Source organism: Pelmatolapia mariae, linkage group LG13 (genome assembly GCF_036321145.2).
Source record: "Pelmatolapia mariae isolate MD_Pm_ZW linkage group LG13, Pm_UMD_F_2, whole genome shotgun sequence".
In the NCBI taxonomy this organism is placed as follows: Eukaryota; Metazoa; Chordata; class Actinopteri; order Cichliformes; family Cichlidae; genus Pelmatolapia; species Pelmatolapia mariae.
This window is the reverse complement of record NC_086238.1, coordinates 7,094,212-7,343,644: the sequence shown is the minus strand read 5'-3', so window position 1 is coordinate 7,343,644 and position 249,433 is coordinate 7,094,212. Positions and strand designations below refer to the sequence as shown.

At 40.3% G+C, this 249,433-nt stretch overlaps 11 protein-coding genes across 21 annotated transcripts in view; 8 read left to right on the top strand and 3 right to left on the bottom strand.

Annotated features, from left to right (window-relative positions):
* The first annotated feature begins 2,669 nt into the window (after nucleotides 1-2,669).
* On the top strand, nucleotides 2,670-9,615 carry dhx32b (DEAH (Asp-Glu-Ala-His) box polypeptide 32b). Its single transcript, XM_063491037.1, has 11 exons — nucleotides 2,670-3,078; nucleotides 3,222-3,415; nucleotides 4,001-4,376; nucleotides 4,484-4,720; nucleotides 5,220-5,313; nucleotides 5,398-5,547; nucleotides 6,266-6,457; nucleotides 6,550-6,690; nucleotides 7,308-7,498; nucleotides 8,553-8,743; nucleotides 9,330-9,615. Exons 1-11 carry the CDS (start codon nucleotides 2,797-2,799, stop codon nucleotides 9,502-9,504), a joined length of 2,223 nt encoding a protein of 740 aa, XP_063347107.1. The 5' UTR covers nucleotides 2,670-2,796; the 3' UTR covers nucleotides 9,505-9,615.
* A 555-nt stretch (nucleotides 9,616-10,170) lies between these two features.
* On the bottom strand, nucleotides 10,171-23,174 carry edrf1 (erythroid differentiation regulatory factor 1). Of its 3 annotated transcripts, XM_063491036.1 has the most exons (26): nucleotides 23,127-23,174; nucleotides 22,727-22,826; nucleotides 21,619-21,827; nucleotides 20,725-20,791; nucleotides 20,515-20,640; nucleotides 19,932-20,056; nucleotides 19,667-19,814; nucleotides 19,451-19,552; nucleotides 19,213-19,334; nucleotides 18,772-18,883; nucleotides 17,651-17,798; nucleotides 17,455-17,566; nucleotides 16,940-17,051; nucleotides 15,825-16,109; nucleotides 15,625-15,696; nucleotides 15,009-15,156; nucleotides 14,720-14,914; nucleotides 14,392-14,592; nucleotides 14,019-14,237; nucleotides 13,670-13,896; nucleotides 13,345-13,503; nucleotides 12,500-12,649; nucleotides 12,079-12,232; nucleotides 11,822-11,937; nucleotides 11,358-11,530; nucleotides 10,171-11,116 (listed from the first exon to the last, which is right to left on the bottom strand). In XM_063491036.1, exons 2-26 carry the CDS (start codon nucleotides 22,823-22,825, stop codon nucleotides 10,951-10,953), a joined length of 3,747 nt encoding a protein of 1,248 aa, XP_063347106.1. In that variant the 5' UTR covers nucleotide 22,826; nucleotides 23,127-23,174; the 3' UTR covers nucleotides 10,171-10,950. The 3 variants fall into 3 exon arrangements, with proteins under 3 accessions (XP_063347106.1, XP_063347104.1, XP_063347105.1); XM_063491034.1 differs by having other exon boundaries at nucleotides 22,727-23,172; XM_063491035.1 differs by having other exon boundaries at nucleotides 14,720-14,911; nucleotides 22,727-23,172.
* A 777-nt stretch (nucleotides 23,175-23,951) lies between these two features.
* si:ch1073-143l10.2 (uncharacterized protein LOC565165 homolog) lies at nucleotides 23,952-27,248 on the top strand. The gene is made up of 7 exons (XM_063491038.1): nucleotides 23,952-24,115; nucleotides 24,195-24,258; nucleotides 24,373-24,457; nucleotides 24,764-24,837; nucleotides 25,207-25,458; nucleotides 25,588-25,706; nucleotides 26,662-27,248. Exons 1-7 carry the CDS (start codon nucleotides 23,986-23,988, stop codon nucleotides 26,733-26,735), a joined length of 798 nt encoding a protein of 265 aa, XP_063347108.1. The 5' UTR covers nucleotides 23,952-23,985; the 3' UTR covers nucleotides 26,736-27,248.
* A 369-nt stretch (nucleotides 27,249-27,617) lies between these two features.
* Nucleotides 27,618-28,535, top strand: tex36 (testis expressed 36). Its single transcript, XM_063492196.1, has 4 exons — nucleotides 27,618-27,668; nucleotides 27,756-27,896; nucleotides 28,039-28,113; nucleotides 28,215-28,535. The coding sequence occupies exons 1-4, from the start codon at nucleotides 27,618-27,620 to the stop codon at nucleotides 28,533-28,535; spliced, it is 588 nt and encodes a 195-aa protein (XP_063348266.1).
* Nucleotides 28,536-37,101: 8,566 nt separating this feature from the next.
* On the top strand, nucleotides 37,102-109,307 carry ctbp2a (C-terminal binding protein 2a). Of its 3 annotated transcripts, XM_063490927.1 has the most exons (11): nucleotides 37,102-37,400; nucleotides 60,867-61,028; nucleotides 96,078-96,232; nucleotides 100,622-100,766; nucleotides 101,427-101,633; nucleotides 102,812-103,026; nucleotides 105,370-105,500; nucleotides 105,608-105,735; nucleotides 105,829-105,952; nucleotides 106,213-106,290; nucleotides 109,200-109,307. In XM_063490927.1, the coding sequence occupies exons 2-10, from the start codon at nucleotides 60,971-60,973 to the stop codon at nucleotides 106,277-106,279; spliced, it is 1,230 nt and encodes a 409-aa protein (XP_063346997.1). In that variant the 5' UTR covers nucleotides 37,102-37,400; nucleotides 60,867-60,970; the 3' UTR covers nucleotides 106,280-106,290; nucleotides 109,200-109,307. The 3 variants fall into 3 exon arrangements, with proteins under 3 accessions (XP_063346997.1, XP_063346994.1, XP_063346996.1); XM_063490924.1 differs by lacking the exons at nucleotides 37,102-37,400; nucleotides 60,867-61,028 and adding an exon at nucleotides 70,766-73,503 and having other exon boundaries at nucleotides 105,605-105,735; XM_063490926.1 differs by lacking the exons at nucleotides 37,102-37,400; nucleotides 60,867-61,028 and adding an exon at nucleotides 70,767-73,503.
* A 2,700-nt stretch (nucleotides 109,308-112,007) lies between these two features.
* zranb1b (zinc finger, RAN-binding domain containing 1b) lies at nucleotides 112,008-140,987 on the bottom strand. Of its 3 annotated transcripts, none has more exons than XM_063492116.1 (10): nucleotides 140,579-140,987; nucleotides 138,429-139,511; nucleotides 129,406-129,593; nucleotides 126,399-126,552; nucleotides 125,537-125,608; nucleotides 124,164-124,362; nucleotides 122,980-123,100; nucleotides 122,453-122,582; nucleotides 114,863-115,092; nucleotides 112,008-113,847 (listed from the first exon to the last, which is right to left on the bottom strand). In XM_063492116.1, exons 2-10 carry the CDS (start codon nucleotides 139,417-139,419, stop codon nucleotides 113,626-113,628), a joined length of 2,307 nt encoding a protein of 768 aa, XP_063348186.1. In that variant the 5' UTR covers nucleotides 139,420-139,511; nucleotides 140,579-140,987; the 3' UTR covers nucleotides 112,008-113,625. The 3 variants fall into 3 exon arrangements, with proteins under 3 accessions (XP_063348186.1, XP_063348185.1, XP_063348187.1); XM_063492115.1 differs by lacking the exon at nucleotides 140,579-140,987 and adding an exon at nucleotides 140,427-140,572; XM_063492117.1 differs by lacking the exon at nucleotides 140,579-140,987 and adding an exon at nucleotides 140,051-140,071.
* Nucleotides 140,988-141,706: 719 nt separating this feature from the next.
* Nucleotides 141,707-151,821, bottom strand: abraxas2 (abraxas 2, BRISC complex subunit). 3 transcript variants are annotated; one of them, XM_063492121.1, is made up of 9 exons: nucleotides 151,726-151,821; nucleotides 148,773-148,863; nucleotides 147,778-147,814; nucleotides 147,239-147,305; nucleotides 146,753-146,943; nucleotides 146,354-146,473; nucleotides 145,670-145,754; nucleotides 145,429-145,546; nucleotides 141,707-145,124 (listed from the first exon to the last, which is right to left on the bottom strand). In XM_063492121.1, exons 1-9 carry the CDS (start codon nucleotides 151,795-151,797, stop codon nucleotides 144,553-144,555), a joined length of 1,353 nt encoding a protein of 450 aa, XP_063348191.1. In that variant the 5' UTR covers nucleotides 151,798-151,821; the 3' UTR covers nucleotides 141,707-144,552. The 3 variants fall into 3 exon arrangements, with proteins under 3 accessions (XP_063348191.1, XP_063348188.1, XP_063348190.1); XM_063492118.1 differs by having other exon boundaries at nucleotides 146,354-146,476; nucleotides 151,726-151,805; XM_063492120.1 differs by lacking the exon at nucleotides 151,726-151,821 and having other exon boundaries at nucleotides 146,354-146,476; nucleotides 147,239-147,288; nucleotides 148,773-148,866.
* Nucleotides 151,822-151,881: 60 nt separating this feature from the next.
* eef1akmt2 (EEF1A lysine methyltransferase 2) lies at nucleotides 151,882-157,823 on the top strand. The gene is made up of 6 exons (XM_063491633.1): nucleotides 151,882-152,015; nucleotides 152,407-152,472; nucleotides 152,562-152,676; nucleotides 154,131-154,238; nucleotides 155,486-155,702; nucleotides 157,574-157,823. Exons 1-6 carry the CDS (start codon nucleotides 151,906-151,908, stop codon nucleotides 157,669-157,671), a joined length of 714 nt encoding a protein of 237 aa, XP_063347703.1. The 5' UTR covers nucleotides 151,882-151,905; the 3' UTR covers nucleotides 157,672-157,823.
* A 2,196-nt stretch (nucleotides 157,824-160,019) lies between these two features.
* LOC134639978 (protein FAM53B-like) lies at nucleotides 160,020-185,036 on the top strand. The gene is made up of 5 exons (XM_063491519.1): nucleotides 160,020-160,154; nucleotides 170,757-171,015; nucleotides 173,724-173,778; nucleotides 175,783-176,615; nucleotides 183,835-185,036. Exons 2-5 carry the CDS (start codon nucleotides 170,935-170,937, stop codon nucleotides 184,171-184,173), a joined length of 1,308 nt encoding a protein of 435 aa, XP_063347589.1. The 5' UTR covers nucleotides 160,020-160,154; nucleotides 170,757-170,934; the 3' UTR covers nucleotides 184,174-185,036.
* Nucleotides 185,037-217,925: 32,889 nt separating this feature from the next.
* On the top strand, nucleotides 217,926-221,631 carry nkx1.2la (NK1 transcription factor related 2-like,a). The gene is made up of 3 exons (XM_063492195.1): nucleotides 217,926-217,937; nucleotides 219,552-219,765; nucleotides 221,021-221,631. The coding sequence occupies exons 1-3, from the start codon at nucleotides 217,926-217,928 to the stop codon at nucleotides 221,629-221,631; spliced, it is 837 nt and encodes a 278-aa protein (XP_063348265.1).
* Nucleotides 221,632-234,650: 13,019 nt separating this feature from the next.
* The window catches only part of LOC134640023 (carbohydrate sulfotransferase 15-like), a 17,478-nt gene continuing 2,695 nt past the window's right edge, over nucleotides 234,651-249,433 (top strand). Inside the window, exons 1-7 of one of the 3 annotated variants that reach the window (XM_063491583.1) lie at nucleotides 234,651-234,861; nucleotides 235,663-235,813; nucleotides 244,844-245,466; nucleotides 246,133-246,472; nucleotides 248,046-248,189; nucleotides 248,915-249,068; nucleotides 249,287-249,433. The exon at nucleotides 249,287-249,433 is cut by the window's right edge and continues 10 nt beyond it. In XM_063491583.1, coding sequence (XP_063347653.1) covers nucleotides 245,002-245,466; nucleotides 246,133-246,472; nucleotides 248,046-248,189; nucleotides 248,915-249,068; nucleotides 249,287-249,433 — 1,250 coding nt within the window. In that variant the 5' untranslated portion in view covers nucleotides 234,651-234,861; nucleotides 235,663-235,813; nucleotides 244,844-245,001. Of the gene's footprint in view, nucleotides 234,862-235,662; nucleotides 235,814-240,372; nucleotides 240,390-244,843; nucleotides 245,467-246,132; nucleotides 246,473-248,045; nucleotides 248,190-248,914; nucleotides 249,069-249,286 lie in introns of those variants that run through there. The other 2 variants (XM_063491582.1, XM_063491584.1) reach the window with 2 other exon arrangements.

Below are 249,433 nucleotides of genomic sequence, written 5' to 3'. Positions count from 1 at the left end.
TTTTAAAGCTAAAACTAGATGTGAAAAAAACATTTTAGTTACATAAAATAAAAATAAAAACTAAACTTGAACAGCCAAGTTTGTGAATGCAATAACTTGAGAACAAAGCGACGTAGGAGTTTAAAGCTGATACCATGGATGGTTTCTGCTAAAAACCTCTGGGAAGTTTGAATTTCATTTACTTTAAAAGGTCAGAGATCACATTTTCTGAAAACTGATGTAGGGATTTGAAATCGATACCATAGGTGTATCTATTTTTTAGTATACTAAAAAATTGTAATTTTTTCTTACAGTTATTGCAGCTTGCCCGATGAGCCTTTAATGGATGTGTTTATTGAGATTCTGAACATGTACAAGACTGCTTTCAGAAAGGTCTGTTTTTATTGCACTAACTGTACTGATTTTCCTAAATCTTGCCCCTGACATATGCCCTGCTTACAATACTAATTAAAAAATACTAAAACTAAACATTTTCAACATTGAAAGCTAAAATTAAACTTTTTTTATTATTCATGATGATTTTAAAAAAAATTGAAAAAACTCTGGTGGTAATAAGCGGTTATTTGAGTTGCTCTTGTTGTCATTTGGACCTCAAAGCAATCTGTGAACAAAATATATTTTCTCTTTTCCGCACCATTGTGTGGGAAACACCTAGTAAATCATCGATTTCTGGAATACTCAGGCCGGCACTAAAAAGCATCAGCTTTCTGATGCTCAGTGTAAACCTCGGCAGGTCATTTTTACCATATCTGCATACCTAAATGCACTGAGTTGTTGCTATGCGATTCACTGATTAGATATCTGCGTTAGAGAGCCCTTGAACAGGTGAACCAATAAAGTGGCTGAATATATTACTCTGATGAAAGCAGCAAATATGAAAAGAAAGACATCAAATGTTCTTTTATTTTTCGTTCTATTAAGCAGAAATCTATTAGCAGGGTTTCTTTGTGTCACTTAAAGGAGCGAGACTGAGATATGGCTCATTTTCTCAGTGACGTCTTATATGCAGGTCTGTCAGTTACCTCATGAAGTCCTCCACTGCTTCAGCAGCTGATCAACAGTGCCACCTGCTGGAAAACATGGCTCATTACAACAACTGCAGCGCCTCCCTCTCTGGGGTTCAGCTCGTTATCTTGCCATAATGTGCTCGAACTACAGGCTGAAGCTGATTAAAGGTCAGTTCCCCCAGCACTTGTTAACACCACTAGCACTGGTAAAGCACACAAAAACAGGAAAACCTCAGAGATTTAAGCTGCCCTTAGACTAAACTAAATCATCATATAATCAACATCAGAGTCTAGATTCAGAAAGGTTGGACATCTACTTCTATCGCCACTCCATGCTGTCAGATTTTCATACTAAGCCTTAAATGTCTCAGTGGATATGGGCTGAGTCAGTTTGCCACAGAATCTTTTGTCACCTACAAACAGACATAAATTCATATTAACTACTTACATTCAGGATCCAGCCAGAACCTCATAAATCAGAAACAGAACTTAACCACAAATAGTTCTGCATTCACTTCAGGGCAGTGATTTATAGAGAAATATAACCATAATACAACCAATTCAGTTGAGTCCCATGTTCCAAAGAAATCTTTTTCAGGTAAGTTGACTCATCAGTGCAGACTGTTGCTCCAAACTGACTCTCTGCCTTTATAAATTAGAGGGCAGTTATTTATAACCCTTTCCTAACCTGCCAGAGAGTGTAAGTCAGCCTGCTTTGAGACAGGTGACCTCTCCAATCTCAATGTGATCTAAAGTAGTTGCCTACAGTTGAGGGTGTTAGAGCTCAACCTCTGGGCAACAGGAACTAATTGCAATCGGTCACCAAATGCGAAACAGTTCACACAAATCACTGAAAGGTTATTTCCTGGTTGCACGGAGGTTGCTGTCCTATTGAGTGACTGAACCATGAAGTGAACTAATTTTCTGTTTGGGGGGGGGGGGGGGGGGTCTGATATATAATTTTTTTTTCTTTTAATTTGGAAAGTTTAGACCTATTTAAATGTTGACTGCAGTGTTGATCTTTGTAGAAATGTAATTGCATGTAAATATAAAATTTAGCTAAAATAATTATATGTGGTTTATTAAAGATTTTTTCAGTTGGTTGGCTGCCTTTCAAGATGTTAAAGATTAAAGCCAAATGATGAATAGCAGTGATCCAAATCATTAGACCCATATTTTAAAGATCTTTTTTTTTAACATTTTATCTTAATAATTTGTAGTGCTTTCCTTACAGTTAGTGCAGTTTTAACAATGTGAGACTGTAGATTTGACAGAAGTAGGGCTGACTGCTTACGGGTCTTCATTTGATGGCACTTTTGTTCATTTAATTTGAGTTGGATGACCACTGATGAAATCAATTTCTAAATTACACCACAGTTGATAAATAAATGCATTTTAAACTGCACAAGTTGTGATCTTTGTGTCGCAGCCAGATTTCATTGTAAACACCAGACCACTCTGAATCTCTGCCCACAGATCTCTCTCTGTGTGTGTGTGTGTGTGTGTGTGTGTGTGTGTGTGTGTGTGTGTGTGTGTGTGTGTGTGTGTGTGTGTGTGTGTGTGTGTGTGTGTGTGTGTGTGTGTCATCTGTTGGTGTTTGCACTTTTGTGAGATTAGTGGCCACATGACAACACTGGGCTGGCCGCCTAGTGAGCCTTTCATTTGGCTTCACTTGCGGAGGCGGGCTGAGTGCTGTCCAACAGTTTACTGAGAGCTGGAGACCTACAAACTCAATTTCTGTGGCTCTGTAAATGAAGTGTAAACCTGACAGACCCGGAGCCTAGTTGTGATGGCGCAGGACGTTACAAATTTCACTGGAGAGGACTATTTAGAGGGGAAATCACCCTGTTGTTCAGACACAGGAGCTTTGAGCGAAGGAGACAAAGAATATGACGACATCTTGGAGCTTAATCAGTTTGATGGACTGCCTTATTCCTCCAGGTTTTACAAACTGCTGAAAGAAAGGAAGGAACTGCCAGTGTGGAAAGCAAAGTGTGAATTCATGGACACTTTGGCCAAAGAACAGTTTGTTGTTGTCAGTGGCTCTGCCAAAACTGGAAGGAGCTCTCAAGTGAGTACTGTGGGGTATTCGACACTTCAGCACTGGATTTTTTTTTTTTACAGCAAGACATTTAAGTCATTTTTCTATTAACTTAATGTCTGTAAGCATCTGTAATTTAAGCAATTTGTCTTGTTAATCTTACTCTGAAACAGATACCTCAGTGGTGTGCTGAATTCTGCCTGTCAGTCCAGTTCCAGCACGGCATGGTGGTTTGTACCCAGATTCATGCACAACAGGCTGTAGATCTCGCCCTCAGAGTGGCTGACGAGATGGATGTCAACATCGGTCACGAAGTTGGGTACAACATCCCTCTTGAAAGTTGCTGCACTAATGACACAGTCCTCAGGTGTGGTACAGCAGTGCTTCCTACTTTTCCCACTTTATACATCCAATGTTTCTTTCTCAGAGTCTTTCTCTCAGCATGGTGGCTATAATAATGCACGGTCATGACACACAAAGCTAAATCACCCCGCCTTTTCTTCTTCTCAAAGGAGAGGTGAACAAAAGGCTCGAGAGGCTCTTTTCAGCAGCTCATCCACAGCTGCCCGGCTCCCTGTCTCCCCATATGTCACACTCCCTCATGTGGGTCCCTCATAGGTTAGCTAGGAAACAAAGAAACTAAGCACATTAAGGGGAGGGAGACAAGATAAACAGGCACCCGGCAAGGATCCCCCTCCTCAGACTAATTATTAGAGTAAATTACACTAATGGCAGCAAAGCTGAAGTGTAGACAAAGTGTTTTTCATTAAGTTGCCATCTTCAGGGATGCTGAATGGATTTTCTTTTAACATACTGGTCTATCGTTTAAACATGCAGGCTTACATTATAGAAAAGATTAATTTCATGCTATATCAAATTAGATACAGTGTGCCTGTGCGTGCATGTACTTGCTCTTTCCTAATGTCAAGCATCATTTTATCGCCTTTTAAAGATACTGCACGGATGACATGCTTCTGAGGGAGATGATGTCAGACCCTTTGCTCGCACACTACGGTGTTGTGGTCGTGGATCAGGCCCACCAGAGGACTGTAGCCACTGATGTTCTCCTGGGTCTGCTGAAGGACATCGTCCTGCAGAGGCCAGAGCTCCGTGTGGTCCTCCTTACAGCTTTCCCACCCAGCCCCAAGAACCCGGCCCACTTTACCGGGTCGGCAGCGCGTTTGATTCACCTGGAGACCCCGGGTGCAGGGGAGGTGGTGTACAGCAGCACAGGCGACGGCTACTTCTGCTCTGCTCTCCGTCTCGTGCTGGAAATCCATCGCTCCAGAGAGCAGGGGGATGTGGTTGTGTTTTTGGTGACAACGCAGGTAAAAAAAAACAAAAAACAAAACATCACTGCATGACCAGTAGATTCAGAAGCCTGAAACTAATGCACGTCTTTCTCTGATTTTCCTTTTTGTTAACTCTCTACCAGGAGATAGATCTGGCCCACAACATCCTGTGCCATGAGAGGAAGAGCTTACCCATCGATCTGGGTGAGCTACTGCCAATAGCTGTGCACCCTGGGCAGTCTGGGAGTCTGCCTGTCCTGGGGGAAGAGGAGACCAGCCAGACCCGCCGAGTGTTCCTCAGTTCAAGCCCAAATGAGGACTTTTTCTGGGCTGTTAGCTCGATAAGCTTTGTTATTGATGCCGGGCTTGAGAAAAGATATGTAAGTTGGTTGTTATTTGCATTATTTAAATCAGCACTTACATGAAGGCTGATTTCCAGGGTTAAAAATTACATCGCTGATGCAGAGACCCAGTTGCTGATTAATTAGAGAGTTTAATGTGTTGAAAAAGCAGAGATTTGAATGCATTGTATGGGACTTCCTATGCAGAAAGAAAATGAGAAAAAAACTGATATTCTGAAGTCTCACAAAAAATGTTAAAGCTTAAGCTTTGGTCTGGAAAACAAGGTACATCTTATATTATAACACAACACAATAGAGACAATAAATCAAGTTTTAATTTTAGCCTCTTGTCAGTGTTACGTAGTGTGTGTTGTTAGGTTTATCCCAGCTTTGACATGTAAAGATAACAATTTAAATCATCAGTCTTTCTCAAATTATTTTTTAGATACTTCCGTGTTATTTGGGGTGAAAATATTTGCCATCAAAATGTAGCTTAGTTAAAGTAAATCAAAGTTAACAGCCCGCTGTGCTGTTGCAGGTCTACAACCCCAGGATCAGAACAAACTCAGTCATCATTCAGCCTATCAGCACCGGTCAAACCGAGAGTCGAAGGCAACTGGCAGGTCCAGCAGGTGAGAAGTTAAAATGTTACAAAATCTGTGGCTGCAACTTCACTGCAGCTGTCCCATCTAAAAAATGATGTTTGCTTCCTGTAGGCAAGTGTTTCTGTCTGTATCCAAAGGATAGACAACTTCCTACTCAGATACGCCCGCATATTGTGGAGTCTGACATCACATCCACTGTGCTGTTCTTGAAGAGGATGGAGATCGCCGGACTGGGTCACTGCGAATTCATAGACAGACCAGGTGAGATCTGCATAAAATGACTGTAGAAAAACTGATTTTTGTCTGAACCATTGTTCCATAACTTAATGTCCTCAGTGATAAAATTAAAAATTCGGGTTCAGTCAGTTCTTTGCCTTTTGTTCCAGCACACAGGAACTTTTTGTATTGGAGAGCAGTGAGTCGTGCTTCAGCTAAACTGACAGCTCCTGTTCTGCGTGCATCCTTTTAGAGCTGACCTGCTTTCATTTGCTTTTGTTCCCCCGGATTTATTCACCCCCACAAACACACAAACACACAGACACTGAGCCTCACATTAGCTGATTAGAGCACAGACATGCCAGAGTTGGTATGAAGGACAACACAAGATAATAGACAGCTGTGGTTTCATAATTTTTCCCTTCCTCTCATTTTGTCTTGAGGTCTGTGTTTGTATTTCTATAGGGAAAAAACGCATGTTTAAAAAAGAAAATAAAAAATAAATAAACAGCTTTATTTTGCATAGTGATACACGGCAGATGTTGGTGAGGATTATAAAATCCTAATCTGCTGCTGCCCATTCACTCCAAGCATTCCCACTGGGGTGCCAGTACACTGTGGGGGACTGTCCTAGTGCTTTGGATTACTATTTGGACGGCATGAAAAAATGGCACACAACACTTACTCAACATGTATTTCAGTGTAATTAATAATCTCATGTGTTTTTTTTATGGTGCTTAATCCGAAACCCTGTCCAACCCAGATCCTGCAGGCCTCATGCAGGCTTTGGAGGAGCTCGACTACCTAGCAGCTCTGGATAATGACGGCAACCTGTCTGAGATGGGCATCATCATGTCTGAGTTCTCCTTGGAGCCACAGATGGCAAAGACCGTGCTCGCCTCCTGTGAGTTTGACTGCGTCAGCGAGGTAGTCATCATTGCTGCTATGCTATCAGGTAATGTGATTGTGTGGCTTTTTAGCACAAATATGCTATAAAGAGTCATGTAGATCTACAAAACCGTGCTCAGTTTTTTTGGATTCTTTTAGCGCCATCTTGCTTCATGGTTCCTTCTGTGGAGCTGAAACCAGAGGCAACCCAGTGCTATATGAAGTTCCAGCACCCAGAGGGAGACCACTTCACCCTGATTAATATCTACAAGGCTTTTAAACAGTGCCAGCAGGATCCATGTGAGTGAGCAGAGTATCGCCACTCACGATCTCATAATGTTTATACCAGTGATATGTTTCCTATAGTTTAGACCAACAGTGTCAAACATAAGGTCCAGGGGCCAAAATCAGCTCGCCAAAGATTCCATTCTGGCCCACTGAACATACTTGGAGCATGTGAGGAAGGACATGAATTTTAGACTTTTTATTGCATTTATATAAGTTTTACAGCTTTTCCTACTGATAAAGACCTACACCATGGCAGTTTATACAACACTAAAGTAAATAAATAATAGATAAATAAATAACAGAAAGATCCTGGTGTTTTTACCATCTACAACAGAAATTTGGGATTTTTACAATGGGTTCACAGTAAAAGTTATGAATAATAAAATATAGAATTATAAAAAATTATAAAAAAAATATATATAAAAATGTAAAACACAGCTTTCTATTAGACTGTGTAAAATGAGCTGACATGTTTTTTCTTAACATCAAAGTGGGCTGAACGACAGTGTAAGATGAGCTCGACTTTCCTGGTTTAGACAGTAGACAGAAAAACTAAACCCATGGCAGTTTTAACAGTTTCATTATTGCCACCGATTCAGTAATTTAAACTCATCTTCCTGTTTTGTCAGACTGTAATATAGAGAAGTGGTGTCAAGACTTCTATCTGGACCACAATGCTTTGCTGATGGCCGACGGGATTCGCAGTGAGCTCACCGACACCCTGAAGAGGATCGAGCTGCCCATTTCAGTGCCCGCCTTCGGTTCCCGAAGCAACACTGTCAACATTAAGAGAGCCCTCTTAGCAGGCTTCTTCATGCAGGTCAGAAAATGTAATTTATTAGCGTCCATCCTCCCATTTTCTTTACCGCTTTTCAGAGTCAAGGTCACAAGGGAGGTAGGGAAAATCCTGAACATGTCATTAACCCATCACCACATCTCACCATCCATGCACACGGCCATATTGGAATAAACTGTTAAGTTAGAAATCCTGTTTTCTTGTTGTTGTTTTTTTATTCCAGTCCAAAAAGCACCGCAACTGTATTCGATCTGAGTTGAGAATTTAAATACTCTGCTTACAACAAACACCCACAGTCCTTCTAAAGACTCTTAAAAACATTAAACTCTCCTGAGTGGAACTAATGGCAGCATTATGAAGGGTGTTTTAATCATGTGTAATTACACTCAGAGTTTAGTCTCCATAATTAATTGTCAAAGAATGGGGCCCATTTTAAATATTAATGCATTTCCATTTATTTAGCATGTAGGTGATTAAAGACATGCTGAATAATTTGCTTTTTATGACTAATTTAAACAATCAAAGCTGACAAACATATTATTTAGCCCCAACAGCTTTACCACCATGTTGCCTTCAGCTTTGAATACAGATTTTGACTGATTAATTAAAGACTTCACTTGCTTGCATCTTTACTTGTTTGCACACTAACTTCAGTTATTGAACTTAGTTGTATTTATATTTTAATTCTAACCACAACACTTCAGTTGCGTTCATCACGTCGCTTTGGCTCGAGCTCACATTTCAGCTCCTGTCAATCTTAACACCTCATCAGACACCGCGTATTTTGTGCTCTCAGTGTCTACCTCTCAGCCGACACTTCTACTCCTTTCGGAACTTGCACTTGATTAATTCCTCGTCTTTAAATTTGACTTTACTCACTGCTTATATCCTTTAATCGCCCCTTCCCTTTCAACTTATTTCCATATTTGTATATAGACTGCCAGACTGTGAGTGTGAATTAAGCTTTTTTGTGTGTCATTTACTATGGTTTTTATTTTTAAAAACTGTATTATTGAAAAGGTAAAAATGACAAGTATGAATACTTAAAATCACATCCTGCACCAACTCTTTTTCCCAGGTGGCACGTGATGTGGATGGATCTGGGAACTACTTTATTTTAACCCACAAGCACGTGGCGCAGATCCATCCTCTGTCTGGCTACGGAGCCAAGAGTCCCAAGCTGGGCCTGCCTGAGTGGGTGTTGTTCCACGAACACTCCTTTTCAGAGGACAACTGCCTCCGCACCGTAACCCACATAACACCACAGGAGTAAGTCTCAGCATTGTTTCCATTTCCTTCCTTTAACATTTTCATTTGTTAACTTCTTTAACATTTGCATAAATGACTAGATGCAGTTTTTTTTTTAGACCACCCTTCTGAGGGAGGCTTAAATGTAATCAGATGGACACATTCCCCTTCCCTTTTGAACCGTATGTATTTAAAGGCCTAGTTCAGCTCAGACTGGTCATGCTGGTTGTGGAGGGAGGTCCTATAATCCTGCTTTCTAAGTATCTGCTAGTTGAAGAAGGGATTATGGATTGCACAGATCTCTAAGAATGTGGAGCTGCAGCTTAATGGAGGGAGAGAAAGCTCTATAGCCTTTCTCATGCTGTCTTACGTTTCACATCCTGAGCATGTGCAAATCCGTTCACTGTAGCTCGAATATGAGGAGCAGACACACTGTAAGTCTTCTTTCCAACAAAGGCGTGTGCCGCTCAGCACTAAATGAGATCGAAAACAGCTTTGCAAATTGAAATTAAGTTTGCATTAGTTAAATTCATCACAAATTAGATGGTCTACAGTTGTTGTTTTTTTTTCAGTGCACAGAACACTAAAATATTCTCTCCTTCATTAGGTTCATTCAGATGGCACCACAGTACTTTTTCTACAACTTACCATCGAGTGAGAGCAAAGACATCCTGCAAAACATTTTGAACCACAGGGCTTCTCAGTACCAAGAAGAGAAACCACCAGAATCACAAAAGGAATCCCATGAGGATCAGACTCCTGACCGCTGTGTTATACAGTGACTAACAGACCCACCGTTTCAAGTTATTGGGACTTTTTGCACTATATAGTACAGAAACAGACTGGATCCCTATAATTGTATTACTTTCTTTTTGTGGCGCAGTTACTGTGCCCTAACCCCCAATCCCAATATAGTCTTTGTATGTTATATTTGAATAGCTATACAAAATTAACTAATATATGAAATAAAAATATTGCTCTTTTTAAGCCCTGATTATTCGCATTTATACGTGTTCAAGATTTTTTTACATTCCCATCGAGTCCTTTAAAGATTTTCTGACTTCCCTTCCTCCTCATCTCTCTTCAGCCATCAGACAGATAGCACTGTGTCCCCAGCCTGATTAATGAGTTGCAGTAGCAGTCTGGACATGCCTGCAGCTCCATCTGGTGTGAATATAGCTGACACCAGAGGGCTGACCCAGTTCACTGACACCACAGTGAAAACATCTTTCACCTCTTTGGTGGGCTTGAACAGTGCATCAAGGACGGCTGACCATAACCCACAGGGTGCCATGCTGCCTTGAAAATTGCAGGGACTAGTTTGATGGCATAGCACACTGTACTTTTGTTTGTTTTTTTCCAGAGATACAGTACTTTTGCAAACTGGTGTCAAATGCATATCGTTAGCCAAGCAACATTTTAAGAGAAACAATATATCACAGTACGAAATTCAAAAACATTTTATTATTATCATCATCATCATCATCTCACAGCAAACCATGCTGATAAAAAAAAAAAAAAAGAAAAAAGATAAAAAACCTCAACAGAACTGTGGGCGAACTAACCTCTAAAGCTTCCAATCTATTGCACATTGTAGTTTTTGGAAAAGCAAATAACACGTTTAGCTTATTTAAGCCTGTCACACATCAGTTTATTTTATTCACAGCTTCACTGGCATTATTGAATATCAAAAACGCCAATTAAATTGAAAAGAATCTCATACTTTGCTAAGCTTGTTATTTTTAAGCTCCTTAGAAAGCTCCTTGTTGCATTTACATTTGGTAATAACCGCTTTTAAATTGTCATCACATTTTGTGTCTGTAGAAAAAAAATAAAAGATAAAATAATAATAATAATAATAATAATAATAATAATTTTAGATGTTTGGTACAGTCATAAATGCGTAAGAGCTTTAGAAGTGACCCAAAACTAGCTAAGCCATCATAAAATTAAATAATAGCATCTGAATTTACAAGTCTTCACAAAAATGTACAGTTTAAAACCTGTGATGCAAATGTTAGAAAAAGATGAAGGCGCTGGAGGTGAAGTTAGCTTTGAGACTGTAATTCAGAGTAAGACAGGTTGCCTGAGTGTTTGCCTGTTATTGTGACTACGAGACATTATTTTATATCACCGCACCTTTGAGGATGTCAAGTCTTCTCCAAAATGTAGCCTGGAGGTTTGGTGAGGTCCAGAGAGCAGAGTCAGATTCTTGAGGGTCTTCCTTGTTATGGCTTGCGTGCGCCTGTGTCGTCACTTCCTGTCCGCTGCGTCAGCTGCTGCAGGAGCTCAACGTAGAGTTCGACGCGGCTGACAAGAGGAGCATTTTTCTCAGCACGAAGCAGCTTGGAGTATACATTCTTATAGGTTTTCATCAGCTCCTCGTCCTTATTGCTGCAATAAAGATGAAAGAGTTCAAAAGGGCAGATGAAAAAGTTGCAAGCTTAAATTCACAATTAATCTCTTTTGTTCTTGTTTTTTTTTATTTTATGGCTGTTTTACAGCAATAGCTTCATGCCATCACATGTCTCACGATGGTAAGCAATAAGGCAATGACATTAAAGACAGATAATAAAATAAAGGTCTGTGTAAAATTTAAGTAGATATCCTAACCAGCTTTCATACTGGAGCTCACCTTGGTTTACGTTTCGCTGTCGTCATCAGTTTGATCACCTGCAGGAGCAGGAAGGAGAAACTGGGCTCAAATACGCCAATTAACTTCATCACTTCCTGGAGGTTCAGTCCTGCCATTGGGCCATTGGCTACGTCGGAAGACTCTGCTGATTCAGCAGAGTCTGGTTCATTCAACTATGGAACAAGAAGTAGAGGGAACAGACCGTATGTTACCAAAGCTTTACAAATTCAGTCATTTCCACCAAGTTATTTTTACTACTCAGAAGAATTTAGCTGTAATGGGGTTACTGGAGCTTCATTAACGTGAGTATAATATACACTCATTCGATTTATTAAATGGTCAGAAAACACTTAGATTTTTGTTAAATAAGGAATTAGAAACTCACTGCCTGTGCTGTATGCTTATGTGCATAAATCACACCCCTGAACCAGGAAAAATCCTCCATGAGCTACTGTGAAACTTACCTGTGTCTGCTCCTCCTGCAGCTCTTTATGAATCAGCTGGAAAGCATGGCGGGTTTCTGTCATGATCTCTATTGCTCCAGTCAGGCTCTTCAGCTTAGCTGTGCTGCTGTTCTGACCTGTGGACACACAACATGAAGAATTATCAAAAGAGGCTTTGAAAAGAAACACTGTTTTTCAATTCAACCCTCATCTGACAAAAATAAAACAAAACATTGCAGCCAACATTGTGATAGTCATCATAATGAATAGCTGCGCACCTGCCATCGTAAACTCAGCAAAAGCCACCCTCTCCAGCAACGTGCGGAGCAGCTCGCAGGGTGCGTCTTTGAGGCTGAGGAATAAACTGACAGCCTTGCTGTAGTGAAGCTCTGCCAAGCTCCGATGCTGCTTCCTCAAGTGTTCATCCCCCACCTGTCACACAATTACAGCCAGAAACACAGACATCCATCAGCTCATTATACCGCTACAAGTATAAAGACAGGCAGCGTATCCCACTTCTGTTCTTTTCTAGTCAGCATGAACGTCTTTTCCTTACCCAGAGTCACATATTTTATTTTTGGCATGCATAAAAAGCGTTGAGCCAAGAAATGCCAATTATTAACACAAAGAGCATCCAAGACATTCAAAAGGAAAGGAGAATGGTTTTCTACTGTTGTATAATTTTACATAACTTCCCACCTGATTGCGAAAGCAGCTGTGGTACATAGAAGCCAAGCGGTGGTGGATGGTGGCAGCTCTGTACTGGTAGAGTGGCTGCCGAGCAGAGTCAGTCTGCAGGTCACAGTACTTGAGAGACTTCATCATTGCTTCGGTCACCTCTCGCTCAATCTGGCAAGACAAACAGGAATGGATAAGTAAAAAATTACTGTGTATGAAAAATAAGAAATAAAATGTACTTGTAAATGTGATGAAAAGATGATTAAAACAGAATATTTATTTACTCTCATGGCTGAGAAATGATGATATCAGGTATAATACAATATGATAAAAACATTAAAAAAAAAAAAAACAACTTATGCAGATAAACAAAAATCCCCCCCCCCCCCCAAAAAAAAAAAAAAAAAAAAAAAAAAAAGTCTTGTCTTTGCTTTTTGTGGGGAAATGAGGAATTCTTTCTCAGCTGCAAGTGTGAGAGATTCAGCATAGCAAGGATAAAGCTGTAAACTGAAGTGCTACCAACAAGAGTGACTAATGGACTGAAATCATTTTCAGCCAAAGATTCACTATAATGATTATTCAAGTGGGGTGTGTGGCGTTTGCTGACCCAGTTCATGCACAGTGTGTGTCCCTTTATCAGTGCAGAGCTGGTCCTGACACAAAAAGGCTAGCGATCAGCTACAAGTCAGACTAGTAGACCAAAGTGATCTGATAACAAAGGGAAGGTGTCCACACATGCATCATTAGCAAAAGAGGGAGAACTGCAGTGAATATGAATTGCATGTACAGTGTAAACTAGCCAAAAATATATGCAAGTATGTTAAATCCTTAATATTCTACCTAGCTCCAAATGTGTTGAAACCCACCTGTTCCTGGGCCTTCCTGGATACTGGGGCATAGTCCTGCAGAAGGGTGGCCAGTGTGAAGTATGTAGTGGACAATTCCCAGTTTACACTGTCCCACACTGCTGAGTGCTTCTCTCTGCTTGCCAATGCTTTCATGGCCTGCAGGTAGTAGTCTATAGCCTGAGGTAATATTGCAAAGACAGTATGATTAGGCACAGTCAAGATGCAGTGAGACAGATGATGACAAGACAAAAAAAAAAACAAAAAAAACAAAAAAAAAAAAAAAACCAGCAGTGTTTTAGTGAGAACACTCAATCAAGAATTTAAGAAAACGTCAGCGTGGCACCTTGTTGTAGTAAAGAGCCTCTTCAGGTGAAAACTCTCCTCTGCCTTCATTGCCAGAGAGGTTACAGTGGGCCTGGGCACAGATTCTCATCAGCCTGCCAGTATTACACAGCAGTAAGGCTGTGTTAGTGCAGTCCCCAATGGCTTCAAAGTCCTTCATCCCTTTCTCAAAGAAGCCAAAGCTCTTTTTCCACATCTCCTGCTCTGCTGCAGACACAGACTTCTTCACTAGAAGGGGAACAGGAGAATAAAAAGGCTGGTGATATACTTAAAAAAAAATAAAAATAAAAAATTGAATAACTCTCATTGTACTCTTTTAAACAAACTGCATTTGCTGTAATGTAACTTACCCTCTTTCTCAGCCTGCATGGCTGCAGCCTGGTTCATGTAATAGACTCCCATCTCATTGCGTATGTTCCCCAGTCGTTTGAGAACCTGACTCAGCTGATCTGAAGTAAGATCTTTCAAAGGTTCAGAGACAAGTAGTTCATATGCTGCCTCATAGCACTTACTGCTAACAAACAGCTGGTACTCTGGGTCCATCGCTAGGTCTGTTGCCATGCTGAAGGCTAGTAGATAGAGAATAAAAGGAATGGAATACTTTTTAGGACATTTTGCCAAACAATTTATTGTGAATGACTTTGAAGACAGTGAAATATTTAAGACACTGCACACCATAGCAGCAGGAATATCAATATACTGAATTTCTCTTTAGGGACTGACCCTGGCAGCTGCTCTCTCTGTGCAGGCTGTGCAGAATCTCCTGGTCCTCTTTGGTCTGGTAGCTGTATTCCTCCAGGTAAGCTGCTCTGTTGTTGGCATTTTGAGCCAACATCAGCTGGATGTCCCCACACAGAGACAGGCACTGACTGTGAAACAGCAGCACATGTGGGTGCAGTGTACCGCTCACCGAACAATAGGCATCTGGAAGATGAGGGGATGGAAGAAGACAATTTTGAAGAAACTTGCACTGTCAAGATTAAAATTAAACAACAAAGAAATTCAGTTTAAGTTTCAATTAACTGATTATGAAACAGTTAAAGAACCTCACCATAACACTGCAGAGATAGCTTGATGTAACGCAATGCTCGCCCATACTTCAGCAAGTTAGTGGCCGCATCAGAGAGGACGCAGTAGGCCTTGGAGGCTTTGAAGAAGAGTTTCAGCTTCATATGATGCTGCCAGGAGCCGGGGATCATCCCTGAGCGTGTTGTGTGCTTCTGGTCCCCTTGCAAGGGACCTGCTGCTTAAAAAGCGAGAAGACAGGAAAAGGAAGCCTGAGTGAAAACCATGTTTGTCTATGTCACGTTTTCTTCTGCAGTATTATAAGTTGTTATTACCTCTTTCAAGCAGGAGAGAGATGCCTTTCTCAGTTGCACAGGCTCCAGTAGCACTTCTGTCTTCATATTTGAGAGGGATGGGTGTGTTGGGGTCAGCAGCTGGAAGATCGCTCTCTTTCTTGATGCTGCCATCCACCGCCTTTAATCCCTGTGGATTATGTTACAGCATTACAAAACTGTACCCAATCAATTTAGTAACATATTGTTTCTACGTGTCCAAATTGACACCTAGACTTTATACATAATGCATCCTGACTACCAACAGTCCAATAAAAGATCCAAGCAGTAGCAGTTATTGTAGCCTGAAGCTGCTTGTCTGTAGCAGAGATGGGACACCGTCTACAGACATCTGACAACCTCACTTCTTTTCAAAACCACACTAAGATTTTTCTTCCCCATTTTTAAACATCAGACAAACCAAACAGACACTGAGATCACTTCAGGCAGTTTAACAAAACAGTTTATAAACCAAGAGCTGCAAGGAGACTTTGATGTGTAGATGTGTGTAGGTGTATTTGCCCTTTAATATAGAAGAGAATGTCAAACTTTTTGAAAAGTCACATTTTTTTTGCACTGCAGGCAAACGAACATTGACATTAAATATTTAGAAAGTCACCTTAAGCACATAGCTCAGGACAAGTCTGCATCTCTCTTCCTTGTCTTGAGAAACGGGGAAAGCACAACTTGGCTGAAGAAGTTAAAAAAAAAAAAAAAATATTAGTTTGTATTTATATAAAGATATTTATTTCTGTACTCCACTTTCCACCATTCAGTCGATGCTAAGAAGGCTGTGGAAACTTTTACAGATTCACTCACTCTGATCTGGTGAGTGGATCTATACTTCTCCGGGACTGACAGCTCCCCTACAGAGCGGATCACAGCCACCGCTTTGCTATCATCCTGCAGGCTGGAGCAGTTACTGTAGGAACCATTATCATCGCTGTCCTCCGTCAGATCCTCCTCTTCTTCCTCCTCCTCCCTGTCTTCGTCACTGTAGCTGTCCTCTGAACCACCGGCCCGCAGCGACTCCCCTCCATCTTCTTCAAGAGGCTCGTCGAGCTGGAACAGCTCTGACAGCATATAGTGGGCAGAGGCGATGATCTGAGCAGACAGAAGACAGAGGCGATCAGGGCTGAAGTCAAGTTCAATCAAATCTAAGTAATGGCATACTCCGAGTTAGTCAAGTGGTTTCACATTGCATTTTCTCCACTGTCTGAATATAGATACGAAAATAAGAATATCAAAGAAGAAGTAGGAGAAAGATAGTAAGGACTTAGGTCCATTAATAGTTGGACAAAGTCATCTAAAATTTGCCTCTTTATACCACAAGTGCATCGCTCCACATTTTAAGAGGCTCACACTGTTAGTGTTTAGTATTAAATTTGAATATTATTTTTAACTCTTGAATAAAAACCCTACAGCTGAGAGGTCAAATGCATTGTAACTTAAGAAAACACCCGCAAATAGAACACTGCAAAAGCACACCTCTTCTCCCTCACAACATTCATGAAGCCTCTGCTTCTTTTGACCGTGTCTCAGTGCAGTCCTTCAGATGTTTCGGTTTCTGTCACTTGCACAGCTGGTCCCCAGAAACACTTCCATTGTTTTTGTGAGATTGTTTTTTCTACTTCCATCCATCAATTCTCTTCCGCTTATCCTTTTCAGGGTCTCGGGGTCGATGGAGCCTATCCCAGCTGTCTTAGGGCGAGAAGCAGGGTACACCTGGACAGTTGGCCAGTCTGTCGCAGGTTTTTTCTGCTTCCTTTGTGTTTTATTCAACTTCTGTTGTGCTTTGTCTCCTTTTGCAGCATTTTTTTCTTAAGTTTTCTTAAGTTGTAGTTCATTTGACCTTTCAGGGCCACCGTAAAACAACCTGTTATTAACTTGGAAAGAGTATCGACTTTCTCATTTGTCTCAAAATCTGCACCTACCTGAGGATGTCTGTCTTGATCCAGAAGTTTGACACAGTTTAGCAGCAGAGTTCTGATTGTGCCATAGTGCTTTTTGTTTTGTCGTGCTTTTAGCATCAAGTTGCTGGCCACTCTGTGTCACACACACATGAACATAAAGTTAAAACAAGAAGAACTGAGTACAGCTTTGCACACTGAAGTACTGGCATGCCCAGTAACTACTGGTTTAATTTAATTTACACCTTGCAAAGCTCAAGAGTTTATCAAAGGACTATCACACAGAGACAGATGTCATTCACATCCTCATCTCCGGCCAATTTAGAACAAACCAAACTAACATGACTGTTGTTGAACTGCACCTGGATAAAAACTGCAGTCATGTGACAACAGGCGAACTCCACACATCTATTCACCCCAAACCTTCTCACTGTGAGGTATCAGCGCTGTCCAAACACCCACCCCCACACTTCAAACTTTATAACCACTTTTCACAGTACGACACAAGGCCGCTCATATTATCTGTCTTAGACACTTACTTGTATAATAATACAGCCACAGGAAGAGTGAAGGGATTCTGATATTTCTCTTCCTCAGCCTCCTCACACAGAGTCGTAAGATCATAAAGCTTCACAATGTCACTCCCACTGGCTGTGGATTTAAGAAATGACTTTAGAAAACACTTTATCACAATAATACGACTTTTAGATCATTCCTGCTCACTTTTTCCCCCACCTTTGAAAAGCCAGTACGTGTGACCCTCCTTAGTGCAGTTGGACTTCAGGAAAGAAAGGACATTTTGGGCGATGTCTTTCACGACTCTCGTGGAGAAAGTCGAGTTCTCCAGATGAGGGATGTCCTCTGTTTTTATCATCTCATATTTCTGAAATAAAAATAAAAAACAATGAGAAAATTCCCACCTTGAGTACCACAGCACAAACTGCTTATGCTCACAGTACTTGTTGTTTTATTTATTTTTCCCACAAGCAAAGAAAAACTTTATCCTAATTAATATGCAAATTGTTTCAGTAAGGATTACCACCATCTAATTGGATCACCGACTGCATATGGGAGAACCTCTTGTGTAAGCATGAAGCTGAACTATGTATTCCTCTCACTATATTACATTCACACATATCCTTTTAATTAAACCAATTAGCTCACATTTAACAGATTTTTCATTCCAACATGTTTGTCTTTTAATGTGAAATCATTTTGAACTTGTAGACTAAGTCTAAGGGCAATTTTTCTCCTGATTTAAAAAGCTAATTTATGCAGAGATTTGCTCCAGAAACTAATTGGATCATATATGCTGTACACACTGCTCTTTAGTGAAACTTGGTGGAAACATCGACCAAGTGCATTACATACAGGCACAGGCACTGCCTAGGCTTGTGGTTCTGTTTTACTCCCCAATGACATTTGCAGCTTAGACCCGACACACAAAATGAACTTAATTAATGAACATGTGTTATTGATTAAAAGAAGCCATAAGCCTGCTGATTGTTAAGCTGTGGAGGCATTCTTAAATTAAATCTCAAAAGGCCAAGCGGGATTTTATTTACCACTGCACCCTTAATGTCTCTTGTGCTGTTGTATTATATTCTTATATACAGTATAGAACAATTTCAAATATCTCTGTGCAGTGAGTTACAGTCTCCTCCTTCTGGATGAAGGCTTATAGTCCCAAAGTCTCAAAAACACATTATGCAAATAACTTTATTCCAGCAGCCACCACTCAGATGAACAAATCAATATTAAAATTTAAATAAAATAACCAAGAACAACCAAGTACTATCATCTTATCTAATGATTTTCTATTAGGCATGGCTACTGTATGAAATATTTTAGCTTACCTGAACAATGCCATTAACGTGAAAACACATGACAAGTTCTGGGACGTTACACATCAGATTATCAAGCCAGTAGTCGATACCTGTCAGAATGTTGATTGGTTTATTGTTGTCCCTGAAAAAAACAAAAACAAAACAAAACACAGAGTTCGATGTTTGAGACTGAGCAGAAGGATGTAGCAGGATGAATCCAATGATGCTGGTTCACCTCTTAAAGTCAGTTATCCTAAATTAAAAGATGACTCTAGGAACAATATTTACATGCTATGATGTCCTACATAATGTATGCCAACCTATTACATAACTGTTTCATTATGTCATAAGAATAATTTAACATTATGTTGGTGAGACAAATACCCAGAAGGAGCTAAAAGAATCAAATTGAAATACAATTAAAATGCATGACTGCACTGTCATTTAGCTCCTAACGAGTGCTAATCCTACCTGAGTCTCAGACTGACGGCAGGATAACGACCACCTCCGAAAATAGGCATGTTGGACCCAACCAACATATGTATATCTTCAAAAGTCCACATGATGTTTCGTACAAAGTCATTTCTTAAACCCTGTCAAGCAAGGGACATCAAAGTGTAAAAAAAAACAGAAGATACATGTAGACACAGGGCATGTGCTATTAGCTGTAGTATTATACTATTAAGAAAGGATGAAAAGATTGTGTTACCTGGCCGTTCTCTCCTTCGTTGAAGATTGTAGGGAGGTTTTGCTCTTTGGGAACAGAGGTCACCTGGCCCAAAGCAAAACTGCTATCGACTGTAACACTTTCCTGCACATTTAACAGCACACTTCATTTTCATTTCATCTCATGTGACACAAAATACTTTTGAATGTGGAACAAATACCAAAATGCACACCAGAGATGACTAAAAGCTTAACTTACCTGTTTGGGAGCTTCTGATTCTTCTGCATTAGACGTTGTGCTAGTGAAGGCTGTAGGCCATGAAGAGCTGAACTCCTCAGCACCACTCTCCTCCTCTCCTTCATTCAGGCCATCTGATTGAGGCTCGGCAGCCCCATTACCATTTATACTGCAAGAAACAAAACAATAACAAAAACAAAAAAGTTGTTTTACTATCAGATTGAAGAATAACTCATGTTCAACTCCAGTGCCAAACTCGCTTATTCAAGCAAAGCCAACTCCTCACCTATAATAGAGAAACTTTGACAGGATTGCTTTTTGATACCAGTGCTCTTTACTCTTCTTTTTTCTCTGCCACTTCTGATCTATTAGCCGCTGGTAAAACTCCTTCAGCCATGTCCAGTCTCCTGTCTACAACACATAAGTTGCATTGAGAGTTAAATAATCTATTCATTTAACAGTTACTAGCATGATTAATAACAATAATAATAATTTTAATATCGGTACTGGCCAATATTCACTTCCATCAGCATATTGTCACATAAAATTGCATTTACACATTTCAGTGGGCGATACTAATCTGTTGTGTCACATTAATTTTGCGCTGGGTGAAATGTTCTAAATGTTTTTACTAAATCTAAAACATCAGTTTTAGAGTTTTGTAAAAATGTATTTTCCCTGAAACGGGAACAGGAAATAAATAACACTAAAATAAATAAATCAATCACTAGAAAAATATCCATTGGGACTCCCTATTCATCAAGCTTTTATTTTAAACATTGATAGATGCCCGTTACTTCACAGTTAGTATTAATAATGGAGACAATATCCTCTTGATTTTAAAAAGTCTGGGATTCGCCCTGCTATACCTGAGAGGATCTCATGAAAAGCTCTTGAATGTCCAGCTCATCTAAAAGCAAAGTCCTCCCCACACGATGAACTGCCATACTCAGATGGGACTTGCTGTAGGGAATTTTCAAAAGCTTCTTGATGTTCTGAAGGTGAAAAAGACTTCTGTTAATATCAACTGTATGCCTCTGTAGCTAACAAAGAAACAGCTCTGCAGCAGCTCCACGAACCTCTGAGTCTGAAACCACATCAACATCATCTCCGATGCAGTCGATGAACTCGTACGCCATCCCAAAACTGCAAAGGAAGAAAAACAGTTTACTCAATACAAACTAACTGCGTAACAATTAGACTGATGAGCAATCATTAAAGTCTTTGTCTTCAAGTGTATCCATAATTTACCCACTCACATCCTAAATGAAAGTGCAGCAGCCTGGGGTTTTTTAGTACTTTGAATTATGCAGTGAAAAGTCCTCCACTGTGAGTTTGAACCACAGTTTTGCAACTATGCAATACTCTATTACACACCTTGTTTATTGTGGATAGAGTATCAGTCTTCATGGGTCTCCACAAGTGCATAAGGACCAGTAACACAAGTGATCTGCTTAGCAGATTTTCACAATTAGGAAAAGAATATCTGCTGCTAATAGAAACTTTACCTAGTTTCTTCTCTCATCCAGACATAGTTGCAACATCTTGAAGAAATAGAACTGAATGTATTAAAGCTGCATATCCTCATAAATGTAATCTTGAGAAGTAAACCATTTTTTTAAACAAGGTAACAAGATATAACTAACATTTTTTTTCTTAATTTCTTGTTTCTTATGGTTTCATTCAGACAAACCCACACCGGTGGTGGTGAAAGCCAAAGTACACATTGGGCATCTGCATTATCCAGTGTGTACCTATCCATAATTTTAACTGCATTTGGTTCTGACTCATGCTGTGCTCTCTTCAGTTTGCCATCTAGTTAACCATTTCGCAAATTGCATTTAAACAAAAGATATTGTACTTGGTGTAATGATAAAAGTGGTGCCTATGTACCTCAATCATGAGCTCGACACCAATTCAAATTCAATCTTTCCCATAAAAATGGAACACGTGCCCCCTTTTCTAAGTTATACCTGGAAAAGGGCTTGCTCTTGCTGCTAGATCCTAATATAGTGGTCCCAGCGCTGCCCAGCTGGGGGTTTTCTCTCAGCCAGTTGGCAGGAGGTAACTTCAAGTCGGTCTTTTCCTGCAGGAGGGCATAGCTGGTAGGTGGTGGGGCTGCACAGTACTTGACCACAGCACGGCTTTTTATTTCACTGCTGCCTGAGCATATTGATGATTCCTACAAATAACAATATCAAGCTTATTAGTGTGAAGTAATGAGAATGAATGGACAGCATGGACAGAGTAACATTTACGTTTTTACTGATATGTATAATAAAGATCTTGGTTCCAAGCCTTATCTTTTTAAATAAGGATACGTCTGGCAGTTGATTATCATGAGTATAGTATGCACACTGATGTTCTTCTGCAGCTGCACCCTTTTGGTATCACCACAGTGGATCATCTGCCTCCTTTCAACCCATCTGTACCATCATGCTCTGTCAAACCAACTCTCTGCATTTCCTCCTTCACTGCATCCACAAATCTCATCGGTTGTCTTCCTTTTTTCCTCCAGCTCCATATTTAACATCTTTTGTCCAGTAAATCCACTATCCCTCTCCTGCAAATGCCCAAATGCCGTTTTTGTCAGTGCCAAGGTCTCCAAACCATATATCACAGAAGGTTTGTAGGCCTTTTTGATGTCCTTTTGTCACTAATCACACCTGGAACTCCTCTCCACCCACTCCACCCTGTATGCACTCGCTTCTTCAATGCTCTTGTGTACTGTCCGTTACTTGATTAAGATGACCCCAGGCATATGAAATCCTTTACCTTCACTACTTCTACTCCTTTCATCTACACTGTCTCGCTCCCCTGTCACCTGTCTCGCTCTAACTCACTCACATGTATTATGTCTTGCTTCTCTTGACCTTCATTCTTCTCTCCAGAGCATTCCTCCACCTCATCAGGCTCTCCTTCACCTGCTTCCCACTCTCACTAAAACTATAGCATGTTTACAGATGGCACTATAAATCCACTGTAGCCTAACTCAACATTAGCACTTCAAATACTAATTAAAGAGTGTTATACATTACAACATACTAGATGCTAGATTATCCTTGCAGACTAGTTACTTACATGTTTACTGTTGTCTCCAGTGCAGGTAGGACCACTGACTTCTTCCTTTGCATTATCCAAGGGGGTGCAAGGCTCTCCGTCTCCAGTTGATGCGCTCATACTGGACATACGGAGATCTAATTCACCAAACAACTCCGATTTAATAAACAAACAACATGTCCATGGCTTCGACAAGCCATGGACCGTCTATACATCAGTCGAATAACGAATGAGGTAAGTCAACAATGTTGGCAAAGTTAGTTAGCTTGACAAGCTAGCTCCTCGATAAAGAAACGCTGGCACGTAAAGCTGTAAAATGAAAGTTTCACTAGACTAATTAAACCTAAACGACACGAAGGCGAATAGTTTTCATTGCTTTGTAAACGACTAATGTTTAGCTCTTAGCTCCGTGACTACTTACACAAGCCTGTAGCCAATCTATTGACAGAGCAGTCGCAAGTGCTAGCAATAAGCCAACAACAACTTCCTGTTTCAAGGCAAAAAGAGTTACAAAACTAATTTTATCAGTAGTTTCGAAGAATAAAACTTTTCAATAATAATAAAATATTTACATTTACATTTGAAGGCTATAACTTTGGATATTTGTTTTAGTCAAGGAAAAATATTTTATCTGAAACGATTTATTGTGAAAAATAGATGAACCGGAAGTGTTTTCATAAGTTCTTTCTGGAAAAGTGGAGCACATTCTTCTGATACCTTTTATTCTGAAATTCACTGTTAACACCATTGTTTTTTATTTAACGTGAGCTTTGCATGTGGTGTGATTTTTTATATTTTTAAACAATTTGATTCAGTGTGAGGTATGCAAACAACTGCAGTGCAATTCCGTTCAAGTCTTTAGCTGTTAAAAATCTGTAAAAAAAAAAAAAAAAAAATTGTGATACTTTTAAAAAAAAAATGAATTAAAAAGTATCAGAAACAAAAACATTTAGGTGCAGGGATATTTTTTTTATAAATTATGAGATGATAAGTCATGAAAATATTAGCAGTTGAGGGGTAATTTAAGCATTTAAGTAATTAAAATTATATAATAATTATATTCGAGTACTAGTGTTTCTCCTGTTCATAATATAATATAATATAATATAGTATGGATCCTTGTAAGAATTTCTTGCCAGTAGTGGAATGTCAAGCTGATGAGTTAAAGGGAGGAGCTGTGAAACTTTGCTGAGTGCATTTAATTCCTGCGTGGATGACACAGACTTCATGTGAGGGCTGAAGACGCCGTAATCCCGCTGCTTTATTATAGCCTATTCTGGATGCGCAAACGTGAGAGGTTTTTCCTTAAAGTGTCCATTATAATGGGAAGTTGGAAGAATCACGTGCGCCAAGGGCTGCAGCATAGAGACCGCAGAGAAAAGCTCCCGTTTGTTGGCGTTTTCACAAGCTGTAAGATTAACTTTTCTCTGCCTCTCTCGATGTTGTCCTCTCTATCAGAGCCTAAGGACGTCTGTCTGTTTTCTTTTAGTGTCTCAGCTGGAGGAACGCTTTGAACTTCGCGAAGAGATTTTGGCTGATGTTCAGTCTCAGAGGTTAGAAATGCAGAATTTAACTTACCCTACATCTGGCGCTTGCGCTGATCGGTTTGTCCTCTGCTTGATTTTTTGTAAAGTATTTTAACTCTACACACTTTTTTTTATTTTCAGTTTAGAAAGACATGGAGTTGAGGTTGGGGGAAACGCCACACTGCTTCGACTCCAGCTGAGAGAGAGTGAGCACCTGGTAGATAAGGTGGGTTAAATGAGGAGTAATCCAATGATTGAACGCCCCAGCGGCTCAAACCTTCTACTACAGGGAAGACGTTTACGTAAAATGCAGAGCAGCATGTTTCCATTGATATGCACGAAGACCACATCTGACAATCTGAAACAACTTTCAGAGCATTTGAACTTTATTTTAAAAAATGAATAAATAAATGAATAAACATTCATTATTGCAACTGGTTCAGAAGAGTGGAGAAAATACTTTAATAATCATCTTTAATGGGTGAAATCCTCCCATTATTAGGTCGCTTCACCCTTTCTTTTGTCTACCCAGTTATCTCAAACTGTCTCCGACCTTACCACCGTCCTCCATCTCAAAGAAGCTGAACTACAGTACTGGCAATCACGGTAATTCAAATACCTTGGTCAGTACTGACTATGATTCCAAGATTAAAATAACACACTACGATACACAGACAATGTAAAAGCAACACATGATGGACCAGATTGAGGAAAGTGTTAATTCACGGTATATTTCAGATCTAGTAAAGGTATTTTTCAAATTAAGTTTCCCCGTAATTGCTCAATATGTTGCCAATTAATCCTAGAGTAGTAAACAGTTAATTTGGTCATATAATAAACTTATTTTATATTCATAGGAATACTGAACCACTGAAATAAAGAAGTATAATTTTCCAGGTTAGGCCGATTGTTGGGATTTTGTATTCAGAATATAAGGGATCAGTTTGTCACCATTATAATACTTTGCTGTTACAGTGTGTCTCAGTTCCATCAAGAGGCACTTACTCTGGCTAAAGGGAGTAACACCCTGAAGGAAGTCCTTTCAGAATATGAGTTTACCATAGAGTGTCAATCCAAAGAGTTAGCAACCCTGCGTGTGGATCAGCAATGCCTAAAGGAAGCTCTTGCAGATGCACTAAGAGAGAAAGAACGGCTATTGCAGCGATGGATGGAGGAGAAAATAGAGGAAGCGGACAGGTTGAATAATTACAACGTCACTCAGGCAAGGTGAGATAATGAGTTCAGGAGTTTCTGTGTGACTTGCAAAGCTCAAAAATTTAAATTTGTTAACTTTACATGATCGCATAATCACACTTTAAAGCTTAAAAGTTATCTGGGACTGCTCCCTTTTACCAGGTGGCAACATTTGACCAAACATCTGAAGAAGCACCTCCAGAAAGGTGTGGGGAAAGAGCATGAGCCCACGCTGACCAACTCTTCAAGTGATGCAGCACAGTCTACATCAGCCAGTCAGAGTAAGAATCTGCATATAGATATTAACACACAATAACACACATTAGATGCAAACACATGGCTGACTTTTAGGCCGTCCTTTTTGCTCTTTAAATTAAGAAGTTTTAGGTCGTAGGTTGAAGACAAGTGTGTCTTAGTGGTGAGCTGGTAATATGATACACAAAAGGCTAATGGAAAAGTGAGAGAATAGTGCAAAATGATATTTTTTTTGTTTGTTTTTAACCATCTAACTAGATAGCAGTGGCAACTTCGTAAGAGTTACAGTACATGAAGTACTGAATAGGAACTCTTGGACCCAGCTACTAATAAAACCTAATAGTAGTTAAGAATTTAATAGGAAATTCATGGGCAACCACTTTGATATAATGCTATTTTTAAGCAAGAATTTTTTTTTCAATTCAGTTTATTTATATAGCACTCTTCACAGGATAAAAACCACAAAGTGCTTCACAGTAATATAAAAACAGCTAGAAATTAAAAAAAATAGCACAATCAAACATTCAGCACAAATCTAATTAAAAGCCAATCTAAATAAATGAGTCTTAAGCTGCTTTTTAAAAGAATAAATACAGTCAAGGCAACGTAATGATGGAGGGAGCGCATTCCACAACCTGGAGGCCACCGCTCTAAAAGATCTATCTCCTCTGGTCTTAAAACGTGTTCGTGGGACTACCAACAGCCTTTGATTAGATGATCTCAGGCTGCGAGAGGGAGCGTGGGGTTCTAACAGATCAGAAATGTAGACAGGGGCATCACAATTCAAAGCTTTAAAAGTCAGTACCAAGATTTTAAAATGAATTCAAAAATGTATGAATGTTGCAATAATAGTGAATACATCAAAGTCATGTTTTTTTTACAGTTTCCAGCCACTTTAATGTACAGCTCAAGACCTTTAATTCAATGTTTGGTCAAAAGAATCAATGGTAATTGTTTTGTGTCTGCCTATCTTGTCCTCAGGGATCAATATTCCAACAGATATGCACAGTGGACTCCCAGACCAGTGTCATATCTCAGGTCCACCACAGCCCTAATTTTCCCTTCAGATCCCGGAGAGAACTTTTTTTTTTCTTCTCCCCAGTGCTTATAGATGAAATGATGACATAAATAATGAAAATGTAGTTTGTTTTTCTTTGCAAATGTTAGGACAAATTGCTCACATGGATCTATTTTATTTTTATTATTTATCTAAAAAATATATTTAAAGATCCACTATACTATGCAAATTTGTTTGTGACGTATAGTTAGAGTGTCTAATTTTACATCACAAGTCACCCTGAAGTTTAGCTGATCACATGTGGACATCGTCTCCATGGACAACGCTTCAAACCCTTATGTTTCTACAATTCTTTTTCTTTTAATCAATTAACCTTTGAAACAACTTCATCTGGTTTTCAGTTGTTTTTTTTGTTTTTTTTTAACATTTTAATTGCTGTTCAACAAATTAAACATTTAATAATTTTGAAAAATCAAGCTCAGTGTTAGTTTACTGTACACTCTTGTATGTAATTGTGTGTTACTGTCTTCTTTATCACCTGTAAAAGAAAATAAAGAGACTTTTATGCCTATTTTTTTTTTAATCCCCTCTCCTGAACAAAGACTATCATTTTAAACATTGCATGTTGTATTCCTTAATTGATTAAATATTAAATACTAAGAATTTCATTGTGGGGTATTTCTCATTCTGTTTGATCACAAATCTGAAATACTTCAAAATGTTTTGGGGTTGTTTTTTTTTTTTGTTTTGTTTTAATCATCAGAATTCAGTTTCGGATCTCTAGGATCCGATTGCAGTTTGTTTGCTGCCTGTTTCCATGGTCACCAGTGTTGGCATTAGTAGTTAAGTTGCACAGTGTGTGGAGTGCGTGTTTGGTTTTACTGATTGTGGTCTAAACACCTCAAGCTGTAGTGGAAAAATGGTAAAAGGCGGAAAGCGGCATTTTTCAGTGAGCACTGATTGCAAATGGGTAAGAAGTCTTCGTTTCATTGGATAATTAAATCATAGCATTCTAAACCTAGATGTGTAATTAGGTTTTCTTTCATTTTGTTTCCAGTTTGCTCATCCAGGTTTATCAGAAAATGAGACAAAGACTCGAGAGAACTGTACAAGCACTGGGACCATGCTGACTCAAGTGAAGTCATCGTTGCCTCAGGCTTTAAACTTTCAGCGCTATCCTAAATGGAAAAGTCAGCAGGTGTGTATGTAGACAAGGCATGGCCTTACTGCTTTTGATATCATAGTCACTGCCAGTGGCCTTGATAGTTTTCCTTGGACTTGCTATCACAGTTCTGTATTTAGTTGCTCTCCCAGTATGAGTTTTATGGGTTAACTTGCAGAAATCCAGAGAGTATCCCTTCTCAGACCATGACAACAAGCATGCCTTGAAAGACGACGTCATTGTATTCTCTCATGTAAGTATGTAGTGAAAGGTTCAAGGTTTTGCTGAACACAAGATTCACCACATTATACCTTTAAAAGGGGACCGTGTCTATTCTATGTTGATGTACTTCAGAGTGTGGGAAGGAGGAAGTGTCTTGATGATCGCAGACAGCACATCTCCCGTTTCTGCCTGTGCCATGGTGGAACTGACAATAGCACCAAAGAGACTCGAGGGAATGTCACAGCCTACCAGAGTGACTTCATAGTGAAAGAGGTTGTTGACTCTGCATCCATAAACCGGCGCTTCCCTCGCAACCACAGGCAGAAGTCTGCAGAGGCAGCTTTGGCACAGGCGGGGGAGACGTTTATGTGGTTCGGACGAGACGATTCTGACCAGTCTGACACCCTGCAAGTGCTGGCAGCTACCAACTGCTCAGCACCATCCAAGCCTTAAGAGATTCTTACATTTAATGCCCAGATGGCATCATTAGGGGGCCATAGCATGCACAGAGCTTCCTTCACTTGCATATGAGCTGTAATCCATTAAAAATTGTGACCTTTACCAAGATTTATCCCACAGCATCCTCAATATCAAATGTTTCAAGATTGAAAAAAGCATTAACATAGTTTAAATAACATTTATTGCATAGAAACTATGCAAAGCGATTACTTTCAAAGTTTAGAACCTGCAAAAACTACTTCAATACTTTTGCTAGTACTTAAGTGATTTTATCTCTGTATTTCTAACATTGTAAGGCTGGTGATAAAATGATCAGAATCAACGGCAGGTACTTTTTGCATCTCAACTGTTGAGAGTTCAGTCAGCCTCAGGCAGAAGAATGAGCTATCAGCTAATGTCGACTCCATTAAATATGCTAAAGTTGCTACAAACATTTCACAAACGCAATACAGCAATGTAGCACAATGTTATTTGAACTCAAGTTAGCATAAGCTGAGTTAACGTAGCTATGGATGCATCTGAACATCAGTGTGCACAGGCCTGATTTGAGTGCCACTATTAGTCCACGTGAGGACTGTTGGTGGTTCACAGTTTTGCCAGCAGAGGGCAGCAGGTCTACATGAGCCATTTGGCCTGCCTAGCCAGTGAGTTGTTCAAGGGCCAAGTTGTATGAAAAATGTAATAGCCACAAAACCCCTGTGTAATATGCATGTTCTGTGAGAGAAAATGTGGTAGGGGGGGAGGAATAATTAGAAAAATGATCCAGCTATTTTTATTCAATACATATCAACATGGAGATATTCAATTAGAGCATACGAAATAAATTAAGCTTGATTTGAGTCATAATGCATGGGCTTGTTTCACCCCAGGGGATGAAAAGGATGGATATGTGTGTGTGCAGCCCATGAAGAGAGAGGAGGAAGCGTGGGAGCCAATGACAGAGAGCACTGCTCAGAGAAAAGCACTTAAGTGAAGAGTGTCCCCGACCACTCTCTCCAATAGCTGATGTTTTCTCCAGAGCATGCTCTGACCAGCTGCTTTCTTTCTTTAAATACTCACCGGGGAGATGGATTTTTCTCACAAGCTTTCTTTCAGCTGTTGTAATTAGCTGATCCACATACCGCGCTGACCTTGTAGGCGTTTGTTTCACTTTTAAAAGGTGAAGCAGACCTCAGTCTTTTCTCAGACAAGATGGCTGAGAGATGTTTATGTGAAACTGTGGACCTTTTGCGATTTCACTTTGAGATTATCTGGCACATCGCCGTCAGAAAAAAACGATCCCCTGATGCAGGTGCACAATTAGGAGGGGGATGTATGATGAGGAGATTACTTTTGATGGTTTCCAGGTCTGTTTTAACCCTATTTCTGCCATGTCACTGAGACAACAGCCTGGAGCATTTTGCTATTTTGCCTAAACTATTGTCAAACATTTTGTGAAGACCAGCAGTGTTGCTGATGAGAGAGAAAGAAGCGCTTATTAAGGAAAAACACCTGTGCTCTGGTTTGACAGTTGGTTGTTCCTGGTCTCGACTGGTTGTCTGGCACCTCTGTCCCTGTGGGTGCATTTCGCAGACTGCACTTTTCTTTGGACTTGCCACAACTTGAACAACTCCTCCGCACAGAAGCCACCAACACTTCATAATCAGAAAGTCTCATTAGCTCTGTCAGAAGAGCAGTAAGGCTTTTAATACTCGACAGAAGAGTGAGAACGCTGAAATAACATGCCAATCATTAGTTGTGTTAGTACTGTATGTGCCATGTTTAGTGTGTTACTGCATGCGTGTTACATCATGTAGCCGGCAAGTATATGTAAATACAGTTGCTTGGTAGAAAATCAATCCTTCTCCCAAGGACAAAAGGCACATCTCAGTAAACAAGCATTCAACCACCAAAGCCTTGCACTTCATGAATATTAAATCAGTCACTTTGAATCCTACCTCTTTGGTGTTGGTGGAGGCCCTAGTCTGGATTCTTACCATTTGCTGTGATTTATTCACAGGTGCATGTGTCTCTTTGATGTGTTGAGTTGAGAGGTTTTGCACCTGTTAGAGAAAAAAATGCTTTGAAAACAAGAGGTGGATTTGCCAGACAGTCAAAATAACAGCAACAGAAGGAAGATTTGTGTTGCCATGGTACATTGTGTGCGTGTATGCGTGTGTGCTTGTGTGTTTTCTTTTCAAAAAAGGCTGCTGCGCTGTTTTGACACATTCTGTTGTGTGCAGCAAAATTGGTTTTTGTCAAACAAGATCTACCTTCCTTTTTTTTTGTAAATCCCACATCAGTTTTGGCATCTGTTCTGACATTATGAAGTTGTGCATTTTTCATTTTGTGCATTACCTATTCATTAAAGATGTAACTTGAAAGAGAGTTGCTATGGAGATGCTGCGGTTAAATCGCATATCTCAAAGATTTTTTATTTCTGTTTATTCTTTTGCCAATTATAACTATGTCTAGCTATCTTGACTTCTTTAGATTTTTCACCCCACTTTCAATATCTTTTTTGATACGATGTCAAGGCTCACAGTAGGACTTTTCCTTATGCCTAACACTTAATCTTGTTCAAACACTCAGCACACAGTCTAAACAGCAACTATAGAGTCCAAAAGTCTTTCGAATTGGCTGGGTTAAACTACACCCAAACTTTAAGACTCCTTCCAATCTCCTGTCAGTCATTTCTCTTGCAGTGCTTCCAATTCCCTGGCAGTGTTATTTTTTCAGCAGCCAGTTGGTTGGTGTCCCCTGGCAGCCTTAGTGGTCCTTGTTGCAGTAACGGTCAGGGGCCCTCCTGAGTCTGAGGGTGGTGATAAAGGTGGCTGGCTATCTCATTTCCACAGAGGACTAGATAACATCCTGAGAACATTCCCATCACTTGAGGAGTTTGTTCAGTTGAGATAAGAGTTCCCCTGCTAAAACCCAGCTGGGAAGCTCTGTGTTTGCCTGAGTATGTGTGTCTTTGCACTGTGCATGTGTGCCTTAACAGAGTACTTTGGAACATGTTAGCTGTAGTTCTCTTCTGTGCTGCAGCTGTGAGGTCCGCCAGGCTCCGATCGAGATGCTGCCTCAAAAGATCAGGCCTATCCTTGCATTAAATCACATTCCCCCATGCATTTTTCAAACCTCCGACAAGGCTTGCATGTTAATTTGTGCGTAGGTGGTGAGAATAATTACATTAGCCTGGTTGTAAACAAAGACCTACAAGCAGCAGTCTGTTCAAGTATCCCACCAGAGAAAGAACAAGCAAGTAGTTTATACAAGGATGGATGAATTTATAATGCATGCTTTACATGAAGGCATCCATAGCTGTTGTATCTGTAATTAAATAGCAACATGAAGAAAAATTAGCTGTTTTTCAAGCAAAATAAGCCTTATGCATTCTTGATTTTGTCTTTTGTTATATATTTAGAATAAGGGGAAACAATGCACAAACCACAGAGGATAGTTTTCTTCAGAAACACACTTTTATAGCCCCAAAAGGAGCTTTGACTCGATTGCTGCATGTGCGCAATGTTACCAAGTGTTTCATCACTGCTTAAGAAGCTCCACCTCTTAGTTCCACCACACTGCTCCTTCATAACCACATTTTAATCTCATTAGTAAAAGGCATAATGCAATGTACAGAACCAGAGATAGGCCACACACACACATCCAAGAGTGCTTATGCAGTGTTTCATACTTGAACAAAAGGGGGTCATTCATACAGGAAGCTGATCAAAAATATGTCAACAAGTGAAGGTTGCCTCAGTCTTCTCATAGGAAGAGCAAAGTGACACAGCTAAAATACTGAGATTCTATTTTCTGCTCCGACAGAGAGCCTGTGTAACTTCCTGCTTTCAGCCCCGCTGCATACTGTATGTAACTGTTTATATAGTCAGCCCTGAAACCTGCTTCAACATCTCATAATCACAGCATTCTATTTCCTGCTGCAGACCTCACAACAAGTCTAATTAACCGCTTTCACACTTATTTTCCAGTCAAACGGGTAAATCTGCCTCATTTGCATTCTATTGAAGGCATAAATATGAGGCAATGAAGGCATTCTTATGTCCTTTAACGGATATGACAGAAGCCTTAATGCAGAGAAATATAATTAGATGTGAGTGTGGCCATTGTTATTATCATGAGACTTTGTGCCATCTAAAAAGCACAAACTGCTTCACTGTGTGTCCACTAAGTGTACAATGGCATATTCCTATGAACCTGACATTATTATCAAATGTAAATTACACTGCCATGAGCCGCTCATTACAATGTGTGGAATGTGTCACAAGTTGTTAAAATCTCAATTTAACATGATCTCCACATTTTAGATGTGGATAAAGTCTTCTAGTGGTGAAGCTGAACTTAAATTAAATGCACTTCTCCTCCTCGGGAAGGACGAAAAATGTAAATGATGTAGCCAGTGTAAAAGTAGTGGAGTTATGCACACTGATTTATACAAGGTTATTTTTGAATAGTAACATATTGGATGCATGGACTGAATGAATAAAGATCTTCACAGTTTATGTTGATATTAGAAGACTGTAAATCAAAAGAGCCAAGTATTATAGTACGCACACGGCATCAAGAGCCAGTAAAAGGAAATGCTATGCAATAAGGTGATTTAAGCATGAGAGACTGAGTCAAGGTTGCAGTGAAATATTCATTCAAATGAGGTAAAGAGTGAAGCAGCATAAGAATAACCCGCCTTTAAAGATTAACATAACCCTTGGAGGTGTTATTGTATCCCCATAACCAAGTCAGAATTCAGCAGGTGCAGAACAGCTCTCCCTCTCTGTGAGTTACTGCATTAAGTCCCTCAAATTTAGTAGCACAATCATGAGCCTCCCGTTCACTCTCTGGAGTAGAAGAATCGCTTTGCATTTTAAAAAGGTCAAACACTCAGATCTCTGCCAGGAGGAACTGAGGGAAGAAATAATGTCTCTCCGCAGAAATATGCAGTCGCACACCACTGATCCTCTCCAATACCCACTGTACAGTGAATAGATTATAACTATGTGTGTGTGTGTGTGTGTGTGTGTGTGTGTGTGTGTGTGTGTGTGTGTGTGTGTGTGTGTTGACTGACATCCTCTAACAACTACTGTATAAACAAAAGCAAATCATAATATTTTATCAAACCAAATGTGGTGAATATTTCAATAATGTGAAAGCACTGATCAATTTTTCTACAATTAGACAGACATATTCAATTATTATCAATATATAAATAGTGCATTTGTACTCTATAAGCCGCATCCACTCATTCACAACGCATTTTATACATCCTTTATGCACTCTTTACCTATTATGCATTCACATACAGACAAATGCATCAGAGGCTTCAGTATGTTGCCCAAGGACACTTTGATATGCAGACTGGAGGAGCCGTGGATCGAACCACACAATTGCTGTTCCTAATGGTTGTTTTTACTTTCAGATGTGCTGGGGCAAATAAAGCCTTTGCATATTTGTTTTTACAGCAAGGGCTTTAACTATGTAAACTGCAGTAAACACAAAAGAGGATCAGCTCATGATAAGCAAACATTGCATTTTGCAGGATTTAATTTGTCACAAAAAAGCTGATTTTAATCACCCTTTGCCTTCAAAATGACACAAAGAGATAACAGATGATGCTGCCACGTATGTCTAATAAAAGCACATTAATGTATGGGTCTTACATACTTCATTACGCATGTCATTTGATATCATTAAATGATGTAATATGTCATTAGCTTCTAAATATATTTGTGGCTAACAAATACTCTCTGTTTCTTTATCCTCCCTTCCCCTCTTTTTGCGCTGTGAACATATGCTTCTATTGGTGTCCCTTGTTGGCTAGTGATGGTCTTTGGAGTGTTTGGGTTTCTGCCCAGTAGTTACATTGTGCCGGAGACAAGATGACCACAGGGAAGGATGGTCTCAGGACAGGGCCAAAACCCCCCAGGCCTGGGACCACACATGCAGGGTACATGGTACAGCAGATACAAACAGAAAGTATGGAAATGATTCATCTGCTGCTTGAGGTGGTTTTCTTTGTCTTTGTGGAAAGCTCTACTGGACGTGCTGGAAAAGTACGCAGAGACTGAAGTGACTGGGAAATCCAACCATGCTCTCCGCCATCTGTGCCGTGTTATATGGCTGGCACTAATGTGTGAGTGAATCGAGGGTCTAAAATAATTGTACTGCAGGGACTGGAACTAAAAAGGAATATACGCTGCATGTTTTGACATGAAAGAACAGCTGCAGTTGCTGCTATCTGCACCTGTGGCACGAAGAAGAGAAATCTTTGCATTTCATCTATCTATCACATCATATAACACTAAATTACAAGTTTCTTCACTTAATTGTTGGCCCAGAGCTGATATCAACTATGTGTAAGCTAATATGTTTATGGATTTCAGATAAAAACAAAAGGAGGCAGCTTAATATGAAATGTGGTTAACCTGACAGTTAATCAAAATGTTGTTTGAATAAGATTAGTTTTAAACTGCACTTCACAGACAAAGAGAATGGTGAAGCTTATCTCAAGTGATCAATCAGTATTATGCTAATACTGACAGCTAAATGTGTTTACATACCGGTAGTGTAGAAGAGGTTATGTAATATAATACAGGCGATACTTCTGACCTGCGCATTAAGCAGTTGAGCTAGAATACATTTATCAATTTCATGGATGGTATTTGGGCATTTGGCTAATCTTATTGTATGTTTATAGGTCTAATTTATATGTTCTTTTTATTTAATTCAAATTAATTAATTTAATTCAAAGTCTTAGCTGTCAGACATATTTTATATAACAACATGTAAAAGCACCATAGGTTCAAGCTAATGCTAGTTCTGTGAGTTAAACATTATCTGGCAAACTACTAACATAACATAACATGTTGTATTATGTTATTTTTAGAATTTAGGCATCAGATAGTATTGTGACAAGCGTTAGCTCGGGTTTGCTAACTTTTTTAAAGTTTGTTTTTATATGAGAATACTTTTAAATTCAAGTAGGCTGTTATTATTAGAAAGCTTGGCTAGCATGATTAGCATAATTGAAGTACACTCAGCATTAGGGTTATGGACATGCCCTGGGGTTCCAGAACCATCCAAAAAGGTCACTGTGCCTCCTCAGCTGAATCCTACTGACATACTTTTACAACTATAAGTAAAATATAACCAATCAGTTGTTTCAGCAACTATAAAGCCCATGTTAATTATTTAGTTAATAGTAGCTTAAAGTATCTGCACCAGCATGACTGAGGACACTGATTTTAGAGTGCATGGGCTTATGCAGTATAACACAGGTGACAGTTTAAACCTGCACATAAAGAACCTGAGTTAAAATTCCATGTATTAATTTAATTGGTGGTATTTGGCTAATAATAGTGTATGTATGTTATTATTTTCTTTTTCACTTAGTTAAAATCTCCCAGTTAAGCAGTACTCAAGTGCTAGCCATGAAGCACATTTTACATTACACCATCTAAAAGCACCATCTGGGTAAGCTAATGTTAGGTCTGTTAGTTGAATTTTGGCAAATTACTAGCATAACATTTTAGAAATTTGGGCCATATTATATATTTTTTGTAGAATATAATTCTGTTTTTGATCAAATATCTGTGCAGTGTGTGACCATCTTAGAATATACTAATAGTATATACTATTACTTTAAAAATTATATATACTAACAAGCTGTTAGTTTTGTCAGTTGGTCATTATTTGGCTAACACTGTTAGCATTATTAGGGCATGTTGTATTATGTTATTTTGAGTATTTTGAGTATATACACACACACACACACACACACACATCCATATGTGTATATATATGTATATATATATATACATACATACATATATATGATTACCAACTCTGGCATAATTGAGATACACTCAGCATTACTAGGAGCATACTGTGCATTAATGGCTATTATGGATAACAGGTCATGATAGATTGCTTATGCTTCAATTTGTTTGTGTAGGCTGTAAAGGTGAGGCATTAATGTCTGTTCATTTTATTTATTTATTTTTAGGGTAACAAAATAGCAATGTGAGTTGAGCCTAACACTTGCTTATCCTGTCTATCTGCTCAGACTAAAACCCTGTGCACACTAATAAGCTGTACTTAAATTAGTATTAGAGACACTGTATAGATTTGTATATATTGTCTCTGTACTGGTCGGAGAAGACATTACAAGGATTCATTGCTGCATCTCAATTCAGACGTTCAATAAATAACTTGTTTGAAAAGAGCTGGTGGTAAGAAGACAAGAGTTTTCAGACAAACCATACAAACAACAAAGAAAAAGAAAATAAATATAACCCCCCCAAACATATTTAACTGTAGTAACCGAGGCTTAACATTACGAAGGAAAATGCACTGAATAATAATAGTCGAGTCTGAATCGCCTTTCTCGAAAATTCCTACTGTCCCATCTATATCAACTGGAAGGAGAGCCTCTCATCTGTGCTGTGCGCGCGCGGGCCCGCGTGTAGAGTGTTGAGTGTGTGTGTGTGTGAGGGAGAAGTGGGCAAAGGCTCCGCCTCACTCAAAAAGCGAGAGGGGAAAAAAAGGAAAAGCAAACTGATACACACCTCTCAATTCTGGCAGGAGGAAAAGAATAGGAGTGTTTATGAACCGTATAAGTAAACAGCAGGATAACCAGGCACACCGAGAGCCGAGGCTACTTCCCCCCGTAAAAACCGACACCAGGCACCGTTTCCCTGCGCCGGAGATTGTCCCGTTGCGTTCAGGATTAAGTTTTTATGTCATCTAAAGGTGGATCATTATCTAAATCCGAGATAACAAGCGAATTTGAAATGCGTAGCCTGCGATGCTATTTCTGGAGCCCCCAAAGCCGACGTTTGAACTCTCAGTAAACATCCAGTCGAGGTAGGATTCAAGATTATTGCAAAGGTGGTGTAAAATATGTCGGTGTGTGCTCCACCGGGGTATAGTTTTGAAAGCTATACTCGCATCGCTGTCCATGTGTCCCTGCGCCATCAGCAAGGAGAGACAAGGGAGGGTGGGAGTAGACATTAGCCGATACTCCACTTCATAGTGATGTGGGAATTGGCTTTATTAAGTTCCTAATGAGGCTGGGCAATTAAAAGGTAACGGTGAACATCCATTAAACGTCCAATCAAGATCAGCTATGAGTGCTTTAAATAAAATTTTAAAAATTGCATTGATAGATTTTTTTTTTTTTCATTTTTCATCCGAAACCAGGAAGAACATGCACGGAAGGAGTTTGATTAAAAGTTTAGTACTGGTGCAGGCCTATTTTGCAGTTCTTCCTGGCATCAGTTTGGACATCTCTAATCAGCTGTAGCATACTAATTAGTGAGTGCCAAATAAATTAATCACTCAATCAGATATCCATATGAGCATCTGCACATTTTCACACAGAGGATGGTCCTTCTATTTCTTAATTTTGAGAAGCACAGAGTAGGCACTGGTTCTCATAACTCTCACTCCCTTTTCTTTTCTTTTTTCTTTTCTTTTTTTTTAACTGCATTTGGAGGCTCTAGTGAAAGAAAGCTTCAAGTGGAGGAGGAGGACGAGGAGGGCGGCTCCATTGTCTGGCCAGTGAAGGGGTGGGGATAAGAGGCTGTATGCAGATGTGCTGCTGGCAACGGACATCTGCTCTACCCCCTTGGGCATTGTCACAACAGGCAAGGAAACTTAGTGTGGAGCCTTCCTGCGGAGAAAAGACCTTTGTTAATGATGTGCAGGCCATGACCTGCACCCTTCCAGATCCCAGCGTTTGCATTTTAAACGCTACATTTAGCCGAACATTTAATTCGGCTTGCTTTGAATCAGATAATGTGGAGTTTCAGATACTCTGATTTTGTTTTTCCCAGCTCCTTCAGTCCCACCTGCAGCACCACCCTCCCCATTTGCCTTTCCCTATCTCTCCCCTCATCTGCCAACCTTCAGCTCTGATGGGGGAGTTGTGGTGGGGGTTGAACTTACTTTCCTGCTGTCTTTGTGGACTGTGTGTGTTGAGATATGAAAGCTGGCCTCTCAAGGCAAATGCATCACAGGCAGCATCAGAGTGTACATGGCAGCTCCTATCAGGCCTTTTGATTCATCGCTGAAGGGGAAAATGCTAAGAAAATGCAAAATCACCGTTTTAATATTTATGATATATACATACATACACACACAGACACAGCTTGTGCTTCATGGTAGCGCTCGGTCTTGGTGTGCCTGTGCGCCTGTGTTTGTATTGGAAAACAGGAGTTTCATTTGCCTCAACAGATATTCCCTGGTGACTGCTGGAGTCACTGTACTGTGATTAGGAACATGATTTGTGCTTGTACGGAGCACCGTTGTACATGGCTGATTTGCTGTGCAACATGCTTGTGTAGGGACTTATTTGTGTGTCTCCGCTGTGTTATACCATGCTGGAGAGTTGAGATGCAAACTGGGGAGCAAGTGCACCAGAGCAGGAAAAGATGATAGTTTGTGAAAGCACAGCTGCTCTTATTGGCATGTGCCCGCTTATTTGGCATTTGCTTTTCTTTGGACAGAGGTCGCATGTTTTGTTTATTAAGAAAGCGAGCACTTACTTGAACTATATCCGTGTCCCGTTGTTGATATGATTACTCTGTAAAGAGGAACAGCTAGAAGCACAACAACAGCAAAAGGAAAATCATAATCATGCATCGACTGCCTGTTTTGAAGTCACAGAAGCAAAGCAATTACAATTGGTTAATCATATTCTCAGAGCCTAATTCTCCATTTAACACAGTAATTTAGATGCTGCTGGAATAGCTCTTGTGAACTCTTCTGAGAATTCCCATAATGACCAGAGTACTAACGGCTCCCTAAAACTTCCCGTAGGTTGGTTTGAGAGGATTGTACTGTCATGTGATTTTTTTGCTGTGCATTGTCGAGAGGGAGTAACGGGTGTGAAATTGCCTCTTGCAACTGGCACAGTTGCAAGAGGCTGAAAATGTACCAACTATACCACAGGTCTCTTTGAGCATGACTGCAATTAATCTTTTATCAGATAAGTCTAGGTTTCGATTTTCTTTATGTGAGTTTTGTTTGAAAAAAAAAAATCAACTACAGCTAATTATACAGTTCAGTGCAGTTTATTTCATCACAGTTTGAAGTTGAAATTTGCATGTTAAAAAACAAACAAAAAACCCCCCCAACAAAATAAACAACAACAACAAAAGTTTTTCCCACCTCAGCGCATGTGACACAGATCTTTAGACATCTTACAACTCAATCCTCAGATTGCATTAAGGCTTTGATGCTGAAAACAAAGATTGTGCTGTGATGTAGTGCACTTTGCAAACCGAGGGCTGAGCACTTGAGAGGCATTACAATGATGAGGGAACAGTTGTACTTTAATTATTCTTTGAGCAACTGTTGTTCTATGTTAACAACTGCTGCTGCCTGGTAATAGTTTTCTCTCAAAGAACACACATTTAAAAATCTGCTGTTTAGTTTAATTGATGCATTTTGCAAATTTTCTGCACCTGCTTTCTCCCTGTGCTGTTGTGCTGTGTCTCTGAGTGTGTCATTTTTTTTCCTCGTGCTTGTCAAGGATAGGTTTGGGAGAGTGGATGTGGACTGCAGCAGACAGCAGCAGGTGTCTGATTCTCCTCACTGATAAGACCTGTTTGCTCAGTGTGCTTAAAAGTCGCTGCGCTCTCTGACTCGCTGTTTATACATGTGGGTGCCATGCACTCTTGTCTGCCACCACTGATAGGATATACACAGTATGGAGAAAGGAAAACATCCTCAGTGGTTGCTCTTATGTACAGCCAAACCCTTTCCCCCCTCCCCGTACTCTCATGGGTGTATTTTTTTTTTTTTTACTTTGGTCCTGCAACACTGGCGTCTTACAAGCCTCTTTGAAAGCTTAGCCAATTCCACATAATGTATTTGAATTGCAGTTTAGCTAATGCAGCAGCCAGGAAACAAGCAAGTTCTAGCCCACTGCTGTATTTGAAAGCATTAAGATTTTTAATTGAGACAATCAAACGCAAAAGTGCAGAATCATAGTGTTGCCAAAAGCTACACATTAAATCCAAAGTGATGCCACCACTGAGGTGCATGGTTTCTTGTACTGTTTTTGAGAGATGCTGCGTAATTTCTGGATGTCTGGGATCATATTAGGAATGTCACGATGCCATAAATTTAATAGTCACTACCAATACAAAAGGACTAATGCAATTCTGGATACCCAATTTGCTACTACATTAAAAAAAAAAAGATTATTCCATGTAGCTACTTAAACACAAACATTTCAGCATTGCATATATGGTAAAGCAACAACAGTGCAGAACAGAAAATGTTAACATATTTTTTTGATAAGTAACAGACTGAAGTATTAAGATAGTTGCTGAGTAGCCTACTAATGTTACTATGAGGCATAATGTTAGTTAACTTTTGAGCCTCTGGAACATTTTGAATTTCACAATAGCAGTGCCAGTGGCCTGAAACAAAATGGTAAATAATACTTTGGATGTTGTTAATATGGACTGAAACTTACTCAGCTTGAATTCTATAAAAAGATCCCAATGCCATTATTTTAAGTGCTTTCCTAAATTGGATCTGTTTCCTCCCTTGGACTGAAAGCATATTGCATTTTGCCTTTTTTGAATGAATTATTGCCCCTTGGTCGTCCATCCCAAACACAGAGTACTTCCATACTAAGCTGGAACTACTGTAGCAGCTGCGCTAGAAAATCTAGATTTTGTTGTGCCATTTGTAGTTTTTCCTGTTTTTGTAGATGGCCTTATTCTGCTTCTTCGCATGTAAAGAAAGACTACAGTACTTAACAGGGTCAATAGCGGCCGTTTTTGATATTTGGATGCTATTGTAGTGATTGCATGACTACTATGTAGTTTTTCAAATGGAAACACAAACACTACAAAGAGTCTTTGGTGATGGAGTTTAACTCTGCAATATTTCATAACATATTTTTAATATTGCAATAGAGATATGACATGCAGTAAACAATTACTGAAGCATGCATATTTCAAGGTTCACACTCTGCATGTGTTTTAGTAGATTGTTTGTTAACATACCCTCCAAACACTGAAGAGCCTATACCCACTGGAATGAAATGGATTAGATTCTCAAATGTTTGCGTTCTGAGTATGAATGCATGGTGTATGTACAGAAATTAACTTTCCTGCTTATGATGTAAATGCTCATACTGCCCTGAAAATCAAAAGCTTTTTTATCTATTAACTATAAAAAGCTGAGCTGCATCATCCACGAGGCAAACTGGGTATGTGTTTAGGGGCTTGGACCATTTGGGGGTCCAAAAGTGAGCTTTTTAAAAAATTTTATTTATTTTTGAAACCAGTCAAGAGCATGTTTGTATTTTCCTACACAGAACAATATTACTCATAAAATACAGTCTTTCCATGCCAATCCCCCTTTCACAGACTAGTTTTCCCTCTCAAACCAAGCTCGCAATTTCCTTATCAGTTGAGGGCCTACTGCCTTTCATAATCAGAGAGCCAAATAACCTGCCTCCACTCGTGATTGTTGCTTAGGAGGTTAATTATGCTCTCTCACTAACAACCTTCTGACATGTCATCTTCTAAATGGTGAAAAAGTTTAAGAAGATTATATAAGTATATTCTCCGTCAATGGGGAAAAAGCCACTTTGTTAGTGGTTTTTCTCACTGGATACACCCTGAGTGTGTTTGTGAAAAAATTATCTGATCATTGCGCTTGCATGTTAACTTTGATTTGTGCTCTTTAGCCGCTGGAACCGGGAAGGCGAACACCAAGCTAGTTCAGAAGCCTGAGGGAGAGATGCGGTACTGGAGAGTGGCAGTGAAGCGTAAAGTTACTGTCATGTTTTTAAGTTCAATTCAATTTAATCCAGTTTGGTTTTATTTTAATAGCGCCAAAGCACAACAACAGTAACCTCAAAGCACTTAAGGTGAAACCAGACTGATCACTTAGATCTCCAAATAATGATAACTAACTGAAATCAATTTAAAGTTTGACTCTTTTCTTACTGAGCATATTAACAAGTTTTGACAAAAAGGGCAGAGGCAGCACATCTTATCTTTCATCCACTGTATGTGAGGGATTGATTCAGCAAATGGGTGAAAAGAAAAAAGCATATATAGTCGCAGAAATACAGCAGGCAATTTTTCAGTTCAGTTCAGACTCTACTTCTGATCTCTCACATACTCGCTAGCTTACATTAATTTCGGATTCGTGGGGAGGGGAAAAATAGTTGAAAGATTTGTTGGCTTTGTACCAATTCGGAGTCACTTGGGAAAGCCTGGCTGAGGCTGTACTGGCCATGCTTGGCAGTTTAAACATAGATCCTAAAAACTGTCGAAGCCAGGCCTATGACAATGTAAGTAATATGATGGGCCAGTATAATGGCTGCAGTCTCATTTAAAAAAAAAAATCCCTTAATCGATGTGCAGCTTAATCTCTAAATTTGGTGGATGTCAACAGTATATAAGGACGCAGCTAAGATGCAAAAAGTTTCTTTGACCTTTGCAGTTTTTATGTGTTTTGTACTTTTAGATTTTAAAAATAATTTTTTTTAACAACATTAAAGTGGACATTATATTCACACGCTGTAGTTTCCATGCAGATGCATCTAAAGCACTTTGTGGAAATTATGTGCAATAATGGATGTTCCTAATGACATATCCTCTGATATGGAAGGAAAATGCAATGCATGCCAAGAGGCGGCAGAACTGTTTTCCCAAACTGGGCTGTCTTAAAATTCACGGCGCAGTTTTGGGACCTTGTTTTAAGCAGATTCAAAGTGACAAGTGAGTCCTTACAAAAGGCCGGCATGGATCCACTCACTGCTTTTCGTCTCTTTGCGAACATGGGATAATTCACGTATAGATCAGCTTGATCACAAGATACGCAGTGAGTGTTCCCATTGTGTGCCAGTCATATAAAGGTGAACTGCAGCACACCAAGAAGCCTAAAATGTTTGCAGATGAATCTACCGAGCACAAGTAACACTGAAAGGCGTGGAGCTTTAGGCGGTAGAAACATTTAACCTCAATATTGACAAGTGAGGTGCCTGTTTATACCACATATTGGCAGCGTTAATGAAAATTTGGGATTCTACTGCACATGAAAGCTGAGGATGTGAATATTCATGCTCATAAACTAGCTGATGCACCATGTGCTTATAGCTGTCTGAGTTTGATCATAACTTTGCAAAGGAAATGACCCAATTCTGATGCTTAGTACAGAATGAACAGGATACATCTCTAAAACATCTCAAAACAGCTTTTCCCATATGTGTTTGTAACCCTTCATATGTTTTTGAATTTGGCTGTAACTAAACGTAAAAGACTCAACAGCACCTCAGTGTGCTCTCACTGATGGCCATCGAATCTAAACTTACTATAAAGTTTGACTTCGGTGAAGTTGTGACAGAGTAGAACAATGAAGGAGACTAAGAGGATGACAATCATGCAGAGACAGCTTAAAGTCTGGGACGACTTAAATTTAAATTATTGCTATAAAAAGCAAAAAAGCTCTCAGTGTTAATTTTGATGTAACATCACTTCCTTTACATTTTTCTAATGAAGTACAGGGCTCTAAATAATGAATAAGAGCTGATGTTTCTATCTCATATGTCCAAATTCTTTATTTTTTAAAATCATGACATTACAAAACAGAATACTAGGTTATGTTTCGTCTTTTCTGTAGTATATGTGGCTTTTTCGCATTTCTAGAAAAAGAGAGAGGTGAAGAAAAGAGAAAAAGATGGCAGATGAGGGGATTGTAAAGCTGATTGATAGACACACAGAAAAAACCTGGAGAGCAGTGGAGGAAAACAGGAGAAAGACAGGTGTTTGTAGGAAGACAGTGTACGGTGAACTCTGTATTCCCCCAATAAAAGAAAAAAAAAAAAAACCAGAACAGATCTGGTTGTTGTATTTCCCATTCAACATTAAATAATATAAGGCGTTTCGAGCAGTGTTGTGTTTCTTTTTAAGTGAGGTACAGTGCATTCTCCATAATGAAGAGTGTGCAGTACATGCTCTGCATCTATGTCTGATTGATTAAAGAAAAAGTCTGGATATTTGTTTTAGAATTTGAATGAGTTTTGCCCTGTGCGGAATAATATATTAAGAAAAAGGAAAAAGCCTGACCACTGCACCATGTTGACTAGGGCTCCATTAAACATGTGTGCCTAGGAGTCTGTAACATCATTCGAGCCTTTTAATAAGCACACTCTAGATTTTTCAAGGGGGATGACTGCAGCCTATATTATAGTGAATGTGGCACAATATGTGATGAGGAAAGAGATGAGCATTTCTCTAAATTATTAACTCATTATATGATTGTAGGAAAGCTCTTGGCAGCAGTGGAAGAGCAGTGGTGGATGTTTGCTCTTCCTTATATTTATGATCGAGGGAGTTTGCTAACTCTTGCTTGGCTGTGTAATAGCCTCCCACCTGGCACAAACTATCACACTGTGGATTCCCTGTTCCTTCTTAATGACTGTCTATTTTCCTCCATAGAAGTCCTAATTACTCTCAACTGCATTCATGGACGTTATGCCAGAGTAAGACAGGATGAGGAGGGGAAGGATAACAATGGATGAAGGGTCATACTTTGGAGATCTAACAGGACTGTAATACACCTTTTCAACATGGAAAAGTGTGTGTGTGTGTTTGCCAGCGGAGAAAAAAAAAAGAGTTGATCTTCTCCCATTTACCTCCCCTCCCTCACTTGGCATAGCCAGAGCTTTAAACACCTGCCATTAACTTTCATGCAAACCACAGAGGATTAGGAATGAATAGTAGTACCAGGTTCCAGCTATGTGTGCAAGTCTCTGTGCGTTTTTGTGATTGGTGTCTGTGTGTCACTTTTGCAGGAACTAGCAGACACAAAGCACCATCTGCACACAGCAGGCTGTCCTGACTGCCTGCTCTGCTCACTGGGGCAGAGAAGAAGCTTTCTGCAAGCATTTTTTAAGAAACTGACTCTGCTTCTGCAGTGGCTACGCTGGTTGTTAATGCTGACAGCTAATAATGTCCTCCTGGATGACTGTGCCTTGCTGGAGCCAAAGAGAATAGACAGAGACTAATGAAGAGAGGCAGGAAGTGAAGGAGAGAGAAAGACAGGAACAGATAGAGAGGAGAATACCAGTGGGGCGTTCAGCTCTCGCTCTCCTAGCTGGTGAAGTTTCCTGCAGATTACACACATATACACACAGGCTGAAAGTGCAGGCACATGTACTGTATTTAAATTCTTCGCTTTTTTTTCTTCCCTGTTCCTTCTTAATCGCTCTCTCCTGTCTCTTGAGGGAGGTGGCATAAAGAGGAGTAGGGGGGGAGGAAGCAAGTTCCATTGTGTCTCTGCAGAGACCCTATTCCAGTGCAGCTGACATAGACTTGTGTCAGGAGGATCCATCCTGCTGATTTAGGCAAGCTGTAAACTGAAAGAGATGTCTAAAGTGCTGAAGTGGGCCCTGGCCAGTGGAGAGATGGCTCTGTTTGTTTGCCATTCTGCTGAGCACCACTTCACAGAGAAAACTTTTCTGTCCAAATTTGCTGACGAGGAGAAAAGGGACAGAAAAAAGATGGAGTTTGGGTTTTGGAAGTCACTCATGGGGGCACACAATGCTTTGGCCATTGTGGCTCTTTGACACTGACATTTGGACATGGTGGTCGAAGGGGTGGAAAGAGTTAAAAGCTTACTTTTTTCAGCTGTCTCTTAACAGACAAACTGTTTTGCCACTGCTCACAATTCTCAGAGACAGCAGTCATTGAACCTTCCTGCCACATGAATATGCATGATAAGTCCGCTTTTCTTCTCTGCCCTCTGAGCTGTATTTTTTTTTCCACCCAGAGACCTGTCGTGTTGTGTTTGATTGGCCCTGACATTTGAAAAGGTCCTTGAATAAAAAAAAGAAAAAAGAAAGTTGTTTATGACAACTGGAGAACTCTCCTCGCAGCAGAGTAAAAATGGCATTTTGAAAGGAGCGCAGCGCCTGCATGTTTAAATGCTAATGGCTCTGCGAATGTGCGTGCTAATAGGATATTTTAATCTGGAGTAGTGCAGTACCTATACTTTCAGCATGCGTGCACACTTTTTGAGTGTTACTTCTAATAGCAGTAGAAGGTGTGACAGCTTATTTTATTAACTGAATGTGGGGGGTTTTTCTAATAAAGGATTCCGTTCTGTCTTTATGGAAGCGTGGACATTATCTAAAGACAAAGAACAGGCTTATACCCAGGAAAAAAAACCCTTAGGGAAATCTGTTTGTGAAAATCAGGCATCTGCTATGTATTATTGCAATGGTTATGATGCATATAAAGTGTAACAGCTTATTTTACAAGCTTACTGATGCTGTGTGGCAGAGTAAGGCTCTTAGTCCTTAAGACAGGGCCCTTGGGGTTCTGGTTGGGTAGCACTGTTGCGAGGCATTGAGTCCTTGTTTTCTTTGCAGTAGCCAGCCAGAAGTGCCAGGAATCTCACTGGAGATTCATCGGCTTCTGGAGTGTTTTATCTAGTTGTTCTTTTTGCCCTTTAGGTTTTGCATTGTGTCAACATGAAACAGTAAAAGATGAAGTTGAATCTGCGGCAGTTTTCCCACATTCTCCAAAAAAAAAAAAAACATTAAAAATTATAGATGTATATATATCCCTGTCATTATTGTTACTTTATGCAGTTTTACCCACAAACCATGAAACAATTGCCAGAAAATTCAAAAACTCGTGTATTATATATGATACAATAGGCTTAAGCCATGTCTGCGCTGACCTGAACAATATAGACATCTTTATTTCCAGCATATGGTTTTGGTATCATGCCTATAAGCATATAATATACTCATTACCTGTAAATTGCAATGAAATCAGAAGTAATAGTTTTTTTTTCTTCAGTGATCATGTGAAGGACTGTGAACAACAGCAGTTTACCGCCTACCTTTTAAACCATCACGGATGATCCAACCTTCTTAGCACAGCCTCCAAGACACTATTTTAGGGAGTATGGCTAACTTGTAGTTATCTCTGGAGGGTTTTTAGGCTTATGTGCTTTGCAACATTAGTGAGGTAAAATGTGACACTGACAAAGAATTCTATTTTCTAGGGTCTATCTACTCATCCTTGGCATTTTGTTCGCAGTGTTATATAATTTCAGTTAGTTATGAGTCATTTAAGAGGGAATAAAGGGTTTTGATTTGGAAAGCTAGGTAACTAAATGGCAAGCTCCTTAGACAGGGCGTTTAAGTGATTAAAGCCTCAGTTGCACAGGCCTAGTGACTTGAACTATTTTCTTGATTTAAATCCACAAATTGATGGTTGTTCTAATGGCGTTCACTATAATATTTATCTGTGTTTGTCTTTGAATGGGTGCTTAAGACAACAGAACAATCAAATTCCAAGTTTTTATTTTTCCATTTTTTTAATGCCTTAATTTTAGCTATCCAGTCCAGATTATAGCTTTCACATTTTCATGCATTGAACAGCCTCTTTACTTGCATAAATACTGGCAGGATTCCAGGCGGAAAAATCTGGCTGATATCCATGAAACCATTTGACTCCTAAAGCACACTGTTAAGTGAGAGGATGCACTTCTCCTTGATTTAAATGAGCAGCGGGTATCAGCAGTTTAGCTCCTGCAGAGCATCAGCCCCCCCCCCACACACACACACCCACGCACGCGCGCGCGCTTACACATTGTCACATAAGAGAAGTTATCTACTTGTTGCTGTATGGAGAGCTAAAGCTTCTGTTATGAAAAATGGGCTATTATTATCTTATTGATCACATTGTTGATGAGACAAATGGCGGAACTGATAGATGGAGTTTTATCACCTTAACTGTTGTCAGTATGAATATGGATATCATCAATGTTTGGCGAGCTGGAGGCTAACTCTTTGATTCTGTGCTGCTGAGGTGCTCAGTGGGACGGTTGGCTTTTCAACTCGTCAGCTTGTTCGCACAAAGACATGTTTGATTTCCCCCCATATAGAGATGTTTGATTCCTGGTCCTGAACAAAAAGGATTTACTGTGGGTTAATGTTTCACTGAGCCAGAGAAAATCCACAGACTTGGTCACTCCTACTCAGTCCTCTGTGAGTACCCCCCCCGGGACTCTTCGTGAGGTTGGAAATAGGTGTTGCTGGGCTTTTAAGGCAGCTTTAGCAAACTCTTTACATCACATACATCTAAGCTCCACGTACTTTTACTCTTTACTTTTATTCTTTATACTAAATATCTGACATGCCAATCTACCTCCAAGCATCTTTTTAGCTGATCAACATTTTTCCAATAATTAAGTTTTGTGCCACGAGGAGAGAGGGGTGTGCAGTTCATTGCTATTGCCATTGTCAGCGATTTTGCTGATGCATGAGCTCCGTGTAATACCTACAGCTCTACTGAATCTGCTGTTTAAAATGGCAGCATAGTCAAATATAAAGAAAGTGAGAAGTCGCATTATCCAGGTTAGACATGGAGCCAGTGCAGCATTGCTGGAAGCAAATTTTTTTTTGTCATAAAATTCACATACCAAACGAAATACAGGATTTCCTGACACCAGTCATTGTGTCCTGGTATTCTAAATATTACCCATTAGACCGTGTTTTAACACCATTTTTCTTTTTTTGTGCCCTGAGAAAAGCGCTTTCATTTGAATGCGTACAGAAATGTGAAATGATGATAAACTTGAAGGTTATATGCTTTCTGCTCAATTCAGCCTCAGGGGAAGTTTGAGCTTGTGAAATATTTCAAATAACTCAAAGAACATAGTTTTTTCTGTTCCAGTTTTTACTTACTCGCCAGTGTCTTCTCTCCCTTGGTTAAACCTCATCCCTGACCTTTTTCTTCTCTGCTCTTTTTCTTCACAGTTAAGCTCTCTGTCCCTTATTTTTCTATGAATATCAGTCATGACTCCTAATCCGTCTGTGCCCTTGTCTTATCCCCCCCTCCAGTTTCATCTCTGTATGCTCTTACTCACAGGTGGTGAAGGGGTGTGCTATTTTTTTTTCATAGCTGGCTCTTTATGTTTCTTCTCTCGGGTGTATGAATACTGGCTTCTGTCCTTGCATGGGGGTATCATCTTGGTATGACCTGACTTATACACACTTATATACATGAAAGCAGGTGCACACACACATGCCTGCACACAGACAAAGGCAGGAAAGCGTGCACATATATGCAATTATATGTTGTCAAGTTAGTAATTTCACAAAGAAGCTGAAAAGAACTCCCACAAGCTTGGTTGTCCTCAGAGGTGAAATGAATAGAGATAAAATGTTATTAAAAAGAAGTTCTTTCAGGTTGTCGTGAAACAAAATGTTCTGTGCAGGTAGTAGTCAGAATTGAGATAATAAAGCCTTGTAAATGAACACTATTTGGAATGATGTCCATGACCACTGTCGCTATCTCATGTCTGGCTCCCCATCGTCAAGCCTTTCATGCTGGGCAGACTTTCTCAGACCCCCTCCCTAGAGGCACGATGCAGCCAGACACCCACCTTGGCCCCAGTTCCCAGCCGACACGTCTGTGTTTTTTGGTGTCTGTCTCTATATGCGCATACATACAGTGTGTGTGTGTGTGTGTGGGCAGCAGCGTTCAGCGATGTTCTCACAGCCCAGCTGAGACTGACAGATGGAATCATTTCACACACAGACAGAAAGGCAGGATACAGGAAACCGGGGTGTGTTTAATAGTCCTGGTGCTGCTGTGGTTGGTATTAATCTAGGTCAGTGGTGTTCAGCTCACGGCGAATTGGCCTCTGGGGCAAGCTTGGCCTTTTCGTAACCCCATTTACTCCCTATTTTCTGTACTTACAGTCCAGTTGCCATATGTAGTTTACCATTATAAAGAACCTTACAAGATGTTTTTGGCTGTTTAGTGTTGGGCATATTACTACTGTACCTGCTTTAGTTGACCTTTTGTAATCAGAGCCCACTGGCTTTGTAGCAGGCCAGATGGCTCACACCAATTAAAGTCTCTCGACCTTGAAAAAATGCTCCAAGACGTTCAGCTCACAGCTTAGTAACTTACTTTCATTTTGTTCTAGTTATTTTAATGCGTACGAAACCGCTTACACTTTTGACAGCTGAGCTAAGCTCCTGGTGACAGTTTTTCTACTCAGACACACTGTTGGTAAGGCTGTGCATGGAACCACAAAATCTGAAATAATAAGTGCCGTCAAGTATTCAAATGTTAGCATGAAACTGAACATTTTTGGTTTTACAACAAGTTTGATAAGATTAAACCAGGGTTCCAAAATTTTAGGAGGCAGGAGAAATTACAGGGGATAAACTTTTTTATTGTTTTGTGGACCCAAGAACATGATCCAGGAGTTGAACACAAACTGAGCTTTTAATGCTGTTAAATCTAGAGCAGGGGTCTCGAACTTAGCAAGACTCTACAGAACTTGACTGCATGCTAAGGTGGCACTTCAGCCATTTGATTCATGTTACAGCAGCTCATGAGTGAATGAACATGGTGCAATAAAAGTACTTTTAGAAGTATATTTTTCCAAATACTTACATTTACTTAAATTTACTTGAGTAGGGTTACGGGTTGCCACTTCAGCATGCAGTCAACTTCTATACTCTTGTTAATGACCTACTAATTTTATTCAGGTGTGTTGCAACAGGGACACATGGAAAAGTATCAGGACACCGACCCTCGAGGACTGGACTTCGAGACCCCTGATCTAGAGAATCACATGTCAGTGTGGATTGGTGCTCTCTGATGCATTAGCTCAGCAAGTCCAAAATCCAAAGAACCATCAAATATTCAGAAATTGCTAGGACTACAAATTCAGGAAATACAAGAAATACAGGACAAAGGAAGACTAACACAATATATACACAGGAGATAGAAAACAGAAGAAGAAACAGGTGGGAAACTAGACACAGCTGAACACAATCAAGACAACAAGCTGGGGAAGTAAAACAAAACAAAACAAAACAGAAGAAGAACAAACAGCTTCCAAAATAAAACAGGAAATAAAATAAATGGAAACAAAAGACATACAGAGATGAGACAGGAGGAGCACAATGAAAAAACACAAGCTAACTAAATGAGAAAATCAGTAGTATTTAAAACTAGCATATACAGTACATCTCAGGAAATAAGGAATTCATAAGGGAAAAAAATACTTGTGGTATACCACTTGTACCCAACATTTACCAACATTTGTATTAATTCTTAAGTAGAACTTCCAAAAGTGTCCAGAAAGTGTCCAGAGTTTGCTTTCATAAATTGTCTTTAGGTTTTTTATGCAAACTCAAAATCTGAGAAAATACTGAACAGCATATTAAAACATTATAAAATTATAAAATTACAGAACTATGGGCTATCTCTGAATTTGGTTTACATTTGTGTTTGATAATTTTATCTATTTTTAAAATCTGTTATTCTGAAGATGTTAATCTAAAAATGTTTTAAACACTAGTCAATGGATTTGATGTTGGGCTTAATAAATTAAGAAGACAGTAAGGATTTACATTTTTGTCTCATTACTTAGTTCTTTAAAAAATGTGAACATTTGCACTCTTGTCATGAACTAATCTCTACAGTTTAATTGATATTTCAGTTGGTACATATTCATCAGGTGCTCAGCAGTTAATTGGCAGAAAAAGACGGATCATCAAGTTCAACAATTAATATTACCAATGGCCAACATCACCACACAGAAGTGTTTTTATTAGACTAAAATCATTCTGAAGGGACCACTGAGGTTGTGGAAAATGGTATTTGTGGTGTTGTTTTTTATTTGTCTCTGTATTTGAATTAAGTGATTAAACAATTATGTGTGTTTCGTTTTATTTATAGTAAGACTCTGCAAGGATTGTTTGAAACATGATTCTGGCATTATTTATGATTAAACATCAAACATTATTTGATACAGGTCTAAATTTTTGTTTAGCTTTGACTTGGCACTTGAGTCCTACAAATATTAATTACATTACTGTACAATCTGAAGAAGAATTAGTGAACTTTTAGATGGTTTTGATGATCAGTTCACACCTAAGCAGGTTTTTTTCTGGCTTAGAATGGGTCTTTGGGGAGTTTTTGTTAGTTTTTTGGCACAAATATATGTACTTTCTTGTGATGTAGGCCCATTTGAGAAACAAAAATGTCTATTGTAATCAGGCAAATGCAATTACACTCCTTTGGCTCTGGCTAAATCCTCTTTAGGGTTGCCAAAAATCCAATATGTTGGAAAAACCCCGCTCAATTGGGCAAATCCAGTACAGTTTGTAAAACTGAAACAAACAGGGTGTGTTTACTCTTACTTTTTGAAAGAAAAAAATAGAACTATTTGATTTAATTGGAAGAGAAAGTTGGGTATTAGCTCATGATGGCTCTTTTTTGGTGCCATGCAACTTATTAGACAGTATAACTCCCAACCTGGATGCTCATGCTGCATCGTAACATTTCCTTACTTTCCTTTCATTATCATGTCTAGCATTCATCCCCAGGGAGTTTGATCTCTTATGCTGACCTTGAAGAGAATCTGCCCCAGATTTCTAGTGTAATGCTCCTACATATAAGAGTAGCAGCACGTCGTTTAGCACCCAGGACTGGTCTTCGTCACTTACAGAGATAGGACTGAGGTCACTGACATCATGTTGAATGAAAGCAGAATAGTATGATTTATTATCACAGTAAAAGCCTATTGCTAAAAAGGGGTTTATTGTGACAAAGCTCTTTACCTGTCAGCTTAAGTAATAGAAATTTGGGCATGATTGTTTATGTGTGTGTGTGTTTTTACACAAAAAAGTGCTCGCTGAGTTGTGATCAGTAAATCCACATATAGCCCGTCAGGCAATAGAGAAACAGCACCACAGCAGAATCATATTTAGAGACGTGTTTACAATGTCTTTTTTAATTTAATTCAGACGTGGACCCTCTTTGTTGAGCCTTGAGTAGTCTGTGTAGTTTTGGGATGTTGTGTATAAATAAATTGCCAATTATGACAGCGGATATTTCATGCCAGACTTTGTTTATGTTCATTAGCTGTAAGGAACTAGAGAAAGGTGGTATGCAGGCTATGCTGAAAGCCTCGCTGGGTTAGGGTAACAGGCTACTGTGCACAATAATGTCACAGTTATGCGTTTCCTGGGTGACTTAAACGAATAGGCATTATTACAAAATTGTGCATTAGCCCAAGTCAGCAGTTAGTACTGCAGCAGTCTCATTTCATTTAGAGCTGCGAGGAGAAAACGACGGTGAGAATGTGAGAGGGAGGGGGGGGGAGCCGGCGAAGGGGATGTAAAGGAGAAATAGAAAATTAAAGGACGCTGACTGCCAGAGGCTGATAGGACATGCGAAACGAGGTAAAAGGATACATGAAGAAGCCCAAAAATGGACGGACAGACATTGGGGATTGTGATGATGATGGAGAGGCAGAAAGAGGAAGGCTGTAATTGCCAGTAACTGGTGTATTTAGACAGGGAGGAAGAAGAAGCCTGCCAGGAGAAGGGAGGTGTAAATCAGTGGTCTGAGTGACAGCTTTACGTGCCCCTCAGAGCCCCAACTATCCGATTAATGAGAGGAGAGAAACCTTAACTACCTCAGCCTCTCTGCCTCCTCTGTTTCTGCTACCTTGCACTTTCAGGGACATTAATCATAGACTCTTAAGGAGTAACTTTTGGTAGCTGGCACAGAAGTATTTCTCAAAATGTTGACTGTAGGATTTCCCTGTCCATTGATGTGCTGCATTAATGAGATTTAAAGCAGTTAATGTCCAGAAATGGCATCTTGGGGATTCTTGGTTTCTAAACTACATTCATCCTTGAATGAACTGAAGAAGCGTATTTCCTAAATGTCACACTTTTCCCTCAAAAGGATGAAGGCTTTGACTGGCAGATGTAGACACAAGGCTTCCATATGAAAGATTTAAAGAAAAGGAGATGAAAAAGAAAGAAAACTGACAGATCTTGAGATTATTGCTAGAGGAAAGAAATTTGAATGGTTTTTTTATAAGCTTTAGAAGGTAAAAAAAAAAGTCTTTATAAGATTTATCTCAAGGCCACCAGGTCTCTCTTTAGCTTTTGTGAGTCTTTTACTGCATACCCATACTCGTGCAGCTCAGTTCTTTTTTTGTGTGTACAGACTGTTCATCACCAAGTTCACATAGTTAAACTGGTTCACTGAGGTCAAGGGCTGGAAGCTTGGTTGATGAGCTAAAAAAAGGATACAGCTCTTTTTTTTCATGATGAGAACTCTCCCTTGTAGTAACTCCTTCTGAGATATTTAAGGCGTGCACGTGTTTTGTAGCTTTGCTTCATTCTGTGCCTTTTCACCTTCAGCCAAACCCACAGGTTTCTTAATCTGGAAAGAGGGCTCCTCTGAGAAATGGCCTCAGTCAGAAAAAGACCTCTGTCTATTTCACTTTCTCTTCTCTCCGTCTGTGTATTTAGTGGTATTGCCAACCTAAACAAGATCTCCTAGGCTGCAATTTTACACACTTCTCTTCACAGAAATTCACAGAAAAAGTTTGAGCACGAGTAAAAGAGATGTAACACAGAGAGAGATTTGTGTGTGAAGTGATAAAGTGGCTTTTTGTGCTTCTGGAATTTCTTGATGTCCACAGTGTCAGATTGAAAGGCACTGTATAAATTCATAACCTCTTGATGATGCAACTGCTGCGACAAAGCAATGTAACTCCTGGCGAGGCACTCAAAAGATTTTATTGTGGCATTTTGATAAAGATTTTACTCTCTCTGCATTGTGCTTGGAAGCACATCTGTGGTGTACATCTGCCACCTCTCACAACCGTTAAAAAGCTATTAACTTTGAGCAAATCTCAGCTTGGCGCCTCATTTATTCACCGTTAAAGTGCATAAAAGAACTATTCTTTAAGTCCATCTTGCGAGTGGCATTTAAACTGCAGCTGAGTGCATTTTTGGGGTGCGTGCTTTTGAGGGCTCAACTCTTACTGTGTTACACTCCGCAGACATGTTGGAGATGGAGTTAGATCAGAACCTGTGTAGATTTCTTTTAGTTGAAACTGAAAACCTGTTCAAAATTCAGATACTAAGGACTGTGTGGTGGACGGCACATTACAGGCCAAACTTATGAACCTATAGTATGTTATCCTAGATCAAGGCTATCATCAGAACAACTCATTTTACATTGTGGACCACATAAGTCGGCCAGACAAGTGAAACTGTAGTAAATGAAAGAAACTTGTCAGCATGACAAATTTACACAATTGTAAAATAATAAATGTTTCAATTAACAGAAAAGGTTCTGGTTGTTCATTGCGGGGAGTATCCTATAATTATAAATGAGAGAGTTTCTGTTAATCCACAGATAATGTCTGTTTTTTTACTGTGGACCAACTGTATAAGACAGAAATTTCAGTAGTTGATCATTTATTTGTTTATCAATCAATTAATTAATTACAATAGTAAGGTATAAATGGCCATGGGAGAGCTCTTTATCCAGAGGAAAAGCTGTAAAACTTCTAAAATGTATCCCCTATTTCACATTTTTCAAAGTCGTCTAGTTCTGTAAGTCCATTTGGGGTCTGATTCTCGCCCCTGGGCTTTATGTTTATCACTCCTGCTCTAGATTAACAGTATACATCTTCAAAATGGTCTCATCTAAGCATTATGGCATGCAGTCCAACAGTGCATGAAATGCATCCAGGTATAAAGGCAAGATGCAATTACAAAGTAACACTTGTGGACTGGCTATACTGCAGAAACTGTGCGCACTAAATGTCGTGTGTCTTTGTCGTAAATCACACTGTAGCTCATAAAAGGCTGAAGTTTATATGTAGTTGTAGTAAATGTTTTTTCTGCCTGCGCAGTTAAGAAGTTACCAAGAATACTGTGAGGTTTTCATCACTCGACAGATCAAGCAACAGTTACTTTTGTCACACTCTAACTGGCTCACAGTCGGAGACTTGTGAACATGAGTACCTAAACACAGCTAACAGTCCTGTGTGTGTGTGTGTGTGTGTGTGTGTGTGTGTGTGTGTGTGTGTGTGTGCGTGTGTGTGTGTGTGTGTGTGTGTGTGTGTGTGTGTGTGTATGTGTTGGGCAGAGTGAGCCCTCTTGTAGGCTGAGCCAGACAGTCTCAAGGGTTGTGTATTTCTGTTGTTTGCATATGTGTTGAGTGTGTGTGTGTGTGTGTGTGACTTTGTCCACTCTTTCTCTTCCTCTCATCCAACTCTGAGCACGTATTTTCTCTCAGGTCAATCCCCTTATTGTTAAGTTACATAACAGCACTTAGTGAAGTAACAATCTAGCGGTGACGGTGCTAAGGGCTGTAGGATAACTGTACTTCCTCTCTGGCACTCCTCTGACTGAGAGCTGTGCTTAAAGTTGTTGTTGACATTTCAACCCGCTTAGTGGAGTTGAAATGTTTCTTTTTTTTTTCTTTTGAAAATGGAGTGGATCTGTTTCTTACATGAGTCAAAATGTCTGGAATTAATTTATGGAAATGAAGTCATATTTACCACAGTTTGGGGTTTTTTGGTGAAAAAAATTGGAGCTCTCAAACTGCTGAGGAGGCCATTCCTGGAAGCCTGTGTGGTTTGCCATCCTGTCATTTGAGGCATGGGAATATAAATGTCATATTTGAAATGGTTTTTAAGGTGTAGATGATAGCCGCAGAGGTTTGGGGCTGCGTGTCTTTGGTATAATTGATAAACTGAAAATAGTACACTTGGTCATTGGTTGGTTAATGGTTTATTGGTTTTAATATTCAGTAACGTCCAAAAGTTTTGACCCATCCATCATTTGTTTATATTTTTCTTCCAAGGAGCCAGGCGTTGTTGTAATTTTTAAACTGGTCTTGAGCAATAGTTCTCCAGGCTTTCTGAGGGGCTTTCAACAGTTTTCTTTAAACACTGGTTTCTTTTTTCACTCATTTTCAGCCAAATCCTTGCACCTGACCATTTCCAAAAGAATGCCTTTTGTTTGCTTGTTAAGCCACTTAAAAGTGATCATCCAGGCATAAAAAGCCATCTAATTCAAGGGATCAATCAGTATTCATGTCTGAATTGTGCCTTTAGTCACTTTGCTACTAGCAGATTGTCACAAAATCACGTCATTTATTTCCATTTTTTTTGTTAAATATATGAAAAATGTCAAAGATAAAACAGGTTGATAGGCCAAAAATACAATTTTTGGGAACAACAACGTGATTCCCAAAAAACTGTTTGCCAAAAGCCACATTACAGAGGAACTGAAAATCAGTGGCAACATGTCTTAGGCAGTGATGAATCCAAACTGAAAATGTTTGGCTCAAATTGTCATCGGTATATATGGAAAAGGTCAGGAGAGAGATGCAGTGGGTGTCAACAGCCATCTGTAAAATACAGAGCAGTCATGGTTTGGAGCTGCATTCCTGCCAGTGGTGTTGGGGATCTTGGTAAAATTGATGGTAGATTTTCAGATTTGAATCCAACGTACAATATCATCTGGAGAGCGTCTGATTGGCTACAGGTTCATTTTTTCAGCATGGCAACAATTAAAAAAAATGCCAATGCTGCTATTTCTCATGTCTGAAACAAGAAAAATAAAGAAACAGGGGGAGGTTCAAGACTTCTGCACAGTATTCTATATAGACCTAAATTATATAGTATTCATATGTAAATGACCTTATGTATCACATCAAAAGAACCATATAAAAGCAATTTCTATTGATGTGGAATGTCTCACTGTTATACATGCATATAGCTGCCATGACAGCATCCACTGGTTAGCAAAGTGCTGAATCTTAGTTGTTTGAAACTGAGTAGCTTTGACTGAATCCACACATTTAGTGATTCATAAGTCATTAGCCAATGAGCATTTCCTTTCTGAGTCCAGAAATAACTAACTTACAGCTGAACGTAATGTTTCAGTCAGTATGACTTAAAGTTGGTGGTTCGATCCCCATCTGCTCCAGTCTGTATGCCAAATATCCTTGGCCAAGATACTAACCCCATGTTGCTCTCCGATGCATCCATCAGAGTGTGAATGTTAGATAGAAAGCACTTACATAAAGCATAGAAAATGTGCTTGTATGAATGAGTGAATGAGAAAAAATACATCCATATTTTATGCTGTCTATGATTGCATAATATAAGAAAAACAAGTGTGAACCCTATAATTCTATCACCCTAATGCAGTTTGACAAAGTACAGTTTTAAATGAAAAATTAGAGTCTGATAGATGCCTTGGGTGGTTGATATTCACCTATTGCACATATAGTGGTACAGGAATATATAATGTGTGAATACACACATTTTTTAATCATGCATAATGCACAAGTTTACTTGGAGTCTTTTAAAAATTGTACAGTATTGTATACAATACTCTCAGCGCTGCAGCTCTTGTAGCACAGTCCGTTCTGCTTAACAGACATATGCAGAGTTTTCACTGTGAATTGCAAAGTAATTTGTGAAATGAATTCCTGAAAAGTTAATGAAATGTTAGCCTCTCCTTTTCAGAATAACTCCAGCATGCAGCATGTATTTATATGTATGAATGTCAGCCAGTATACATAATTTTACTGCTCTCTGAATATCTGCATTAGCATCGGCCTGCCATATTCAGTATGCGTTATTAAAAATAAACGGAGAGCTCATTTGTTTCATCTTGTTTGCAGCTTCTACACAAGCTTCTCTTTAAAAAGCTAGTTATACTAGATGTCACATCATTGTGATAGCATCATTTTCTTCCCATCATCACATTGTATAAGCAACTCCGTGTAATTATACATCACTCTAAGTTGCTCTGTGTGCACCGGTCGCTGCATCATTACCGATATCTTCTTGTGTTACAGAGTTTGTCCACCAAGGCAGCCATCAGCAAAGTGAAGTCTGTATCAGGAGAGCTTATAATTAATGCCCAGATTCACTTGTGACCTATAGGGTTACTTCTCTTGCAGCACAGAATCAGAGATGCCCATGCATGTCTCCTCCGGTCTATTCATAGACGAGGCAGAGTGACTTCCCCGCCTCTGAGTGACTGTTTCCTGCTTTCACTCTTGCTCAATTACTTCTCCTCTGACTCCCACATGTGGGTCTCCAGCTCTTTGGCAGGGAGGCATATCTTGTGGAGGAGGCAAGCTGAAGCACAGCTGACTGGTGGGGCGAGCTGAACTGTGCTTGGGTTTAAAGAAAGACACCAAACTGTGGCACCTCCTCCGGTGTTGCTTTTAAATTCCCTTTCACTGCAGTGCACTACACCTCCCCTCGCTCCCTCCCAACAGCTGGCCAAATTAAAATGCACCATCAATTCATCACTCAGCCACATTGTTTAGCCCACCCCGCGCCCCACAAAAACACACCGGTTATAATTGCATTTAGAGCAAATATCGATATATCATCATGTAAATGGTAAAGCGAGAGCCATTCTGAAAGTGTAGCACTCTAGGATTAGGCCCAGAGGCGAAAAATGGAAAGAAACAGATAGAGCAGAGTTATAAAAGTGCTGACAGACATACAGTTAAAATGTAGGAGGATAGTGTCACGCTGTACTCATCCTGTTAGATGATGTTTTTCTAGTACTTTCTCTCCCACCTACCCCCTTTTATGTCTTTATTCTGCTGATACAACCTCCTCCTGTCTGCTGACTAACTGACCCACATTCCTCTGTGTGCCCTCAGTGTGTGTGTGTGTGTGTGTGTGTGTGTGTGTGTGTGTGTGTGTGTGTGTGTGTGTGTGTGTGTGCCTTCCTGTACCATCCTCTCTATCTTTGCCTGCCTGGCAAAAAAAAAAACTAAAAAAAACTGTGCCGTGTCCCTCAGGCTTCAGCAGGAGCCAATTAGAAGATTGCTCTTTAGAGTAGCATCAGTCACTGAAGATAATGATTGCTAAAATGCCTCATTTATTTACTCACTCCCCGTTTTTCTGCTTGCTGCTGTGTTTTACTCAATTTGGAAAGCACTGGTTGCACAAGTGACATTTCTTAATTAATTTAAATAAAATGTGCTCTCTGGGACGAGGCTCCCTCTGGTGGAAAGACCAGCCTCTGCAAGGTAAATGAATAAACATAGTAAACGGAGCCATAATGAATTGCTTGATGACACTTCAGACAGTCCAGAAATCGTGATTGGAAGGTGTTAAGACTGTATTTAAAATCTATGGTAATCCCAAATAAAGGATTTGGCTAAAAGGCACCTAACTCTAAGCACTGGCTCTACATTTTATTGGCAGTTATATGCATGCACTGTGCTGCTTTGCATTGTTAAGTATTGTGTGCGAGGCCCTGCCTCCCAAGGGGACTGCTGATGCAAATTATCTTAACTCCAAGTACAGCGTATCACTTATCACGCTTACCCTGATATATGTGTGGTAGCTCACTAAAAATGTAAAAGTATAAATACTCTAAACAACCTCCCTCTGTCTACACAGCCTTTCATTAATGATCTTTGTCCCTGCTTTCTTGAATTTCAGGTGTAAAATATCAACTCTCTTAGCTTCTTTGGGATTTTAAGGACAAGAGGTAGGGTCAAAAATCAGGAGAGGAGAGGTCATTTCATCCACCAAGCTGTGACGAGATGGCTCTAATCGACAAGCATAAAGTGAAACGCCAGCGGCTGGACAGAATCTGTGAGGGTGAGTGTGGCGAACTTCTTCATTCTCTGTTTTCTGTGTGTTTACATTTGAAATGCTGGCTATACATTCAAATATTGATTTTTATTTTGTTTTACGTTGCAGGCATTCTTGTGACTTTGAGTGGGCACATGTAACTTTTGAGTTTGTCTGTGTGATTCTCTCCGCTGTTATATGGAAATGAAGTTTCCACAAGTATTTAAGCTTTTTAGCCCGCTGCTACAAAATTCAGTGAAAAAGCCAGCGGGATCGTTTGCATAAGTGTGTTTGTGTGTGTGAAAAGGGAGCCTTGGGACCCGCCGAGGCTCCAGACTTCATCTTTGAAGGATGTCTAGCCCAGAAAAAAATGTGCGTGTGTTTGGGTTGATGGCTGAGGCTTGAGTTCGATGTTTCCACATTGCTGGAAGAATGAAGTAGGGAGACTGTAATAAAGCGAAGCACTCCTCAGAGCCCTGGGATTTGGTGGAGTTGGAGTTGATTTGTGTGTTTAAGATGGAGAGAAGCACAAAACAAGAAACTTTTCTTTTCTGCACTTTGTCTTTTGTTTTTTACCGAACAACCAACAGGCATCTGTCCAAACTCATCAGCTGCACCAACACTTTAGTGCCATACTCAGCACTTTGTTTTAGATCTACAAGCCATCAAGATAAATTTAGCACACAAAAAAAGTGTGTTTAAAAGCTAAATTACAAGCTCATTAATTCATGATTTATTTGAAAAATGCGGGGATCTTACACCTCAACAACCTCGACAGTCAGATAAAGCAAGCCTTGTGAATACTTTACTGGTTTATCGATTTATTGTTTAATCAAAGTAATTGATATTTATAATAATGAGTAGCTGCACCTCTTTGCTGTTTATTTATTACCCCTGAGAATTCTTGATGTTTACCAGTGGAGTTTTAAGTATGAATGCAAATGTCCAGCATAACATTAACATAGCATAACATTCTTTAACCTGCCAGCTCCCTGGTATAATGCAGGGGTGAGCAATATAGCCTCAAAATTATACCATGATATTTCAAGGAAATTTGCAATAGTGGTATATCTGAACAACACTTTATCTGTGACTGCAGCTTGCAGGCAGCAGCATTTATTAGTGTGAACAAAGTGAAGGATATTTTCCATCCTTCTTTTCCAGTAAGCTTGTGTCGTTGATGACAAACTACCTCATTTGAAGTGTAAATCTGTTGTGGTTCTAGGAGCAGCAGCATTATAGACAAGGGTGATATAGCATAAGTTAAATGTAAGCAGACAAAGTAGCCTTGGCAGTTTTCCCTGGACATTTTCAGTAAAAGTATAAATAACTGCTTAACACTTTAACAATAACAATAACTAATGTTACTTGTAATTCTTCAAGAGCTTGCACCATATTGTCACATAATAAAACTTAAAGTGGAAAATATTTTCTGCCTGGGATGTTGTGCCTTGGGTTGATCTTTTTAACAAGTTATTCTCTTCTTCTTCCTGCACATCATCACCTGCTAGTGTCTGCTAATATAGTGTTTTTGACTGAATCCTGAAACAGGATTATTTTTTGTGTGCAAATTTTGCAAAGTATTGTCCTTTGTTGGAGGTTAGATTCATTTTTAGGGACTGAATCATCAATGGAGGCTGACTCGCTGCTCTCACTCTCAGACATCTCTGGGCTTGTGTCGTTGTGCATGTTTGGGAATGTAAATGCACGGTGTTGTTATATCATTGATATCATGATGGGACACTTATCTATCCACTTATTTATGTCTGTATAATGGTGGATGTTAAGATATGGCACATCCCCAGTACAGAGTCCAGGGGATAATTGGCTCTGTGTTAAAATAGCACAGGTGAAATCATAGTAAGCGAGTGGACTTCATGTGTCCTGCAGGAGAGCAGACCCTCGGCTAAATCAAATAGAGTATTTCCAGTAGTGAGAACACGTCTGCCTCTCTGTACTACATGTGAAAAAGTGCAAATTTGACAATGTCCAGACCTGATTTTCCTAACATCATCTGGAATTAATCTGAGAAAAAGAGCTGGACAGTCTGAATTGGACTGTCTATCAAATGAATGTAGTCTTGCAGTCAATGAAAATTGTCTTTTTTAAAAGCTGCCAAAAAACTATAAGCAAATATTTTATGGCTCTTTTTTTTTGCACGCAAAAAAAAGTAATTTTAGTCATTTGCATGATATTATGGTATTCTTGGACACCTTCAACACTTCACATATAAACTTACTTTATTATTTCTAAGAAGAAAAAACCCACTAAGATTGGGAAACACTACTTAATAGATTTCTTAATGAATCCTTGATGCTCTCAGTTTCCACCCTCACAATGAGATCCACATGTGGCATCTCAAACCTCTCCAAACCACCAACCCTGCATGGAAACACATTTCCCCTCCTCTTTTTTTTTAATGGAGAGTAATTACAGTGTGCTGTCTGTGGAGGCAATATCTTAAACAATATATAACAGTGTTGTGTGAGCTGCCTTGTTTGTTCCACAGACATTGTCAGCAGTGTCCATATCTGGATTACTTATCAACAATGAAGTCACTGCCAAAGATGAAGGGGGACTTTTTTTTTTCTACCGCAGTTAGTCATCACAGCTGCTCTTAAAAAAATCTGTAGAAGAGGGTGATTCACATCAGGGAAGTTAAAAGATCAGAGGGTGGTGAATCACGCTGCTTTCACGGTAGCATTAAATCTACTGAACCATATAAAAAGAGTATTTTAAAACCAGAGGCATGGGGTGTTCTACACCATAATGTCAAAGCCACCCACTATTATCTATAAACAGAGTGTTGGGACTGAGGCGTGAAATAGAAATCAAAGTTCATATCATGTGTATTGACAAAAATAAGAACGTTATGGAGTGATTGTGATTGCGTTGTTGTCGTGGGCTGCACTTGGCGAGACGGCAAGAGGAGCTTCTGTAATCTCCATTTATCTTCTGAGGATAACTGTGTCAATCCAATACTTGTTTCACAGCAGAGCGCATTGATTACATCTTTACTCATTGTGATGAGTGGCTAACTGAGCTGCGCCTGCGGCCTAAATCGAATTCGAAACGGCTGATCAAGTGTGGCTGTTTACTCCCATCAAAGGTAGTCACGGTGCTGGAATGTAGAATTTACTGGAACGGTGCGTGTTTTTCTGTTGAAGATATCCGATGTGTCCAAAGATATTCGCATCGCAGTATAGAACAAATACTCGGATTTGAGATTTTGAAAACAGATGCTGTTTGGCTTTTTGCCTGATGAAGTACTTCTGACGGTTAATCAATAATCAGTTTGGGCTTTTCCGCAAGAAGTTGTCTTAGGAAAGTTGGTAAACTTCCCAGAACTGGAAACAATATTGTCATTTGTTCAGTTGTATCAGTGGACAAAAGGCACTCATTACAGCACCACTGCTCTTTTCCCTAATGCTTCAGTTTATTAAGATTTAGAGCTTAAATGACCAGGTGTTTGGGGCAGCACAGTGGTGTGGTGGTTAGCACTGTCACCTCACAGCAGATTTGTATACACCAGTCTGCTGGAGCCTTTTGTGCCTACTGAGATTCCCTCTGGGTACTCCAGCTTTCTCCCCAGTCCAGCGACATTCATGTTAGGTTAATTGGTGATTCTGCATTGGCTCTAGGTGTGAATGTGAGCGTAAATGGTTGTCTCGCTGTGCTAGCCCTATGATAGACCCTGGCTGTTGCCTCATTATAGCTAGGATAAGATCCAGCAGACCCATGACCCTGATTTGGATAATCAGAAGAAGACCCGTGTTGATGCAGTAATCAAAAGACTGCACATTGAACAATGCTGAAATTCATGACTTTTAGTGGACATGACAGATTAAAATAAGCCACCAATTCCTCAGGAAGTTTTGTCAAGCATATTTTACGATGTATTTATTTAATTTATATTTTTTTATGAGACTGTCTCATTGGTTCTCTTCTTTTGTGTGTCTTCTGTCCTGTCTTCTTCCCCTACCCCAGCTCTTTGCTGCAGATGGCTGCCCCTCTATGAGCCTGGTCCCACAGGAGGTTTCTTCCTGTTAAAAGGGAGTTTTTCTTTCCCATTGTCACCAAGGGCTTACTCACAGGGGGCTGTCTGATTGTTGGGCTTTTCTCTGCATTACTGTAGGGTCTGTGTCTTTCAATCGAAAGTGCCCTAAGGTGACAGTTGTTGTGATTTTGCACTATATATTAACTGTGACAGCGGTGATCAATAAGCTCTTGCAGTCGTGCTCTTGTTTTGAAAGTTCAGCCACAGCACTTTCTGTATCCTATTTCTCTACTGTGAAGCTCATCAGGCTACTATTGTGAGACTCATCTTGCAGTCCGACAAACTTCTCGACCCGTTTCAGACTGCAGGTGGTGATGGTACTCTTTGATTTGCTCTCTTTTCTGGGAGCTGGAGGGTCACTCCAGCCGGGACCTGCAGCTGGTTGAGAGCTGGTTTTTGTGCTGCTACACTGTTAGCTTACTGATGCTGCAGAGCAGTAGAAGGAGTACCCTCACAAACTTCATTTTAATGAGGTGCGCTTTGAGTCAGTTCGAGTGAATTTAGTATGATTTATGCATGTATTAAAAAACATGAAGCAACAGCTTTCATTGATTTAGGACACTGGGGACTGGACTGAGATAGTGTGAGGGCCGGTTCCAGCCCCCGAGGCTTGTACTGTACTGTATCCCCCCTTGTATGAACTACGTAATGAATCTGTTGTTGTTGGGAGTTAAACAACAACAGAATCAAATTAATTTGTTGCACATGTATGACAGTACTTTTAAAAACTGCACCAACCAACTACTGACTAATCAGCTAATTGTGTTGACACAGAGGGAGTTTATTAAACTGTTATTAGCTAATCCATCAAGAAAGCCAGTCCTAATTGATTACAGAGATGTTTCCGCTTGTTTCTCTTCTGTTTAGTTTTGATATCAGCTTCTAAAATGTATATAGTGCAAATGTTCCTCCTCTTTGTGGGTTTGATAAAGTGCCAAGAAGAGTGTAACCGCAATAAGGGAACTATGGCAAACATCTGTTGTGAGCATCAGTTCCCATACTCTCTCATTCCCCCTCCTTTTTCTAACTCTCTCCTCTCTCTGTCTCCTTCTGTCTGCTCCATCTGTGTACCCAGCATGCATTGGCTTGGGCAGCAATGCAAGTTGTTGCCATTGCTATTTAGCCAGAGCTAACTGACTGATCCAGGCAGAGATGGGGTGTGAATGGCGCTGCGATGTGAACTAGGTCGCAGCGACAGCATGTTCCTGAATGTTGATTTACAAGTTGAGAATCTGTGCTTGGACGCAAACACCACAAGGTGGGGTAGTGGAATTTGTCATGGCGACTCCAAGTGCTTTAGCTGGCAGTTAAATAAATATGTTAATGCCTGATAATGCATCTTGTTTTGTCATGTGTACAACGGGGAGAAATGTTTTAACAGAGAGTAGTAAATAATGTGGCCAGTCAAGCCGCTACACTGTAAAATTTTGCCCGTGAATTATTCATCTCCTCGCATTTAACGGACCTGCACGCTTTTTCATTATAACCAAACGCTTCAAATTAAACAGAGGGGACAAGCAGGGAGGTTGTGGAAAAAAAAGGGTGGCGTTGTCCTGATGTCATCCCCCCCCCACACACCCCCACCCCAGAGGGGGAGGGGGTGAGGTGCATGGGGCCTCTGTATCCTGAGCTTTTTAGCACACTCGGGGCTCTGCTACATATACCTTTTTGCTTTTAACCCTCCCTTGCCCCCCATTATCCACCCTACTCTCTCCATACTCTGGCATCCAGCTCTTGTGTGAAGTCATCGGAGTGGTGTCTGGGTCAGAGCTCCCTCCGCCACCATCCCACCACCCTGCCTTCGGGCTTGTTCCAGGCTCCTCACCAAAATCCACGACCCCTTTATAGGCTTTATGGAGAGCAAAGGAGGGGTAGGGAGAACTGAGCGAGGGGAGCAGAAAAGCAAAGATACAAAAGTGTTATATTTGGAGGGGAAAACACTGTCATGTGTGATTTTGTTGTTATTATCATTAGCATGTGACTTTGCTTGTTTGTTTTCTTACTTCTAGTGCCTCTATTTGGCTTTGTTTATGCTGGCATACAGCACTTTTGTTAAAAGTTGGAAATGGGCTCCTGGAAAAAATCAAATGCACTCCTCAGCTACGACAGGGAGTATTTAATGACTTGTGGCTTCCTTGGATCAGGCTAGGGACTGGATGAAGGATGGGCTGGAGAGGTGGGATGATGGGATGCACGCAATGGAGATGGATTATGTGTAGAGGGATCACAGTGTAACATAGCTGACATAGAGGAAATTCTGGAGAATTTGCGGGCTTCTGCTGCTGCTGTGTGTATATGAAGCAGCAAAAATGGAAAAAACTGTGTGTCACTTATGAATTTTGCCCTGTGTATGATTGTCATTTAGATAAGTACCAGCTTCATTGTCATCTACCTCCATTTTACTGTCCATTCATTCCCCATGGAGTTGCCTTTAGAGACAAATAATCCCACTGGAATCACATATAAGCCAGTCATGTACATAATGTCTGTTAAGGGTGCATTGCAATTCATCTGACAGCATTATTCTTTGCAGCAGTGTTGGCATTGTAATCCCATTTCCAGTTAGTGCCTCCTGCCTCGCGCTCATGCATAAGTCAATGTGTGTTTAACATTCGAATCATGCCTTTGGTACGTGGCGTGTCACACTCTAGGAGACAGTTGTTTTTTATTCCTGTTATATTCACTTTGAGTTAGCGTGTGATTCTTATTCATGTATGCACGCCAGACCAAGGCCAAGGCTTTAGCAGCGGTCTGCGCGTGTGAATGAAAAGGAGCATTAATGAAGCACCGTGGCCGCTGCTGTCTGTGCTGCATGTCAGAAGAAGAGCAGAACAGGGTCAAAAAGCTGAGTGGGGATATGGGATTGCTCAAGCCAAATATCTGTGTGTGTGTGTGTGGAGAGACCTCAGATTTCTAAATCTGCTTGTTGCATGTAAACCCTCTGATTTGACATTTGGTAAAGCATGCAAACATTTTGCAAGATAAGACCATGTGGACACATAAAGTGACCCACCTCTGGTTCTCCCGCTGGCTTAGCTGCAATGTTTGAGAGGGCTGAGTGACAGAGAGTTGAAGCATGTTTATTAAACAATGGCATTCGTATTGTGCAATGGATTAGCCATAGGTCTAGCAATTGCACACCATTCATGTAAATTGCTTCTTAACCCTTTATTGACCAGCCCTTCAAATTTACCTGTAAAATGGGCCCGCCGGTGGGCCCATGGTCAATAAAGTAAAACCAGAGAAAACGTAGAGAAGTATTTTCTGTAATCTATTAATGCCATAACTGCATTTTCACTCGAGGTTCATTTACTTGAGGCTTCTATACGTTTTAGAGCTTTTGAATTTTTAACCAGTCAAATCTTATTCAGTCTAGGGTCTCTATAAGCTTCTGCTGGGGTGGTATTATATTTGTTCTAAAATCCTCGGCTTAATTCCTAAATCCTGCTGTTACGGGAAATCTGGCGTTGTGTGCACAGTCGGGGAAGTATGGCAAATGTTGGAACATTAAAATTTGACAGTCAGACATTGTTTAGTTTGAAGCAAACAGAACGCCGTGATTTGCTTTCCTGTTAGGATTAGATCTGCAAACCCTGAGCACACACCTCTGCTCCCGTCTCTCTATTTGAAGTTGACTTTATGGGCATGAGTGATCTGCTCTGCTGTACTGAGTCGCTCGAGAACCAGGGCAGAAAAAGTAATGAGAGGAGCGGATGAGGTTAGGGAAGGAAGTCGGTCTTTACTACCCTGCTGCCCTTGACACAAATGTGGATATATTAATGAATATACTGACAGAGAGCTAGGGATATTTCTTTTCCCAGCTCTAAGCAGCATTATTCAGTTCTCAATAAAAGACTGTCAGCCTTGCGATGATGGTTGTAGGCAAGCGTCTCAATTAGGAATGATATGTGTGAAGTCTGACTTTTGGAAATGAATAATCATTTTGGATTATGACAGCATGGAAAGTTGCTTCTGTGTTGTCCAAGTTCAACATTAAACACAGAAAATACTGCCTGCCTTCAGGTGGTGAATGACACCCGTAGATTAAATGAATGTAACCCCCCACCCCCCCCCCCCCCCATTCCTCAGCTTTGATTTAATAATTCATCTTTACAGTCTGTTTTAGATCTTTGTGGTGGTTCACTCGTGCCTCCTCTCCTTCCCTTTTAATTTCCTTTCTCACATGAAGTAGGCTAACATTTCAGAAAAGCTCTCAGAAAACAGCCAAAAAGTCTCCCTCTTTGATCTCTTCCTTCTTTTAATTACACAACTCTGATTAAGCAAAAATATTAGTGCCAATGAGTATTCAGGAGTTTTCCATTAACACCGATATTAACCAAGGCTTTGGTGTTATATATTACCACACCCTCGCTGTCTCTGAGAGGGAACTTCAGATGGACACTTCCTCACCTTTCATGTGTTTTCATGCATTAATAAACAAGATCCAGATCGGGATCGGGTTTCAGCCACAACGGCATGAAGTAAGACCTGCAGAAAGCTGGGTAAGTACACCTTTAGATCCACGCAATGAAAATCACCTTTTTTAATTGAAATGATAAATGTATCCTGTTAATTACAACTTAATGAATGTCTCTTGGATGATGCATAGCACAGTTTGTTTTCTTTTCATACTCCTCCTTGTTTGAACAAATTGAAATGAGATTGTGTTTTGGTGCTCTTGCTCAGCGAAGGTTGTAGGTGCATTGGGATTAACTGCTGTTACAAAAAGATCCCTCCCTCCCCCTTCACACACATATGTGCACACACTCGATTCCCCCTCCCCGGTGTTTTAGTTTTCTCTGCAAAGAGGCAAATCCAGATTACAGAGCCTCCCTAAGTGAAGGAGATCAGAGGAGATTTGTGAAAGAGGGGGAAGGTGCTGTATTTTACTGACAGTAAGATGCATATAGATAGAACTGTAATATAAATGGCCAGATTAAATTATACTGAGGGTCTGTACAAAGTGACGCATTTCACTCATTCATTTTGAGGCCAGATGTTGCGTGTGGATTTCATCATGCATTCTGCAATCACTGTGCATTGTAATTTTCATTGTCCTGCATTTTACGTACAGACAGCAGGTCTGACTGATCCCAAATCAAAGAGAGTGAGGCACTGTCAGTAAGCACCACAGAGCCATCAAGGACATTTCAGAGAGAGTTGGGCAGCAGTTGCGTGGTGGCTCTGCTGCAAGCATGGGGCCTGGAGGATTAGTGTCCAATCAGAGTGGATTTGATGTTTACTGACAGCACATGGGACTTAGCTGGGAGAACTGTATTTCATTTGTTTTCAATGAAGCTGTACGTCTTGCCTGGCCTCCCCTCCCCTCGCCATCACTCGGCCAAACTACGTTCTGAGACCTGTTGACGGCAGCGCATCAGCAGCAGCTTCAGGTAGGTGTCTCTGAAAGAGCGGGTAAGGATTTGGGAATAGAATCAAAATCACTGGCATTACCATGATCACGATACTCATCACCATCACCAAATACGCTCGTATCTGGTTCACATGACGTCACAGTTGGATGTGGAATTAAACAGGCTTTATTTAGGTGTAATCCCTCATAGCAATCGGCAGAGCGAGTAAAATGTCCCGGAGAAGGGACAGATAAACCCTATTGGATTAGTACAAGCCCCTGCCCATCCCAACCTATAACCCAACCTATCCACTTCTTTCCCCCCCCGTTTTTTTTTTTTTTTTTTTGGATGAATGTTCGCTGGCTAACTCAAGCATGCACCCTGTTTCCATGTCTTCTACCTCTGCAGTGTTTGTGTGGTTTGGTGTGATGTGGATATGTTTGTGTGTGGTGTCCTCTTTCCTCATGCGCAACAAGCCAGCATGACCAGAGATTAATTATTCAAGGACTGCCAGCAAAGGGGGAAGTCACCTGATAGCACGGACTTACAATATTACAAACAGATATCAGGTGAAACGCTAGACTTTGCTTCATCTTCATCCTTTCTCACTCCGTTCTATTTTTTTGTTGCTGCTGTACATGAAGACCTGAAAGAGAACTTTCTCTCTCACACACACACTGCCTGCTGGGAGCTCTTTATTTTTTATATTTCTGTGGGGTTTTTTTTTTCTTTCCTCTGTTAACAGATTTTCAGCTTTTTTCTTTTTCGCCAATGCTTGTCCCTAACAAAGTGAGCCTCGGACGCTCCCACAGTTGGGACACGTTAGGGGGGAATGAGGGTCAGTGGGAAAGAGCTGACAGCGTGTACGAACAGCAGGCAAGAGTAACAGGCCGGCGGAGCTCTTTGTCATACGGAGAGGGAGGAGGGTGGTATGAGCCACCACCTGGGGTGCGTCTTCCTGACCTCGATTTGAAACGCGACCCGTATTCCTACCAAGATTCCCTTTACGGACAGGTTTACGCTGAGAGACACGACCCACGGGGGCTTAGGAAGGGCTCTGTGCCGGATCTAAACCACTACGACCGAGTGCCCATGGCTCATCGAGGATCCATTCCACACCAGGACTACTACTCCCATGACCCAGCCATGACTCCTCGGCCACCGGAGGCCTTTTACCGATCCGAGCATCAGCCTCCGCTGCCTCACCCGCATCCGCTCAGCAGGTCGGGCTCACATTTAGGAATGACACCTGGGGCTCGTACTGCGTGGGATCAAGGTCAGGCAGTGAGGGCAGGACCTCAAGGGCCCTCATCACCTTTACCTCCTCCCCCTCCTCCAAGCACTCATGAATTGAATAGGGCATATAGGGAACCTGGTGCTATAACTTCTGCTAAGATACCCCCTCGAGACCCCCCTCCTGCTCACTATGGAATGGAGCAGCCGTCTCCTCGGTATGCCAGTGAGCCTCCGCCTCTGACAGGTCAGTCCGTTTATACTGATGCTAATGGCCGCCCTCTGGATCCGCAGCAGCAGGCTGCCACCTGTCTAGTGGTAGATCCAGCCAGTCAAAGCATGATTATGAGGCAAGAGACAGCCTCACCGTTAACCATCCAGCAACAGCATCAATTACAGCATCAGCAACAAATACAGCAGCAACAGTTACAACAGCAGCAACAAATACAACAGCAACAGTTACAACAGCATCAACAAATACAACAGCAGCAGTTCCAACAGCAACAACTTCAGCAGCAGCAGTTACAGCAGCAACAACTACAACAGCAACAAATACAACAACAGCAACTCCAACAGCAACAATTACAGCAACAGCAACTTCAGCAACAGCATCTTCAGCAAGAACAGTTGCAGCAACACCATCTGCAACAGCAACAACCTCAACCTCTGCCACCTCCGCCTACCATGCCGGTCACTGACCCTAACCTTTCTATGGCTGCACCACTTCCTGCTCCACCTACTCCAGTCCAAACTGCAGCAATTGCCCCTGCTGCACCTCCACCTCTGCAAGCGGTTCCAACTCCAGCCCCTCCTCCCCCAGCTACTCCACTCCCTGCCCCTCTTCCCGCTCCTCCACCAACCGCCCCACAGACACCTTTGCCTGTGGACCCCAAGAAGTCGGTCGATCCAGAGTTTCTTTCTCTGTTGCGAAACGAGGGCCTCTCAGAGAGCACCATCTCCTCACTTATCCAGCAGGGGTTTGACTCCACTAGCATGCTGGCTGTCATGGAGGAGAACGATGTCCGCACAGTTGCCCCAAACCTCGGTCAGGCTCGTGTGCTGTCTCGCCTGGTCCACCATTACAAGCGCCCAATAGAAGCTACACCAGCCCCCTCCCAACCTCAAACGCCCATGCGAGGTCGCTCTAATAGCTTTAGCCATCGCGCAGACATCTATCAACCACACCACCACCATCATCATCCACCACATACCCCACAACCTTTAGCAGTAGATCCCCAACTAATGCCCCCACCAACACCTGGGGCCATGCAAACTATCTCTCCACGGATGGGAGAAGTAATCGGTAGAAGGCCCAGCAGTGCTCCCTCACAGCAGTTACTGGAAGCCTCTGGAGGATACCCGGGCCAACCCCCTCGTTCACCAGGGCCATACGCTGGAGCCCTCATGCCTGTCCAGTCAAGACCCATGTCAGCCTACTCTTCTGGGATGCCAGGGGTGCCTATGCCGGGTATGCAGATAATGCCTCACCAGATGACTGGGTCAATGCCTGCCATTGCGGGGTCTATTCACTCGATGCCAGCTATGCCACAGCAGATGCCTGTATCCATGCCTGCTTTACCACAGCCACCGCAACAGGTACCAAAAGCATACTCTACCAACTACACAGTGCCCATAGAGCTGATGAAGAGGGACAGGAACTTAGTGCCATTGTCACCCATGCACAGCCCTCACCCTAGTCCTCAGCTGATCCGAAAGGGTGGGGGACCAGGATCAGACAATGCTCTCGTTCCCGTGGGAGCACCCGTTCAAGGCCAAGGTGCCCTGGCTGCTAATCAGAAGCTAAGTCGACGCACGGGTCCACCAGTCATCGTGTCGACTATGGCATCTCCAGATACAAGTAAATCCTATTTTTTTCTCCTTTTAGATTTATCTGGTATTTGTCTGTTTTCATGATAGATGTGCTCTTGGCTGTTTCACATGTTTTCAATAGATAAGGCTGTTTACTTGTGACAGAGCTCTTCATTTTGTGTGTGATTTATGTAAGATACCAGTTCCCATTCCTCTCATTGCTTTCAGGAGCGGCACAAAGCAGTGCTGCTGCTTTGTTAGAAATCATATCAACTTATAAATATTACTTTGACATTTCTAAGAGCCATTCAGCAGTTGTTTCTTTAAAAAAATAAATAAAAGGAAAAGACACTGTAAATCTATTTTCATCCTTCGTCGTGATGAATCATGTGTAAGTGAATACCAGATAAGCCTTTTTGTACTTTGCTTTATACCAGCATTCAGACTAGGGGTATGTGAAATCTATTTAGCTCAGCATGGATACTGGTATGCCATGCATGATTCTTGACCTTAAAAAAATCCAAACACAGTGTGAATGTTAATGGAAGACTTTTTGAATCGTTTTATCTTTCTGGTCTGTGCTGTCATTTGTTTCCTGTCCTGTCTTGGCACTAATTACATCAACAGTAGATAAATGATGTGTCTTTTCTTGCTGCCCTTGTCTATTTTTTATAAAGCTGCTGTCCAGATTTTGAATTATTACCATAAAAGGATAACTTTTTGCTTTAAGCATTCTTGTAATCTACCCCACGTCCTAAGCCGATACTTACATCTCACTTTCTCGTCTGCTTATCTCTGCGAGAGCCTGATTTGTCAGAATTCCTGTTACTTTCTCTGAAGACCTTTTGTTATTTCAATAATCTCATGCAGTTCCTTTGTCAGAATGAGATATCGCCCATTAAATACAACACGAATGGCATTGACGAGGCGCAATATAGAGGATTTGGGAGGAACAGCTGTCAGCAGCCTTTCTGATATGTTTTAAAATTTAACAACTGTGCACGGTCTTCATGTTACAGTCTGTCAGTCACCGCATTCATGTGTGAACAGTTCACATTAGGATTTCTTTGACTAGAGAAGTCAGATGTTGTGTGCAATTACTGTGTGGGAACAGGAGGTAGCTTGTGTGTGCATCTGTGTGCAGTATGTGGGATTGAGTTTGCCACCGACTCCTTCTGCAGATATGCTTTTTTAAAATAATTTAGCTCTTATCTGCTGTATCAAATGGTAACTATTTGGCGCAAAAGCAAAATCAACAGGCCATTTAAGAAAAAAAAAAGAATTTGTTCTGCCACAACTGTATAGGATTCAAGATGTTGCATAATGGTGATTGCAGCATTAGTTGTGTAGCTCTCAGCTGGGGTGTCATTGTAACTGCAGCTGTTTTTGATCACATCCTCTTTTTCTGTGCCTTGCACCATCTCCCCATGGCCCCCGAGCCCTTGTTGCAGTAAACACGGATATCTTCCCTCATTGTGATAATAAGGATGCATCACGGTAGCCTCGAAAAGCTTTATAGCCACTCGGAACCACACAGCATTCCTTCAGGCCCTTCTGCCTGCCAAGGTGTACCGCCAACCTGCGTGGAATAGCAATTAGCCTTACCTTGTTCCTCATGAACAGATCTGCTAAATAATTTTATTTCTGAGACTCCTCTTTGTTTTAGTGTTTATTTAATGTGGGTTGTGTCCCAAATTCACTTTTCAATTCCAGATTAAATAAAATGCATTCAGTCAATTCATCCTCATTGTGTAGTCGGTCAGATTTATTTGGATATCAGATTAAAGCTTTAATTCAGCACAAGAGTGGCTACCTAAATTATATTTAAATCCCATGGCCTGATAGAAGTAGATTTTATAGGCTGGGCAATAAAGGCCGATTTCTCCATCAGCACCAGCTCACCCGAGGCTGACTAGCAGCATCACTGGTCAGATAAAATCGAATTACACTGTTGATGGCCGATGTGTGATTGTGTCATTCTCTCTTTGCAGGTTCTGATGAGTACAGGGAGTGAGGCTTAATCCTTCCTTTGCTGCAGTAATCCATAGATAGTCTCATTTTGCTCAGACCAGGCTTCTGGCTTTCCGTGGGACCTTCTGTACATAGATAGTGGATTGAAATAGACTTAAAATGTACAGGACAGGCTGGATACACATTATTAAACGGAGACAGCTTTGTTGTCCTCTTGTGTGTGTGTGTGTGTTTTGTTCCTTTGTTTTCTTTTGTTTTTAAGCCCAAAAGAGCAGACATTAAAAGAACCCCACTGCTTGATAGTCAAAATATGCTTTGGAAACAGATTTCTTCATGTCTGCGTCATACACATATATCACATTGTTAGTACACACACAGTCAGCAGAGTAGACCTCATTTGCATGTGGCTGACATTTGTTGCTTTGGTAATTTCATCTGTTAATGGACACGTCCGCAAAAGCTGCTCTGAAAGCATGTTCCTAAATTGTACGTTGCTAGGCAACATGGGTTTTGGTGGTAATCGTAGGCAGATTTGCTTTTGGTTAAAGGGTCGCTCCATTGTCATAAAACACTGCAAATTTACTCCATCCGTTTTTTCCTTATACAAAAAGGCAGGCTGAGCTAATGCATTTAGAAAAAAAAATGCAAAAAAATCATTTTTGGGATGGCTAAGTAGTTATTTGGAGGTTTTGGTTACTTTTTTCCAAAAAAGATAACATAATTCAGACTTAGCAATATAGTATGATTTAGCCTGTCAGGTAAAGTGTTGTAATGTTGTTTTGTCAGGTAACACTATTAGTTTTAATAGCAGCGTTAACTCCAGTATCAAAGGGAACTGTCTTAGGTAGCTATTGCCTGCGTGGCAGATGAGGTGTTTCTGGTTTTTCCAACCAGGAGAATTCGTAAAGGTAGACTCAGGACACACTATGGAGATGATGTATCACAAGTGGCTCGATATCACCCCTGAAGAACCGAAAATGGTTGCTGGGGAGATGGAGGTCTGTCCCTACAACCTGAATCTGGATAAGTAATAGAAAATGGATAGATGGCAGCAATAATGCTTCTCTTTCATTTTTCTTTGAATAAGTTATGAGTTTGTAAATTGGATATTCTGAATACCTCAAATAATTCATTAGCAATATGTTGCATCCAGAAGCAGAAAGAATTTCCCTTTGAATTAATAGCCCATGTGTAAATGCAGATGGCATGGCCCCACCAACCTCACTATATGATCCTTTATGGAATACCCTAGAGCAGGGCTAACTAGGACACCCCCACCCCCAAACTGGCATAAACACAATATAAGCTACTCTAGGACTCTACCTTCTTTACTTCCACCCCTGCTGAGGGCGTTGACCCCTCTTCATGGACTTTGGCCAGGTGACTCAGTGCCAGTTCACGTCAGCTTTGCTTTGCTCTGCTATGCATGACTGACACACTAGCCGCAATTTTCTTGCTTGCTTAGGCCTGGCACGATGGTGGGGGAGGGTTGTGGCATGTTCGCTCTGGAGATAGCAGATTATGTATTAACGGGGTCCAGGTCAAAGCTACAGACAGTTGTTAAACTGACTGAGGGATTAAGTAAAAGAGAGAGAGAGAGCGATGGAGAGAAAGTGACATAGTTCTGCTTCCGATAGATGATGAGTTCAAGCTGCACAGTGGGGTGGGGAAACGGGGTGTTGACAGCTGTCAGTCAACCTTAAACTCTCCATAGAGATGAGGTTAGCTGTCAATCTTTCATCTAGCTTTTGAAGGTCACATATTGGCCTAAATCTGGGTGGCAGTCAAAGGTTGTTTTGTTTGTTTGGTTGTTTTTTTCTGGCTAGCCACCGTGTTCCTTGCTCACAATTTTTTTTACCCACCAAATAAATGCCATCCATCCATACATCCATAGTGGAGAGGTTGCCAGTCTAGCATAGGACTGTAAAAAGTGCTTAAGAAAAACTATAAAGCAGTTTTTAAAAAAGGATTAAACAATTCAGTTTAATTCACTTGTGTTTATATGGCGACAAATCACAACAACAGTCACCTTAAGGCACATTATGTTTTAAGGTAAAGACCGTACAAAAATCAGATGACCCCCAATGAGCAAGCACTTGGCGACAGTGGGAAGGAAAAACTCCCTTTTAACAGGAAGAAACGTACAACAGAATGAGGCTCAGAGGGGACAGCCATCTGTATACATGAACCACATTATTATTATTATTATGGTAGGCTAAATCATTCACTACTTTAAACCAGCCACTTTATTAGGTAAACCTCCAGTTTCTTTAAGACAGCCAATCAGTCAGTCACATTGCAGCAACTGAATGCAGTCAAGATGACCTGCTGAAGTTCAATCCATGCATCAGAGTGAGGAAGGAAGTTGATTTAAGGGACTTTGAATGCAGCATTGTTGGTTGTTAGTGCCAGACAGGCTGCGCTGAGTATTTCAGAAACTGCTGATCTACTGGGATTTTTTCCCCCAGAACCATCTCTAGGGTTTACAGAAAATGGTCAGAAAAGCCAGTGAGCATCAGTTCGCTGGGAGAAAATGCCTTATTGAAGGTGACATTACTTCAATCTCATAGAAGGGCGACAGTAACTCAAATAACCACTCGTTACAACCAAGATATGTAGAAAAGCATGTCTGAACACAGCACATCAAACCTTGAAGCTAAGGAGTACAGAAGCACTAAACCACACCGAGTACCACTCCTGTCAACTAAGAACAGGAAATGAGGCTACAGTTCATATTGGCTCATGAAAGTTTGACAATAGAGGAAAAATGATGCCTTATCCGATGAGTCTTGATTGTTCCTGCAACATTCAGACGGTAAAGTTAGAATTTGGCTTAAACAAAATGAAAGCAAGGTTCCATCCTGCCTTGTATCAGGAGTTCAGGCTGTTGCTGGTGATGCAATGGTGTGAGAGATACTGTAAATTGATAGGCTTCTTTGCATACAAAATAAGTAGAGGCATCACCTGTGATCCCCAATTGTTTTGTTAAGAAGAATCAAATTACTGATTGTAGGACAGTTTGGGATGAATTCAGTTGCTATGCTGTTGGATCTTGTCTTATTGGATCTTATCTCTTATTTATACCCCTTACTGGACCCTACGCCACAGCAGCCAAGACTACCGGGAGTGTGCAATGTTATTAAAAACTGAAGTGCTTGGCAAAAATGCATTGGATTGCACAGCTGTTCCCAGTTAAGTTCTTTGTGAGTGTATGTAAGATGTGTTTATGAGAGATTGTGTAAATGGACATTTGCAGATGGTATTGGTGACATCTGTTAAGGCACGGTGCTCAGTCTCTCAGTCTCTCTCTCCCCTCCAGATGTTCCCGTTATCAGGCACTGACTCTGTTGGGATTACATCTATACGAATATTGAGTAGTCATTTTCCGTTCATGTTTTCCCCTCTTTTTGTCTTAAATTAACATTAAATTGTTTCCAGTGTTTCTTTGTCGTTCCCTCTTGTCTCATATTTGCCTCTTGGTCTTTTTTAGGGAAAAGAGAAAGAGGTAATGGGAGAAATATGTTTCAAACGTAATAGCTCAGCACATTCATTCTTGACTGTGGTTGTGGGTTGTAGAGCCTAGCTGCAAGAAAATGTGGGAAATGAGTAATCTGAAGATGTGAGGTGACTGAACCCAAGCAAAGACAGAAGAACAGATTGAGGAAGAAAGACCAAAGATTGCAGTTCAGCGCAGAGAAGGCTGCTATAGATTAGATTAGAAATGGTTGAGGAATACAAATGGGTAGATTATTTTAAACTCTGTTGTGCCATCACGAAGCAAGCGAGTGAGGGAGTGGAGGGTGAGGGCACTGCCAATCCATGCGGAGCTCTGTTCCCAGATACAAAGAAGCTGATGTCATACTTGTAAATAATGTGGAAAATGGAGATTGAAATGATAATGTGACTTTTTTCCCCTGTGGCCTGGGGATTCAAGCTATGCAACAATTTGCTCTAAAACATGTCATCAGCAAAATGTGAATTCAAACATCTAAAGATAAAAAGTGAAAACTTTTATACACAAGAAACTAAAACCAGTAAATGATAAATGACGACCACTTTATTATCAAACTAATATTCAGATTTTCTGTTTATTGACTGATGGCTCGACTGACTTATTTCAAGAACAGTTTTATTAATCTTCCCCTGGATTTGTATAAGTGTTATTTAACATGTCATAAAAGCTTCTGAGAGTGGATAACACTTGCCGGGTGTCTGTTAATTTACGAATGTTGCAGTGCTGGTACCATTTAAAAAAAGGGGGCCTTTAAAGAGAAAGTCTGACCTTTCTGGCTAAATTGCTCTGTTATTTCAGAGAGATACGGAGTGATTAACAGCAAAGAGAAGACAGGCAGTCGAGGTCAAATCCTCAAACAGTTGTAGCTCAAAGGTAGAAGAAAAAAGAAAGCAATAAATTGAGAAGCTGAAAGCTTATGTTTATTTTCCTCATCAAAAAAAGACCTTCTCCCCTCTCACTTCCTTCCCTTCGTTTTCTTTCCTACCACCTCCTGTCTAATTTCTTCTTCTGTTTTTTCTCTCTTTTCTTTTCCTCAGTGACCAGAGAGTCACTCTGAATTATTCATTTTGAGAAAATGAAATCTTCATGTGTGTTGAGGCGCACAACGAATAAGCTGACCGTGAATATGCGCAAAACTTGACACTCTGCTCGGCAGTGTTTTACCAAAAGCGAACGGGGTGGATATGTTTAGAGGTGCAGATGAATCTCATTTGCACCCAAGGAAAATATTGTACAATTCTCAGTAGGTATGTCAGTTAAGGATCACGGGAGGTTGGCTGTAAATAGGATTTGTGTTTCACAGTGTTTTTGGTCTCGCGCGGGGGGTGGAGGATTTGAGTTTGTGCGTGTCTGTGTTTTCATGCATATGAACAGCCGTTATTGGATTTTCCAATCCTAAATTTCTATTATGTTTTTAAAAATTATTTAAAAGAGAGATTACTGATAAATGAGTCAGCGGCTTACATCGAAATCAGATATGTGATTCCTGTCTGCACTCTATTTGTCCAAATTTGCAGCCGGGATGAGGGCTGAAAAAAGTGAAGCCTTCCCCCCATTTATCGTGATCACAAACACACACACACACACACACACATAGACGCACTCGGTCTCTCACATCTTCTTAACATCTCATCCTCTTTCTAGCGAAGCCAGTTGGCTCAAGTCACCGAGAAAGAGAAAGGTGGATGAAGAGATGATGGCGAGTCAGAGAGCTGGAGGGATGCGCAGAAGGAGAGTGGATGGGAGAACAAGAATTTATGTGGTGAAATTGCCTCTCTTAAAAAAAGGAAAAAAGAAATTCAGCATCTGTTGTCCACCTGCAGCTGTGCCATGTCTTTTTCTCCCTTTTCTCTTCTTACTCGTCTCCCCGGAATGCCGTTTGTGCTTCAGTCATTTGGCAGCAGCACGACATGCAGATCACAGGAGGCAGATGGGATGGCGAATTTTAGAGGTCAAATTATACAGTAGGCCCTTCTTAGTCAGGCACTCTCTTTTCATGAATGAGACTTTTTTACTCCAGGCCTGGTTTGCGGGCTCTGGTTACATGTTGTAACCAAACCTCCTCAATGAAGTCCTTTAAACTCACCACACTTCGGTTGGGCTTACACTAAACACATGACAATGTGAGCGCCAGAGCTACTATACACGTAGTATGCTTTGTTCTTTATTTAATCAGAAGTGTTCAGTGTTTGCTAACTTTTGCTTTTTTTTAACTTTGCAATATAGTGACAGTCCAAAAAGTATGCTGCGTTCCCATTGTTTGATTAAAAGATTGTCAAGGTTGTTTCTTTGGCTTCTTTCTTTGATTAACTAAAAGAAATAATCAGTTTACTGTTTCAACAAATTCACACAGTTCATTCATGTCATCCACTCTCATCTTTCATGCTGAGCCACACTGTGTGCTTTACATTGATGGCAGCATGCGTCCTTGGTTTATTGACTAAAACTAGCTTCTTTTTTTTAACCCTGCTCCAATATTTAAAGATTAAAAAAAAGTAAGAATTTATTCACTTCAAGACATTTACCAAAAACGTATATGGAGAACATTTTCACAGCTGAACAATATAAATGTTTTTTTTAAATAGGATTATAATAAATAAAACATTGTAAGTCCACCATCAACTCCAAGAAATATTTTGTTTATCGTTGCTTATCTTAGATGTTTGGCCTTCAGTGTGCAGAATGATGCAAAGTTTGACATTCGTTTTGGGCAGCTGGAGGCGGTCGGCTCTGGAGCCGTAGCAGGTCGTCCACCAATCAGAAGGTCATCGTTTTGACCTCCCGGCTTCTCCGGTACAGGTTTCAAAATGTTCTACTGCAAGATGCTGAAACCACCTAAAAAATAAATCTGCCCCGATGTATGTGTGTGTCAGTGGGCGATTGTGGGTTGGAATGTAAAATACTTTGAGTGGTTGATAAGAAAAGAAAAAGGGCAGTAGAAATCCTGTAAATTCACCATTTTTACAACAAGCTAGTTGGGATCTTACAACAAAACACTCTTGTTGCATATTTGGAGATCATAAATATATGAGCAGCCTGAATAGATATTATTATGTCAGGTCCTTAAACCTGTCTCAGGAGCTTCTTTAAACTTGAATTTAGAAACCTAAAGGTTAAATCTACCTTAACCTATGAAACAGGGGTGTCAGTCTCATTTTACATCATGGGCCACACACGGCCCAATTGGGTGTTTAGTGGACTGGATCAGTGAAAGTAGCCAGTGTAAAGAAGTTTAACTAGACATCTAATCATTGACATGTCTTAAGAAAGAGAAGTGTAATTTCAAATATAAATCCTTGCTTTTCCTTTATAGAAATGGCTCTTTGGGGTTAAACCTCAAGAAATAAATGTGAAAAATACTGAAAATGAACTCATTAGGAGAACTTTGTCCCATGAGTATAAAACATAGAACTCTAAGTTCTTTAATGGCTGATACATGTATTTATTTTACTGCAAAAAACAAAACCCAACTTTTTGTAAATAATGAAACACATGGACTTGTCTGTTATTTGATGCATTACTAACAATAAAAACATCTCAGTTTCTGTCAGTTTATCTGCCACTTACTTACCTTGATGATTTTGTGATTTAGAAGGCTTTAAAACTGACAGAAATACAGTAAAAAGTCCAAATCTTCTTCTTTAAAACCAACCAGTAGGCTGAATTAGACTCTTTGCCTGGCTCAGTTCTGGCCTCTAGACTGTATGTTTGACTGTATGACACCCCAGCTATAAAGCATAAATGCACATCATTCATATCTTTAATTATCTGTACTACTTTTGAACAATTTAGAAAAAAGAAAGAATTCTATAAATCTAAATTTCTAGCTATTATCTCAACTTTAGAAATTGAAAAAAAAACAACTTGAAATTAGTTTTTAAGTCAAAATTTTAAGATAATAACCTGAAATTTTTGACTCATGTATGGCAAAAAATAATATTTTGTATCAGAAATGAGCTGACATCTTAATAACTGGATTTCGGGCTCTGAAAAGCAGTGTTGTGGTACAAATAATGACCCAGAAACTTGTTAAACAGACTTGTTAACCTTTACTATCAGAGTCCTCGGTATTTAGCCATCCTCTCAGACTGGTGTCGTAGTAAACATCCTAATCTGTTACTCTTCAAATCCCGGGATCAGTTAGACTCCAGGAAGGATTACCGTAACTTTAAAACTTTAATTGTAGGGATCTGCTGTACTTGCATTTGGAGGAGCTCTAAAGAGCTCAGTAGCAGGTGAGTGTGTGTGTGTGTGTGTGTGAGAGAGAGAGAGAGAAAGAGAGAGAGAGAGAGTCTAGAAACTTTTAGATATTGGGAATTAATTTTGCAACTGCTGGATTTTCTATTAAATAAGAAATGTGCATGCGTATGATAGCACGTCCATGTGAAGGCTCCGACCACGTTTTGTCCTTGTATGCAACCAAAATCTACATCTTACATCTTTGTGCAAGCTTGCAACTGAAAAACATCCTGGTGTTTAAGCCTTGAAATTTCATCCAAGGGGTTATAAAGTGAAAAACATATCTACTCGTGTCCATTTCAAACAGTGAGAAGAGAGGGTGGTGGAAGAAAAAAATGCAGCTGAGATTGTGAAGATGAGTTTGTGAACAAGGGGGAATGAAACTGAGAAAGGGTTGGGCGGAGGGCTGGTTGGTGGTGGTGGTGGTGGGGGAGAGCTGGCACTCTTAAAGGACCATGAAGGCCAGATCACAAATAATAAAACAGAAAGGGAGGGAGGGAGGAAAGGCTGAAAGGAGGGAGGGGAGGAAAAAAAGAGCGAAAGGAAAATATGTTGAGCGGAGGGGAAGGTCGGAGAGAATGAAAGAGGGAGTCGTACGTGTGCCAGGAGCGCTGCACCTCTCCCCGTGACTGGTGCTCTTCAAGGATTTTTTTTCTCCCCTCTCCTTCGTCTCTTTTATTTCCCCCCTCTTTCATTTTGCAATTCTTCTGCATAGCCGTGACACCGGATTGTTTTCTCTTTTTTCTCTCTCTCTCTCTCTTTTTTTTTCACATTTTTCTCCCCCCACGCCTTCCTCTCTCTCTCTCTTACTCTCTCTCTCTGGCTCTCTCTCCGTCTTTCTGTGACTTGCAACAAAAGGCTGACGGAGTGAGCCTGACGTCTGAATGAATAGCCCAAACCTGCTGTGAAGGGAGAGCAGAGGAAGACGGAGCAGGGAAGAGGAGGCTGAGGAGGAAAGATACGACTGATCTGGCTGAAGAGGCGGAAAGAGGAGAGCGCTAGAGAAGTGCTGATTGCTGGCTGAAGACAAATAGAGATCCCGATTTTTTTTCCCCTCCTCCTCTCTGGAGATTAAAGGAGTTGAAAGCAGTGCCTTAACTGCACGGGTGGGGGGAGTGACGATCGTAGTTCTCGCTCTCCTGTCCTCCCCCTCACCCACTGCCCTCCTGTGCCACCATACGTTTTGGTTGGGGGTTTTTTTTCCTCCCCTTAAGGGTACAAGTCTTCTGAGAAATTGAAATGGAACTTCTGGGGGTGAGGTGACGAAGGAGGACAGATTTGGAAACAAGCAGAGGGGAGAGCAAGAGAAGACAGCATAGGAAGACAGAGAGGGAGGAGGGAGGCTGGAGTAGGAGGCAGAGAGGAGAGGAGAGGATAACCCCAGGGCATACTGTGTGAGAATACACCAACGCCCACTTCTTCTTCTTCTTTTTCTTTTTTTTTTTTCTGCCCCTCATCAGTACGTTTCCTCTGCCATGTGCAGCACCTGATTTGAAGAATGTGGAGACATTTCCCAGGCAAGGAGCATGTTTCACATTGTCTTATGCATATGTGTGCGTGCGTACACTCATCAAGGATAATAATAAAAAGCTGTGGAGTGTGTGTGTGTGTGTTGTGTGGGTGACTGTGAGGGGTGTGGGTGTGTGGATTGGGAGTGGGGGGAGGCTGGATTTGGCTTTAAGGCTAATGAGCCTCTTATGTTTTTGCAATGAAGTGTGTCATGAAAACAGTGTGTGTGCGTGCACGAGGGCAAGCACCCATGTGAGTGTGTTCAGTGCTTCCTTGGTTTGAAACCACAGAGCTCTCTGCACAGCAGCGAGAGGACGGCGAGATTGGATGAGTTGTCATTTCTGGGGTCAAAGTTCACAGGAGAATGTGCGTGTGATTAGCTGCGCGTAAAGGTTAATGGTCTGCTGTGCGATTGTGGCCTGTAACACATTTTTTTGTATTGCAAAGTCTAATAATTTATTTCTACTTGAGAATATAGGCGCAATCAGTGCTAGCATGGAAATTGCATTTTTAGAATAAACTTGATCTGTAACTGTTTATGATTTTAATAACTGGTTGCAGTTATTGCAAAAAAGGGTATTTTGTTTTATTTGTTTACTGTAAACAAAACCAGAGCTGCATCTTTTCACAGTAGTAAATGAAACCTTTAGTTTTCACTGGGATCCTGCAAAAATCAAACAAGTTGCATTTATGATGCTGCAAGGACATACCTGATTGATTTTGTATCTGTGCTTTTTGTGAATGATAGCAAAGCTGAGATGTTATATCCACTGCCCCCACCCCTGTGTGTGTGTGTGTGTGTGTGTGTGTGCGCGCGCTCCTGACCTGGATGCGCTCTTTTCGATGTGTGCACGTGAAGTAAAGCCGGAGTGCACTGTCTGCTGTTTATCAGCTCTGACAGCTGCTTTTGTCTCCAAACGCCGATTGTTTGTAGTCCACGCTAGCGGCGCACAAAGGGCAGCATTTAAAGAGGATGGATGCCCGTCTTCATTCTCACTTTGCATTGTGGTCAGTTTTTACCACAGATGCCACCTGTGATATGCGAGCGTACGCTTCTCTCTCTCTCTCTCTCTCTCTCTCTCTCTCTCTCTCTCTCACACACACACACATACACACACTCATTTCGTCCTGTTCTTCTATCCCTGTCACTCCCTCACCCATCTGGCAGAGCATTTTTGGTGGTGATAACTTTGGAGGTGGGGGGGTGGGAGTGGGGAGGGGTGCAGGCAGGCAGAGGGGAGGACAAACAATGTCTTTGTGTGTCCACATAGTGGAACAAGAGACAGGCTAGGGTGGCGGCAGCGTAGCTGGTCCGGTGGGGGCCTTGAGAAGGCAAGTCTGCCAAAGAAAAGATTACACACACCCCCTCTTTTTCTACAGATGCCAAGGGATCGTAAACACACTCAAGAAAGCAGACACTCCCAAGAACACAGGCGCCGGGTTCTTGTTAACATGTATGCACAGTTGCAGACTGTGACATTGGTGGTTTAAATTTTGAGTAGCATGCGAACGGACGTGCACGAAAGCGATGAAAAAAGAAGTAGAGTAGACGGGGGCTGTCGCATTCAGAGGTGCAAATGCCCTTCAGTATTTTATTTAACAAGATCTGTGACACCCGCGATAAACGCTGGTCATTAATGGCTATCATCTGTGGGTGTGTGCGAAATTAAGTGCGGCCAAACTCTGTGTTGATGTGTGTGCGTGTGCACAGGACTGAGCTGTGTTTGTATTCCCAATGTCTCCCTGGAAGAAAAATGCCGCAGAGAAACATGATTGTGCCACTTCTGCTCTACAGACCTCATTCACTGGGTTGCCAGGTATGGGTGGCATGCGAAGGGTTAAGATTTGATATCCCCTAATCAAGCTTTTCCTGTCTACCTGCTGCACTTGCCACAGCTTGCCCCCTCCTCCACCTCCTCCTCCCCTTCCTCTCACTCTTGGACTATCCCATCACTGAGGCCCCCCAGCTTTGGAGTTGCTAGGTAACCAGAACCAGCTGTTGGTCCTAAGCCCATTGAGCCCATTTTGGTCCTGCATGAACTGCAGAATAGTTTTCTCTGAAAGCTCGCTGTGAACTCAGCGACCGCCACTGTGTCCCTGACATCATCGTGCCATGGAAAATCTTCCTCACTTCCTTTTGTTTTTGCAGTTTTATTGTTCCGTTGATACGGGGGCCAGTGTTTGAGCGTCCGTGGCATGTGTCACACCGGCTCGATTAATTTAGCAGCATCTCACCACCTTTCACTTAAGGAAATGAGAAATGGAGCAAGTGAGGGCAAGAGGAAAGTGAAAAGAATGAGAAGCTGGGGTGGCAAGGGTTTAATAAAAGCAGTCACCTGTAATTGAGAGTCGGTTAAAATGACGTCAGGATATAAAAGAGTCTCTAAAGTGTTTCACTCCTCTGTTAGTGAGGATGCTAAGCTGTCTCAGAAAGCCATTATGAGAGATTTGAGATGGCAGACTACACAGTGAAATTATTCACGAAATCACAATAGTGCAGGTAAGTTAATACGTCTCTGCAGTCCCAAAGTGGACCATTTGCACTTCAAAGTGTGTGACAACCTAAAAAAACACACAAACGCACAAAAACAAGCCTCAAGTAAATCTGGAGGGTGGGGGTGGGGAGAGAGTGGATTAACTTCCAAATAAATTGGTCTTTGTAAACCAACCAAGTCATGTTGGAAACCAGAGCTCAAAATCTGTGAGAAAATAGAGCCAGAGGAGAAAAAGATAACTGATGTAGTGTGATGTTATTAAAAACCAATTTAAAGAACAGTTTCCAAATCCAGGGGGAGAGACACAGGTTTGAGCGAAGGTTTATTTTCTTTCATTGATTGTTTGCGCTCTATTTAGGAAATGATTCTTCTCCCTCCGAAAACTGTGACTCACAGCGTCTGGCAGTGTCTGAGCTGCTTTTCCAAGATCAGTCCTTCCAAACGAGAGAATTAGACACCAGATCGTATTCACTAAGGAGAGATATTTCTACGAGTCCTGCTTCTTCTTTTTTTTTACTTCTATTTCTGTTGTCACAATCCAAAAAGGCTTTTTAGTTTGGAACATCTGTAATCCATTTGTGGTTGAGAGTTCGCGCTTGCCAGCTCTGCCAAAAGTTTTCATACTTCCTGACAAATCATCCAGTTTGTGATTAGCGTTGGCTTAGGATGATATCAACTTTAGGCCATTCAAGCATCCCTCGAGGGATGTAGCAACACATGACCTCCACTGGATAAGCCTATCTGCTGTCACACTGAACATGGTTTAGATTTAGTTAGTCAAGCTGTTGGCTTTGTTTCTTTATTACTTGCTGGCTTATACACAATGCTGGCTGTTGTGCTTTGATAAATACTTGTGCACAATAACAGGAAATTGGCACAAGCAATTAGCATTTTTATCCCTAAGACTACCAGCCAAAATATCTTGCAGCCTAATGTAAACCGTCTTCATTCGTGTTGTTTCTGCTGCTTGCAGAAGTTTATGTAACAGCAAGTAGGACTTGAATAATGGCCGTGGTCCGTAGTGAATTTTTACCCTGCTAAAGAAGGAGTCTGGTATTGGGTGGGACTCTGTTTGGACACGGAGAGAGTTCTGGCTTTGCTTTTGTGTTTCCTTGAGTCCAGGTTCTGGGTTTGGCTGCTGGGTGGAACAGCTGGCAAGCTGCTGATAAACACCCCAGGCTGACGTTGACCCCACCGGGGAGGCAAAGAGAGGCACATAAACAGATACTCTAATATATACGGAGAGAAAAGCAACCAGATGCAATCAGGTTTTCTACAAGAGACCAACAAATAGAGATGAATTATTGGGATAAGACTCACTTATGTGCTCTCCTGTGGGCTTTTTACCATCTGAATAAACAGCGGAGCTTGTCATGTGTTTGTTTTCCTGTGGAATAATTATTTTATGACCTCCACAAGCCGGCTTTGTTTTCTCATCAGCGCAAAATAACTAATGCATGATCCTAACACAACCCAAAATTGTCATCTTGTAATTATTAGGGGAAAAAAGTGTGCCTGATTCTCTTAAGCTAATCATCTAAAATCAGCAAACAGAAGGTACTTTTCTGCTTGCATTTATAAAGATGACTGTTATTACAGCCGCGTGCAGCTACAAGCTGATTAATTCCCAGTTATATTCCACAAGGACCAATAATGACACTGTGGTAATCAACGTGTGGTTTACAGAAGCCTGTAGTAATGAGACGTACAATAAAGCAACAATACTTCCAAAACTGATGATGAACTTACGACATGAAGACCTTAATGGCTTACAATGCAAACAAGGTGTTTTGACCATCTTTCTGGCTGGTTACCTCAATTTTTAGTGATAGTGTACCCGGTTTGCAACCCCTCAAAGTCAGTTGCCATCTTCAAAGCAACTTCCGTTTGTGATTCAGTGGAGTCAAGTTGACATGTAATCTGTTTATATATTGACAATTACTTGTAATAAGTTGACAAAAATCGCAAATATGTTGCCGTCTGTTGCAAACCTGTTGCCATCTACAGTAATTCACATTGACGGAAATTCCCATGAACTGCTTATATTCAAACTCCAGCCAGAACGCCATGGATCTGAAACAGAAATTCCACAAATGATGATGTAGTTTTACTGCACGATGGTGCCCAAGACAATCTGCAATCTTGCGTATACATAGCAATGTAACCAAAAAATAGTTGCAGCTGCAAATGAGTTGTGTTCATTTGTGCAGACAAGCATTCACTTCGACACTGTAGTCTCTTGACTAAAATTCTTTTAGTCTTAGTCGAGTAAATCTCATAAGATTATAGTAGACTAAATCTAAAGTTGACTGAGTTGACTAAAATATAAAGCGTAACATTTTTTTGTGTTTTTGCAGTTAGAGTTGCTCCACACTGTTTACACTTGCTCCACTAGTGTTTTATTTTCTTAGACATCATATGCGAAATGTGTCCATATGTCGATTCTCGTCTTCCTCCCAATTCTTCCTGCAGAAAGAGATCACCTCTGACTGGATCACTTCTAAAACTCATCCTGCCTTTCCACACAACTAAAATAGTTATTTTTGGATTTCGTCTCTCCATAATATTTTCATCTTATTTTTATTTGTTGATGATTTGAGGTCGTTGATGAAAAATATGACGAAAATGATTGGTCACCAATTTTGACACTGGTGCAAACTGAGTCAGCACGTTGGTAATCTGTCTGCGCTTAAAATTTTCAAACTTTCGCCAGTCTGTCTGAGAGTTGTTGATGTAGAGACAGGCTAGCTCTCTAGAGTCATCTTGCAATCAAAAGTGGTTGCTTATCAGTTGGTCACTGCAAGTAGTTGTAATCTGTCTGTGAAATGGAAAAAATTCACTCCAATCACTTGGCAACCACCAATTTTTCCTAGTCCCAAGGAGGTTGTTGTTCTACCTTTATTCTAGTGTGGCTGAGCCATAAAGTGAACCAGATGTTCTTTGTTAGGAACTGAATGATCGAGAGGAACGATTAAGAACAATTAGCTATGAACAAAATTTTTCATTTAAATAAAGGAGCACAAACAAACATGATAAAGGAAAAGTGTGTCTTAGCACCACTGCTAGGTGAGCTTTTCCTCCTCATACTGTTATTGCAGTTAAAAATTGTCGCAGTTACTTTAACCGGTTGATTCTTCTATACTTTTCCTGACAAGAAGAAAATTAAGTCTAAAATTTGCAAATGTGAGGCTAAAGTTGTAAGAATTATTGATGTTATACATCAATATCTGTCCTGGCTGTTCTTATTGTGTTAACTGTCTCTTAATTGTAGTACACGAAACGTACAGTTGCTCACTGACACGCTGTCATTTTTTCTGTAGCTTAGCGTCTGAAGGAAGATTCAGTCTTTCTGTTCAGCACCAGTGAGCTCCTTCAAATCACTGGTCAGGGATACGAGTCATTAAGACTCACATTAACAGCTTTGTTAAGTGTTAATTATCCGCAGATTCATCATGTGTTAACCGCGGTGCCACGTTCTGCCTTATTAGGCCGGAGAAAGACGATTAACCACCAGGAAATAATTAATCAACAGCTTTTTGACCTACTTCCTGTAAGTGACTGATTTTTCCCGCCAGCTGCAACTTGTTTATCTGTGTACAAAGTATGAGCAACTGATTTTCTCCTTTTATCTCCGGGTGTGTGTTTGCATTTTTCTCGCGTGTGTATATGCACAAGTCGAGTATGTTTCCTTGTGTGTGACTGCTGGATGATAGCAGTATTTTGCAGTCGGATAATGAACTCCGCAGGAGTGTGATGAGGAAAGGCGCAGGGAAAGCTGTGGAGCCACAGGTGTGTTTGGCGAGCTGGAGTCCTCTCTCTGGACCTACCTCGCTAACACACATCAAACACACCTACACATACAAAATGAGTCCATCCGGTGAGAATAATAAAAGCTTTCATCTTGTACTCTGAAGAAACACAGTGAAGCCACTTTTTTCAGATTATACCTTCTGAGGACTTTGTATCAAGTACTGCTTTTAGCAGGAATTCTTAATAGGGGTGTAAAACATAATATATATTAAATACTTGCAAGACTTTTCAAAGATATATTCATTTTTAGTGTACTGAGAATTTTAAGTGAGTGCACAAGCCTCTCAATGTGTGTAACATTTGTGTGTCCTTTTATTATGAGTGAAAATTGTGAATGCTTTGCTTCAAAGGCTAACAAAAGACACTTTTTCACATTTTCTATGCTCCTCAGTTATGACAGCAAAGCTAGATGGAGGGGCCATCAGGAATTAACTAGTGACTCATCTGCTAAGAGCATGTGATATTTATTCAGTTTAGAGTACCTACTGTCAGTTCACGACAGGTAAGGTAAACTAGAGAACTCTAAAAGTCAGATGATCCCCTGTTAGCAAGCATTTGGTGACACTGGGGAGGAAGAACGCCTTTTGAAGAGGAAGGGACCTCCAGTAGAACCACTCCCAGGGAGGGACTGCCATCGTGCTTGACCAATGAGGAGTCAGGGGACGAGAAGAGCAGAAAAGAGAGACAAAACAGTCTATCGCAGCCTTTGCTAAAACAGTTCCCCAATTTCCTCAGTCACAAAACCCTGCAGACCAGATGGCATCTATCTGGGAATGTCTGGTCGCTAGGGAAAAATACATGTATTCCCTGAACTGGTTGGCAGAGTGGTTGCTGCTGGTAATCGCTGTGTAAAATCAGTCATGAAGACGGAGCTGCACCAAAAATCTCCTTGTGATGGCTTTGGTAGGTGTCTTCTATGCAAACAACCGCTGCAGTCTGCTGGTGAACAAATCGATTACAAAGAGGTTTTCAGCGAAGCACTGTTTACTCCTTTGCAACCAATTTCACCTAGTGACAGCAAACAACTGCCAACTAGTTGGTGAATACACATTTTTCCTTAGTAAATGGTGCTTACCAGGGGGACAGTCGCTGACTGGTGTCAAGGCATACTTGTCTGTAGTTTTAGCAGTTGATTTCACCTGCAGCAAGTTGGGGAATACTCACTTTTCCCTGGCGACCAGTGGTTGCCAGGCAGTCACCAACTGGTCTCTAGCCCTGGGCGACTGGTGCCTGACTTTTTGCTTTTGAAATTTTACTATCTACCTTTACAGCCCAGCAGGACTATGGTTAAATCACTAGACACTTCCACCACTTTCACAGACTGTAGATCCACCGCAAGGGAAGCAGAATGCAGGTGAAGTAAAATAAAAACCCTGGCTATAGAAAGACGACATAAGTGTCTTTGCTGGAAACTAATAATTATCATTTGCTCTTGATACTAATTAGTTAGAGTTTTCTAATTATTTTTTTTGACTGCATTTACAGTTTTCTAAAGTTGTATACACATCAGCAAAACATATTATTGGTGATTGCACACATTTCAAGTGACACAGTTTTAATCTGAAGATAGATCTTCGCTTGTATTCACAAATCAGATACAGACATACAGACTGAGATAGTCATAACTGTCCGCACACATTTGCAAATAATATTGCTTCAATAATATCCCCAAAGCGCTGCACAGTAATAATATTGGTAATGGCTGTCATATAATAGAATATAATAAAAACTGTCTCTTTATCTCCAAAGTATTTTATGAAACTGAGTTATAAAGTGGCTCATATATCTGTTGTAAAACTCATAAATTCAGCAAAACATAAAACATAGAACCAAAGCAAATAACATAAAAAAAATCACCAGCAAAACAATGGCAGTAATAACTAACAGAGTATCACTTCATCTAAACAAGTCTATAAAAGTGAATTTCAAGCAGCTATTAACAGATTATAATCAATCTGCTAGTTTGAGCTCGCTAACAGAGCCACGGGGGAGGCCTGTGTGCTGTGCTTTCATAGAGTTAGAGCTCACAAGAAACAGATTTTGAAAAGCGTTATTAAAATCAAAGCAACAGAGGCCTCAATGGAGAAAACTTTTCCCATAATGCAACTCTGCAGCCTCTTTCATTAAACCCTGCCACCCTGCGAACTCCGCTTCTTTTATACCCCGCTACTTGACTTTGTGACTCATGCCTTCTGTTAATAATGTCACACACTTTCGTTTCCCTCCGGGGTTGCAGAAGATTTCATACAATTGTGAGGTGAAAGATTGGCGTACTGCTCCTTTAAATGCCCATCCGGAGCTTTAAAAGTAATCAGTCTTGTCTTCAAATCCATCCAACAAATAGGCAATCCACTTGAGCTGTTAAATTTTAAAGATATGATGATAGAGAGTCTCAAGTTTTTCCTGACTGCAGTTTTACTCCCTGGCCCCGTATTTTGACATTTCACTGAGTATAACAGAGCGATAGAACCAGAGAAGCGTATTAGATTAAATAACCCCATAAAAATACATGCGCGTGTTTGTATGTCAGCTAATATCACAGCCAGAGCTGGGATGGTGACGACAATCTGCAAAGCTCCTTTTTAAATTAACCCAGAGTTTCCATTTCTCGATGTTGGATGTAGAACAACAGGCTGTTATTCATTTTTTTGTGTAGCTTTATGTGTACAGACTGCGTGCACATTTGCTTGGCAAGCAAAAGGTTGCAAGTTCGATTCCAGCCAGAGTCACAAATCCCTTCGGGGTTGCGTCAGGAAAGGTATCCAGTGTAAAACTCTGCCAAACCAAGCATGTTGAGCTACATGCTATGTTGTTGCGAGCAGTTGAAAGTAGCTCATGTGTGCAGTCATTGAATTCCCCATGAGTTACTCCTCCTGTTGCATGTGTGCATGTGCACTGCATCCCTTGACAACATGTGGTCTGAAAAGTGAAGCCGCTGTAGAAATGTCTAACGGCCAGCTGGGGGCGACTTAATATGAGTGTATAAAAGTTTGCGAGCAACTGATGCTAATGTTCACTTCATTTATCACCTCATTAAACACTTTCCTGGTGAGTTTATGGTCTCAATCTCTGGTTTCACATCTTATTATTCACAATATTTTTTGTAATTATCTTCCCAGTTGGAGTCAAATAGATGATTAAACAGTTTATGCTTCAGATCTGTCCCTTCAAAAATCCAAGATGGCAGCAGCCAAAACACACAGCTCCATCCATCCATCTGTCGGTCCATTTTCTGCCACTCATCCGGGCCTGGGTCTTGGGGGCAGGACACTAAGCACCAGCCCACCCTCTACCCAGCTGCTTCCTCCAGCTCTTCCCTTGAGATGCTGAGGCCTTTTCAAACCGACTAAGAGACATAATGTCTACCAAGTGTGCGACTTCTGCTCCAGAGTCTTCTTCTAGTGGGAACTGCCTGAAATCTCTCACGCAGGAGATGTTCAGGAGGCAGCCCTATCCAATGCCTGAACCACTGCAGCTGGTTCCCTTTGGGTGAGGATCTTGGTCTACTCCTCCTTATCAGTCTCCACCCTCTGGAGGAACCTCATTTGCTGCTGCTTGTATCCGCAGCCTTATTCTTCTGGTAACCAGTCATAGATGAAAGTGGGAACACTCAACTCGACAGATAAATATTGGACTCTTGGTTTTTCTTGAAATTCTTGAGATTAAGAATCTCTTTTGTAAGAGCAGCCTGGCCCGACAACGGCGGCAATAAACAAGTATGTTTGGTTTTATTTCTGCAAGAGAAACCAGAGCTGCCAGAGAAAAGAGCCCTGCCTGCTTTTGAAACTAGGACCCTCTTGCTGTGAGCCAACAGTGCTAACCAATGAGCCACGATGCTGCCAAGCTGCCATGTATTCCAAAAAACAAGAGAAATGCGATATCATTGATAGAGAGCTTCCCCCAACTCTTTGCACCTGCAGGAAGTGTTAACCCCCCCCAAGAAATGCACAGAAATGCCCAGACTATTTAAACTTTTGCAGAAGTGTTTGGGTTTGTGTCAAACATAGTAATGAGCTGACTGAGAAAATTTATTTCCAGCTCCTTAAAAGAAAAGAAAATACAGTTTCAGAAGGCTGTCTTCTGTCCAGAATAAAAAAAAACAAAAAACAAGCCTGCTGGCGCAGAAATACTGCTGCATGCACGTCTTCCTTTTTCTTTTTTTTTGCTTTACATTACTCTCTTCTGATATGCCTGCAGTGCATATGTTAACATGGTGTAGTTGTGGAGGTCACAAACACTGTCCTTGCTATGGAGCAGTTAGAGAGACAGACATAGCGCGAGCAGGCTTGGACGTCCTCACCACCAGCGCAGATGCCACTAAATAAAATATTTCATAATCCTGCCCAAATCCTCTAATCACCATGACAACAGGCAGCAGGGAGCCAGAGAGTGGTGGTGGTGTGTGGACCCCCCTCCTCCTTCTTTCTTTTCCCTCCTTTTCCCTCTTTTAACCAGACTTTGGCTCCACGGTGTCAGATTGTTTTTCTTAATAGAAGCTGCACTGTTTTATGATCACCCAAAGAAGAGATCATCACATTGATTTTCAGGAAAGTGTTTAAAGTAGAACACTCACTTTTTTTACCCTAACAGGCCACTGTATAGTGTCTCAGTGACCAGCTGCAAACTCCTGGAGAGGAGCATCAAGTTTAAATTGAATTACTGCAGATAAAGTGCTGTCAGAGTCCAGAAGGTACAGATATTCACACAGTGAAGGCCTGCTGGGTTCTGTATGGTGATAGGATAATGGAGGTGATGACCTCACGGGGTGAAAGGACCTGTTGCCTGGAAACAGTGTGGATAACAGCAAGAGACCAGGGGGGTAGTCATATCGCTGGTGTGTGGGTGCGAGTGTGTGATATCGACCAGTGTTGCCAGGTAAGGGAGATGATGACAGTGGTTTAAAGTCAAGTTTAAGTGTATCGATCTCACTCACGTGTGTGTGCCACTGATATCACACACACACCGGTCCAGCACTTCCCACTGCGACATGGATTTCCCTGCGTTTTCCTGCTTCTTCCTTCGCTCATTTGACGGTGTGTGCCAAACATAAATAATTAACTCCTTCTCCTCTCTGTCTCCCTGCAGGTATTCGGCCCCAGATTATGAATGGGCCTATGCACCCGCGCCCTCTGGTGGCGCTGCTGGATGGGCGCGACTGCACTGTGGAGATGCCCATCCTCAAAGATCTGGCCACCGTGGCTTTCTGTGACGCTCAGTCCACGCAGGAGATACATGAAAAGGTACACCATCAGATTTCAGAGGGGATTTAAGTGACTTTGAACGGGGCATAGTTGTTAGTGCCAGTCTGACTATTTCAGAAACTGGTTATCTGCTGGGATTTTTCCACACGGCGAGCTCTAGGGTTAACAGAAAATGCTCTGATACAAAAACTATCCAGTGAACTGCAGTTCTTTGGGCGAAGCCTTGTTGATTCCAGATGTTAGAGGAGAATGGCCTCGAAGCAGCAGAAGACCACACCGTGTGCCACTCCTGCAAGCTAAGAACAGGAACAGGGGCTGTAGTTCACACGGACTCGACAAAATAGGACAGTAGATGATTGGAAAAAATGTCACGTGGTCTGATGAGTCTCAGTTTCTTTTTGGATAGTAGGAATTTACTGTAAACAAGATAAAAGCATTGATCCATCCTCCCTTGTATCAGTGTTTCAGGCTGCTCATAGTGTTGAAATAGTGTGAGGGATACTTTCTTGGCACACTTTGGGACCAGTACTCAATAGTATCTGAGTATTGCTGTTGCTGGCCATGTTAGTCCCATTACACAAATTTCAAATCATCTCAAACTGGGCTTTTGAACTTGACAATAACCAAACAAGCCAGGAACCTTTGGTTTTCCAACACCTTGTCGAATCTGTGCCATTCCGAATTAATGGAGTTGTGAGGGCAAAGGGGGTCAAACCCAGTATTAGCAAGGTACGCTCACTGGCCTAAGTGGCCATTGTGTCTATTATTATTATATTATAGTGCATTTTATATTATTATGTGCTAACTGAATAAAGAAGCCCAACATTTTCCATTTCTTTCCCTAAAGATTTGACTCTTCCTCCTCATAATTTCCATATTTTGACATCTAACAGTTTAAGATGCATTACATATTAGATTTATGTCAGACCAATTATTGACGTTTTCTTGCAAGGTGATGCTCCTCGCTGTAACACTTGTAGAAGCCCTAGTGGCAGTATCTGCAGGAGCACAGACTGTGATACTGACACAGCGTGGACTTTTAATGTTTTTCTTGAAATATTTGCTCTCAGTCGAGTGCAGTAGAATCATCTCTTTCCTCCCTCTCCGTCTCCTCCTCTCTAATGTTTTAATAATATTTCAGCCCACTGGCTTGTTCCACTCTCCCAGTTCAGCTATAATGGTTTCATCACTGACTCTAATCCCACTGGGTGCTGAAGTGCTGCTTTGTTAAATAAGGACGAGGAGGAGGAGGAGGAGGCGGCTGGTAATAGAAATGCAGTATAATTGTTCTCAGCCAGAGTGGGTGAAACATTTGTCTTATTTTACTGTCTATGCACTGGAGCCAGCGAGCAGCAATTTTACAGTCCAAGCTGGAGGGTTTGTGTCTTCACGCTCACAAAGAGGAAAGGAAGCCTTCCAATTCATGCCATGTCAGTTTCAGAGAAAATGCTACCATATTTCCATATTTGCTACCGTGTTCAAAATATTTCAGTTGTTGTAAATGTGTAATGAAAAATGGGTCTGATTGAATTTGTTGAAAACATTTATGCTTAAAAAGAAACCAAACGGTTGATATTTCACCTTATTTTCACCTTACAGACACACACACGACACATAAAAGCGTCCAGTAAGACATTATGAATACATTTCTCACACAGAGGATCCATCTGGGAGTATAGATGCTGGCAACGGTCCCATGACTGTAACTGCACAGCAGAGGTTAAACACACACACACACACACACACACACACCCTCTGACAACCTCACTACAAGAGCTGAAGCAGTGTTCACACACGTGTACATAAACAAACTCTCAGGGTGCAAACACAAGCATGCTGCCGTCTCTTTCTGTGACTGCCTGGAAGTGAGCAGATGCAGCGTTTGAGTTATGCTCCACTTAAAGACTCCGTACTAAACTGTAGCTCTTGAGCTCTCAATGTGCAACTGCAAGCCTGCAAAAAACACCTCGTCTTCTGCCGAGCACGCGTTAAAAGGAATTTATTAGAAGGTACTTCTGGCGTATTACCTGGAACAGTGCCGTCCTTGAAAGGACAAAGAAGATCCTTTGGATTTCTGAAGATACAAAGTGGTGCGCTTTAAAAGTGTCTTTGACGTCATTATATAAGTAACTGCAGTTTTCATGAGGAGCTCATATTCTATTGAAAAGTGATCACTTTTGCAGATATAATTGAGAAAAAGATTTTATGTTGGAGAAATATTAGTTAATTTAGTATTTTTAAGCTTTCGGTTGACAAGTGTTAGGAAAAGTAGGGCATTAAACAAAGATGTTCAGCTATAGTCTTAAAATATATGAGCAGTAAATGTATTAAAAAATTGATCGTGCTTGACTTGATGTGTCTTAGATTTTCTCTGTTATCTGTATTGTTGTAGGGTCTTTACCATACAATATAAAGCATCTTGAGGCAACTGCTGCTGTGATTGGGAGCTATATAAGTAAAACCGAATTAAATTGATTTGTTCTTTACATTCATCCCTCCATCAACTCCATCTTCACACTAGCTGCCAATCAGCAATCCTTTTTCCCTTTCCGACACAAAAACTCAACAAACCCCAAATCCAAAATTCAAAACTTTCCTCTGAAGCCCCAAGCCCGTGATTGCATAACATAAGGTGCTTAAAGTGCAGAGGAAAGTGGTCAAATAACTGATTGAAGTTTGCTTCATTGTTGTAGTGAAATGGCTCTTGGAGCTAGAAGCAGCTGCAGGTGATTAACTTAGCTTAGCTTGTTGGTTTAAAGCCAACAATAAGCCTACCGGCACCTCAGAAGCTATGGTCATGTGAAAAAGGAACTGCACCCTCTCTCTGTTCTAAGATTTTACAGATTAGGACAGGAATGAAAAGTCATCTGGTTTTGAGTAGGTCATACAATTAGGTAAATATAACCTCGTGTGAGCAACAGTGCGTGATGTATTACACAGAAACTAACTTGTTTGGAAGGGTTGCCAGGAGAAAGTCCCTTGTCTCTAAAGGAGCATGGCTTAGGTTTGCAAAGTTCATCTTAAAAAACCACAAGACTTCTGGAACAATGTTCACAGTGGAGATGTTTGACTACAATGCACAGTACCAATTATAGAGAAAACAAATCAAAACACTGAATTTCAGCACAAATAACTCGTGCAAACGGTGAAGCATGGTGGTGGAGGGGTGATGATTTGGGTTTGGGACCTGGTCGCCTTGCAGTCTTTGAGTCAACCATGAACTCCTCCTTATACAAAAGTATTCTAGAGATAAATGTGAGGCCATCATGCTAAAACTGGGTCATGCAACAGGACAACAATCCCTGAAATGGCTGAAATAGAAAATAATCAAAGTTCTGCAATGACCTGATGTGTGACATATTTACCTAATTTTAAGACCTGATATGGGCCAGCTGATTTGTCAGTGTATCCTGATACGTAAAACCTTATGTATCAGAAAGAGGGTGCCGTTTCTTTTTCACATGACTGTAAGTGGCACACGCTTTCATTTGGCTAAAGGAGAGATATGTTGGGCTTAGTTTAGTGTAAAGACTGAAAACAGAAATATTCTTCTTCTCACCTTTCAAACACAACTGCAAACATATTTCAAGTTTAATCTCCACACAAATTGAAAAGGATTGCAGTAATCACGATCCTTTGCTGTGTTTAAATGCAAAGGAGCACGTGATATATCAGCTCAGAGTGGCACTTTTTTAAACAGCCATGAATTACCACAGAAAAAAACGTAATTTTTCTCACAGTTTCCACTTCATGTACACTCAGCTTGTGTCCCTGTTTCTCCTTCTCCAGCTGGCCCGCTTTACTCGAGTAATGAGATCGATGCACGAGGAGAGCTTTAACCTTGAGTTTAGCACCCAGCCCTTCCTTCAGCTAGCTCCACTGTGAATGCTCTGTGGAAATTCACGGCTGCGCTATTCTGGCTCGGCTAGGGTTAATTTAGTTAGCAGGATGTGAATTCAGACCGGTTACTTAACAGCCCTTGGCTTGCAGAATCTACTTGTTTATGCTTTGTGGATTTCTCAGCAGCTGTCAGTCTACTTTATTGTCCTGCCTGCATCCATTCTAACCTTGTTTGCATACAGTTTGAATGGATGGGTTGTGACAAAAACCAGCTTTGGCAAGCACTCATTGTACAGTAAACACAAAGGCAATCACTCATATTTTACAGCACATATAAACAATCCATTTGCATTTAGATGAAGAATAGCGGACATAAACTTTGGGAAGATGGGAGGTAGCGAGAGCACGCATATTCATGTTGGCTGTTACAGAAGAGCCATCTGAATATCAGTGCCGGGGTGAGGATGATTAAGAACAGTAATGACATTGGGGTAGCAATATAAATGCAGATGAAAATGTTCAACTAATAATGGCTGTGGACATAAGCAGTGATGATGATGAGGCCTTATCCTCTCTGGTGTCCCCCAGGTGCTGAATGAGGCCGTAGGGGCCATGATGTACCACACCATCACCCTGACCAGAGAGGACTTGGAGAAGTTCAAGGCGCTGCGCATCATCATTCGCATCGGCAGCGGCTACGACAACATCGACATCAAGGCTGCCGGGGAGCTCGGTGAGACTGAGGGACAGATGCACACGAAAAATGAGCGTTGCGAGCAGGGCGGCTCAGACGCGGAGCGCAATCACGCGCCGTGAATAATGAAGGAGCCTATCTGCTCGTGTGGCTAGCTCATTCACTACAAAGAGAAAACATAAAGGATGATTCATCAAGCGGAAAATATGCATCACGGAGGAGGACCAAATCAAACTCTGCTCGCGATGTTTACGCGACACATATGTACAGGAGTTTACTGTAAACAGTAGATGTAACAGAGCTAATTTCACATGCAGAGCAGCTGCTCCGACTGATATCAGACTCTCCCTGTGATTCCCATTTGGCCCCGTCGGCATATGTTTGGTATGAGAACAGGATTTGTGTGATATCCTAATTATTGTCATTTGCGCTCCTATATTTCAGTACGCTGCCAGTCTTTTGGTGGGCATAATTAGCAATTAGAACGATCCTCTTATCATTCATATTTCAGTTTTATACACAGCGGGATTTTATTCTGTAGTAAGTCGTAAAGACGGAGAAATATCCTGCCATTTATTTTGTAAAATAAAATACTACTAAATGGATCTCTCTCTCTCTCTCTCCAAAGCCGTGACAGTAATCTGTGAGGCAATATTGTTACAGCAGTAGTCAACTAAATTGCTATCTCTCCTTGTCCAGGCATTGCAGTGTGTAATATTCCCTCAGCGGCCGTAGAAGAAACAGCGGACTCGACGCTTTGTCACATCCTTAACCTGTACCGGCGAAACACCTGGCTGTACCAGGCTCTCCGGGAGGGCACGCGGGTCCAGAGCGTGGAGCAGATCCGGGAGGTGGCGTCGGGAGCAGCCAGGATCCGAGGAGAGACGTTGGGCCTGATCGGATTTGGTGAGTTGCTTGTTTTGGGTTTTATTGCAGAAAGCGTGCAGAGCTGAAAAGTGCATATTGAGCCACAGCATTGAAACCAGTGATACAGACCACCTGTCAAAAAAACAAGAAGCATAAATATTTTGTCAAAAACATGTTTAAAACTTAAAATTATATTGTTATTTATTAACCAAAAAACAAACTGAATCCAATTCTCTGCATAACATTAGACCATTAAGCATTTTCTGTTTAGAAATGCAGGTAAATGACTGTAATTTGCCATCTTATTTAAAAAGAATCTACTTTTCTACTTTTATGTAAAACAATACATTTGAATATTCACAAATAACAATGACAATTATATTTTAGGTTTAAAAATATCATTTTAATTAAAGAGCTTGAATATACTGATAGATTATTCATTACAGATTCATTGCAAAATAATTTTTGGTAATTACCAGTACTGTTAGTGCAGCTTTGGCACAATTCTTGCATGAAGTTTTGGTCTAATAAATTTGGTAAGCGCTGTAGGTCAAGTAAATACAATGATTATTTAGTTACAGCTGCAAAAATGCTGAAAACTTTCATGTTGGCTCTGAAAGAGAAGTAAAAAAACATATATCCCTCTATAACTGGAGAACGTCGTCCTCCATCCACTGCCCAAAGCAAATTCAGTAGACACATGTGCACCAAAACTGTAAGAAAGGTGCGCTGGTTGGATGAACCTTAACCTGAGATGAGAACAGATGTCAGTGTGATTCTCCGGGCAGTGTTCGACTGGGAAACCTTGCGTTCCAGCATTTGTGTGGATGTTTCTTTGACACATACCATCTATTTGTCTAACAGTACACAAACTTCTTCATAGCTAGTGTATTCCCCAAGGACACTAGCTTCTTTTAGCAGGATAGTGCACCCTGCCTCACTGCATAATTTTATAGCACAACTTCCCCAGATCCCACCACAATGTCTTACACAGCTTAAAGGATCTGCTTCCTCCTGTGCATGACCCCTCAGGACACCTTCAGAGTCTGATATTATATAATAGGCACTGAACACAAAGTATAGCAGAAGCTAATGATAATATTTAAATGTCTGACCTGAATTCCTATCAATACATTCAGCAGCTGCCGACACATTTCACTAACACCTATTAAAAGTAAGGTTAGTTGACGCTCTTTCTCCTCTCGTGGCCGCCTCAGGTCGATCAGGCCAGGCAGTGGCCATGCGGGCCAAGGCGTTTGGCTTCAACGTGATCTTCTACGACCCCTACCTCCAGGACGGCTTGGAGCGCTCACTGGGCGTGCAGCGAGTCTATACTCTCCAGGACCTGCTCTACCAGAGCGACTGCGTCTCCCTGCACTGCAACCTGAACGAACACAACCACCACCTCATCAACGACTTCACCATCAAACAGGTGGGGGGACCGGGAAATTCTGACATGAGGTAAAGGGAGATTGTCTCGCCTTGGCAGGAGCGCTTTCTCCTTGAGGCTGGTAGGACAGCTTCAGACCAGACCAGCAGCCGAGTCAGCCAGCCTTGGGTTTATCTAGACTGCCAGCGCTCCTTTGTTGGCAACTTAAAATAACAGGCTGTTAGCGAGCTTTTAATGAGTGCTAGGATCAAGCAAAGAAACACAGGTGTTTTGACAATCTCTGAATTCTGACTATATATTTGGGAGTGGATGGTGGTGGAACATGATTCTGAGTTTTTATCTTTAGAGTGGTGGGCGGTGGAGGCACAAATCTCTGGGAGGACTGTGTCAGGAAGGGGCGTAAAAATCTGTGACAAATCAAATATGCGGATCCATCTGCATCTGTAAAGTGGTGGGCAAGGGGGTGTTAACATAATCAGGCTGTTCTTCCATGTTGTTTCTGTCCTTTTGTAGCTTTCTAGTGTCTCCCAAACACTGCCAATGTGAGTATGTGGGTGTAGGAGCATGTGCAGTCAAAGTATGGTCTGGTGCATGTTTTTCACAAACCATATACAGTACATTTACAGGACAGAAAATATATTTTCATTTTTTAATCCTAATGAAATTACATAGTTCTGACCCATATAGAACACAGTAACTTTACCTTCTTATATATTTAATAAACTCTTTTTTAGCAGTATAACACATGTCTTGTCAAGTTTTTGTCTCCGTAGCACAATTAATACAAGAAGCGCCTCTACAGTCTTTTCCTGGTCACTGCTGCCACCTATAGGACTTAACCTGTACTGCAAAAGTACAGAAGCGCATATTAATACTTGTGTTTATCTTACAGAAACAAAAATTGAGCTGTTTGATCTTATGCATTATCATGAATGCAGCCAAATCAGAAAAGCAGTGTTTAAGTGATGATTTCATTTATTAAGAGACAAATGCTGTTCAAACCGACTTGGCCATATGCGTAAAAGCAGCACCCCCCCCCCCCCCCCCCCCCAACCCCCAGTCTTTTCACTAGACACACCCAGATCTGATTACTGCCAGTTCTGCTGAATCAAGAAATCACATAAATAGAACCTGTCTGACAAAGTGAATTAGGCGAAAAGATCTAAAAAAAAACCTCCCCCAAAACCCCACACATCACACCATGGTCTGCAGAAACTCTCACTCGGGCCACACTCTAAAGATAAAAACTCAGAATCATCTTCTACCACCATTCACTCCCACATCTTGCAGTCTGGAAAGGGTTAAAAAGCCATTTCTAGGGCTTTAGAACTCCAGTGAACCGCAGAGAGAGTCATTATCCACAAATGGAGAAAATTTGGAAGAGTGGTGAAACTTCCCAGGCGTGGTCAACCTACCTAAATTACTGCAAGAATAATTTTGAAGAGAACCCAGGACAACATCTAAAGAACTGCAGGCATTGTGTGCCTCAGAGTTCATGATTCAGCAATAAGAAAGAGACTGGGCTAAAAAAGACATCCATGGGAGACTTCAAGGAGAAAGCCACTGCTTACCAAAAAGAATGTAAAGGCTCATCTCACGTTTGTGAACAAACATCCTGATGATCCCTTTTTGGAAGGTTTGAGTCCCATTATATCTGTTGTAAAACTAACAAAGCACTCAATAAAAGAACCATCATAGCAACAGTCAAACATGGTGGTGGTAGTGTGATGGTCTGGGGCTGCTTTGCTGCTTCAGGACCTGGGTGACTTGCTGTAGTAGGTGGAACCATGAATTCCTTTCTCTGCCAGAAAATCCTGAAGGGGAATATCCAGCTATCAATTTAAGCCCTGCAGCTCATGCACACTTGGGTTATGCAGAAGTTCAGTGATATGAAACACATCAGGAAGTCAACCTCTGACTGGTTTTGCAGTGGCGGAGTCACAGTCCCGACTTAAATCTGATTGAGGTGTTTTGGAATGACTTTAAAAAGCCTGTTGATGCTCAAAAATCCTCCAGTGTGGCTGAATTAAAGCAATCCTGCAAAGAAGAGTGGACCAAAATTCCTCCACAACAACGTGAAAGACTCAGTATCAGTTATCACAAACACTCGATTGCAGGAATAATTTTTTCACATAGGAGCCAGGTAGATTTTTTACCTTAATAACTGAAATCATCACATAAAAGCAATTGAATTTGAAGGCATCGGTGTCATTTACGTGTCCCGTTTTATTAACAGAAGCCTTGTTTTTGCTTCCCGTGCAGTATTGAGCCAGTGGCAGCAGCCCTCTGTCTGTGCCATCACAAAAACACGCATGCTGTTATTTGTTGAAGTGAGACATTTTTATCGAGAGATGAACACTGTATGCTGTGCTGCTCTGTGTGTAGATGCGTCAAGGTGCTTTCTTGGTCAACTGTGCACGTGGGGGTCTAGTGGATGAGAAGGCTTTGGCTCAGGCCCTGAAAGAAGGAAGGATACGGGGTGCCGCCTTGGACGTCCATGAGTCAGAACCTTTCAGGTGCTTTCAGCATCTTCCTTTGTTTATAAGTTCAGTTCAATAGAAATAATGTGTTCTTCCTCCTGTATTTAACTTCCCCGTTTCTGTCTTTATTTGCTGCTCAGCAGTTTTTCCCAAGGTCCTCTAAAAGACGCCCCCAACTTGATCTGCACACCCCACACTGCCTGGTACAGCGAGCAGGCATCGCTGGAGATGAGAGAGGCCGCTGCCACAGAAATTCGCAGAGCCATAACCGGTACCGACACGTCTTAGATGGCACACATTCCCACGCTCGCTCTCAAATTTCTCATTTCTCTGCTCACCATAGCTCAATCTCGCCCCGACACAGGCCGTATTCCCGAGAGCCTCCGAAACTGCGTCAACAAAGAGTTCTTTGTTACCACGGCGCCCTGGGGAATGATGGAGCAGCAGCAGCCTCAAGTTCACCCGGAGATCAACGGTGCCGCCTACAGGTAGGAGGTGGATTTATGTGAGCCCAGCATAACGCAGAGATCACCTGTCATTTTGAGCGCCTGCAGTAGTGAGGTTTAATACGTGGGGGAGGGGTAGCTTAAATATTCATATGTGTGTTTGTAACAATTCTGCATAATAGGCTGGGTCCTAGTTTTTGTGGCGTATTTATACATAGAACTTGGCCCAAATTAATGAATCCCATGTTAAGTTCTCAGTCTCTATATTGTCTAAACCAGACTGAACTGCTTCTCTCACACAGCCGAGTGAACCAAACCATGGTACAGGCCATAGCAACGGGGGGAATGCAGGACAAATTATATACCTAATTCCCAACCAGGTAAATGAATACCATCACTGCTGGCCAACAGGCCAGGGTAAATGAATAACATCATTAATAAAACCAAATCCCTGTGAAACCTGTAGCCTTTTTCTGCCTCTCACTCTAACCTCCCTGTTCTGTAACTGTACCCACTCTACCCAGCATCCCATCGATTCCCCCGGCTCGCCCTCCCCTCCCTGAAGTAGAAACTGGAAAGCAGTACACAGGGTCACTCTAATGTTTGATGTTTTGTTTTATTTTGTTTTTTGTAAGGAAGTGGTACATCTGTAGTTATGTATGTGGACTGAGTAGAATAAGGCGCCATTACTCTTACAGTTCACGAGGGAAGACTGAAAGCAGGAAGTTGGGGGGAGAATAAAAGATCTAGAAAGGGATTTGGCGGAAAAATCTTAATTTATAATATTTATTTGTGATTTTGTTTGTGAGTGAGCGTTTTCCCCCACATTTCCCCACCCTATAATAAAGGATCAATTCACCCAAACTGCTGTATTTTTTTTTTGGGGAGGAGTTGTAACCAGTTCACTGAAATCTTAAATCCTAAAATCTGATCAAATAAAAAAGGGTTCACACTGCAGGTAAAAGTGGGCTTAAATCTAATTCTTTCTGTTTTTCAGAACAGCACCAAACACACAGAATCAGATATTTTCCAGTTTAATTTAGGGCCATTTCCATATGTGTTTTGCTACGCAGTGAGCACAGCCAACACTAAAACCTGCCATAAGAGGTAGTCAGCCTGCTCTCAGTATGATATAAGTCTGTGATTGAATGAGGTCAAGTTGGCAATTACATGAAATCTATTTCTATCTACAGAGAGAAACTCACATTTAACTATTACTGTTATCTCAAGATGGCGAGGCATGAGACGAGCCTCCTTCTTCACATTTTCATCTGTTAATTAAGATATCGCTATTTAGTGTTCCTGTTTGCTACAGTAGTTTTGTTGTTCTATATGTTACATGCCTACGTTTAAATTCTATTTTATATTTATTCTAGCGCTGTCAGCGTTAATCTCGTTAAAATGACGTTAACGCCATAACCGCATTAACGCGGTTAACTCTCTGTTAGTGAGTTAACGCAGATCGCCCCGTGCGTGTCAACGCCTTAGCGCGGTTAGCTCGTTAACGGAGATTTGGCGCGTTAATGCGGTTATGGCGTTAACGTCATGTTAACGAGATTAACGCTGACAGCACTAATTTAATCTTTAATTCGATCTTTAATCTCACGCACGCCACCACAGCTGCAGCTGAAAAGAATATATACTGTAAGAGGCTTATGCACGTCTAAATATTAATTTAATGGAATAACAAAAATAATCAGTCAGATTCACCAGTGAACACACTAGTAGCTAAACTGAGTGGATCACACACTCACCTCAAAAATGGTTGTTTTTGTTCTTTTCTTTTTTTTTGCGTTCTGGACAATTCACGACTAAAGTTTAGCCACATTAAAAAAAAAAAGAAGCTGGATCTGATTACATCCATATTGAATACTAAGGCTCTGCAGTGTGAACGCAGCCTATATCTACTGTTTTGTTGTTGTCGTGGGTTTGTTTTTTGTTTTTTTTTGGTTTGTTTGTTTGTTTGTAGTTTGGGCGAATGACCCTTTTAGTTCAGATAAGATCCCCTGACATTATCATTTAGAGTTGTGGTCAGAAGTGTACATGCACTCATCATGAGCATGAATGTCATGGTAATTTGGGGCTTTTAAAGATTTATTTTTCCAGGTTGGAATCATTGTGCATCTTTAATGACTCTTAAAAAAAAAACAAGAATGTTCCAGTTTAAATTGATTTTGGATTTTCTCTAAGACACACAAAAATATACATGGTTTTCAGAAGGCCATTCCAGAAGCGCAATGTTAGCCTGCTAACAGTTGAAGAACCTGGAGGTCGTCCTCCTCCGTCATTATTCTATCCGGTTTGTTCGATGTTCTAGCACCACTGGCAGCAAAACAGCTTCAGAGTGTGATGTTGAAAGCCTCACCTTCACTTCTTAAAAGATACCTCACATCATTGTGGCCAAATAAGATCAATCTTTGTCTCGTCTGATCATAAAACGTTTCTTAAGGAGCCATTCTGCATCCTGTGTGGGCAACGGCAAATTTAAGTCGAGCTTGAAGGTGCCACTTTTTGCACAGGAGCTTCTTTCTTGGTCGACGCCTTCTGGGTCCAGTGGGCTGGAGCCTTGGTGGTTCCTGGGCTTTTCCTGAACATCCTGACCAATTTGGGTCTCCTTAAAGGCCTCAGCAAAGTGGTGACACAACTGAATAAGTTCTGATCTTTAAATGTTGATGCTCTTAATAATCTGCAGTTATTTGGAAATGACTCCACTAGACAATTCCAACTCTAACTGTAGAAATCTACAGTTCTCTTTCTCAGATCTTCACTCAGTACTTGGGCTTTCCATTTGCTCCGATCAATCCAGTGAATGCTGTCAAACAAATCCTTTCAGATCCCGATCACCAACAACAAATAAACAGCCTTTGGCCTCGTCAAGTTAAAGCCTAGAAGGAGCTTCTTTAATAAGTAGAGCCATTGGCACCACTTGTATGTATATATTTATATAGCCCCAAAGTACCATGACATTAATCCCAGGATGATGCTCCTGTACCACTTGTACCATTATTGGATATTTTAAAGCTGATGTTACTCAGTAAGTTCACTGCATATCAGTTGTTAAGTTTCTGTTGGTTTATTTGCATCCTCAGTGCGTCATCGTGCATTACTTATTTCACGTTACAACGTTTTTAATCATGATTTTTTTCAACATGCAGTTTCATAAAGAAATGATCCTGAGTAACAAATATTAGTTTTTTATGGAAAAAAAATGTGTAAAATGTGAAAAATAACACTTATTAAAAGGTTAGCTCCTTAACATATCTGCTGATCACGCTTTATCTATCTCCAGATTTCCTCCTGGCATGGTGGGCGTCGCCCCCGGTGGGATTCCCGGACCTATGGAGGGGTTGGTTGCCGGGGGAGTTCCCATCGCCCACACCCTGCCCCCTGGCACCCATCCGTCACAGGCCACCTCCCCCAACCAGCCCTCCAAACACGGCGACCCCATGAGAGAGCACATGACTGAGCCGTAGGACTGCTGCTGTAGCTGAGAAGAGGAGGAAACTGAAAATTGATGTAAACTAAAAAATAAACAAACAAACAAACCCAGCGACCTAAAAACTCAACCATCCGACTATACGTACGCTTGATTTCAGCCATCCGAACCTACCAGCAGACTGCCTGCCGGGCAACGTTTCACACTTTTTCTTCTTCTTTTTTTTTGTGAAACCACTAAGTGAGGACAGTGGACGTTAATACACAAATGAGCTGCCACACGGATCTGAAATCTCCCCTCCCTTCATATCTTTTATCTTCATTCCTTCTCGATTTACGCAATACTTTTTGTTTTAGTATATTTTAGGGAGATTTCCTCCTGACTTATGGGACACGTTGACAGTAGCCACGTGCAGGATGGAAACCCTCCCCTCAAGCTCAACAGGACGACCCTGTTTCCTTCAGTCGCACCCATTTCAGCACAAACATACCCTGTGTTTAGTTTTTTTCTTAAACTTTCTTCTTTTTATCCTATATTACTGTGTTTCTGTTCTTCAGTGTGTGAAAATGAACAGATTTACAGTTATCAGACAAGAAAAGAAAAACAAACTGCACTCCCTCTTTGCCGGCTAGAGGCCGCCTGAGTGAAGAGATGGGATGCGGGGCAGTAGATGTGGAAAAATCATCCTTTCAAACCAAAACGAGGAAATATAAAGAATAAAAATGGCAGGCTTTCATGGTTAAATATCGTACATGGACCGCGTCACTTAAATTATGTATTCCTGTTGTAACTTTTCCAAACTCTGCTGAACTGAGGTACTTTTATTTAGTTAGAGTGGCGAACAGTGTCCCAAATATTATCTGTTTGCATCCAAAGGACCTTTGGAGAAAAAGAAAAAAGCTTCTGAAGTATGAAAGTTTTTGGAAAAACAAAAACAGTAAATCTCTTACTGACTCAGGAACAATATAATAACCTTCAATTCTGTCCAATAAGGAATAGAAAAAAGTTATAAAAAAAGAAAAAAAATAGGTCTTGATTACTGCTCCTCACGTCTCCACGTCTTTCTCCATTGTGGTATTTTTTATATATCAAATGTACATTTTTTGATGTTCAAGCTTTTCACTCCTGTTAGATTTGTATTGCCTTGTTAAATGTTCATATAATCGTAGTCTGATGTGACCAACCGCGTCCTCTCCTCCTTATAGTTTCTTCCTCCTTGTTTTTCTGCTCTAATGAAAGCCAGCTGTGGCGCCCTCGGAGGCGTCGAGCCCTCTCGGAACAACGGCAGCCACGTTCATTCCCTTTAGCCCCGTGACGTTAGAAAGAGGCGGCTGCTCGCAGATTGTTTGGTTTTTAGTGTGAGTATTTGTATTTGTTTCTTGTACAAGGTGAACATATAGCATACAGTGCAGCTGGAACCAATAAATAAAACTTACTGTTCTGATTGATCGATTGGCTCCGTGGAAGGTTTTTTGGTTTGCTTTTTATATTGTAAGGTAAAGACCTTACTGTTGTACAGTCAGATGACTTTCTATTAGGAAGCACTTGGCAATGGTGGGAAGGAAAAACTCCCTTTAACAGGAAGAAAGCTGCAGCAGCAGCGCTCTCAGGGATTGCCAGCCAACTGCTACGATCAGGTAGGTATGAAGGGGAGAGCAAAGGACACACTGTGATCACATTACAGTTTTTAGTTTTAAACAGGTTTTTGTCAAATTTCAACAAAATTTGTGTTTTCTTGATTTTTATGACTGAAGCACGGTAACTCAAAAGGAATTTTGCCGTCACAGTTCCATCACAGCGTTAGATGTATTGCCTGAAACTGCTCTTCCCTCTGAAAACCACCAACTGTTCATCCAAAAAGTGAACAGTGGAGGGATAAAACATTCAAGTACTACAAAAATTGTCCAAATATCCCTGCCAGTCTCCTCTGGCTGCACAGCTCGTCACTTTATGTTCTACGTTCTACCCATGGCTCACTTCAATCCATTTATCTTAAGTGCAAAATTAAAATTAGCCTATAATGTATATGTGTTTATATGTATATTTTAAAAAAAAGAAATCTCCCTCTCACCCCCTGGGGGGTGGTATGTTTGTGATAATGAAGCTTGGGCCCTCGAGCCGAGTCCTGGGACTTTAATGGGTTCTGCCTTTCTTAGGTTCTGGGATCACGTTGAACTTGACTTTCCACATCTGCTCCAGTTGTTCCTTAAGTTCCTGTTACGTCATTACGGTCTTTGAAATAATAGGGCCGGGGTTCAAATCCCAGCCAATGCTTGCATCCAGTAATGGTACCCAGGTTAGCCTCCCCCCATGCTACACAAGCCACTACCCTCTAATGCAGGGGTGTCAAACATAAGGCTCCAATCTAATCCACCAGCCCTCATGTGCTCCTTCATATTTGACCATAGAGTTTGACCTTTTAACTGTTTTCTGTAAATTAAAGGAAACTTTATATTTGAAACTACAATAACTTAAGATGGACCTTCAATTCACCTGGTTTTAGTTCCACTAGAGGGAGCTGTAACCTGAACACATATGACATAAAAAAGCTTCAGAAAGTAGGTCCAATTTAAAAAAAAACAATACAAAAAAAGGTGACACACTTAAACCTGTGGACATGTTGAGGACATCATTAGCTGATAAATGAAGTGACAGGAAGCGTTTTAGTTGGACATTCAAAAAGGTTCTTTTATTTTTTTTCCTTATTTTTGCCCGTTTCTTTGTGTTACACTCTGTTTAGCGAAGTCACGCCTAAATCCACAAACCATCGTAGTCACAACTGCAACTATTGCATAAATACAAAGCAACATACAGGTGATGCTCAAAAACGTGTATGACTTGAATGAAACACAAAGAGGTTACAGAGTGTGATGGCGAGAGGAAACAAGATGCAAACACTCACAGCAAAAAAAGAGAGAAAGGAACAACTTTTTTTTCTTTTTCTGTCAGCTTTGGTTTTATGTGGTGCAATCTGTCACTAATCAAAAAAAGTGGGTTCACATGATGACAACAAACAGGCTTTACAGAGGCGGCGATGTCACGTGTACCATGAGGGTGACCTCCACAACACAGGCTGTAAGGAAGGTGGGGGCAAACAGGAACTACAAGACAGCGATTAGACAAGCCTGACTCAGAGTGGGTGGGGGGTGGGGTTATGTCCACACTCACCTACCCAGAAAAAATAAAAGCACCAGGTTTTAGGCATCCATATGAGGTACTAAAAACCATACGCAAGAAACCCAAGTAAACTTTTTCACTGATGGTTATGATTGGTTCTTTCCTCGCGGCAACAGTGTTTCTGTGCAATGTGTCTTCATCAAGATTGAATCATTAACAAAACCACAAAAAAGAGAGAAAATAATAATATACAGAAAGCTCTTATTAGCTCAAATAAGTTTCCAAACAATAAATATGTAGAATAAATTCATAGAAGATAAAACACACACACACACACACAACTTCAATCAGTCTGAAGAAGGTAAACCAAAAGATCCAACATGAATGTTAGTGCGCTAAAACTTAGTGAGTGTAGATTTGACTTGTGAAGGGAACATCTCCCTTTTCAAGAGCTTCATATGTGACCTCAATTCAAGCAATGATACTGTATTTATATAGAAATGTTTTAATAAATGTGCAGTGCTTAGTATTAAGGATTAAAGTCATTTGTTATTACACAATCTCTTGTTTTTTTCATTAATCTTCTGGAGATAATAAGATTTATTGGCTTTGTCCCTGCCTGTTTGAAAACAAAAAGCCAAACAAGCCAACTCTTATCTGGAAAAAACTTGGACGTGTGCTTCTTTTTTTTTTCCAGTGCCCATATTGAATGGATATAAAGTATTTGAATCAATGCTGGTATATTTCCTTATACTCTTTTTTTTTTTTTTACAACCACATGCATTTACATCTATGGATAAAGATTTTTTTTTTCTTCCTTTACATTTAAAACTCAAATCAAAATTTTGCATTCGTAAATCTTTTTTCTCTCCGTTAAACTCAGGCTAGTCTGAGAAAAGTGTTTAATGTGTATATCCGAGCGCCTGTGTTTGCCAGAAGAGCGGTAGTGTCTTCTGTCAGGTGGAGGTCGGGTGGGGGCTCGTGGTTCCCTGCCCTCTCCTGAAGATTTTTCACAGTTTGTCCGTGTCAGGAAAAGGGGGGGGGGGATACAACAACAACAACAACAACAACAAAAATCCCCAAATCAAAGAAAAACTAAAAGAGAGAGGATGGGGGAGGAGTCCTGCCCCCCAGCAGACAGCCTCCCTCCACTTCAGCTTCGTCACTCCTCGTCATCGTCGTCTTCCTCCTCCTCGCCGTCGGACAGTGAGGCACAGGGGCGGATCTGGCGGTAGCCGTCCAGCCACTTCTCCACCATCTGAGTGACGAGCGGGTGGTTGCGGCGGCGGGAGCTTTTCTGAAGAGCAACCAAAACGCCGCCCTCTGTCACGCAGCAGTCCAACCACTCCCGCAGGAGCTTCTCCTGTTGCTCTTCATTACCCATCTGAAGGACAGGAGGGGACAGACATGACCATCAGAGGGAGCCCTGTCACCTCACTACAGCCCAAACACCGCTTACTCCTTCTGAACAGTAACTCAGAGCAGAACAAGAGAAGCAAGGCTTACAAAGTGACACGGTCCAGACCACATCTACCTGCTGCTGAACTTCCTGAAACTGCTAGTTTGTACTACAGGTTCTTCCCCCACGGCTTTTCTGTATGTAACACATTTGCATAACGCCTCTAGTGAAGAGTTTTAACACCCACAAACAAATAATGGCAGCTCCAAGTCTGACATTGTTATTTACTGGCTAGATCTGCGTTTGCTAACTCCTCAGATACTTTTTCCTTTCTGCACGTCTGACACCAGAGGAACTGCAGACTGAGTGAATTTCTTTATTATTGGCAGCACCGTCCCTGGAATAGTAATTAAATCCTTAATGTTAAACGTTGTGTGGCTATGCTGCTGTAAGTTTTGATCATTTAACCATTGCCCACAGCTACGTCAAAGCTGTATTTCAGCGGAACCACTGCCACCAGTCCAGTAAACAACACTGGAAGTGGGTCACTGTGTTTTCATACAACTTTTTATCCTGTAGAAAGAACTAAACTTAACTTCAGTGTTACTAATTAGCAAATCTGTGTGTGTGTTTGTTGCACACATATAATTTATGGAAGCACCACACTAACCAGCTGATAACAACTCTCCACCCTTTGGTCTAACTGTGGCCATTTCTGGCTCCTCCAACTAACAGCGCTGGCCAAAACACTCACACTGAGGCTCCAAAATCTGGAGTCCAGAAATCATTGGGTAACATCATGATGGGTACATCCATCTTTTAAATACAGTCTAAGCAATTTAGTTTGTAATTTCTAAAAGTTTGCAGGTGAAAAGCTAAAAAGAAATGGAAAGCATACAGGCGACATCTGTCTTTTACAGTCTTTTCCTGTACCTGTAAATGAGCATAATGCGACCACTTAATAAAGTATAAAAAACACCACGTCTGTTGAGTGCCTTACTTCCTGTGCTGAGAGGAAGTGAATGTGAAGCAGCTTCCTCTCGCTGTCGACCAGAGGCAGGAACGTCACTGTCACGTCATCGTCCGTGTTGAGGTTGGCGCCTGCGCCGCGATTGTCAAAGCCATCGTTCTCCATGGCCACCAGCGCTGAGAAGTGGCCCCGCGTGTATCCCAGAGCGATGGGGCTCTTCCAGCAAAAGCTCTGCTCCCACAAAAGAGGCAGGTACACACCTGGAGGGATGTAGAAGGACACAAAGAGATTTGGCTTGACAATGTGCCAAAGTAATTCATTATACTATATCTTTTGGTACTGCATAAATACATACTGTACAAATAAAACAACATATAACTGTACAAATATATAAAAAATAGACTACTACACTACTGCAGCGGAGTCTGAAACGCTGACAAAAAAGGATGCACATTTGTTTACTACTTTTTTGAGAGCAAATGTAAAATATTTAATTTCAATACCTTAAATAATTTTGGTGTTATGAGTCAAGGAGAAGATGAATTATGACGTACTTCCTTTAAATAGAAAACAAAAAAGATCCAAACAACTACTAAGTACACCTCATGATTTAATGGTTTGTAGCAGCGATAACTTGACATAATTCAATTCAATTCAATTCAATTCAATTCAATTCAATCTTTATTGGCAGACTTCATGTCCATAAAAACATATTTTATATAAACACATATAAACACAATATTTTCCCCTACGATTTTATCCATCTCTCACATCATTGTGGGGGAATTTTAGGTCACGTTTCTTTCTGATATTGTTTCATTTTATAGAAGTTTGTGGACATTCGTTTATGCACAGCTCTCTAAAGATCCCACCCACAACATTGTAGTCAGTTGAAGATTGACATGGTCTTTTACTAGTCCATTGCAACAGCTTGGGCATGTTCCAATAGTTCAGTTCCTAACCGATTTACATAAACTGGAAGTACCATAATAAGAGCTGTTTGACTTCCCCAAAGGCATTTCAACACTTTCACTACCTCCTTTAGGATAGGATACACTGGGGCTGTCCTTTATGAAAGGATCATTGCGATAGACCATCTAACCATGCATTTTCCATTTCATATCATAATCTGTTTTGTATTTTCAGCAATAACCTGTTAAATGCACAGCTGGACTCTGAAGATCACGCTGCTGGAAGAAAATCTGCTTCTCATCCAGGTGTAGCCTTGCAAGAACTCTCTATGTCTGATCTTTAAATCCAGATTATGAACTAATTTATCAAAGTGTATTCTGTATAATTCCAGGGCATTAGTAAGGTCTGTTTTACTTTGAGTCAGCTGGGATAAGTGATGGATGGAGAATATTTTTGCTTCAGTCATAGAAATTCTAAACAAGCAGGAGGGAAGGATTTACAATCAATCACTACAAAAAACATGATGCATTTAATTCCACACATTTACTAAGTGATTATTGAGATGCCACAATTACAGGGGAATAATCAGCCTTCTTTGGTGAGCGGCACAGATCTCTGTCTGAAAAAACGTGTCTCAAAAACGAGCAGACCCAATGAGGAAGCTGAGGAAGAGCTTGATGCGAACCTACCAATCAAAATACAGCGTACACTCAGGTTTTACACGTTCCCCTCTGAAAACGCCATTTAGGTCAACAAGAGGAGGCTGAAGGAGGATTAAAATGTGCATGAGGTCCTGAGGACTGAGACTCAGGTGGAGCTCGGGATTTATTCAAAGAAGAGCTGCATTGTTATGAACTAATCCACCATATAAACCTGAGATCTGTGCGTACACAAACACTATTTACAGTTATTAATGAGCCGTCTGTCTGTTAATGAATACACTGACACTGACACACTTTTATTTGTTCTAGAAATAGCAGAGAGAAGTCGTTCACTGTGTGCACACTGCTGAGGAAAAATAAACAGCTCAGTTAATTAATTTCTGCTTTGTTTCATGAAAATCCCAGTATTAAAGTAAGTTGGGCTCAGCTTTAAATGCTCAAGTGAAGAGTTTTAGGACAGAGCCAAAGTTTTGGGACTGTACTCACAGATTTGAGCCATCGAACCAAAATTCCAATTAGGCACTCCTTCTGATAAAATCTCGCCCTCTCAGTCTAAATAAATAAACACTCCTAGAAGGAGCGATCACAACCAGAACAGGCTTTTTTTGGTGTTAGATTTAGGGGAATTTGCAGTAAAAGTGCATGCCATGAACATTAGCAAATCATGCTCGAGTGACTGAGATATTTTCCTCTTCAAAGGGAAACTCCTGCAAATACATATGCCAGAAGGTCAGCTGCAAAAACAGCCCTATCCACAACTTGCACTCACAAAACTGACACTGTGCCTCTTTAGTAAATCCAGAAGCTTTTTAATGATGAAAGAAGGCTTTGCACTGCTGCTGACTGTTAGCAAGTCTGGCTCTAGATGTTGACTCTTCTTTAAAATCCCGATCTTTGTAATGAATTGATATTTTTCACAACAACACGGTAAGTATATGTTATAGTGACTTTAGATGCACATTTTGCAGTCTACTCTCTGCACATTGTAGTTTCAACACAGCAGACACACTGGTGTCACGCTATTAAGGTGATTAGTGTACGGTCATTCAGATTCTCAGCGCACCCCTCCACCGCCACCTTTGACAGCTGATATGAGGCATTTGTGTTTAAATGTGGTTGTGTGCATTATAGACAAACATCTCCACTTTGGTCTCAGCCGTCCAAATGACATTGTTCCAGATGTCTTGTGGTTTATTTAGCTCTAACACTGCGAACCCAAGCTCTGTTCTTTTTAGGAGAGAGGCGCATCATCTGACCACTTCTGGGAAGATTGTGGAATTGTCTGAACACATACCTGAATGCTCCAGACCAGCAAACTGCTAGAACATGTGCTTTTATAGAGGTACTCTCACTTGCTGATGGTCAGTAAACCAAGTGCATTTAATAAGCAGCTACTTACCGTGTTAACTCCTATGGAAGCAGCAGGGGTTTACCTAGCATCTCACAGGACTGCATAAAGCCCTGTGAAAACTGTCTTTTTCACATACATGACTTTCTGTTTTACACGAGCTATTATAATCTAGAGTAGGTACTAACTAACCCTCACAAATAAATGTAGAAATAGTTATGAGAACACTGTGTGCTGACATGCATCAGGGTAAAAGAATAACTCAGCAGAAATTAAAACACTCAAAGTTACCCTGGATTGAAAGCAATGCTTGAATAAATGTCCCAAAACAGTCGATGCTGACTTGCAAATACCAGACTGATTATAAAACAAAACAATGCAGGATGACAACACAGAGTGTCTCATATTTCTTTAGTTCCATAACACACAAAGGCAGCTCTCGCATCTCATGAATACCTCTGTAACCGACACCGCTATTGAGAAGCCTGTGTGTTGCTACTCTCCTAGTAACCGCTGTGGTTTTACTGGGTTCACTTGTTCACCACTTAATTGAGGTACCCCACCCCTCTCTATAGGCGCCCATAAGCACGCCTTCCTCTGTGTGTGTGTGTGTGTGTGTGTGTGTGTGTGTATACATTGGCTCCTGGCAACAGTAAATCACTGGTCCATCAGGCAGGCTTTACCACAAGCAGTTGGCCCTTACATAGCACTTTCATCATCCCCTGTACAGCATCACTCAGCAGGCAAATTGAATCCAGACTGTTTTTACTGCTAGTTGTAAAGGTGGCCCCCGCTCTCGGTGCTCTCAGGATTGTTTGACTGTTGATGATTTTCATATGTTCAGCTGTATCTGGATGTCTGCAACCACAATATGAATTCTTTGTGCTCCTGTGACTCATCCTGGCATTTTTTTTATGTTGTTTTTGTTATTTTGAGCAACATGGTGCAAAATTACCCATTAAATGAAAGACACTAGACTAATAACTGTTGTAAACAATAATTACTGACTGATCAGAGGGGCAGTTATGTCACCTATGAAAGTTGTACACACACATGTAGGCTGGAACTATTTCACAAAGGAAGTCTAGTAGTGATGGGTCGTTCGCGAACGAAATGGCTCTTAGAGCCGGATCTTTGAAGTGAACGACGCGAACCGGCTCCTTATCGCGAGCCGTGGGGTTTTTTTTTTTTTTCTTTCTCTCACCCTCTCTCTCGCACTTTTTTTCCGCTTCACTCCGCACGCGAGCCTTGTGCTTTGCGCTGGGCAGAGGGGGGAGGGGCGGTAGTTACAGATGATAAAGGATTCAGAAAGTTTATTCATGCAGGCCCATATGACAGAGAATATGCATCTTCTTTTTCATATTTTAATTTATATTTAATTGTGTTGTGGTTTGCAGTGTTTTGTGTTGTTTCATTTTAAATTTGTTTAAAAGGAAAAGCTGAAAATTTAAATAGTTAAAAGTTGAACAGTGACTAGTTGGTTTTTGTATTATATGATTTATTTATTACATTTTATGTGGAGTGACTAAATAAAAGTATATTTACGGTGGCCCCTAGAGACAAAGCAGCACGTACATACTCCAAAACACGTAAAAACTCAGAATCACGTAAAAACTCCAAAACACATAAAAACTCAGGCTACATCCACACGTACCCGGATATTTTTGAAAACGGAGATTTCTAAAAAATGCCTGTCAGGGTGGATATTTTCTAAAACTCCGTTTTTGCATTTATGCGTGGATGAGGAAAACGGAGAAAACGCAGCGTCAAAGATGTGCGCCTTTTTTGACATCACACTGTGCGCCACGTTTTGTTCCGGTGAAATGAATTTCTACAATACTGTTACTGTTAATTGTACTTTAGTTCCATAACACACAAAGGCAGCTCTCGCATCTCATGAATACAGTGTTTAAATGCTTACATATACACACACAGTTACTGTCCCTCCACACAGGGAGCAGAGGGATCAGGAAAGCTAAGGCTGCCTATAGGAGGAGGACTGAAGATCACTTTGCTGACAACGACCCCAGAAAAATGTGGCAGGGGATCAATCACATTACCAACTACAGAAGCAATAACCAGGCGACATCTAGGACTGATGCCTCGCTGGCTGAGGATCTAAATCGTTTCTTCGCCCGCTTTGAGACGACCAGGCCCTCAGCTGTCACACCACTTCCACCCGCCCCCAGCACCGGCACACTAACACTTAGGGAGCATCAAGTGAGGTGTGCTCTAAGGTCAGTGAATCCCAGGAAGGCGGCAGGTCCTGATGGAATACATGGAAAGGTTCTCAGAGCATGTGCTGACGAACTGACCGGAGTCTTCACAAATATCTTCAACCTTTCCTTGTCATTAAACACCGTCCCGCCCTGCCTCAAAACCTCCACCATCATCCCCATCGCCAAAAAGACAGCTGTGGTCAGCCCAAATGATTACAGGCCTGTTGCACTTACGCCTGTAGTGATGAAGTGCTTTGAGAGACTGGTCTGTCAGCACATCAGGGCCAGTCTGCCCCCCCACTTTGGACCCCCACCAATTTGCCTACAGGACAAATCGATCCACCGAGGACGCTATCACCATTGCGCTCCACACTGCGCTGAGTCACCTGGAGCACAGAGGAAGCTATGTAAGAATGCTCTTTCTGGACTTCAGCTCAGCATTCAATCATATCATCCCGGAGATCCTGGTCCAGAAACTGTCTCACCTGGGACTCTCCACCCCCATCTGCCTCTGGATCAAGGACTTCCTGACAAATAGACCACAGTCTGTCAGACTCGGCCCACACCTGTCCAGCACCATCACACTCAGCACCGGGTCTCCACAAGGATGTGTTCTGAGTCCCCTCCTGTTTACACTCTACACATCCGACTGCTCCCCTACCCATCTCTCAAACACCATCATAAAGTTTGCGGATGACACCACCGTGGTTGGACTCATCTCAAGGGGGGATGAGTCGGACTACAGAGATGAGGTCAACAGACTGACTGAGTGGTGTTCAGTTAATAACCTCCAACTGAACACCACAAAAACTAAAGAACTCATCTTGGACTTCAGGAAGGGCAGAGCAGACCCGGCCCCACTGTACATTCACGGGAGCTGTGTGGAGAGGGTGCACTCCATGAGGTTTCTGGGCGTGCAGATCTCTGATGATCTCTCCTGGTCTGCAAATACCACGGCGGTGGTAAAAAAGGCCCAGCAGCGTCTCCACTTTCTGAGAGTGCTCAGGAGGAACAACCTGGAGGAGAGGCTGCTGGTGACATTCTACAGAGCCACCATAGAGAGCATCCTAACGTACAGCATAACAACATGGTATGCAGGGTGCTCAGCTGCAGACAGGAAAGCACTGCAGAGGGTCATCAACACAGCCCAGAAGATCACCGGCTGCTCTCTGCCCAGCCTGGAGGTCATTGCAAACTCTCGGTACCTCAGCAGAGCTGGCAATATCATCAAGGACCATTCTCACCCCAGCAACCAAGTGTTTGAACTATTACCATCAGGTCGACGGTACAGGTCACATAAAACCAGGACAAACAGATTCAGGGATAGCTTCTTTCCCAGAGCTATCACCATAGTAAATAAGCACAAAAACAATTGAAACTGCTTAGCTACTCCATACTGTCACCGTCAATTATTATGCTGCTATTCTTACTGTCATTATATTAATGCTGCTATCCTGTATATATTGTACCTACTATTGTTTGTTTTATTGCACCTTTTATATTTTACATTTATATTTATTATTGTATTTTTGCACCAAGGGAGTGGCACTCCAATTTCGTTGTACCCTGTACAATGACAATAAAGGCTATTCTATTCTATTCTATTCTACATACGACTCGATTCTGCTTCTATGCCCCATCTTTGTTTACTATTTCCCACCGAGGCTTCTAGACTTCTGGTTGGCCAACATTTCTACACGTTTAGGAATATATCGGCACCTGTTGCTTTGGCATGCTCCTAGCAGCGTTTTCCTTCATTTCTGCATTTACATGTGGACGGGATTATTTTTTAAAAGGAAAACGGAAAATCTCTGTTTTCAAAAATACCCGTGTACGTGTGGACGTAGCCTCAGAAGCACGTAAAAACTCCAAAACATGTACAAAAGACAACAGAAGTTCTCCAGAATGCTAGGCGCAGTGTTGAGCTTTTGTTACCTAGAGGCTACACAAGCCAGCAAGTACCAACGACCAGTGTGTGGTAGTAAGAGGTAAATGAACTTTTTTTTTTTTTATTATTTGAATATATATGAGTGCTTGTGTATAAATACACAAACAATACACATATGCTTTCAATTGTGTAAATTAAGTGATCTAGGTAGCTCTGTTTTGGAAATTCAGTTAACGCTAGAAATGCGTTTTAGAGTTTGTACGTGCTTTTTGGAGTTTGTACGTGTCTCTAGGGGCCACTGTATATATTTATATATAAACATATATAAATAAAACCACTTGTTTACATTAGTAATTCCTTTTGTGCATAATTTTATATTATTGTAATAATAAATTCATTAACGCTACAAAACAACCTGAAGAGCCGGTTCGGAGCCGAAAGAGACGGCTCTTTTTAGTGAGCCGAGCCGAAAGAGCCGGCTCTCTAAAAAGAGCCGGAAATCCCATCACTAAAGTCTAGTTCTACGTCCACTGGAATGATGCTGAGCACAACAGCGAACAATATTTGACCGAAACGTTATTTCTTGCTCACCTTGAAAACGGGTGTACCCGAGTGTTTCACCACGGAAACTTTTGTAGTACTTTACTCCATAGACGATGATAGGCCTACGAAGTATGTGTGCAAGAACGAAAATGTGGGTCTGTTCCAAGCTGGATCCTGGCTGCAAAAGAAAAAAAACACACACACAAAGTCAGAAAAATACAAAACAATGCTCTAGGACTCAGGGAAGCGATAAAATGAGGGTTCTTGAATGCAGCCAGGATACTCTAAATGTGAAAACATGGAAAACACTAATTTAATGAGCTTTCACACCCAGATATAATAACAGCCCACCCAAATACTTAGTCAGTGAGGTCACAAAGAGCAGTGAGAAGCAGAGAAGTGCTGATGACAGACAGGATGCACTTTCAGAGGGCATTACAGGTTAAGTATACTGCACCAAGAGCAGTAAAGCTTCTTGCATAATTCATGCATTATTAGCGTGTCCCGTTTTAAGCACATCAAGCTCCTGTCCTCCATGTTTGTGTATGAGTGTGTTTACTTCCATGTACATGTACCTGGCTGGCAAGGGACAGTATGAAAGCCCAGTCTTCCTGCCACTGTTCCTCTCGGAGGGAAAAATGCAGACCAAAGCTTTGGGAATACCACGACTCCCACTCCTTCCAGCGGGTGTAAAACCTGCACAGACACACACAGATACACATGCACACAAACTGTTTAGCCTGTGACATTATTTGACCTCTGTGCAGCAAGGCGTGGGCTTGCAATTGACTACATTCCTCCACGTCTGTCGTGGTTTGGGCTGGATGGCATTACTCATTATATCTAAACAGCAATTATCTCACCGAAAAACCCACTGTTTCTCACAAATAGATGTGAGTCACGCTGGGCTTTGGAGTCAGACTCCGTGCCCCTCCACTCAAAAATGCGTTTTCTTTTTTTTTCCCCCCGTCTCTTTCGTGTACAGAACAATTTATGTGAGTTTGACACCAGAAGCCTGCATTCAATTTTCATCTGCCTGAACGCTTGCACCTATGAGCATGTTTTGGAACATCGCAATCATTTTTGAGCCACTCGTGATTCAGGGTGCAACTTAAATAGTGTCATGTGGAAGAGAATGTTTTGGGGGGTTTTCCAATTAAACTAAGAAGATGCAGGAGTCATAACAGATCTTTGAGGACATAAAATTTTTTAAAAAAAGCCCTTGTTTCTTATTTCCAGATCAAAGTCTCTGATCTCTTTATAAGCTGCCAATCTAAACTTTGGATTCTGGGTGTATACCCCGGCCTCTAAACCACATGTTCCATAGACATGCTGAAGGAAAACAAAATGTAACTTGACACTTTTGAAAGTCAAGCTTTTGTTTTCCTTCAGTGGTGCACTTGAGCTCAGTCATTTCATGATCCACAAATGTTTCTGTGTAAAAAGGTCAGCTAAGCAAAAAAAAAAAGGAAACACTGGATGAGACAGGGATGTCTGTCGGCAATAAGTTAAGAGTAAACATATCCCTGTTTATTCAGACTATAGTACTTAAAAAAATGTAGCTTTTCTGCCTATATAAGTTGTCTCCTAACTACTAGTCATTAAAAAGAGCAACATACAAGCTCCAATTTCTGTTAACACCTGTCTGAATTTTATGTTTGGTGCACTGTGTCATTCATTGTAACATAATTTGAATTGGTTTAAAACAAGATGCAAATCAGCTCGAACTACACAACTAATCCCTGTGGCGTCGCCTTACCAGTGAGAACAGTCGTGCAGACTGTCATGGAGGGTTTTGCGGAGTACTGAGTCCTTGTCATAGATGCCCCACGTAGCCTGCAGCACAGAGTCAAGGAGGCAGTCCCCAGCTGTGCGGTTCCAAAGGGCATAAAGTCGACTGTCTAACCTAGTCCCCAGCTCCAAGGACCAGTTGATGATGGGAGACTCCTCTTCAAGTTCTAAACAAGAGGGGAGACGGCAGGATATCTCTTCAAAAATGAAATAAATTAAATTCAAGCAATAACGATGATGATAAGGAAACATGCTGTACAAGGAAGTGCAACAGTGTGGTTGTACAGTGGTCATGGTGTTTCAGTATTAGTTAATGCCTGCTCACATCTGTGAAAATAGTAGTGACATAACAATGTCTGCCTGTAAACCACAAAACCAAATGACTACTAAAGCTCAGGTTATGACAGGAAACCTAAAAAGAGATAAAGACAGAAATAAAGATACTGTATGGCACAAACATGCTGTAAATTGGGAGGGAAAGCACTAACGTTTGTGTTTTTTTGTCTGCTTTGACTTGTGGAACCGCTGCTTAAATAGATGAACAAGATTCATTTAGCAGCTCAGCTTTTTAGTTTATAATGACAGCATTAAAAAAAAATCAACTTGTCTTTTCTCGCTTTAAATTACACTAAGATGTCAATTATTCTTAACACAGCTACACAAAGCTTCCACCATTGACTGCTCTCTTCTTTGTGCTACTTTGTACTCTGATAGTTTGTCTGTTTCCTGCAAATGCACGCACACCAAGCATCCTTAAGAACTTTTATAGGGTGGTTAAAAAGCCAGATAACAAGGTTTTAAGGAGTATCATATAGCCTTCCGAATTAAAATTTAAACATATTTAGCAAGGTGAGGGTGACAGAAGGATTTTTGTTTACACTGCAGTTCCTAATACAACGTTTGACACACACTGGTGAACCACCGAGAAGGCTACACAAATGAGCCTTCAGGAAGAAAGGTGACAGCTTTTAAAAGCGTTTATGTGTGACCTGAAAGGAAGTACAATCATTCAACAGTGATCAAAGAAATACCTAAAACTCAATTAGGCTGATTAGGACAAAGGCAACTGGTACATATCCTGAAGTGAGAGCGCTTGGCAGATTGACAAACGGGAAGAAAAAAAAAACTGTTTGCAAGCAAGAAAATACCAGTTAGACAACATAGCCAGCCCTCTGCTGCCTCCCTGTTATAGTATACAGTTTGTGAGGGGACTCCCCTTGTGTGCCAAGCAGCCAGACCATCAGATCTGATTTCTCTCTCACACTCTCAAAATAAGTGCATGGATACTTGAGGACAGCATGTGATATGTGTTCATAAAGCAGAAAAGAGTAAATATTTCACCTTTTTGTACGTCTCGGTCCAGCACCTCATCAAACAGTTTTTCCTGAACTGCTGGAGGCAAGTCCTCAATGTCTGAAACACAAAGAAGAGGAATAGGAGCAGGTCGTTTTACCCTGATAGATGTGTGCATCTTTGTTTTAACTACCTGTAAAACTTTACTAAAATGACTGAAAAATTGCTCTGACTCATTTCAACTCAAGCCACCATGTTTTGTTCTCTTCACAACAGCCCGTGGCTTTCAGTCTCTGCCCTGAGCCCTGCTCAGCACAGTAGCTTATTCTTTAGCTAAAATAAATGAATGCATTGACTTTGTGGAACTGAACAGAATGGGTTTCTATAGTGGCCAGAAGCCAAGGTCGGCCTGTCCTGAACACTCTGCAAAACAAAAATCCTTAGCTTAGCTACCAGCTTCAGACTGAACCACAAGATCAGTTCCACACAGTACAATTCAACAGAAATAGCACTGAATGCCTGCAATTTTACCAAAACACACTGGCAAAACACTAAATATGGCTTTGCTATGAATGAAAGTCAAGCTTAGCTGGTGCATAGTTGGCAGTACGTGGTATTTTCAGTTTGCTATTACAATACTCAAACAATGTAGCCTCCATGTTGTGGCAGCTGGAAACAGACAACAGTGGCATTATGTCCCCGCAGCGATCGAGCAACAAGCAATCTTATACGCCAGAAGTAAACAAAACAAGCATTCTGATACACACTTGGAAAGCCAGAAGGAATGGCTTGGCTGGGTTTATTCAGCTACAGACACTTCGAAAGGCTTCTGGAATTTATGTTATGATATTTTGTAAACTGTTTTTTTTCTGGCTGCATTTACTTGGTTGTTTGCTCATGAGGTGCTGACCTGCAGGCAGGGTGAATGTCACTAGATCAGTGAGGAAATAGCAGGTGAAGTCTCCCTTGCGCTGGTGAAGAGAGGCCGCTACCTCACGACGGATCTGCTCTGTTAGCTCAGGACAAACCATGGCTGGAATACACTTGGCTGCCTGTTGGGATACCTGCAGAGAGGAGAGCATATAGAGAGGGAATTTAAATCTACATAAAGCGTACAGGATACACAGAATAAGAAAAAAGCAAGAGCATTTCCTGCAACTACAAAGAACCATAAAACCACAAACTAATGCAAAACCAACTGAATGCATTGCTCCACCGAGGCCTAAGAAGAATAAAATTTAACAGTCACAGCTTCAGCGCCCTGAAAGTCACTTGACTTTGATAAGATCTGATGGAGTTAAGATAAAGAGATCTGGAGAGATTATTCTGAACAAATCCTTTTGTTTGATACATTATGTCAATGTAGAGAGGCCAAGAACAAGAATAGAAGTCAGTTCAAGAGATCAGTAGGCCATTTTTATATTCTTACCTAGACTGAAAAACCAAAACCTTCTATGACGAGAGAGATTATGAGGAAAGCGGTAAAATTATGACTGTGTGAAGTATCCGATTTATCTCTCCTTTTAAATAAACCTAGCAAATCTCTGGAGATGCCATTTAAACAAATTCTACCATATTCGCTGTCTGAATACTTGGGAAAGTCATTCATTTTGGGGTCTGTAGGCAGAAGACTTAGCTCACTGTGTTCTGAGCTAATTTTACTTTCACTAATCAAATCTAAATCACCTCCAGGACACAGCAAGTTCACGCAGGTGTCAGCTTTGGGGTGTTTTAGGGACATGATCCAGTGGTTACTCACTAACCCTCTTGGAAAAGAAACTGGGGCAGCGGCTGAGTGTGGGTGAAGAGGTGTGTGTACAGATAATCCGGGATCACAGTGCTGAAGGCAAGAGGGGTGCAATCAACATCAGCACATGCACAGTTCAAGCAGACACACATGAACTCAGTGAGCCTCACTGCAGACACACCAGGATGCTGAACATACAATACCAATGCTATTAAATAATTACTGACAGAGGAACATATTATACAGTTTGCGGAGCAGGAGTGTGCAGCTGAATTTAGTCCCTCTCTTTTCTAAAAACACTCTGGTCCTAGGACTTCTCCTGGCTGATCTCACTAAATGAGAGTAGGAGAAGAAGTTTGATCCAATTTTGGGGTCATGCAGATACTCATATTCAGAAATAAAACTACATTTACTAGGTTGAGCAGAAGAGCTCAAACAATAGTATTTTTCTTATTTAATATTTATTTAAAGTATCCATGTGTAGGTGTTATCTAATTAAAAGTTGGGGTTTTTTTTAGATTGAGCCTAATTTTACTTTCCATCCGTGCATTTTCTTAATCGCATCTCCAGCTAGGGGCATGGGGTGTATGAGTCTGTCCCAGCTGAGCCTGAGTGACAGACTGGGTACACCCTGGACTAGGTCTGCACAATAAATTGAATGTCAATCACAATTGTGATTTTGGCTACCCGCAAAACAAATGAACACGAACAGCCGATACTGAAAATGTGTGCTTCAACAATACAAAGAAAAACCAGATCAAGCGCTCCCTAAATTACTGTTCGATGACGTGCCTGCCTGTGCCAGTCGTAGTGGTTTTCCCTGTATTATACAGCGTGAAGTTTCCTGGATGTAGCCTGGACAAGTAACACTACATTAAAATGACAAAACTACAAAACAAAAATTAAGCGTCTGGCACAGCAGAAGGTGAAGAACTTGTTCCCAGAAGTGGATCATCATTGGTTGGTTGAAAATATTTCAGATTTAGGGCAAGTGGTATTAACCAAGAATGAACCATATTCAAAGAGTGCTGTAGAGCTGCGTCTGCACGACAAACCAACACAACTAACCCATTCAACCACCTGAAAACACACCACTAACTACAGTGTAATCAATACATGAAGGCCAAGAAAAATAATTAAATGGTTGCTAATATGAATTGTCCATCATCAAGTCAGACATCCATAAAGGCGAGTCTGTCCAGCGTGTCCATCAAGCTCACAAAGACTCACTGAAATCAACAATGTAGTCAAATTCCTTGTGGCCAACATAAGTGTCCACTACACATGCTGAGTAACGTAAGGTTTTCGGAAAATTGTAAACATGACAATCCTTGCACATTTATTTTTCGAAAATTTTTTACCCAAACTGCTTGCAAAATGATGCAAAGGAAATAAAGTAGGAGCAGTGTAGGGGAGTGTTATCTATAAATAAAACATTTTGTCGCTAAAATCAATAAATAATTTGGTAGATAATGGTGATCTTATTATTGATCCAAACAATTGTGATAACCATTTTGGCCATAATTGTGCAACCCTACCCTGAACATGTCACCAGTACATGTAAGCAGCGCTAACACAGAGACAGACAACCATTCACACTCTCACATTCACAACTGCAGCTAATTGTAAAATCGCCAGTGAGTCTAACAGGTATATTTTTGGACTGTGAGAGGAAAGCAGAGCACTTCGAGGACACTTGTAAAGACAAAAGAGACCACCATGGTTGTGTGTTGGTTATATGCAAAGCTTTGCAGACTATCATCTACAGTTGAGTACATCCTACAAAGAACACTGAAGTTATAATATATAAAGTGTGCCTTTGTAGTGAAGTGAAACGGAGCGTTAAAAACAATTAAAATGCCAACTTGAGCCAACTATGCTCTTGGCGTTTCGAAGGACTTCAGGCAAGATCCCCAAATCCTTTACTCTGTGCAGCTGAAGCCCTATGAAAACAGACACAAACTGGGTACCACAATTTCTGCTACAAGGACTTAAAAGCTAAACATGAAGACCCCAGCCGACAAGGCGTCTTGTAATTAATCATCTACAGTATGACCTATATAGTCACGTATTTAATATGGTCTAGTGCTTTGATAATCTACAAACATAATTCAGAAAGTTGATACCTTAGGGTAGGTGATTTCTGAAAGTGAACCAAGTCTCCACTGACCTCTGTGAGCAACACTGCCAGCATGTCCTGTCTCTGGAAGCGGATGGCTAGGTGAACCAGCGTGAAGCCATCATCGAATGCTGAGGGCCGGTTTAATAGGCGCACCTCGTCGGACGTTAGCTGTCTTGCGATGTCACCTCCCGATGTCTTGTAGGCTTCCACAGCTGCCAGGTCACCTTCTACAACACCTTTCAGACAAAGAGGGGGAAGGAGAAAGCTCCCATCAATAAACAATGTTAACAAGTGATCACTGTGGACACAGTTTTGAAGTGAAGACCTTTTTTTTTCCTGCTTTGCCCCACATTAGCACAAACTTTGTGCATTTAACTGGCAATCATTTTCATGAAGACATTTAAAACATAAAAATGAAAAGGCTCTGCTGAGAAAAATAAATGTTTTATCAGTCCACTTTTGGCTGTGGAAAAAATCAGAAATGAGCAGACGTGCTGACCACTGCAGTCGTATCACACCAAGTCTTAACACAGCAGAGACATAAAAAGACAACCTTGCGCAGAGGTCAGTTTACACTACACTAAAATATATGAAATATTGGAGATCTGAATGTGCTTTATCTCTGTGGCAGCTGTAACAGCTTTGAGACTTTGCTGACTTTGAAGTCAAGGGGAAAAGACATCAGGGGGCAGAGTGTGATCTTTCAGTTATGTTTTTTTCACCTCCTTAATCTTCATGTTTATGTTGTAGCATAAGCGTTGACGGATATGTTTGAGCAGCTGTTGGTGTGTCTGTTCTTTTCTGGTGCAAAGTGTAAATGAAACAACCAACCTCCAGAGAACAAACTCAAAAAGTTACCAGCTAATGAGACACTACTGCAGGAAGAGTCACTCTGTGAAAAAAAACAGCAGATTTTTTTAATATATTAACTTTAGCATATGCAATGAAGCACTGCAAAATTTTATGTTTACTTTATGCAAACTGAGTTATAGTATAATTTAAATTTTTGTCCATGAACTCACACACGTGATTTGCGCACATGAACTGTTAATAGTCAGCTTTATGTTTTAATATAAGTTGACTGAGACTTATATGAACACGTTCTGCTCAGAATGAAATAAATAAATTAAAATATTTGGTTTTCACATCCTTTGTCAGGAAAGGTTACTGAAGTTAACTTAAACTAAAGAAAAAGCTCAAATTAAAGGAGAAGCGATCCATCTCAATGTGGCGAGCAGAGAACTTTGAGGTGAGTGATTGAAGTGGCTACCAATGAGAGCGAAGGATACTAACTGACAAATCACAGGGCTGTAAATATGTTAAAGGGTTACCTAGGCAACCGGAGCTAGGCTCACCTGTTAGCAGCCAACCATCAGCAACAAACCAATGTGTGATGAGCTTCCTGCCTGAATACCTCTTAGAGTGTGAAGAACATTTAAATAGAAGCTTTATTTTAGAAAATAAACAAAAAACTAAAACTAACTCAAACATTATTGTGTAAATAAAAAAATAGCTATAATAAAAAAATCAGGAACAGGAAATGTGCTCAGCTTTAGTCTTTGTTATTTTGATTTTTGCAATATTGAATTTTATTATTGCACTCTTCTGAACTTCGTAAATCTTACAATTAGCCAAATTATTATCAACATTATAATCACCAAACTAATCCTGACATTGCAATTAATAAAAAAGATAATTAAAACACTTATACAATAAATGCTACATTTAAATAAGAAAAACCAATACTGAAACGGAACTGAAAACAAAAAGTTAACCCTACAAAAAAACAAAGAAAGTACTGGTATCCCTCAGCCTCCTAGGAGATGCACCTATGGTATCAATTTCAAAATTCTACGTGGTCTCGTTCTCAAGTTATCGCATTCACAAACTTGGGTGTCCACGCCACCTGTACGCTTGCCCTGCAGGGTGATGACAATACCCCATCAACCTTTTGCAGCTGAGGGGTAAAAACTGATAGAAAATACAAAGCTATAATAACTCTTGTGCAAGCCTCTAGTTCTGTGATCAACCACAGTGAGACAAAATAACCTATTAGTAGTTTAAGCAGAGTAAAACATTAAGCTAAATGTGTTTTTATGAGTAATGAAAACAAAATCAAAGTGTAAATTTCTTTCAAATACGACAGCAGCCACAGAAATATCCTCTTCCCATTTCTAGCATATACAGTAAATGCTCATGTGGTAGTCTCTCGTACATTTGATAGCTTAAAACACTGTTGCGCTTTTGTTCTCGCGTCAAAGGACCACACACAATGCTCAGCTGCATAATCTGCATGTGAGTGAGAGCGAGAGAGACATGGAGTGGGTAGAAGGACTTGCTGTGCCATGTGGAGCTGGCTAGCGCTGTGAGGGATGAGGAGAGAAACTACACAATAGCAGCGCAGCGTGATAGAAGGATCACAAAACCACTTTCCAAAAAACACTCCATTAGCGTGGGTGTGCCTGTAGCCCTGCAGTCAGTGCTGTACTCACAGATCCTTTGGTGAACACAAAAGGCTCCAATATGCAAACAGACATACACTTAAAGACAGACTGATTAGACAGAATGGATCAGGCTAAGTGATTCTTGTCTTGTCTATTTCTCCTACAAAGGACGCACATTTCAATAATGGCGATAGCGGCCGCCTCCATCATAGCAGAATCAACAGATGGATGTGGGTGATTCAAAGTCTATTTGTGATTGGTACAGTTTCCTGTTTAAACAGCCGCTTCAGAGAGAAAAACAGAAGAAGTAAATATTCTGTCAGCATACCTTCCTGTTCAAGGACACCTGGACTGGACATATTACATATCTTTATTTAACAGGAGCACTGCTGAAAAAAGTACGTAAAAGTAAAAGAAAAACACAAATTAATAAAGCGCAACTGAATTTACAAACACATTTTATAGTAATAAATTCCTCTGTACTGTGTGGGTTGGCTAAGTGGCATTTCTTAGTGTATTGTTTTGTTACTGTTGGTGTAATAGTAACATGTTGGCTTTTCCCTGAAATCACATATCAAAATGATGGCCCTGAATGAGGTCTTTAGTAGTCTGACATTATATTGAGCATCCTGCTGGTACTGACACACCAGTCTGCTTTTTGTCTGAAAGGCTAGCAAGACGATCTCTAAGTATATCACACCTAACCAAAACAATGAAGTTGGCATTGTTTTAGCATTTCAGAATATAACAATATGATTTATAAACATTGTGATATGCTGCATCGTAACAAATGTTAGCATATCATTCAACACTACTGTGGAAAAACAGGCATTAAGAAACACAGTTTCATTGCATACACTTCTGTTGTTTTTCTTATATTTAATGCCAGCTTGGAGTAAATATTACATAAGAAAATACCATAAAATTATTAATATTCATGGTCTTAAGGGAACTAAAAACAATCCATCATTACAACTGCATCTAGATAGAGACATTACTAGGGACGGGTACCGGTTCTGACATAAACGGTAGTAACCAGACCGAAGAGCAGCGCACATTTCGGTGCTTTATTTCGGTGCTTTTTTTTTTTTCCTGAGCCAATTCTAGCCAATCATTTTACGTTTCCGAGGATAGTAGGCGGGTCCAGGTACGTACGTTCTTTTAGAGCAGAGCTACAGATTAAAAACGCCCAAGACGAAGCGGTCAAAGTCTGGCTGTACTTCACAGCAAAATATGCAAACTCGGCTGCCTGCAACAAGTGCTTTAAGGTGATACTGTGATACTGTCAAAGGAGGTAACACCTCAAATCTGATGAAACACCTGGCGACGCATAGCGGTTTTTTTTTAAAGCCGAGAAATGCACCGTATTTGATAGCTTGCTGCGAGACCTCACACCGAGCACGTCTACTGCGGGTGTGGTGCCTGTTATCGGACCTGGAGTTAGCAACATCCCCCAAAAACTCGAAGAGGAGAGTCCTGGCCCCTAGCCCTGCCAGTGTAGCAGAAATGATGATGGATGATGATGGCAGTGAGTAGCTTAATTCTCTGCGTGAGTAGCTTAATGTTGTTCGTGTGTAATTTACGTTGAGTAGGCTAACCACGTTATTACATTAATGCATGTAAGGTGAACTAGCAAACATCATCATAGCTACATGCAGCTGTCTTCTTGTTTGATGGCAGATACTCCCTTCACCCTGGCCAAAAAGGCTAAAATGACCAAAGAAAAAGTGGAAAACAGTTAAACATGAGAGGTTTTTGGACAAAGTTTGTGTTTTTTTCCATTGTTTAAGCACTGCTTCCAGCCAAGAGTGATACCATATATGCCCTATAGCTGAAGAAAAGGCTTACATTGTTATCTTTTTACAAAAAAAAAACAGCTAAACATGAGAGGTTTTTGGACCAATTTTGTGTTCTCCATTCTTTAAGCACCGGTTTGAGCACCGTTTAAGCACCGGCACCGTTTCAAAAGTACCGGTTTGGCACCGGTATCGGATAAAACCTAAACGATACCCATCCCTAGACATTACAGATGGACCCTTACTGTGGAAAATCTGTCCATACAGATAGATATTGTCCATATCTGACAATGAGACTTCAGTAAAGACTGAATTAAATTAATGTACTGATTGAACTATATCATAAACTATATAAGTATATATATAGCAACAATGTATAAATGTGTGGAAATATTACTGCATTATTACTTTTATCCTTCAACCGGGAAAGGAGGACATGATTTTGTTTGATGTTTGCACATTCCTCTTGTGTTCACATTGGCTTCCGTTGACTACGCACCTGTTTCCTTTCACATTCCTAAAGTAGGAGGATCCAAGCCTTTATGCTGCATGAGCAGTCCCCTTTTTTACAAAAAATAAAGAAATTTGCAATGTGTAAATGTAAATAAAACAGAATGTGATGGTTTGTAAAATCATTTGGATCCTATTTAACTGATAATTAAAAAAAACAACAACAAAAAAACAATATATCAAATGGTAAATCTGAGGAACAGTATTCTGAAAAATGTATGGTTATTTTGAATTTGATGCCAGCAACACAAGAAAACAAGTTCAGGTCAAAGAGGAGAGAGAGTAAGCAAAAGTTTAAATGTCAGCATGTTATGGGGGCGCATCAACGCACACTGCATGAGTATTTTGCACAACCGTAAATGTGCCAGTAATTCAAAATTACACCAGACTACACCTTTCTCAGGAAAGGCCTTGCTTATTTTAAGAAGATGATGCCAAACTACATCCTGCTCATATTAGCGTGGTTCTCTAGTAAAACCTCTGGGTATTAAACCCATCTGCCTGCAGTCTAAGCTTATCACACAACAAAAGCAACCATAAAAACTTTCAGTTTCAACATTTGATATGTTATATATTATGTTAATATCGATTTTACATGATTTGCTTTTTCCTTTCTTTACATTTATTATAGATTCACCACTTTTTTGAAAAAACCTTTTCAGTGAGGGCCTCAGTGAGTCTGTGTATGTTTTCACTTGTCCCTGTCCTGGTCAATAAGTTTTGAGGATGATGTATAAAAACCAAAATTTTTATACAGGTATGGCTTAAGACTCCTAAAGACTCCTGAAAAACTGAGAAGAGAATAAACTGTGAATAACAACATTTAGTACGATTATTGTTGTTTTTTATTATTATTATTAAATAATGTCTCATTACTAATAAAAAATGGACACAGGGCCAATAAACCTGCACTAAGTGGTGCTTAAAGCACCCCCTCAGCTATATTTCTGGTGCATTTAATGACATAATACTAAGCATTTTGTTTATTTACCAACACAAATGCCACACATTTGTTCAGTTTAAGGATCATGGGTCATGCACACTGTAAGAGTGACGGTAAGTTCTACAGCCACAGGCATTTTCTATTTTTGACTTATTTTACACGGATCGTGCTAATTTTAGTGCATCAGGCTCCTCAGGAAACAACTTCAGGTATCGGGAAACCGTGACCACAGTTTCAAAACTATAGGAGTGAAATTTTAACTTCTTTGCCCCCAGCACTTCATCACAGGTTTGATTTTGTGAGGGGCTGTTTGGCACATCCACTATTCTACCATAACATTAAAACTACTGACAATCTGAAGTGAATAACATTAACAATCTATTTAAAATACAATGTGCAGGTGTGGCTTGAGGACCATGGCAAACTTCACAGCACTGACTTGAACTCATCACCCTTATGTGACTGAGCATCAGCAAGCAGAGTCCAGCAGAACCATCCCAATTCACAGAGGACATCACTGTAATCACATTACAGTTTTCTGTAATAATATAATGCATTTATGTACTAATTTCAATAATTACATTAATCCCTAATCAACAATTATGCTGTTACTTGTATTATATAAACTATTCAAACTGGCTTCTGCAGGAAAACGGTCTACAAATTTTGAAGAGCTCAGATTACTTTCAATTTTAATGCATGAAAGGACAAGAATGTTACTGTAAAGTGGCAGAAACAACTATCCACTACTGCTAATACAACTTTGTGTCTCTTTGTAAGCATCAGCAAAGACAGCATGGTCATATGAAGCTAGCAGTGAAGAACCCTGGATCCAGAGTGCATGCTGACCCCAGCCTATTAGCCAAAGCTTGAACAAATAATAAGAGCTATGATGAGCAGACGGGCTTGTACCCATACCTGGTGCGACAGTAGACTCTCTGTGGCCACAACACATTTGTGAAGTGCTCTTTGGGCTGTTTTTCATAAAACACTAAAAGAAAGATCCTCTTTAGGACTGGGATTTGTGTCAGTGTGTGGGACTGTACATTCGAATTATATGACAATAAATCTCAGGTCATGTTGTAGAGTACTGCAGAACATATCAAGTAATGTAATAAATTACCTTTCTGCAGGGAGTAATTAAGTAAGAAAAGGCTTTAGGTTTTTCAAAACATTATAAGTAATTACTTCAATGTTGCTCGGGACACACCCTATTATGCACTGCACCCAAAGGATGTGCTGTGAGCATTCTGGTACCAGGTGCCAAAAGACACCCCAAGGAGGTGTCCATGTTCAAAACAGAGTTACTTTGAGAGCACCAGGGATTCCTACATATTATTATGCAGGTGATTTTATTGTTTTCATGCTGATCGGTGTATGTCTATGAACTTCAGCTCACGAATATTTTTGGCAGCACAACAGATGTTGTTTGTCAAAATATGCAGCCTTAAAAACATGTGATTTCTATTACTCTTGCATGACGTGTTATTTCATATTTAACGATTTAGTCTGGCTTCATGCAGGATCAGAACCCGTGACCAGGCCTGATGTAGAACCACATAACCACCGTGACGTCTCCCATTTGTTAGTGAAGACCTGTTATGTCTCAAGTCTCAAGCTGGGCGTTTTCACCATTGCCATCTTTTTTTCAAATGTTTTCTAATTAAAGCTGACAAGCAAGGAGTGGTTCTGACAGTGAGGACACTGTAAAATAATGGGCTAACAATTTCAGATTAACAAATCATTAACCAATAGGGATACCCTGGATGATCCTTATTTCTGTGTCTAATAACTACCATAATTTACAAACTGAGCTTGATGTTTTATTCAAAATTTCTTCAATCTAGTGACTTAACCAAAAAGTCATCAAGAAAATGCTCGAGATCACAAAGTGGGCTGAGGGCAGTTTTCCAGTAGACTTCTATACAAGTGGACTTTTTTGGCAACAAATAGAAGTGGCCCTGCTGGGTATGGAAAAGGTTCTCAGGTTTAAGGCACATCTGCACATCTGCAGAGGCTTCGCTTTTCAGACCCAGAAGCTGCAGCCGTCTCTATAGCATGTATCTGTAGAACTCATCCTGAACATAGCCCAAACTAATAAAGGTTATCCAAAGCAGGTTTGATGTGTCAATGCTGACTGAAGTGAAAAAGGTTGTATTAATTTGTAAAGCTTTGTAAAGCATCATTTTATACTTAAAAGTATACCAGATACTTTTAAAATGGAGGATTATTGACACTTTTTGTTATTTACTTTCTCTTATTAACAATAGTGCAGCATTTGATCACCTTAACGTCAAGGACAAAACAAACAAAATGCATGTGTGTGGTTCCACATGAGCAGCAGTTCTAAGACACAGAATAATGTCTGTGCTGATAAACACAGACATTATTCCTCAAGAACAGATAGCATGAGGCAGATATTGATATAAAACTTTCCAAAGTATGTCTAGTGAACCTGCCAAATGGGGAGTGAATTTAAAGAGATGTCTTTGATTTCTTTTCCTTTAACAGAAGAGGAATGAATTAGGATACATTTCCAATCAGATAAGGAATGTTAACACTTGAATAAGCCTAAACAAAATCATGCCTACTTGCAAGAGAAATTTTTGACCAGATGAGACTTTGTCCCATGGGAACAAGCGACACAGACATGAGGGAATTCAACATCTGACATGCAGCAAAAGACCCAGAGCAGAACCAGAAACAAACTATCTGCAGCAATGTTGCTCTTACAGGCTTTGAGGAATTTAGCAGGATAAAAAGGCATGATTTTTAATCACTAAAAGGACTTCATTGGGATACCAAATGCAGGGATGACTGTCAAATTTGTGCATATATAACACAGTATATATAACACAGAATAATCAACTGTCAGAGGGACAGATGAGGAAAACAGACGGGAGGTTGAGTGGGCGTACAGAACAAACGCTACTCATCCATGAAAAAGGCAAGAGAAAGAGTAAGACAGTGGTGTGAGAGGGAAAAAAAAAGCAAAAACTAGTTGTTCCTACAATGCGCATCCTTCCTCCCACTCTGCATTCGCCAGTGCACAGTGTGGGTGGCAGGACACTTGCTGTCTTTATAGTGAATTTTTTACTAGCTGAATGCAGAGGACTTCCAAGCATACATAGTGTGTCTGCAATGTTAAGATTACATTCAAGATAATCTAGATACAGTTCTATAAACTGCTTAGTAAATAGTTGCCTTGCAGGTTGTTAAGTGGCATACTGTGAATCATTCACACAAATTTGGGAACAATGTCATTTCACGGTGTTAGCTTGCCTTGTATTATTCACTTGACTCACTGCCCATCTCATAACATAAGCAAAATACAAGTCAAACATACTTCAGTGAAGTCATCCATCCTTAAAAACTCACCAACACAAGCATTGAGGAACAGCCAATCACTCCGTCTCATCCTGTTCTTAATCTGCTTGAGTTTTTTGAAATCCACCTCAAGATCTTCTTTGCTCCCAATCCCAGCGCCTGATGCCAGTTCAATCCTCTGAAAGTCCATGTTCACCTCTGACTCCCGTTTTAACGTTGGCGGTGACCTCCTCTGGCTGCTGCTACAACTCCCTACACCGCCCACCACACCTCCTACTCCTTGACTAACCATGTGGCCAACAACAGCCCTCCTGTTGTCCCTGTCCTGGTCAATAAGTTTTGAGGATGATTGTTGACTCTCAGGTTCCGATGCCAGTTCGATGGGCTCAGCCAGCAGACTATTGGGTCTGGGGTGATCGCACACAACACACTTGAGAGCCTTGGCCCAATTTTCATAAGTGCAGGCAGTGCAGGTCCAGTGCTGTGTATGAGTGTTGAGCCTGTTACGGTCATTATATTCCTCACAAGTGTCTGTAGTGGTGGTTGGGGGAGAGGGGCGACATCCAGAGCCTGAGGTCTGGGGTGTTTCTGTGGGGCTGCGTGGCTGCTGGGTATGATGTCCTTGATGGGCTGCATGCTGCCCATGCTGTTGTTGGTGTTGTTGTTGTTGTTGTTGAGCCTGCTGCCTCTGGCACAGGCACTGAGTACACCGGATAGCTCGAGGCCAGTTCAGATAGGTGCACATGTGGCACGACCACTTACTACTAGGCTCAGGTACGTCAGCAATGCGAATGCGGGGTCGGGCGCTGGAGTCTGGACAAATAAGTAAGCTAGATCCCCCCTGAGATGGACTGTTGCTCAGGTCTGCAGGGTCCCACTGATGCACACTGGCATCCAGGGCAGGGCTGCACTTGAAGGGCTCCTCAGTAATGATGGCACCCCCGCTGGGCCTCTGAGCGCGGCACATGGTGCACTTGATGGCTGACGGCCAGTTCTCGTATGTGCAGTATTCACAGGCCCACTTGGCAACCAGCTCGGTCATCGTCGCACCGCCGCTAAGGGAGGCTTCCTGCCGTTCAGAGGGACTCAGCTTGGCAGATCCACTCTCAAGGAGATCACACAGCAAGCAGCACACTAAGGTTTAAAGGGAAAAAAACCCAAACAGATATGTTAAATAAATAATAAAAAAGACAAACCACAGTATCTTATTAATCAAAGGCAAACACTTCAGGAAGGTAAAAGGATTAAAAATTAGCTTGTTTCTCGGTTTAAATGAGCAAAATATGCTGCCAAATGTCCCAAACAAAGCCTACTTATTTACAGCCACCTGTGTATTCAAATTATTGACTGTCAAACAAAATTTTAATAAACAGTTATGCCCACTCTTAATCTGGTATTAATTTGTAGTAATAACCAAACTATTGTTTAGAGACCCACAAAAACAAAGTGCAAGGGCAAAACTGCAGCCTAGAGTGCAACACTGCTCGTAAACCTTGACACTGACTATAAACACATACAGTTAAGTTATATACACCAGGCACATGCGCCCTACAACAACCAGGCAAGGTAATAAGAGACAAGGACAGATGAAACCTGACGCCCAGCAGGGAGGCGCGTGACTGGTTAAGAGACTTATGCACTGAAAGCAAATTCGCCGTAAAGCTAATTAAGACCTTAAATGATCCAAACTGTATGTGTCCCACGCTGTATTCTGAACACTATTTCCACGGCAAAATAAAAGATAAGGCTGGCTCCGACAGGGCAGCTCCGTAGTCCCGTTACTGTTTACGCCACGCCTCCCAAGTTTACCAACACACAGTGAGAAATTCAACAATTTTTTGTGAGCTGCATGTTCTGAAAACAACTGTGTCAAGTAGCTTTGGTACTCACAAGCAACTAGCAAAACTGTCAAGACACTCCGCTATAATATACTTGAGTTTATTTAAATAAGCATTTGACTAGTGTGATTTACAGCCAGTAGTGGTAAACTAACAAATGACACTGTACGGCTGTGTCGTGTCTTAACGGAACCAGCTAGCTGTCACTTACCTTCCATAACAACCGCTCGGTTGCCATCCAGGATTTATGGCCAAGCTAGCTGGCTGCGGCTCGCTAACGTTACGGGATTATGTTTTGCTCGTAACCGTCTGAGAGGCCCTTATCAACTCTACGAGAAGGTGTCTTAACGCTGTAACCCTCACCTTTTGCTTTGCTGTGTTTACACTCCTCGGTTCCCCCCCTCCCCACGCCCGGTGCAGCCAAAACCAATGGAGTTTCTCCCCCCACCCCACCCCCGGTCGAAGAAACCAACTCCAATCCGAACTCAGGCTCCTCTCACTTGGACGAAACTAGCCGCATATTTACTTCTTTTGGGGGCGCCGTTTACTTGGCAGTTGACAGTCCACACATACCGCGCAGCAAGAACCCTCCCTCCCCCCCTCCCCAGGTCCCGTCCCTCGGCCTGTCTCTTCTGAGTTTTTAAATCATTTTCCCGTTTTCCACAAACACCAAGCGGACGGACTTTAATGGCGGCACAGGGAAGGGAAGCAACCGAGGCAGGGCTTAAAAATACACTACGAGGGAGAGCAGAGAGCTCTGGGCCGTGTTACAGTCAGAGGCAGGCTCAGGATTTACCACCCGAATCTGCTGAGCAAGCCGATTGGTTGACACATATGTATCCCTTGACACGGACCAATCACATTCTACGTCTCTCATTCCAATTGTTAAAAGGCTCAGTCAAAGCAAAACAGACTCGAATATCACAGAAATAACGAAAAGAGCCATTAGAGCGCCCCTTCTTTTAGTCGCTAGGCTTAGTTAGTCAGAGTAAAATGTGTTTGTTTTATAATTTATGCATCGCAATATGTTGCATCTCTGGCAATCAACCACGTGGTATTCCCCCCTAAAAAGGGACGAAAGGATGATGTCATCGTAAAAAATACTGCAGCAAGCAGTCTGCAGTAATGCATGACAGCTTGACCAACAGTTCCCAGCGTGAAACTAGTGACGATATTGGTGGGAAGCTCCTATCATCCAAGCAGATATTTATATTCCACAATAATTAATGATTCCCCAATTCATTTTTCACATACAAAAATAATAATCAAATAAAAAAAATCTATGCCTAGCTTTTTTTTTTCCTTCCCAGGAAATCCCAAACTCTTCTAAGCACAAAGTTTGCTTTACATAATAAAGACAATGCATCCAAATAAAATGCACGTATGAGGATTTACACCCACTTACATGTTAATGTCTTTGAAAAATGGAAACTTTAAAGCATACAATGAGGACTGTTCATCGCAATAAGAAAACAAAGAGGCATTATATCACATATGCATGTCTCATTTATTATCCTCCCAGTTCAAGAACCTTATTCTCTGTGCTCATCTAAGCAAGTCCTTGGTCAGCTATTGTCAAGTACACAAATCCAGATAAAAGCCAAGAAGATCTAAACTGCGCTCTGGATTTTGTGCTTTGGGGAGGTGTTTATGTTGCAATGAACCACTTGGGGGCGGAGGAAGTGAAAGGTCACCCTATACAGTAAGAGTACATGAGTGTATTGGAGCTTAAAAGGTATACGATCCTAACAATGTTAGGTCTCTCACTCTTTACACCAGTGGTCTTCTGCCCTTTTGGTTTCCTATCTGACCATCTGGTCATGAAAGGATGGCAGAAGGGATTTTTTAAAAAACAAAGCAAAACAAATTTTCTAGGGCTTGAAGACCAGGATCAAGAGTGAGGACCAAGACTGAGAACTGCTGCTCGATACCACAACACTCAACTGAGACAAGCTCATACGGTAAGTTCAGTTTAAATGCTACCCCACCCCCGTGTTTACTATACATTCATTATTTATTTCCTTATTATATTCCAGTACTCAAAGGAAACACTCCTAACAAGTCGATTTTATCATTTCTTTTAACATTGCATGATTGTGTTACTCTGGGTGATTATTCAGCAACATTTCTGAGTGCCAGTTCCTGACCAGTGATGCATTGGCATTACACATCAGGGCAAATCAAATGCCTCCAAGGCCAAAAAAAAGAAAAAAAAAAAGAAAAAGAAAAAAAAAAGACATAAAACAGGCTGTGTAAATAAAGCAGAGCTTGTTCACAAGGCAAAGTGTCTCCACCCTGAAATGTCTTCCAAACTGAGTGCAACCTCCTCACTATGTCAAACAACCTCCACAAACAGTGCAAACATCCATTCCATGCTTAATATAATAATGTCTAGAGAACCCCTCCCACCCAAAAAAAAAAACAAAAAAACAACAAAAAACCCCACCACTCTCACTATGGCTGTCTTCAAATGAGCCAGAGGTTTAAAAAGCTGTTTGTCACCTCACCAACTTTGCCCTGGGTGCTGCTAGGTCGTGACACAGATTCGTTCTGACTTTACATTTATGTTTCCAGTTTCAAATAATAAAGCAAGCAGTCACAGTTGCAACATTAAGATACACATCCACTCAGAAGCCACCAGGAAAGGTAAAAAGAGGGAAAAAAACATCTTTGGGAAGCAGAAAAGACAGTTTCAGGGAGACAAAACATGACATTATGGAAATGCATGCATTAAACTGCAAGGCTCAATTAAAATAAAAAAAAACAAAAAACGTGGAAGTTGATTATTGCAAACACAACACAGTATTTTTTTTTTTTTTTAAAATACAACTTTCCCCCCCAAAGAGAGGTCTGTGAATGTGTTTTGTGTGCAGACTGAAACTGCCCTGAGTGGAAGGCACTGAAGCAAGGTCATGATGTTTTCATCACATTAAACCAGGTCCTTATACTTTACACTGAATCAGGCAGGTCACAACACATGAGGTCTGCATTCAACTACGCAAAAACGTGAAGGTGATTGCTCAGTCTCTGTTCCCAAAGTTGCAATTCACACTGTACAGGGGTGCCAGCCATAATTCCATTATGATTTTAATAAAGAACATATTAGTGAGAAGTAAGTTCAAAGTGGTTAAATGAACACAAACATGGTCAGTAGTATTGAGAAAACCAGCACTGTAAAGTGGAAGCAGCAGCCAGGTTTTTATATGAAGAAGTACAGATGGATGCAATTTTTCTTTTTTAGTGGCAGCTCTCTGTGTGTGATGCAGCAGCAGAAGGGAACCATAAGCATCTGGTTAGTAAAGCTACAGTACACTGTTTGCCCTGTGAACCCCATACAATGCAAAAGAGCTGAGCTGATTTTGGCTCAGGGTGGTCAAAGAGGACTACTCAAGTGGCACAACATGTCAGCATTGGTATAGCACATTATTAAAGAAATCTAAAATTTTGTTAAGTGCAGCAAAGCGCATACAATTTCAGTGTTATCCTAGAAGAACGAGACATTGACACTGTCAGTCAAATTAGATCAACTGTTAATCTGACAAAATATATATGTGTATATATATATATAAAAGCACCCATCCTAGAAGTGGCAGAGTAAATTTTGTTTGAAATCGAATCATTATTTTAATAGGCAACGGTACGGTTAATTAAAGACCGTGAAACATGGAAAAGACACTAACAAGTTGAAAATCGAAAAGACAAAATGTGCACATTGAATAAATTCTAGTTACACATATATTTCTTTCTTAAAATTAAAAAGTAAACAACCATTTGCCTACTTCACTGAAAATTGTTTGAAGGCCGCGGAATATTTTCCCTTCATTTTCATAGTTGGTTTGTGTAGAAGAAAGCAAGAAAACAAAAATAGTGCAAGAGGCAATGTAAGAGTGGGTGCTTAAAGTCAGTGATCCAAATTTGAAACAAAAAGATATACACTTAACATACAGAAAGCATGGGCTAATCTCTTAGCCAACCAGTTGGCCTGAATAATGTTTAAATCTTCACTGCTCGCCCTGAAATCCAACAACGCCACACTTAAATACCAAAACCGGCCCACTTTGAAACAAAACATAAAGACAAACGACTTTTCACCCAGTGAGATGCACCTGTTTAAGCCTGCAAAGCCTAGTAGGTTTCCCCTTAAAATGGAGATCAGACTAAGACAAGAATACACACAGTGGGACATCACTTGCACATGCCTTTCACTTTCAGGACTGGCACTTCTTTTTGTCTGTATTTGCCCATCTTTGATTGCTTCCGATGCCCACCTCTCAAGGTGTGTCACATATTTGTGTCCCTTACACATCCTGTGGCTTGTTTTTTTGTTTGTTGTTTTTTTATGTGGCCTGCGAGCCACGAGCATCCCCGTCAGGGCTGAGGGCAGCTGGTCGACCTTGAGCTAAAACGCTGGCAGAGACCATTGGCAGGTGAGCACCTTCGCTCACTAAGTTCTCATATTCGCTACTGTCCTCATCGTCATCCTCCTCCTCCTCATCGTCTTCCTGCCCTGCAGCTTGTCTGTCTAACGAGTCAGAGCTTGAGCCATCACCATTGCCAAGGTACGGAGTGCTGGGAGTGGTAACGGGATTTGAACTTGCGCTGAGGCCCAGGCCCAGCCCGTGGCCAAGACCCAAGCCCATCACCGTAGGGCCAGGGGTAGGGTGTCCTGGGGAGCCCACAGCTTGGGGCCGGGGTAACAGAGCAGCACTAGTAGGGGGGGAAGAAGAGGGCAGGAGAGAGTCATCTTGGGACATGAGGTCAGTGTAAGATGGTGGGTTAGGTGAGGTACTGGGCCGCTCCGGAGCAGAGGGTGTGGGGAAAGTTATCCCGGACAGCGGAGAACCCTCACAAGGTTCTGTGTTCTCCTCTGGAGTGGAATGGGAGTCTGCATTTTGGGCTTCACGGAGCCCTGCAGAGAAAAGAGAAAGATGTAGCTATTAAAAACATGTAAGGTAAATGTAAATGCCACTTATATGCATATTAACTGTTGACTGGTCTAACATGAACTTAAAAACTTAAAACTGAAATTCTCTGAATGTGTAGCTTTGCATTATTAGCTATTAGCTTAAAAGGATGTTATAATTTACAGGATGTTAGTTCACTGTCTGCATCCAAGTTTAAGCCCAAATTTGTGGTTCTAAAATTTAAAGCAGCACACATTTGAAATATTAATGACATAAATCCAGTATACTGAATGCAAATCAGTTACGTACTTCTCTCCTCTTCTGCAGTCTTGCGTTTCCTGAGAGCAATTTGTTGTTTGAGTTTGTTCACTTCCTCTTGAATTTTCTCTTTAACACGCTCACTTTGTTCTACCTCACCACAAACAGCCTAAAAATAGGGCAAAAAATTTATCAGAAAAATAAAATCTCATGCAAAATAAAATAAATATTCTACTGCTTAAAGAAGTTCATAAAATGTTTTAGGTGAAATAACAGGAATTATTCAACCCACCTGCAGTTTATCTTGTAGTGCACTGTAGACTTGGAATATTGTTCGGATATCCTTCATCACACCGTCTTTGTCAAAAAATTCAGCCCTGCAGACATATTCACCAAAAAAGATTTCAAACACATCTTTCAAGAAAACAAAACGATACACAGCATAAACCTACATATTTTATCAATCAAGACCACAGATAAATTGTGGTTTTTGTTGCTGTCTTCTATAGTAAAGTTAAACCGTAGCTAACCACTGACTCTTCAAAGTACAAGCTGAATAAGCTGAAGAGACAGGCCTGACCAAACTCTTCCTGTAACACACACGGTACTCTTCCACAGCAGAAACAGAGGGTCTAAGTTTAGATACAAAAACAGAAATAAGAGATGAAGCACGTGCAGGCCTTCACATACCAGCTTTGCACTGCAGTCACCAACAAATATATGCTGATCTTACTTGCACAAAATGTCAACCATAAACTTTCATAAACACATACACACATTGGGATTTAGCTGCTAATTATGCCCTTAAGGGTAAACTATACTATGGCATCAGGTGAAACACAGGTGGACGCTGCAGCCCCATTCTTATCAGAGGAGAAAAATGGCTGTACAATCCGTACCCCCAAAAATGGTAGTTACCAGTGGCATAGGATAAACAGTTAAACAAAACAAAACAAACTGGTAATTCAGGCCTTACCCATGCTCTTTAATGACCTTTGCGTAGTTAAGTGAGGTGTTGGGAACTGAAGAGACTTTGTATTCCTGCTGGCTCGTGTTACCAAGGTTTGGGATTGAGAGTGTAATCCTCTGGTTGTACCTACTGAGTGGATATGACCAGTTAGTACTTTTAAACCATGAAAAACTTCTTCAGGAAACAAACACTATGTTGCGCTTCATAATTTGCCATTTACACATCTTTAAAAAGTCCATTCTGCACCAGCTTGTTATCGGAAGTAACAAGTAGCACCAATCCATTTTTTTCTTTTAATAGCTTAACTCAGATTATCTTTTGATACCAATTCACAATACAATCCCATTGACACAGAAATGCATTAACTGTGGATAAGGCAAATAATTTATCAAAAGCTGTCATTACCTTCGATTAGGTCTGAAGAGCACATATTCCAGTGCGTGTGTGGAGCTGTTGGCGGTGGAGATGAAGCTAAAAAGAAGGAAGACGAGGTCGGGTACACCGAGCAGCTGGGTCAGCTGTTTGTGGATGATCTGTTCCCTGAACGACATCTGCTGCTGCGTATTCCTTCGGAACCGGTACCAACCAATGACATTCTGCACGGCCACAGAAAAAACTCTTTTAAAATGTGCTCAAGCCTCTCTATGCCCTGTTTAGGACAAAGTACCAAGTATGTGCAGAGGCTGAATGAACAAAAGGCATCATAGTATGTCTGCAAAAATAGAAACTTTTAGGTCATTACTTGTACATCCATATGTAAGGAGGTGTAATGCCATTAATCTCAACGCAATGATGATTTCACAAATAGGATTTGTTATGATTACTTTCAGCATAAATGTAACAAGACATTTCACAGCAATTCAGTCGTCTCACAAAAAAGAGTTCACTTACTTTCCGTCTATCTTTAAGAATGCTGTTGAGACTTTCTTCATTGACTTTACCTGCGTAGTCATAAAAGCTGATGAGAGAGAGGAAGAAACAGGTTTTAAATGTATTCATCATGTTCCCACGCCTCCTCTGCTTTAGCCTTGTCATATGGGGCCATCTACTGTCCAACGGCAAATTAATACAGCATGTGTTAAAATGGATTTAGCTGTAATCATCTAAACTGTCAATACCATAAGCTACTCTGTACATACTCAGTTTTTTTGAGAGAAAAAAAAATGAGACTGAACAATAACACATGTTTTCAATGAGTTAGACAGTAAGAATTCATCCACCTACCTTACCTTGTTAAGCGTGTGTTACAACAAAGTTTTACATCAAGTTTTCCTAAATCCCTAATGGACCGAATTGTTGATGTACAATGTTAGCTTGGATGAAACAATGTCTGTACTACACTATTACAACAAAAAACTAGTACATATACTGTGTACTGTACAGTGAACACCGAATGAAACCTGTTTAAGTGAACAAAGGTCATATCTTACCTAAACAACTGTGCACAAGGATCATGGTGATGGATTTCTGGTGAAAATAAGCAGTGACAAGATTCTTTAGTTACTTATCATCATGTATGCAAATCTTTATGAGTGTGATGCAAATTTAAGGCAACATGTAGACCCACAATTTAAATATATAACACAAAACAACATCAATGAGATGTCATCGACACTGGTGTATTTATCAAATTCAACAAGACACGTGTAACTTATATGAACAAAAAAAAAATGTCTATAGGGCCCCACAATCAGCAAACATGACCTTGCAAAGCAGAAACGCTTCTCTTGCTGATTATTTTACACTTGCTTGCTATTCCAAATACTTTAAGAGGAGATCATAAGCAAAATAAAATAAAATAAGCAGAAGCACGAGAATATGTAGTAAACAATAAGAACACTGACTGTCATTTCTAGAAACACTGAAGTATGAGTAGAAAGTCAGGAAGCAGTAAACCTAAGAACTCCACTCAACAAAGAATAAAAATTAAAAAAAATCTTCAGTAACACCTTACAGAGAATTTCCCCAATTTAAAATGCCTGACTGCCCAACTGAATAATATTAGACTCATAATGTTTTCCTTTTCCCCAAAGTCCTTAAACATCCTATGTCCTAGCAGGGATGATGTGATGTAAATGTAGATATTTTTAAATTACATTTATTATTATTAAATAAGTTTAGTTTTGGAGTCAATAAAAGTTACAAGGTAGTAAAAGGGACGTTAACATTTGTCTGTATACACCTGCGCTGTCTCAGGAAATGGAAGTTTCTCAATAAGCCATGGCAGTGTGACAGAGTCAGCAAACACATACAAAAACCCTAACATCAAAGCATGACAATTGAAATACCAGTAATTAATTTTAATCTGCTCATTTCCCGCTGTCATGTGTGCCATGAGAAGGTTGTTTAAAACTGTGATGTGTGAGCTTCTCTGTCCGGTGTTAATCGGTCAACGCAAAAGTGTTTAGTCTGTTTCAGGGCTTACCTACTACCTGTAGCAGTTCAGCACTGCTGATCTGTGTGTCACTGATGCTCACAGTCTCTTCTTGCCTTACATCTCCTAATAGGAAGCCCTCCTGTGTAAAGATGTTTTCACAGAATAGTGGTTAAGACACTAGTGTTATTAATTTCCTAATTAATTAACGGTTTAAGCATAAGTTTGTTTGTCTCTACCTGATAAAAACAAAAAAACAAAACAAAAACATTAAAAAACAACAACAAACCCATAATTACATAAATGTTCACATTCCCTATTATTTTAAAAATCCTGCTTTACTCCTCAAATTCTCCATAGGTTGGCTTTTAAACTTAATACTCCATTTTATAACTCCAAGTCATTTGGATTATCAACCCAACAGCTTCTACATTTTTGCCCTTATGTTTTTTTAACCTATTCTTGCCCTTTGGACCAACTCCTGTTGTTTTTATATGTGTTATAAAAATAAAATGATCTGATCAAATGATGAAGTCACAAGTCATTTAGTAATAAATGCAACACATGATGTGAAATAAAGATCACTAGATTACTAATTCTGCTAATAACACTCTTCCATTAGAGATGCCCGGATCTTTGTTAAGAGTGGTGAACAGGCTGTACTAAATAGGATTTACAAAGGAGTCATACATAAAATAAACAAATGACCTGTTTTACAAGTATCGTTATGACTCCGTGTTATTGTATCTATTCTTTGTTTTACACAGTAAATCATCCGGTCCTTTTTGGTAACTTAAAATATCTTTATAGAACCATTACATTTTTTGCAATTTCTGCTGCCCTCTTGGCCAGATCTCTCTCAGAAAAAGACATTCAGAATCACCATGAGAATTTTTATGTGGATAAATAAAGGATATATAAAAGCCACTTTGACAAAACACTGCAACTTCTACGTTGTGATGGGAATGTTCTACCTACCTGAAAATGAGTTCATGCCAATGTGATAGATATGCTTGAAGTGTGTTTGACAGAATATAGGCCAACAAGTCATTTGCTTTTGGCAAATACCTGAAATCACTTTTTGGCACTACACAGGAATCAGATTTTTAGCATTCTCAGCCTCCCATATGGCTGACTTCAAGCTGGTCTGTTTCATGCATATGCAGCCACATGCTGACATGCGATTAGTGGTAAAATGAGTAAAAAAGTCTGTCAAATTAAACCACTGGAGGAGCACCGCAAAAACATTTGCAACAACAAACCTAATCAAACCAAACCTAATCAAATCGTGCTCACCCAGCTGAACATGGTCATTTTAAAGAAGCTAACAAAGTGGCTAAACATAAAGTTATCTAGTGCTCAGAGCTGGCTGCAAGCCAGCAGCCTCACTATGAGCAATAAAAGAATCAAAGCACCATCAGGAAAATTATGGAGACGAGTAATCTTTCATATTTTGTTTTATTATGAAGACAATATCTTGCATTCAAGAAAATGTGATTTTTATTTGTATGTGCTGAAAATTGGAATCTGATACATTTCTACTGTCCATAGCAAACAACAACATAAACCAGACCTATTTCACAGTAGGTAAACACATGTAACTAATCACCTTCTATTCTAGAAAACAAACTGTCATTAATATCAAGTCAGGTCAGCGTATTTCTATAGCACATTTTAAAACAACAGAAGTTGACCTAAAGGGCTTTACGAGCACATTTATTGGCAATCCAGGTCTCAAAAACCCGATTGCAAACATAGGACTTACATAATCATGCAACATAATAAAATTATTAAAAACATAACTAAATTCTAACAACAGCAAAACAGTCGTAATAACAGAAATTGAAAACATTTATGGCGGGTTTGACCAAACCACGAGTAAAAACAAATTAAAACAGTCTTTAGAGCTAGTTTCAAAGGCCCAGTTGCCTTTAGTTTTTATGCGAGAAGTGGGCTCTAACCGACGTTGTGGGAATGGTAACCTCAGTAACCTGAAGGCAAAATGTTATTAGTAACACCTGTGTTTACCTAAGACTACATGTCAAAATATCTGCTGTGAAATAAGTCCACTGCAATTAAAAGACTCCTTGTAACCTGTAATATTAAACAACAAATACACTTTTTGTTCCTGTGTGAACATTCGGTCGCGTCAGCTGCTGGTAAACAATCAGCTCTTTCTGCCTATGCCAGGAATGCAGTCAGACTTGCAGCCCAGTCAAGCTGCAACTATCCACCTGCTCAGGGGCGACTTTTAAAAGAGGAGAACGGATGTGAACAGAGGCTGTCGGCAGCTTGGTTTCCTTATTTCACATATGCTATTAAAATCATTTCTCACCGACCACGTTTCTTCGATGTTCTTAAAGAAAATAAAGAAAAACAAATCTGCGCATCCCAGCCGTTTAAATAGACACACTGGTGACTTAAGAGTGAAAATCAGCGATTTGGCTACCAAGCTAATCTAGCAATGCGGAAACAAGAGAAACAAATCTGTTTGTGTAACCCCGTTTTTTGATTTATTGCGTTATCTCGTTTTTGAGGACATAGCAAATTCCTTTAAAATAAAAGATCGACATGTCTTTAAATTTTAGGAGTACCTATACACGGAAGTCACTTAACTTGGTAGCTTAGCTAGCATGCTAAGTAGTACGGGGTATTTCCTGGAATCTAAACTTTCCCAATAAGATTGCCTCCATAGAAATAACAGGTGTTCTTTTATAGGCAAAATTATGGCGATATATGTTACAGTTGTGCCACTGTAACACATGACATCACCCTAAGATTACTATCCCTGTGATCATGTTGCCCAAACTGAACACTCTGATTAAATCATACTTGCCGGTAAATAGACGGAACCAATACTAGCTAGCCAGCAACAGGATGATGACACTGGAAAAAAAAACAATACAAACTAACGTCGCCGGTGAACGAACAGACACACCGTTGAGCTACACACGTCTCAGCAACCATCGCATGACAGTTTGTAAGCACAGTATAAAAGACTTACATGATCCGCGTTGCTGTTGGCGCTGTGATAACACACAGAACTAAAAGTATAACCTGAAATGGATGCCGCCATGATGGAAACATCCCTATCAATCCCGATGACCCCTGCGATTGGAAGCACGCCGTTTAGACGCAAAGTCTTGTGGGAACTGTAGGATACGTCTTGACAGGCTAGACAAGCATGGAAGACGCCGGAGAGAGCACGCGTGGCTGTGAAAATATATCGGATTCCGAGGAAGACCGATGCTCAGAAAATGACTTTGGGACGTCCAAACTCGGAACTAAAGAGTTGTGAGTGTTTGTAACGTAAATTTATGATGGTGGACGTCTTGTGTCAGGCTACACAGTTAGCTAGCGGATAAAACTCTCAGAGTCACTTTTCACATTTTGTCCACTGTGCTATAAGATAAACACAAAGCCAACAAATCGAGCATGAAGAGGTTTAATTCTTAGTTACAAGCTTACAGGTAACCATTGATAGAGCGAATGGTATAAGTAGAAATGTGTAACACTTAAACCATTAAATTAGAATAGATTAAGCAAGCATTAAATACGAGCTTTTTAGCTTCATGCTGCTGACTTATTTATTTACTGAGCTACCTGAGTAATTTGTTTTGACCTAACAGCATGTCATGTGTATGCCATAGCATTAACAAATGATCTGGGGGGTTGGGGTTTGCAGCTGGGATGATGCATACCAAAAAGAGCTTGAGACGTTCAACGATATTGGAGATGTTGGTGAGATATGGTAATAATGCAGTGGTCATAGCCATAATAATTTCTTGAGACAAACTGATGGCTTGCTTCACTTCACAATAACCTGTGGCTTCTTAAAAGGTTTGGTGAGGAAAGCATGAGCCGTGTGCTGCGATGGATGGACAAAGTGAAGATCCCAGAAAATGCTGCCATTCTTGACATTGGCACTGGAAATGGAGCTTTTTTAGTTGAGCTGGTATGAATAAAGTAAAATTAATGACACTTTATGTTTGTTCTTTTATGTATACGATGCTACCTGGCCCTATGTGAAAGAGTAATTGCCCCATAAACCTAATAACTGATTGTGCCCGCTTTACCAGCAAGAACTGTAATCAAGCATTTGCAATAACTGGCAATGAGTCTTTCATATTGCTATGAATATAGCGAATTTTATCCCAGTCTTCTTTTCTTTTCTTTTTTTAAAAAATTGAACACAGTTGGAGGGTTTGCACACGAATGGCCTGCTTAAGGTCATGCCACATTATCTCAATCAGATTTAAGTCCAGACTTTGATTAGACCACTCCAAATCATCGAGTCATTGTCCTGCTGCATAACCCATGTGTGTTTGAGCTTTAGGACACAAACTGGTGGCTGGCTAGAGAATCTCCCTGAGGAGGTAGAAGAGCAGAATTCATTGTTCTATTCATTGTTCCTAAAGCAGCAAAGCAGCTCCAGACTGTCACACTACCACCACCATGTTTGACTGTTGCTATGATGGTCCCTCTATGACTTGCTGTGTTAGTTAGACAGATGGAATGGGATACAAACCTTCCAAAAAGTTTACAATTACTCTCATCAGTCCACAGAATATTCATCAAGATTTTTTTTTTTTTTTTTTTGGCTAACATGCTCTTGTGATCTTTTTTTTCAGCAGTGATTTTTGTCTTGGAACTCTCCCATCTATCTGCTCTTGGAAGGTTCACCACTGTTCCAAGTTTTCTCTATTTGTGGTTATTGGCTCTTACTGCAGTTCACTGGAGTCTCAAAACCTTAAAAAATTGGTTTGTGACCCCTTCTAGACCTAAACATGTCAGTGACTTTCACTGTCTTTTTGTCTTTTAAAAAAACCCTCAAGAACAGAGATTTTGGCATGATGCCTTGGGTTTTGAGACCTTTTAGCTTTCTTTACTTAGTCTATTTAAGTAATTTCTTGATTCGGCATGTCTGACAATAATCAGACTAGGTGCAGCTAGTGGGATTGAACTCTGCTTTCCAATAAAATTGTGGTTAATCACAGTTAATTCATGATGGTCATGGACTTTCTGAAATGCATCCAACCCAGTTGTAGTTTGTTTTTTTTTTTCTTACCAGAATGAAACTGAGACTTTTGCAAACTATCTTATCCACAGCTATTAAACCAAAAATCTACAGCTAATGTATATTTCCCATTTCCATGCCTTCCTCTGTTAACACTTGGCGCTTCTGGTACCACTCTAATACAAAATCCCTTATCTTTTTGTCATTATTGCTTTTCCTCTGAAGTAGTTTTACAAGCAGCTAACTCAGTGTCCTGTTTTTACCAGCACACGCAGGGCCAAATCACATAAATTGTTTAGTTTAAACCTTTACAGACATGTTAGTAAGGACAAAGGTTATTATTGTAACTGTTCATAATTTATTTTTTATTTGTTTGCTTTTCCCCCCACCAGGCCAAACATGGATACAAGAATCTGACCGGCATAGATTATTCTCCTGCGTCTGTCGAATTGGCCAGAAGTGTGCTTCAGGCAGAGAACCTGACAGATGTCACTGTAAAGGTGTGTCCTGTCAAGATTTGGATTTCATTTAAATTCGTAAGGAAGATGATACATTGTGTTCATGTTCACAGAAATGACCAGCAGTAACGCCAAACACACTTTATAACTGAAATTTTAAATATGTGTGGATTTTGTGCATTAAGTTGCTGCCACTCAGTGATGATCGTAGCATTTAAACCTTTTAATTGATTCTGCATAAATATTTGGAGGGCTAAGTGAATCTTTTTTTCTGCAGTGTACAAATCACCCTTTGATACAAAATGAATCCCTCCTAAGTTCCAATAATACAATATAGTTTTCAGCATACAGTGAGCCAACCTAGAGCCTGGGAAGGTTGGAGGAAACTTTCTTGTGTTTACTATGTGGGAGAGTTGGATAGGAAGAAGGCCTTGAATGTGGTGGATGTCTGCCAACCTCATACCCCAAATAACTTGGCAGGCTTTAACACACATCTTCTATCATATACATGCAAGAAAAACAAGTTATGAATGCTGGCTGGTCTATAAGGGTTGTGATGAGTGACTTTTCCACTCCTTCATGCATAATACAGTTGCATATATGTTGTATGCATTTCACACCTATGATGCTGCGTGCTCTGCTTGTGCAGAAAGGCTGCCACTGAAGTCAATATTGACCTTAGCTGTGCAGGGGAGGGCTCAGTGGTTGTATGTGAGAGAGAAATATGTATGTTGGCATCTGGGTCATTTCTGCACAACTGCCAACGTAAGTTGTATGAATGTGCCTGTCGCTCAGAGGTCATTCTTAGAACTATGTCAGAACCCCTTTGCAGTTTCCTTTAGTCACTGTCTACTGCTCCTTTGACACTTTCACCTTCACGCATTCCTACAACGTCTTCCCACTTATTTTTTTTCTATTTTACAGACTCACACTAAAGTCAGTTGTAGCAGTATATAGCTGTACCTGTCCTCAGGGAATCTCTGTTGATCCTCCTCCATAAATCTAATATGTGTCGTGAGTAGGTAGCTCTAGAGCTCACCCCAGAGATCTGGTGTTCAGCCATCTGTCCAGATAAAGGAGTCCTTTCACTAGTGGTATGGTGGGCCAGAACCCTCAGCAGAATTAAGTGCTGTCATGTCAACAGTTGGAATTTAGTTTTAAAGTAAACCATTGAAGTATAGCACACTTCATCTTGGGATCTGCTGAAAGATTTCTTCTGCAGGTAACTGTACACATTTCTGTAGTGTTGATCACTACATTTTTACCTTCTCGCTTTTTCTTTATTTTAGGAGACGGACTTCTTAAGTTGTCCAAAGGAGTTGAAAGGTTTTGACGTCTGTATCGACAAAGGAACATTTGATGCAATAAGCTTAAACCCAGTCAACACCAACGAGGGCAAAAGACAATATGTCCAAGCCCTAAAAGATGTTCTAAAGGATAATGGATTCTTTGCCATCACTTCCTGTAATTGGACAAAAGAGCAGCTACTTGACAGATTCAGTGAAGGTGAGAAAAAAATAATTATTGTTTGGAGTGCACTGAGTTGTCATGGCTGAGGATTGGTATTAAATGTCACATCAGTTTTGTGTTGGCGGAAATTTCAAAGACGGGATGATGAAGACCTGAACGCCTTAAAAATATGTACATGCTCACTGGCCATATTGTTGTTAAATGCTGATATCAATGCCAGTCAAATGGCAGCAACCCAAGTTAACATGTTAACATGATCCAGATGACCTGCTTATATTTAACCGAGAAAAAGAATGGAGAAGAAAGGTGATTTTAGGTGACTATGAATGTGGTATGGTTGTTGATGCTAGATGGGCTGCTGTGAATATTTCAGAAACTGCTGATCTGCTGGGATTTACCCACACAGGCATCTCTAGGATTTCATGAGAATAATCCAAAAAAAGAGAAAATAACCAGTGAGTGGATGTTCTCCTGGGAGAAAATTGGCTTGTTGGTGTCAAAGGAGAATGGCTAGACTGCTTCAAGCCAACAAGAAGGCAACAGTAGCTCAAATAACCACTTGCTACAGCTAAGGTATGAAGAAGAGCATTTGTGAGTGAATTACATTGAACCTTGAAGCAAATGGGCTACATCAGGCCCATTAGACAGTTTAAGTAAACCTGACCTTTGATCACGCATTTAATTATGCAGCCAAGGATTATGTTAATTAATTCCTCTGGCATTTTTGACTCTACCTTGATATTACTTAAATGCTTCCTGATTTATTTATTTTTTTTATATGGTGTTGCAAAAGGCCAGTGCACTGGTCTTGGAAAATTGTGAAAATTATATATGCACCTTTTGGTATTTTGTGTTGAAAAAATATTAATTAAATATCTAAATGTATTTAAAACACTTTACTAAGGCTTTAGTGGAGCTTTTAACTTCAAGTAATGTCATGGGGTTCTTTTTTTAATAAGCGAGTCCTAACATTGTTTAAGATAAGGGAGTGAATTATTTCTTTGACCTGCTGACGACCTAACCCGGATCAAGAATTTGCTGCAGTAAATCACACAAAAACCTGCTTGGCTGTTTTGTTTTGTTTTGTTTTGTTTTTTTCTTTTTTAATGAGAAAGGGAATACATTAAATTTGTTTGTTTGGGGTTTGTTGTTGTTTTTACTTAAAGGATTGATAAGTTCAGCTTTCTTGAGTGACCTATTTTCTATGGGTTTTTTTTTTTTTAGGGTTCTCAGGGACTTTACAGGCACACTTGCTGAGTTGTAAATGGGTTAAAGCATTTGTCAAAACATGTTGATCATTTGGGTGTGCAGCAGTATGATTTAGAGTTGTCTCTTTGATTTGTAACGGCTTTATATTTGGTTTTTTTGTTGTCTCATTCTCATTTAACAGACAGACAGTTCCACAATCGCTACCTGGCAGGTTGTTAAGCTCCAGGCAAAAAGAGCCTGTTAAGTCAAAATTTCAGTAAGATAAGCTGTCATCTGTTCCTTCATTGCAGTCACTCTGGAGAGCCTGCAGGGGGCCAGAGGGCCTTGTGACTGAATAAGGAGTCTCTGTAGACCACAATGTGGGCTTTCCTCAATTAAAAGAGGGTGTTCTTTAATGTTTTGAATGTGATTGGCTGTCATCAATTAAGTTGGTCCTAAGTCATTTCCACCTAATAGTTGAGCAATGTCCACTTTGGCTGAGGAGGGCCCACTACTTTCTGAGATCTCATCTTTCACAGTGACAGCCTGTCTTCACTAGCCCCCCAGGAAGCGTCACAGATGGTCAATGGATCTTCACTCGGTTCTGCTCCTTTTTTTAGTAACGAAACCACAGAAGATGATAAAAGATTCTGGCCATCTGCTAGTTTTTTGCAATGTACATTTCATAACTTGCACATTTTCTTTGTGTTGCTTCACAGGATTTGAGTTTGTGCAGGAGTTGTCTACACCCACTTTCCAATTTGGAGGCAAGACGGGCAACAGTGTAGCAGCGCTCATCTTCAAAAGAGTGCATTGATTTACATCAGACAGGATATCACCACAGGAAATCGTCACATCTTTGCACTTTAAAACTCTTTTTTTTTTTTTGACTGTGTAATGAAACAAAGTTGATCAACGGAGTGGGATGGGTTTTTTTTCTTAAAATAAACCTCTTTTTTTTCTTGCTTCCTTTCATTTCCAATCAGCCTCATTACTAAATGCATATTAACTAAACACCCATTTAGAAATATTTATTTTAAAAGTTTATGATCAGAAATGCACATACATATAATACTGATGTTTGTCTGTACTTTAAAAAGTGCTGAATTCCATGACGTTAACTGATTAAATGAGTTAACGAAGTTGACACACAATGTATACACAGTTAGGTTTATATTAGAAGAGGTTTTCATTGAAACGGTTGGTTAAATAATTTAGTTTGATATGACATGTCCATCCAAAGTCTTTCTGTCTGTTACAACATTATTTAATCCAGTGGACAATATTTAATGGAAATATAGCTTCGTCAAAGCTGATTGTAGCAGAAAGGCATCCAGACAGTAAGTCAGTGTTTGATTTGATTTGTGATCACAAGCTTATGGGAAAAATGCATTATGTCATCTCTGCAGTAGCTTGTACTCAGTGTTTTTCCTTATTCCATAAATCATCTTTTGACCTTTAAAGTTGCTTTGCAGTGACCCCGTTATGAGTCCTGACACGCAGAAAACAAGTGTTCAGCCTAACAAGGTTCTTAATTACAGTCATCTTTCATACCATGCAAAGAAGCCCCTAACTAATTGGATAAACTGGAAGCAAGTGGCACTTGGGGGTCCTGGGTACTGTGATTAAGAGGTGCTAGCATAATGAATAAGCAAGAGGCCACGGCTTCAGTAGGAGGAATGCTTGTCTGCCATTTCCTTTCTCAATGGCATCATTAATAACTGCCAAACCCTGGATCCTAATTGCAGGCTGGGACAGTGGCCCAATGGGAGCTGTCGATGTTGAGGCATGCTGTTGAGTAAACACATGCAAGCTTTACAAGAATTACTGCCTGGAAATTTACAAGGCTCTGGATATCCTGCCTGGATGTGCATGTTATGCCCACATTTGAAGCTCTCACAGAGATTTTCCCATGAAGAGAAATGTGCTTCATTGAGCTTCAGCTAAATAGGCTGTCCTTTACTTTTATCAACATTTAATCTTTCTGTGTCTATTTTTTTAAGTTGTTAAGAAGCTCTTATGAGTCAGAAAAGTTTAACACCTGTTTAAATGAATTTGGGGGGGGGGGGGGGGGGGGCATTAAAAAATCAAATAAAAATATATTCCTTTATACTTCTAAGCACCCCCCCCCCACACACACAAAAAAAAACCCCAGGTAGACAGTTACATCAACTCAAATTATCTTTAAAAAAAAAAGAGCTCGACTAATTTCATTCCTTCATCTTTAAAAATATTTTATTTCCAGCCACCCAATCATGAAGGAAAATTAGACAAGAAACTTGCTGGTTTGAACTAAGCTGTAGTCTGCAGCAGATTTACCCTCATCAGCGCTTTCACAGCCTTTGGGTTGGCACATGGCTCAAGCTACACTTTTATTCCATTCATAATGTTAACCTATAAGGTTTTAGACTCTGTGCCATAACCCACTGGCTGCACTACCAGCACGAATACCATGCTTTCATTTCAACTTCTCAAGTGTGATACTTCAAATATTTATGTTTTTTCACTCCATCTCCCTGGAAACACGTTTGAAGGTCTCCTAATAGGATTTTTGTGGATTGATTGAATTACTTCAGCATGTAACGGTGAACTTTCCATGGCGAGAGGTGGACGAACAAGTATTTCAGACCTTTTCGCACTGAGTAATGACTACCACTGGTACACTGGGGCGCAATAAGGCTTTAATTAACGATTATAAACTTTATTTACTCGTGGTTCACGTTATTACGTGACATGTCTCGTTGTTTTAGGCAAAACGCATGGCTTTGTGGTAGCAACTTTTAGTTGAGTTGTTTATCTTTGCTTATTTTGACTCGTCAACACTCATTTATCTACTCAACATCAATGAAAAGGGCTGCATAGTAATAAAAAATGACCACGAGTATTGTAAATGCCCGAGGGCACTGGAACGTACCAACTCGAAAAGGGTGGGGGTGCAAGTGGTAAATAAAACTTCGCCCCTTGTGTGTTGACATATTAAAGACTTTTAGTGTTTCTGGATTAATAATTATAACTTTACGAGAACACTGCACAACAACCCGGTGTCCCCGTGTCCGCATTAGTTTGCTAGCCGGTTAACTTGTTGCTCGTCTCTCCCCCCCGCTGACTTGAACTGCATGTGTACGCGGATATTGTTACAATCAATGCTGAAGGCAGAAGCTCAGCTCTCAGCTGCTTGCAGTCTTGCTTGGTCCTACGCTGAGGACGCTGAACTGGCGGCTGCAACTGCGATAAACTTTTTCTTTTTCGCTTTCCGTTTGTTGAAGATGACCTAACCTCGAAAGAGCCTCTGCTAGCCAGGTAGTAGCACGTTAGTTAAATTATATGCACTGAACGTCTTTGTCTTTGTTTCTTTCACTGCTCTGAAGTTTACTCTGTTCTTGCTGGGTTTCCCCATATAACTTGTAAGGTTACTTTAAGGACACGTACTTTAAGAAAACATAAATGGCTTTTTGGGGGATGAATTTCTTAAAAGAGTATAAACCTTTTTGTTCATATAAAAATAAAAAATAACAATGTGGCGTGTTAAACTCTTTTTGGGTGACTGCAACTTAATTGTTCTGCACTCAGTTGCTATGGAGCTTCTAAATAAATATATGTATATAAAATAATCTACATGACCGACCTGGTGCTGCTATAAATGTCCCCGCATAATAACCCGTTTTGAGGTTTAGGGGCTTCACATAGGCAGCAAGCTCTTTGAGGCTGCAAACTCCCCCTTCATCTGTCAGGCAATGCAGTGAATCTGAGACTGCTGTAAACTACACAGTACCTGTAGGTGGAGAGGCAGTGTGGTTGCTTTGCAGCATTGACACACAGTTCCTCACCACAACCCATGAGATGATGTTAAGAGACACTTTAGTGCTTTGAGTCATAAGGCTTGGCTGCACAAGTCGCACCAATCTCCACCGCACATTTAGGTTTTTGTTCTCTTTTCAGAGAGGAATCTGAAATTACTAAATCTTGTGCTTTTTTTCCCTGAGCATCAGAGTAGGTACTTTTTTTAGGCTGAGGAGCCTGAAACTATTGGCCACTTTGTTCTTCCTCAATTTCAATTCTGTTTTTATCAGCTAATATATAAGGCTGCATCCTTGAAGTTCAACCAAAATATACACTGTTCTTATGACTATGTGACAGAGATGAATGCATTATAAACTAAGACTATGATGTTATACATATATGAAACTGAAACCTACATGATAAGAACTGATAAGATGCTGATAAGAACAATTATAATTTAGGTTTGTTATCTGCTGGCATAGCTATGAGGCCTCTGTTTTGTTTTAGGCTCAAACTGTAAACGAGGACTCTGAATATAGGGCACAGTGGCAGCAGAGCACTAAACTGCTTATTTGTCATCTTTGTTTCCTTTGTGGGTTAGGAAGTGTTGGCGCTTATGTTTTGGTGCTTATGTTTTGCCCTTTCCGATGCTAACCACAGCTGGCTGAGCTTTGTGGACACCATCAACACAATACCCTGAAGAACTGGTTTGGTATGAGGGTACATTAATTGGAAATTTTCACAGGGACACAGAAGCAAGAGGTCATCCTTGACTGGCTAGGTTGGTTGGTAAACTAAACGTGAATGGACACTTATTTGCAGAAAATGAAATGTCTTCGCAATTGCAAAGGTTAGCTGAAGTTCAGATTGGAAGTGAAGCAGAGTGCTTGGGCAGATTTAATCACCTGTCAGCTCTAGTGACTATTGGCATGCTGATAGAGGTGTCTCACAAATGCGGGTTTGACTTAGATGTAACCTGTTCTGAGAGTACTTCTTATCTACTTTTCCAGTTTGGGGAAGATTCTGATCACTACACAATGCCTTGATTTCCAAAATAAACAATTGCTGGAATCTTTCAGCTTGGTGTGAACAAGTTCGTGAATCTGCAAATGTGCTGTTTGCTCTTGTGAATTATTATGTCTGACTAGGAGCAGGGTGGAAGTGATCTGTCCTGGTGCCAGAGGTTCGCAGAGGTCCAGAAAACAAAAGCAATCTGTTGTCTTCTATATGTTACTTTGGCTGTTTTATTTAACTTCTAAGACGTTTGGAAATGTTGCTACTGGCTAAGCAGGCATATTGAAACAAGTCAATCCACAGGACTTTTTCCAAAAAAGTGAAAACACTCCTCGCGTTGAGAAGGAAGCAGTTTACACATTTTCGTCACATGTGGCGATCGCTTTTTGTACTTAATGTACTGCAATTGTGCTCAACAACAGCTCTGGTATTGTTCATCTGTAGGATTGTTTTGGACATACTAGAGACATAATATATGGAGGCAATTAAGGGCGGTGGGTTTTTAAAGGGGATTGCTCTGCACTCCAGTGTGTGCTTAAGACGCACACATTTGCAAGGTCTTTGTGTTGCAGAAAAAAGGCCCTATTAGAACTCTATTCTGTCAGTGGGCAGCTGTGTGCCTGTGTGCTGAGCAAGCCACTGGCCCATTCTCCGTCTGTGTGAACAACTCTCACTCAGTCCACACGCTGACGCACATGCTGCCACTTTCACCCCTCTCGGTCCTTTGCTTTTTGCCTTTTTTGCATTTATTAATCATGCTTTTTCTCCTGTTTTTGACTGTTATTTGTCTTTCTGTTCCACTACTGCGCCACTGTTGCTCTCTTTCCCTCCCTTGTTCCCTGACCCAAGGCATTATGCAAACCTACCAGAAAAGGATTGTTAGCCATGGCTGTCTCTGCCACCATGGTACTCTTTATTCATTTCAGAAGCTTTCTTTTCTTCTCTGTGACCTGCAGTCATAATTGCTGTGGCTTCAGACACATTTAAACTCACCCCACCTCCCCATTTAGTCTTAAAGAAGTTAAAAACAAATACCTCGGTTATTTGACTCTGTCAGTGTATTTGTTTCATTGTCAATATTCCTTGTTTTGTTTATTCCTTCCTCATTAACATGATGGATTTGTAAGTCTGGCGTCAAATCGCCCACAGAGCCACAGACCAGCAGCTGAAAAGAAAAGAAAAGAGGCATTCTCACATACACCAGAGAAGCACTCCCCCAACCCCCCAAGACAGGCACCAGACTCTACTTAAAGATGAAAAGCATTCTGGGATGCAATAGAAATGCTCCAATGAACACTCTGGTCTAGTCTTTATGTGGCGATAGTGAGGAAATATTTAAAAAAAGGGAAAAAAAGGATGCCCACACTGTGTTTGACTCTCAAATAAGTATGTCTTTATTTATTTTTTTTAGTCGTTTGCATATCCTCTGTGTGGTATTAATATGTTGTGTGCATGTGCATAACCTGTATTCTTCTGGAAAACCCCAAATCCCAGATGAGCCAATATTTTCTCTTGCGTTGCCTTGTGTCATCATAACACCACACTTATGAATGGCAGCGGTTGGCATTCTTCTGTTTATTTTCCTCGGCTGCTTTGGATTGGCCTTTCCTTACAATATGAGCCAAAGCATCACTCCAGTCTCATTCATGCCGTTCTTTACCGTAGATCCAGCCTGATGAAGGAATCTCCCAAATGAGTCCTTTATTTATTTAAAAAAAAAAAAAACAGACAGAGAGAACTGAAAGCTTCTGTTAGTGTACAGACAGTCTTATCTGATGTATTTTTAGAACCTGTTTTCCACAGTTGTGACAAAATCTAAGCATCTAACTTCCTCTTTCAAGTATTAGGACTCTAATTAATAATGACAATCATTTTTTGATATATACTAATGTGACACTTAATGTGCTACATCCTTTCACAAGCAGGGTTGTCTGGTCACACTGGCTTCTCATGACTAGCCTTGCACTAACATTATTATTGATTGGTAATCTAAAGTCATACTTTTTCCCCCCGTGGAGTTGTACAACATATTGGTTCTCAGTATTTGGGATGGACTCTGTTTTACATACTTGTTTTACATGCACCTGCATGTCATTACACAGAAGCTCAACAAGTAGCTTGCTGTGTAACATATTAGATTACTTGAATCAGATGAGCTTATTAACTGCCAAATAACAAACAGTATTATTAAGATGTTGTATATGGAGATGTAACTGAAGTATTACAATTGAGAGTCTTAAGTCAGAGACTGATTGGAATTCTACTGTGTATTACTATGCAAAGAAAGCTCCTGGTCCAACTAGGAAATGTAAAAGCTTTGTCTACGGACATTATCTTGACCTTTACACAGTAGCAGTTTACTTTAATCCAGCACCGATTTGATTTGCTTTCGTTTTTCAACAAAGATGAGTGCAAACAACGCATCCCACAATTTGAATGTGAAATGGCTTGTTTAAATTATTCCCAGTCATCACTGTTGAAACTAACAGATATGTTTTAAATTGATAATATGTCTTCTTCCTATTTAGCGCTGCTTAACATAGGACTCATGAGTCCAACATTTACTGTATGTGGTTATTTCAATGAAAAACCTTAAAATGACACGTCTTCAGTGGGATTTTCAAATATCTGTTTTACATTCCTGTTACACATTATGCTGAGCAGTCAGAGGGTCCATATGGTGAGCTGAGCCCCCTCATGAATGAATGAATGGGCTGATGGAATGCTGCTCATAGTTTTTGTTCTGAAATTCTCCCACCGATACTCACTAAAAACTCACCCACATCTCCAAAAAATGTATGTAATAGAGCAGCAGAAAGTAATTGATTAATTACTCAGTGCTGCCAACATATTTTAGAAACTATCGGTGGAACTTGGCTCCAACAGGGCCGCATGGCTAAACGGCCTCCATCTCTCATGATGGTATGTGCAGCACTGTTTTGCATGGCGGCTTCATACACAAAGTCAGTGTAATTGTTGTTTTGTAGAGCCCTTCTGCTTAGACTCCTCTTGCGTATTACAGCAGACCTACTGTATATCTTTATGTTAATAAGCATGAGTATGCGAAAGCTTATGGCTCATTAACATACAATTACATATGAATATTATAAAAGCTTATTTTTCAACCTAGATATACACACTTTGGCATTTACACAAATGCCTTTTGTGCTCATTTGGACTGCACACTTCACCACAAAGCTTTTCTAACTTACCACTAGTGTCGTATTTAATGTCAGTGAGGAAGCAATTCCTCCTGCTTCTCTAGTCACTGCTGTCACGAAATCATCTTCATTTGTTTGATTTGACGCCATTGTGCTTCACATAACAACAGAAGCACTTTTAACCTCATGTCGGCTGCAGCACCATGGGCCACTGGCTCTATACAACACTTTCTTGGACTACTTGCATGCTAAGGACGCTATATAGAAATCAACTGGTTTTAAGAAAATGTATTTGTAAATTATGAGCTCTATAATTTTAGTGATTACAGTATACATGATAATATTATGTGTTAGACTGAAGACGACTGCTGCTCTGCCAGAAGCATGCGATCTCTCTTTTTCTAACAAGCATGGTTGTTAGAATTTGGTTAGCATTGCTAAACTATGATACAGTAGCTACATCTCTCTGACCGTTTTTCAGATTGACTTTGACTCATTGATGACTTGTGCTTTGACTACTGTTAAAAATCTCGTGTAATAGCACTAGTCAAAGACTGTTAATTTTCAAGAGTGTTGAATTTTTGGATTTACCTTTATTCTTTTCATTAGACAATGTGGAGTTTGGATGGGAAGGGAGGAGAGTGTATTTGTCTAGTAATTTAGTAATTTGTTTTTTTTTTTTCTGCTTCAAACTAGAGTTATTATATTGATCTTTAAAAATCCACTATATAGGGTACTTGATCATTGGTACTGACAGTGAGCATAACATCACTTGTTTATACAGTATAGGAATGGCCCCTCCTATTGAGCTAAGCAATTGCTTGGGATTGCTAGCAGAACTGGAGCCTCTGGTGTATGTAATGTACCCCTAATGGATTAGAGCTCTAGTGTGCATAGAACAGAAAATGGAAGAAACCACAGGCAGAAAAGCAAGGATTGCTGGGTCAGTTGGAGAGGACAGTATAATTAGTGTGGTACCTACTCAAACACCTGATCCTATGCCTGTCAAGCTCCTTAAGCTTCCGGTTAACTAAACCCCAGTCTAAGAAACAGAGGTCAACCCCTAATAAATTTAAGGCTACCCTAAATAGAAAGAGTGTGCTGTGTTTGCGGGTTACATGTCACAGTGCTTCACCTTAGTAAACTGGCCTTGCTCAATAGTCCAGTTTCCTATGACAAACAGATTTACTGATAAAGACTGATGAGCTGTCCAGACATTATTATTCACTAGATGGGTGACATCTGCCTTTTTCACATCACCAGTTGTCATTGTTGTCTTCTGTTGTGTGCTTGGCTGCTATGGCTACCTATTAAAATCCTAGAAACAGTGTACTACCTAGCAACTGTTTTGTGTCTTAAGTCAGAGTGAAACTACCCCAGGAAGTGTCAGAGATTCATTTTTGTGGGAAAAAACCCAAAACAAAAACTTTACACTGTGACAATTTTACCTACCATATAGTAGATAACATATCTGCTCTCAGGCTGTAAATCTATGATTAAATAAATGTTAATGTGAAATGATGGTAGAATATGTGTATGTGAAGTTAACTCGTTGCCACAATGCTCTGTGGATATCACTTGGGGCTTTCTCCTTTCATGTATTTAGTAATGAAGTCAGTATGTTCCACACCCAATTCAGCAGTGGCATGTCATGTGACCACAAGGGAAGTAGAACTCCTGCGGTGCAAAGGGAAGTGTGCTTGCTTATGTGAATTATGTTAGTGTCTTCATGCCAACATAGTCAAGATAAGAAGACCAGTATTAACTGGACTTGCAAGTTAATTCTAAAGAAAGCTTTGCGGTTCATGTTTACTGCTCTTATTTTTATTGTAGATCTGTTGTTAAGAGTAACAGCAACTTAAATTGGAGCTTCAAGGCTGTATTCATGCAGAGATTAATGGTCACTGTCATGAGAGAAGCATTCAGGGTAATCTCCAAAAAAAGGCCACAACTTGACTACTTAAAATACATAAAGTTTCACTGAATAAGCTCTTCAGTGTTTATGTACCTTTGAAGGAGTAGACGGTACTAGGGTGATAGCCAAAAGATTCAATGGTATGTCTTGACCTCCCAGACCATTTTTACAACCTCGACCACATTATCCAAGACAGGGGTCGCTGTGTGTTCACCCTGAATTAACAATGGACATCTTAGGCTTTCACAAAAGAAAGCCTCCTTTATTCTTTTTAAGGCTTTCATTTAGTTTCTCATGGACATCTGAACTATTTAAAACAGGTGTCAGCGTCTAGCCTTTTCCGACATTTAGTGCCACTTTGATTAAGGAAAACTGTGACAGTAATTTAATTTAATCTTATCAAAACAAGAATATGATCTGCCGAGGCTTTTCAGCCATGCCATATTTTGAATATTTGGACTTCAACATTTCATTAGTGCCAAATGAACTGGTTTCCTCCAAGTACAGCAACTGATCAAAGTCCTGACACCAGACGCACTCCACACAAGTATGCAGCAACCAGAGCCAATTAGTGACGGACACCAAACACCCCGTCACAGAACTTTAGGGGGGCGCAAATAGGCTTCTATTTATCTGCCTGTACAAATCACAGCCTGGGCAAAGAGCCACATTATCTGAGCTGCTCTTTCTTGTGCCCTCCTGAGTCACTGACTATTGTGAGCCAAGAGCTGCTGTCTGCACCCCAGCATACACAAATCAGTTCTTGAAGTACCAGTGGATTTTAACCCACTTATGGTCAAAGTTTTGTTAGTTCGATAAGTTACGACTCAGCAAATATCATATATATTTGAGATTTATTGGGAAAGATTTCCTTTATTTGAGTCAAATAGGGCTGAAATGGGATCTGACAAAACAATTGATGAACCTCAGTCATTTTATCCTTGTCAGGCAAAGCAGTATTGCAAGTTGATCTATAGCAAGTGGAAGTCTTTGACTAAATCAGTCGGTGCTTTGTGCAGTGTTCACTGTTTTGTACTGTTGAGCTATAAAAAAAGTAATTAGTATAATAAAAGTATTAAGTTAAAAAAAAAAGCACCTGTCCCATCACATTTATCATAATATGAGACTCTAATGAAGGGAGAAGTAGCTCTTCCAGTTTCAGTTTTACGCCTCATTTAGTATCCACAATGTCTTCTCTGGTATCTTAACTGTAAAGGATGAGACAAATCATTATTTAAGTCACTTGCCTTTGTTTGATGATCAGTCTGACTTATAATAACAAAAACGACATTTTTCTGTGTAGGACATGCAGCTGAGTTTGTGAGATTTTGTCTGGCTTTATGAAACATATTTAACTTAAAGCTTAGTAAAATTGATAGTGTAATGTAAGGCTGTTTGATCATAAATCATAATCACAGCTATTTAACAATTGTTCAGTTACTGTGGAAACACAAATTTACTGAGCAGTAGATTTCCTCAACAGTGCATTTCCTTCCTCAGTGAGGGTTGTACCCCACCCCTATCACAAATCACTCAGCCTACAGTACAGGTTCCACTACCCTGCAGTATTGTCACAACTAGGCAGGCCTTTGAGGTGTTCATTCATGGCCCCACATATATCAGATCCGTAGGATAAAACCAACTTCTTTTAAGATGGTATTTTTCAGATGATCCAACCTCACCTGTCATTTCACCCGTGCTTGGTGAACAATGCTTTTGTTTTCAGGGAGGCAAGACAGGAAAAAAGTTGATGTTGTGCTGGATATATAAAAACACAGTAATGATTGGTCTTCAAAGATTATAAAAACAAAGTTGTACTTAAAAATGATATTTAATTCTTCTCCCAGTGGAGTGTAACAGGGACCCATCAAACCTCAGATGAACTGATAATTTCCTGGGTTTTTTTGTTAGGACTGACATCTAGTCAAACAAGAAGGCTTTTCAAACAGTGTGATGTAGCCAGCAAGGACTCTTGCTTTGAAGAGCAAAAATCTGATCGGATCTGAAAATGGCTCTGCACAAGTGCTCTACACAGCCCATTAAGCTCTGGTTTCCCCATCATGAGAAGTCGGTTCATTAAATAAGCATGGCTCCAGGCTTGAATTCACACTCGGTCTGCCCTCTCCCATGACCCTGCTTGCCAGTCACTACACACACAAGTGCAGGTTAGCATAAGCAGACATGCATGTACAGAAACACATGCACAGCTAGCTCTTGTTCTCAGTGTGGAGATGCTGTTTCAGCCTTGATCGGACAAGTCACACTTCCTACCTGCATCAGTCAAACGGCACAATATAACAACCTTTACACACAGCCGTCACGCTCCTCGAGCCTTATTCTGATTAACACACACATACACACACACTGCAATACATTGCCCCACCCATTACTCAGTGTCACTTCTAATCAGTAGAGTAATCTGCAAAACTGATTATGAAGAACATACTCTTTACTTTTTACTCCCACTAACAGTACCACCTTCTCTTGCCTGTGGAGGCCCGGTTGTGCTCCACCGACTCTCTGAAATGAATGGAGATAATGGGAGTCATATGCTGGCTGTTGGTTTCAGGCAGGCCTACATGAAACATTTATTTACTTAGTCTTTATGTAGTCATGGGGCTGGAAACAAGAAAAGGGACAGAGATGACATTGTTAAGTCGGAAGACATGACTAGACTGGTTTAAAAAAACAAAACACTTTTTATCGATCGATGTTGTTTTTGTTTTGTTTTGTTTTCCTCTACAGAAGTTAATTTTTTCAGTGGTGCACACTTCTTCCTAAAGCATCTTGTGTAAGTGCAACAACCCTTACTTAACACAAAACCACATGTTTCATGGGCAGGATAGCATAGTAGGCCTGGAAGATCCATTAGCCTCATGTGTTGCTCCGGAGTCGAAAGCTGTCATTAGCCAGCAGTTGATTGGGGATCTGAACTATGCTGGTACTCTCTAATTGGATACTGTCAGTGTGTTTGGTGGTTGGTTAATGACGGAGTCCAAAGTCACTGCAGCTACTCTTATTAAAGAAAGCATAACTGAACTTGCCCATCATCCTCCATAGTCATTCACATGCATTGAAAAACATCAGAAAGGCTGAGTTGAGCAGATGTGACAAGGCATGTTTGTTCCCCCCCCCCCCGCCCCCCCCCCCAAAAAAAAGATATAGACCATCTGCCATACATATAAAACTTTTAACGGTTGTGTTTACCGAAGCAGCTACTGTCTGGACTTTGCTATGTGTGGGTGCAGGCAGTCTTTGAGTTAACCGCAGCTCCATATATGCTTCTTTTCTGTTCGTGTTTTCTAGCCACATCTGTAGTCATGTGACGTGAGTAATGTCTTTTCCTGGATTAGCTAAAGCTAGCCTTCTGTTACAGCATGTTTAGATTCCCCTGTGTTCAGGGTAATATTGCTGACAGGCCAAATGTTCTGTTATCCACAGGGATGAGGAAGCAGTTTAACATATATCAGCACATTTTGTTTTAAAGCTAGTAGGTTGATAGGTGTGTGTATGTAGTGTGTGGATCTATATCGATGACTGAAGTTGCTGTAAGTTTTCGGATTTTAAATGCTGAATGAAAAAACTTAAGGTGTGCATATAGCAAACATGTATCACATTCAACCGTGCCCCTTTCAATCACTGTTATGGGTATGTTAGTTAAAGCTGTGAGGAATGTTGATATTAAAGTGATTTATCTGTGAATGACAGTTATCACTTACAAATTGATTAAAAAGGCAACCTGTTTGTATTTGTGAGAAACCTTTCTCTCAAGACATGTTTTAAGACAAAAATGCACATGCCATGCTTTTTGTGTTTGTGAAAAATCTTAATGAGAATGGCACAGAACAAGTTAAAGCAGCCACAATTGGGGTTAAGAAGCCAGATTTGGCACACTATTGATTGTTATGGCTATGCTTAAACCTGAGCTTTATTTAGGCCCAGCTTCTGGCCCATGTCTTGCAGCCAGAAACATCCTTTGCACTTTAATTCAATTAGTAATGTTTTTATTTCCCTTTTTTTCCATGAATACAGAGATTGGCTGACATTTGAGAGACCTACCTCCACCACCTTCACAAGTACTGCTCTTCAAATGGGAAATCTTCCTCTGCTTTTTGCCCAAATGCACTGTCTGCCCTCCGCTCTCATATAAGATGGCTGCCTGTGGCCTTTTTCTGCACCTGAACAGACTGGAGCAGAGCTACTTGCTACCATGGTGATCGTTTTCTCACAAACACTGGAAAAGAAGAAGGCTGCCAATGATGTAACGTCCAAGAGCATCGAGCGACGGCTGGTGAGAGAAACTTTACGTTTTGACTTTCACACAAGGCAAGCTTGTAGGTAGTGTACCCACAAGCATGTTAGACCATGCTAAAATCCTTTGTTCGCTAAAGGATTTTAGATGTCTTTAACTGTCATTAATATGATAGATACAATTTCACTTTTGAGGTTCTCTTACTCAGATGAGACATTCAGTGTGAGCTTTATAATTGTCCCTTGAAGACAAAGAGTTCTAGGATGTGTTAGCCTAGAACAAGAAGGAACCAGTTCCCTAATAAAATAAAGGGAACTGGTCCAAAATCATTCCAAAATGTCAATGCATGGTGGATCAGTGGTCATAGCTATTGGCTCACAATAAGAGGGTTTCTTCAGGAGCTTTTTCCTACTAGTGGAAAAAAATGGTTGTTTAATGTTGCCTGTGCCAAGACAGTCTTGCAAAAGACATTCTAAATGTCAAGAGTTTCACTTCCTGAGACTGGTTAATGATCCCCTGGTAATCACTGGTTGCTTGGGAAAAATGTGTATTCTCCAGCCGGTTGGCAAGTGGTTGCAGAAGGTTGCTTGCTGTCAGTTGGTGAAATTGGTTGCGAAGAAGAATGCTGCACTGAAAACCTCCTCCCAGATTGTTGCAGCCCCCCCATAGCACTCACCAACTACTCTGAGCGGTAGTGAAATGGTGAAAAGTGTGATGCAAAATGGAAACGGTGATATTTGCTTTCAGTATGAAAGCTGTGCCTTTTGAAATTTGTTAGTTTGAGCGGTAAGACTCAACTTTTATTTTACAGGTTGCAGCACTTTTTAACTCACCACCAAGCAGCAGTGAAAATGTAAAGAGTGTTTGCACTTTACATCAAAACTACAGGTGACCGTGGCATTATTCAAGCAAGCAAGTTTTTGGTACAGCATACTCTTTGTGACTGATTACACTCAACAAAGGTCAGTGCCTCCAGCGAGCCTGTCAGGAGAATAAACGTTATTCTTTAGTGAATGATCTGTGTGACTAAAGCTTTAAAAAAGCAATGTATGGAACAAAAAAGAGCTTTTTTAAATTTCAGTCAAAATGTTATTTTTTGGGTGTCACCCCTGAGAATTATTTCACTTTTTTTTTTTAAACCAGCACCTAGGTTTCACTTCTCAAAGTAAAATAGGGGTTATTTACATTTTATTTTTATCTCACTACTCCATTCAGACAAGCACGGAAGAGTAGTTTTCACTTTCCCGCTTTTATCATGCTGCTTATATGCAGTTTTTAATCTACAAAATCTCAACACTCCTTCAAGCGCTTGGATGGTGAAGGATCACAAACATTTCTTGACACATTTAACATCAATATGATTTGTTCTGAAACGTCCAGGAATTATTTTCTTGGGCCCAACAAGTCTTAAATGTTTTTCTTTTGTTAAACCTCAGAGACTGACGTAAGTCTTATATAATATACTGTAAACTGTAATCACATGCATATTTAAAAAAAAAAATCAAAAAGGCTTATGCACCGAGGTTTTTCGCTACTACCTTTGCACTCATCAGCTGCTCACGTTAAAGGCCTGGGGGTTGAGTGTACTAATTCTGTCATTTGATCGTCTTCTATGGCACAATAGCCTTTATTTTGAGTTCTAGGCTTGGAATCTTAGAAAACATTTTTTTTTTTGTTATAATAACCTCGATGCGAGTCACTGCAGTGAAATGTGGCATTTTCTTTTTTGTCCTGTGTGCAGACAGCCAACACCCTCTTGTAAGAAATGAACTATGGGATAGATGGGTGTCTGATTAAAAGATAAGTGGGTGTAGGCAAAACTGTTTTATACTCCCCTAATAGCCTTTGTACCTTAAACCTAAGAAATAAAACAGGTGTGTTACAAAATTTAGTTAAAGGTTCTTTTGTATTGTAAAATCATTGTCCAGCTGTCCTTGAAGGTATTTCATGCACCCTGCAGTGAGTTAAAGGATAATCTTTAGGGAGTAGTTTCCAGCTCTGACAAAAGTGAAAGTGTAAAACCAGTCCAAAAGAGTGTAGTTCACCCACTGGATAATGGACTACACTCCTGAATCCTTGTGTTTTAAATAGCAGCAATAGCAGCGATGGTGAGTTAAGCTGCTTGTGCTAGCTAGCTAGCTTGGGTAGGTGTAACTGTAATTTACTATGATGTCAAAGGACTTGAAACTTAACTAACTTAACTAACTTTAAGCTTGGAAACTATTTAAATGCTCAATCCCTACAAAAATTTATTAAAATTTATATACAAGTGGAAATTATTATGAAGTGTAAATTAGTGCAGTTTTTTGTTTAGTAAGCTCGTTGGGAAACACCCTACATATTCAGCAAGAATGGAGCAAATTAGCATTCATTTGGAGTCTTTATTCATGGAGTCTAATGCTCACTCTTTTGTGCGCTGCTTACTCTCCGCCTCCTCTTCAGAAATGTATCTAATTCTTTAGTCACCAGCTACTTGCTGAGTATGAGCTATGTTGCTGTGAACCAAAACGGTAAACTCGCAGACCATAAAACTTAAACAGTAAGCTTAAAGTAAGTAAGCATTTGCATTGGCTTTGGTTGACGCAGATCTTTGACTATTTCACACTGGTCGTTTGGCAGCAGCGTGTAAATAATCCTGACCTCAAAATGAAGACAAATCAGTCTTCTCATTTGATTTGAGGGCTGAACTTTTGTTCCTTGGCTTTTGTTTCTGACTTTTGCTTTATGTTCGCCTGTGCCCTCAACAGTGTGAGGTCCCCACCATGAGCAGAGGGACCACCCTCCTCTCCCGTGGAACCATAGGTGAGTTATCTTCATTATCACTCGTTATGTCTTTCTGTTTGTCTTTCCCCCTTTGCTCCTGCTTCCATTTATTAAACGCCATCCCTCTGTGCTCTGCATTTAACATCTGGAAAATAGCAGTGGCTGATTATTTGTTAAAAAACATTTCACAACTGATATAACACAAGTAATTGTCCCCTTTAATTCCCCAATAAGTTGAAGTATCAAAATCAACGATTGCAGTTGTCTTGTTGTTTATCCCCTGCCACACTCGATCACTCACTTCTCCCTTTTTCCATCTGTCACTCATCCCCCACTCATGATCAGAGTGCACCTGCCTCCACACAACGTTGCACAGCACTCTCATGGGAGTGAGCTGTAATTGAATATTCTGCTGCCTATGTCAACAATTTCCCTTTGGCTGTGTTAGTGTAATTATCCTCTGTGTTAAAAGAAATGCTACTGTAAATACAAGGCCAGCTATCTCCCACCGCCCTCTTTTTGTTCTTCCTTTCTTCCCCCCTTTCTTTTGGGTAAAGATTTTTCCACTGTTAATCCTGAGATTAAAATTGGCTAGCGTGTTTTGTTAGTTCAACCACTTTGTCTTTTGCTTTCAAATGGTGGCCTTTTGAAGTTCATCCCTTTCTCCTTTTGTCCAGTTGTTTTCCTAACATTCCTGTCAGGTCGTCACTGTAGCCCCCGTACATTGTTTGTCCAGCCAAAACAATGATTTCCGTCCAGTAGTCTGGGAGAGAGCGTGCCAGAATTGGAGGCAAGCATCCAAAAGGATGGTTTTTGGATCAGCAAGGGGCTCTTTTTGACAAAAGCTTCAATAGATTAGAACTTAGCCACACTTTACTGTAGGTGTATTATCCTCCACAAGACTCTTTTGTCCCGATGGTGAGACAGCTGGAAATTCATACTGCTTTGACGCATATCCTACTAACCATTTGACTAATGGGAGTGACTGCCCAACTGTTTCACTGGCTGATTCTTATCAAAATGTGTAGTTCATGTTTTTGGAATCAATGTTCTTGCACGTCCAAGTTTTAAATAGTCAGGAATGTTACTGCTGGAAACTTAAAAAAATGGCCAACATAGCAGTCAGTGGAGTGAGCTGGTTCGTGCTGAGGAAGAGAATTTATTGTAATCTGGGTTTTTTGGGGGTTTTTTTGTTTGGTTTGTGTGTATGTTGGTGTTTTTAACCAAAGTATTATTTATTTATTTGCATATTTGACTCTAAAAGTAATGGAGGCAGAAATGTGTTTCTCATGCTCAGAAACAGTAATGTGCCAGTAAGAGCTCACAGCTGAGGTTTCACTGCATGTCCTGCAGCTGTTTATGTGAAAAACAAGCAGACAGACCGTGATCTCGTTGAGTCCTACTGGGCATGTAGTGTGTTATACTGAGCATTGTGACTTTTTTTTGGGGGGGGGGGGAGCCAACTTTTTAAGACTTTTAAAACATTTCCATCTTTGAATGCACTGATGTTTTTTCCAGAAAATGACTTGTATTTTTTTTCTTGCAACATTATTGGGAATTTTCAGTCCAGCTTTCATTACAGTTACTGAGGAACAGCACTGTTCCTCAGTAACTGTTCAACTGGTAGTGTTATTTCCTCTAGGCATAACCTTGTCAATCATGTTAAGACAAACAACCCCCCCACCCATTTTTTTGTAATTCTCCAAAGCTCATGATTTTTTCTTTTGTTGTTGTTGTTTCTTCTTAGTTAAATAGCTCACCATTGCAGTTAGCAGACAATAATCTCCTTTTATTCCTCCAAACAGTTTGTTCTTACACCAACCAATCCTCTTTGCCTTAAGCTTATTTCTGCTTGTGTGTTTCTTTGTGTCTTTGTTGTTAAGTACTAAATTATCCTTCCAGATATTGTTGCTAGAATTCATCATGCTCTAGTTAACAAATGCAGTTTTTGCTTAATATTGCTTGTCGCACAGATAAAGATGTGTCAGAAGGGCTGCTGTTGAGGTCAATTAGTGTGAGGCTTTTATGTTTTCCCTATTACAGAGGCAGATAAATGGTTGGATATGGGGCGAAGCTGTGCCATCCAGCAGAGAGCTCCATGCCAGTCTGGTACTGCTCTATGGGATATGACGCCTGATCACAACAGCCACTGTGCCAAGGAACCAGGCAGCACCACAGCAATCACCAGCCTGATAAGAGATCTGAGTCTCTGCAGCAGCACTCACGCCACATCCGCCACTGCACACTACACCACTACGGCCACCAGCCAAACTCCTACAGCACCCCCAAGCAAACGTCAGTGTCGCTCTCTGTCGCTCTCTGAAGAATTCACTGGCTTCCGCTCATCTTGGAGGCCCCAAGGGTCCCGAGTATGGACAACGGTTGAGAAACGAAGGTGCCACAGTGGAGGGAGTGTCAGAGGTGGGGGAAGCCATTTTCCCACCATGCAGCGTAGCTCCAGCTTTAGTTTACCCTCACACTCCAGCATCACTTTTGATGGAATCCAGGACCTGCCATTCTTCAACCAGCCGCTGCCTCTCCACCCTCAATTCACTGCCTCTCCAGTCTCCCCTACCTCTCTTGCCACACATCATCACCACTCCCAAAATCACGTCTTCCTTAGGCCTCTCTCACTCTCCCATGAGCAGATCAGCCTGCCAGAACACCAGAGGGAAGAGGCATCGGAGACCAGCTCTTCAGACTCCACCCCAGAGCTGGGGAGACGAGCTAGCCAGAGAGCCACGGGAAAGGGGTGTTTGTCTCGGAGCAGGTCTCAGCCCTGTGTGCTAAATGACAAAAAGGTCGGCATGAAGCGCAGGAGACCAGAAGATGCTCAGGAGCAGCGGCCCTCCCTGGACCTGACAAAGATGACTCAGGTTAGCTGGAAATGTTGAACATATGTTGACCTGCACAGATAAGCACTTACATATTCATTGATTTGAATGCATTCAATTGGAATTTGACTAATTTCAGAGTTTAATATTACATGTGTTTGCTGATTGAACACAAATGAGTATCAGTTTATTTCTAATCTTGCTTTAATGCTGGGAAATGCGCTCTGTTGCATTCACTTTAATCCTGAATCAGATGCACTTACAACACAGACAAATGCTTTTTTGTTCTTAGACTAAAGGGAAGTTCAAGACATCTTCAAACAAAACTAAGTCTGTCTCTTTCTCTCAGAGTTTGATCAGGGAGTGGATTAAATTAAACTGTATTAAGTTTTCTGCGTCGTCAGTCCGAGGCTTCGAGGCTAAGTGATCTCAGGCTTTCCTCCCTCTAGCTTAGGGAGCGGTGCTTACTAAGAAAGCATTCCTCATGTTCAGTCACGCTGCCTTGAACCACGCTCTAGCAAGGCCCTCTCGGGTTTATAATTTCATTAACTCTGTTGGGTAAACAATTCCATCCAGAGGTTGGACTTCTCACCATTTATTTGCTTCCTCTCTGCAACTCCTACCCAATATTTCTACCTGTCAGAAAAAGCGGCAGTGAATTATGGGTATATTTGGATGCACAGAGCTCTGGATGGATTTCCCAATGTCAAGGGTTTTTGTTCTTTTGTAAGGTCAGAGGAAGCAGTGCAACAGCCAGAGAGTAAACCCAAACCCAAAATAGATCCAGAGAAGTATTTTAATGACATGAACTCTTTTGATTCTTGGCAGTGCTGTGTTTCTTTTTTTTTTCTAGTGCCCTGAAAGATCTTGATCTGATTCTTGTATCACATTCAGCTCATTATTTATGTGAATGCTCTGGGAATTTTACACATCCTTTCCTGATCACTTAAGTCATTTGATACTCAAAAATCATCCTTCACAGTACCTTGTGTCAGGAGAATATTGTAATTTCCCTGTCTCTTACTAGAAAGTTATCATCAGTTCATCCATATACCCCCCTTTTCCTTTCTGGAAATAATATCAGTTCCCAGCCAGTCATACTTAGGACCTAGCCAGGGTTGGATTAACAAGGCATGGGTAATGGAGTCTAGCAAACATGTTTCCTCTTGTATTGCCAGCTTCTAAGAGGGGAAAAATCAGGCATGCAACATATAAAGAACGAATCCACAAACACACACACGGAGCCAGTTTTACATTAACTCAACTAGGGCTGTTCGATATAACGATATATATCGGATGACGATACGCTATCATTTGTTTCGTGGTGTCGCAAAATAAACTGTTTACGGCAATATTTTTTCACCGTTTTGATGGTCGCTGTAGTGGCTATATTAATTTCCTAAAGTTCTCTCTTTCTCTTATATTTAATATAACCACACTATGGAGGGACAAGCGCCTGTTTTTATGCGTTGTCGTTAGCAACAACGCTAAAACTATCGCATGTCCGCTTGTTTATTTTCCACATAAACCTTTCACAATAAAGCTCAAGATCCTATTGAGACTTTTCAAAATAAACTGAATCATGTGAAATAGTATGCAGGGTGTTGACGGATGAGAAGCGAAAAAGAGCTGTCAGGTGCTAAAAAATAAACCTTAGAATCAAACGTTAGAACAGGCTTCCCCCTGCAGCACGCTGTGTAATAAATACTCACAAAGAAAACGGCGGCCGTTAAAACTTATGTCTAAAAATATATAGTTTCACGCATCAGTTAAAACACTCGACTGCAGGTACACGACGACTAGCTGGAAACACTTCACGCAAGTTGAGCTGCCCGAGATTCACAGAATTTACGGAAAATGTTGAAGTTTTGTGATTTCTATTGTTATCGGGACGATAGATGTCTTATATCGGGATATGACATTTTGGTCATCGCACAGCCCTAAACTCGACTTGCCATTAGTCACTGCCATTACTCTGCCAGTTACAGATTATTGTCAGCAAATTATCCATTCTCAAAGGTTAGCGGGTCAAAAAATGTTTTCACTTTTTTCGGGGGTTTGAGTCGAGTTGCATGAGTGCATGTTGATGAAAGGAGTCCGGTCGTGCGGGTTAGATGGGTCATTTCAGATCTACTGTAACCATGTTTAAATTCTCACCCTCATGCACACCTCGGGAAAGTTACCAGTAAAGCATTGCATACAACAAAGATAGTATGATTAATACGTGCTCCCTTGCTTCATTTTCTTTTCCTGTTATTGAGACTTGATGTCAATAACTAAACCAGTGTGGCCAGGAACTTAAACAAGCAGGGTTGTAATATCTCACTCCAAGTTTAATAAACCAAAAGCACCAAGAAGCTACCGCTGGAGATTGACATTGTTGTTACCAAAAGTGGTTGACCTTTGCGAGAGCCTAGGGAAAGAAAAAGATCCCAGCTGGCAGACTGTCTGGAAAAGGAAGTGTTAATGTGGAAAACTAGGGCTGGTTACAACCTGTGTCTGATCTACTGAGGATAGAACATGCAAAGTACTGCCAAGGTTGGGAATATAATAGATTTTACCAACTCTGATGGGAAATCAGTTATTTAATGTGATCTTTCTTCTGACGTTATATATTTGAGCATCACAAGACTTCTTAACTGGTCTCTGTGTCATTGAAGTAGCAGTTTTTTTCCCTTGGTTACGCACACACAATTCCTCCCACTCTTTCTCAAGAACTGGGTGAGTCTAATGACAACATTATTATTTTTCATACCTACGTAAACGGTAGATTTTTTTTTTCTGTAGGTGTGTTTTGAGTAATGCTGTCTAATATTGATTAAAAGAATAGCAAACATGTTGTAGATGGGGCAGGAAACTGTGACATTTGTCTGAACTGCAATGGATACAGACAGGTGTTGTTTGATTAATTTTCTATGGAACGTGCGCCAGAGGCTCGCCGAGTGAAGGATCATGGTGGTCAACAAGCCCTCAGTGTGAGTTTGTGGAACATGGTGTAATTTGGCCTCTAGATTCCTCGACCACGTCAATGAAGGCGGGTGTGAATTCTGGGGATGCATGTCATGCTAATCAGCTATAACTTGACTACCGTGGGGATTTACATGCAGCCACCCCCAAAATTCCTTGAATGTCCTCCCAGTCAGCCATGTAGATAAGTTGTCTCTGCCTGCCCTTCCACCTTGGCCTGTCATTGTTGTCTTTTTTGGGGGATTGTTTTTTTTTTTGTTTGTTTTTTTATGGACTGGCTATCGGGCATAGCAAACTCCATGTCGCTCGCTGAATGATTGTTGACACTTCTCGCACAGTGAATTTGAGGAAGCTGTGTGCTTAAGTCCAGCCTGGTCAGTTAACTTCAGTTGGGCTATTGTCCATTTTTGTCCAAAATATTTAAATGCGTGCGTGCATGCTTGTGTGTGTGTGTGTGTGTGTGTGTGTGTGTGTGTGTGTGTGTGTGTGTGTACAAACTTGTATCCCTCTCTATTAATATTTTTTTTCTCCTGGCCCAAGTTCAAGCTGCTCTGGTCTTCCCCTCCTTCTTCCATCACACACACTTCATTCCTTGGATGGCAGACATGATGATCATAACTGAGCCCTGCATGCTTGTGGGAACACCTAAGTGGGCGTCTTGAGGTGCAGCTCTCACCGGGTATAATGACATGTTGTGACTTGTCATAAATGTGCATTGTAGAGCATCGCCAAACATTAGTCTGTAGTCACACATTATTATCGCCTACACTTTTTCAACATCTGACAGCCCAACACTTTAGTCTTTTATCATCATCTTACCTCTGGGCATTTGCATGAATAAGCCAGGCATTCTGTCTGCAGAGGAGTAAAATACTAGATGAATACACACACCAAAACAAAGACTGTGTGCGTGAATGTCTGTTATTGTCTCCTGTCTTTGCTTGCACCTCCTTGTCCTCTCTTTTGTTTCACTTGCTGGAGGTCTGATTGCATGTCATCCTCAGACCAGTGTGTCACTGAATGTTTATGTGACCTAATTTCGGCACAGAGCTAAACCAAAGAAGCACCATCGACTTGTATACTAATAATCTGAAGTTGCACAGTGAATGCAATGTAAAGTACCTGCACCTCTTAGTAGTGTACTATATGTGTTATTGTGGTTGTAGTTGGGTTCACAACAGGGCCTTTGCATAGCATTTAGCTCGGTGATTTTTGTTGTTTACCCAAATCATCAGGAGGGTATTTGCTTAACCTCCTGGCATGTGCTTGTGCTTCTTCGACAGCAGCTGCCTTTTGAACCCATGCTCTAAATAACATCCTTACAGTCCAAGCCATTGTTGTTTAGATCACGGTATAAAATAATCCACACTCTCTATGAAAATACCACTTAGCTCTAAAATATGTGTTCTTATAGGATTTTGGTGAATATTAAACGTAAAAACAAAAAAGGTATAAACCAATCCAGTAGATCTCGTGTCTTGTTCACTTTTTCTATTCAACATTCAAACATTACTTGCTGGAAGGCATGCGTGGCTGTGGTGGACCTGATGTGTCAGATATAACTGAAAACCATGCTCTCATTTCCCTTAAAGTGTATGGCAGCATTGATGAAGTTGTATGGTTAAAACATGGTACTGCTTGGACTATGCTGAGTTTTGCAGAGGCATGTATACAGTGCTGTGCAAAAGTCTTGAGCCATCTTTCATTTCTCTATATTTTCTTAAGAAAATGTAAAATGTTTTTTTTTTTTTTTTTTGCTTGGGTTTTTTTTAAACATGTGAAAACATGTATCTTTATTCTTCAAAAAAGCTTGAACTCACTTAGGCAAGCTTTCTTGGAATGTATTTAAGTATACTTCAGGAAAATGTCTCCTGGCATCATGAAGGACATTCAAAGCTTTTCTTTGGATTTTGACTGTCTTTTGTTTTGTTCTGGGCTCTGGGGAATGTCTAAAGATACAATGTAAAATTGATTGTTTCCTAAGTTATCTATTACATGTAGACATAACATACTGTAGGTTCATCCTATGTAGTAGGTGCCTTTTTTATGCTTGAGTGATTTATAGGTCAGTGTTAAGTGGCTTAAGAAGTACCAAGAAATGAGTGAAAATGCAGCCAGTGTCTAAAGAAAAACTTTAAAAAGGCCGGCCCCAGACTTTTGCACAGTACTGCACATGTTGTAGCTGGAGCTGGAATGTAGGGTGCTCTTGGTCAAATTATCAGTGATAGAGAAGTCACTTGAGTGAAACAGAGTAATACACGTCAATGATTGAGCTGCATTATTGACTGGTATTTCTACTCTTGAGTATTACAGAAATTTATATCATCATGGGAATACTAATTATCCTTTTAAATTATCCGTTTAGATGACACTGTTGTTTTCTTTGTCCTTATTTATTAATTTCTTTACTGAAATAACATGATATTGCCTCGCCTGTCAGTCCAAGGTTTTTGACTATAAGATTAACAGGCCCAATAATTCCTCTTTTGTATTTCTGCTTCTGGTCAATGTGCATTTTATTTTACAGAACAGATGTCCCAGACCCATGCTATTTAAATGCACTTGCCAAATCAGCAAGAACTGAAAACTGAAAGGAGCACATCACCAAGACTCCAGAAGTTCACTTTATTAGTCATAGTGTTTAAAATCTGCTGTATAGTATTTTCTGTGGATTAGGACGAGATGTGTAGAGTTTAAAATCTTTCAAACTCATGCTTCAATTTTTGTTGTTGTTTTATTTTACACTTTTTTCTAATAGCTTTTTTGTGCTTGATTAATCATTTTTGACTAAAAGTAGAAATCTGCTCTTATATTCTTTTAAAATTTTTTATTGTGGTTCTCCAACCTTAAATGAAGTGTGTTTCTAAATAGGGCGTTTGAGGATAATAACTTTAAAGTGGTTTTTGTCTGTGTATGGTTAGATTCCTGGTAATGGCAGTGGGTAATATGAGATATGACAGGTCCAGTGTAGCGAGCCCATGTGTGTGTGGTAATAGTGATTTGTGTGTGTACATGGGTGTTTTTCATCTGGCAAAGCTGGGTACACAGCAGAAATTTAACCCTGCTCCCCCAGCCTACCACCACACCCACCCAAATCCCAGTCAGGCTCAGTAGATTTTATAGAAAGCATATTGTATAGAGGCAGCCTCTCCACCTCCTTTCTCTCTTGCTTTCGTCTCCTCCTCTGCTGTGATAATTAGTAGTGGGGTAATACCAGGGGTTGAACTGAGAGAGCAAGAGCTCTGAAATCCCCTTTTCCACTCCAGTGGGGTAACTACAGCAAAGGCCTCCCACTCCTCACATGATCACCTCAAGCGTTTTCAGATGAAGCATGGTGTGTTTGAGGTACTTGCATGTAAAGTTGACCTGAAAAAGTGAGCTAACCTTAAACTTAGCCAGCCAAAATCCTATGTTATAGTTTTCTCTTGGATGGGGAAATGGCAAGCCTGCCAAAATGAGATTTGAGAAAGGGTGTCTCCAAGCTCATTGTAAAAGGAAAGGCAATGTCTCAACACATGCTAGGGAACATTAGAGGTGTCTGTCATGAAAGCCTGGGCTTTATAGAGAAAACCTCATCTCTATTCACCTCCATGCCTCCAACATCTGCTGCTGAGGGCACTCCAGAGATCATTAACCCCTTCACTGCGCTGCACGGCTGCCTTTCTTTGTTGCAGAGAGGAATTCAGGGTGGAAAGAGAGCATGAAAGCAAACCGGGAGCCAACTTCTTTGTGAATTGAGTCTCTTTAAGGTCAAGTTTTGAGAGCAAAAACGCAGGCAATTGTTCACATCCAGATTGTCCCTGGCACTCCCTAGTGTGAGCTACAAAACATCATAACAACTGTGAACAACAATGGCTGAAATAAGAAATGTCTTTTACCATACAGGGTTGGGTTAGGTATGTGTTTCAAAGTGGTTTCCAGTGATAAATAAGCCTAGAGCACAGTTTGACACGAGATACATTTTGTGGTTTGGTGCTCATTTCAGTGTTTTGCTCAAACAAACCAGAGGGTTAGCGTTCTGTGTATACTCTTCAATGCCTTGTGCGTGTACTGGTGTTTTTGCATGTTTACATGTTCACATGCCATCAGTGAAAGGGAAAGCCGGCTTTTAAGATGCCCAAACTGAAACCCAATCTCAAACTGACATTCTGGGAAACTCTGAGCTCAAATTCTCCCTGACATAGTCTTTGACTTCTGTAGCTCTTCATCAGAAAGAGGCCATGATGTGAACATGTGCAAAAATGTCCAGACTAACATGGTCTTTTCTTTTTCTTTCTTGTATTTTTTTTTTCAGACTTTACAAAGCTTAAGCTGCCCTGGATTTTCATCTAGCGACAACTGCCAGTCAGTCCTGTCCCCGCCCACCTTCGACTTAATCGACCAACCGGATTCAGACTTCACAGGTGTGTCTGAGCTGGGACTAGAGTCATGGCAGGAAGTGATAGGAGATGACGAGGAAGAAGATTCATCTTACGAGGATAGCGACTCCGCTTGTAGTGTGGACTCACGGCCTGGGTCTCCTGTAGGCATCGAAGATGGTAAACGCACCCTCTGGAAGGGTGACTGTGGGACACAGAGGGACATTTTTCAGCTGGGGGGAGAGCTGGATCTTGAACAGATTGAAAGAAACTAAACTTTGCATCGACGATTTTAATACTGCGTCTGGACTGTTATGGTTGATGTACCGAGAAATGACTATTAAAATAAATATGAGGAAAAATAATAGCTAATTTTGTAAGGGAAAGGCTTTGAAAAGACAAGGATGGTGATACATATGATGAAGCATTGCATACGTTGCTAACGGCTGGCTTCTTTAATGACACCTTTGCCTTGAACATTCTTACTGTTTGTTTAAAAAGCAGTAAACTTAGTTTGTTTTGTGTTTTTTTGTTTGTTTGTTTGTTTTGTTTTGTTGTTTTTTTTTTTTTGTTTTTTTGGATCAGATATTCAGCTTAACTCAGGAGTGGGAAATTGAGGGTTTGTCTTAAATAAGTGTCTCAGCCCCCCGCTGTCTTTTAACCTGATGACCTTTCCAAAGTCAGCTAACCTTAAGTTTGTAGTACTGTAGCAGTAGCTGGGCTCTCTTATATTTAGCTCAAGTTTGTTTTTCCAGAGAAAGTGGAGGGCATCAACAATGGGGTGACACAGAAAGAGGCAAAGACAGACTTACCCTTGGCCTTCCTCTTCATCTTTTGTGCACACGTGAAAATCTGATTTGGTTTTTTTTGCTGAATGTAGGCTCAATAAGCTTTATGTGGAGTTCAGAAAATGTAAAGTGCCTTCTTCTGGATGCTTGCTGTCTCAGTTCTCTTCAAGAAACTTGCCTCAATCGAAGCCACCTTTTCTGACCCAAATAGACAAATTGTATTTTTGAATTAAACACTGAATCTCAAATTTTCAGTTCTAACATCAGTGTATATTTTTCTAAGTAACAGGTTTTTTTTAATGAGCTGTTTGTGCAGGATTAAGAATATAAGGTCTTTGTTCTATAAGAATGAATATGAAATAAACGTACATCCTGCACTCACTTGTCTGGTTTAATTTGAGTTTGTAATGATTGCTCAGTGGTAATCAAGATTTCTGTAAAAGATAGCTTTCACCCAGACAGATCAAAAGTCTGAACACGCTGCAAAGTTTCCAGATAATCTTTAGAAGCCATACCCACACGCAGTCGTTTCCTGCATAACATTTCAGAGCCATTTCATTGAAGCTCACTCAGCTTGTATTGTTTTGAATACCCACAGGTACATAACGTGATTATGCAGCAAATCGTTTCTCTATAAATGTTTTCTCTGTACAGTGGCTACCTAGGCTATTGAAGAATACAGCAAGTCAGGTTTAAAAACAAAACAAAGAAACTTATATTGGTCGTGTGCAGTTCCCAGACAAAATGGCAGGATGTCTAGCAATGGAATATTCCTGTCCAGTAACCCTGCACTGGCCAGAGGAGGTGATGTCAGGAGAAAATGTCTGGGGAGCCAGACATGTAGACCGGACAGGGTTCTTCCACTCTGGGATTTCCTATCATTTCTGTCCAAGCTTCTGAAATAAGCTCACAGCACCGTCACCTTAATAAGACTTACCTCCATTTAATCTATTTAGATTAAATTTGAGTCTTGTCTCATCATCATCATTGTTATTGGCCACGAGGGAGGCTGATTGCTGAAATTAAGTGATAGGACAGATTGTTTTTCCGGCATGGGGAGGAAGGCACTCAGTCCAAAACTGTTTATGCTGAAAACAGGATGTTGGAGTCACTTGCAGCCTTTCCTTCAATGATGGCCTTGAAGGAAGGTGAACTCCGACATCTCAGCGCTTAGGTGTTGGCTTACGTAAACATGCACCCAAACATGTACACTTATTCGAAGGCCCTGAAATAGATACTGAATGTGCTATGCTTGTATACGCAGAAAACCAGTCACCTGGCCTGGAAAACTGGATTAGCCATTGCTTCTCCTTCTCTTTCATTCCCAGTGGATCGGTCCATCTGATGTTGGAAGAATAAGGATTTGCAGATGAGAAGAAGGTCACAGGGCTCAGATTTTGAACATGGCACATGAAAAGAAGCACACGATGTCTGAAAGTTCACACTTCAATGGTGAACTGGACACAAAAGACTGGAAACATAAAATCATGTTGCTATCAACAGTAGTCCGGTTACTCGTTGCTCCCAGAGGTCAGTAAACCACACGCACATACGCAGAAAACACACACACATATTTCCTCTTTGGCAGGAAGTGGCATGCTAAGCGGGGGAGAGAGTTAATATCTGAGGTAAAAGCACTATAAATAGGGAGCATTGTAGTTATGGTTGCCAAATGTAGACTTTGGAGAGAGGGAGACAGGAAAGGCCATGTTAGACAAATTTACAGCACCCTGGACTGATCGACCTACATTACATGTGAGAAAACATTGGCTGCATTTTCAGAAAAAGCTTCACTTAAACACTGTCAGCAAAATGACTTCAACTGTCCTTTGAGAACTACAGAGGAGGGGAGATTAATGACATCAGATTTTCATCAGCCTTTTCAAGTGTAATCTAGTGTTTGCGTCCAGATGGGTGGGAGTCGTACTTGCACTTCAGCATTAAAGGATACTGAGTTGTTTGATGCCTCCAAGTCTCCTTCGGTTATGCTCGTCTGTGGCTGTATACTTGAAGCAGAGGCTGCTTGTTTTGTTAAAAATGGCTTTGTCAAGAATAGCAACAGGGAAACAGATGAAGTAAGAGTCAAGAGCAAAAAATAGCATTAATATGTATAAAAATATACACTCAAACAAGCAAGAGAAGTGGTTTGTTTTTTGAGTGTCACTGTGTCTCCCATAGTAATTATGCCATTCCTGTGTAAATGACTGTCTAAAATCTTTGTGGCACAGTTTCAACAAGGTGTTGGAAACATTCCTCAGTGATTTTGAACCATAGAAGCATAATAGCATCAGAAAGTTGCTCAAGATTTGTTGGCTGCTCGTTCAAAATATGAATCCACAATATCCCAAAGGTGCTTTGTTATTCTGTTAGATTGAGATCTGGTGGCTGTGGAGACCATCTGAGTACAGTGTGATGTTGAAGTAAAGCACTTTGAGATGATTTGAGCTTTGTGACGTGACGTATTGACTTGCTGTAAGCAGCCATCAGAAGATGGGCACACTATGGTGATACTCAGGTAGACTCAGTTGGTACTAAGGAGCTCTAAGTATGCCAAAAAAATAATCCCCACACTATTACACCATTGGGAGGATGAACCAAAATGGCAAAATGGGCCATGCTTTTATGTTGTTTACCACAAATTCTGAGGACAGGTCTCAGAGTAACTGGTCTTCTGCTAGTGTAGCTCATCTACTTCAGGGTTTGATGTATTGTTAATCCAGATCTGTTAGCCCTGAGAACTGGCACTCACTGCATATTTTCACTTTTTCACACAATTCCAGATAGATTGCGTAAGAAATTCCCAGTAGATCAGCAGTTTCGGAAACATTCAGTTAGTAAGCAATCATGTCACATTTAAAGCTGCTTAAATCAGCGTCTTGATGATGCCTACGTGCCTAAAAACGCTGGGTTGCTGACTTGTGATTGGCTGATTAGATAATTGCATTAACACGTGGGTCAACAGGTGTACCTAATGAAGTGGCCAGCTAGTGTACATAATTCCTGGTTTTAGCATTTGCACTGTTTTACTATATACACAAACCCCACAAACTTTTGTGGGTTAACATTCAGGTAGTAAATGCAAACTAAATGAACATCAATAAAAATGTTTAAACATTTAAAATAACGATGATTGTATTTAGAATACAAAATGCACTGGCAGTTGTATTGACATCAGTACTATTGCTTCCAGGCCTTTTATAACTTCACATTGAATCAAACTTTGTAAATAAGCACACAGTGTGTGTTAAGTGTAAGAGAAAAAAAGAGAGGCTTCAGTTAAAACCAAAGTCATGATTATGTAAAGGTAGCTCCCAAACGGGCATTCCCACCTTGTTGTCCATGAGAGAAAAATGCTGACAGCTGCACCTTCTGTTTATTGACGCTACATTTTGTGCTTAAGGGTGGACAAATGAATCATCCTGCGTTTACCTGCATCTACATGTGTGCTTGGAAGTGCTTTGGCAGACACCTAGTTAGACAGGTGGCTGGGAGTGTCATATGTCAGTGACTGTCTAGTTCTCCTCACAGAGGTGATAAAGTGCAACCCAACACGTCGTCACCATGGTTCCCATGAACACAGTCCCATCCCTTCCCCCTCTCAGTGTGATTTACATCTTCATAGTATCCTGTAATGACTGGTTTTCTTATACACCAGCCCCGAGAGCACCTGAAAATTCCTGCTGCGCAAGCTGTAGATATCTCAGATCCAATAATGAGCTGACTTTCAGTAGGCTTCATGAGTACAAAAATAATAACAATTAAAGTTAATGTGCTTATAAAATAAAGTGAAAGATTATTGGCTGCCTGATTTGCCTTTTCCAGCAGCCCTATTAATCAATAGACATTATTGTTCTTAACACAAAAACCAATAAAAAGCAACCATAAACACTTTAGACCATTTGAGTAACATTTGTCATCAACTTCAGAAATCATTTGAATTAAAGTAAGAAGTTATGTTGTTACTTGGATGGTATGGAATGACAGAATAATTGTATCATCTGCACAGTACCTGACCAAAAAAAAAAAAAAAAGCTAAACCCCAGGAAAACCCAGACTTAATTTTGTTACACTGCTCATAACAACTGCACAGTTTATGGGAAGCAAAAGGTAATATTGTTTGGTGTTGATGTCCTTTGTGGTATTCCCAGCAGCTCATTCAAATATTCAAATCAAGCGCTTTTCAAAGGAAATGATCAATGCTGCCAGCTCTCCCTGTTATAAGAAAAAAAAAGTGCCACAGGGCAACAGACTGACAGCAGACTTTGACAACACGTGCACTGCCAAGCATTTATTCCATTTTGGAAACGTGTTGCCATGCCACCCAAACATTTCCAGTTCTACATGTGATGCAACCAAGCATGTGTTTTAGAGAAAATGAGAGAGATGAAAGTGGGAGAAGGGCATTTTACTCAGTGGAAAGACGTGTGCTGAGCGAGAGGAAACACATGCTCCTTTTTTTCCCTTTTTTTTTTTTTTTTAGCAAAAGGGTAGTACACACAGGAGACTGGCTGTTGACTTGCTATATACACAATGATGACTGAATACCAAACAATGGGAGACTGAAATAGGCATGTTTTTGCAGCGGCTGGTCCTCCTCCATCCATCACACCGGTTACATCTGGGTCAGCGAGTGCTGCCTGGATTGACTTTCCCCCTGGTGTACGTCCAGAATGGCTGCCTCTCATGAATCAAGACAAAATATCAGCCATGTGCTGGAAATTTAAGTCAGTGAATATCTGGAGAAAATGTGCTTTGGTCTGTCTGTCAACAAACAATAAATACGTCCTTGCCCTTTCACAACAGCTCAGTTTATATGTGGCAATAACATTTTCTATGAAACTGTAACACACTGTGCATAGAGTTAAATCCCTGGATCATGCAAAAGCACTGCACACAGATTTGTCATTACTGTATGAAAGTCTTGATTTATAATCTGGCTTCAGGTCCTCAGAGGACGCTGCCCTGTCAGTTTGACTCGCTGATGTTTGTTTTGCATCTCCAGTTGGCAAAATGACTGACCAGAGCAGACAGGGTTGACTCAGGACTTGCCACTTGGTCTGCAATCAAACTGAAATCAGCGATTACTCAGGGGTGACTATGAGAAACAGCTTCAGGAGCAAGAAGACAGTCAACACAGCTGCTGCTTGGCTGCTCACCTTTGACCATGGGCATAAATGTAGATAGCAGTGGATGATAGCACGGAGGTGTCATGCTCACACTGGCTGAACTTTTGTCACCACCACCTGCTGTGATATTGGATGTAAAATGACCCCCTGGGTTTGAAAACAATTTTACTGTTTTACACACATTTGTAAGGCAATATTATAGTTTATAGTACATAGTAGTCACTGCGTAATAAAGCGTATGGTTAGGAATGAATCAAGTGGCCTTGAGTCCTTACATAGTTAAGCTGCAGTAGGCCTAAGCTGCTGGGGGATTCCCATGATGCACTGAATGTTTCTCACTCTCTATGTGTTTATACACCCCTTTACATTTAATCGTTAGTTATTATTAATCTGTAGCTTTCTTCCACAGCTTGTCTTTCTTTTCTTCCTGTTAAAAGAGTTTTTCATTCCCACTATCGCCAAGTGCTTGCTCAAAGGGGATCGTCTGATTGTTTTGGTTTTCTCTGTATTACTGTGGGGTCTTTACCTTACAATAAAAAGCACCTTGAGCAGACTGCTATTATGATGTGGCACTTTATAAATATAATTGAACTGAACCGAACTGAATTAAGAACATCATAGTGTAAATGTTTAAATGGGAAGCTATTTATCAACCTGTATCCTCTCACACATCTAGTAAATCAGTTACTTCAGCTGGCATGGTGACCTCGAAATGGATAAACTACTGCATATATTATGCAGTACAATGCCTACATGGCTTTGCGTGGGTCAAATTTATGTGCAGTAGGTGTTTTTAGCTTGACCAGACATTGTGTTCATGATAGGTAACTTTATTTTATAAGGGGCTGGAAAATAGTGAGTTACAAATAGTATGTCTTTTTTCTTCACATGAACAACAAGAGAGGGACAAACACACACTGGGCACTTCATTATGCACACCTGTTGGGCTAAATGTTAACACAAATCTTTGATCTGACAGTCAGCCATGACAGAAACTCAATGCCTTAGACACACAGAGAGTCGAGTTGATTTGCTGAGGTTCAAATTGAGTATCAGCATGAGGAAGAAAGGTGGTTTAAGTTATTGGTGGTTGCTGGTGCCAGACAGGCTGCTCTGAGTATTTTCAGAAGCTGCTGCTCCACTGGGATTTCCCCAAATGACTAGCATTCTAGTATTTACAGAGAGTAGTGTAAAAATTAGAAAATATTCAGTGAGCGACAGTTCTCTGGGAGAAAATGCACTGAGGATGCCAGAGGTCAGTGGAGAATGCCTAGACTATTTAATGCTGATAGGAAGGCAACAGTAACTCAAATAAGCACTCATTAAAACCAAAGTATGTAGAAACACATTGCTGACATGCTGAACCCTGAAGCAGCAGAAGACCACACCGGGTGCCACTTCTATCAGTTAAAAAACAGGAAACTCAAGCTACAGTTTGCACAGGCTCACCTGAATTGGATAATTGAAGATTGGAAAAACATTAACTGGTCTGGTTCAACCCATAATTGGCAAGGAGTATCTATTAAAGCGACTTGTAAGTGTATGTCCAATTTAGAGAAATAATAATGAAGGATTCACTGACCGTTTTATATCAGCAGAATAACAACCAGTATGGCTGGTTAATGCTTGTCACCAGTTTTCTGCTGCCATTTCTCATTATTTTTTTTATATAGTTAGCAAGTTACACTAGAAGATAATTTACCAGTTCTTACTCCCACCTACCAAATTCTTGTTGGTGTTATTTAAATGGAAATCTGTTTGAATTGCAAAAGAAATGAGTTATGTGCATGGTACTGCAAACAGTTTATGAAGCATGCAGTCCTTATCCTAGCTGAGGTTATTCGTCTTTCTCAAATCTCTACAATACATCTAAAAACATGAAATCAGCCCCAGTGGTCACAACTGAAAAAATACAACCAAAACCTCAAAGATACGATATCACAAATGGTTCCAGGCGTGCAAAAAGTAGAACTGCTGAAATGTGCTTTTTGTTTAGCACTGTAGCACTTGTAGCAAGACACAAGAAAAGCTAAAGATGAAAACTTGAGACTCAGTGTCAAGCCTTTGCAAATTTGCTTCAATAAGAATTAAAAACATGCAGTCCAAAATATGACTAAAACAAATTGAGTTCAAACCAGGCTTGAAATATGTTGTGTTTTTAGAAGTGTGTTGTGTAGATATGAGAATAATAAGTTTGATATCTATCAGATCTACTCTACCAACCTACAGCTGGGTGCTGTGGGTGTGTCCAGGAAAGGCGCCTGCCATGGCTTTACATCTATAAACATAGGCAGACGAGTAGGCAGCAGTCGCCGATGTTATCACAGGAGACATTAACTGCTGGGCAGACAGCAAATGAACATAAGAATGCTAATTAGGTTCAAATTAAGTCCTTGGATAAGCTGATTCGTGGGTTTCTGCCTGGTGAACAAACACACCTATTGGACACTTGATTGTGTCGGCAGATTAAAAGGATGTAGTAACAAAATATGCTTGATCTTCTTAGTCATTTTAGTCACTTCAAAGTCTCAAAATTAAATACACAATTTAAGAGTTTTACAGTCAAACAATGCAAAATAGACTAGCCGAAATGGCACGAAAACGCTTTTAATTATACAAACCCAAAGTCATTACTGCTTTCTTGAAATTGAAAATAATTCTTTCATTAAAGAATTTTCCCTGGGATTGTTTCTCAGGAAGTCTTCAATTGGTCCACTCATCCTTTGACAAGTAAATGTTAACATTTCTTAGACTGAAAATAACTTTCAGCCCCTTTATCAGGATGAAGATTTAGTGTATTTTCCAGCTCATAGCAGCTGCATGTTTGGCTTGCACAAAAAAACTTAAGACATTAATTAATTAATGAAGACACGCTGTTGTCACAGCTACTTAAGTCATCGTCAGACATATGCATGCACGCTTGACTTTACTTAGGACACAGTGTATGATGAAGTTAATATTGCAAAACTGGTTTGTTAAGGGAGTTATTTGGCAATGTTCTTTCTTTGAACCACCTCTTTGCTTTTCCTGTAAAGCAATTATAATAATTCCCATATTTCAATCCGCAAAGTGCTCATTAAGGAGCTATGCCTGTGTGATGAATGGATTGAGTTTGATCAATGTTTTCATTTCTTTTCAAGCAAAATCTACGGGGAGGAGGAACAAACAGGATTCTGTGAGTGTGGGAGAAGATATTCTAGATGTGGCTGTTTTCAGTCTTTTCGGGTTCCCACCAAGCACTGACTGATTTCTAATCTGTGCGAACCAGTGTTGCTGCTTTGGTGCGAGTTTGTGTCAGGGATAGATACAGATAGTTTTGTTTGATCTCGGTGGGAAGAGAGAAAATTAGCGTGCGTAGAAAATCCCCAGTAAAGCACTGGCAGCTTGCCAATATCTTAGAAGTAGTGCATCGTGTGTTGCACTCTTTGTACGTCTCATTTTATCTGAGCAAAGATTTCAAGGTTAGAATGAATACATTCTTCCTTTTGCCTGTCTGCTTTGAAGAGAGGGAAAGGTTACACCTGTAACCAACACAAGGAGTGACAAAGGGAGGTTTTGCTGCATGTATACACTCATCTGTCTGCAGCTCTCTGTTGGAAAGCTTTGACTTTCTTTATACTTGACTGTCGAGTCTGTCTCCTCATGTTTTCACTTCCCCTTACATCTTTGGTCTCTGTGTTGCACAAAGTAAACCAAACAAGCCGTCCATAAAAGCTCTACGGGGTGATCAAGAGCAAACTGTAGGTGTATTTGTAATGGCAAATGCTCCATGATAGAGATATATGAAACACAGAGGACAATGGAGCTCCAGGGCTAGTGTCTGTTTTTTCTGCCTCCCTATAGGTTTGCATGACCGTGACAAAAGAGAAAGGTCTCTTCCCATGTTTGCACAGTGAGTGCTTTCCGAGTGTGCACCATGCTTCTGTACTTTTCTCTGGACAGTCTATGTATGCCTTTTAGCAATTAAAGAATGCGGTTGCTTGTGTAGGAGTAAGTCACTGTTTGTGTATCGTACTGAATGAGTCAGTTGATGCCCTTAATGTTTGTCTGAGATTTGGATGTTTCCTTTTATTTGGGCTCTTTTTACTGACTCCCTTCCTTTTGCATACACTCATAATCAGTAAGATGAAGGGACGGGAGGGAGTGTTGGAGGAAGGAGTTGAGATATGGGGTTCCCATATCCTTTTTTCCCCCTACTCTTCTTCTTCTTTATTCTCATTCTCTGCACTCCATCATGGAGCTGTGCGAGCCCTCCTCTATGGTGCACGTGGCAGCTCTTTCCCAAGAATAGGGAGCATAGTCCATTCCGAGAGAGGAAGTTAAACTGTCACTGATGCTCCAATTTAAGCTTCCTGTTAAGATTTACAGTTGTAGCATGGCCCACTCCTTTACACATGGATCCTCATGCTGCTACAAAGAGTGACACGCACACACCCACACATGCACACACAGACATAGATATATGTGCACACCCATGCATAAGCACTGACATGCATGCATACCATAGGCGTACAGTCCGAGTGCACACTGTGCACACTTCTCTCTGTGAGAAAAGAAGAAACATGATGGGGAGATAATGAGTTGTGAAGGGGAGAGTTGTATAAAGTACTGAACCAAGAATGCAGCAATAACACATGCGGCCAAGTTTAAAAACTTGTCCTCTACAAATATACAGTGTTACAAGCCAAACTGTTGTTTTTCACAATTCTTGCAAGTGTGAGAAAGCCAGTCAGGCCACAAAACATTTTTCATCCTTTGTCTCTCATCGAACACTGGATATTTTGTCACCTGAGGTAAATATGAGTAAAATTCACTACAATGTAGTCTATAAAGACCTTGTAAGAAGCTAGGATTTGGAAAACCCCATAGCATGCTGTTCATTTTCCCTCCCCTGCACTCGCCAGCCCACTCCACCCGGCTATTATGGCGGAGTTGCTCTCCAGGGACCCCCAACACAGACGCTAGTTTGGAAACCCCAAGCATGCAGACCGCGTGCATTTCAGTGAGGAAAAAAGGGGAAGGAAGGACAAAGAGAAGGAGAGAGCAGCTTTGTTCCTGGCTGCATCTTCCTGCGTCTGTGATTTCCATCCCGTGTGAATGTAAACAAACAAAGACATGAAAGAAGAAAACATGGCCAGAATGAAGAAAAGAAATGATTTAGAAAAGGATCAGAGGAGACTAACAAAACAGTCCAGAGGAAAAACATGTCTTGGCAAGAGGCGTGAGATATAAGTCACCAGCTCATTTAATGGTGCCACTGCCAGACACTGAGACAAAAAACACATGCGGGCAACAAAAGCTGGCTCCTAGACACACTGGCACAGAGAGAAGTTACCAAGAAGCCCATGACAAACCTCTGACACTGTCTAAACTCTAGCTACCCAGACAATTTGCATGTTTATGCACACTATATCACTTCTACTTTACAAGCTTAAATGGTTGTAAAATATATTTTGTATTTCGTTGAATACAACAGCTGTCTCCTTTTCCAAGAGGATATCAATTTTTCATGAATTTCACTTTTCAAAGTGAAAGCCTGGGTGCAGATTGCCTGTCTCTTCACACAAAACTACAAGGGCATACATGATGACACTAGATAAAGTAGTTGTGCAAAAGAAGAGGAAGAACTGTTTGCTTTTTGGCTTTAAAAATAAAATGACATTGGCATTGCAGAGATCTGTAAATGCCATTCCAGTTCAGAGAGCACATCATCCACCAACAAGATCAATGGCCTTTCAAGCAAATTTAAAGGAAATGATCTGGATTTGCTCCAAAATCTAATGGGTTCTTCTGTGACTGTACTCCCCCCTCGATTTCATTTTTTCATACATCTTGGAGTGAGTTGCACAACTGAGTCAGCTCTGTCAGCTCTTGCACTGCTGACAAGCAAACAAACAGATAAATGCCCCTGAAAAGAGTAAATGTTTCTTAAAGCCTGTCTTCAGGCAATACTTGATTATGGAATTTTTATAACTTAGGATAGCCACATGATTTGAAATCAACATTACACTGACATAAAAATTGCAGTGAAATCTGTATATGACTACACTGTTAACAGGTAAAGTTCCTCTCAGCTAACAACAAACTGTTATGTAACCTATGAAGAGCAAAATAGTTCAACATGAAGGTATATGTTCATGGGTGGATCCGTGCAGAGAACTGAATGTCAAGGACTGATTGATTGGGTGTCAAAAGAGGAGGTGGAAGGAGCTTTATGAGATTTTAGCTCCAGATTCTGTCTTCAGTATTAGTCACTGTGCCCCTTTCTTTCTTACTCACTAACCTGTCTCCTTTTCCTTCTGTTTTCTTCCCTCTCTCACGTGTAACATTTGAGTGTTCCAAGCTGTACAATTTTGTTTATGCGTTAAACTAAACACGGCCTCTGTCAAGCGAAATTATCAGATTATTTTTTCCTCTTCTCTAATTTCCTCCGCAGGGGAAGACTGGTAAACATATACTCACCGGTTTAAGCCCATATGGAGCCATCTACATGGATCTGGGTGGACTCAAAGACTTGGAAAGTCTCCTTGCAGAAAGAAGGGAGGTTTCATTTAAGGCAATTTCCTTCTTTTCTTTCATTTTCTTCACTCCATTTTATCTTCCCCCTGTGCATAGCATAGACGTTATAGTGGTGTTTCCAGCTGCCAAAATCAGCCACAAAGTGCTTTAAAATCTGTGTCATATGTTTTGTCTCTCCTTTGCTTTCCCCACGGCCTCACCACTTGAAATACTGTGGCCGCACTGACAGAAAGACAGAACACACTGGGTGTTCACCTCATTTTTTTGTTTAGACGTATTAGCACATAAACACTGTTGAGCTTCTTTTGGATCTTTACACACCTGTAATTTAGCCATCTAAATATTTGCTAAAAGCTTCCTCTAATTCAGAAAATTTAAGGTTCAGGACATTAGGAAAAAAACATCCACCCATGCATAATATTTTGGAGCCAGTCATTTTGGCAAGCAATCTTTTAAGGATGTGACCCATAAGAACTGGATTTGATATACTGTACATTGATGTCCTCACACAGGAAGTAAGAATAACTGAAGTACTGCATAGTGATGCCTTGTGTTTCAAGGCTTTAAGCGTATCTAATTTAAGAAAGGAATGCAAGTTAGCTGATGTTTTTGGAGCACAAATGGCAGATGAATAAGCTGAAAATACAAAGTGAAAATACAAATACAAAGTTTGAAAAGATTTTTGGCCATCTGCATTAACTGTTTTTTATTAAATGTTTGCCTTGATTATCTCTTTTATGAAATATGTGCCTTTTGTAGCTGCAACTGATGCACTATAGGCCTGTTGTTATTCTTGTGAATGCAAGACAGGTGGCATTAAACAGGTACAACCAACCTCTGGGCCTCAAGTTATGATAGAAATGCTAAAAACTGTAGTTCACCAAATGACCACTTGAGGCAGCCTCCAAAAAGAGAGCCAATCCTCATAGACTCCTATGTTAAATTAACCAACTTTACTGCTTCAAAAAGCATATTAACCTGATGTTTTAACAAAGATGTTTTTAGCCTTTTGAGTCTTCAACCTGGGTTTTGGAGTTAGGGCTGTGGCCGAATGGCTTGACAGGTGTCCCAAAACAAGCAACTGGAGTTGATAAATGTCTGCTAAGCCTCATCCACCCGTCATTAAACTAGACTTCGACACTGCGTACATGCTTTGGTGCTCATAATTTTTAATGGATTTTCTCACTAATATTATAACTTTCTATGTGGTGTAGCCCAGTGATGTTCCTGGTAACTAATTTGCTTATCATTTGAATTAGATTTTTTTAATAATGTAAAACAAAGAAAACCCTCAGAAAACACTGACTCACTGACTGACATGAGTCACTGAACCAAAACTCAAACATATTTATTCAGTTATGTGTCTTGGTATGTGGTTAGTTTTATTAACAGACAGCTAAAGAAGTTTCTTGGTGAGCAAATATAATTACTTAATTTATATTTTACTAAAGATGTCAAGCTTAGTCACACTCTCTGCAGACCAGTTGATCTCAACGCCAGCCCACATCAGCTGACACCTTACCTGATAGCTCTCTATGTATTTGGTTTGCACATCTCATATAAGGGGTTCTATTTAAGTTTATTTACTCTGTCTCCATTTGCTGTACACGTGCAAGCTACTTTGCAACCACCTCTGCTGCTGCTTTCTTCTCCTGTGACTTTCCTTGTAAGCTTGTGGAAGGAGAGGTAGGTGTGATCTCTAGAGAGATGTTGCCATTATAATTATTGCAGATGAAAATGAGAAATTTCATTATGACTGTTGGAGTTGACGGGCACAGCATGCTAAGCAAACTAACAGATTGTTACAGCTGGTAACTTACCATTTCATCCAATCGCTTCTGGCTTCAGAAAAGCACGACATCAAACTGCCAAACTGCTAAACTGCCAAAATGCCAGAAATTGAGTTCAAAACATTAGCTCAATGGTTGGTCACAGTGGTTACTTATCTTTATATACAGTCTTTGATTTATCCCCCAAAACTCTGCTTACTACACAGGAAACAAACAAATCAGCTGAAAGAACACTCTGTCTACTTAAACGCTCTGCCGAGTTGAGATCATCAAAGAAGTTGGAATAATTTTCTCTGGGTTCATCACAACAACTGAGATCTTTCACATGACCGCTCAGTTCTTCATTTACTTCATTAAGCCCATAGATGATACATGTATTGATTAAAAAACGTGGCTTATGAGGGTTGGGAAGGTTGCCGGTTCGATCCCCCTGCTCTCTCTGTCCTGGTCGTTGTGTCCTTGGGCAAGACACTTTACCCTACTGCCTACTGGTGTTGGCCAGAGGGGAAGATGGCGCGATATGGCAGCCTCGCTTCTGTCAGCTGTGGCTACAACTGTAGCTTGCCTCCACCAGTGTGTGAATGTGAGAGTGAATGAATAGTGGAATTGTAAAGCGCTTTGGGTGCCTAGAAAAGCGCTATATAAATGCAATCCATTAAAAAAAAAAAGATTTTTCAGAATAAACAAAGTAACAGAATAAACAAACAAAATGATTCTGTTTTCTTTGTCTGCTTCTATCTTTGACCAGAATAACTCCAAGCTTGTGACACTGCTGGTTTTTCCAAGTAGATGACTCTTTCTGTCCCTTTTATTTTGCCTGTAAACCTGCTGCAAACACTGCCCTGTGTGTTTTGCTTGGAATTACTTGAACACCGTGTCATTATTGGCATTGGGCCTGTTGGATCACTGAAGGTGTTGGTCCAACAGCAAATGTCAGAGAAGGAAAAGCACTCGGTGGTTACATGGAAATTGCGGGTTTATAAGAGAGGGAGTGATCTGACATGCAAAACAAACACCACTCTTCCTTCTTTTGTGAAACACTGAAGGGAGAATTCCCTGCATGGTGCTATCTTTAAACTGTCATTGGGTGGTTCAACACTACATCAGCACAGGATTGTTTTTCTGATAAATGCAGTGCCGATGATGCAGGTTGATCAAACAGTTGTGGTACTGTAAACTTTTCAGAGGAGTCTTCTCTTCCTCATCTACTGACCGGTGTAAGGTTTCTGCTCTCCATCTGTCTGCCTGCAGACCCCACCGCCTCCCCCATGGCTGTGATAAAAATCAACAGGCACAGGTTAATGATCTCCCACATGCAAGTAACCTGGTTTGACACAAGCAGGCATCATAAAGTCAGATTCTTAATTTGTTGGACAAATTTTCACAGTGTTGCCCCTGTACACCACCACAGTGGAGTTTATCCGAGCAGATGAGACATGATTAAAGTGCAGACCTTTACAACAGTCTTACATTAACTGCTTAGAAATTCCAGCTATGTTTTATACACAGTTCCCCATTTTCACTAGATCAAAATTAACTACCATAATTTTACACGTGTGGATTGTTTTTAATACTTGGATGGAAATCTTAGAAATACTGAGTTTCATCCCTTGAGATGCTCCAGTAAGCCTCTACTGCAGCTGTCTTCAGTTGCTACTGGACTGGGATCATCTGACTGACTTGGCTAGTGAGAACATCTTGGGTAGCTTTTACAGTAAGCATTGGGTCAGTATTTATTTGTGTGATCAGATTTGCAGCATTTTAAAGAATAGAGCATAGCACTGTACACTTTCGAATCTATACTGCTACTTCTATCGGCTGTCATATCATCAATGAACACTAGTGATCTGATTCTACATGCAGTTATAACACCCAGTGCCATAACATTGCCTTCACCATGACAGATAATGTGGTATGCGTCAGATCTCATTCGTCCCATCATACTGGTACAAGTGCATCTCCGCTTCATCTGTACAAAGAAATTTTTTTTCAAAGATGCCATTATTTGGTGCACTGACATCACTTTAATCCTCATATTTATAATTACAGTGAAAACCTATAAAATACAAATTCAACCTTAGATTTGTTTCATTTCTCATGAAATAATAAGGGACCAAGCCTAGTCTGGCTGTGAAACTTCTTGTGGGAACTAAGTATTGAAACTGCTGCAATTTCTAAACAGTTAATGCAAAGATTTTTGTAGAACCCCTTGAATTACAGCTGCAAGTCTGCACTTCAATCACATCATGAGTGTTTGATTAAAAAAAAACATAAAAGTTGTGTTTTTGTCCCAAACATTATGGATCTAACTGTAACTATTTTAGAATAACCTGATTTAATTATTACTTCCTTGTGATGGTGGTCAAGATGTAAGATTTGTCTAATGGTTAAATTAGTTACTTTTTACATTTTACATTACTTTTACTGAATCATTTTGTGTTGGAATGTTTTTGCTGGTGCTCTCTATATAGTGATTATATAACATATGTGTTTGTAATTACCCATCAAGTTAGATATTATCCAGCCTTATCATGGATTGGTTACTCAATGGTTGTTTAGTTTTACTATATAGTGAAGCTGTTCCTTCCAATGTGGAAATCCTTCTTGATTTATCATTGCGACTTTAAAGGAAGAAACTATAGCCAGCAGCAGGTGAGCTTAGCATTGCACGCAGACTGGAAGCTGCAGGAGACTGTTGGCATGGTTCTGTATAACAATACACGACGCTCACTTTATTATTTTATCCATACAAGAAGCAAAGTGTCAAAATTACAGCGTACAGTTTTATTGGGAGTTATCTAGCAGACTATTTCCTGGCTGGAACCATCTGCTAGGCAACCAAATGAGACTCCAGGAAGTTACTGTTCAGAGCCAAGAATCTGTCAGCACATGACATCCTTTAAATGGGCAAGTTGTTATTTTTATACTTAATGGGTTTAACGGGAACCAATGAGATATAACTGGTTAATAGGTAAGCTTTGAGGATGCTGGTAGATACCAACAGAGCTACAGTTGGTGGCCTTTTGCCCCTGTGTTTCCAGTCTGTATGTTAAACTAAGCTAACCTGCTGCTGGCTGTAGCCTCACCACCCTCATCTATACATCCACCAATGTCAAATCTCAAAATGTCCAACTGCTTCCTTGAATTTATGCAAACTTGAATATAATTTAAAGGGTGTAATCGTGTCCTTACAGATGAATATACAGTGTAAAAATAGGGAAGTGTTTACTTCAATTCCAGGGGGGGTTATCTATAATTCAGGAAGTGCGTGTGTAATGAAGGAAGCCTAACTAAAAGATAAACACACCACACCTCATACTGTCTTGTCCTGTCAGATCCTGTCTCACTCTGCCTGACTTTCTGTTGCTGCTGCCATCGCTGCTACCTCTGGGTCGGTAGAATCGGCAGCTGCATGCGCAAAACTTTTTAAACTCCTACAAGGCTTCAGGTTTAGCGTGAGGACGTCAGAGGCAGCACTCTCAGAAGAGAACGCTATTAGTGTGGGCAAAGTTGAAGAAAAGAAAACGTGAAGAAAAATGAAACTAGGTGTGTTCGCTACACCCCAACTTATCTCAGTTTCAAGGGAACAGCTTGTACTCATATGAGAAAGATCCACCAACTGACACTCCTTAAGCATACTCATACTCAAAACCACATCATATCACGATTTCATGAAAACCTTTTCATTCATGAAGCAAGCACTAGGCCAGACTTACCTGTCACTCCCTCATGTAGGCAAAAAAGAAAAGGAAAATGATAATAACGCAAACAGATTCAATCAAAAAAGAAAGTGAGAGAGCAGAGCACCGTGTGTTTATTTTATCAGCCCACCATGGCACAGCCAGAACAAAAGGCCTCGTTTTTGCCACACAATACTCCTTTACAGGTTATTTCTGTTGCTCTGGCAGTGAAGAAGGATGAAAGACTGGCCACAAAGGAAAGAATGTGGTTCCTGTTGTGGTCTTAGGGGGTCATGAGCTCGAGTAGTTGTGGGGGTGGGGTGTCTGGCTTTTCACATTGGGTGGCCCCTGGGGTGCATGAGTCAAGGTCTGCTATGGGAAGAGGGTGAACTGAGGGAAAAGTAGGTGTTTATAGGCCAGAGTTGGAGGGGTCAAAGGTATGAGTTGTGCGATGGGAAAAACATGGTGCAATGGGTGCCTCCTTGGTTTTAATGCTGCCAAAGATAAGAGTGTTTCATCAAGGAATGAAGACGGTCAGGCTTGGCACTGACTCACAATAGTGAAGTGGAGTGTGCTACGGTGTCTTTTTCGTGCTTTGGCAGCCCTGACAAATCCCCTGAAGGGATATCTCGGCCTCTGCTAGTACGACAAAACAAATACTGACAGAGTAGATATGTAAATTCCTGTAGTAACTCTGTGTACACCTCTTGTATTTGGTTGTTGCAGATGTGAATGCATGCTTGTTCAAGAGAAAGATTATGTCGTGACAGTAAAAGTAACACTTCAAAGATCCTGCTTCCATGTATGCATGTTTGTGTTGCACTTATTTTTTCAGGTTGTGTGCACATGCTCCATTTTTGGCAGACTCTCGTAACTGCCATCGAGAAACGCTGTCACAGCATTGAGTTCTGCCACTGTCTCTCTTTGTGTCTGTCTATGTTTACTATAGCCACAGGGCTGTCATTATCACACACAAAAAAGCCCTGTCATAAATGAACAGCTGATGAAAGAATGCATAGGCATGCAACTTTTTATTACCTTAAAGATTCTAATCTGAAAGTTGCAGAAGGAGCTGGATCGACTCCAGACAAAACAGAAGAAACAATTCAGACAAAATTAAAATCAAGAAAGACATAAAAATGATCTTTTGTGATGAGAAGGATGTTGAAAGAAAAAAAAAGAAAAGAAAACACTCATACTTTTTTAGTGTTCAAGACACTGTGACCTCTTGCCTGGAAGACTGGCACAACAATAAAAGAAGCCATTGCTTATCTGGAAGATTTGAGGAGGAGGATGCAAAAAAGAAGTCGAAGAACTATGAAGCATTTCTCAGTAAACATGGCTGGATTCTTCTTTCAATGATAGATCAAAAGGAATGAAAACAATATTTACAGAGGAGGGCAGCATGTGGGAAATCAAGATGAAGTTCATGCCTGAGTGTAGAGGTTTAGAATCCAGAGGATGTTTATCATCCATTACACTGATGGATTTGAGTGTGTTGTCTAAAGTACACTTGACATACCTATGGGAGGTATGGGTCCAGATGGCATACCTGTGGGAGGTATTGAAATGTCTAGGACAGAAGTGGAGTGGCAGAGAAGTATGTGAGGGTGGTGCAGGACGTGTATGAGGACTGAGAGAACGTGGAGAGGTGTGGGGTAGGAGTGACAAATGGGTTCAAGGTGGGAGGGGATTATGTTAGGGATCTGCTCTGAGCCCCTTCTTGTTTGCAACGGTTGCGGAGGGGCTGACAGATGAGGTCAGGCAGGAGTCTCTGTGGACTATGATGTTTGCAGATGACACTGTGATCTTCAGTGAGAGTAGGGGGCAGGTGGAAGTGAGCCGGGAGAGAAGAAGTCAATAGATGCAAGTCAGAATACATGTGAGTGAATGAGAAGGAGACAGGTGCAGTAGATGAGTTTAAATATCTGGGGTCACCATCCAAAGCAATAGACAGTACACAAAGAGGTGAAGAAGAGAGTTTACAAGACGGTAGTGAGTCCTGTTGTGATGCATGGTTTGGAGACGGTGACACTGATAAAAAGCCAGGAGGCAGAGCTGAAGATACTCTGATGTTATTTGAGAGTAGACACTATGAGATCAAGTTGAGTGGTTTGGAGACTAAGTTTGGACACGTGCAGGGGAGGGATAGTGGAGATATTAGGCAAAAGATGTTGAATATGGTGCTGTCAGAAAGGATGAGGAGAGGAATACCACAGGGAAGATTTATGGATGTGGTGAAGGACATGAAGAGGGTTGGTGTGATAGAGGATCAGCTGTGGCTACTCCTAAAGGAACAAGCTAGAAGAAGAAGAAGAAGAAGGAGAAGAAGGAGGAAGTCTACCACTGATGTCAAAGGACACTCTGTGCTTGAAATACCCCAAATACAACATAACAAATTTCTCAGTAGCCAAATTTATGTCTTTCTTGCTGCAAAAGCACTTAACGAAAAGGACATGCACAAGTTAAAATTACATTACTGTTTTTAATGTAAACAGCACGTTGTTATATTACCACAACTGACTTTAAACTGTTGCCACACTATTAAAAGTTCCAGTGACATTTTATATGGTATTGCACAGTCACAGAGCTGGTGTGACTCTGGGACAAGATTTCAACACCATCCATGGATTAATTTTATGGATCTGATGTAATTAATAGAACTCCTCTATGCTGTGTACCACAAGGTCAGCTCCAGAGAGATGTTGAAAGATGATGAATCAAAACTTAAGCAGTCATTAGTGGAAGTGATTTATTATGCTATAAATCATATGAATGGGAGCTTTAATCATTGGAATAACCTGTTAGGCGTGCAGTTCAGGGAGTATTGTTTTTTTTAAATGTTGGTGACAAAGTTTTATGACTGTTCATAACCTCGCTTGTTGTGTCGGCACCAGATGAATACTGGCACTATCTTGTTCAGCACTCCCTTTGGAGAATCAATAAATCTGAACTTATGCAAGATAAAAAAAATCCTCCTGAGATAAAGAAAAAATGTGTTGATGTGGTTTTTCTTGTGCAATTATTTAAAGTTTAGTCTGGAAAAATATCCACAGACAAATTCTGTTAATGTGACCCCTGACACTGAAATGTAGAAATGTTTGGGAACCTGATTTTTCTATTTTTATTTTTTCCTATTGAGTCATGCTTACTATCCACATTAAATATTGTGAGCAAATCCGTTTCATAACAAACATAAACAGGGGAATTTTGAACAAAGACAAAGAACTAAATTTGCTGATGTTCTTTAAATAGACATAATGATCTAAGGCAACAAGATAACAATATAGAAGGATGACATTTAACACTCAGTGGCCACAGGGCTATCCACTTTTAGGTAGAACTGTGCAACTGCTCATTTCTTAGTACATTTAGGCACACAGTCAAGATAACCTGCTGAAGTACAAACCAAGAAAGCTGATTTCAGTGACTTTCATGGCATGGCAGTCAGTCCCGGATCAGCTGAACTGAGTATTTCAGAAACTGCTTTATTATCTCTGGGGTTTACAGGGAATGGTCTGAAATAGAGAAAGCATCCAGTGAGCAGCAATTGTGCACATGGCTCCATCCTGTCTTTTATGAGTCATTCAGGGTCCTGGTGGTATAATAGTGTGGGGGATATTTTCTTGGTACACTTTGGGCTCCTTTGTACCAATTGAGCATTGTTTATTGCCACAGCCTACCTGAGTATCGCCATAGTGTACCCACCTTATGAAGACTGCTTGCAGAAGGATAATATGCCATGTAACAAATCACAAACCATCTCAAAATGGTTTCTTAAACATCTCAGTGAATTTTCTGTACACAAACAGCCCCCACCCTTACCACATCTCAGATCAACAGGGCACCTCTGGGATGTGGTGGAACAGGAAATTATGGATGTACAGTTGTCAGATCTGCAGGAACTGCATGATGTTGTCATGTCTATATGGACTAAAATGTCAGAGGCCAGATGAATGTTTCCAGTATCTTGCTGAATGTATCCCATGGCAAATTAAAGGAGTTTTGAAAGCTAGGTGTACCTAATAAAGTGGCCATAAGTGCATGTCCACATAATAGATACAGTTAAGAGAAATATAATCATGAAGTAAGAGCATAATGGATTAGAGAAAACCATTACTGGTTAGTAAGTAGCTTTGGTTCTTGTTTTTGAACTGGCAAAAATAATGGTAGCTAATGTCTGCCTCTGCAAAGGTTAACCCACACACACATCTGCACACAAACACATGCACAGAGTTAGAGTTGGAACACGGAGCAGGACATAAACAGGTTTGGGTTGGGCAGCAGATAACTATTTATGCAGTGAACCAAACTTTGTGCATCTGACCTTCAAAAGAAATCAACATGTGAACAAATTATACTCAAGTTTTAAGTAAATGTAACTTTACATTAGCTGTAAACTCAATATATTTACACATAGCCTAAGGCCTTTTCCTGAAATGCTGTTTACACACCGAGAAAAAGACAACTAAATGCCTATCTGGCCTAAAGTTGGGAAATTTGAGAAGCCATAACTACACCAATAAATCTGCTGATGATTATTCAGCACCCTGGCAGAGAGACAGCTGTCAGAGATATGTAGTCAGAGACAGCCAGTGTCTTTGAACCTGAGCAGAGTCTTTGTGGCAGTAGATAGATGATGCCGGGTGGAGAGCTACACTGATACTTCAGCATGGCAGCTGTGTGTGTGTGTGTGTGTGTGTGTGTGTGTGTGTGTGTGTAGCTTAGGCAACAATCTAGCAGTTAACCTTCCTTCAACTGCCAGCTGAGATGACCCAGAATAACACTGCTAATGTTTAACAAACACAGGTGACAGGGTGTATATATGTGTGTTTGTGTGTGTTTGTGTGTTTATATCCTTTGATAACCCCATCTTGACCCGGCTCATCTTCTAATAGTCCTTGTTAGGGCCACTAATCATTTCACAGACTGTTACACAACATATTTCATTCTCCCCAAGGAACACGCTGTGCTGCCGGTGACGCTCATACTTAATAAAGCCTATCCAGCAGCCTCCCTGTACAAAACAAGCACAGGCACACACACTTGCATGTAGGAGACTGTATGTTTTAGGAATAATGTGGCTTGGAGAATTTTATTACCGTGAGTAAGACGGAACATGTAAAGACTAAATCTGGTGATAAAAATATTAAAGTCTCCAGGAAAGAAATCCAGCTTGGACAACAGCACTTCATTACAGTACTGTGAAGAGCCAGCAGATGGCATCATATCATCTTGTTTGCATGGAGGTGATTAGAAACTGAGCAGCCAGTCTGGGCTGACTTGTCCTCAAGTCACGAGTGAGAAGTTTGCTGTGCCTTTATTATAAAAATTAATTATAAAAGGTTAGTAATGTTATTCTGTTTGTCTTTCTTTTCTCAGATCATGACATCTTTAAACAGTGTGAAAAAGTCTCTAGACGCTCCTCATTTCTTTATATTTTGCTCTAAGGAGCAAATAATTTTTTTAAAGGTGGTTTAAGTAATAGCCTTCTGGTCTTTCAAAGTTCTTCTTTGGATATATGCTCTTTTTTCACTCAGTTGGTTTTTATGCTGTTTTCCGGAGCTAAATTAGAAAAATGTTTTACATTTTAATAAAAAAATTGACACAAAATGATTGTGTACTCTTCCACAAACAAGAAAATTTCCCAAGAGCTATTAGTTGAAAGCCTGGCATATCTCAGCGTGCAGAGTCCTTAAAACAACTTGAGGAAACTGGACAAATGTAGGACAAAAGTTCTGATAAGTTCTGATAAATCACAGCATTTATTTCCAGTTTTTCTAGCAAATCTCAGTATGTGACATTTTCCCTTCCCTCTCCTGTGCACTTTCACCGCTCGCTAACACATTTTTTTTTGTTATTTTGTGTCATTTGTTTGATTATAACCTGTTCAGATGGATAAACTGAGGCTGCTGAGGAATGTTTGAGGTAAGATCTTTAAAGTCACAGCTCCCTCTTCTGACAGAGAAAGTATTAAGCAGCAGCTCACTCCTCTCTCTGAGAGGAAAATAATGACCATACTGAATGACCATATTGCAAATAATGCTATGAAGGGAAATCAAAAGTTTAGGATAAGATATAAAGGATGTAAATGATGAATGATGTAAAATTATTTCTAATGCCTTTTTGAATTCGAGTATTTTATAATGAAGTAACCTGATGCTGATACTTGTGAGATAAGCAATGACGTAATACTAATGACCTCAGATTTCAGCTTAAATAATACACAGAATGAGGCAGCATGATACTACCCTGATTCATAATCCAACATAACAACTCATATGTTCTGGTTCCAGAGTTTAAACCAGTTATATGAGCCAAACTTTAACCTTAAACCTTAGAATGTCTTCATTATATTCAGTTTCTATTTTAGAAACTGAATGTATATTTCTGGAATATACTAATAGATAACTTGAAGGTACTTTCCACCTAACTTCCATATCAACAAGACTTTAAAAAGCCCCTTAAAACAGATAGTTTTGGTTTCAGTGATCATGTTTTGCGATTCCCCTTGAGCTTGTAAGTGTTGCGCCAACAGGCCACCTCACAATAAGTGGTTTGAATCCACTGGCCAGCTGGGGGCATCTCCAAGTACTCCAGCTTCCTCCCACAGTGCAATAACATGCATGTTTGGTACATTAGTGATTCTAAATTGGCTGTAGGTGTCAGTGTGAGTGGGAATGTTTGTCTGCCTCTATGTATTAGGTCTGCCTGGATGGAGGGATAAAACACTTTATGACTAAACAACATTCACATCCAGCATACTTGGGTTTAAAATCTCAGAGTGTTATATTTAAAAAACTAAATTATCTGTGTACACATGACAAGAGGCAAAAGAAAATTTGTTTTTTTGTTTATTTCGGTTAACACTCCTGCATTGAATTATCCTCTTGTGTTTATTTTTAAGTGTTTTAAATTTCATTTACCCACAGTGCACTGATTTTTATGAGGCTTGGATAAGATGTGGGAAAAAGCAGTTGGTTTGGGCATATAGGACACCTACTAGGTGAGGGGTTTTGGGCATATCCTATTGAGAGAAGGCCCTGGGGCAGACCCAGGACGTGTTGGAGAGATTATGTCTCTCAGCTGGTTTGGAAATGCCTTGGTGTCCTCCTGGATGAACTGGGGGATGTGGCTGAGGAGACGGGGGTCTGGGTGTCTTTGCTTAGATTGCTGCCCTCACATAATTGCTGACCTCCATAAGTGGCCAAAGATGGATTGCTGGATGTATTTGTGATTCTGTTATGTACTCTGTTAACTGATAAAATTGACCACAAAGGGATTAAAATTTGGAGATTTTTAAATCTGGAATCAAAAATAAAAGTAAAGAGAAAACAGACGGTGAAATGCAATCTTATTAACTCATACACTAGCAACCATCCTTTTAAATGATAGACTATGGCCTGTAATTGACCAATATCTTAACCAACATAAATGGATTACTGGTAGGAAATTCAAGCTATTCCCGCAGAGATCTCTCAGTGTCCCAGAGGTCTTATCAGTTGCCCTCCTTGTCCCTTATACTCCCCTATTTGCTGCTAACTGTCGCCCAGCCAGATAGATCGGGGTCTAATAGAGAGGCCTGCTCTGTTAAGTGATTGAGCTGTAAATACAGACTGTCCCGATCTAAGACTCTCATCATCTGTAAACTCATTCAACACTCTCCGTCCTCTCCCTTGACGTCTGGGAGAGTCTGAATCATTTTCATCACTGAGCGGGGAGGGGCCATCTCTGATCAGGAGACAGAAAGAGGAAAGAGAGTGAGCCACACAGCTCATAGTATAAACATATACGTGTGTGTGTGTGTTTCTGTGCGTGTACAAATGTGCATGTGAGAGGGTGCTGAAGCATCAAACTACACCCCCGAGATGATCTTTCTATCAGCCCCACAGAGAACTGAGATTGTCCCGGGCAAAATTTATGAAAATGGTCATAAAAGGTAAAGACTTCAGAAATGGAATATGTCGATAAAACCCACAGCGGCACAATATATGGCAGTTTACTGAAGAGATGAGTGGCCCGGCTGTTAGACAACTCAAACCTAATTTTCTCAAGTCTTGTAAGTCAACAACCCTAAAGGTTTCATAAATCTTAATATAGGACAGATTCATCTAGAACATATTTACTGTTTTGATGGTGTGCCAACGGAGCATTAATTGCATCACTACAAGAGCTCTAATGGCAAAATTTGCTGTTTTATATCAAAAAGCATTAATGTGCAGAAAGTTACTCTAGCTCAGCAATTTTTAAAAATTGAAATGAGTTATATTTTATGGGCAATGCCACAATTATTCCCTTAATTTTGAAGCATAAATAAAATACGTTGATGCTTTAAATGTTTCAGATTCTGATTCTGCAAAATAGGAAATGGATTTCAGAAAATATTGAATCATGATTAAGTATATCTTTCTCCCTTGGTGGTTTGCTCCAAGTTTGAAATAGAAAACTGTGAAGTTAATGATACTGAGCTTATACAAAGACTTTAAAAAGAAATCTGGCAAGTGGCTCTTTTATCTCCTAATCTGGATTCCTGACTTGAAATCAATCGGGTTAAAGTGAAGTCAACTCGTTTTAATTTCATGGACTGTCCAGTCATATCTCATTAAGAACAATTAATGACCCGCTGCACCTCTGACAGACAATACTCTGATCAGCTGACCAGATTTATTGGTGAGTCACAAAATAAGTATTTAGTGAAGAATTCTTAATGTGCATTGAAAATCTGTAAACTCTTTAATCTGTTTTCATACACCTACAGGTTTTATTACATCAACCTTTCTGGAATGGGAATCAACAATGTGCAATTTGGTGTCTTTGCTTTGGACCGTTTTGGCCCTAAAAAAACCACAAGTGCCAATTTAACTTTAACAAATATCCTACATTTTCCCCCTTCTGCACTCGGCCCTTTGACTGCAGGATGCTCCACATGGGCAGTGGAGCCTGCAGAGCCAGACAACCAAGGGGGACGCTTTATGAAAGCCAGCGACTCCTCCCACTGGAATCAAACCTCCCCCTGGACCCTAACCGTTTTACTAGCACAGAAGGGCAATAAGCGCTAAAGGAAAACAATTATACCCCAATCATTTCCAATTCTTTGGCAGCCATGGGCCAAAATGTCTGAGGATGAAGGTTGCAGGGCACTAGAACAGGGCACAGCTATGAAAACCAACAAGAAAACATCTTCAGGAGCTGCTTAAAAGCTAAACAGAAAAGGCGGGCAATATTTTACTTTACATCCTTTAAAAAAGAATCTACTATGAAAAAATCCTCAACTATGCAATGAGCAAGAATAGCTCTAAACATGTTTTTTTTAAATGCCAAAAAACTGCTTCTGTAAAGGGCCAGTACAAAATACAAAAATAATATCTTTAACTCTTTGTACGTTACAGAAATAGTATGTAAAAAAAATAATGAGGAAAGGCAGTATTGATTGTTTCAGTTGTTTGGCAGCAGAGATATCAGAGGCTTATATCTTAAAGTGGAAAAATAAATCCAGAAGTCTCTGTAATTCTACACTGAAAATGAAAGCATACAGTAAAGTATTTTCCTTTATATTATCAGGGTTATGTAAAATGCACACTGGGTAAATAGATCCATTCTAGCAGGTAGGAATCGGTCCTTAACTGCTATTTCATATGTGCCAGAGCATTAATTAAACCCTATGACTGCAGTTTATTACTACAGGGCTACCTTTGAGTTTAATGTGAATGGCTAAAATATAACACAAAACTTTTAAGGCCTTGTACGAGTCAGTGGTCATGCTCAGTGTCAGGAGTGAAGCTGCTCTAGGGAAGCTGGATCAACACTAATCCTCCTCCCATGGAGGTCACAGTCTAGTTATGAGAGGCAAAGGTTCCCTTTGCTGTTTGCAGCTCAGCTTCCATTAGCAATCTGTTAGCCACAGTCCATTGAGAGGGAAGACCGCAGCACAAACTCCTGGGAGCACACAAACATACAAAGACGCACACACATGCTCACGGCACAGACCTTGTTTGATGAAAAAGAACAATTAAGGGAGAAATGAGGGAGAATCATCAGGGGAAATGGTTGATGAAGACTTTATTGATTAGAGCGGCTCCACTGATCCAGCTCTCACTGTAGCAATTACCACCGGCTGCCAGCGACAGTGGGGGCCTCACGATGTAGGGCCCCATTTGAAGACCGTGGATCTAAAAAAGAATTCTTATTTTGTGCAAGATTTTCAACAGAACATTTTCTTTATAGAAATAAGGGCCAAATGCAAGTTTTTTCCACTCGGTTCAGTCAAAAAAATAAAAAATAAAATCACAGAACACTTCAGAAAGACTGTTAATATACAACAGAGACACCTTGATTGGAAAGTATCTCTGACCTCAGGACAGATGAAAGATGGCAGACGATTACAATGTAGAATTTGCGCTTCATTATCACAAATCACTTACCAAAAGAACCCCCCCTTTCGTTGTGTAGTCCATATGCATGAAGCGGGCTAAATTCTGCATATAATTGCACGGAATAAAGCAGCGTCTTCCTCTTTTCTTTCCCTCTCTCTCTCTTTCTCTCACACACACATACAAACACCAATGATTAATTCGAATCCCTTGTGAATAAGGCAATAAAGTCTAATGGGGGCACATCTGAGTCAACATGCCTACATACCTACCAGAGAGGCCAGTTGCTGTTCGTTTGTTTGCTCAGCTAAGACAGCTTGGTATTTGTATTTAAATCAGACTGTTGTGCCTTCTCAGACCAAAGACAAAGGCAAAGAGTACGCTGCATTATCAGTGTTGTTTAATTTGCAAAACACAAGCTGCCATCTTCAAACCAGTGTTTTCTCTACTCACAGATTGCAGTGTAGTTTAAGCTTACCGGTGCACATCAATAAGACAAGAGCCTGAATTTCTTAACAAGGGGAAATAGGTTAGATCTAACTGTGTTATGAGTTTGTGGTCAAGAGCTGTTTATGTTAATGTGGCTTACGACTTGCATCTTCATCACTGCAGCTGAGGAATCAAGCTCAAAGGTCAGATGAGGTGACCTTGGGAAACCTTTATTTGACTAGAGGATGTGAAGAAAATGTAATCTTTGAAGTGACCTGGTTTGTTGCAAATACAACATGAGTGGCTTCATAAAGGAACCCAAGCAATGGCCAACTCCATTTTTGAGTTACTGAGGGAAATGCCTGTTGAGAATTTACATTTTCTGTAAACACACAATGCTAAAACTAGGCTGAAATTGAAAACTCATTTTGGGCATGGGACGACACCAGTCCTTCCAATCACATCTGCCATTACACAGCCACTGCGCTCATTCTGCAGTTCACTAACTACAGTCTCACAAATTCACAACCTCATGAACTATTTAGCAAGGGCACAGAAACAAAACAGAGATAATGGTCAATGGAAAAATATAAAGGGACAAACACAATCTGTTTCTGCCCTAGATGGAGATGAATGGAGTGTAATCCACCGGCTTCCATCACACCTACACGCCCTGCACCGTGGCTGCTCCCTGCTTAACTGCAATGATGATTAATCCTACACCCACTATTTATATTTCCTAATTGTAATTAGCGTGAATTATCAATTATGGTTAGTGCCTAATTGCCCTTCATAAAGACAGCTCCCCAGGTTTAAACGGGTCCATTTAAATAATGTAACTAATAGCTCTTGCCTTTACGTTGCAGATATATCTTCATTGTTCCACGCGTGAACCGTGATGGTTGCTCGTAATTTAACAGGGCAATCGAGAGAAGGAGTGCAGGTGGCACTGCGGGACTAATTATTGTTAATGAATTATGATGTGACCTTCTCAGAACAATGGCTAATCAATGCTTGTGTTGAGTGACAGTGCGCTCTGTGCAGATGCCAGAGCCATTACTAGCAGGCCTCAGCCTTGTGGAAAACAGGCAGCTGCAGCTCTTTCTGCCTGTATCCTCTTGGTCTTTCTAATTGTGCACACTCTCCTCTACTCACCACAACATTCACCTCCCTAGACTGCAATTGCATTTTTTGTGTGGACAAGAGATGCTGGCCAAAATACCTATGTAGACTAATTTGCGCTCCATATAATCTATAGTCCAGCAGGGACAATAAATTAAGCTTTGTACAAATGACAAAATGCTGCTATGTAACACATTTACACCATTCAGTCTTTGCTGTTTGTATTTCATTTCTAAGTGTTTTTACCAGTATGACATCAGTGTTTAATGCTGTTATCCAGTTACCGTGTGACTGAGGTTAAAGAATAGAAATGAGATCAAGAGCTCTAATCACTCTCATCTCTCTCATGAGCTACAATCATGATTTTGATAAATGTATACCTATAAAGGACACAAACCATCCTCTACAATCTGTCCTCAGATACTTGGATACTTGTTCAGATAAATTCAGATATATTCATAAATTCATTTTGTCTCGAATCGAACACTGCATGTGCACTTTTATGTGCTGATTGCAGCTTTTCACTGTGATTGGTGGGCTAGATTCTGCATTTCCTGAAGCTTTCCAATTTGTAAAACTCTGGACACAAACGTGGGATTAAATTCTTCCACAGTGAAGAGAACAGGCTAACGCTAGTGGTCAGCACTGCTACTTTACAGGAAATATTTTTAAGTTCCAAGTATTCGATCGATGTAACCACCGTGATGCCACCCATTGGCGAAGTCATGAAATGAAGCCTCCAGCTGAACATTTCCGCTGTCATCATTTTGGTGTTTGAAAGCTGACATGATGAGCAAGAAGTGAATCTGAGCACAAAACTGGGAACACCCCATGCTCACTGGTTAACGACTTGATATTGACAAGGTGTCTGTAAGTGAGCATAGTGTCTGTAATCCTCAAATAATGACCATAATTTACAAAACTTCATGTTTTATTCAACATGAGTGCATGAACTCACCAGGAAAGTGTTTGCTGGAGCATTTTAAGTTCAGCAGAACAGGTAGACTTTCTTCAACTAGAGAAGCCGCCCCCTGCTGACATTTAAAGAGAATGGACGCGGTCTTTGTGTGTGGATGTCTTTGTGCCTTTGTGGGTTTCCTCTGGTTGCTCCAGTGTCCTCACACAGTTTAAATATAAGTTAACCAGCTGTGTGTCAAACTGAGAACCAAATACAGACAAATAAACTGTGTGAATGAAACAAAAGACAGGCTGCTCATCACATTCTGCAGCAAAAGTGACAGCAGAAATAAAAAAACAAACAAAGAGAGCAGGCACAGGGTCATATGATGATAAACAGAGGGAAATGCAAGACTATATGTATATGCACAGGCGGTTGACTGGTAAGTGAGACACAGGTAGGAAGAAGGCACAAGTGGAAACAAGCGAGGTAGGGCAGAAAAGAATAAAAGCAAGAAAAGGAACAAACAGAGGAAGCAAAATCACAAGACACATGTGAAAACTAACCTTTCAAAGTAAAATAAGAAGTAACCAAAAGACAAATAACTAACCTTCAACATTAGGACTAACACTAAAGTTGAAGAAAGAGGCAGAGAAACATGGAAGACAGGAGGAAAGGGAAAACTAAAAACACAAAAGGGCCACAGATATGGTGAGGACCTTAATGCTCTCAATGTCTCTCAGTCCCCTGTTGGGTTGGCGATGGTGTTCAGTCTCCATCCATTCAAGGTAAGCTACAGCTTTGCGTGCTCAGTCTCTGACCATTATAGTACACCAGATGCTTGTAGCGTAGGTACATGATTCAAACATTGGGTATTCAAACAGAAACAGGCCCGTTTAGCTTTGTGCATCCAAAAAAACACAAAAACTAACTAATAGAAAACACACATAAATCTAACTCAGGGCAGTTTTTCCATGACTGTGGATAAAACAAGTCTTGGGTAAAATGGCTACCCTTTCAACTACACCCTCCAGTCATTATTTGGTACAAAGTTTGCACACTTTCCTGACCCGACTACACTATTCTGTGACGCTAGCTGATAACACCAATGTATGAACTGACCTTTACCTTGTTGTGACAGTAGTGTGGTATGACTGACAGTGTCCCTCAGCATAATTTACCCCCATCCCACATCACCCTCCATCTCCTCTGCGAGGCAGTTGACCCCTTTACAAATCACCCCCAACTTTACACATCTGCTGCCTGTCAGCATCTGCTCGGCGCACTCACCCGTCCCTCCTGTAATGAAAAACTCTCATTACTCGCCTCCACCCAACAGGTATACAGGCCGTTAGGACAATTACTGGGCAATGCCACTGACCTTGTTGTCAGAGAGTCACACAAACACAGAGGGCTAACTGAAAGAAGGCCTGGCTGGTTGTAGCATCCACAGGCATGTGGTGAACACAGAAGAGCTGGCAAAAAAAGGTGAAAAAGGTGAAGCTTTATGTCCATTTAGGAATATTATACTGTATTGATCTACACTGGCACACATCAGTGCCAATGGCCTGCAAACACAGTGAATGCTTTGAGATAACTCCAGAAAAATGATTAAAACTACTAATGTGCATGTTAAATGTACTCAAAAATTGATTGACAGCAGGCAGGTTTTCTTTATGTTTCATGTATCTCCACTTAAGAGCTGTTGACTTCTTACACTTTTTGTTATTTATAAAACTGTCAGACCATCGGGTGCTTAATTTAAGAGACAGTTTAGTTTAGTTTAGTTTACAACCAAAACAATGAAACCTCACTCTACTATGTTGGTTTTAAAGGATCAAATTAGACTTTTTTAAGTTCACTTGAGTCATTATTGTTATTTCAGTGAAACACTGCGCACTATAAAAACTTGATTTACTCAAAAATCTTATATAAATGGTGATTGCACTCAACTGTACTAAGTAGCTCCTGAGAAGGTGAGTGCTTTTTTACTCTAAAATGTGGAACAGAGTCACTGAAAAGCCTTTGTGTTAACATTCAGAAAATGTGAAATTCCATTTATGTTGATTTGAAAGAATTCTCTTTAATAATTCAGTTCAGAAAAGGCCTACATGATCTGGGAATAAGATGCCTAAACAAGCTCAACATCAAAAGTAAGTTAAAAATATAACTGAAAGGTTATATGTCAGAAACACTGGAATGAAGCAACAAAGAAGAGCATTCAACCTCTTTTCTTTTCTGTTTCTATGTTAACAGCTTTCTGAAGCTGCACTTAGAAGCACAATGTAGAATTTTGCTAAATGTCAACATAAGAATGGCAACAAAAACTCCTAACAATATTATATTTAGCAGATATGAAATCAAATTTTCTTGTTCTTAATTTCACACGTGTTAGTTTCCTTTCTTTTTTTTATTTAATTTTTTGTTTCTGATCTTTCTCATTTACTCTTCCACACTCTTTTCCTGTCATCTTTCCACTGTCTCCCTCAACATGAACATGAGTGCCAAAGCATGCAAGCCCATGACTATATTCTTCAGTAATATGTCTTAAAAAGTTTTGGCAGCTGGTGCAGAGGATATACTGGGCCCTTAAAGGTTAACCAGACACTTGCTGAGCCTTTGTTTGAGTCCCACTTTACAGGAGATTTGGGGAGACTGTGGACTTTTGAGAAAACAATAGACACTACAGTGTGTGAGTAGAACTGGAGCTCATAATGTTGCTCCTGCCATTTAGACAAATTATCTGATGTTTAGCAGACTGGGGGCAGCCTCCCTGTGAAGTGACGACTTTACTGACCCTGGAGGGGGGTCTTGGCTGGAAGTGTGTCTCTTTGGCTCCCCACTGTGTTCGACAAGGAATTCTCCTCCTCTTTGAAGTCTCCTTCTGGCCCGTACAGACTCGGAGCTGAACCAGCTGCTGTTCCCGCTCACTGAAGTCTACCTGAGGGCCTCTTTGTCCTAGAGGCTCGTCCCTTTTGTCCCACTCAAACAGATGTCCAGCCACTGGGCTTTCACGTAGGAAGTTGTAAACCTCCAATGTGCACTGGGCTCTATTCATATGGAGGGACTACAGTAATGGCCGTGCAAGGTGCCATACACATGTAAATGCTGACATGCGGACACCCTGTAGTGGTGGCTTCAACAAATGTTTGACTATGTAACTACAGACTGTGCCAGTCCAGAAGGCTATGACTGGAAAGTAATAAAACTCCCATGTAACACAGTAATCATCTTGACCTGTGTAAGTAACACAGGAAACTGTGTAGGGGGGCCTTTAACAGTGTGCAAACACGTGTAGATCCCCCATGAGCAAGAAAGTAAGTAATTTTTTTAATTATATGGCACCTTTCAAAACCAATGTTAAGAGGTACTTTGCAAAAGAATAAAGAACAAAGACATTAACAATCATTATAGCACTAGTAGCCTGTATTACAGAGATATTGCTTGTCTGCCTTCTGTCTCATACTCACAACATAAGGACCTCACAGGCTTAGATAGTTAAATTTACATTACAATTTTATTACACAAGTACATTTTTGCAATGACTCTTAAGTCTATTTCTAGTAAAACATGAAAAAGAGCGGGGATTAACTCAAAATAAAGTATTACGAATAATTTAGATCATTCTAAGATTGAAAGAAGTTTCGAGCAAGACGATCTGTGCAGTTTCACTTACTAGTTTAGCTTCCCAGTATCCAAAATAACTGTCTGTTACCCGTCAGGTTTTATCTTTATTGGACACCTGCTGAGAATATTGATCCGGTGCTGGTTTCACCATTTTAGCCTTCAGCAGGCATCAAGCTCCAAACAACCTCGTGTCACTTTTTATTGAATACTAATTGCAAGCACTATGGATCCGATTGACTGTGAATATAAATCGATTGCACGAGGTGAGAAAACAATCAGCTGCATTCATACTGTGCCTGCAATTTAGCTTTGAATGCAGCATATAGATTAGTGAATACTCATGAATTCCTATGTCTTTGTTTAATTTCCTCTAGTATTCGAGTAAATTTTACATCTTCAATTATCAATAAAGAACAGACTTTGTCATTTGAGACTTTATCTTCTGCCCTTAAAATGTATACATTTCTTGCAGTCCACAGGAATCTAATGTACAGGGCTCTTAAAAATACTGAGACTAAGGCTACTAAGACTAATTTCGCGACAGATAAGATAAAAGAGTTATATCAGAAGGCTGGCATTATAAATAGGGAAACATTCTGGAGGGAAGGGTTTAAACTGCCATCAGAGATGTTTTTTTTTTTTTGCAATATTTTAAGCCAAATCTAATGTGTTAGAAGTGACATTATTGTCATAATACTTGTAAATAATCATTATCAGTGTACTTCTAAATATTTAGTCAACATCTAAATATAATCTGACTACTTTACAAGCCTACAATTTCAGTGGCAGCAAATAAACAGCTATCTGTTTACAGGAAGACTCTGAAAACCCCTGATTTCTGCTAAAAGATATACGAAAGTCCTCGTCCTAGTGATGTCTACAAAAAAAGGGAGAGAGAGAGAGTCCAATTTGGGGAGACGGGGCGATCTCTGATATGGATCAACTGCCATCTGTGCACAATTTACTTTCAGGTCGCGAATTGCGGAATTTAATGATATGGGTGATTATCGGCGAATACTTTGAGCCCATTAGGGGGTCGTGTGAAACGCTAATAGTGTTTGTGTCACGTGTCTGGTTTGGAGACGGGTGGGGGGGATAGACGCTTTAAAGACTGCGCTCCGGTCACGCTGCGAGACTGACAGACTGAAGCAGAGGAGTGAACACAACACTAATAGGTGATCACCACCACAGAATCCGGTCTGAAGTTTGAAAACAAGGAGCAGACTAAGCTATGAGAAGTTTCTCTCCGGGCGCGTAATCGAGCACATCAGCACATTTATCTCCAAGAGTCTTTCTGCGTAAAGGATGCCTCAGCTGAAGAAGTGACAATGACGTCCAGTCATAAGATTTCCTTTTCTATAGTTGACATATTGGATCCGAACAAATTCAACAGTAAGAAGGTAAACGAACTTTCCATCATCAAGGAGAAGTTGTTACCTGCGCCAAACGCGGAGAGAACAACTTTGGAGTCGGACAGCACTGCAGGTGGAGACTCCAGACTCGAGCGCACAGAAGCAGGTAGAGAAAACGCCTCAATTTTATTATTTTAAAACACACCTCATAGCTTGGCTCTAATCTTTTCATTAAATATATTATTGTTTGCGTGCTTGGATCTGTAAATTAGTTAAAACACACAGGCATATCTTGTGCATATTTATAACTGAATGCCTAAATGAGACGTCTGAACACTGTAAAATGAGGACGTATGAAATAAGTTAAATATTTGAATTACTTGAAAAGTTTTATTTTCCCTGAGCCGAGACCAAATAGCAGAAAGTGAGGCGCTATCTCTCAGATTTATTGTCATCTCTGTATGACCTTCCCTTAATTTCCAAGGCTGCGTTTCCTTTCAAGGAAGCCACAAAGGCTTGCTCCCAGAGCCCCAGTATGTGATTGGCATTGGGACAGGCAGGCTAGATAATTGTTTAAATCGTCCCATTGAGGATGCCTCTGCGCGCTTTGATCGATATCCCATTACTGCATCCTGCATATCTCCCTCCAGCACCTTGCAGGTACAAACTTCACACCCCATCCATGTCTGATCCTAAATATCGTTCGATTAAAACTTCCCTTTAAATAGATGACATTTATCGATCCACCCGCAAATATGAAACTCCATTAGCACGTCATGGCTGAGGTGGCGAAGCTTGGATTTAGACGGGATTTCTTTCCGCAACATGACATTTGAGGCTCTGTGTGGTTTATAAATTATTTAAGGATTAGTGACCAAATCTTCCCCTCCTCAGAATCTATGCTTTGTTCCGCTCCAGCGACCCCAGGATCCTAATCAAACGCTTTACAGATGTCAACTCCTAGGCCTTCTATGTTTGGTAAACTGCAGTTCACACGGAACAAAGAGGAAAATCACTCCACAAGGAACACGCATTTCCTAATCAGGTTACACGTGATGTCTGTCCTGCCAGGAACTGTCCTTCAGCACCACGGAGTTAAATCCACTCCTTGGCGTTTGGTCCCAATTGTTTAAATAACAGACTCACTTAAATGTCACCGTTTTCCTCTAAAATCAAATAAAGAACCTCTTTAAAAACACAGCTCAGTCTTGCGAATCACCTCAAAAATTAGTCACCTAATTTTGCCCGAGCAAGGAAAACTATGGTTTCTTCTCATACTTTGTCAACTAACACCTCACAACTGCAGCTCAACTCAATTTTAGAGGAAAATAAATAATATTTAAATTGGGCAATTCTTCACTGGGTTTGCTGCTGCGACTTTCAGGATGTGAACTGACTTTTCTTTTTCTTTTTTAACACAGAAGATGCAAGAGATGAGCAATCTGCACTCTCCAGGCATCCCGAAGTTGTTGTAGACTCCAATCTGCTCTCCCCACCTGCGGACACGGAGCCCTGTCTGACCGGGCAACAGGACAGTGGAGATGGGGAGTCAGCGGTCACCTTGCAGGACCAGTCAACGCACAAGCGCCGGCGCCCGGACCAGGCCTGTGCCAAACCACGGCGAGCCAGAACAGCTTTCACTTACGAACAGCTTGTGGCCCTGGAAAACAAGTTCCGCGCAACTCGGTACTTGTCTGTGTGCGAGAGACTAAACCTGGCTTTGTCACTAAGTCTGACCGAAACCCAGGTGAAAATCTGGTTCCAGAACCGGAGGACCAAGTGGAAAAAGCAGAACCCCGGGGCGGACAGCACCTTGCAGCCCGGCTCCAACTCCCTTATTAATGTTAGTCCGAACCCAGCCACGTGTGGGTCGAGCTCTGCCAGCTTCCACCAAACTTTCTCCAACTTCACCTCTGGAAATGTGATCTTCCACGCAGCGGGTGGTGTTCCGCTTTCAACCACAGGAGGGCTCCTGCATCCCTTCATGTCCAGCGGATTCGTCCAGCCGTCTTACTTTAATCCACATTTATAAAACAAACCAAGACTGATATGTTGCAGCTGGTTATACTCGGAGAAAAGTGATTTTTTGTAACACTTTGGGACAAAATAAATGCTCACATGTTGTCAAACTGACTCACCACGATGAGAGTTTAAAATTATCAATGCCCTATAAAAGGCTATATTTCCAAAATAAGTGACCCATAACTTGTGAGCTCAACCATAATTTAAGCAATTATTTAAGTGTTTCTTAGTTCTGCACTAATAGTTTGTGACTGGATCTGCTGACACACCCCTCAACAGTTGATTTGACAGCTCATATTCTGTATCAGCATATTGTGTTACACCTGAACCTGTGGCATATTGGTAAACTGTTTCTACCTCCCAAGTGAATGCACATCTTTTTCTCTTGCCATTTATACAAAATTATCAGTGTAACTTATAATAATAAAAAAACATGAAACGTGTATGTGTGTATCTTGTATCAGCATTAAAATGAGAGTACATTTGCAGAATATTCACTAAGATGTCTGTCTAAATAAGTAAATAAATCTGGGTAAATTCCCAGATGATTAAACATGCAACTATTTTGCTGGTAATACCTGAAATGAGTAAAGAAAATCAACATCTTATTTATGCAAGATAATTCATAATTTTATTGGGGAGGGGGTTATATTGGTTGGGTCTGATTATTGGGGGGGTCATAACCCCCCTAACCCCCCTGGAAATTACGCCCCTGTTATTGATATAACTGATTATTCTAAATATTGTTAAATATTGTTGTTATTCTAAATTTGTTAGCATTGACTCATAAATCATTATTGTTATTAAGACTAATCAGTTTAGGCACATGACCTATTAGTTATTTTCATGCACTATGTTGTTGTGTTGGATTGTTTGTTATCCATACTTACAAAACATTAGAGAACATTTTCTCAGCTAGAAACTCACAACTATATTGAAAGAGCACCGGTTTTAGGTGATAAAAGATTTCAATTTAAACAATATTTATACAAGACAAAACTAAATACAGAAGAAAACACTAATAGGGGCCCAGAATTTCACATTCAGCATATCCCTATACTTGGCCATCAATACAGCAGTTAATTCCAGTTTACACCTTACCTTATCACTTTATGGATATGCAAAAATGACTAATTACTGACTTTACTATGCGGATAATACTTTTTCAGTTTATCTCAAGTAAATTGAAAGATGTCAAAACTTTTATAACTGAGTGAATTACTTTCTTCCAGTACTAGTTTCTCTTTACAACCACACAGTGTCACTGTTTCATTTCTTTTGACATAATATGAGTTTATTTACTGGATTTTTTTCTGGATACAAGAAATCCTAATAAATTAGAGATTATTTTCATTTTAATATATTGTGCATCTCCTTTAAACCCATATGTATTTCTGCAGTGTTTTTTTAACCAGTCTTGCTTTATGCCTTTTTAATCCTTGTAAGCCCCTTTCATGGGAAAATAAAGTGATATGTGATGCTTTCATTGCTTTGGAAATAATAGATATGAAGGGGACTAGGGAATAATCCATGCTGTTTTCCTGTGCATGCCATTTGAAATCAGAATACAGTACAACAGTTCAACCAGATGTAAGCATGGACCTCCTGCTGATTCAGCATCCTTTTAGTATAACTGGTATATGATTATTGAGGACATACCGTTCTCTTCACCTTCTCTTCATCTATTTCTTTCTCCATGCATGCATGCATGACTGATCTAATGTATCACCCACTAAGCTGAGAGAAGCCAGCCAGCAGAAGACTACAGCTTTAGGTAGCCAAGACCATCAATTTAGTCTTTTAGCAAAGGTCTGGGAGCTTCAAATCCACTCTTGAGCTGTTGTCATTAGTTGACATCTTTCAACCGTGCATTGTGCGTTTGCTTTTTTGATCAAGAATACACAAGCTGAATAAATGGCTTGTGCCTATATCTGCAGATGTGCTTGTGCTACTGGAGGAAGAGCAGACTATGGCTGGTACGCAATTTTCTCCTGACATCCGTTTGATGGTTAGAGGGCTGACAAGGATCCCTCAGTTAGATGGGATTTGCTTCCTTCTGTCAAAACATGGAAAATGTCAACCTGTCGCTAAGGTGCTGGTATTGGCGTGGATGCACTTATATATATTTTATGTACTGCTATTAGTATTTCTTAAGCCTTAATCCCACACCATGAAAATATCCTCACAGACACATGAATATTAATACAAATAAGATATTCTTTAAACAATTTTATTCTGTTCTAACTGGTCGATATGACTGCCCCCCGACAGTTATGAGCAATCCATCCTATATTTAAGCTTGAGGCAACTGTCATATGACACCGTGGTGAATAATTTTGCAAGGTATTTAGGGGTCATTTAGGCCTGGGTAAAGAGGAAGCTTGTTTAAAATTCATGCTGGGGAATGTGCAAGGTCAGATGTTAATGGTAATTGTGTTTTTAAGCTTGCATGTGTGTAATGCTATGGGGGGAAAAATTTCCATCTTCAACCCCCCATTCCCTGCACTTATCTTTTGCAGAGAAATGAGTGGGAGGCTTGAATAAATAAAACAGAGCTGAGGATTTCCTGGTGTTTGTGCGTGTGCTATCTTCAGCTGTGCCAGCCCACTGGGACTGACATCCTTTCCACAGAGGTTCACAGGTCAGATAGGATGAATGGTGGGGTCGGGAGAGTGAGAGGAGATATAGAAAGAAATAAAGACATGGGAAGAAGATTACGAGAGTGATTCCTGAGGATATAACTATGCTGATTGGTTCTAATAATTTACAAAATAACCACACATTTAAATATTTATCTTTATATTTGATTCATACTTACACAGTCATAATATCAATTATTTAACAGTTACTCCTTGACTCAGCTACAAGAAAATGCATCCTGGAAAAGATGAGTAAATAACTAAAAAATTTAAACCAGTTATAACATGGTCACATTATTAACTTACCATGTCTTTTTAAAGGCTCTACAATATTCATTATAGTCACTAACTTTGCCATATTAAGTATTGATTTTTTGAACTGGAAAGCTTCCTGCTGAAAATGCTTGTAGCTAGAGAGGCTTCTCACTTAGAGTTTCCTTTTTCACAGCCAGTCTGTGATGGGATCTATTTTTAACATAAAAATATTACTTGTAAGCACAAAGGTCCTCAAAGAACTTTAGATGGTAATGCAACATCATGCACGGCACATCCTTTAAGTCAGGGAACAGAGGGTGTAAGTACCTTTACATCAAAGGCGAAAGTTTTTTCCTCGATTTTGGATGCAGGGTCCAAAATCTGACACACTTTGACACACTTTCCACTTTGTGGCTTTATCCAGGGATTTTTAAACCGCAAATCTAAGTCTTCCTCAACAGATGGATTTCACTTGGTTGTCATGGAAACAGCTCTTTTGTCATCACGACCTTGACAATAACAACTGAGCAAACGCTATATGCCAACAAGCAAAACTGTGATAGCTCGTAGGTGGACTTTAGGATAAGTTTAATAAATGAAAACACAATAAAAACCTTAAAACCGATCTTTACATTGTGATTTTCAGTAATTAGTAAAACAGCACAACCATCCAGGTTTCTTCTTTCTACTATGTGTAAGAATAGCAGCAAGTTGATGTAGAACCCAAAGTGGCAACAGCTCTGATATCTGCACCTCCATACACCGAGCTTCTGCAGTATATTAAAAACTCAGCGTCTTCCTCCTCTTTTTGCTTCCTTTTTTTTTTTTTCTCTAAGCGCAGTATGTGGGTTGTGTAGTCCTACTTTGGATAGTTTTTAGAAGGGGATGATTTAATTCTTCTACATGCTCCAGAATACTGTGGATAAGGCAATGCCACACAAGATTTGCACATGAAAATATCACTCCAAGCTCTTTAGCTTTAATATCTGATCAGCGGGTCTACTTAAAGATTAAACTTTCACAAATCATTGTACAGCAGCCCGGGGTTTTACAATTACAGCTTAACCGCATCCACATTATGATATTTTACCAACTTCACATAATACAGATGTGTGTTCCTGCTAACAGTAGAATCACATGATTTTTTAATCTGTCTGTAAATCTGTCGTGCTGTGAGTAAAATGATGGGTCAGGAAAAGGATGGTTGAAGAGAGTTTGCATGCAGGGATCCTGCTTTTGCTTGAACTGTCAGAGTTTTGCTTGACATCTCTCTTAGATGCTTTGTATTTCAGCTGCATTCACCAGCACAGCAGGAGCCCCAGCTGAGACAGGAGGAGATAAAACAAATTTCTCCAGTACCAAGCCGCAGTCAGCTGGCAAAAGGAGCCAAGCTGTAAATGTCTTTTAATCAGCTGTGGAAAATAAAAGTCAGGTTGAGGTTTAAAGGGTGGCTGAGCCTCTGAGGTTAAGGGCTTAACTGTCAGACGTGGGCTTCACTGTAGCACTTCAGCTCTGGGTCAGTTCAATGACAAACCGTGGAAGTCATAAAAACTTAATTAGTACCATTACCGAGACCTGCTGAACAAGTCTGAACATATTTCGACGTAGCATAAAGAATATTTACATAATGAATGTGACACCAGCTGTTAAAATCCTTGAAGCTAAAACACAAATTGCACCAAGTTTGGACAGTTGTGCTTGAAAAGTAGATGAATGCCAAATGCTTGACAAACCAAATGCTCCATTCTGCTTGCCCGCAGTCTATCATCATTTTAGCTGTCTTCTCCAGCTGTTACCAGTCATTAGGAAAAAATGTAATGAAAAGAAAACTCCAAGTATAAGTAAGCATCCTCTCTTCTGTATTCATAATTAAACCAGAGTTTCCATTTATTGTAACAGATTCTGTTTTCTACTGTATTTTGTGTTTGGATTTGCCTGAGGGAGTAAAGCGTGTGTGTGTGAAAGTCAATATTTTGTCTCATTCAGTCTGGCATTGCCCTGCCTTATTGATTTCTTCCTCTGTGATGAACAGCGTGGTTTTGATAAAGCAATTTCTACAAAGAAGTGGGAAAAAAACGTTTTCTGTGAGGGTCAGAAAATTCAAAGTGGCAAAACCATTAAAGGAGCCCGAGTGAGCTACAGGAAATGCTATTGTGATTTAGACTGAGACTTCAGGACTAATCTAAGTTCAGTGGAGGTATTTGGACAACTTCCCAGCTGGGGTTTTTCTCAAGACAGTTCTGAAACGGCATGCCAGTGTGTGAGGGATTTCTTCAATAAATCTCCTGCAGGCAATGCTGTTTAAGCTTGTCTGGTCCATCTTTTCCCTTTTTTAACTGCATGCATTTTAAACTTTGCACATAAGCCAATGCTGACATGCTGATGTGATTACAAGACTGCTGGCACAGGAAAAGAGCAGTGAATGAAAAGAGATTTTCCAAAGAAAAAGCTTAAGATTCAGTTAAACGTAAAATGAGGGGGGTTTCCAGACCCTTGAATCAACTTGAACTCAAAGCTATGCGCCTGCAATCATCCTGCTTTGAGAAGCCTGGAAATATTCTCATTACACACACGTTGGTTAAAGGAAATAATCCTACTGTCTTATCAGCATGGGTCATTATTAGCTAAAGATTTTAGTTATGAAAAACCTTTTTGCCATCCATTCTAGTCTAAATGTTGGGTTATTATCTCAAAATTTCAAGTCCCTAACTCAAATCTATGAGACAATAACTGAAGATTGAGAAAATATTCTGACGTTTTGAATGATTAAATAGAAAATCTGAGATAATTACCTAAAAATGTGACTTATGGATGCTGATTTTATTGTTTTTCCACTGGCGAAAGCAAGCTTCTGTGTTTGGTGATGAATCTGTAAAACATGTTGTCTGAAACCTTATACAGTGGTTTAAAGGGAGGATGAATAATAAATCAAAAAAGAATGCATGTTCAAACCAAATCTGTGTATTGATGCCAAACAAACAGCAAACAACTGTCTCTCAATAACTCACTGACAGTCTCTGTTTAATATTCTCTTCACCTCTCCTTTTCCCAAACAGAGAAGCGTAACCAGATGTGTTGTTTCACTGATCTGATGCATTCAAAGGTCAGCCGAGCTAATAACACGGAGGAGGACAGAGTGCTGTTAATTACAGTCTGTCTCAAAGTCTACGACCACGATGGTGGAAGAGAGCTTGTCCTCCCTCGCGCATTTGTTCTCACTCCAATACGCTCCAATACCATCATTAAAGGACATTATCTCCCAGTCGCTGCCGGGTGATGTTCTGGCATTCTCCTGAAATCTGTCCCTGTCGTTAGATTTGGAATAAATATGCAAAAGTCGCTTCTTACTTTCAGATTCTGCAAAGCACAATTTCCAAATCTGAATCATCTGTTTACTGATGAAATCCTGTGCTGGAAAATAAACACTTCAAGGTGACTGACATCCAAATATTTGATACAGAATTAGAATACTGGATGGGAGCAAAGTATGCAATGTATGCAGAGAAGCTTTCAGCTTTTAATGAGCATTGCTTCCCTTCTAGGGTCTGCAATAGCAGTATAAAATAACTTCCTTACCTTGTAAAAAGACTGCAGTCCTTTGAAGAACATATAAACTTCCCAGACACAGAGAAAGCTTGCAGATCTGTGCTGTGTGCTTTTGGTGTAACTTGGTGGATTTCATAATGTATGCATGTTTAAAAAAAGCACTCAATCTACTGTTGATGAGTGTTTTTAAATAGTAATAGAGAAGAACTTAAAGTAAGAACGTTAATATAATTATAAAGTACTTTACGTATCAATAATAATGTGAAATTACAAATGAAGAGTTGCCAGAGTTGCGGATGCAAAGGCCGTGAATCTCCGTGAAAAAGCTCATGCTTGGTGTACGATAACCGAAGGATAAGCTGATACTGTGTATCTGTAAAGCATGTTGATAAAAACCTCTAAATGCCATTTCCCGTTATCTTAGTGGTAAAAACCAGTAAGTTCACGGCACCACCAATGAGAAGATGCAGTCAGAGCATGTGACATTGATAATTCAAATCTTGTTTATCAGTTTGTTCAGAGCGTTATCATGATGGTGGTTTCCAATTTGGTGCATTGCTTGTTATCTTAACTTACTTCACATGACATGACTATTTTTCTGTTTATTTATTTTTGTTAATTTATTTTTGATACATAATTTTTTATATAAATGTTATATTTTGATCTTGATTTTGAGTTGGGTTTTTTTCATCCCACCCTGAGGCGCCAAGGGTTGGATGGAGGTCTTCAAGGTCTGCTGTTTATTAATCAAAAAATTGACACAAGCCTTATATCTTAGAAATTATGATTGTTACAAGTGTGGTGAGTATTTTCAAAATATATGGAAAGTACTGTATACAGATTTAAACGTTCATGTAATATTGACCTCTTACCTCTTCAATAGATGCTATTAATGCTATACGGAGCTATTTAAAAGTATGTTTCTTACTGCCATTGTTTCTTTTGATAACATATAGACATATAGGGAATCATATATGAGGATTCTAAATATGTTACTCTTTGAGATCTTCTTCAAGGTTAAATAAGGTCAAACTTTAATGAAATGCCTTTTATCTTCAAAACTAAACTTAAAACTTTTACATTTCACTCCTGCCTTTCTTTCAAGTTTATGCGTAACAACTTTAAAGGAAGTATTGTCAGCAGAAAGAGAATGAGCTACTTCGAAATATAGTGTAGTGTAATATAGTGAGCTCAAGTTATTGACATTAGAAGCAGTGCAAGATCACACAAAGTCGCAAGTGCTAGGGTTTCAGCTAACCGAGTAGCAAAGAACGATCCTCAGCCACTACCTTAAGTAGTGGCTTCTTCACGAGCCTGTGATTCGCACAGGTGTGTCTGGTCACAGGTGAGAACTCGTGATGAATCCTACCCATGAACACAGACACAAGCAAACAAGCACAGAGAGACGAGACAGAGAGAAAAACAAGGGAGAGACAGAAAGAAAACAACACCTGCAACAGACAGCCAAGGAGGACTGGGGGACCAAGAAAGTTCTTGTAATTATTTTTTGCATTATGTGCTGGAGTTTCATGGTTTCCTGGTTATAATTTAGTCCCCGAGTTTCAGTTTATGTCATTTTCAACTAGCATGTGGTTTATTTTTTCCTAGCCTTCCCTGTGTTTCCTGTATCCAGTTGTTAAGTCTCCCTTGGTGTAGGTGTTCTCATGTTTTGCTTACTTCCTGCTTTATTTTATCCCCCGTCCCTCGTCTTGTGTGCTTTATGTTCAGTTTTGCTAGGTTTTTCCACCTGTGTTTTATTTTCCCCAGCTGTGTCCTCTCTCCCTAATTAGTTCATGTGTGTATTTAAGCCTTTAGTTTTCCTCAGGTCATTTGTGTTTTCTCTCTCATGGTGCGTGTGTTTTCCATCTTGTCTCAAAGTTTTGCACTTCTGGCTCCAGCCTGGCCTTGTTTGTATTTTGTACTTTGTACCGTGACAGCCTATTATCCATTACCTACTCCAACTCCATAATGTTTGTGTAATCAAAGGAAACATTTGTCAAGCTTTCCTTATCTGATTCTTACTGTACTATTACTAAGTATGTTTAAAAAGAACAAAGAAAACACAACAAATACAAACCAAATACAAAACTGTTCCCTTATTAAAAGTAAATACTGCCCAGAGAGTGAGTTGCCTTGGCGGAGGACTATGCTCTCAGAGTGCTCCCTGTTTTGTTTTTTTTAAATATCATTATATGTGGTTGTACTGTGCGGTTGCTGGTGTTCAGTTGGTTTGATGTTTCATTTTGAATATTGCATTTATCATTTCCAATGTTTCCAGTTGTGTCTTTAGAAATGATGCACTCTGTGTCTCATCCAGCGGTGGACTTGGAGGTTTCACAGTGGGTTTTGGTGGAAAGACAAACAAATGGGTTAAAAACCAATAAATTGACTTTGGGTAACATTTTAGAAGACATATAAACTTCTGTCTTTTTAAAAGCAAGGCCAGGCCCTATGGGTATTAAACTGTAGTGTAAGTAGCGGAAAGCAGATTTTGGTTTTGGTAGTTTTATGATAATAATAAGCCGCCTGTTGTGGTTGAAAAAGCTGCTATGGGAGTGAGCTAGAAAAGTACACAAAGCTCAAAAATATCCATAAATCATAGTTTCTACATTTCTATGGCAATCTACTAAACAGCAAAATATTCTAGTCTGGCCCTAATATAGTGCCTCCCTCTTAGTTTAGCTAAAAATTCTTGAGATTAACTGTATTTGTGAAGATGGATAACCATTTTAATTTTGTGTTTGAATACAAAAATCAACAACGAGCACATCCGATCCATTCAAACTGATCAAAACTGATTCATTAACTGCAGGAAATTAAACTTCTTGACTCCATTCATACACACAGCTTGTGCATCTCGATGAGATGTGAATAAATCACAATCAATTTAATAGGAATTAACAGCAATTAGACTTGCCGTCTCATGCATATGGATACATTTGAAAGAGGAGGGCGTTTATTCAAATGAGACATTATCTTCATATAGCAGCGTCAGTCTCCCAGGGCAGCCTCTTGCACTTGTCAGAAATGAATTATTTTACCTCTTTAAAGTTGCAAGCGGTGGGAGTTCCAAAGATGAACATCATGGCAGCCCTCAACATTTCATTTCATCCCTCTCAGTATTTTTCTCCCTGTTTATTCCCTGCAAGAAACAGATGTCATGAAAGATGTTGAGGGTGTTGGCTCATGACAAAAGAGTTAGTTTCCTTCCTCTAAAGAAGAGGAAATGTGTCAGTGACTTCAGCAATTCCTATTTTGTCTGATTTACAATAAAATGAAATGATTCCTTAATCAATAGTCCCTCTACTCTGTTAAACCACGTGTACTACTAAAGCCAAAGGGGGGAGTTTGAATATTGGGCATATTGTTGTTAAGTGGTGTATTTAGGGCTCTGTGGTGACAGCTGTGGCCAAAGTAACTAGGTTTTCAGGTTGTGTTTCTTTTTTAAGCGCTTCCAGAGAGTTGTTTTAAATTTAGCACAAAGCTTCACCTGAGATTTTAGATTTTGTTGAACAAAGGTCATAGGTCAAGCTCACTGTAGCCTCACAAAACACACTTTTATTTTACTTTTAAATAAATAAATAAAATCTTGCACTGATTACGGTGTAATTTTTCACAGTTTGGTCCAGATACACTCAACATGCACCACTTTGATAGGTATACCTTTGTAGCTGTATATTAGATTGGTGAAGAGGGCCCACTCTGTCCTGGTCCCTCACTCCATAAAGGAGGTGGGTGGGACTAGGGTATTAGCCAAGATAATGGCTAATACTAATACTAATGGCTAATATTTACAATGCCTCTCACCCCCAGCATGAGACTGTGGAGTCCCTGAGCAGCGCCTTCAGCAGCAGACTGCTACATTATAGAGAACTATTACAGTACCTTCACCCCAGCAGCAGTCAGACTGTAAAATACGCACAGGATACAGGATAGATGCCTGCTAAAAATACTCGAGTATATGTTTTGATTCCCACTGCATCTTTGTTACATGTCTTTTAGTGTATCTAGTGCAATGTACAAATTTCTCTTTATTGTTTTTATTATTATTGCATTTTTAGCAAAATTATCATTTTTTGTTATACTTTTAAAAATGTATTTATTTTTCCATTTTTATGTTTTTCTAATATATCTTTCATTCACTTTTTCTTTCTGATCCTGATGCTGATGAAACAAGTGAATTTCCCCAGTGTTGGATTAATAAATAAATATATCTATATCTATTTTTATGAATATAGTCATGGTAAAGATGACTATCCGAAGCTCAAACCGAGATAAAGAATAGGGAAGAAAGGTGACTTATTTGACTTCGAATGTTGCATGGCTGTTGGTGCAAGATGTGCGGGTCTGAGTGTTTCAGAAACTGCTGATCTGCTGGGATTTTTCAGCACAACCATCTCTAAAGTTTACAGAGTTTGCAACTGTATGATGCTATCATGTCGCTATGGACACAAGTCTTTGAGGAATGTTTCCAGCACCTTTTTGAATCTTTGCAATTAAGAATAAAGCCAGTTCTTAATGCAAAAGCAGGTCCAACTCAGCACCTAATAAGGATGTCCTATGCAGCTTCAAGTCCTCCAAGGCTGATGCCACATTTTTTTCAGGCCCTTAAATTCAAGCTGGAAGTCTCCACTTTAATCTCCCATTATTCACATACCAAAGAGTTAAATGTGTTTTGAAACATGACTAAACAGCAAAAGTTGTGTCAGTGTCCAAAAACATGGTTGAATCTAACTGTGTAGATGTCTGTGTCTGGACATGGATGTAATGTAAATGACAGCGCTGTTAGAGTGCAGTTAAATAACACTTTTGGGCTTTTTGTGTAATCAGAGAACAAATGCTTGCTTCTTAACCAGTCGTTATGTAACAACACTGACACACACAAACACACATCATGCTGAAAAAGTAAGAAAACATATACCACGATGTGTTATTAGTAACAATCACTGCAGCAAGATAAAAATGTGTCTCTGAGCTGGCAGCGCATTGGCACAGGTGCTCAGCTTACACACTCGTGCCTGTTCTCAGAATTGTAAAAAATGGAAAAACACTTCTCCGTGAGATAACTGTGCGATAATCACTGAAATGCCTGTGGATTTTTTTCACACAGCATCAAGAGATGGCAAAGTGTAAATTTTATAAGTGGTAATTTGTATAAATATGTGTCCTGTACTCTGTAAACAAAATGATGAATACCACCATCACACATTTGTGTGGACTTGGAGTTCACTTCAGTTTCAGCAGCTTGTGTTTTTGTCATTAGGCCCACTGACTCCTACTCATACAGAATGAGTCATGACAGCTAATGAAGGGGAAAAAAAATCCCATTTATTTAAAAGAACATCATTTAAAGATTAGCAGCGGTGACCTTTCATGCGCATGACAGTTTTTCTGGTGATAAAATGTCCCAGATATAAGATATATCCTAGATATTTCACAACCCTGAAAAAACCCTGATTGCATAACACTGTTCACAGCAGCTATGAGAACAGCTTCTAAAAAGTTAGCAAAAACATTCAATAAAAGCTTGTGAATGTTGGACTTTTGAAGCTCACCTCCACTTTGTGTTTTGCATCACCATCTTTTCATCTTTGTTTCAAAGGGGTAAGCGCCCAGTAGCGATTAAATAGTAATACGCTTTATATCAAGGCTGGAGTGCTACTATGTATTCAAAGAGTCTGGCCTGTTCATGAAAGTAAAATCACAGCGACGCAGCCAATCTAGATTAAATGGAGCATTTAGAGTAAGTGCTGTATATGTTATGGAAAGCTCATGTTATTGAACTCTGAGGAGTTTCTTGAGGACACTTGAGCAGCGTGAAATATTCACACTGAAATATTTAATTTAGTAAAATTCAAATGGTGCTAAACACTATAGATTTTTTTAAACCTTTAGTTAACCAGGAAAAAAACAACACTTGAGATGAAAAATCTCTTTTACGAGAGCGTCCCGGCCAAGAAGGACAGCAGTACGATCATAAGCTGCACAAATCAATAGCAGATACACGTCAGAATCCGTACACCAGTTAAATACAAGCAAAGAGTAAAAAAACAAACAAACACACAAAACAACCAAAATTTATAAACGTGATTATCAATAAAGAATGAATACCTTAGTAATATCTTGTCTAATGCCAGAAACAAAGGTATTCACGCTAAAGATTTGCAGCCTGAATTAACCGGTCGTTTAAAACGACCGTTAATTTATTAAGTGAGAGCAGTTCCTTAAGTCTTATTTGATTAAACTCTAGCTTTTATAATTAAACCATTAGACAGATAGATAATATCGCTGCATAGTGGTCACCCTTTTAACTCACAGCTGAACTATCTTCTACTTTTTTTTTTTAAATTCCCTTCTCCCCAATCGACCAGCAGGAAAAAGCCAATCTATTTTAGCTGATATCCTATCGGTCATATCACTCAGCAGCACAACAGCACTTCGAAGAAGCTGAAACGCAGATAAGGCTGAATCTGCTGCTGTTGCTGGTGTTGGAGGTGGTGTTTCCTGCTACTTGCGTGCACCTCCCCTTTCTCTTCCACCTCCTCCTCTGTGATACGCGCAGGACAGCTCAGTTGGATGGAGACTCCGGACTCCCGCGGTTCCTCGATGAAACCGAGCCGGCGTTTGTTATAAATGAAGACATCGTTCATACCTGGGATCAACTGGCTGTGCTGTTCTCCCCCCCCTGACGCTTAATACAAATACCCGTCAAGTCGCTTTGATTACCTTAAGTGGTGGTCTCAGTGGCTCTTAAGCGGCTGCACAAGACACTCTTGGAATAAAACCGACTCAACTCCAGCGTGAGTATCTTTATTCAGCGGGATAATCACAATAACAGGAAAAGTGACGGGGAAAGGATTTGGTCATATTGTTGGTATGATTTAAGAAGGTTCCCAAGCTGATTTATAGATTTTTAAAAAGTTTATTTTTCTTATACTAAAGCATAATTGCGTACTTTATCTAATTAATCATTTCAATATATATATACAAGTAAACGATAAAGTAATATGGTCAGATAAGTTGACAGCTTCTAATAGACACCTCCTCTGTGCAGTACCCCCCATAGTCTACTGCACTGAAGTGTAACCTTAAAAAAGATATATGCCATAAGAGCACTGCATATGCTTTCTTTAACCCCCCTCCCCCGAAATTGCTGGAATTTTGCCTTTGCAATGTTTAAAACTTACTAACCCCTTATCTCCATCACTGAACAGCTGCAGAACATCACAGTGTCATGTCTCTGGGGGTAAAAGACTTTTACCACCAGAGTTGACCACCGACTGAATCACAAACTGGGCTGTGTGATAAGGTTAACATAAACTGTGTACATGCTCTTAATGTCCTTGTCTTGTAATTATTATTCCGTTTATTGTTACAAAGCAAAACCAGAAGGTTCTACGTCAACATCGGACTATCTGAGAGTTTCCCTGGCAAATTCCTTTCATTATAAGTCTTTATCTCATGTATCCAGCAAAAAAAGATGCAAAGTTAATTGTGCAATGTGTTTCCAGCTTGTTGTTTTGTTTTTGTTTGGAGAGCTCATGTTGTTGAGATGTTTGTGCACTCCCTGTAGCTGTTTGACATTACGTTTTTTCTCTCAGTTACAGTCTATGCATGGGGCGCAGAGCAGAGGTCCTGACAGGCAGGTGACCTTTGGACAAACCTGCCTCTCTGGGCTCTCTGTGCAGCATCGGAATACCTAAAGTTGCATTTTACTGTGTTAATTGGAAGGACAAAGAGTTGAATCTGAAAGTGAGTGAAGGAGAATATAGATTTAGTGTTTTTTTGTAAAAGGCAGCACCTCTCCACACCTCATTACTCTGCACACACCCAAACTAAACCACATTATGGCTGCTGCACCTATCCCTGCACTCTGTATGGTCTGCTAGGAAGGAAGGTTTTAGGTTGCCCCCCTGAAGTCGTGGAACAAATTTCTAGAGCTGCTAGGATGTCAATGCCATGCTTCTTTTGGCCAGCATTAGAAGGCTTAGGTCATGCTAGAAGTATGAGAGGAGAGAGGAAAAGCGAGTGAGCTGTACCATATCAGATTGTTTAGACTGGACTCTAGGGGTCCACTTCAAATGGAAGAAAATGATTCTGTAACAGAACATTGGGAATGTGGGAGGACTGCGTGATACTAAAGTGTTTTGGCATCTTGGTATCTCAGAGCTTCTATTTCAAGAGTTGGCAGTTTTAACCTGTCATGACAACAAGCCTCAGTAATCCAAGATTGACTCTATTATTTCAAGCATGAAAGCTGGTTTTGAACGGATGCTTTCGTGTAGTCAAACCTTTATCTGCACCTGTCACTCTCTTGGCGTTGAATAATTTTCCTGATGGATGATGTTTTTCACTCTAAGTTTTTCTTTTCCATTTGTTGTTCTTTCTAGTTTGATTATCTGTTATGTGAACATCATACTTTATACAGATGTGCCAAACAGATTTACACTTGGGTGGAGTTGATTTTTTTCCTCTGTGTTTGAGTTGTTTTTTAAAAAGTTCTTTTTTTTATGACAATTGAAGCACAATTTTAAAGCGGGTAAAATTCATCAATTTAAGTTTTACGCCCTGAATGAATTCTAGTGCGTTTAAGGAACACAGTAGTCAGAGTATATAATTGTAGAAATAATGTTTGTTTTAAAGTAAATTGAGACACATTAACTAATATTTCCAACATTTCCTTCTTAGTTTTATGTTAAAGTTGCATGCTTTATGATTTACCCATTGAACAGCTTGAAAACAAAATGGAAATTTAATTATCCACATACTGGCTGTAGCCCTGAGTCAAGTCTGAGTCACTAGGCAAGACAAATATTTTCTGTAACATATGACAACATTATAATGTGATATTAGGCAGTGTTCCAAGTGAAGCAGACAAATAAGTGATTAGTCGTTCTAAATATATAATTATTATTATTGGCATTATAAACATGAATTAAAGTCAAAACAGACAGATTTACGGGTTAATGATGAGTTTGAACTTTAAAGATATTAAGTCAAGTGAGTATGTGGACAGCTGTTGGCTCAAAAGCTTTCATAGAAATCAGGTTAGGTCAGTCAAGCTGCTGCATGTCTTGTATCCACACCATTTGTGTGCAAATGGGATTTGCCTGGATGTTTTCATACCCAGTCAAAAACAGTTCAGTTGATAAAAGAACTTATCAAACATTGCTGACAAGTTCTTTCTTCAACTGTTTTCTTTATTAGTGTAGTGGGCAGCTGAAGGCGAAGTCACTCAAGAAGAGACATGCCAGGTTCAAGGAGAAGACAATAACCAAAGCCTGAACAGAGAAATGAACAGAATTTCTGTCTCTTCTCTCCACTGATAGAGCAGGCTGTGCAACAGCAGTAATATTCAATGGGAAGAACACTTCAACATAGATTTAACTGTCTGGTTATACTGTTGTTATTCTTACTTGTAAGTTATTGCACAAGTTTACTATGGAGAAACTACTGGAAAAAAGTGGGTGCGGCAGTAAGATGATCTGACGTATATATGATAAAAACCAAGGTTAGGCCTAATCAGTCAATCAAATGTCAGCAAATAAATGCATTTAGGCATGCAGATATGTCAAGTCAACCTGCTGAAGCTTGAAATCAAGCATCAGAATGGGAAAGAAAAGCAATTTAAGTGATTTTGAACGTTTTGTCACCGATGCCCACTCTTATCGTGTGTGGTGGGTCTTCCCATCTCTGGAGTTTCCATGTGCGCATATGGAAGGGTGGGGATGTCTAACCCAGAACAGAGGCATATGGCACAATATAAATTACAGCAGGTGGAAATAACAATCTTCTTTCGGCTGCAGTGATTCTGAGTGAATTACAGCAATCAACTCACGGTTAATGTTATGGAAGATTTAAAAGAAACAGCGCAGATTATCACTTTAAAACAGGAAATGCACATGAGAGTTTCCTGCATTAAGGTTCCCTGTTTTATTGGTCCAACTATGACCTTTGTCATAATTACTGCAACAACTTTGCCACTCGAGCAAACACAGTGGCACAAAAGTCACTGTTTTTTTTAAAATGAGAGAACAGTGTGCTCGATGATGGATCGAGCACAGTGGCAGAGTGTGAATACTCAGTGGGTCCCTAAACACACCACAATCTTGAGCCTTCTGCTTTTTAGTTCTCTTATAACCTCACTTGTTCTTTTTTGATCTATTGTACTTCCTGTAGGCTTTCTTCGCAAAGGCAAAGGGAGGATTTATAACCAGCATTTGACATGTGATCACTGCTGCTTCTTACAGCGTCACAGCTCACCCATGCTGACCCCAGGTCCTCAGATGTTTCCCTTCCATTTATTAAACAGTAGTGATGCAGATGTTCTCTGTTTTTTATTGATATGACATTGGTTTTAAAGTCTTACTGAAGCAAATCATATGTTGATACTATAAATTCATATGCATGTAGATGTACATAGCGGCATGTATCCACAAATTTAACTGACCCTCTTGAGATCTGGACTCCAGATGTCAAGAATGTCTATATAAGCATATTCTTGTTTTCTAGTTAAGGTTTCTTTTTGATTGTACTAGTGGGTGTGGCTTATGATTCAGATTCCTCTAGAGACAAAATGAAACTCAACCAGTGGTTTTGGTTGTTGTTGTTGTTGTTGTTGTTTTTTAGTGGGAAGTAAAAAGGAAAGGGAGGCTTAGTCCAGCTCTATGAAGTAGATTAAGCCTGTTTCCTGAGATATTTGTGCTCTCGGGGTGCTTTTTCCTGCTGATTTTATTTGTAATCTCACTGTGAGGGCCTCTGAAAGGAGAAAAAAAATAGATACATGAGTACCTCCCAGAAAATAAGTATTTGTTGTTTTCTTTCCTTTAAATTGCTTTAACTTTTTGATTTCTTTTTCACCCACATTGAGAAATTTTTATTATTACCTCCGTTTGGAATCCAATCTGTCTTTGTTTGACTTCCCCATCAACAGGGAGACTTTCTTATTTCCTTTTGTGGCATCAGGTTTTCCTTGTACCTCCCTTTTCCTAGCGCTGGCATTCTGCCAAATCCCACTCACAGAATGCCCTGGATCACATCAGGATGTGTTTACACAGTTATAAACATTAAGACATGATTAAAACATGTTTCAGGAGAAGCGATAATATACGTGTATACTGAGTACTTACTCTTAGAAGTCCCCTCTCTGAATAATTTTCTGGTTACAGTGCATTCACTCAAAGGTGTTTTCAGAAGTCACATTTCATAGACTCATCATGTGAAATGCTATACAGAGCTGTGCCACAGTTGCATAGCATAAAGCATTTTGTTCACTGGATGAACTCTGCGGAGATGCTTGTAATCACTGTGTCTAATTCCTATCGTTTTATCATGAACACTAGAGATAAAGAGCAAAACAGAAATTAAGAGTGTAAGGCATTGAGGCAGGTTCTAATGAGCGTGCCTTTGTGTAAGCATAAAAGCAGGAAGTGTGCATACTGCAAACGTGTATGTGTGCAGGGCTCATGCTCCCATGTATAAATTTAACATCTCAAGCAAGATTTTCAGTTAGCAGATCAAACAGATGCATGACGAACCACCCGATATCCAAAATATCATAAATGCAATCTCGCTTGAGTGCACCACCTTTGACACCGCCTATGACTTTTTTTTTTTCGATCCAAAGAACAGAGGGAACACAAGTAACATATGTGGAGTAGGCCTGTTGTTTGACAGTAGGAATTGTTCATATTTATCAGTGGAGTAGGTTGAATTCCAGATCTGACACACATCTGTTAAATCTGTGCCGCAGGGGCTGATTAAAAATAATGAGCTCTCGTTGTTTGTCCGTTTTACAGCCACAAGCTCTTGATAGGCTAAGCCACCACTGAACATATTGCCATTAAGAATCAGAGGACATTTTATTTTCACTGTAACACTTGTGAGTAGACTCCAGACAGACGGAAAAGGAAGAAACCACTTTTACTATTTGTTGACTACAGCCATGTTGACTACATGGACTGGGATGGTTTCCTCTAGCCCCACCATAAGGTGGATTTTTTTTTCATTTTAATTGAAATGGGTAACATCAGATTTAGTTTCACAAAACTGCGCTAACTTTGATTGTATAAGCAGAATTGAGGTGTGTGATTTACAAGAAAAATATTCTTATGTTTAACTGCAACACGTTTGACCTAATCTTTGGCATTAAAGGAAAAAAAGAAAAGAAAAGAAAAGAAATAAAAAACATTTAAATGCTTTTCATATGATCAGGCTCAAGAAATCCCAGAAGATTTTATGGAAGTTTCCACATTAGCTCAAGGAAAATATTGACCCGAGGATGGGGTCAGAGGAATAACAGGTGTTAAAAATGGAAGAAGTTTTCTCTGTGAGTATTTGGTTGTGTGTGCGTGTGTTTTAACGGTGGCACTTCCTTTCCTTAAATCATTTCAACATGAATCCTTGTGTTTGGCATTGGCCAATAGGAACTCACTAAAAACATTACCATTAATCTTTCAGGGTCAAGGAATGTGCACTGTAGGAAAACTCACATGTATGTGTTGCAATATGTTGATTTGGTCCAAAATGTGCGATGGACTGAACATCTGCATCTCATGTAAGATGATCCTGGATCAGCCCTCTTTTCTACCAGTTAGCATGGCCAGTGTATTCTAAAGAGCCACTCTTGATGGTCGACTCCTTCCTGAGCAAAGAACCCTAGGATGTCCGAGCAGAAATGTGGGATCAAGTTCCTCTTCCCACAGCTGATATGTTGTAACATGTATTTCATGTTCTGCTTTTAATGGTAAAATTTTTTAAATACAGGTGCATCCTGGCAGTCTCATGTATGCACTCTAGCTTAAAACAGAGGTCATATAGTTTACAACTGCATGCAAATTCTATTCGGATTCATGAATCCAGATAGATTTATTGGCCAGAGGGTTCCATCGATAGATGTTTCAGGTTTTAAAATATTTCGTTTATATGAGAAACAGGTTTTATGAAGTCAACCTGTTGGACATAATTTTAGCTGTATAGCTCACGTGGTTGAGGATTCTACTCTTAATCTCCGGGTTCAGGGTCTTTTCCCCATGTCGGAAAATCTTAAATCTTAAACAGTTCTGAACATTTAATCCTAGTCACAGAACAAAAGAAAAATCAAATGAAGATCACCACTGAATAAGGTTTTTAGTCTAAGACAAGGTTTAATCCACACCTGGGAAACTAAGCCTTAGTATTTAAGAGATGTTAAAAACGCGTTGCTTTAAGCCACGTTCACACTACACAGTATAGGCACAAAAAAGCCAGACCGAAAACGAGTGTTCGTCATTAAAATTTATAGTTTTATCCCCAGTCATGAATTATGAAATACTTAGACTAGCGTGACAGAAACTTCTTCCCTTCTCTCACAAAATTGAAAAGCAGACTGAAAGCAGCATAAAACAAAGGTAGCATCTGAATTGTCATCACTATCTGATCTGTCTCTGACTTTTGCTAAATTGTCTTTCAGTTTAAAAGTTCAAAACAATAGTTGTGTGTTTGATAAAAACTCTTTCTGGTTTATTTGGATATCTGCTGTATGTTGTCCAAAGGAGAATGGGCAGTATATGACTGCATGAGCCATAAGCTTAGCTACTCCTACTTAAACTTCCTCTTGTGTTTACTTTGTGACTTTTGCCTGAGTGAGTGAGCTAAGGTGCTACTGTGCCAGAGTCATGGGTTGAATCTTTGTTGATGAAAGGCCCTTATGGTTTCCAATTTAAGGTGTAGATTCAAACCATTTGTCTTTAGATTTCATTTAAGTTGTCTGATGGAACTTCCCTTGTGTTTGCAAGCCAGAGTCTTTTTAATAACCCTCTAGTAATTAAAATGATGAGACTCTTAATTCTAGAGGCTAGAAGTTCAACCCTGTCAGTGAGTGGTGAAGAGATTTCATCCAATTTTCTGTTCATCAACATCAGAGAGTTGCTTAAAGCCACATAGGCACAAAAGGACCTGAAAAATGTAGACCCACAGAAAGAAAAGAAAATCTGTTGCAGTAATCATTCTGACTTTGATATTCTTGCACAGCCATCTTAACATTTTGTACGCTTACGACAGCAAAGGCTTCTAACTCAATGATAAATGCAGGTTTTTATTTTGGTTTATCAGGATTTTTATGGTAGGGTTTCACCTCAGTCAATCCCACGTGGTGTTTATTGCTTCCCGTCGTTGATTGATTTTGAGACCAAAGAATCTAAAACCCGTCTTTCCTGCACGTTCTCATGCTGTTTTTCTCATCTCTGCTGCTTCAGTCCTCCACTCTGTGCTTTACCCTTGACTTTCACTGTCCTCTTTATGCTCTGTCACATTTCCAAATCCCTCTCTTCTCCCACACTTTGAAATTTGCCCAACCAGACATAAATCTTTAATGGTGATAAATAGATAAATAGATACAGAGAACAGAAAAGATCACAATTACCTGGGTTTGTAGAAATAAAACATGAAGAAACAGAAAAAGGGGAATGGAATAATTTATTAATATGATTATGGATCATTAAAAAGAATGAAAAAGCTTGTATATATGTGAATATATGGCGTATAGGAAATAAAAATTAGTATCACACACAGCCATGTTTACTTAGAACATGAACTGTTAATTTTGATGGATATTATACCTTCACAACTCTAGTGGGATCAAAAATAAGTTCAGTCTCTGCAGCTACCCACGCAGGCTTGCAAATATCGACATGCATTCCTGATAAGTCTGCAAGGGCTCAGATTGGTCCCATTATGAAATCTGGAAGTCTGTGGGAATTGTTTAGGATTTTTGAAGCTCCATGTGCACATATTTATCGAATGTGCTGCAGACCTTGCGTGAGTACTACACAATTTATATCAGTGTTGCAGAGTGACAAGTGAAAGGCTATAAACATTAAACAGATGTGCATCTATTGTGGTAACACTGAATCACAGTATGATTTTCAGAAAATTCCTTGATGTTAAGCTACAGAAAGAGTAAATTCCTGGTTTTACATAATGTAACTTGATATGATCACTCGTTAGACTCTCTGGTTTTGAAAGGAGTGCAGCCATGTTTATAATCCAGGCTTCAATTAAAAATTGTTTGAGGTAATCCCAAAGGCATGAGTATAAAATCATCCTAGTGAAATGAGTAAATTGACTCTCATTTGGGGTATGCCGGTACGCACACAGTCCACTTTGTTAGAATTGCTCAACTGCTTGTTACGCATTCTTATCAGCTAATCAGATGTCAACAACTCAGTGTATTTAGGCATGTAGACATGTGTGGATGACCTCCTGAAGCCCACACTGGGTGCCACTTAGAAAACTGAGGCTATAATTCACCCAGACTCACCAAAACTGGACAATAAAAGTCTTGAAAAATGTTTCTTGGTCTGATGAGTCTTGATTTCCTCTGTGACATTTGGATGGTAGTCAAAATTTGGTCAACATATTAAGTGTTCAGGCTTCTGGTGGTGGTGGTGTTTTAATTGTGGGGAGCATATTTTCTTGGCACACTATGGGGACTATAGTACCAACTGCACATTTTTTAAACACCACAGCCTACCCTGAGTATTGTTCATGACGATGTACATCGCTTTATGACCACAATGTACCCATCTCATCTATGCCATGTCGCTCGCCTCAAAACAGAGCAGATTTTTTCTGTCTGTATTCAGACAGCAGTACCTTGTGAATGCCTTATAACCCTCGTCTTCTCTTCTTTCCAAAACTGCTTGAATTTTTTCTCTAGCACAAACTGTAATGGAGTTATAGTCATTTAGTGCTTTTAAAATTGGCCCGCCAGCAGGCCCACGGGAAATAAATGGTTAATCTGACTTCAGTAACAAATGAAGTAGGTTACAGGAGAAACCTGCCCTCAAGATAATATGACAGACTTCCAGTAACTTGTTAGTGCGCAATAAGTAAACGGTCATGAGCAGGTGGGACTTTCTCTTTCACTTGAAGTCATCTAATTACTGGAACTGCTTGTTTGGTTGAAGCACTGAAGCACTGACGCATAATCATGTTTCACTATAACGGATTTTGTGAACGGGCTGAGTCCAGTATCGCTAGCGTGGTTGCATTTTAACAGACCCTTTTCCATAGTAAGGAAAAAATAAGTTGTATCCATTAGAACTGGTCCAGGATTTCATTCCCTGCTCCAGTGGGATTGTTAAGTCAACAACAAAAGAAAAATAACTGTAACTGGCTGAGGACATGTCAGAGTAAAAAGTCTTTTAATAATGTTTTACACTTTAGTGCTGGGATTTTTTTTCAGCACGACATTCTTGAAATAATAATGCTTACTTTCTTATTATTCATGTGGTGGGAAAAGAAAACAGTGCGTGCACTGTTTGACCACCTGTATCAATACCTAATGTGGTTTTCCCTGTAAAAATAAGTTAATCTTGAAAATAACATTCATAGGTTAAAAAAATAAAGCTCCGAGTGGGCTTTTAGCTCGAAGAAAGTAATCGTGTGTTTTTAGTTTTAAATTACAGAGCCTCCATTATTCTGACCTTGAAAATTTTCTAGAAGAGCTTGCCTTTGCATGTGCTTTATACCCCAAATCATCAAGCCGGAGATCTCCATATAGCAGACCACACACATGCAGCAGCTAACCTCAAACATTTTAGAGGTGACTCCTATTATAGAATGGAGAATAGGATGAATTTCACATACTGGTGTGTGAGAGTGGCAATAATGACCCGTAGTGCTAAAAATTTTCACGTAACTTAGTTTGGGTGACACTCCAGAACTTCAAAGGAAAGTACACTGCTGCACTTTGATCGAAAAGACATGTGTTGTGTTTTAACAACTGTTTCTGCTTTACAGGAGGCCACATTGAAGACTCAGACACATGTAGGAAAAATGAAGACAAGCGATGACCTGCAGCTTAATTTCACTAAATTCTTATGGGTGAAACTAAGCTTTTTTTAGAGAGTAATTTCCTTGCTTCTATTTCTACATGCCTGCTGTGATTCTCGGTCAGTATGTCACTATCAGACTGCAAAAATGGGAGCAACACTCCAAGGCTCCACAACCACCTTCGCAGCTTGCACATTGCTGAAAACTATGCAAAACGGCCCGTTCGGACGTTTTTGGACTTCAGGGACACAAATGTGGCTAAAAATCTGGACATCAAACATGTTCCTATGCTGTTTCTCAAGAATCTACAGCGCATCTCGAAAATCAAAGTGGTTAGCTTCCTCCTGGGCTTGACGTTGACATTTTTCATTATGGTTTCTTACGTCCTAATGTGGGATAAGAAAGGACCTTTGTTCACTCCATCACCATATCAGCTCAGACCTGCAGCCATTCTGACCGGCACAACAGCAACGAGAGCTTCTTCTAAAAAAAACCCAGTAAACGTGAAAGTGCTTGCAAAGCTCATCAAACAGGAATACACACCCAGGAAAGTGCCTGATGAGAAGGATGTCATTGCAACAGACTCTCATGTAAGTTTGCTGCAGATTTTTACAACAAGAGCTGTCACTGTAAATGCTCCAGACTATTGTCACAAACAGAGACAACGTAGAAGTGATAACTGAATGTATTTGTTAAGTGTTTTTTTATTTGTTGGCAAAAGTGAATTATAGATGTCAGTTAAGTTACAAGCACCTTACAGCCAACCCTGCAGTAAATACCTATTTGGTGAAGCTCATAATGACAGGTGTTTGCTAAGAATGGTTTCACAAAGCATTGCTAAGGGCCTATGGACAACTTTTACTATGTGCTTTTGCAGATGTCCTGCGTTTAGCGTGTCATCATACATTTCCACATTACAGTGCGTAATTTTGCACTATTTATGCAGCGAGCATCATCAGTTGTGGCTGTTGAGATGTACAGTTATTACTACCATTACAAGTGAGTCATTAGGAGCAACAGTTAGTGGGAAGTTTGTGTCAAACATTTAGAAACACAACTGAATTTTTCCACGCGGTCATAAATTCTTTACTGGCTATCAACAACTTGTAAACACTGGTGTGCAAAATATATGACATAACTAACAGATGCAGATGCCGAACTATACAGAGGACAGGATTTTGCAAAAACAGCATCATACAAAAATGACAGATGAGTATGTGTTTTGGGTTATCTGATTGTTTTCTCTTCCTCTCCAGCTTTTTTCAGTGATTCCTCGCCGTTTCTTGCCTGGTATCAAGAGCCCTTGCTGGTACGAGGAGTTCTCCAGTAAACCTGGCAATGACCTGTACAGGAAGAACCTCTTCACACTGCGCTCAAAGTCCTTCAAGACTGTGTGTGACCGCCTGAGGGCCAATTTCCACAAGCATTTATACCACAAAGATGGGAAGGACTTTCGTCTGCGGTGCCTGCCATACTTCTACATTATTGGTCAACCAAAGTGTGGCACGACTGACTTGTTTCACAGAATGCTACTTCATCCAGAAGTCAAATTCAACATAATGAAAGAGCCGCACTGGTGGACCAGGAAACGGTTTGGTAAGTCATCAGGAGATGGATGTCATTTTGGACTTGTTTTTGTAATTCTCATAAGTTTAGGTAATAGTTTAATTGATCATTATGACACATACTTTGATGTAGATAAAGCACGAGCAGATGGTACTAAATCAACTGGTTTAAAGTGACTAAGAAGTGAAGCCTTAGTGAGAGTTTATGTGAAAAACTGACCTGAACTCACTCAGTCAGATCAGAAAATAAAATGTCCACAAAGTGTCAGATTATTCCCATGGGAGGGTAGATGCCATTTATCCCGTCTGCTGCACACGCTACCCAGGCAGAAACATTTCTTCACCCAAAACTAGAATATTTCCTCTGGCAATAACTAGTCTGACACATACAACCTCACATTCTGTGCTGCATTTGAGAAAGGGCAACTGTGGACAGTGTTCCGACATATAATCATAGCATTGTCCCGAGTTCGTGTGTGGACAAAGACTCTGAACTCATTCAGGGGCATTTACCAGAATTTTTCACTTCTTCTGTTCCTTATGTATAACCCCAAAATGAGTGTGCAGAGTTTTCATAGTGGTTGTGCAGATCCTTGTGTGCGTCATCTTAAGATTCCAAACTTTAGCGAGCAAAACAAGTTTAGTTTGTGCAACAACTAAACATGAGTTCATCACTTACCTGGAACATGACAAACAAGATGACACATTCATCACTGACCTTCACTGGAAGCTCAGAAAAAAGATGTCAGGCTCGAAAAAGAGTTTACAAACCACAAAAAATGTTGCTGTAGCTAATGTTACATAAAAATAATAATATTCAGTAGTTTGTTTTAGTTACGTCATTTTCCCCAGTAGCACTAACAGCTATATTAATGGATGGAAGAAGTGATGTCTGCTTCGGTGAGGCAGCAAGTTCTTTCCCCTGAACAGAGAGCAGGGTGTACTGTTTACTGAATGTACAGCATGGAATGTTACACAACTCTTAACTGCAGAAAGTAACTTCCTGAAGCTATGAGGTCACTGCGAGGTTAGAAAGGCAACCAGTGGAGACCGCAGGAAGTCATGGTCACGGCACATGTTCCAGCAACCGCATCCACTGTCCACATTTTACACAACCGTCCGTGAATAAACAAACAAATAGTGACTTTACAAATATGAAGAGCAGCTTTAAGGAAAATGAAAAATGGGTGATGTGTTCGCAGTATGCAGTGATTTTGTTGTAAGTGTTTGGCTGCTTTTTCAATGAGACAAATGCAATTGAAGGGGAAAGTATCAATTGGATTTTTCCTTCTTCTATACAGTTAAATACATAATAAATAAAATGGAGCTTTTAAATGTTTTTAGGAAAATAATCTTGTAGTGTGTATTTGTATAAAGTCACCATTATTTGCTGATTGTATGTCATGTAAATGTAGCTAGTGTGCAAAATGGAGTCAAATTATTGCTTATTCATAAACAAAAGAAAAACAGTACTGTTTCAGAGTCCAGAGTTTGTTTGTCCTGCCAGGGTTAAAGTGTACACACTTCATTCTCTTAATTTGATTACAAAGCAGTCTAAAAAGGAATACATCATAAGTGATGTTTTGGTGTAAATGGGGTTGCAGGTTATATCCGTTTCAAAGATGGCTTCCAGGAAAGTTTTCGTGTGGAAGATTACCTGGATCTGTTTGACTTGGCAGCCCACAGCATCCAAGAAGGAATCACTGGAAATTCATCTGGACACCACCGTGCACTCCAGCTCATAACAGGTGAACACATGTGAAAGTGTTTGTGTGTGCAAGTGGTTATGATCTATTGTTAATGTCACTGTGCATCAAATGGAAGAATGTCTTGGCTTTTTACTTCTCATTTTCTATCTTCTGAGGGGCTTTCAGCAGCCAAACAACTGTATCCTGACCATAATTCAATTGAGTTTTTTTTCTCTCTCTTCTTTTTCCTTTAGCGTCAGGCCTTGATCATTTTCAGCAAGTGGCTCTCATCTCAGAAGCACTACAGTGCTCAAGAGAAGAGCTGGAAGGACACAATGTCGGCATTATTCATGATATATATTTTTGCGATGTAGAACAGATAGCTTAGTGTATTTATAAGTATACACAGAAAGCCAAATGACTTTGGGCTCTGTCACGAGAACATTTCTTGGAGGTCATTCTGTTGCACGTTGAGATTCAAAATGGAACTGGTTTCAAACCTGGTAGTGAGAGACAGCAGGACTACCAGCATCTGTTTTAGTCACACACATTTCCACATTTTTATATGTAAAAAGATGAAACTGTACCCTTGCAAAGCAGCTCGAGCATATGGATTTACTGTATCAGGCTGCTGTTCCCAGTTAAAAAGTGATTGCAAAATCTTTTTCACAGCTTTGCTTAATATGAATCTTCTCTATGCTATAGTTTACCCAAAGGACTGCACAACTGTATTAAATCAACTGTTGTTACCCAGAATGATACTGAGACCCTCACTGTCTTGTCAGGTGAAGCCAGTGCATCCACTATGTGGGACAACCAAGCCTGGAGCTATCTTCATGCAGACAAGGAGACAGAGCCCCCTTTCCTGGCCCAGGACTTTATCCATGCAGTCCAACCCGATGCCAAAATTATCATAATGCTCAGAGATCCAGTAGAGAGGTAGAAAGAATTTCTTACCCACATCCATCTGTGTAGACATAGACTTGAATTTCTGTAGATAAAAATTTTCTAACACTTCTGATTGCTTCTATGGGACTGCCCTATGTTTTTTCATTGTTGCAGAACATATTTGTTTTCAATCAAAATTTCCACTGCACAAATTGTGCAAAATGTGCTTTCCTGCTTCCAGTTGATTTATTGTTTCACTTTGTTGCCAGGCTCTATTCTGACTACTTGTATTTTAAGATGGCCAACAAGTCTGCAGAGGACTTTCATCAGAAGGTCATAGAGTCTGTGCAGTTGTTTCAGTCCTGTGTCTCTGAATGGTCACTACGTTCCTGCACCTACAACACCAGCCTCTTCAA

Bases quoted from the DNA above. Each gene is read 5' to 3' on its own strand.
- dhx32b (XM_063491037.1), top strand. From the start codon at position 2,797: ATGGCGCAGGACGTTACAAATTTCACTGGAGAGGACTATTTAGAGGGG. The intron at 5,314-5,397 runs GTGAGAAGTTAA...TGCTTCCTGTAG, and splicing joins GCAACTGGCAGGTCCAGCAG to GCAAGTGTTTCTGTCTGTAT. The intron at 8,744-9,329 runs GTAAGTCTCAGC...CTCCTTCATTAG, and splicing joins ACCCACATAACACCACAGGA to GTTCATTCAGATGGCACCAC.
- edrf1 (XM_063491034.1), bottom strand. From the start codon at position 22,834: ATGTCCAGTATGAGCGCATCAACTGGAGACGGAGAGCCTTGCACCCCC. The intron at 14,593-14,719 runs GTGAGGTTCTTT...CTCATCTTCCAG, and splicing joins GCTATCTCTGCAGTGTTATG to ATGCCTATTGTTCGGTGAGC. The intron at 14,238-14,391 runs GTCAGTCCCTAA...TCTATCTACTAG, and splicing joins CAGAGAGAGCAGCTGCCAGG to CCTTCAGCATGGCAACAGAC.
- si:ch1073-143l10.2 (XM_063491038.1), top strand. From the start codon at position 23,986: ATGCGCAAACGTGAGAGGTTTTTCCTTAAAGTGTCCATTATAATGGGA. The intron at 24,458-24,763 runs GTGGGTTAAATG...TTGTCTACCCAG, and splicing joins GTGAGCACCTGGTAGATAAG to TTATCTCAAACTGTCTCCGA. The intron at 25,707-26,661 runs GTAAGAATCTGC...TCTTGTCCTCAG, and splicing joins GTCTACATCAGCCAGTCAGA to GGATCAATATTCCAACAGAT.
- tex36 (XM_063492196.1), top strand. From the start codon at position 27,618: ATGGTAAAAGGCGGAAAGCGGCATTTTTCAGTGAGCACTGATTGCAAA. The intron at 27,669-27,755 runs GTAAGAAGTCTT...TTTTGTTTCCAG, and splicing joins TGAGCACTGATTGCAAATGG to TTTGCTCATCCAGGTTTATC. The intron at 28,114-28,214 runs GTAAGTATGTAG...GATGTACTTCAG, and splicing joins ACGTCATTGTATTCTCTCAT to AGTGTGGGAAGGAGGAAGTG.
- ctbp2a (XM_063490924.1), top strand. From the start codon at position 71,184: ATGCTTGTCCCTAACAAAGTGAGCCTCGGACGCTCCCACAGTTGGGAC. The intron at 100,767-101,426 runs GTGAGACTGAGG...CTCCTTGTCCAG, and splicing joins CAAGGCTGCCGGGGAGCTCG to GCATTGCAGTGTGTAATATT. The intron at 105,736-105,828 runs GTACCGACACGT...GCCCCGACACAG, and splicing joins AATTCGCAGAGCCATAACCG to GCCGTATTCCCGAGAGCCTC.
- zranb1b (XM_063492115.1), bottom strand. The intron at 125,609-126,398 runs GTCAGCACCTCA...TTTGTGTTTCAG, and splicing joins GACATTCACCCTGCCTGCAG to ACATTGAGGACTTGCCTCCA. The intron at 124,363-125,536 runs GTGAAATATTTA...CCTCTTGTTTAG, and splicing joins GGACCGAGACGTACAAAAAG to AACTTGAAGAGGAGTCTCCC.
- abraxas2 (XM_063492118.1), bottom strand. From the start codon at position 151,797: ATGGCGGCATCCATTTCAGGTTATACTTTTAGTTCTGTGTGTTATCAC. The intron at 148,864-151,725 runs GTAAGTCTTTTA...ATCTTTACACAG, and splicing joins CCAACAGCAACGCGGATCAT to GAGGGCTTCCTATTAGGAGA. The intron at 146,944-147,238 runs GTAAGTGAACTC...GTGGCCGTGCAG, and splicing joins TTCTTAAAGATAGACGGAAA to AATGTCATTGGTTGGTACCG.
- eef1akmt2 (XM_063491633.1), top strand. From the start codon at position 151,906: ATGGAAGACGCCGGAGAGAGCACGCGTGGCTGTGAAAATATATCGGAT. The intron at 152,677-154,130 runs GTATGAATAAAG...TCCCCCCACCAG, and splicing joins GAGCTTTTTTAGTTGAGCTG to GCCAAACATGGATACAAGAA. The intron at 155,703-157,573 runs GTGAGAAAAAAA...GTTGCTTCACAG, and splicing joins ACTTGACAGATTCAGTGAAG to GATTTGAGTTTGTGCAGGAG.
- LOC134639978 (XM_063491519.1), top strand. From the start codon at position 170,935: ATGGTGATCGTTTTCTCACAAACACTGGAAAAGAAGAAGGCTGCCAAT. The intron at 171,016-173,723 runs GTGAGAGAAACT...TGCCCTCAACAG, and splicing joins AGAGCATCGAGCGACGGCTG to TGTGAGGTCCCCACCATGAG. The intron at 176,616-183,834 runs GTTAGCTGGAAA...TTTTTTTTTCAG, and splicing joins ACCTGACAAAGATGACTCAG to ACTTTACAAAGCTTAAGCTG.
- nkx1.2la (XM_063492195.1), top strand. The intron at 219,766-221,020 runs GTAGAGAAAACG...TTTTTAACACAG, and splicing joins ACTCGAGCGCACAGAAGCAG to AAGATGCAAGAGATGAGCAA.